The following is a 288358-nucleotide window of genomic DNA, read 5'->3' on the forward strand; positions in this document are numbered from 1 at the left end:
GTCTTGCCACATGCAACTGAGACCACTTAAGGCTAGACTCAGGACAGCAAGCCCTGCCACATGCGCCAGTGTAACTGGAGAGCAGTGGATGGCAGGGTTTCAGGTTTCCTTACCATTTGAATCTCATAGTAGGGTCATCCAAAGGGCCATCGTTGATTTTTTGCTTCTGATGTAGGCAGGTAAATCTTGTGCTGTCATTGTAATGATAGATAAAACCCAGCAGATGTATTTGAGCTTCATTTTAAAGCTCTTTGATTCATCCTGATCTGGACTAAATGTAGGATTTTGAATCCCTACGGGGAATATGAAAAACTCACTGTTATTTGCACCCGATGGCTGTGTTAATGCCCATGCATAGCTCATCCACACTGGGAATTCACACTAGATTCTATATGACAACCCCAAACAGTCTAGAGATTTAAAACCAAAACGACAAATCACTGTCAAGTCAAGATAAGAAATTCCACAGACATCCATTACATTTTGCCAGGCAACAGTCAGGTCAGATTATTCGTTTGGAGCTCATCAGAAATGAAAGTAAAGGGTGGTGCAGAAATACTTTGAAAAATATGAAGAATTCGCTTTGAGTCTTGTATTGCTGGATGCTTGGAGAGTGGTCAGACTGAATTGACCATATACTGTGGTGGACAACACCGCTGGCGTTAACAGGGAGCAGCTGACCCAGGTTATTTTCTCCACCAGTATTTCAATGGGCACCATCACCTATTTCTGTTCCTGTCAAGAAGGACTCATATGATGCTTCAGGTCTGCTGAAATCATTGCTGTACCAGGCTGAAAGGGATTCCTGGGTCACCGTGTCCAGTCTCACCTGCTTTGGCAATCCCAGCATGTTTCCAGTCTTTAATAAATTATATCTCAGAATTAGGCTTCCTGTCCTCTTTTACTTGAGGAAGAAGGAAATAGGAGTTAAGAGAGTTTTAACTGGTGAAAAATCACTTTTTGATTAGAATTCAGTACGGCTGTGTTCTCAGTGTCATCAGTTACTTACACTGATGCTGATGCACATAATTTACAGCATTAAATGAGATATAACAGCAGGTATGTGTGGGCTGAAAAGAGAAATTAGATTTGAAGTGAGAAAGGTATGATGGGTTTGGTGTATTTTATGCTTAAATACTGCTTATAATTGTCTTTTTAGAATTGTACAGACAAATAGAATAATACAAGAGATGGGCTATGTAGCATTCAATTTTGCTTGTTTAAGGAAAGTACATTACAATGACAAGTATATTTGTGCTGATGATAGCTTGTTTTCTTCAGTGTTTGATGTTTGCCTTCCTCCTTTTTTTTCTTTTTTAATCACAAACACACCTAAGATGAGAATAAGCTGTTTGTAGATGTATTTTTACCTTAGTAAAAGAGTAGGCAGAAGTCATAATTTTTACACTTGATTGGTTCTAATTAAATATTATTTTCTTCATAACATTCTGAGTCATATGTGTGCAGTCGTCCGGCACCAAAGTGCAAAGGAGACATTCAGAAAAGCTTAATTATACACACCATTTTCAACACCACTACCCATTCAATTTTCCTCCAACTCATTTTCTGTAAATGAATGATGATATGTCAGAGTGACAAGGCAGGACACCAAGTACATGTGTCTTTCTGCATTTTACTTTAAAGTCTTGGTGGAGAGGAAGACACATGCAGTTGCACAGAAGAAAGAGGAACTGCTGAGCCAGTTTACACCCAGTCACGCTGCTCCTGTAACTGCAAACAGCAAGAAAAACCTTGGCAACAGTCAATGAAGGCGGCAGCCAACAAAGGCAGCATCCTTCAGTCATCACAGCGTTTCTAAGGTTAAATATAATTGCTCAATCCGATGCTCACCATTGACCTCCCAGTGCAATGTGGTTTTCTAGCAGCTGCTGCTATTTCTCTGGCAAGACAGAGACCTGCTGCAGATCATGATGGCCTCGAATTGGTGCTTCAAGCCCTGATTTGTGGGTCTACTAATTGCTTCCTTAACATGCTGCTGATAAACAAACCAGATAATGAACCTTCTTCTTCAGCAGAAGGGATCTGTTGTGGGGCTGTGTTCCCCCATCACTCTAAAAGACTATGAGATGCTTTGATTGAGATATAAGCAAAAATTTTTCAAGCTAGCAAACCCCAAACTTGCTAAATGTCAGAGCATTGTACTTTGGCTTGTCAGGTGTCTATTTTGATGTACACTGGCATTCAATCTTAGTTAATGCTTGAAAGCAGTCAATGTAGTGGTGGTAGTGGATGTCAAAAGCACACAGTGTGCTCAGGGATGGACTAAGTAGCATTTCAGGGAGAGCTTCCACTTAAGCCCTTCACTCAGTGTACTTCAGGGAACAGGGGAAAGGCCACATTGCTGGCTCAGGATGCAACCCCGGCTGCTCAGCTCTCATACTGCAGTGCAGTCCTGTGCTCTTCTTGTGCCACCTACTGACCAGTTCCCTCTGGTTTTCAATTCAGAAAAGGAATTCTTTTTCCAGTTTATTTTTAAATGCAACTCTTTGATGTTGAATTTTGCCCAAGAAATTATTAGCTAATGAATGCAATCAGTTTTCAGGTTTTGATAACAAGCTCTAATTTAGAGCTGAACCAACCTATTCTGCACTAGTTGGCTTGGTACAAGGAGAAGGGATGGGACGGGATGGGATGGGATGGGATGGGATGGGATGGGATGGGATGGGATGGGATGGGATGGGATGGTCTGTGTTATCCAGCATGTCAAGTCCAACAATGCTTTCTCTCCTTAAATACTTAATTCCTTGCTGAAATCACTGAGATTGCACAGATGTTCAAAATCAGAATTTACCTGGAGAGTTCGCTCTCTGTCCAGAGGTGCTTTCTACAACATAGCTGAGCTATGACAAGGAATGACTTCTCATTCCAACATCAGGGGGAAGTATTGAAGTGCAGGCTTCAGGTCCTTACCTACCGTGTGTGTTAATAGAGAAGTGCTTTTCTTTTGGCTTTCCATCTCTCTGAAATTAGGAATTATTCTGCAAAATTAAGAAAATACTTTCAACTTTTTTATCAAAAGTCAAGGCAATGGCTAAATAGATGTATGTCCCCCACCTGGGACATTTCTGGAGTGCTTTAAAGTGCAAAACACATACCCTGTGTATGTTTAGCCTAAAGCTACCTGTTTGCATCTATCTTGGGTATATAAACCCCATATTGAGCTAACACTGTGAGATGCTCTGCCAGTGGTGCAACAGTGGCTTCAACAATCGTAGTAGGCTCAATATTAGTATTGCTCTGCAAATGTTTGTGATAGTCATTGTCTTCCTCACTCTGACTGTGGTAGTTAACCCTCTGAAGGGTTCAGGGTAGAAAGAGTTACTCCATCCCTCATGAAGAACTGACTGAAACCTGTGAAGAGTAACACATGGATAGGACAAGGCTGGGAATCGTATATGACTGTGGCATCAATAAATAATTTCTCCAGAATAATATCATCAGTGGACCGTGCAGGCTGTAGTGGGTTGTGGGTGCTTCTAATTCTAGAGCTTCTCACGAGGAAAGGGGTGGTCCAAGCGGCACCCTTTTCTACCTATGATTTTAAATGACTATTTTTCTTCAGGGCCAAAGCAGCCTTGGCCAGGCCAGGGTGTGACACTGGAGAAATTGCTTCCAGCTGCAGTTTCTACCTCCCACTCATGCTCTCCTCCAGCTGCACATTTCAGTGGGGCCATGACCTCAATGTGTATTTTTAAAAATATGTGGAAAATAAGCTTTCAGTTTTCATCATTGCTAAATGGACTGCCTCTTGCAACTCTTTATTCAGTGGAAAGGTAAAAATGGGAAGATGAGATGGCAGGCTTATTCACACTAACTTAAAGCATGATGGAAATTTCATATACTCTTCAAAAGGGATGACAAAGAGACCATGGATAAATTTTGTATTTGGGGACACAACATTTTCTTTTTAATTATTTAAAGTTCACTATGTGATCTTAATTAATATTTTTTCCTTGCATTTTACTTGTAGGCCTGTGGGCAATTTCTTCTAAAATTAATTAGATTAATCATTCCAGAAATCTCAACTGAATGATTACGTATATACAAAATATTTTTAGAAACGATGTCAGAAATTGGCAAGCATTTCGACTTTGCTGCCAATAAACTTGGCACACCATTGTACAGAAAGAAGGTTTTTTAGGTAGCTATGAGAGATTTCTTGTTCTGTGCTCGGTTGTCCTACGAGACACAAAGCATCGAGCATTTAGGATTTAGAAATAACCTGATGCTTCCCACTTGCGTACAAAGATTTGAGTCAGAAACACTGTAGGAAGCTCACCTCTGACAAAAAAAAAAAAGCTTTCAAAATAGGTTGCTGGCCCAGAATAACAGCAGGAGACAGTCATAACTCTTGAAATATTTATCTTAGCATTTTCTCATCAATCATTGAAAATACAGCTGCACCACTTATGGGTCAATAAATAAATATTCTACTCAAGGCAAAAATCTGTTGTTTTCTTAATCTTTTCCCAAACTTCCCTTTTTTCCACTTGCAGACAGCTACCCAGTGCAGTGAAGCCAGTTCATTAAGCTGGGCTTTCAGGCTATCCAGGCTTTCACAGGTGTGAGAACTAAACCAGCTGCTAAACCCTTTCAGATGGATAAACTCAGGGTGGACAGAATTGCGTTTCTGCAAAAGAGGATGCCTAAAAATAAAAGTGGAGCTCATATGGAAGCTCCCAATATGACTGTACTGTAGTCTTCCTCCTTGAAAAGATGCACTTAAGCAGAACACCAAAAAGTATACAGCAAATTTGTGCCTGTTAAGAACCTTTAGAACACTTTACTACAATGATATTGTAGCTATGCTTTTATTAGATAAGTAGGTTTCACTCTAAAAGCCTCTTAATCAAGAATAAGTATGCTTTTAAAGTGATATCCATTCCCAAATTTACTGAGCTGCTTTCTGTCTTTTCCTTTGAAGCCTCATCCTTTACTTACTTTTTAAAGTATAATTTCTGATAGTTTTCTTAATTGTCTCTTCTATTAATTTCATCTCAAATTTCCTGGTTGTAGCTGTACCCTCTATTCTCCTATTTTTTTCTCTTCTTATTCTTTTAAAATATGTGCTGATTGTTAACACATCACTGCTTTCTCCAGCCCTGACTATATTTTTATTATTCTGTATTTTTCTCTTTAAAGTTACATTTTGGCAGTTGTGACTCCAATACCAAACACAGCACTCCAGAAACTTCGCAGGCCAGAAATTTATGTCTTTCTATTGTACAATTATGCTTTTTAAGCACACTGGTATATAATCCCATATCACAAAGAAAGCTCACACTATTCCTATGCTTTAAGAATTTTTAATAATATCCCATAGAATAAGGAATGGTTAATTATCTCCTATAATCATAACATATCTGGTTACCTTAAACCAGAGAAAGAGGGAGCACATAGACAAATAATAGGATTTTTAAGGATGAGTTGTTATTTACCTTCCACTACCTCTTAAGATAAATTATCTGTATTAATAATCTGCCAGAAGGTGCAACTCACCTCTTGGAATAGACATAAACAAAGGGTCCACACCTATTGCAGCTAATATCATATGGAGCCTCAGTGCAGTCATTTGCCTTCACGATTTCTGACTTCATACATCTAATGGATATTCTAATGTCATGACTCAAAGCCAAAGAACTCCAAACCTGTATTCTAACCTGTCGTGTTCCCAAACTGAGGTTGCACAAGAGACTTGGCAGGAGACAAATGGATTCAAACTACTCTACAGTTTGACAGAAAATTTTCCGTACGCTGTCTCATGACTCAAATGCTTTTACGCACTGACTGCCTTAGAAAACTATGTCTGATGAAGAATTTCTGGGCATTGTTTCTCCCCCACCTTTGCCCCCCTCAAGAACAAGTGACTGTATAAAAATAACCTTTTAGGCTTATTGCAGGGAATCAAAGACTTCAACTCAGCACACTGCTGTGAAGGCACATCAGTGGTCATCCAGAAAATACAAACAAATCATTAAGTCTGCAAAGTCAACTTTCAAAAATAGTTTGCCTCCACCCCATAGGCACATTCATTTCCTCCTGAAATTCTGACATTTACAGGTTTCAAAAGGTGAAACTTGAAAATTACATTTCAAATATTTGTAACAAAACTGCCAGAAGAGGCATCCCATGTCTCCAGCAGAGTGATAGCATTTACAATATGATGTAAATAAACTGTGAGTTAGGCCTGAGCTTCTCCTCAAAGTGAAGACCCTGATCACGGCTTTATTGAAAGCTTTCTGTTCTGAGGCTTGTTTTGACATGTCACACAGCTTGCTCAGAGAATGATAGAAAAATCAAGGTTGGAAGGGTCTTCTGCAAGTCACCTGCTCTAACTCCATGTTCAAATCAGGGTCAAATGATGTTCCTCAGGGCCCTCTCCAGCTGTGCTTTCAAAGGTTTCCAAGGATTAAGCTAAGAAAGCCGTGCCATGTACCTAAGGCCCTTTCAGTCCTGAAAATTAACAACTCCTGGTTCTTGTCCTAGACCCATTTTCTGAAATGCTAAGGTTTCTCTCCCTTCAGGTTTGGCCATAACCAAAATTGTACACAAACCCCACATCAGTACATTTTCCCTGAGCTGGTCATCAAGAGGTGTTTCACCCTTTGTCCTCCTTTAGGAGCATCACCACACGTGCGCAGTGGAATAGCCTCGAGTGCCACCTGCTGCTGCCAGCTAGTTTGGCAGAGAATCAATCCATCTGACACCCTCTGGACAGACTGACAGACATACAGCTGTGCATGCAAGCCCCACAGCTTTACGCTGACATGGGATTCAGCGTATGTGAAAGCATACGCACAGTGTTGGAAATATCCAGTTCATTGCAGTTGAATAGACTAGTGCTGGGATCAGCCTTTTTCAGGGGCTCCAAAATGTTGAATGGATCCTGAGCACAGCTGGCTCCAGTCAGGAGAATTGACTTGGTTGATGTGATATGTGAGTGGAGAGGGAAAATAAAGAGAGTAGTGTACTAGGTAAGGCACATAAGACCTACAAACAGAGATATTACTGCTACTGACCTGAAATGTGGTTGGTGTATCTTGGGACAATGTGTGATGTCCAGAAGGGCTCCTGCACAAGCTAAATGTTTGTGCAAAGCAAATACTTCCAAAGTGGGAAGTTGAGAACATGCATTGCTCTTCTCTTAGGAAGGAGGTTTGGATGAGTCTTTCAGCCCTTAAGTTCATAAAGGTTCACTCGAAAGTGATCTTAAACCCAAAAAGCAACACAGCTGAGAAATCTGTGTCACTCTGACATCTATTGCACAGGTTAAAGTGGCTGACATTGTTGCTGTGGTCAAATGGTCATTTGCATCATTATAATGGTCACCTGTGAAAAAGTCAGTTATTTTTTTCTTGAGCATCTTCAAGAGATGGCAGTTGTACTTTGGGAGAAGTTGTGCACTCTGCACAGGCAAAACACACTGACCTTGAGTCAGGTAACACTTTCATTGCCAGCCTGTGGACTAGCCCACTGAACTTCTTAAGATTGGGAAGATGCTTTTTGCATTGTCTTCTTCACTATCCTTTTTTCCTGGGAAAAGCTTTCAGCCAATATCTGAAGAAGTTAGATATACCCTCTCTAGCATCTCTGCTCGAAATTCACCTTTCCCATGCTGATGTATAAATCATTCTCATCTGACATCATCTAAAGACGATGAATGAGCAGGAATGTCTGGTTTTTCCCCTTTCCAGTCTTATTGTCTTGTCTTCCCAGCTCACATCAGTGGCTTTAACCTGCGTTGCCCAGCTGACAGTTCTTGTCCACCACGTAGACACAGAGGACATGAGGTGATGTCTAATTACCTTTGAATACTTTGTTAGTACAAAGACGAGAACACTGAGTTCCTGGGAGTTACAGCAATTTAAACCACAACAATAAATCACCACATAGGAGGAAATGCTGGGTCGGAGTGAGGAGTGTTTCAAGCTCATTAGACTTCCACTTTGTTGAACTAAAAAGACTTTGACTCCTGTTTTTTGCTAACACAACAACTAAGAAACCAGAGATTTAAAGAGAATCTCAAAGTTTATAGGTAACTTTTATGGCAGAAGTGAAAACAACATCCCGAAGAAGCCAGAACTCATCCTGTTCCCAGATAATGATGGCTCTCTCACACATTTCTTCTGCTCCTTTGGTCGAGGTCTGTCCTGGAAGAGTCTGATGAGGGGTTGGGGACCCAGGGCTAATAGTCTCAGCAAAGTCCACTGTGAGATCATACTCACCCAGCTCTTGCAAATGCTTTCATGGGGAAAACATCTTCCTCAAACTCTGGCAAAAGACTGGGAGTTAAGTCTCCCAGTGAGATGATCCTTGAGCTATCTTCTCCCTGAAGGATAGTGTGGCTGGAGTAGAAAACCCCTGTCTGGCCTATCCGGCCTAGACTCCTAGAGGAGTAAAGCCTCCAAAGGTGTTTTCTCCCTCTTAGAGACCGGAAGTTTAATCATTCTTAACCATATAAAAACATAAGCAAAAGAGCACAAGCCCATATTGATACTGATATTTCTTAGGCTCCTTAAAGAGCTAAATAAATGATGTTTAAAGAAAACTTTACCTAATAGGGAACAGCTAGATGATTCAAAATGTAATAGGATTATTTTTTCTTTTGCTCTTTCTGGCCACAAGGTGTCAATCCTTACTCATGAGAAGAACTAGTTGCTGGTATATTGTTCTCAGGCAGAGCTGAAGCAAAGTTTACAGCTCCTCCAGGGGCAATCATAGTTAGGAAAAAAGAGAATGAAAAGACAGTAATGCAAAGGACAAGCATAAAGCTCAACTGCAAAGTCTTCTCCTTTCATCTTGTAAGGAGATCACGTACATGCTTTGTAGTATTAGATACACAGCTCTAGCTCTGCATAGCTAATGGATTAAATCAAAACTCAATTGCATTATTGTTTTTCTGCAATATTTCAGTTTTAATATGTTAAAAAGTGGCACTGTCCTCAACATGTGTCTATTTCATGAAGATGTGAAAAAGATCAGCAAAAAACAAGAAAGTTCTAGAGACACATCCAGAAACACTTAACACTTTGGAATAACAAGTGACAGAAGAAAAAAAAAAGTGACAAAAGAGAAAAGGAAAAACCAGGCTTTCAAAAAACTCGGCACCATTTACACATCTGATAAATAGCCAGATTTTTCAACAGGGCTTTAGTAATGAAGCACCTTCTTGCCAACTGATGCTGTATAAACAGCATTTTTGTCCTCAGAAATCCTAACAGGGCACTAATAGTCCAGCTGAAATATGATAAAAAACATTTTTCCCTTTTACCATAGCTACTGGACATTGAATTCCTGTTGGGTTTCCTTGGTAAACTTTATTTGCTCCAAGTGGCAGTTCTGCATTCAAGTACTGACACTGAGTACTAGCAGGAGAGAATAGCGCTGATTTACTGAAGAGGAAAAATATGAATTACATGGTACATGTAATTTAGTGGTATTCTGAACTGTCTCTTTCAGTGCTGCTGGTTTTTTCCCCTGTGAGTAAAATCCTGTGTGAATATGCATGAATTTATGCTCCATGGTGTCAGATTAGAAGGGAGGGAGGCATTTTGGTCTTTCTTTAGGGATTTCTTCCACAATTAGAAAAAGCTGTAAAGGGGAAAAAATTTCTTTCTGTCCAATCCACAGCAAAATAATCTCTTAGTGCATCCACGCTCTGAATATTGACTAAAGATGCTGTATTTCTACCTGGGTAGGTATCTCCTGATCTGTTAGTCCTTAGTGATTTTTATGCCTTTTAGCACCATTCTGAACACACACAATCCTCAGCTCTGCTACCTTCGTTGCAGTAGGTTCCCCCATGTGACTGTAGCAGAGCCACCAGATCCAGCAAGCTGTCACTGATAGCGTCAGCTGATGGCCACATGGTCACACAGGCACAGCTAGAGTCTGGAGCTTGTCAGCATGACCCTCGATTAGTAGCAATGATGCTTAAGATGGAAGAAAGCCAGCTCAGCTGCTGGAGACTTGTCTGAGTTGGCAGCTCAAGGAAACACTTTCCCTTTCAAATCAAGCCTATTTCATGGGGAAATCATTGTTGGACAGAAAACATTGCAAGCTCTGTGAAGGGTCTCTAGGGAGAAGCTGCACTTCACAAAGGAATTGCAAAAACTATGTGTATCTTCCAAGGGAATGAGAAGCAAATGATAATTTAATGCCCTTGGAAAAAAAGAAAGGAGGATCCTAAGTTGGATGAAGCAGGGGGTTGTTTCAGGAGATATTACTTTGTGTAAATGCTATAGGGAACTGAAAAGACTTCACTGAGCAGCTTCCATCCCCTGCTATATCCTTCTACCCCTATCTGGCCAGAGCATCCATGCTTGGAGGGGTGTGCATCTCCTGCTCCCTCACAGCTCAGCAGCTTTGGCACATACTGCACTCCGTGTGCGGGCATGTGTTGCACTAAGTACATTGGCAGGTATTGCACCTCCCCATACTAACTGCTGTTCATTGTGTGCTAGTGTCCAGGCTAGTCCCTCTCTCAGTGCAGCAAGGACTTCTGGCATATTTTCCCTGACACAGAGGCAAGAGTTTTATGGCTGAACATCCTTGTTTTGGAAATACAGCATCACAGGGGCCTAATTCCTTTGCTGAGAAAGGAAATGAGTCGATCGGGTGTGTGCAGCTGGGAAGAGTGAGGAGGAGTGAAATCTTTGTGTTTGTTGCGGGTTTTTCCCTCTTTTTGTTGAATCGTGGCTAAAACAATAAATCAAACAATACAGGACAGCCATGGGACAAAATCTGAAGATCACTTTTAGGTGCAAAATGTAAATAAGGTCTGCCAAAGGTCTAATCATATGTGTGTTCACCCTGAGATACTGACAACACACATTTTGCTGTTTATTAAAGAACATTAATTTTGGATGCTGTCTGATGTAAAACTGGAAATAGACACAGCTATTCCCAGGGTAGCAGCAATAAAATAAAGGAGCTCCTAGTTTCCTGGGAAATGTGCCTACAACACTGCCCTTGGAAAGCAGCAGTTAGCCTGGTTTGTGTCAGACTGTTCCTGCTCAGCAGGGGGAAGAAGTGCCCATACCCCTCCCCAGGAACCCCCCAACACGCCCTGAAGAGGCATGAAGCGATGATGACAATGGGGGCTGTTCTGTTTATAGCTGGAGTAGAAGAAAGCTGAATCTCCTCAATATTTTCAAGATATTGGTGGGGTTTTTTACTGTCATTCACCTCTCCCCCAAAAGTACGGGCTTCTCTTTTCCAAACCCTGTCCTTCAGGAGCTATTACTGCTACAGACTTCAAGGAGTCCTGCTGGTTTCTCTATCAGAGCTCTGACAGTGCTGAGGTGAATGCTGAATTAGTTCTTCAACTTTTCACCCAAACCCACAGTTTTCCACCTCTGCTTCCTCCCAGCCCTATCTGCAAATATTGCAGTATGTCTATTGTACCGCACTTTGTACTCACACTTTGGGTTATTTTTAACCAGTTTGCTTCTCTCTCTCATTCTCCTTATTTTGGTTTTGAGTTATTCCAAGTTTTACCCTTCATATTTAAATGTGCTTCAATTAAAAGAGAGGTAAGAAAACCCAGGACCATATGTCTTCTTGCAGCATGAGGAATGGCACTGGCAGCTTCATGTGTCCTTGAATTAAACTGGTCAGCTGGGCTTGCTCCAGTGCCTGGGGACCTTGGCAGGGTCCCCTGCACAGCCTCTCACTCTCTACCGACTCTTCTATCTGCTGCCAGGCTTACTTAAGGTCCTATTTGTAATCTACCTGTACACCCATCAGAAACACAACTGTGTTCACTGAACAATTTAATGCCAGTTGTCTGACATAGATTTTCAGCTTCTCTTACACTGAATGTAAATGAGTGTGTGTAACACTGACCGAGGTTTCCTATTACAAAGCTACCTGGGGATAAGGGAACTCACTTGTCTACCCAGATAAGTTCATCTGTACAGAAAACTGAATAAAGTCATGCCATGTATACAGAAATAGTGCAGGTACATACCTTTTCCTATTGAGGCACACAATTATGTTGTAAGTTTTTACTGGTCACATGATGCTACTATATCAAGCCAGTGTGAACACCTTGTGGAAGATAGAGAGGTGACCTTCAATATTTGCATAAAGTTAGCTAGGTCTTGTCTCTGATAGGATTTTGTGTCGATTTGTCTGGTAATGTATAAAACCAGATCCTTTTTTCTTTCAAAAAGCCTACAGCAATATTTAGCTAAAGAACTATTTTAAAGCTAGTAAAACAATGCCAGGAGCCTTTGTGTGCATACTGAAACAAAGAGACTTTCTTAAGAGTATGTAAAAAAAAGAAAGAAAGAAAGAAAGTAATCAACCAAGCAAGGCTGATGGTAGATCACGATCCTCTCTAGGCTGCCATATCTCACAGCAAACCCCCTCTTCCCTCTCTGCCATCTGAGACAGCGGCCTAAGTATTTGACATCAGAGAGCAATGGAATTTTCCAAAGCACAAAATTTAATGGGTTGTTACAAAACAAAAATCGTTTTTGACCTCTTGCTGAAGAATGGGGAGCTGATGCTTTCTATCAGCAGAGAGCTGTTAATGTGTTGAAAAGATGACGCTGATTCCTTGATGGCAGCGCAAATGAATTAGAATGAGGGAAGGAAAATTGTCATCTTGTACTGAGCACCTCATAATTTTGCTGTCAGTTGAAGAGCTAAGATTACTGCCAGCAGCAGATAATACACAGTGAAAGGAACCAAAAGCATCAAGTTGCAAGGAAAATAAAAGATGAGCATGTGTGTAGTGAGGCAGTGAAGGAAGAAAGGGTAATAAAAACCTGTTCTGAACACTAAATTAACCACTTAGGTGCAGACTGAAGACTGCAAAATGGATCCTTTCTGTTGAAATGAAGATTCAAAAAATTAAAGATTAACTCATCCTTGGCACTGTTTTATTTTACTGCACATAATCATAATAATATGATATATTTGTGCTTTGAGAAAGATGTTACAGAAAATGATAGTCAAGGTTTGTTGACTGGGGAAAATGCTTCCAAAAATCTGTAATGAAATTCATGAGTAGATTTTGATTCCACTTGGGAAGTAACCATTTCATAATTGTTTTCAGAGATCATTTGAGCACTTGAACTTGATGAGAACTGTGTGCTCCTATGCTAAAAGCAAACTTCAGTCTGATTGTGAAATAAACTGTTCTTGTCGTCCTAGTTTGTTATGTAAATTATCCAGAGGGGCAACAAAAATAATACCATTTGACCCATATCACTGACTGAATAGCGCAGTTTGCAAATCATGAATGTTACAGCCAGTTCCCAATTTGCAATCTTTATGTCCTGTCTTAAATAATGCAGTCTTGTTTCTGCTCCCCTAGCTGGGAGACATCTGTAATTGAGATCAAAATACTAGCTGGAGATTAGAAACTGCTAATAGTTATTCATAAACTTGTGCTTTGCAGATTGCTGATTATATTCTGAAGAAGTATGTGGGCAGTTCTTTCCTAAAAATAGATACATTCAGTTAGTGTATGGTCTTTCCAATGGTGATTTGAAATTAGAGAAATGGCAGAGTGGTCTAAAGCATTCACAGCAAGTTAAAAGATCAGCTGTGATTTTTCTGGAGCAGCTGCTTTTTATGAGTGTGATCTCAATATCATGATATACTGACTTGTTTTTCATGTGGACCTTGTCCCTGGATTACAGAACAGGCCTGCAAAGAGCTGGAGCAACCTGGTATTGTGGCTTAACCCTAGTGGTCAGCTCAGCCCCACACAGCTGTTTACTCCCTCTCCCAGTGGGACGGGGGAGAGAATAGGAGGGGCAAAATGAGAAAACATCGGGGTTGAGATAAACACAGTTTAATAAGTAAAAAAAAGGAAACAAACAAACAAGCCCCACCAAAAAAAAAAAAAAAATCCCTGAAAAAACACCCAAGAAAAACAACCAATGCAGAAAACAGCAATTGCTCTCCATGAGCCAACTAATGCCTGGCCAGTCCCCAAGCAATAGCAGCCCTAGCAAACTCCTACCCAGCTTTTATTGCTGATCATGACATTGTACTGTATGGGAAGTCCCTTTCTTCACAGGGTTCAGATCTGCCCCATCTCTGTCCCCTCCAAACCTTCTGCCCACCCCCAGCCCACTCGCTGGTGCGTCAATGCGAGAAATGAAAGCAGCTGTGACGCTATGTAAGCACTGCTCAGCAACAGTTAACACATATCCATGTTATTATCAACACAATTTTCTTCAAAACCCCAAAACATAGCACTGTAGGGGTTCTACAAAGAAAGTTAATTCTGTCTCAGCCAAAACCAGTACACCCAGATAAGTTACTATGAAAAGTGATAATAGGGTTAGCAAAAATGTCTTAGGTTGTTTTTGCTGATGGCGTGCCGTAGAACTTCAAGGCAGGCTTTCCTTCTGCAACCTCCTCATATTTGTGGCTTATCTCAGGAATTTTACAAGTGTTTTTCCTTCTACTGTTCTCAAAGTGTTCCTTTGGTGCTGCTGTCTTGAGGTCATTGCCTCTTCAGCAAAATGTCCACTGATTTCATTGCATTAGAGAATTTCTCTGAGCCCCCTTCACCATGTAGGGGGAGAGAGACAGAGCATGCTTAGGCTTAGTGTACACTCCAGAAATAAACCGTGCCAGGAACACTATTCAGCCCCTGGAAAACAAGCATTGCATTAAAAAGCTGCCCCTGCATTTGAGTTTTCCAAATGCCAGCTAGCAACTTTCCATTACTGCATAGTGACTAAGATGATCCATATACCCTTTTGAAGGCTAAGGGAGCTCATTAGCACAGATGCAACATGCTCATCATTCTTATCATCCAGCAACACAGAATCAGAATGATTTGGGTTGGCAGGCACCCTAAAAATCATCTAGTTCAACCCCTCTGCAATGTACAAGGATGCCAACCAGTAGACCAGGTTGCTCAAAGCCCCATCCACCTAGCCTTGAACAATTCCAGGGATGAGGAATCCATAACTTCTTTGGCCAACCTGTTCCAGTGCCTCACCACCTCATCATAAAGAATTTCTTCCAAATATCTAATCTAAACCTACCATCTGTCAGTTTAAAGCCACCCCTCCTGTCATACTACATGCCCACTACATGCCCTTATAAAAGGTCCCTTTCTGACCTTCCTGCAAGCCTCCTTTAGGTACTGGCATGCTGCTATAAGGTCTCCCTGGAGCCTTCTCTTCTTCAGGCTGAACAGCCCCAAATCTCTCAGCCTGTCTTCATAGGAGAGGTGCTCCAGCCCTCTGATCATCTTCACAGTCCTCCTCTGGACCACGTGGACTCCAGCAGGTCCCCATGCTTTCTATGTTGGGGGACACAGAGCTGGTCTCAGTACTCATCACTGGGCCATTCAATTTACTAATAGAAATACAGCCTTTCTCTTCTCACATGTGGTGTAGCCACGATCCTCCTGCTTTTTAAAGCTACTGATGAGAAATTTACTTCTTTTTTGCTCATGAACAGAACACCTAACTGGGATGTGAAATGAGGCCCCTCAGTAGATGCTGGGCTTCCCTATGGTACCCTGAGGGCCACAGTGAATGGCAAGAACTGTTGCTTGCCCCTTTAGCAAACCAAAACCTCTCACCACATTTGGTTCAGTGGTGGCATTTGTCCTCAGATAAAGCCCTTTTAGAAATAAGAAATAGGGCTTGGAATTAATAGTCTAAAGACACTATTTTTCAGTAAGACTGAAATGGCTGTATGTGGAAGCAAAATTACTCAGAGGAACATATGCACGTACACATGCATGTACACTGATGAAAGAAGGTTTTGTGTGTTGGTAATAATCCTATTGCACAGGATTTTCTTTCTGATCTGAAGAGTGATGATTTGAACATGAAAAGTAGCACTTTTTAGATAATTTACTCGAAATAATTGGTGACATATATCCATCCAGAAAACCTGATGTGACCCCAGCTTTACTGGGTTAGTCAACCCTTATATTAATATCCTGTTATGGCAAAACCCAGAAAGAGCAATCTCATTTTGCCAGTAAATTCCTATTACATTGTAATACCACATCTGATGCTGTTTTATATTATGAACATGCAGCTAGGACATTCATGCTGTTTGCTCACAATACATTCCCTGCTTACAAAATCTTCTATATTTTATTTTTAAAACTTTCATATGTTATCCAGGGATGACAGATGTTCCTTACTTTGTTTCACAAAACATCTAGGACAATTCTGTACACTATGGAAATGGCAAGGAAATCCTATAGAAAGACCTCATCCTCGCATGGAGTTCTCCTGAAGCTAGAGGTAACTGTGGATTTTGCAAGGTGAGTGCAAGCCTGAGTGCAAAAAAAAGTTAGTCCCCCAGAAGAGCACTGTACCAAGCCTAGCAATACTCCTGTCTGTGAAAAAGACCAATACATTTTTAGTTTTGAACACCATCCTTCTAGAGTTCTGTAAATGGTTTACCAACAGAAGTGTGCACAGGTTCTCAGACTATTCTGTGCAAGCTCCTCCATGGGAAAAACCTTGCGCAGAGGGAGCAGAAGTACCATACAAAATATTCCTGCCACAGCCCACATCAGAGTTCAGGTCTTGTCTGTGAAAGAGGAGACTCTTGAATGTTCTAGCCATATCCCAGACTTTTCCTAAAGGTGGCTGACATTCAAAAGGTTCATAGTTCAATGTAGCTAGAAAGCTTTTTTTGCATTTAAAATGCACATGTATTTGCTGCCATTCTTCTCTTTAGTCACTTATATCTTCAACTTTGTCTGGTCCAAAAGCAGTATAGTCCAAGAAGACTTGTCCAAGAAATCTTGTCCTCCACACTTTTTGTCCTCCATTCCCTTTCTCTCTGGCTATCACAGTGTGAGCCAAAGAGTTATGTGTCTCACCATTTAGGCTTAGCATGCTCTCTTAAAGGTTCTTGTTGACTTACCATGTGGTCAATAACCTCTCCAGAATGTTCTGATTCAGAGAAAGCTTTTTGAGATTTAAAGAACATATTTTTTGCAGCAGAGGTTGCTAGGTTGAATGAAAGGTATTGTTATTGATGGAAAGGCTGTTAGGAGTTTCTGCGGGGAAAGAAGTAAGAATTATTAGAATAGTAAAGGCTGAGAGAGAAGCTCAAACTTCTAAAAAGGAGAGAGAATCATGCTCAGTTTGAAATTTAGGTCAGAACTACTTCAGATTTATTTTTATACAGGTTCATTTCATCTGGCTCACTGGTAAAAAGATTTGTGTTCTCCTTCAGTTATCTCAGCCAGTACAAATAATGTCTGTGGAGCATGTTTATGGGGATTGTGGGGACTATTTAATCTCACGGGGCTGACAGAAACCCAATTAAGGAATGTTGATAGGTTAAATTGGAGTCAATGGCAAGAAAAAGAGGCTTGCTGAGGCACCTGACATGATGAAAGTCTCCAGTAGAGGAGAGATGAAATTTCACTTACCCGGAAAATGGTGTAGCTTGACTTAGTGACAGGTGTCCCGAGGAGCTGCAACACTCACATACCTATTTTAAATGTTTTACAATGTTACATTTCCATTCAGTATATTGGTAAGTGGGTTCCATGTGTTGCTATTTGCTTGTAATGAACAGAGAAAAAAAGGACACTAGTACAGATTGTATATTTAGGAATCATGTGCTTTTGCCCCTAGTTCAACATCTGAAGTTATAAAAATTGTGTCTAACTAAATATGTTGGGATATGCAGAGGATTATGCTTTCATGTGAGAGCTAAGCAGCAATGCAACAATGACCCTGGTTTTATACAAACATGCCTGCTAAAAATGAATTAGGGAAGAGGAATAAGGAAATAGATGATAAAACAATCAGAGAATCTGAGATTCATTTAGGTTGAAAAAGACCTCCAAGATCATCAAGGGCAACTGTTAACCCCGCATTGCCAAGTCCACCAGTAAATCAATCCCCTAAGTGCCATAATAACACATCTTTTAAATAACTCCAGGTATGGTGACTCCACCACTTCTCTGAGCAGTCTGTTTCAATTCTTGACAACCCTTTTGGTGAAGAAATTTTTCCTAATATTAGTCTAAACCTCACCTGGCACAACTTGAGGCTATTTCCTTTCATCCTGTTGCTTGCTACTTGGGAGAAGAGACTCACCCCTACTTTACCACAGCTTCCTTTCACATAGTTCTAGAGAGCAATAACATTCCCCCTGAACCTCCGTTTCTCTGGCCTAAACAACCCCAGCTCCCTCAGCCACTCCTCATCCTATTTTTCTTGCAACCCCTTCCCCAGCTTTGTTGCTCTTCTGAGTACCTCAGTGCCTTTCTTGTCATGAGAGGCCCAAAACTGAACCCAGGATTTGAGGTGTGACCTCATCAGTCCTGCTGGCCACACTATTTCTGTTCCCTTCACCACAACTCTCCTGGCCATACAGTTTTTTACCCAGGAAACAGTGCCATCTCATGAGCAGCCAGTTTCTCAATGCTTTGGGAAATGGTGTCAGAGGCTTTACTAAAGTTCAGGTAGATAACATCCACAGCCTTTCCCTCATTCACTGAGTTGGTCACTTTGTCATAGATGGAGATCAGTTGGATGAAGCAGGACCTGCCTTTCATAAACCCATGATGGCTGCATCTCATCCCCTGGTTGTCCTGCATGTGCCACATGATGGAATTCAGGATGATCTGCTCCATGACCTTCTCTGCCATCAAGGTCAGGCTGACTGATCTGTAGTTCCCCAGATCCTCCTGGCCTTTCTTGTCAAAGGGCACCACATTTGCTAACCTCCAGTCAACTGGTACCTCTCTGCTTAGCCAGGAGTACTTGCAAATGATTGAAAATGGCTTGAGCACTTCTGACAGCTCCTTCAGTATCCTTAGGTGGATTCCATCTGGCCCCATAGACCTGAGTGTGTCTCAATGATGTAGCAGGTTGCTAACCACTTCCCCTTGGATTTTGAGGACTTCCTTCTGCTCCCTGTCTCTGTTTTTCAGCTCAGGGGGCTAACACTCCCTAACATACAGGGCTACCCTACTGCCTCTCCTTCCTTGCCTATCCCTTCTGAAGAGTTTGTAGCCATCCATTGCAGCACTCTAGTTGCACAAGTCATCCCACCATGTTTCTGAGATGAAAATTTGTCACAGTTTTCCTGCTGTACTGTGTACTAGCGAAGCCAGACAAGGCCCAGAAAGTAAGTAGAATCAAAATATAGGTATAAAATATAAGTATAGGTCAAAATATAAGTATAAATGAAAGCACAAAGAACCTTGCCAAAACTTAGCTAGGATGCACTGCCAGCACTTAGAGATGCAGGTTAGATGGTACTGTACACTAGAAAAATGCACACATACCCAACCTAAGGGGGCAAAGTGGGGCCTGAGTCCAAGAATCTTGCAAAATACACCATTAAGTCTGCCAAAATCAAGAAAGTTGAAAAGTTCAGCCGAAGAAGAGGAGTAAAATCAACCACCAGAGGATGAAGAAACAGGAACGACCCTCCTGAATTCTCCCCAAATTGAAGACCACGCCCCCGACTCCGCCTAGACTCTGCCTATTATGAATATTATAATCAGATGTTGCAATTATATGAATATGTATGTAAACATGTTGCAATCACCTGTAAAAATGGTATAAAAACCTGTAAATTCACTGGAGAGGCAGAGCAGTTTTGTCCAGCACGAGTTGGCTGCTCTCCAACGTTGCTCAATAAATATACCTCGCTGCTTAAAGACTAAAAATTGTCTCTGAGCAGTTCTCTGCGCCTTTTTGGGGGCAAAAATTGGCATCACTAGTTCCTCTAGTTTATTGCCTGTGCTGCAGGCATCAATGTAGATGCACTTCAGTTGGGCTATTGGTCTTGCCACCTTTTTGGAGGGAGAAGCCCTAATTCCTACCTGACCGTTCTCAGCCACTTCCACGGTTTCTAACACATCAATGACCCTCACATCAATCTCCATCCTCTACCTCCACTGAGACAGCAGATAAGGACCTCGCTACTGCACTGTCCCTCAAACACTGGTGTGCTGTCCCCAGGCTTATCTCCACTGAGCCTGGTTTTATCCCTTTCCCCCTTCAAATAAAGCAGAGTAACCAGAATTATTCTGAATAGATTTTTTCTTATTAAGATTTTCATGAGGCATCAACTGCTTTTTGTAATTCTCTTAACACTACCATCAAAGTACGCCTTATCAAAACATGTATCTTTGCTGTTGTATTTATATTCACCCTATTTAAAATGAAGACAAAATAAATTTTTGAGTGCAGGGTACTGAAATAATTATAAGAGCATACAGAGTAAAGAGTTTGAAAATACTCAGTCACAGATAACAACAGGAGACTACTTATAAGTGTGTCATTTCCTTTGCCAAAATAGCAACTGATTTAGGACACATATTTCTCCCTATCAATTTTGTCTCAACTGGTGAAATCCAAAAAAGGCATTATAAGGCATATTTATCACCATGCAATTAGCTAGCTGCTTGTTTTCTGCTATTTTCCTAGCTAGTGTTTTGCGTCAAAAGATCCCTAAGTCCTGGAACACCTACAGGTTTCCGAACATATGTGATCAATGTGAGGGGCCTAAATAATATTTAATTTTATCACCACACATAGACAATGAACATAAAGATACGTATTGGGTAAAAATTGTAACAAACAAACAAAAACTGGAGAGACCCCAAAGTTGGAAGTGCTATAAATTATTTTTAGGCTAAGCGGAAATAAAACTGGCATGGATGGGTAGATTTCATGAACTTCTAAGTTCAGACCTAATTGGAAGTAAGTGTCTTAATTGTGCTTCATATACTTCCATAGAGTGGCAGATTAGCTCTTGGTCTTTCAAATGCCCATAATAATTGCAGTGATTGAAAAGAAACATTTCCTTAAATGACAGCGCTCTTGGAAACACCTGACTGGTTCATACTGTGATACATGAGACAGTGTGGCCCTGCTCTGTCTGTCTTCAACCAGAACAGTAAACAGTATCTATGGGGTTGCACAGGCAGAGTTGGAAAAGCGTTCACTCTGTTGAATTTGTTCTTAGAAATGCAGCTGGCAAGGCTGGGTCATTTACAACTAGAGCTGTCTTTTATGAGGCGTTCTGTCTATTATGAGTTGTCCCAAGCTTTTGCTCCAGGCTTCAAGGCAGCTTTGCAAATCAGATTGGATCACCTGGTTCCTCCCACCACGATGCTGCTCTGCAGCAGGACAACTCCAAAGTGTGACTTGAATGTTAGTCTGACACCTGCTGTTGGCACCTGAAATCTTTCCACCGGCTTCTGCAGGATCATGCAACTGATCATGTCATAATGTTAATGACATCATATGCTGCTTCTTAGGAAAAAAGATTGAGGTTCTTCAATGCTAAAGCCATAATCCAAGGTCCAGAGAAATTGGCAGGGAGGACATGCAGCAGCTGAGACTATAAATACCCTACCTTATGATAGTGTATGTGGCTTGGCAATGATTCATATTGACACCTGTCTTATCTGCAGGAGAAGATGGGATTTAGGCTGAGAAGAAGGACAAGGGCAGCAGACAGGCTGGGAAATAGGAATATGTTTGGGTATGACTGTATGTCAATACAGGGTGTGAGGTGCCATGATAATATGGACCTGCAAGAGGTGGAGTCAGAAAACCCCCAAAAGTTTTTTTATGCAATTAATGGCTAATCTGATGCATAAAGACTGCAATTTTGAAGACATTTTCCCTCCACATTCCTTTCTGTGTCAAATGTCTCGCTGATCAATGATTTCTGAAGCTCCTAGTTCCTCCCTGCTCTGTTACTGTAGGTTAAATATAAGCTGTGGGTGTTGCAACATTCCCTGCAGCCATCTAACTCATACATGATCCATCCCACTACTCTCATCAGCATTTCTATCATGCCAGAAACTACAACAACTTGAGCAGCCTTTAGAGAAAAAGTATTTCTAATAAAACCACACAGATCCTATTCCTTTGGCAGGGAAATCAGTTACGCTTTCAATACTTTTAAAATGACTTCATAGATTTCTGCTCTGTCAGAAGACAATGTAGCCTCTTTCCATTCTCCATGTGCCTGATGCATGTGTGATACACGATTTTGAACTGCTACTGCACTACTACAACTCCTAAAAGAAGACTGTAGTGAGGTGAGAGCTGGTCTCTTCTGCCATGCCTACAGTGAGAGGACTAGAAGAAATGGTCTTAAGCTGAGACAGGGGAGATTCAGATTAGATATTAAAAAAAATTTCACTGTTAGGGTGGTTAGGCACTGAAATAGGTTGCCCAGGGATGTAGTAGAGTCACCATTCCTGAAGATGTTTAAGTGGCATCTAGATCTGGCACTGAGTGATATGGTTTAGTGGTTCAGGGGTTTCAGTGGTAGTACTGGGTTGCCAGTTGGACTTGGTGATCTTAAAGGTCTCTTCCAAGCTTGATGATTCTATGATCCTACTGAAGCCCCTTCCTAGCTAAGGCACCTAAGTTGTGATCATGTGCACCAGTGCCAGTAATGGGAGTTCAGGAGGCCCTGCAAACATAGCCAGGACTGCTTAGGAGCAGCTCAGGGTATGAACTGCACCTGAGCGTTAGGGGAATGCCACTGAGATCAGGTGGGAAACCAAGCTGCATCTGCTCCTGTTGTCACAGTTCAAATTGGGCACCCTTGTTCTCTTCAGCTGTGCCAATGTGCCTCTTGGTGGCAGAGGGTGAGGAGGGATAAGAGACAATTAAAATTCAGTTACTGAAATTACAAAAATCCCCTTTCTGCCCCCCTTCACTCATTCAGGTTACAAGACAGTAAAACCATTTCTCAAACTGGTGCAATACGGAAAGTGGTAAACAGCTGCAAGCAGGTATGGATGACTTGCAGTAGGGGACTGAACTTCTTCAAGCATCCTTGCCACTGGGGAAGATGTCTCTGACAACTGCATTTCTGCTGAACTAACTAGTGGAGAGTAAGGGTCAACAGGAAAGGATAAAAATTACACCTCCTTACAAAGCCAGCAAACTGTCCAGGGTGTGGCTTTGCCTGTAAATTGCGGAGAAGAGCCTCTGCTTGGAGGCTCCAGGAATTGACTGTCTGGGATCTCTGGGATGGTGGTCCAGTTCTCTATGTGCTGGGAGGTGGACCCTTGGGATTGGAAACATCCTTCTTTTCACAGACCGGACTGATATTGTGATAGTGTCACAATATCAGATAGATAGATACCTAGCCATCAGTGTAGCTGGAGGAGCAGGAAGCAGCAGCCTGCCTGGGCAATTGTGTTCTACCTTCTGTCTAGGGAACAAGGAATGTGAAACAATGTGTTTTTCTGATTGAACCTGGCCTTGGGAGCACTAATCCACCTGAGTTTAGTTTGCACCTCCTCTTATCTTGAACCCTGTCCAGTCTCCTAAGTGCCAAAGCAGGAATTATACAGTAGCCTTGGCAGTCCTACTTTATTAGCCTGTAGTGCTGGTAATTAAAAAACACAAACAAAACCAAAAAGGCCCTGCCCGTTGCTATCATTCACTTTTTTTTTTAACACAACCTGGCCTTACCATGCTGGTCAGCTCATGGTAGGAAGCTGGGATGGAGGAAGTGCTAGCAGTATTCCAGCAGAGTGCTACAGGCAGGAAGGAGCTCATCATTTTTGCAGCTGATGCCTGCTGAGAGGCCTGCAGTTGTCTGGCAGCAGCCAAGGATGCAAGGTCCATGCTTCAAATATTGTGTCAGACAGAAACAAGGCAGTGGTGTAGTGCAGCACCACTGTCATGCTTCATGTATAAGAGATCATAGAACCAAAAATATACATTTTTTTTTTTTCAGAGCAGGTGAATAGTGATGTAAGAGAAGTTATCTTTCTGGAAGTTTTAGCTGAAGACAGGGCATTAGACTCAGTATGGAAGTAACTACGTGAAATTACATGGTCTTTCTTACACAAACTTTGTGATCTGACTTTTCTCTCCTGGGTATGAGAAAAGATGTGAACTTCTCAACTTTGTTACTCTTTTTTTTCCCCTTACAAAAGATGCCCATGTTCCTTACTTATGGCGTAAGTAAGCTTGTGTGTATCCAGTGAGGAAGAAACACAGTTTTCTGCTGAGGTGAGAGAAAAGGTTGACAGAAAGGAAAGGAAGAGGTCAGCAGCTATTCCATGTCCATCAGGAAAGGGTGCAGATATAGTAAGGAAAAGAGCAGCGGATCATCAATGGAAAAGGAATACAGTGCCTTTCATTTATATATATGCATTCATATCCAGGCAAGTTTTGATTGACATCGCTATATATTAAAAGTGCATAGCTTACTAGATTCTTTTACTAATATATTCACTCTTTGTTTATTTTCTTTAAAGAATGTCCTTATTTGCTACATGTAAACAGCAAACTTACAGAAAGGAAATTGTAGCCATCTCGGTAGTAACTGTATCTGTGTTGGTAAAATCATCTCTGATATTATTTAGGGATCTGGTTGGTGCCATGAGGAAACATAATACATTTATTTGACATGTGACACCAGTTTCAAAGTAGTCATGTTTCTTCTGAAGACCATAATATGTCCGTGAGACACAGAGTGCAGCAGTATGGTACTGTACCAGCAAAATAACTCTTACTGGATTCACATTGTTGCTCTCACTGAATGCATTTCAGAGTTCTTAATTAGACGTAAATGACTTTGATCTGCCAGATCCGTCACTCACTTGTAGAGTGCTTGAAATACGAGGTTTATGCAGTAATCCACGCCTTTAGGATGGAGGGCGACCAATCACAGTCCTGCTGCAGTGAAAATGATCCTTTCACTGAAACCAGGCATCGCTACCAGAAGCAAGCCAAAGGATTTCCAGGGCTGCCGAGCCTCCTCCTTTGCTCTCATCCAATAAGCATCTTTCTGTGCTGATATTTATGGGCGCAATTAGGCAGCTCGCGTGCTGTGTTTCTATAATGTGGCTGTTAATGCGTGACAAAAATTCTCAATGGCAAAGTGCAACAAGCAAAATGCTGCAATTCGTGGATTTTAATTTGGTCCTGAGAAAGAGGCATGTTCAGTTCCCCTTCACACCTTAGCACAGGCTCAGCGACACTGAGGCTCCCTGCACAAGGAGTTTGCTAAGCTGTATCTAGCCATGGCGTTATCTCACAACAGGTGCCGAGGCAGCCGCCGTCCCTATGGAGATAAGGTGGGGGAGCGAGGGAGAGACAGACGAGTTCTGGACCAAAGGTTACCCTCTTCCAGGGCTCGAACTGATTCAACCTTTCCGGAAAGAAATTGGGCAACCTCTTTCCCAGGCGGCGAGGACTGACCTTGCGACGACAACCGCCCCCTTGACACCATACACGTGTTTATATGAACCCAGAGGAGAATTCCCGCGGGGCAAAGCCTGAAAGTGCAGCTGCGGGAAGCAGACAGAGTCTGTTTGGGGAGGGCCGGTGGAGCTGCTGCCTCAGGTGGTACCTCGGTGGCGGCAGCGGGGGGCCGGGTCGGGGTACCGGCGGCGCCCACGGTCGCCGGCAGATGGCCCCCGCCGCAGCGCCGAGTGGGGGAATCGGGCGAAGGAGGGGCTGGCGTCGCCGCGCTGAATCTCCCAGCCCGCTGCCCTCCTCCTCCTCCTCCACCTCCTCCTCCCTCGCCGCGATGGCTTCCTAAGGGCGATGCTCCGGGCCGCCGCCGCCACCGTCTCCCGCTCTCTCGCCGGGTGCTGGGTGGGCGCGGGTGGCTCCCGGCGGCTCCCGCGCGGTTCGGGGGCCGGGCCGGGGCGAGGGCGCCAGCCCTCCCGGGGCGGGGGCAGCCGCCACCGCCTCCCGCCGGTGCCGGGCGGGGGGAGCCGGGTGGCGCGCAGGAGAGAAGGAGGGAGCCGGCGCGGGGGCCGCCGTGAGCTTGGAGCGCCGCGCTTGACCGGCCGCCTGTGGGCGATCCATCCCTCCCTGGGAATGCCCCTCCTGGCCGCGCCGGCAGCCAGGGGCGGCATGTAGCGCGGGGGGAACGGGCTCCGCGGGGGGCGGGAGAAGCCCCTTCCCTCCGCCCGCGCTCGCACGCCGCACACACACACACACACACACACACACACACACGCACCGCAGCGAGGCGCACGGCCGGCCCTCCTTCCTCCCCCGCCCGCTGAGTGCATGCCCGCCGCGCCCGGCGCAGGGACGGCGCGCCGCTGAAGCAGCCCCGCCACCGGGCACCCCCGGGCAGCGCCGCCACCATGGCCGAGGAGAGCTCCGACGTGCCCAAAGAGTTGATCGGTAAGGGACAGGGCATGGCGGCGGGAATGGGGGCTGGGGGGTCCCGGGGGAAGGTGCTGCGGGGGCAAGTTTGGAGGCCGCCCTGCGCGCCCGCGGGATGCAGCGCTGCCGGAGAGGGGTTGGGGGAACCCGGGGATGGGTCTGTGGAGCCGCGGGGAGCGCCGCGGGTGCTGGCCGGGGGAGCCGAGGGAGGGCTGGAGGGACTCCGAGGAGCCGGGGGGGACAGCGAGGCCGAGCTGTTGCGTGCGGGGAATGGGCGGGCGGGGGCTGCGGGGCTGCGGCGGGAAGCGAGGAGGCGTCCGCGGGCAGGGGCTGCGCCCGCCGAACCGCGTCCGGACACAGCGTGTACCCCCACTCCGGAGGGGTCTGTCGCGGCCGTGCCGGCAGGATGCGGGCGAAGCTGCCCCGTCCCCCCGCGCCTTCTGCACCGCCGCCCGGCCGGGGCACGTCCTCGGAGCGCCTCAGCCTGGCGGCACGGGCTGCGGCTCCGCTCATTATTTTTTATTTATCTCCCGGGGTTTGGCGTAGTTTAAGACTCGTTTTCCTGTGTACGTACGAGGGAATGAGGGTATTTGTAATTAAAGTTTTATGGCCACATGCACACGAGCCCCCCGTGTGCTGCATGGTACACGCTTAGGAAATCACAGGTAATGCCGAGGACCCTGAAAACGCAGTCATCGCTTTTGGGGAGCTTCTGATAAACGGGGTTAATTGATCGTTATCGCAGTACGCGTGTAACCAGTGTCATTTGGGGGTAACAGGTCTGATGCTCAGGTTCCTCAGCCACCTCGCTCGGGCCAAACTTCCTCTGGTTGTAGTTGAGGTTTTGCCTCTTGAAGAGCTATCTAAGGATCTTGCCAACAGTAGAATAATTTAAACTGTTGCCTTAATGATAGATGGAAACAGAAATTTGTCAGGCACCGAGGTACATATTGAGTTGAATACAGTCCTTCAGACCTTACCTAGTTAATTTATAGTGTTGCATTTCCTTCACTTTTATCAGTCAGCAGCTGGTTTTAGCATTTATAAAATATTGGTGGAAATCTGGATGGATTGTTGCAGCTGCTACAGATTTTTTTTTTTTTCTGTAGCGTCAAAATAGCTCTATTTTGCTGTCCTTTTAGTCTGAAAACCTTGTGGTTTACTTTAGTCTATAGCTTCTTACTAAGAAGTAATGAGGTGGGAAGTGTTCTAGGAGTAGCTATGGTCAAAACCATGGACTTACTGTATTTTACAATGGGCAGTCAAGTTTGAGGTGCTAATACATGGTATTTCTTACTGTGGGTCTGCACTGTAGTGCTGTGGGTGAGATGTGGTGCATACTACAGGGAGGAGTAAAGTGGGCATCTTCACACATTCCCTCCTGGTGGCTTTGGACAATATTAAGAATTACCCCAAGCTCCAATACCCTGCACCTATCCAGCCTTCTTTGTCAAGGGCTCTTCTGGGGTGTGTCGATCTGCTTATGTAGATTGGTTTAATTTCTAGCAGTATTTTGGTGTCTGCATGTTAAAATTTAACCTTTAAACAGACTTCTTTGTAGTAACCATATTTTGAGAACAGGATGAAAGGATGTGCTTTAATGCTAAGTCACTGGAGTGTGGAGATTAAACTGGGGGTAAGTGTGTTTGAGCTGCAGTTTTTGTTCTATTACTTCCCATTTGACCTTTGTCAGGTCTCATAGGTCACAGTCTTCAAAAAAACCCTCTCTTATTGTTGCTCACCTGGATCTGCTCCTTCGAGGTGTGGTTGTCTGAAGTCTCCAGCATTAGAAATGGATGAACACTTTAAAATATGAACCTTAATGTTATGTTTCCATCTCTGAGTCTGAAAATGTATTTTGTGAGTCTACTTGCCACCCAGTGTGGAGGAACGTGTCCTCAGTCACATGGAGGATATCTTAACTCTTTGAAGAAGCGTTTCCAGCCCTTTCGGGCAGATAGAGCCTTGGAAGGAGCTGACATCTTGATTCTTTGTGGAGTCTGGTGTCCCAGGCCCTTTCTCTTCCCATGGTTTATTGGAGTAAGAACACAAACTGAGGTCTTGCAGTCCCTCCCACTTCTTCTGTGTGGGACAGCAAAGGGAAGCAAGTGGGTCTCCACACTGGTGCCTCAGGAGGAAGTCCCTTACTAGGTGCAGGCACTTGGAGCTGTTTGTGGGAGAGGAGAAACTGAAAGGCAGAGGCTGCAGGTTGAGGCAAAGAAGCAGAGACAGCAGCAATACTTTTCCTTCTGCAAGGAGATAATATTTTAAGAAAAAGACTGTGGCCAGCTTGCTTCTGGGTTCCCAAGCAGGGACAGAAAGACTAGAATTAGGCATTACCCACGGGAGAGGAAGCCTTGGGAGAACAGTTCGCATTGGGCTGGACTTTTCCCCCGGGCTTCTCTTACCTGGCTGCTCCGGGAGCATGCAGCCTGGCTCCTGACCAAGCGGTTGCTCGGGGAGCCGGCTGCGCTGGCTGGCTGCCATGGGGCTGCCGCGGCTTGGGACAGGCTTCTCACTGGGCAAGCCGCTGCTACCGAGGAGCTTTTGTTTCCTGATAGGAAAATTAAAATTCCTGGGGGAAAACATGCCGATTCTGTAGAAAGAGCTCTTTCTGGTGAAAAGTCTCTCCAGCCAGCCACGTTTCTGACTTGCACACCCTTCTGCCCTGCAGGCAGAATGCTGTGGCCTGGGCTAAACACCCAGGCTTAATAAATGGTGTGTTGTTTGCACTAACGTCTTCTGACTACCAGATGAAAATTGTGCAGAAAAGCCCTATACAGAGCACTATAATTAAAAGCCTTAGAAGTAGCCCATTATCTTCAATTTTAGCCTTTACACTTAAGCATGCATGAGGGCAAAGTGTATATGTCTGGAGAAGGTGGAGACTTGTTTTTTACAGATGCCAAATGTAGGGCTGGAAATAGGTTAATGTGTTTAAAAGATTTCTTTCTCATTCCGTTTCAGTGGGGGCTGGGGAGCGAAACTTACTGAAGATGCCAAATTGGCTCTTCTAGATGAACTCCTCTGTTTATCTCTCAATTACATCAGTGTCAGTAGTTGTATATTCACTTCTGGCCAGGGTGAAATTGTTCAAGGGAAAAGCTGGTTTGTTTCATACTTGGCAGAGACTGTATACATGTGTATGCATGTACCTACTAAAACATTAGGGCAACTCATGTAACTTTGGTGTTGGCACCATGAAGTGACTACATTGTCACTGGGACTTGGACCGAGGCCAATGTTGCTTTCCATAGTATCCGCTGCAGAGCTGTCAGGTGTTACTATCTGGAAGTCTGCTTGGCTTGCTTTTTAGCTTAAATGCGCAGAGTGCAGAATGTGGGAACACTTTGCTCTTCCGTTACCTGACCCATTTAGCCTCCCTGACATTAACAAAAGGCCAAAATTTGTGCAATGCAAGGAGCCAATTTGCTTTAGCAAGCTTTTCAGGTACAAATAATAGCAAGTGAGGAATCTGTTGTATTTCTCCAGAGTAGAGCTAAGCAGTGCTGGGGCTTGTCTCAGGAATGCCTTTGATATGTAAGTAGTCCTGGAAAGAAATATCAAATTTTGTTTAGAATCCTGGTATATAGAATCGATAATTCTGTCACAGTAGACATAAATTATTGCGTGGATGGCATACTTAGAAAAGTTGTACATGTATTAGGTTGCATTTAGTACTGGTGCGTGTGCATGAGACTCTCGTGAGTGCAAGCAGTTGAACAACACAGCTCTGAGTCCTTCTGAAAATGTGATAGTGGAATCTGTTTCCTTCTTGTGTTGACACTGAAAGTACTTAATTAAAGTGTTTTGTTTTGTTTTGTTTCAGAAAGTGTCAGGGATGTTATTGGGAGGAAAATCAAAATTTCTGTCAAGAAGAAAGTAAAGCTGGAAACCAAGGGAGATAAAGTGGATAACAAAATATTGGTAAGTACAGTAGAACGACTGATTATGTGTGTGAAGGAAAAGTCACTACCTTTTCAGCAGGCATGAATTCTCCTCTGGAAGGATTCTTTGAAGTTTGTGTGTGCCATAAGATACCCATATAATTTATTTTCTTATATGCTTCATAGCCTGCATAGCAAGTTGATGTGCAGTTGTGCATGTGTACACACACGTTTATCACTGAGTTGTTTTTCAGAGTTTAGGGTATTGTGTTGTGGACTGATGATCAAGCAAGCTATTATCAGAACGTGTTCTAAAATAATTTGCTGCCTTTGCTGGTTAGGTTTCCTGTTTGTATCCATAAGAGTTTTAAGTGAACAAGAAATGCAAAATTATCTTTTGAGAATCTTCTGAAACTGTTATGCAGTGAAGAATAACAGTATAACTGTTGGGCTTTTTGAACTCAAATGACTGTTTGTACTTTTTAATATTCTCTGTTAAGAATCTGCATTTTAAAAGAAATGCATAATGTGTAGGATTCTAAATACTCTTTCTTAAAATTGTAGTGGAGGAAAGTGTCAAATTAATCTCACTTAAGTATGCTTTCCTGTTTTCTCAAGAATAGTTTTGCTGGCCTCTCTTGATAGGAAAAAAGCTGTGGTAATAAGCCACTGCGTTGGCATACTATCTTGAATATGCTAAAAGACATGGAACTGTATTTCTTCAGTCTTTTGATACCTCTCTATTAGGAAAACTCTTAGAGTAACAAACACAAATAAGTACAGTGCTGCTATAATATTTTGCAAGGAATTTGAGACTTGGTGCCTTGTGTCGGTGCTGTTGCATGTTTGAAAGCTTCATTGCCAAAGCTGTTGTTACAGATATTAGGTACATTCCCCATGCAGATATTCTGTTTTGTCTTTCAAGACTGCATCTTCTTAATCACTCCTGAATTATCTTCTTAAAGTACATGTTGCTTATCCCTGGGCACTAACACTGTAGATAATGGCTCACTTTTCAGTGAGAGCTGCTACTTAAGGAATTTGAAATATTTTCTGCATAATATCTACGCATGTTATATGTAGCTCCTAGGTTTACAGTTTCTGTATTGGAAATAAATTGAATATGTGAATGTTGATTGATTGTCTCTATTTATTTGAAAGCCATGTTTATAGAGAAGGCTGAGAGGTTTCACTGAAGTGGTTACACTTGATTGACTTTTTGACTTACAAAGAATCATTACTATTATCAATAGTGAAATATATTGTGGAAATACTGAAATACTGTTCTGAACCGTCAAGCTTTGAATTATCAGTGAAGTTTCTGAGGGATGTACTACTCAGCATAAAATGCCTAAATGCAATGGCTCAGGAGTTTTGTCTGTCTTTAATCTCCTAAGATCTCTGGTGGGGGACTTTTACCTTTTATGACTGAAGAGGTACTGAAAGGGAGCAAACCTATTTAAGGAGTTTATGAGTTAGCGAGCACTCCTTGTGTGCGTGCACCTTGTCTTCAGTGTATGGGATAAGTCTTTCAAGGGGATGAATTGCTGGGTGTTATCTGGTAGAACCATTTGTTCTTCAATGCAGAAATGCAGGGGATTTTTACTGGTGGAAAAAAGAAAAAAGGATTCTTTTTATTGTTTGAGAAATTGATTATTGACTGCTGGGATTGGATTTTGTTTTCTTTTGCCATAGAATAAAACTACCCTGTGTGAAGTGGTACAAATCACTAATGGCACTTTTTTTTTTTACAATGTTTCTCTGATTGAATATGTGTATCTTTATATGGGATTGTTTCTGTTTTTTCCCCAAAAGTGCTGAATGTTATCTGCTGTGGCAGAGGCCAGTAGAGATTTTGGTTCACTTTGAGGATGCAGAGTTCTCTGAAATGCAGAATGCTCTGAAAAAAATGACACCAGTGACACCTTAAGTTTGGTACCTCAAATTAGTGGAGACTTTTTGGCTTTCATGTGTCTACACAGTCTCACTTCTTACTGTGAAGTAGAGGACACACACCCTCCTCTCCTCACAAGAGTTATGATGAAGATAAATAACCCTGCTTCAGAAGTATGTGAATGTTTAATGCTAAATGCCACAGGAAATCTGCCAACAAAATTAGGAATTTTTGTACTTCAAGCTGGGACTTAACAGTATTCAGTAAATAATGCATATGGCCATGTTATGACCAGAGTGGGTAAAACTGAATATTGAATTGTTGTGCCTTGGGTGAGCCTGTCAAATGGAATGCTGAATGAAGTGTTGGCAGCAAAAGCAATTCAGTAATTAAAGACTATATCCTTAAGTGAAAGCACCAGAGGGCTCAAATGTGATTGCATGGGCAGCCTTTATGCCAAAGCTCCTCGACTCCTGAGAGCTTAGTTTTGAAACGTTAATCTTCTGAGCACTGTCTCTTGACTTCACATGTGGCAATGAATTGTTTTGAGATTTTGGGTTGAATTTTATTAGTAGGTGGGTGTTTACAAGCAAATTAGGTGGCATGCCTTGGGTCCATCGCTTAATAAGGAGGAAATACTAGTTGCTCTCATCTAGCTAACCCCAGAGCCATTGTGAAATGTGCTCATGGTTTTAGAGGAGGTTGATCACAGAGGTTGACACTGAGCCCTGACACCCAAATCTGTGCCTTAATTAAATGATCTCTCCTCCTTCCTTCCTAGGGAAATCCAGCAAAGTCAGTACCACTTTGAGAAAGGGAGATTATTTAAAATTGACTGCACTTGGCAGGTAACTATAAAAACACTTGATCTCTGGCCCTGTTGTTCACAGTGTATGCAAGATACAGAGTACTAGAATATGGACGTAACCCTCTACTATTTAACTCATTCTGCTATAGGAAATTCCTCTGATAATTAAGATGGAAATTAGAATCTGAGACTAAAGAAAAAACAGTGCAAAACCCCTGGTGTTGCTTGGAATAGGGTCCTAATATTAAACTGGTGAAGTTGGTGGATAAAATCTGTGCTTGCCTTAAGATGCTCTAGAATCTCAGCTTTGGGTGTCAGAGTTCAGAACTTATGTCTAGGAATTTTATTCTACAACAGATTTTTTCAGTCTGCACAATGAGTTTGCTGCCTCAGTAATCTCAATCTGCAGTCATTTAGTTTTTCAATTAGTCATAATGATGCAAACCAGTAAACATCAGCTGCCTTTGGTCTGCTGGCACCAAATCTCAGGTGTTCAGGCAGCAGAGTGGTATCCAACCCTGAAAAGGCAATAACCAGCTTGAATGGGCAGAAAATCAGTCCTCAAGTGATTAGGGCCAAACCCTAGTCCCATTCAGGTCATCTGTGTACTCTGGCAGAGCAAAGCCGCCATTAGGGAGGGTGAGGAAACACCCAGGCATAGAGGACACCTTCAAAGGTGATGAGCTGTCCCACAGGGCAAGAGGAACAGACATTGTGGGGCTCCCCAGTAGGTTGCAGTACCACTGTGGGCGAGGGAGACACACAGCAGGACTAGGGATGGTAGCTGGGGCAGCTGAGCTCCACTGGTCACCAGCAGTGCTGCAGTGCCAAGGCAGACCTGAGGTCAAGCCAGGCAGCTGGGTTGGTGGGTCAGGCTCGACTGGGAAAATGGCCGAGTGCAGGCGTAGCTGTAGTTGAGTAGCTGTGGTTGCTCAGGCTGGAGTTGAGTGCCAGATTTCCAAAGCAATGTGGGGAGTCCTGGTCAAGACTTCTTCCTACTTTTGTGGTCACATGCATGCACCGTGTTCTGGCAGAGCTGTTGAGCTGACTGCCGTAGCTGGCTCCATGTGGCCTTGAGCCGGAGGCACAGTACTGCCACAGGAGAGGACCCAACTGTGTTTGGCTCCAGTCATCCTTGGCTTCAATGATTCTTGCAACAGTAGTCTTATTGGGTTAAAATAGATAAAGACATCACTATTTTCTAATCAGTGGAGGATTGCTTTGGTTTTCTGTGATTGTTTTGTTTAAACCTGGTTTCTTATGAGGACAAGGTTAAGGCATCATGCTGAGTGCCTGCGGTGTTCCTCCTCACACTGACAAAGTCTGACCTTCTCTGCAGTTTCAGCTTAAGCTGATGGGTATATAGAGATCTCAGTGGTGATGATAATACAGCCGGTTGGGGTGTGGGGGAAGGCAGTCAGGAAAAGAATTTGATAAGCTTTACACACCTTCTCTCTCCTCTGAGGCCTCCACTTTTTACCACCCTAAGGGATCAGACAGAATGCCCTGAGTGCATATTTCAGTGGTCGTTTTTTTGTTTGGTTGGGTTTTTTTTAGTTTTTTGTTGTTTTTTTTTTTTTTTTTTAAATCCAGAGGCCTCAGTGATTATCACAAGATTATCACCTACAGACAAACGCTGATAGGGAAGTGGGCTTCTTAGTTTTATGTTTGTGGCTCTGCTTTTCTCTCCTCAAAATGGCCAAGATATATAATTTGCTGATTGTTTCCCATTGCCATTTCTTTCTCTCAGATTTGTTGTAATTAATAGCAACTATTGAGAAGTTGAAATGTGAGATATAGGCAGTATGTTAAATAAATCTGACTAACTCCTTATGAAATACTGGTGTTTTCAGGAGCAGTTCATGACAGGCCAGAATTCAGGATTCATCTTACTTTTAGGTTTTTTACTATTAAGAAAAGAGAAAGCTCCTTGTCTAGTTGCCTTTGAGATTAGTTTTCCTTTCCAAAATAATGTTAATTTTGACATAAAAGATAAAGAAATATTGCTCTCTGGTTTTTTTGCTTTGTTGTTTAGTTTATTTTGGTGGTTGGTGTTGTGGTTTTTGTTTTATTTTTTTCCTAACCTAAGGCTACAGATGTGATGTAGTGACCAAAAGCACTTTATTAGGAAGTCCCATTGAGTAGTCTCTGTTACGCTTCTGCCCTCAGTCCTTTACATTCTCTTTGTTAAAATATCACAGTGCTACTGCTGAAATCAGAACAGTTGCTTTGGCAGGTGGTTCTCCTTAAAATGTACTGTATGCCCAACATAAATTCACTGGGAGCAATTCATATGTCCTTGTCACTTTCTCTGGGACATATGCTTTCATTGGCTTTTAAAACAAAAAAATTGAATTGACTCCTGTCAAATAAGTTTATATTTGTTCTGTGCACATGGTCTGAGACTTCATGTTCTGCTTTTAAAGACCCCTTAAAAAGACTGAAATTTTATTTTAAAGAATCTGTGTTTACTTTTAAAAGGAGCAAATATGGCCATTTTGTGTGCTGTCCATGTGTCTTCTGAATATTGCTCAAACAACCTGGTTGACTCTACTGAAGCAACTGAGAAAAGCTTTTATGAGCTCCTGTGCCTCTTCAGCTGCAAAGGTGGCACTCTCCAGGTGGAGGCAGTAATATTTTGCACTGCCATAACTATTTTGGGATTAAAAGCTTTGGTGCTTGTTTTTCATTGCTCATCTTTTGTCTTGATCGATCTACGATATTCTGTTCAAATAGAGATGAATTTCACATCCTGCCTTAAAAAATGTGCACTTCTATTAAACAGCTAAGAGCATGAAGCTCCCAGGGTTGTCCAAGGTTAGTTTTACATAAATATGTGCAATCTCACACATTATATCATGACAGCTGGTGTGTGATAATGATGTTAAATATGGACGTTCTTTTAAAATAATGGTGTTTCCTCTTCCCTGCCCAGAACATCGACTGTTATGACATATATCTTAAGTGTGTCTTTATGAAGATGAAAGGAGGTAGGTGTTGGTACATCCCTCATATCAGGAAATATAAATGAGGTGAGGTAGAGTAATCAAAAAATACTTACATGTGAAAACTTATTTTTATACATTTATGAGGTGTCTCTTAGAAAACAATTGAACTCTGGCCAATAAGATTGCTACAGAGAACTAGAAAAAAAGAGTATTGCTGGAAATAGAATTTATTAATTCAGTCATGCAGTTGTATATATTTCCAAAATAGGAAGTGTTTAAAAAAATACTTATGTGCAAGTTTCACTGAAATTTACATTTCTGTTATACATTGATCCATTAGGTTACTTTTAAATGGTGGGAAGACTTACAAACCTAGCATTCTGGAGTACTGTGTCTGCCTCTGGGGCCCCCAATATAAGAAGGACATGGACTTGTTGGATTGAGTGCAGAGGAGGGTCACGAAGATGATCAGAGGGCTGGAGCACCTCTCCTGTGAAGATGGGCTGAGAGGGTTGGGGTTATTAAGCCTGGAGAAGGGAAGGCTCCAGGGAGAGCTCATTGCAAACTTCCAGTACTTCAAGAGTATAAGAAAAAATGGGGTCAAATTTTTTAGCAGGTCCTATTGTGGTAGGACAAGGGAGAATGGTTTTAAACTAAAAGAGAGTTGATTTAGGCTAGATGCAAGGAAGACATTTTTTACGATGAGGGTGGTGAGACACTGGAACAAGTTGCCCGGGGAGATTGTGAATGCCCCATCCCTGGAAGTGTTCAAGGGGAGGTTGGATGGGACTTTGAGCAACCTCGTCTGGTGGAACGTGTCCCTGCCCATGGCAGGGTGTTGGAACTTGATGGTCTTTAAGGTCCCCTCCAGCCCAAACCATTCTATGGTTTAATGATTTTGGTACTGTGATAGTGCATGCAAGTGTTGAAAACCAAGATGATTTCTTGCACACTGAGAGTGTAGTGTATTTTTTGCGTGCTTGGTTGCTTTCCCTTTCTTTAGTTTTGGGCAACTGGTACAGGCAGGGAAAGGTAAGAAAAGGGAACTCCTCTTCCAGTGCCCTGAAAGTAGCTGTTGTCCTGGTTCATGTACTTTCCATTTGCACACCCACCTGCAGGCGTGTATATTCTTATCTGTGTTCTGGAAGGAGGAAATGTAAACATTATCTCACTCTTAGCAGGTTCTGATTTTCTGTTCACAGTTAGCAGGGTAAAAAAAAAGTGGTGGGCGGTAGGAATCCACTATGACTCTGAATTGATCATGTGATCTTTCCTTCTGTCAATTTTTCATAACCTAATTAAAAAACATTTCCTTTTTAAACTGCCTCACTCTTTCCACTTCTTTTGCTGAATATATAATATATCGAAGGGGTTTGCTAATATACTTTAGCTTTGAGAAGGCCTGACTCCCCACCACCATTATTTGTGAAATGGAGCCTTCCTAAGCAAGGATTTGCATTGAAGTCTGTGCATAAAAGAGGCAGAAGACTGATTATTACATGTAATTTCCCTAAAGCTGGAAATAAAAAATAGAAAATGAGCATTAGGGTCAACCTCTTGTCTCAGTTGCTTTTCGCAGCTGATGGCTTTTTCCCCCCAACAATGAGAAGACATGGAAGGGAACAGAACATGTGTCATTTGGTAGACCAATATAAATGCAAAAACCTGTGCCATATTTGTGTGGGGTTTCTTTTCTTTTTTTTTTTTTTTTTTTTCTTAGAGATTGTTTTATCTGCCTGACTCTAGGAAAAGAATTCTCATACAGGGAATGTACTTTACTTCAGTGCAAGTAGTGTGGAGGAGGACACAGTAAGCTTGAAAAAGGCTGCAAGGGCTGCTAATTGAAAAGTTAGTGCAGTGTACTGTGAAAAATGGTTCTTGTTGCTCGGAGCCCCTCTCTTCAACCACTGTTGTAGTGGAAAATTGGTGAATGTCACTGACTTGTCTGATTATTAAAATATTTACTTTAGCTCACCTATAATTGTGCTTCATTTTTTTTCTCATGATGGTGGTAATTTAATTCTGTGTAAAGTAATTACGGACCCAAGATGTAAAATTATTCTTTAAATATAGCTGCTGCTAACTCTGATCTGTACTGCTACCTGAGTCCCCAGGCTGATTTCTGCCCTTGTTCCCGTCTCATCTCTCCCTGTTTCTGAAAACACCCACTCTATGTCAACTCATGAATGATATATTTTTCTTAGTGATAGCTTCCCTAATTGGATTATTTAAGATGACAAACTGTTAGGATGCAAAATGTAATTATAAGACCCAGAGTCTGAAAACCCAAAACTCCTGAAACAAATCTAACCTAATTAACTGGCCTGCTGGGTGAGGAAGAGATACTCTACTCTTATTCAACTCCCTGAGCCAGGGTAAGATGCAAATAGCTGTGGGATGGGATTTTTAATGTTAGCAAAACAAAATAAGTTTCAGCTCCTTACTACAAAGTTTAGAGAAGGAGTCACATTGCTGGTGTTGAGAGTGGGAGAGGTGGTTTCCTGCCCCATAGGGACCAGGGCAGTGGCTTCAAGGAGGGAGAGATGGATAGGTGGGGTTTTAGCAAAGGGGAAGGCTTTCTCCCTCAACCAAACAGTATTTGCTCATTGCTGTATTATTGTCACTCTTTGGGAACTTTTCAAATGAATCCTGACAGCACTCACTCCTCTGAGCAGATAGAAGTTAAAAGGGTTTGTGTGTCCTGTGAGGCTGTTGCAAAGGTGTTCGCAGGATAGAAACTGTGAGCAAGTGAGGAGCAACTCTTTTTTTTGGACAGGTTATCTTTCTGGATCTTCTTTGCAAAGTGACCTTTATAAATAAAAATACAAGAATTGTGGTCTGGGCTCATGGGTGCAGATGTTGTGCAACTTATTCTCCTGGCTGACAAAGCCAGCGTTTGTATCCCTGCATACAGTAGAAGGCCTGCATGACAGCAGGGTGGGCTCAGAAAGTGTGTATGTGGAGTTGAAAAACAGAAGAGGAGATGCTGAGTCTATTTTCCTCTTAGGATTTTTGTCCCGCATTGCGTTTTCAAGTGGTGCTTGTTTCTGTGCTTTTCAGATGATAAAACTAGATTTTAATTTTTTCCCCTTTCCACGGTTGAAGCAGCAGTTAGCAGCCTACTGCCTGTGAGGTGGACAGTGGTGTGTTTGGGATGTCTGGAAGCGCTCTTAATAGCCAGGGCTTAGGAGGCTGAGGTCATTTGGAGCAAGCCAGTTCCATTTTGTGCTTCAAAGAAGCTTGCCAGAAGCTTATGGAGTAGGCACTTCAGGTATAAATCTGTTTATCTGAACATGTCCTCAGTTCTCTGATTGAACAACAGTTCTCCCCTTGTACCTCAGACTTTGTCAAACCATTGCTTTTGTGAAACTCCGTGAACTTTTGAGGATTTGAGCCAGGCTATAGACACCTACTTATTCTTAGAGCTCGGGAGCAAAACAAGAGGATGAGATAGCTGCTGCAGAGCAGTTTCTACTCAGATTTGATTAGAGGAAGTGAATGACCTGATCTGAATTTAGAGAAAGGCCACTGCTGTGTTTGTTCAGGGTCAACCTTTGAATGAAAAGGCTTCTCCCTCTCTGCCTTCAAGGCCATTAGCAAGACCGAAACTATTCACGCAGAACTATTGATAAAGGGAAGCCCTTTCAGAGGCTCATCTCTTAATAAACACTAGAGCCTCATGCTTAAGAATGATCCCTTTTATAGCCATGCACTTGAGCTTCTGCTCCAATGTGGAGCTCAAGGAACCTTAGGTGGGGAGCAGTGAAGGTAGGTATTTTGATTTTTAGTGGGTCTGTCTTTCACTGTCAGTCTTCTTTTTGGTTTCTACAATGTTGCTAGTAAATATTTGAAGATGTATTAGCTTTGTTAGGTACTGATGCTTTGGTGAGTAGTTATTTCTACCATCTTGGTAAGTTTACTCATATCCCAAATCTAAAATATGCATTTTTTATTATTATTATTTTTAAAAATGTAACATGAAAAATTAATTTTAAATACAAGCAATTTTCTTGACTGTGTCACTCCTCACATCTGCACTTTGCAAGTGTCAGAAAAGCACAGACTTTCGCTTTTCTGTTCTCTCATCTCAAGAAGGTGCTGAAATCCGTGCATATTTTGTGAAGCATATTGGTGTATTCTGTGTAAAATTGTTGCATGCACTATGGGTATCTTTATGTTCCCTTTCTTAACCTTGCTATTTTCCTTTTTACTGCCCTCCCATATTCTCTGCCTCAGAAAGTACCTGGAATCTTTCCTGTGTGGAGATTGCTGTCAGGACTGGGGTTTGCTTTTTAATCTATCTCGCTTTACACTAGTGTCCTCATTTTTCCAAAAGAATATTCCTCCACTTTTGTTTCCTTTCCTTATAGAGATAATACGAATATCTCAAAATTTCAGTGTCCCAGCAAATATGGGGATGGTGGACACAACTCACTTGCATTGCTCTCTCCACCTCTGTAAGGACATGAGCAGCTGGGCTGAGAAAAGGGAGGAGGTGAAAAGAAAACAAGTAAAGAACTATAGTTTAACATGGCAGTTTAAATGCAGTTAGCTGATGTGGATAGTGACAGAGCAGTCTAAAAGATTGTAAAATAGCTTTCAGAGGGTTTCATCTGTGAATACAATGCTGTGTTACCCAAGTTTTGTAGTCTTATCTTTGCTTTGGGAAGACATCTTCTATGAGATTTGACTCTGCTGATGGAATTTAACTGTATTTTATGTAATCGGTACTGTTTCCTTCACACATGATTTCAAAGCCATTTTTTTTACCATGTACTTGCTTAGCTACACCATATAGGCAAACTGCAGGATAAGCTGAAAACTGACTGTCTTGGGATTCTACATAGGCATGTCAACTAAAGTTTGGAAAAGCTGCTTATCTGGAGAAGAGTGTGTGTTCAGCCTTAGCCAAATGCCAAGAAAAGCCTTCAGGAGTGACCTCATACAGAGGGGGTGTAAGCTTTTTTTCAATTTTAAACTGTTGCTTGTTTTTTTGCCTACACTAAATACTACTAAAAATGGTAATACATGCAGGTCCCGACTCTAAAAAGTGGCATATTCAAATTAGAAAAATTTTAGGTGGTTGCAGGTTCAATGGTGACACTGAAAACACGTTTCCTTTCTGTCCTCACATTGTTAAACTGTGATCCTTTTCAGCTGACAAGGATTTCTGAAACTGAGTAAATGGTTATTGTAAGCCCTAGAAATACATTTCTCTGTGTTAAATATTTTGAAAACATTTAGCAAAAAATGCAAAACCTGAAGATGTTATTTTTATGTGATATTTCCACTGTAATTCTATCCTTTAAAAGTATTTCTTATAACACTACTAGATGGATCTGCTGCTGTTTGTGTGTGCATGAAATTGTGTGAAATTAAATTTTGCAGGTTTTTATATAGTATTAATTTATCTCAATGTAGCCTTGATGCAGTTTTAGTAGGTCTTTGTTCAGCCTGAGTGGTTAAGTCCGCCCCAAATACGTTATTCTTCTATATTTTCCATCTTTTTCTGTTTTATTTCTCTATTTTTATCTTCCATTGTTTATTTTAGAATATTTCTTATGTTGTTTTTCTTTTTGGAGTGTCTGTTTACTGTCACTCTAAAGAAAATATTGCAGACAATTGTTTGATATCAAGACTGCCCTTAAGGACTTATGCGTAATTGAAGGAAACATTGGCAAGTCAGCTTCTTGGCCTCCCCTTTCACCTCTTAAACTGCTCCTGTCTCCCACTGCTCTCTGGGATGTGGTTTGTATGATGATGATGGTGCCTCTCTCTTCAGCATGGAGCAGCATTAACCTTGTGTGGAAGGGGTCAGTGAATTGTGTTTGACACAGAGCACTAGGAACCTCCTTTCCTCTGCCTTCCCAGGTGCTGCTTGCTCAGGAGCCACATGTGCCTGGTGCTTGTGCTCTCTGCTTCAGGGTAAAGGCAGTGTAGTTCCTGGGAGGAGGAATGCTGTCATGCTTGTACTTTGAGATGTGCTGCAAAGAAAGCTTTTCTGTGAAGTAGCCTGTGTGTTGCAGGTCCACAACGTGGCCATTCCTTGTTTAACTGCATTCATGCAGGGAAGCTGGAAGAGGCTGAAAGGGAGCAGGAAGAGGCTGGACTGCACTGCAGGAGGAGGTGTCTCTACTTGCACAATTCCTTCTGTAATGCTGGACCTCTCTCTTCCCAAATGCAGGAATCTGCATGGCACTGCTCGGCTTCAGAACATGGTGGGAGGAAGGGATTCACTAGTTGTACTGCTTTCAGAGCACTGAAGAGTGAGAATAAGGGAGTCGAATTGCGAGACTGCTTGCTCTCACCAACCCTTTCACCATACGTGTTCTGTGAGGGGCCATCCTCAGAAATGTTTTCCCAAGTCATCTTCACCTGTTAATTTTTTAGCTGTATTGATAGTACTTCTGACAAACCTCAGCTTGTGTAAAAGGAGATATATGGTGTGACTGAGCTGGCAAAAAGAAGAGGAATAACTTCCTCCACCTCTCTGTGTCACTGTTTTTGAAGTGGTAATAGCAGCTTTTTCATGAAACATAAAGAGGAAGTGCTGGCAGAGACACGAGATTCTCAGTCAGAAGCCTGGCAGAAATTAAGCAAGCTGCCTTAGTTGTTCTTGTTTTTTTGTATTGTCTTCAAGTGTATTTTCCATGGACCACACAAAGGAACAGATTATAAATACTACACCAATCTCACTGGGCATTAGTTATTGGTAAAGTAGTTTGAGAACCTTTGGTAAAAGGTGTTATTTTAATATATTTATTATACCATTGTAGTTGCCTTTGAAAGAAAAGTTGCTGTGGTATCACACTGCATAGGTTTTATTTCTATAGGAATAACCTTGTGGTGAATGTAGCAAATGGACAGTGGATTGCAGCAGTGTTTTAAAATACATGGGAGACTTGCTACAGTTCACTGACATTGCTCCCCTCTCCCCCAAAGCTGTTTCAAGCTGTATATTATCCTTGAGGTTCAATTTTGAATTAATGTTTGATATAATAAAGTAGGCTGAAAAAATCCTTAAGCATGTTGGATCCAAATGCATGTTTGTGAAGCTGAGTTGTGTGTTACATAGTGGTTTTTGCAACTTAGTATCTTGAAGGACACTGAGTAGGTCCTGTAATCGACTTTACATTCATGGATATCGCATGACCCTCCCTTGAGGAGCAGAGAAGTTTTTATAATTGACTTTGTATGATCTGATGGCCTTGTCTAAGAGAACAAACAAAAATACGTGATTAAGTGGAATTTGTCTTGCCACATCATTTAAACTTTGGTAGTGAAAATCCATTAGACACCAATCTGTTACATTTTTAGGCTTTCTGAATAACCCATCTGTTCAGTTATGTTAAACTGTATCTACTTAAGATGTGACCAAAACATGATTTTGTTTTGTTTTTTGCTGTAATCTCTTGTGGTGTAAGTATAGAGCGCTTCCAGGTGACTTTTGGACCCCACACTTGCAGGGTGAAGAGTTTGGATTGGATTGCCCTGTTCAGCGTTTCTTGCACAGCCTGAGGATTAGTGGATTTGTTGGTGCGTGATGGAGCCAGGCCAGTTGGACTAGGCATTAGGTTAATGCTTAGGGCATTGTGAATGCATTGACATGAGGAAATTTAGTAACTGGGTTACGGTAGCCTCTGGCAGTAATGTTTAGCTGCTACTGTAAGAAAAATACTCCTTTTCTAATTTTGTTTTAATTCCCCTGTAATGGAAAATCTGTCCTGAGCTGATTTTAGCATTAAATGGAGGTAAAAATTCATAGTGGTTTGCAGTTATCACTATACCACTGAGTGGTATGGTTGCTTTCAAGCATCTGTAATGGAGTTATTGATGTTTTTCCATTCCTGTAGGTAGAGTTCATGCGTAAAATGAATGTTGAGCTTTTATGTGTATTTAATAATCACCCCTCCCAGGAATGTATACCAATGCATATACTGTTGCACAAACGGATGCTTTAGATAAGCGACTTAAAGAGCAACTTTGTTATATATTGCCTAATATATTACACACAGATTCTGTAAATTTCAAAGATTGTTATGTTATGCTCTTATTTTAAGGTTAGTAGAGTAACTGAAATAAGAGGCGATAAAATCAAATCTTTTGAGCCCAGCATGCTGCCTCTTGCATCAAGATGGTTTTTGGTTGCTAAATGTGTTTCTCCCCAGACAGTGAGTGCATCTGCAGATTCTGCAATGCCCATTTGTTTCAGCCTGAGCATAGTCCTCTGTTGACACTCGCTGTGAAATACCATAGCCTGGTTCACCTTCTGTGCTGCTGAGTTCCTGTAGCTTTATCTGCTTCATTTATTCATTATTAAATGCATGCTTTCTGCTTGACAAGTGCTATAAAATCCCTTTCACTGTGGCTGAACCTAAGAACCTCCAGTGAGAGTCTAGAAGTTTGGGGTTTTTTTGGTGTAAATACGATGCATTTTTACTTTCTGCTGAAGTGCTTTTCAGACCAGACTGCTTAACAGGTTAGTGGATTTTCCCCATCCTATTCTTAAAACCATGTAGTCAGGTAAAAATAAATGCTGGATTTTTCCAGACTCCTACTGAAAACAGAAACAAAAGATCTCATGTATTTGAAAATGTTTCTAGAGATCTACTAGCATATTATATCTACATTAAAATCAAAGTTCATACTATCTAGTTTGTGTGTTATTATATGTATTTCTGTATTAATGTAGCAGGTATGCAGTCTCCCCATTAAGAACCCACACAGAGCATAAAACTGAAAGGTATGCATTTCTAATGTGAGCCACAGGAGTTCTAGGTTTCTGAAGTTTTATTTTTAAATTAACTCAATGTAGACATGCAGTGTCGAAAACTTTTGGTTTATTTTAAGTTTTATGATTATTTGAGAACAAAAATCAAATCAGAGCTTTGGGTTTCATTCCTAAGATCTACCTTGTGTAAGCACTGGCTTGTCTTTCAGTTCTTATTAAGCATGTTCCAACCAGTTTTTATTACATTGTATTTTATTTATCCTTTCTTAGATGAGCATTCTGGTATTTGGGAGCTATAAACATACTAATCCAGGATACCAAGTTTTCTTCCAAAGGGAGAACAATGGAGTTAACCACTAGATCCTAGTTTATTAAGAAGGTATCTTTCCAAATACAGGCCTTTTGCTTCTAATTCTTCTTAGAAAATGTAGTTGTGCTAGATTTTTAGCTCAGTCATCACCTGTGTTTATTTATTTCTTTGCTTTGACAATAACCAATTTGGGACTGTAAGATTCTTTTCCTGTATGATTCATCTCTTAGGTCAAGAGAGGTAGCCTCAGGATTTCTCATGCAGTTGGATGTAACACCAGCAGTGACATGGGACAGCAGTTTTGCTGTCCAAGATAGCTAGCAGTGGAAGAGCTGACTCTTCCCCTAGAAAAGAATAAAGAAGCAAATGAGGGACTGTCTGAAGAATATTTCAAAGAAAGGCCAAGGAGAGTGAGATCAAGGCCAGAGGAATTACTCAGACTGTTGAGTGAGCCTTTCTGTACTTGACAGTCTGCAGCTGTGAACCTTGTCCTCCTCCACACAGCAGAAGGCCTGTAAGGAAAGGCATAATTTTTTTTCTCAGAGTACAGGTCAACTACTTTCTCTAGTTGGGTGAACAGAAGCTGAGAAGAAAGTGATGGAGCTCAAGTGGCTTTGGAGAACTCAATCAATCTACATACAGAATAATTTTTATGGGCATTATTAGTAAAGATGTCCAAGGAATTGAGCCTTCCCATGCCTCAGACTCAAGGGTTTTGTCTGCTCTCAGCTGCTGTCATCTTAGCTGTTCCGTAGCTTCACTCTTACCTGGCCAAGGGGCAGTTGTACATCTGTCCCAAACCCTACAGCTGGTGAAATAGCTGTTGGGTAGGCTGTGAACACAACAGGTGGTGTGGAAGCCTCCTCAAAATGCTGTACACCAAGCTGGGCATCAGAAACCAGTTTCTCCTGACTGGTAGGCTCTTGGTCCTCCATTCAGTGATGAAATGTCAGGACAATTCCTTCTGGGTCGTAGCATCTCCTCAGAGGCGAGATACTGGACTCCAGGATAAGTATGCCACTGATGACCCTGACCTGTAGTCAGTGCTGCTTTGGTTTAGCACCAGATGTATGGCTATCTCTTTCTACTAAGGTGTGCTGCTTAGTGTGGTAGATGTGATTGTCAGGGGAAAGCTTTTCTTTTCAGTAACACTGGATCTGCTGAAATGCTTAGTTTCCAAGGCACAGGATCAAACTTTCCTTTTTGTTTTAGAGCCACAAAATGCATGGAAGTTATGCACTAATTGGAACCAAGTGTGTCATCTGTAATGAATAAATAATTGGATAAATTTGTATCCTTACCTCCTCCATCTGGTCATGTGTTTACAAAAATGCCATGGTGTTTCTAGGTGGATTTAACAGCATTCCTTGGAAATCTCAGACAGAGCTCATTCAGAGGCTTGAGTCTGGCTTGTTTGGTATTTGTTTGAATGTTTTTTTTCTACACCCAAACTTGCAGATGCTGGAAACATTTCTAGTGTGAATATTATGTTTGTCTCCTTTGGAGGCTTATAGGGGCAAAGCCGCACTATCATTTCATGAGTGGTTTTTCAGTAAACTTTGTTTCTCAAACATTTGTGAAGGAGCAAGTGAGAACACTAGCCTACAGCTGCTGGTGCTTGCTGAGAACAGTGTGTGGTTGCTGGCTTAGCCTTGCTCTCTAAAAACAGTGCTTTACTGAGGTTTCCACTGCTTTTCTTCGTTCTACCTTTTGTCATTTTTTTAGAATAACTGTGAAAAAATCTAAACTTGAAAATAAAAACTTTATTTTGCCCTACTTTTGATATCTGCAAGATAACATGGTATCAGCGTACACAAGGATGGCGTTAACTCTGAAAGACACTACATTTTAGCTGTTGTGTTTGTTGGTGGAGAGTTAGAAAGTTGGGACCTGGCAGCTTTTAATGGCAGAAAGCCAGAAAGAAAATCTTTTGCCTCAGGTCATATTGACAGCCATGTCTGCTGTCACGCTCAGTTCTTTAGATTTACCGGTAATAAAAATCTGAACATAAGTTTGAAGCAGTATATTGATAACTGAGTGAATGTTAAGTATGATTATTTAATAGCATTAAATACTGAGGTGCAGATGTATAAAAACCTCTAGGCAGCGGCATCCAGTAATCAAGTGGGGCTGTCAACTTATTGTAGCCATCACATTAATCATCTTCCAGCCATTCATGCTGAATGTGTAGTGTAGGTCTTCCCCCACATCCTCAAACCACGACAAATCAAATCAATGCTGTTTATTTTTCCCCACCAGATTCAAAAGGTGATTATTTGCATGGAGTGAGGAGGATGATTTAATGACAGGAGGATAAGATCTTGAATCCTGGAGTCATAAATGATATTGGCAGCTTTTAGCAGCTGTCTGTTTTCATAAAAAGGCAGACCCTTTTGGAAAGGCTCCACTTCGCAGCTGGGAAAACATGTATCATGCAAAAATGCAATTTGAGTTAGGCTTGATAACCAAGTCTTTTTTAAAAATAGTACTTCTCTTCCAGTACCTTCTCTGTCCTCTGATTGTCTGAATGATTGTGGTGTAGTTTTGGTGCTTTCCAGTTTGTGCTTTCACGGTGAATTCCATGTGATAAGCTCTCCTGGACAAGTGTTTTCTTTGCAGAGCAACTTAGTGTCCTTGAACTGCATCATAGGCTGTGATATCCTGGGAACTTTGGGGCGTGCATAGCCACTGACTTGGACAAATAAAAATCTACAGTTAAAAATTTCTCTCTTAGACTAATGTAGGCTATTCTTTTGTTTTCAAAATGCTGATATTTTTAAGACATATGTATATTTTGCTTGAACATTATAGCAAACTAAGTATATTCCAATGTATTATCAAAGGGAAAACAAACTAGAAGGTAATTGTCTCAGAGTCTATGACTCTAGAAAATATCACCTGTAACTGAGATGTAAAACTCTTCTCTGAAGTGAAACTCCATGCAGGCAGACTTATTGTAAGTAGAGAAAAAAACATATTGTAAAGCAAAACAAGTATTTTAACAGATTGTAATAAATACGTGAGAAAATATTTACAGTATTGCAGGTCTGCTAATTTTTCAAATGACCTTGAAAATATGCAAGTGCAGCTGTTCTTGTTAATGTGAAATGATGCTGCTTAGGAAAAATGTGAGTTTGGTGGTGGCTGGGTCAGATCCTTACTACTAAAAATCTTGAAGATATTGACTGGTGACGCTAGCATCTGGTTTGACAGAGTTGTGTACAGATTTGAAGATATTAGGAAGGTGTGTTAGGATTTGTGAACCATTCCCAAGATATTTATCTAGTTTTGACTGATCAGACTAGAAAAGGGATATCTTTGCTAAGAAACTAGCTTGAAAACAGTGCTGCAGCTTTTAAATATGAGCTATTGCTCTTTGATAGTTAAGTAGTGGATATGAGCTACTTAAATTGCTGGAGAAACTGTAGGTTTTCAAAATTTTAGGCCCAGTTGGATTTTGGGATTGATTCCTGGAACACAAGAGGTCTAGGATAGAGTCTACCAACTTTATCTGTGTTTCAGCAGAAAGAAAAGACGATATTTACATGGCCAGGATGGCCTTTGCTGTGGGGTGAGAATGTTGAATGACCATGTGGAATGACAACCATGAAAGACCATGTTGAATGGTCTTCAGATGTTTAATTTCTTTGTACTTCTCAATTGTCTGTATGTGTAATTAATAAACTGACTGACCTTGATTTTTCATGATCTTGTCAGAAAAGACTTTCTGGTTAGGACTCTTCAAATGCAAGACAGGATTAAATTCTGACTCAGTCTGGAAACTCTTCCCTTATACAGAGAGGTATGTAGTATAATCTTTTCTCTAGAAGTTAACTAGTTTCCATTTAGAAAGTCGTTTGTGTCTTAAATGTATTTAGAAAGTTGTTTGCTACTAACTTTGAGAAGTCATATACTGTCAGAGGTTTTTTGCTAAGCTATGTGAGTGATTAAACTAAATTCCCTGGGCTCTGTGTCAGTTTTATCTTTTCAGTGAAGGAGACGTTTCACTTGATTTGTCTTCCTCTGTAGAGAAGTCCACTGATCCCTTGAAAACTTGATAAAACAGTTGTTATGTTTCTTTCTCTGAAGAACTATTCCCTTTCTACTTTTAATTTTCTGAGTGCTCTGTTGCTTCAAGGAAGGTATTGCACTCAGGTTTATCTTTCCTTTGATAAAGCATTCTATGGAAATGTGGATGGTTGTATGATTGAAAAGGAGCGACCTAATGTCTTTGACAAGCTTGGCTTTTGCGGCTTTTTTCTTACCTCTATTTAAAAAAATCTCCACCATGGTTATTTCTTTGTGATGTCCCTGCCCTTAACAGAGAAAGCAGCAACAACCTATGGATGTTTTGAGCGAATAAACCCATAGCAATAACTTTGAACCCTCTCTCTACCCTGGAATTTCCTTTCTTATTTATTATGCTAGCCATAGGTGAGACACCAAGCTCTTTGTGGTGGGTTTTCATGTTTCACTGGAGAAGAGGAGGGGAAAAGGCTTTCCAGCTAGAGAGCAACTGCCCGGTCTGTGGTCTGCTGTTTTCCTGAGTGAGCTGCTGTGATGAGCAGAGTGACAGCCAGTGAGTAAGCTGAGCAGACTCGGGCTGCTGCAGGGCAGTTATACCTGTTAGTGTAAACAGAAGCCAGGTATCAAATCAAAGCGTGGCGGAATAGCTTGTGAGCTGTAGCTAGCGGGCTTCACGGTGCCGAGAAGGAAAAAGCAGATGGAAACGCTCAAATGCATTTCCTTCCTCCCCTTCCCTGTCTCTTGGATCTTTTATTTCAGTCAGTAATGGAAATCTGTGCTCTGAGTTTTGAATGAATGGCTTACACTGCGCTAGTGTTAAGTACTTAATGAGCCTCATTTCTCAAAGATCTTGCAGTCTGCCTCAGTTAACCCAGCTGCTTTTTTTAGGAGTACTTGTTTTGGCAGAGGCTTTTCTACGTATGTGAAGAATGCACAAATAAACCGTTGTGCAATTTGCAATTAAAAATGAGGTTGTAGGGAATGGAAGGATTTTAAAGTAGGAGATCAGAGGGTGCAGAGCCAAGGAAAACAATCGCTCAGCGTCACTTCGTAGCCCTCTGTCTCAACAAGATCTGTTTGTCTGCCTTGCCTGCTGAAGAGAATAGAAATGCAAGCCTATGCTGTGGGAGTCCTGCGGTGCTTGTGAGGGTCAGGCTCGGCAAAGGGATGTGGAAGTAATTTGAAAGGGCCAGGAACTGATTTGGGGTTGTTGTTTTTTTTTTTTTTTTTTTCTTTTACCTCCTCAAGGAATAATTGCAGCGTGGCAAAATTCTGCAGAACGTGTGCAGTGATAGTGGTTAGGATTACTGTGGTTAAAATGAGTGACACTAACAACTCCAGAAGTGTGTATTTTCAAGCAGTGTTTGAAAGGATGCAAATACATAAATCTAGAACTCATCCACAGCTGTGGAGTTGTTTCAATTCATAGACATGAGTGGTTAGCCATAAGAGTAGCTGTGCTGAGGTTTATCTTTATGCTAAAGATTATGCTCAGATTTCTGCATTGATTAGGTTAGATTTAAGCAGGAGTAGTTTGGTCTGATGTAAATTTTATTTGAGATGGAAAGGAAGGAGGGATGTTGCCTGAGTAATTGCATCACATCAGCAGTTTCAGTGACAGCTTGGTATTGGCTAAAATTCCAATTAAAAATGTTGTTTTAAAGATGGACCTGTGTTTTTCTTCTTCCTTCTGCATAAGGGTCTTGAACAGCTGTCTCCAGGGTGTGATGCTTTAAAAAAATTCTTTACCTTCTAGAAGCATCTGGTATATTGAAGGAGGCATAGCTACGGCATTGTTAACCCTCCTTAACAATGTCAGCTGAGGGTTACACAAACAATTGCCTGAATTTCTGGAGTTCAGATATCTGAAATATTTGTTACAGGTGGTGTTTGCATGCCTGCTCTCACTTTGTGACAAATCCTGGGTAACCTGCCTGCTCTTGTATGGCGGTCAGTTTTGCCACATGTGCTGTCATGCTGCTGAGATGCAGTGCTGAAAAAGGAGCAAGCTCTATATTCAGGTTCTTGTGACAGTGTTTTAACCTTACATCTCCGTCTTAATTAAGAGACCACTGCTCAGTTCTTTGCTAGTCATCTGGGCAAGACAGAACCTGCTGCACATTAACCTGGCTAAAAGCAGAGGGTTTGTTATTTAAGCTAGTTAAGTCATTAGAGAACAACTCTGGAACAGGTGGGGTGAATCCCCCTCTGTGGCTAGAGAGGGACCAGCTTAGGCGAAATGCCTGTCTTTTAGATGGCTCATGTTAAACAAAGTGATTTTTTCACCTTGCTTCTTTGCGCTTTGCTTTCATGTTTGTGAAATGGGAGAGCGGCTTGGTGCTGCCTCGCATAATAACCATCCTTTTGCCTGCAACTGTGTATCCCACTGGCATGTTCTTACTGTGATGGTTTTCCACAAGTGTGTGGTACTTGCTCATGTTGTTGATCTTTCCATCTGTCCTGCTGTGGCATGCTGTAATTGTGGCTTCTGGTCATTTTCTGAAACCTATAATAGTTTATGGGGATGACTGCTGTGGGCTGTGGCAATGCATTTAGCAGATGTTTTGTGGCATCTACTAGACACCTTTTCTACCTGCTTGTGATCTTTGAAGTGTCCAGTGCTGCTTTTCCACTCTCAGGAAAAGAACCTGTTGGGAACTATGTTCAGAGATGTTGTAGAGCAACCCTGAACAACCGTGGATTTGATCAAGAGCAGTTTACTTGAGTTGCAGATCTCGAGTTGCAAGGCTTTCCTTGACTGTCTTGATGGAGACCTTGGATATCCTGCCCCAGTATATATGGGAAATGGAATGAGTGCTTTGGGAGTCCCCTTCCTATGGCCAGGCTGGGTGCCTCTTCTGTGGTCCAGGCATGGCTAAAGTCCCATCATGTGCTGGAGAAGGGAGATTAACCTTTCTGTTTGAGACAAATGCCTCCCATCAGGTGTCTCCCAATGCCTTTGCTCTAACAATGATATCAGAAGTTTTCCTTGTGTTTCTGAGAACAATTCTTCCAAAGAGCCACTGATCAGAATTACTTTAAATTAAACCAAATCATTTAGAAGGGCTGAGGCAAATGTTCTTAAATCAAAGATGAACAGAATAAAGTGTTGTCTAATCCATCACCAAAGTCCAGCTGAACTAGATAGTAACAGTCTTCAAGGGAAGGTCTCATAGGAGCCATGAATTCAGCTCAGGGAATAACATAAGCTTGGCTTCCTCTCCTCATGCAGGAATTTCTTGTTACAGTGCTGGTAACAGGCGTCTCAAAATGCAACCTCTGAACTGGTGGCTTGCACTGCTCTGATTTAATATTATCTTGGCAGTTTTTGATAGTCTAGCTGTGAGTCTACTTTATTATATTAGCCATGGGATCCTATTTCGTATTCACAGAATGTTTGCTTAAACACAATATCCTGGGAAGGGTAATAATCCATGGTAAATGTATGATATAACCACTGAGTGCCTTATTGCACAGAGCTCCTAGCCTCTGTCCCTTCCCCCAAGAACTGTTAATTATTTTTCTAGTCTCTTCATGCGATTACTCTCTATAAACATGTGGATTTATTTCTATCTTCTCTCTCTCCTTTCTTGCTGTTGTTTGTTGCACTGTGATATCTGGTCTTAAATGTTGAAAGCCTTTTTGGGGGGGAGGAGGGGGCAATGTCTGTATTCAGATAGGACAGTGGACTCTTACTTCTAAAAGGGTTTGCAGGTGCTCCTTGAGTGGAGGTAACAACAAAATGTGAACTGTTTGTAGTGATGTATTTAGCTTGGGATATAAAAAAAGAGACAAATTTAATGGCTAGCTATTAAAAAAGCCAAACCTACTCATGAAAAAACTCAAAATGTCTGGAATCCAGAGCATTTTTTCTTATATGAACATTTCTGGGTTATGTTTCATCAACACCAAAAAATGGGCCTTGAGCTTTGCTGTTGTCCAAGGTGGTCAGTCCATGTGGCTGTAACAACCACAGTGTCAGAGTCTTCGAGTGGTCAGGGCAACTGTGGTTGTTTGTCAGATGATCAGTGTATCCGGATGACTTGGGTGACTGGTTGCCTCTGCTAAGCCAAGGGAGCCAGGCTGTTATGAATGTGGATATTGCCAGGATGTTTAGGGTGATCAGAGTGATGGGAAAGAAGTGGAGAGAATGTGTTGTCTGGGATTTTGCATACAGAGTGTGAGAGGCACCTGAACAAATACACTTCTTTCTGTGGTTGAACATGATGTGCAAGGATGCCACATACTTGGGCCATTTATGTAGCTGTTCATTGTCTCCAGTGCTTCAAATAGGTGTCTGTTCCTGTAGAAGAACTAATAAGCAGCTTTGCAAAAGATTTCTTGTATATATGCCCTGGTCACAGAAAAAAATTAACATTGTACTAATAGGCTGCTAAGGTTTTTTGTCTTTTCCTTTACACCCAAGAGGCAGATGTTGTTTTCTTTCTCTGCAATTTTACTTATGCCTCAAATGCAACATCTCAGCAAACCATGTTCCAGTACTTCATCACACTTTCTAGAGGATTTGGGCTAGAATCAGCAGGTGTTGAAAAACTCCAGAATCTTCCAAAACCCCCTGAGCCTTCTAAACCCTTGCAGAAAAAAGAGCATGCAGCAGTTTGCATGAAGGATTCTTGACTGCTTTTGCCTGGCCTCTGCCCTATCAGGACTGCTGTCCAATGGAGAAGCTGCTGCTTGTTTACCTTCCTTTCTTTTGGAGAATGACTTTCCAAGAGTAGGTTTGTAACAGCCTGTATACTCCTCTTGAAGCTTCCTAGGGTGATTTGGTCTTTAGATGCCATTCTAACTCTCAGAAAAAAACATTTGTTGTCTCTCAGTATTTCTTATGTCTTGCATTGTTTTGAACAGGTGCAAGCTGCAAGTTGTGCTTGATGCAGTTTAGTAGAAATGGTATCAGTTCCAAACTGAAATAATGGCAAGCTTTTTTCATCCTCCAAGTGTAAACACACCTGAGATAATTAACTCCATAGGAATGAGCCCTGAGGTATGTCCCTTCAATGTGACTTCAAGCATGCCTGCCTCTTTGTGGTTGTGTCAGGTGTGATGGCTTCTAAACCCAGTGTTTGAGGTCCTGTTACATGGTAACATAGTCCTAAAAGGAAGGTGTCGAATAAGTGTCCCGGCACAGCAGGGCAAGAGACAGTGGCTTTTATTTTAACCGCTTTGGTTCTGTGGATGATGTGGAAGGTAAAAATGAAACCAGGAACCTTGCTCCTTCTTGTCCTTGAGTCCTCCTGTATGGCTCCTGTCTTCTGACCCTGCTCTGCAGTGACACTCTCCAGAGAGGATGCACTGGAGCTGCAGAGTGCTGCTGCAGTCCCGGGCAGGGTTGCTGGGGAAAGAGCTACCATCTGAGTTACAGCATTTAAGCAGAACTGGGGGGGAGCTTGACTAACCCTACCTTGTGCTGTCGCACACCAGGACTGCAGGTTAATATGGGGCCAACCTGGCAGGCGTGTGGGAAACAGAAGTATTGCCCACCACAACACTGGGATGACAACAGGGGGTCTGCTAAAAATTCCATCAGAAACATTAAGTGTCCAGAAGCTCTGTTACAGCTAGGCCTAACACGGTCTGAGCAAGTTGAGATTTATTGGCACAGCAGTGGAATTAAGAACAAGGATTGAGGCTATTACACAATACTGTTAAAAAAACCACAAACAAATAAGAGAGCATGTATGCTGTTAGTAGGCCTCATGTCTGCTCTAGTGTCTGGCACTGTGTAGTCCCACTAAAATTACTGCCACCTCCTGTTGTTTTCTCTGATGAAAATTTCATCTTTCAAAGTTTTGTACAAAGCTGCTGTTTTTAAACCTGACTTAAAAACATAGTAAATGTCTCCCATCTTGTTTTAACTCTGTAATATCTCAAGGAAGAAAATTGTCGGGAAGAGAAGGCATCTGTGTTCTCAAAAAGACATAGTTAAGAATGAATAATAAACAAATACTTTAATGTCCCATATTCCATTAATTTGTCAATATTCACTCCATGGGAAGACTCTAAAGTGTTTCTTGTTTGTCACTTTACCTCTCTGAGTGCTGGTTAAATCCCGATTTTTCTAATTTATTGATGTATTATTTTCAAAAGATAGACATATTAAAGGTACTGTATACCCTAGTGGAGCAAACAGAGAGGATCACTTCTATTAAGTGTTTCCTGTAGAAAACAAAGAGCTACTAACTAAGCAGTGATATTAACTAGGTGTGGCAATATGTGTGGATAGGACTTTGATAACAATTCCATGTGTTTCTTGCTGCTTTAATTTTTTTAAAATGTAAGTGTAGGATTTTCAAACTGTTAAAATAAAGGTCATTTTGGACCTAACTTGTCTAGACCTCTTGAAAATCCAGCTTATTTCATGGCTGCATTTATAGACATGCCTTTGAAAACCTGCTTGATAACTGGTATCTGCTGGAAAATTAGAGAAGAAATTCTATTTATTTTTATTCTTTGTGAAGATTAACAAAGTGAAAGATTCTAGGGGGAATCAACATTTTCTGAATTATTTTTACTATGGAGTCTTGTATGGAAGTGGCAGGAAGGGTTATTTGTAATGATGAATATGTAACCAACACAGTGGAATCAAATCTTGCAAACCAACACTTTTTATTACCAGTTATTTGTTTATTGTTTCTTTGATTCTGAGGTATTTTAGAGAGTTCGTACATATTTCTGACTGTGATAATTAAAATCTGGGTAAGAAAACGAAAGTGTTTGTGATAGAAGGCTAGAGCAGGAGGGGTAAATGAAACCACTCAACTTTGTTTTGGTGAGGCTCCCTCTGGTACCAGTGTATAGATACAAGGGATTCTGCAGACAGTGATTGAGAGAATCCAGGTTAAACTCTTCTGAATCTCTTTGTGGAGATTGCTGTATCTCTCTGTTGATTATGATTTACCTCTGAATTCAGTTACTTAGTTACCTGTCTGCACCTAAGCAATAATGAGTATACTCTTCTGCCGTGATCCTGAGGAACATTATTTGGAAGGGAGGGAGTTGTGAGGGAGTAAAAAAAGGGAGCACTACAAAAGTTCAGAATTGCAGTATACAGGAAGTGAGAGGAATAGGTATATATAAAAAAAAAAATCATATAGTGTCAAGTGAAGGGACTTTAAACTTTCCTTGGAATGTGTTGCCTTGACAGTTCATTAGTTTTATTGCTCCAGTTTTGGCAGGAACCCAGACATGGCAGTATTATGTCTGCATGGATAATGAAGATTCCATTTATAATGGTTAGAATAAAAACCTATCAGTGTGATTTAAATGGGCCGTATTGGTAAGTGTGGTTCTCCATCTCTGAAATTGTTCTGTGGATCTACGTTAACCTGCCTGTCAATTCCTTCTAGAAATTTTCTTTCGCATATCACTTCATGTTGCTTCCAGAAGGTATCCTTCTAAACTTGTGCTACGGTAGAGGTCCTCTGTAGAAAATGATGCGACGAGCCATATATGTTTGGTTTTGGCACTTGTTGCACTGTCAGTTGATGAAATGGTCACTTGTGAGTATATTGCTGGATGATCACATCAGGCACAAATGCCACTGTGGGGGTGGGGGAAGGATATTCACTAACCAGCAGTGGCAGAAGTGTGGGGATTGTGGAATTGAAGAGAACTGGACTAGTCCAATGACCCCTTTTCATGTTTATCATATCAAGAATTGAAGTAGTAGCTCCCAAAGATTGTAGAGTATATGACATTAATATTGTTTATTCCCTTTCCTCCTTTCTTTTTGTTTGTTTTTTTTTTAATTATTATATTTTAATGATTAAAAAAAATAAACTGCATGGACTGGATTACTGAACATATAATGAAAAAAAATAAGTCCTTGTTTAGTAGCCATATGTTTTCAAGATTAGTTATTATTTCATGGCTGATGAAATCAGTAGAGGCAGATTCTCTCTGGCTGTAGGAAACCGGTGATGCTCCCTGCCCTGTGTAGGTGAGGAGGCTGACCTAATGATGACCCATCAAGCAGTATCATGATAAGGTGTTGTGTATCCAAAAATCTGAAGTTTGCAGCTGGACGGTGTGACTCATGGAATGTGCTGCAGGGTTTCTCTCCTTTCCCAGGCTTTGCCCAGGATCTATGCCCACAGCTGTTTTATCTGCACAGGGAGAAGCAGCACTGTGTTTGTTTAAATATTTTTTTTTTACTGTTGAGGTGTACATTTATCATTCTTGGAGAAAGGTTGGATGACACTCTGAAAGGAATGTGATACATCTGCCTCTGTTACCTAAGGCTTTGCCTTTTCTAATTCATATGAATATCTGTTTAACCGGCCAGCTTCCTGGTAGACCTTAAGTTCTGTATCTCTTACTTTTAATAGCATGCTTCTCAGTTTACAGCAGTGAAATAAAAAAGATTTTAAGGCTTCGTTTACCACAGATTTGTGAAAATTGTCATACTGCAGAGGCAATTTTGTATCCTCATGATTATAAGACTAAGCTATACTATTCAGGAATTGTATGAGTTTCACATTATTTGAAGGCCAACACTGATGCTGAATATCGGAGGCTTTCATGTGACAACCATCCCACAAAATGGGAGTGTTTCATGTGACATTTCTCTTGCATTTTGTAGAGTTACTGCCTTGTATTTGGGATGTGTATGTGGTGTTTTTGCACTATATTGGTTCTACTGGATATAAGTGTTTGTTCAAAAGTTTGTGTGGGCATTGGATACTCTATGGTTATATGCAAACATATAACAGTAAGATTAAATAATCCCCCAAGTCATATCTGCTCCTATTTTGTCCCACCTCTCCTGGCAGCAGGGTGCAGAAACAGTGCCCATGTTGTGGCAGTGGGTGTACAACAAGGAAGTGACGTGTGCCGGTGATTAACACCAGGCGGCAAGAACAGGACGTTCAGATCACGAAGGAACATGAACTTTTCTGGTTTTTTTTTTCATCTGCTATTGTTTAAAACTGACCTATTGCTTTCTTAGCTGATGTCATTTTTCTAGAGGAATGTGAATTCTGTGATTATAACTTCAAAGCAAAGAAACAAGCGATAATTTCATAATGACGAGGAATCAAAATGTATTTGTTAAGATGAGGAATTTTGCCTCAACCAGGGGGCAAAACGTGTCAGTAAGGTGGACAGTGATAATGTATTCACTGTCGGGTAACTGAACTGAAAGCAAGCCTCTGTTTATGCTTTGTTTTCATATTGCTGGCTTGGCTCCTGATTTTTCTACCTTTCACTTGCTAGCATGTTAAGCCAAGTGAATATACTCTTTGTTTGGCAGTTAACTCTCTCTTTTCCATCACTTTGGAATATAGATGTTTGTAGTGCTCTTAGGAAAAGCCTGTTTCGAGGAAGGATTTCTTCATTCTTAATTAGCTTTGCAGTGAAAATCACTAACTACTTATTTGCAACTCCTGTTCATCAGTAGATACTATTTTTCTATTAGAAAAAAATGCATATTTGTATAGCTTCTCACTTTGTGTCTTTGCAGATGCTTCAGTGTTAAATGTTTCTGTTGAAATGCGTGTAAAACTCAGCTAATGAAAAGAAAGTTGCACTTGTTTTATAGTGATCTCTGACTTCACATTTAAAATGGCACTCACTTAGCAGTTCATTTTTACTTCATTTTGTCAGTAATAGGACAATTTTTATGTAACATTAATACAGCAGGACTAAAAGTGATACCATTGCTCTAGTTCCGAGATGCTTTAGTCACTGGACAATAAATTTGTAAAGTGAAAGTCATGTGTTTATGAATTTTGCAGTTTCAACTCTAAGTTGTGATTTAATGGCATTATCTAAGGCAGTGTGACTTACCCCTTCTTAGCTTTGCATGATAGGTGATTTCCCTGCCCCATTTTGCAGAGAAACCTCTCCCATGCAGTGAGTGAGGTGGCTGCTGCTACTTCGTTATCAAATCAATCACAGTATTGTTGGCAGGTAAACAAAGACACAAAGGTTGAATGACTTGCTCAGGAACGTGCTGGCAGGGCAGAATTCAGGCATCAGGGCCTGGTCAACAGTAGAAGATAGTACTGGAAAACATCAGTTGTACCTTGGGACTGCATAAACCATTGTGAGATGAGGAAGTGTGAGAGTCTGTGCCAGAGGTGGGACTTGTGGCACAGACCTTAGTGACTTGTCTGCAGTTACAAAAGAGGACATCTGAGGCAGTTCCATATTTTGAACTGACATCTTAATCCCTGGTATCTGGAATTCTTTATCTGGTTTCATAAAATAGTCAGTATTTTACCTGATTTTTTTTTTTTGGTAAGGTATTTTCCCTCTGTTTTCTGCTGGCAGAATATTATTTCCTGGCAAGTATTGCAAGCATACAAACCAGTATCATAGCTACTTGATAGTGCTGGCTGTTGTTGCAGGAAGAGAGGAGTCCTGGTAGCTAATGGTGGAAAAAAAATGTATGTAATAGCAACCAGGGTCTGAGATGTGCTGACTGAGGGCTCTCTGGGTTCCTTGGATCTGAGGAGTGGCAAGCCGTTCTCAGGTGTTGACAGCCAGCATTACTGCTTTCACTTTGCAAGCTGGGTGTTAATGAAGAGAGTCCTCCCTTCTACACTGCTGTGCCCATGCTGAGAAAGGCAGCTCAGCCAGCCTCTCCTGCTGGGGTTTGGGTTGCTGCTCCCCAACTGCCCCAAGTGACCACACCAATTATTCCAGGCCTGGGCTGGGCTGCATCCATCTTCCTGTGGGCCTCCTGCCTCCTCCTGGCCATGTGTTCTCCAGCACTCTGGGCTCAGCCAAAACTCACCTTGTAACCTTGCATGAACTCTTTAGAGAAAGGCTTCCCAAGGAGGACAGCACTTTCTCATTATTAACATAATCAACTCGTATTTATTCGGCTGAGAGGCTGGATTGTAATAAATGCTTAGAATACTCCAGTAGAAATGCCGTCGACTCGCAATAGGAAGAGCTGATTGCTTATGGGCAATAACTATCTGTGGCATAAATTATTTACAATGTGCTTAAATTGTCAGAGCTCTTGAGAGAATGAGAGATTAGTTCTTGGGAGATTAACCTTGCAGGGAGACGGGTAAAAGATGAATGCAGCAAACATGATTTGTTTGAACAAAATGAGTGTGGGTGCCCACTGCTAATACACATGGAGCTTCTGCTGTCCCATTCTGGCTGTTCATGGCCATCCTGACTTCACAGGTTGCTTGGTAGTTTTTGCTGGAGCAGCAGTGCTCATCATCCTTGGTGGTGAGCTGCTGTGAAGTGCTGTGTTTTCAGAGGAGACTGCATGTCCATGAAAAAACTTAGTTTTATATATTCAGGTCCCAAAATGTGTGCACACGTGATAGCCTGGACTAATAAGAAATTGAGTTTAGTGGAATTATGTGTGTGTGTGGTGTTAATGTGTATGTCCTATATGTAAAATAGAGCCTGCAATTAAATGTTTCCTAGGATTTGGTCTGTAAGTGGTTAACCAGTTTGTAAAACACTCAGTAAATGTACAAAGCATTGTGGTTTTGCAGAACACAGATGTGTCTATACTGTGCCGCAGAGTCATGATGAGGTCACTCTTTGAAAATCAAGGTGCTTAACATCCTGCCTGTGTGCATTTTAACTAATTTGGATAGAGAGCTTAGAAAACTGTTCATAGGTCTATGAGATGGTTTGAGAAGCTACAGCACTGGCGAGTTTTAAATCAGCACAGAACAGAAATGACCCTTGTAAACGTGCTTTAAAAGGTTGCGAGATATTTGGGGAAAGTACAGTGACTTCCTTCCCCTCTCCCTCCCCACCCCTTCTCCCCCATTCAGCAAGGTATAGGTTTACAGCAATGCTGTACAGTAATGTTTTCAAGTTGGTTTTTAGATGCTGGTATACTGTACTTAAGTGTCTGGAAGGCATAACTAAACAGTTACATCATATTTTCTGAAATTACTAGTACTGTACTGGTAACCACAACATCCCATTAACTGTTTATCTAACCTAGAGTTATTTCTTCCAGATGAAAGCATTACATGCATAAATATTTTCCTTAATTGTGCAAGCCATAGAGGCATCTGTAAAGAAAACAAATGCTATGAATGCATAGCCAAAAGTTGAAAGTGTATGCAAGTTACTTTAAGATTAAGGCTGTCCAGGAATAAGGCTTATGTGAGAATTCTGCAAAGCACCTCCTTCTTGAAGTGCTTCAGCTTTCATAGTGTGCTGCTGCTTCTCTCTCGAGGGTCTAGAAGTCTGTCACCTTTCCCCTCCTTTTTGAGAACATAACACCTTCTGGATTAGACAGATACACTGTTTGGATGCCTGTCTGAAGGTCTGAAGGTTTGATCCAGAGCACAGAAGACTCAGTAGGAGTAGGAGCACAGAAGACTCAGTAGGAGCAGTGTCAAGGGATCCAGGGCTTTGGTGGATTACGTGACTGGTAGTATTGCTCACTGAAACTTTAATCTCCTGTTTTGAAGCTGGAATAAAGCAATGGAACAAAACGCTTACACTAATGACATACTTATAATTCTCCTTTTTTTTTTTTTGGCATTGACAGGGTGTTGTGAAAAATTATATGCAGCACTACAGTTTGGGTGTTTTTGAGCAAAAGAAAACATACACCAAGGTTAAACAGAGCTTACTATTGAAATGCAGTAGTAATATTACAGCTTCGTGGAAGAATTGGTGCTGTGATGAGTTACAGCACAAATGTTTTTTATTCCTTACATTAATCTTTACTCTGTGTGACAAAACAGAACATGCTTCTTAAAATAATGGAGCTACTTTTGCAGCAGTGATGCCTCAGACAAGGCAAAAGGAGGTGAAGTATTGCTGCAGATGAGGATGTGAGAGGGAGCAATTCAAAAGTCAGGGAGAGTGATTATAGGACATAATAGCAGCACATACTTAAAACAAGCTAAAACATAGGTTGGGAAAGTCTTCCCAGTTCCATTCATACAGTAACAGTCCAATGCCTCAATCTTCCTTCCTCTCTGTTCACTGAGTCTGAAGATTGGCTGGAAGAAATGAGCACAACCTACGAGTCTAGCTCCAGAAGCCTAGGCTAAGAAGGGCAAAAGAGAGAAAAATTGAGTCCCATGCTCCAGCTAACATGGAAAAATTGACCCAGGAGTTTCTGCCAAGCTTACTGTTTGTGCTTCAGTCTTGTGTATATGGTGGCACTGATTTGTCAGGCTCTGGTGAAAGCTGCTCAGCTGCAGAAGTGTGTTGGGACTGACTGAGGAGCAGCGGCAGGCACTTGTTATCCCTCTGGATCAGAGAAGACTGGGCAGCAAGGACTGCCTCACAGACAGCACACGCAGGCCTGCTGGACTCGCTGCTGCTTTGTCCTTTGCCCCTTCCATGCTGCCTGGGAGTTGGAGATTTCCTTTGAGCCGGTTTAAATGCATTCTACTTTCTGTTTAGCTTGAGCTGTCATGCCTCATCCGAACAAATACCCTTATGCAACTCAGTGGGGAAAGTCTGGGCTCTGAGGTGGCCATCAAGCATTTTACTGACTTCAGCAAAGTCTTTGAATCCCTCTCTGAACAAGCCTAAGATAAGCATTCGTATAATAAAGTGAGCTGAAATTCACTTGAGTAACTCCTCCACTCGTGTTGTCTGAAAGTGTAAAATAAACCTTGTAAAGATGCGTACTGTAATAAACCCCAAACCCTTCCTGCCTGTTCCTGTAATATTCACCGGTACAAGCTGAAGGCCATGAATAGCAGAGAAATGAACTTTGGGTTGTTTGCTGTGAATGTTCCTCATGATGAGGTTTACTACTTACAGTACTGCCATTCATCATCTACTTTTCTTTAACAGTTCATTCACAAATCTGGCATCACAAAGTTGTTAGTTTTGAGAACCAGCCTCTTCCAGTTTGTACGTAATGAATCCAGTGACACTCAGCATTCCTTAAAAAACCGAACTTAAATTCAGTAAAGTATTTCTGAATTATATGGGAAAAACAGCTATATAACTCATAATTTTAAAAATATTTTAAATAATCTGCTTGGAGTTATGTGCTCTACTGTCTTTTCATAGTTATTGCTACATTATTAGCCATTATGATACATTAAATATCACATGAATATTTTTTTCATAATAGAAACCCTTTTTCGAAGTTTCAGTGAACTGATGCCTTACAGAGGACACAGTGAGGTTAGCAAACATTGGAGTGTTAGTGCAGCATAAAAAATTTAAAGTTTTAATTGCAGTAAAGAGTTAGTTTCTATAAACTACAGTTAAAGCATTTCTTGGAATTCAAATTGGGATTCACATTAATTTGACAAAATTCAAATAAAATAGTCAGTAATAAAAAAAAGAATGTGATCAAATGCTTTGTCAGACAAAAAAAGGAGCATATTCTAAGTTCATCAACTACTTGGTGACTTCAAACATTGTTCTATAAAATGCTGATTGATATATTAGGGGGTCAACAAGTAATGCTGTGCTAAATATTGGTGCTATTTTGTTTCTAGGTTCCTGGCTGGGGAGGTTGTTTGTTTTGGGTTTGGTTTTCTTTTTCTTTCTGCAAATACATGGCATTTGCTAAGAAAACAAAGTGATTTTGTTGCTTAAGTTTTCAGAGTCTATCCAAGGCTTTTCTTGACAGAGAATTCTTCTTGGAAGCGTCAGGCTTGTGCAGTGGTTGAAGTCCATCTGTGTTAGATAATTCCTATTCCTTGGCTCTGAAAGAGCATTCATGCCGAATCTGTAGTTACTCTGGAGTACTTTCTTCATTTTGTGGTTAATTATGCTGATATTTTTTTCTTCTGCCCTTTGGGATAAAAGTATAAACCTTTCTATTAATTTCTGATCTGGGGGAAGTTCCTCATAAACGTAATTTGATCACTGTGACTTCACTGTGAGGAAAGAATATTTTGCAAATAGACAAGTTACTTTCCTAGTACAGCAAAGAAAAAGGCTCCTCTTAAACCTGGCGAGTTGATTACATTATCATCCAGCCTTCCTTGTCAAACAGTCTCGATCATGATTGGCAGGACCAGGGCAGTGATCATCCTCCTGTACTCCACAGCGGTGAAACCGCTCTATGAATACCCTAGTGAGGGGCCCAAAACTGAACACAAGAAGGACATTGAGGTGCTTGGAGTGTGCCCAGAGAAGAGCAGTGAAGCTGGTGTAGGGTCTGGAGCACAAGTCTGATGAGGACCAGCTGAAGGAGCTGGGGTTGTTTAGTCTGGAGAAGATGAGGGTTGGGGGGACCTTATCCCTCTCTACAACTACCTGAAAGGAGGTTGTGGCAAGATGGAGGTCAGTCTCTTCTCCCTGGAAACAAACATTAGGACAAGAGGAAATGGCCCCAAGTTGTGCCAGGGAAGGTTTGGATTGGATATTAGGAAAAAATTCTTCACTGAAAATGTGGTCATGAATTGGAACAGGCTGCCCAGGGAAGTGGTGGAATCACCATCCCTGGAGGTATTTAAGAGGGGTGTAGATATGATGCTTCAGGACGTGGTTTAGTGGGGGACTTGGCAGTGCTGGTTTAATGGTTGAACTCGATGATCTTAAAGGTCTTTTCCAATATAAATGATTCCCTGACTATAATGCTTAGTGATTAACATATATTAATTTAAATTAAATTAATTGCCATCCATAATTAAAAAAAAGCAGAAAGAATTCACAGTGATTCTGGATGTTCCCCCTTATTCTCTCTTCCTTTAAAATGTAACTTTTATGGTGTAGCTATGCTGAACATGTTTATTCTGCAATAGAAGTTTCCATGCAAAGTTCTTAGAGCCACAAAGCTTATAGTTGCCAATCCACAGCAGATCCCAGGCTTGTGCTGCCCTCCAGCATCCTTGCCTTCTGCCTAAAGCTGATGTGTCAGCAGGGGAACGCCTGATTTTTAAATTAATTGGTGTTCTGCTACTGGGCTTGTAGACTTAGTTGAATTCATGAATTAATAATTTTGTGATTTCTGTGGAGGAAGGAAGGTTATATGCTGGCTGTCCAAAAGGGTTTTTTCTAGTTTTTATTTCGTGCAAGTTTAAGTTACTGAATGGATGCCAATAAAAGCACTGTTGTGCTTTTGTATAATTGTGATTATTTTCTGAATTAATTTGTTCCTTACAGCTCTTTTCCTTTTCTATAGTAGTATTTGTTTTAGATAGAGAGGTTTTTGGTGGCTATTTTAGTGGAGATCTGATTTACATGTTTTAATTCAGTTGGAAAAACTTAAATATCAAAAAAAGTAAATTTTTCTTTCTTTTTTTTTCCTTTCTATCCTGCTTCCTGTTATTGTTTTTTATACTCTTCACAGTAGCACCCAGTGTCTGCTATTTGAAAGCTTCAAGCACAGAGTGGAACCAGTAGGGCTTAGGACATTTTCAGCCTGGCAGGCTTTGAGGTGTCAGAGAGAGATGGAGGGATGGCAGAGGAAGGCCTGGCTGTTGGGACAGCAGACTTTTAGTCGCTGTGGCTCCTGGGTGTTGCACTGGGGAGGTTGGACACAGGCATTCTTCTACTACAGGACCCCATTATCATGTTGTTTTCAGAAGGAAAAAATGGGTGCAGATGTAGAATAAGAAATACTAAAATCCTAATCCTACTGCACATGCCTATACAGAATACATAGTACAGAGCTAAGGAAAATAGGGAGCTGCTGTGAAGAGCTCTGATGCACAGTTGTTGCAGTTTATTTTGGAAAGTGTATTTTTCTTGTATTTTCCTGTACAGCCATCTGAGACTCTTAAGGTAAGTTTTTCTTAACTGTTACATGTGCCATATTGTTTAAATCATTAATTTGCACAACCAAGTAGCAAGAATGCTGCAAGATACATAACAAATAGTATTTCAGTAAAGTCGATCTCGTTGTAAATTTCTTCCGTACTTCCAGTTCCTAGCAAATTGCCCACTGTAGTTATAAGAGCAAATAACTTGCCTTTGAACCCCTCATAGTCAAATCAGCTGTTCTAAGTGCATCTAGATGGCAGCTGCTTTTGCTGAGGATGGTCAAACCTCCAGAAAGGCTTCATGTCAGATCCCAGAGAATAAATTTGATTGTCCTTTATTTTTTCAAGTTTGGGTAGTGTATCTTATTTCCTGCCACTCATCTGACCTGGAGTAAACTGCCTGACTTCATATGGACATATTTTGTGGAGAGACTATAGTCTTCTAGATTGGACCTTGATTACAGAGGTCTTACAGCAAGGAGTTAAACCAGGAGGAAGCCCTTGGGGATGCAGTAGAAGAGCAGATAATCGAGAAGGATGCTTCTTCTAAAAGCAGGTGGTGAATAGCAAGAAGTGCATAATAATCTCCCTGGCTGGACAGGACTGGGGTGGAAATCACCTTGCTTGTCTACCTGTATTAGTTTTTTACACAGAGTGGCAAGCTGTTAGAGCTCATGAAGTAACCATGCTGGTAGGTTAAAAATAATCAGGAAATATGTTACTAAATGCATTGGGAGTTTATTGAAATGGGAGTTTATTTAAATAGAAATAATTGGCAATTCTTAAACTTGTTTTGCTGCTCTTCAAGTGCCTTTTTGAGTCAAGAATGGGCTTTTTCAGGCTCAGCATTGAAAATATACATCTAAAGCATTGTTCTTCTGCCAACGGTTGTGGCCTTTTCTTGAGAATGGTGACATTGGATCAAAGTACTTTTTTTCACTGTCTGATGGTATGTTTTCCCACATGACTTAGGTTAACTTTTATTTGCTGGGGTTTTTAAAGCAAGTGGTGGTGTTGAGGAAGCTTGAAAACCAGGTGAACTGGCTGAATAGAAAATTGGACTGGACCTTTAAGGTATTTCTTTGGTTTTCATGCCTGGTGTCTGTTATTGCCACCAATGGTTAAATGGCCTTTAGTTGACCTCTTCCATTTCTTTGAAGGTTGTTTTCGTCTGTTTTCTATACTGATATGAGGAAGTTCCTGAACAAAGTTTACATGATTTACATTGTGCTACATATCCCTTCTAGTTTCTTTTCCTTAAATCTCTGACTAAAACTATGTGACCACATGGAGTGCAAAAAACTTGAAGACTTTGTAAAGCAGTGGCAAGTTACATGTATGCTAATATTTCTTAGATAGATGCAGGTGTCTCTTTTAGGTCTACACATGGGAAGCCTGGGTATCTAGTGAAGTACATAACTTTTATGTTAGTTGTTTATATAATACAGTATAAAAATTTTATAAGTTGTTTGGGCACTATTTCAGCAAAATAGGTTAGCACATGCTGAAATTCAGCTATACTTCAGCATAGAGTTATGTGTTCAAGGGATTTCTCAGTCAAGAGCTAAAGAATTTGGGGGCACTTATTTTTGTTAGTTTTTTGTTTGTTGGTTGGTTGGTTTGGTTTTGGGTTTTTTTTCTTTAATTGAAAAGAATCTGTTTGAACAAAGACTTACTTGTGCTATATGAGTTGTTTCAGGTTTATTCCTGATGTCTATGTAAGTTTGTATGCGGTAATTTTTTTTTTCCTATGCAGTTATTACTGGAACGTTATCAGTCTTTAATCTTAGTTAATAATTGATATTGTCATTGAACAAACTTTTTCCAGGGTAAGAAAGAAGGTTGGAAAGAAGGGTTGCTCTCTGAAGTGACAGAAACGTTTGGACTTGTCTAGTTAGTTACTTCTGCATGCACAGTAAAAATATATTGGGTAATCCTGCAGTGTGGTTCCTCCATGGATTGCTTGACACTAGGAAACATCAAATGTTGCCTAAATTCTGCTTAAGTGTTTCCCTCTATTCTGGGTTATTGAAGGTGATAAAGCACAGTATATAATAGGAGGTTTCCTTTTTGACTGTATTTCGGGGGATTTTGATGGTTTTCAGAGCTGTGAATTTGCACAAAGCTACTTTGTCTCAGCAAAACTATTTCTGAGGCACAACATAAACCCAGAGAAAAGTGGGTATCATGGGGTTTCCTCAGGTAACTTCTAAAGAGACAAACTCTAGAGGACTACGCCTGTTAGCTTTATACTCTGACAGGGGTCACACAGCTCTGTGTGACTTTTGACATGTGTGGAAAATAAACTCTCAGGAAAGAAAGAACCATCCCAACCTGGGCTATACTGATGAATATTTTCCAGTCAAATGGTTTTTTTTGAACATTTGTCAGGAGTGGTTTCCCAGAGCTACTGAAGCTGTTGACAAACTTAGAGCATCTGTGGTGTTCGTCCTTATACTGTTTGCTGGATGGATGCAACAATAGGTCTGATAGATCTGTGTTGCAGCCTAAATGCCTGTGTGTCATGTAGCTGCTTCAATAGCATGAAGTTTTTGTTTGTTGCCATTGGCTTTGCACTATTTTTTTCAGACTTGTTAGTATCTCATTAGTATCTCATTGTGTAAACAAGCTGTATGAAGAAGGAAAGCTGTGCTCTGCTGTCAGAAACCTTGGTGGAACCTACTGTCCTACAGAAATGTGTGCAGCAGGAATGACAGCCTGCCAGGGAAGTGCTGCAGGGCAGGAAAGGTAACACTGGATCCTAATGGCTTTACCCTGGTGGCTCCTAATGGCTTTATCCTGGCCTTAACTTGTGCTGTGGGGCACTGGATCTTGCATCTTTTAGTAAAGCAACTGTTCATGATGTACACACCCATATTCACCTATTTCTTAGTTGACCAAGGATGAAGGATGTTAACAGCTGTTTTATTAACCTCTTCACTTTCAAAACCAGTTTGCTTAAACTCTCAGTGACTTGGCGAGGATCTCTTGCACAGATGTGTCTCCTGCATTTGTCTTTTCCAGTGGCCAAGCCTTCAGAAGTGTTAAGTGAATCTTAACAGGAAGAGTGATAGGCCTTTCTCTTTACAAGTATGTAAGGTTCCGGCTGTGATTTCAGTACCATCCTGTTTCTTAACTGGGGAATTCTTTTCTGTACTGCTGGCTTTTCAGCAAATGGTAGACCTGCAGGATCTATGAAATAATTCTCAACAAAGATTAATGTGTGTAATTACATTTTGAGTATTTCATATTGAATTATGAAAGCACTCTTTCAGCACAATATGAGAGAATCTGGTCTTACAACCCATTTGCTTGAAATTTCTCATTGAAACAATTAGAGTAATAAAATATGAAGTAAATGACCGTTAGAATAAGAACAAAAACCAGTATCTGAATGAAGATCTGTATCAAGAACTTCTTGAGATAAAATTTTGGCTTTGGGAAAAATCCTTTTAAAGACCTCAGGAAAAAACCACCTTTTTTTGTAAGAAATTTAAATGGTAAATCCTTGCAGAAAGCAGCACTGTCACACCCCAAACATATCTCAGAGTGTTCTAATAACAAGTAAAGAGCTTTTATGTTTTATTTCTGTCTTACCAATGCTGAAGTTTATAGGAGTATAGAAAAAAGTCATCAGAGGGTAAAATGAGTAATACCTATCATGAGTAATAATTTTCATTTTGCTTCATCAAATAAGACGCTAATTACATTTTAAAAGCATTGTAATTCTCTTATTCTCATGGTAGGTTTTGTTTCTTGTCACACCAATTATGTACTTGAGTTGATTACAGTAGAGCAAGAACTACTACACTAATGCTAATCATATCTTATTCTTTTTAGACCTGGTAGTACTCGTGTGACAGAATCCCTGCATTTTTTCAGTCTGCTTCCTGAAGATTTAATTCATATAACAGTTTATACTGTGTTTACCCAGTGAAGTATGACAATGTGGAATATAGAGTTCCAAAGTAAAATTATATCCCCCCAATCAATTTCTAGTTATTCTGTGCCTGTTTACTGATTCACTATTACAGAATTCAGTAGGAAATAAATGGTTTCAAACAGCCATCTTGCAAAATTTCAGTGAATGGAGAAGGGGCTCACTAAAGGTTGTGTAAAATTAATCACAACCGGAGCCTGTGGATTAAAACAGTTTTAGGTTCAAGACATTCTGATAATGTGAGATGGAAAAAAATAAGGTACAAAATGGAAAAGTGAAAAAGGAATTTTTTTTGTATTAAAAAACATGAGTAGAGAATACTCTTAACTTTATTTCTAGTTCTCACTGCAGGAAAACTTGGCTGACATATCCAGAGAAAATTAGTGACTGAATCTTCCTAAATAGAAGAAATTTTTGTCTGCTATCTTGTCTTTCCAGAAAGTAAGCAATATTCTTAAAAGTCATTGCTTCAGTGGGGAAAAGGGAAGATTCAGAAAGACATACAGTTTGAAAATACAATAAAAGATGGAAATTTTGAAAATGGGAGAAGGGTGGATTGGCAGTTTTGAGTTTTATTGAATCCTTTGATTGGGAGTTACTTCAATGTTTGAAATTAGCAATACTGTCTACAGGACGAGCAGGCTGGTTTTAAAGGGATTATCTTATGTGACAAGTACCAATATTGAAGACTGATTCTGTGCTGGATTTATCCATTTGTTGACCTATTAATTCTGAAAACTCTTAAAACAAAAACACTAATGAACTAATAGGGTTTTCATTCTTATTTAAACTGACAAAGACTTTGTGAAGTGGCTTTCTCAATGAGTAGCTGCACATGTGTTTAAAAGAGACCAGCACCAACAGTGGTCTAAGAAATTAGGTACTTATAATGCTAACAATTTAAAAAAACCCCAAGCCTAAATTGCATAACACCATTAAATTGTTTAAATGTAGGCCTGGCCACCCACAAATTTTAAATTCCTCAAGTTAAAAAATTGTTTATGACAATAGTGTTAATGTACAACAAACTCAACAGCTCTTTCCAAGTGAGTGATAGATGGTAAAGTCAATGTTAGAGGGTTTTCTTTGAGAAAGAGCTGAATTAGCCAAAAAATACTTCCTCTCTCTTCCGCAAGATGGGACTGCACAGATTCTGCCCTCTTAGTTCTTCAGACTGGGCTATTTTAATTTCAGCATGCATGCTGATGTTCAGCTGGTTACAAGTGTCTAATTATTGTGATTATATGCATGCAGACTTCATCACTTTTTTTTTTTTTTCAAATGGGAGCTGGCAGTGCAAGAGAAGCTTGGCATTTTATCTACTGTATAATTTGCTTGTTTTTATGCTTAGTGTAACAGCTTGCTGAATGAGTGCCGGAGTGAGACATAGATAAACAACAAGGGGAGGGTGGGTGCCCAGGCTGGCGGGTTCGAAGTGGTCATTGCACGTATCTGAAAAGACCTATCAAGCAGGCAAGGGAAGGCCAAAATAGTGAGGGCAAATTCGGAAGTAACTTCTGCTGCTTGCTCATGTACACCTGTTGACATCTGTGTCTTTGGTTTTTCCCTCATGGAGGTAATTTCTCTGTGGGTGAATGACATCTGTTGATGAAGATGGCCCTGCAGTGGATGTGTGCTCAGTTGGTGTTTTCTCGTGGGCAGTGGCCCCTCACCTGGCAGTGGCTCCTTGGGATGCACAGGGGTGTGTGGGGAGGACATCCATTACCTGAGCTCATGTGCACCATCATTTTTGGATGGAAGCAGCCAGGGATGGTGGCATTACTCTAAGAGCAGACCTGGCTGCTACCCTGCCACCCAGGCCACTGCTGAGATGTGATTATCAACATCTGTCTGAAAATCTAAGATGGCTTTGGTCAAAAGGATGTATATAAACAGAGTCATGTCTATCCCACTGGGACAGAGTGGGATGCAGAAGGAACCCTAGGGTCAACTGCTGTCAGGACATGGTGATGTCTCCTTGCTCATGCTGTGGTTGCACTGGAGGAGGGTGCTCCCCGGGTGCCTGGCTTGGCCCAGCTGAGTGAAGAGCAGAGCCTCAGCAGCCCTTGCTGCTGCTCTTCTTCCACACCCTTCAGGTGCACAGCAGCCCCCACACCTCTACAGCCTTGAATGCCTGTCACAGAGCATATGCTTGGCTTGAGTTTTGTGTTCACTTCCTTGGGTAGCTGCATGTGGTTTACAGTTCACATGGAGAAATTTATTGGAGGCCACTGCCATATCCATTTTAACAACTTCCTTCTGTCACAGATACCAGATGACAGGTAATCACTAGATGCTAAAGTCTCATGGTTTTAGTTTCTAGCCCCCCAGAGAGCTTGTGACCAGTCCACATTCATAGATGGGACTGTGCAATTCTAATCAGACCAGGTGTTATTCCTAGCCAGTGCTTCAAATAGGGGTGAAGGCTCTCCATGACCATTCTTGCTGCTGCTGCACTTGCTCCACATAGGAGAGCCTCTCTGCTGCTTGAATTCCTCATCCACCTTCCCTCTGCTTTGCATACACCAATTCTACGGGGTGATGCAGTGAAATCTGGGTTATCTCAAGACTCGACCAAGTTGTTTCTAGCCTGAATCGTGGCAGGTTAAGTATTCTGTGTGGATCACCTTATTCCTTGAGAAGCTGACTTAGCTGGCATGGGGTCTGTGGCAGGCCAGGAGGCAACTTGCATGACCTGTGCTAAAGTGCTTTTATACCCTGCTTGGGTGGCTTGACTGATTTTTTACACTCTAAAGACCATGCTCTAAAACAGCCTGCCAAGGGCTGTTACAATCAAGTGACAGTACAGCACGTTACAAAGCCAGCACATTTCACCTGCTTTTTGGGCATGTCTCAAAATTGACCAAGTAGAGGGAGCTGTGCTAGAAACCTTCTTTCTCTCACCAAAGAAAATCTGTACACCAAGATCTCCTGAATTCTGTTTTTCCTCTTAACCTTTTTCTGGGTTTTGAGTTGAAAAGTTTGTGGTTGTTCTTGAAGCTGTGGCTTGGTTTTATTTGTATTCTTTGTAACTTTTAGAGTGAACTTTGGTGATGTTATCCTAAGTTTTTCTTTGCAAGACTGAAGTCTGTGCTCAGGTGGTTTTGGAGAATAAAATAGGCTCTGATATTGGTACCAGGGTTTTATGAAAGCACTAGATATTGTGAGACTTGGCAGTAAAAGGGTGAAAGGTAGGTTCATTTCACAATTCTGCCTGAAGTGAGGTCATGGAAATTCTGAGTTAGCTCTGAAAGGTCACCAGGTTGCAGTAAGAATCATTGGCTTGTGATGATAATGCAGATTATTCATACTTTATGTTTTTGAAATTTCTAACATTGCAACAGGAAATTAATGTTTTCTTGCCTGAAATTAAAAAAAAACACCAATTGAAACCAAAGAGTATTTTGGGAAGAATTCCCAAACAATTCTGAAATACTGCTCTGTGTGTGGGTGTGAGTAGGTGAGTGGATGTGGATATGTTGAAATGTTGAATTTCAATAATGATGTTAAATTTTTAAAAGTAATTAATAGTTCAAGTTATGAAATAGAACTAAGGCAGGTGTCTACTCTTATAAATAAAGGGATAGAGAGCAAAGCAATTGACATGGAAATGTCAATGTCATTTTAGTTTAAAATACCTACATGTCTCTACATGTTTCCATGAAATGGTGAGGTCATGACAAAGTATTTTGGTGGTGTGTGTTTGTGATTTTTTTTTCCAATTTGTACAATTTTTTTCTTTTTTTTTCCCAGTAAAGTATTAATTTGAAGTATTTTTAACAATCATTCTCTTTCTCTCTTCTGCCCCCTCCCCTTTTCGTTTGTTTTTTTTTTTTTTTATCTGCCATATGGTACATGTCTTCTTGCAAGATCACCGGGGATAGATGATATCTAAATATATTTTTTCTCAGTTTTAGCACAATGTGGCTCTGATCCTAATTGGGATTTGAATGCTCTTCAGGATAAACATCTTAAGGAATATGATGCCATTTGTGAAATGGCCTCTTTATGAATATGGGAGGTGCTTTGAGCCTTCAGCAGAATCAGCATTTCTCCAAACTGTCCCAGTATTTCAGCTGAATAACGTATCAGCCAAAACCACGGGATATTAATATGGTTATAAAGCAAGTGTTTCTGCTTTTTAATCAGATTCCAGATAGTAGTATATTCTCATGTTCTGTTATGAGTTGGGTATCCCTTGAATAAGGATTTCAAGGCAGATATGTTTGGACTGCATTTAAAAATCCGAAGTAGAATTAAGGGAAAGAAATTTCAAAGAAATACAATAAGCATATCCAAATTGCCTTTTAAACTTTCTCCTACACCAATGAAAACAGTTCCTCCCATTGTCTGTGATTTCCCACATATGTTAATGCTGGGACATTGAAGTAGCCTGGTCTGTGGGAAGTGACTGGCTTAATGGAGACTGCCCTTGCGGGTTTGCGCTATGTTGTCTTTTGATCCTGAGTAGGACCTGTGTTTGCAACTCGTCCCTGAAAGCAGGTGAACAAGAGCCATAAACTGAGGCAGCTGTTGGAATTGCTGGGTGGAATCAGAAGAGCACATGTACGCTGCCCAAGTATTTCCTGGGTAGATGAGAGTAAGCAGGATGTTTGACTGAGCTGTGTTTTGTCCTGGACTGAAAAGCTCGAGAGTTTTCAATGCAATCTGTTCTTTTGTTATTTTTAATTACAATGGGGTCCTAGAAATCCAAAAGCATTTATTCACAGTATTCGATGTGTTGGCTATGGATTCTTAGGCAAACCTAAACCACACTATCTTGGATACTAAAAGCTGCATAGTACAGAAAGGAGGGGGTAATTGTGAATAGTGGCTTCATAATACTGTAGCTGGGCTGCTTCCTCAGCTAGTTCATGTTTTTCTATGTGCTGCACTTCATGCCATCTAGGTATAACTATGTATTGTTTACGGCACTGTCCTGTTCAAAACCTGTAAAATAGACAAAGTAAGGAAAGATTACGAGGATACTCTGAAGTATGAGGACTTGCTTGGATATACTGGCAAGGTTCTAACCAAACTGAGGTTTCGTACGTCTCCATCAAGCTCTGATCTGTTGGACAATACAGCCCTTTTGTAGCTTGTTCCCTAATCATTCAGTAGATGAAGGACATGGGAGTAAATAAAGTAATGCCAAAAACTGTAAGCCTCTAGACAGAGTGGTCTCTATTAGTAGTTCAGGGAACGGTAAGCAAGTTTTCTTTGTCCTCTTGGTTTTTGGGGTATGCTGCAAATCACAGGCTATGGAAAGGACAGCTTTCTCTGTGAGATTCCAAATGCAACCAAAAATGGTTTAAACTTTAGATTACAGTTACTGCAGCTGGCTGGAGGGAAGTGCAGTATGTACCTGTCCTTACGGCTAAATTTATAGAATTTCTGTGCATGCAGAAGCATTTGTATCTGGCTATTGTGTGCTGTTTCAGACTGCATGGTAATCTTTCTTTAACAGAACTAATAAGAGATGGACTGATAAGAAATAGAAATCTGCTTGCACTTACTAGATGAGCATGCTTTTCCGCTTCTTTACCATCTTGTGTTTTTACTTCCTCTGTTAGTGAATGTGAACTAGTTTGGATTTGTAGGTATTAATTTCATTATATTACACTTTCCTGGCAGCAGTTTTTTCTGCAGCAGGGAAATCCAGAAGTATAGTGGGGTTTTTGTTTTAAATATTAGTAATTAATAAAAGAATTAAAAATTATTAATTTTAAAGTGCACATTATTTCAGTGTAGGGTTTTAGGCTTAGTGTTTATATAAAGTAAACAATAACTTCCAGTTTGGGAATGTTATTGTTCCTGTTACTGCAATTTACTGGAATAAATAAGATCAGATTTACTGACTCATTTTAAGGATATTGACTTTTTTTTTTCTAAGTTGAGCAACTGTTGTGGGGGTTTTTTTGTTGTTGTTGTTGATTATATTCTATTACTGCTCACATCATACTTGGCAGCTAATTCTGTCCTCCTTATATATCATGCTGTTCTGGATCCGTGCTTGTGGGTGGGTATTTTTTGCTATCCATTTTTTCAAGACTCATATTAAATCTTTTTCACATTGTTACATCTACCTTTCTCCATCTTCACAATGAAACGTGTTAGTGGGAAGGCTCTTGTGTAACTGCATTGGGATATAGCATTTTGCTTTTTATATGTATCTGACATAAATTCTGTAGATTCAGTCTGTGAGAGCTGAACACTGCTGGACCTACCTGTATAGAGCTGGGACTAGGTTACACCTACAAACCTTCAGAGTCCCAAGTGTCTAGTAGGACTGCACAAGAATTTGATAACCTCAATTCCACTGGACTTCCACCAAAGACAGCCAGATAGTAATAGGATAGGCCAGTCTGTGGGGAGCAAGAAATCTGGGCATGTAAGTAGAATTTAGATGTCTAGGGGTCTATCTAACAGGAAAATCCAGAGCTTATAGTGTTATTATTAAAATTCACTTTCACTAATTCTTAGAACTCCCTTTTCCTCAGCGAGACCTGTGATTGTTGCATTTCCACTGTGTAATGTATTAACTAGACTAGTGCTACATGCTCTGTATTCAGCCACTTTTGAGGAGAAGGTGTGCTGGATGTTGCTGTCCTGAAGCTGGACCCAGAATTTGTTCCTGCAGAGATTCTCAGTGCCTTCGAGACTTGCTCAGAGCAAGGAGGCACAATATACTTTAAACCAAACAAAGCAACTCTCCTTCCCCTCCCCCAAAATGGAACTTTTCTTGTATTGTCGCACTGTAGGTGTATTTAACTGAAAACTTAGTGCAGCTGCAGTATTAAAGGCTTCTGACATGTTTTACTATATGACTACCTATTTGAATAAGCTCTTGTGGAAGAAGATAGAGGCACCTGTATCAAAATCTCTTAAAATATTGATCAACCCTTGCAAGGAAGGACTGGTTCATTGAGTCCAGTTCCTGCTGTTACAGACATACCACATCATAATATAGTGCTCATGTCTTAAGCAACCTCTGTCTTTGAGGTTCTTGCCTCTACCACACCCATCTGATGTTTTCCTTTCCTGGTGGTGAGGAATGTTCAAATTTCTGACAGATGTTGTCACAAGTTGAACCGTACATGGTTCTAGTGCCAGCTAAAATAATTGCAAATTTAAATATTCTTGTCTTTTTCAAGATTTACTGAATCAGTAAGAGGGACACTTAGAGTCCTCTCAGAATGCAAATACACTGAGCTCTTTCTGGCACCCTGTCACACAAGTAGTTGCCTCCCAGCGACCATTTAGGTGAGGCCTTTATGCTGAGGATTTTTGTCTTGATGTCCTAGGTGAAATGTGGACTTGTGTAGCAGTCTGGTCTTTGTATAACCTGCATTTTGTCTCTCATAACAAGTTTCCTATCTTGAAGTTCTTCACTACCACCTCCAGTGTCCTCAGCAACACTTCATCTAAAGCTAATACGTGCTTCATCTAGAAAATGAGCTACTACATTGATAAATAATGTCATGTTGGTCTGATATAATTTTTTTCTTTGGTGCTGGCAAACTAATGTTGTGTTTTATTCTGTTTTCCTTTAACCTCTTTCTTTAATTATGCCTCCCATTGCAATATGTTCCAACACCGTATGTTTCTGCTGAGGTGATTTTTATGATTTTTACGAAGCCTGGATGACTTAGTTTGTTTCTCCCTTTCTCTGCCTTGTTATTTTTTAAAATCTAGTTACTGTGGTTATTGAATATTTTCAGATCATATACTACCCTATACTTAATAATTTTATTAAAGCCCCTGCACCTAGCACTGCAATTTCATTTTTCAGTTCTTTAAGAACACACAGATGACGATTACTGAGGTTTTTCTACTTTTGAGTGGATTAAGCTCTTTGAGTTTTGCTGCTGTTTTCATGCTCTTTGCCTTGCAGGCAGCTTGAATTTCCCAGGCTGGAAAATAAGAAAGTTAATTCCATTTCAAGACTATTGAAAGTCAACTGTAGGGCACATTGATGTTGGATGCTCTGCACAAGTGTTGTGGGATGCCTAAGTGAAATTTTCATTTCATTGTTTAAAATGTAAGCATAGCAATGTCATGGAAAAGATAAAACTGTGTCTTCATTTCTTTTTTCACCCTAATGGAGTATTTCTCCTGCTCTTCCTCTGTCTAGCTCTGTGTGCTCCTTCATGCCAAGTAGGAGTGGCAATAATTCCTCTTTGCGTTGCTCAACCCATCATTCAGTGATGTACCATCTGACAGGCAACCCTGCCCAGGAGGTGGATTGTGCTTGTGCTGCTGCTGTGCTGAACCCTGTCAATTAAAGAAAAAAAAAAGAAACAAAACAATTTTTCCACTATCTCTCAGGATTTTACGAGGAAAAAAAAAAGCAAAACCACACATCTGGGTAATGAAATATGATAAACCCTAAAAGATGCTCTCTGAATGTGTGTAGTAAGGCTAGGAATAGGTTAGAGGTGAATGATGGAGAGAGCTGGACTGACTCACTTTGATACATTTAAGTGGTTTGTGCAGTTTCCACTCATGGCATGTTAAAGTCCATTCAGATGCATAAACAGCATTTCCCCAGCTAGTGAGGTGAGTGAAACCATCTCTCGTCTCTGGTATTCCCAGGGAACTACATAGTGGGTAAGGACAGATAAGATAAGAAGAATAAACCACCCCAGAAAAAAGTGCATTTGAGGAAGAGTTGTGACTTTGTGTGGTGACAAGTTCTCTTAAAATAAAAACATCAGCAGATGGCCACATAATCTGTTGTTGAGACGGTAAAGATGGAGGCTGAGGGGACTTCTGGAAGAACTTGACACATCCTGACAGAGGAGCAGTACAGCATTTCTCATTTCCTCAGGTCCTTCCTTGCCTTCCATCTGCCCTCCCCAAACCTTAGAGAGAAAATACAAACCCCATTAAATTCAGGCTGCTGTTAACAGAGGGAGGCTGGAGGGATTTGAGCAAGTACCAATTTTTGAAGTTCCGGATGCATCAACTCCATAGCAATGGTGTTTTCCTATGCCTTATTCCTTCTGAGTTTTTCTGGGGGTTAGGACTGAATCTTAAAAACTTGAAAATCTAAAAAAAAATTTAAAATCTTAAAATTTTTAAAATCTAAAATTATTTTGAAATTTTAAAACAGAGTTTTAGAATCAGCAGAAGTGAGGAGGCAAGGGCTGTCCTTCTGAACAGGAGAATTTATGAAGTGGGGATGATGCTATTGCTTAAACAATTGCCTGCACCTAGATGCTTCTGTTTGAATTGCTGTTGGAGAGGCTTATGTGACTCTAATGTTTTTTGTCATTGCCAAACCAACTTCTTTTAGCCTTTCAGAGAGCAGAAAAGGAAAACCTCGCTCACATTTTGAGAAGTATTTGAAACCTACTGTTGCCTCAAGCTTTAGCTTCCTGTGCTGTGTGGTAGAGTGTCTGATAATGAAAGATGAAAGCTTTCTATTTTTGTCTTGTGAATGTAGCTCATGTTTCATGGGCCAGATTGGTTGATTTTTTCGTGTTCCTTTTCAGTGCTGCCTTTATCGTGGGGAAGGAGGGAATAGCAACTTCACTGAGATGCTAAATTTAGAGTAGTTAGAAAAAGTGAAGATGTGTATCTGGAGTCTTTCCAGCTTTTCAAACTCAAGGCACCTAAAGAGTCTGATTTCTGACCAAGCATGTCAAGTTGAAAAGACAATGCCTGGGCACCAGAAACCCTTTTGCTCTTCCCCCCAGTGAATATCATGTGGCAAATCTGTGCACCTTGTGACACACAAAGATAATTTTTCTCTCTTTGTTGTTTGAAGTATATACTGCAGAGATAGCTGTCGGTAGTGTGTTCTGATCTAGACAAGCTTAAAAAAAGCATTTAAAAATTTATTATTGATTCTGGGTGTTTTACGTACTAAAGAACTTGATGTAATAATTTTTGTTTACATAAAAGTATTCTCAAAGATGAGGGACAGTGGATTTGTGTGTTTTTTTTCTAGCTACGCATAGTACAGAGATGATGTTAAATAGGAGGGGGAAGTGCAAGAGGACATGGAGAAGAAGCCATGATGTTCTGTGCCTTGCGTATCACATATTTTCTGCCTTAGATTTATTGGGGAAACTTGCTTATCTGAACTGAAATTATCCAGGTGTTTTTACTGTAGAAAAGCAAAATATGATCTGTATTTTCTTTCTCTAAGACCTACAGCCTATATGTAGAATTAATATTTTTTCCTCGTGGTTATGTGTATTGTTCTCTCAACTCACTTTGCTCTCAGATGTTGATATTTCCACTTTCAGTTTTAGGATTATGGATACCTTCATTAAAAACATGTCTGCACACATATTACAGCGTGAAATACCATGTCTGTTCACAGGATGTTCGCTCTGTAGGAATTTTGCTGTGGAGACAGAAGCCTGCATACTTGTGTGTGCGGTGTGAAGTCCTTCAGAGCAGATACTAACCGTGCTCTGGAGGAGGCCGTAGTTCAGCTTGCAGTTCTGTCTACAAACCCCAACCAACAAGTTCTATGGCTCTGCCTTCCATCTTTCTCCCTCAACTGTTCATTTTCCAACCTGCTAGTGTAACTCCTCTGCAAGTGTGATCTGTGGAAGAGAATAACTGCAAAGCAGTCTTGGCAGAATGCATGTTAAGTGAATGCTACTGGATTGCACCTCCTGAGCACACCTTGACAGCATTCCATGCTGAGGATGGCTAAGATCCCCTGCAAAGCAGTGCTGTTTTCATTACAAAATAATGAGTTGTTAACATTTTATAGTAGGTGCTGCTTTTTGTGATGGTACACCCAAACTACAGCTTCAGAGTCAGAGTGGATAAGGTGTTCAGTACGATGCTGACCTGTTCATTATGAACTGGCTAGCACCATTAGCATATTTACAGTAGGTCCTACTTTTTCTGACCACATTATCTGAACTACCGTCTTGTGGAGTGTCAGGTGTCAAGTTTTCTTTTTCTTTTTTTTTTTAAAAAAAACATGTTGGCAGCAGCTTCCAGGTAGATCTGCTGCGTTGCAGGTGAGCGTAAGAAGAGTTCAGCCTCTGTATGCTTTCACAGAGCATCAGCAGCTCCTTGTCAGGCTCTATGGGCATAGTACAGAAAGAAGTGCTCAGCTGCTTGGGCAGCCTTTCCTGCTGAGCGGGGTGGTGCTCTGTGGAAAAAGACGTGTCTCACATGAAAGCCTCTTTTTTTGGCTTCTTAAATGTATGTTGTTTTCTAGAAAGCAAGAGCTGTTCTAGGGCATGCGCAGCTGTCAGAGGTTTCACTGCTTTGAGTAAGTGAGAAGATCCATGGTTTTTTGTTTTGGTTTGGGGTTTTTGGTTTGATTTTTGTTTGTTTTGGTTTTGGTGGATTTTTGTTTGTTTGTTTTTTACTTTTCTATGACAAACTCTCAGGCTAGGAAGATGAGAATAGAGTACATATGATGAACAGGGAGGCTTTGTACAGGAGTTAACTTCATGTTTGTTCTGCAAAATCAACTCAGTGCTTGTTTTTACCTGCTTATAAAAATACGAAGCATCTTACATTTTTGCCATTTCACACTTACAAAACAGCATAAAGGGCATCTTACAGTGCATCTTTTTGATTCGCCATACTTCAAAACACGATTTTTATATTTATATGTGCAGAAGACCTAAAAGTACATTTTAATCCCAATTAAAATGACAGAAAGGAGTGTATTTTGGATACCTGCATTTGGAGTATACTTGAAGTGAGTTGCTGCTTTGTTCTCCATGTTCTCTGAGACAGAACAGGCTGTTATGTGGGACCTTTGTACACTGACTCCCTGCCTCTCCCCTGCAGTTTAGGAAGCTCACTTACTGTGGTCTGATACATGCTTGAACTTGCATCTTGGTAAACAAGACAGGTTATGTTTAAGTCATTGATGGGAGTCAGAGAGGGAGTATCAAGTGTGTGGCTTGTGTGGAGGATACAAATAAGGAGGCCTTGTGCCCTGCTATGGAGGGACAGCATTTGCAAGTAACTGTGTGCACAAACATGCATGCATGTGTGCATGTTCCCAAGTAATTGTCCCCATGAAAGGAATTGCAGAAAGCTGACTAGGTGTCTGGCTAAACAGTTACTGAATCTGGTTAAGCTATTGCAGGTGGATCATTCACAAAAATAATCGGTTGTTTTTACAGAGTCAGTTTCTGCCCTGTTTATTTAGTGTGAGATAGGGAGTTTTGCAGTATGTTACAGGCTGGTTTTATTCAGTTTCGTACCTGCAGCTGTTGTTTTTCCACATGTGCAGATTTTTTCAACATTGATGGAAGTAAATATTTTTCCTCTTAAATATGTCCACCATTAAAAAAAAAAATAATTCCTCAATGAGCCAGGTTCCTGGTGGCTACAGGAATGCTGGATGATGGCCAGTGGAGCTCGCTGACTGAAGAATTGGAAAGCGTGAGCACCTAAGTCTAGAAGTGGGAAATGCTGCTACTTGGCTACACGCAGGTAGAACTGCTTTGTGAGCAAAGTCTGAGCACCATAAAACAGCTGGTGACAAGACTCTGAAAGATGGTTTTGGCTTATAAGCCACAACCACTTTCCATGAGTTACAGAGCAAACTTCAATTTGTGTTTGCATTGGCGGCTCTTTTTTAATGTTGCTCGATATGATTTGTGCTCTTCCCTTTTTCCTGTCTTCCTTCCATGTTACAGTATGTGGTGCAGTTATTTCCCTGCAGCCCTACTGTTTCCTGTCAGTTTTCTTCTTGTCCTGCTTGCTGCTTAGCCCCATAGGGAAGGGGCTCAGGTGTTCCACCTGTACCCTGTATTGGTAACTGAAGCTGCCTCTTCAGAGCAGAGCAAGGAAGGGAAATGCTGGTATCAGTAATGGTATCTGTAAACTCAGAAGCCAACAAGGTCCCATGCTGCATCAGTGTGATGTTTCCACTGTTAAAAGGGGCTTCCTAGAGTGGACAAGAGCCCTTTTGGACTTCTCCCTTAGAAGGAAGAAAGGCTGTGTAAAATCGCAGGCTAGTTCTTATCAATCGATACCTGTTTGTTCGTGGTTCCACCTTTGTGACAAGTTAGATTTGTGGAGAGAGAAATGACTGTAGGAATCAATGCGGAATTACTTTTCAGTGGAAACACCCACAGTCATTAATGAGTTTTCAGTGTGACATGTCTTTTTAAAAGAAAGTATGCCCCTTTTTGTTTATTTTTTCCTAAGAGGCAATAATAATGAACAAGTGGTACCTCTAATGTTGGATAAAAAGTCTAATCAAAGGCAAAACCCATGCCCAGCAGTAAATGACTGCTTTGTTATTTTATTTTTCAGTTTTGTTTGTTTGGGATTTTTTAGTGACACCCCTGATCCTGTTTGGCATTGCAAATCTCAATTGCTGTTTAAAAGTTTTCCCACAGAACTGAGAGAGAAATCATGACAGTTCAGCAAAAATTAATGCATGAAAAGCTTGAAATGTGTATTTAATGTAAGAACATCGGAAGCACATCCAGATGGAGAGATGGTGCTGCCTGGAATGCTAGTCTTTGTAGGAAGGAAATTTTATTACTGCCCTGTTGAGAAGCGAGTTTCCTGAATGTTCTCAAGGTTTTGAAATAAGTTTTGCATTCTGTAATGTACAGTGGCAGAAAGCAAAGAGATGAAACACTCTGAAGAAAACATTTTATAATTCATAGAGGCACATTATTTAATATCTTTGCCTTGCAAATTTAATTGTTTCTGAAGAAAATTGGGAAGTTAATACTTACATGACCCAAGGCAAACAACTTTGAAACAAGCCCATTCCTGAAGTTTTCAGTTTTAGCAGATGCCTCAAATCAGACAAAACTTCAAATACCCATGACTCATGGCTACCAGCTAGAAGTGTTTTGTTGTTCCTAAGGGTACAAAGCAATTTCTTTTATGTTTTGGGCAGTGAGTCATGGCTGAATAGCAGTAGTGCTTCTAAGCAGTAAGCAGTAGTGCTTCTAAAGGTAAATTGGATACAGTGATTTGGTGGACAACAAATGGAGTTCATGCACCCTTAGTTATCTTTGAGGATGGGCTCTGGTTTGATACGGATTTACCCATGAAAGATGACCAAATGGTTCATTAGGTTTATTGTGCTGGTGTGTTTCACCTCCTCTGGAGTCACTGGTGACAAAGAACTGTGAGTTTCCACAGTTTGATATACTGGTTGCAGACAGATAAGACTGTTGATGTTATGATCCCATTAAAGATAAGCCATGGGATTGTGCAATGAGCTGATAAGGCCTGGCCTGATTCAGCATGCTCTTCTATTCTGCACACACCTATCAGGATTTGCAAAATGCACAGACCACTGTTGCTTCCCCCTGACTCCTCAACCAGGTCGACAATGCACTGTCGGATGGTTGTGTGGGCTGTCCAGCCTCTCCATCAGCCTAGTTCAGGATCTCTGCCATTAAGTTGTGTCAGTGTGGTTTCTGACTTTTTGTTGCATTTAAGATGAAATGAAAGTGCATTGCCATCACTGCAAGCTCACCTGATAACAACTCAGTCTCGTGAAATTACAGAAGTTTTGCAAAACCCCTGATGGTTAAGAAGGGGGTGTCAGCACTTACTCTAGCACAGTAGCTGTGGACTTGGAAGAGAAGTCCAGTTCTCACCTGCTCCTCCAGGTGAAACACCTCTGCCGGTGTGTAATTGGCAGCGGCAGCCATTGATTCAGGCTGTCTGCCTGTAGGTCTGAAGTTGTTTCTTCCTGTCTTGGAGGGAATTTTATGCTCTGGGATAAGTATTCTGGCTGCATAGGTGTGACTGCCTCTCTGTGCCACCCTCAAGATCAGAGGTGAGTAGGGCATTTCAGCTCTACACAGCCCAATGCCACACATTGGGTTTCTCTGGTTGTGGTAACATCTAGATGCAAAGGTGTGGGGATTCACACAACTGATTTAAAGTCAGGGGTGGAAGAGCATAGCTGATAGCTGGTATGTCTTTGTAACTACTCTTTTGGGCACTTCTTTGCTCAGGCAGCAGGCATCAGACAAAGCCAAAGCATGGAAGTTACCTGGCCTCTGGAGTGCAAGTATTTCACGGTTAGTGGGGCAGCTGGGCAAATGACTTAAGTTGCCTGGTGTCTCCTTCCTCAGAGGCATGGACTTGATACTGTGAAGGGTGTGGACTGCAGCTGACTTCCCCAGTGACTCTGCTTGTCTGCTGACAGTGTTGTAGATGGAAGATAAATTGCTCATCATTGCAGTCTGACAGCTGCCTAGAGAGCAGAGTAGAATTAATTCCTGAAGTTCTTTCTTAACCATTTCATTTACCTGGGTGGATTCAATTCGTTACTGAATTTCTATCTCCTTTACAGGAATTAATAGTAATATAATTATCTCCCTTATTTGTTTCATGTACTCTCAGCATCCTAGATAACACAGTAAGTATGTTGTTGTTTATGTCTCTCAGGAAAAAAATCTAGATTGTTAAAATAAATTGTAAATGCAGTCTTACTCTGTTTGGTAGATGCTGTTGCCTTGGGCTATGGCTTATCATTAACCAACCATGAAAACTGTGCAGTTTTCCATCTTTGCTTTTCATCAGGTATATTACCCTTCATATTATGTATCTACGGGTTTTCAGGGCAGTAGTGAGTCGGGTATTTGTGTTTGCGTATTTCTGGTGTATTTACAAGAACAGGGCTGTTCTCTGATGGTTGCAGACTCTGCAGTTGGGTCTTTTAATGTATGTGTGGACAGCTGCACTGTAAGTAAGAAAATGCCCTATTCATTCGGCAGGGAGATTTGCTTACCTTGTATTGTGCCATTCAGTTACCTATTGAGGTGTTGCCCTGTGAATGTGCTGTAGTAACAACAGGCTGTTGGGAAAGCAGGTAGCAAAACAATAGCCTGAAATAAAATACTTTCTGGAGGCCTCTCAAGGGTGGTTAATAGACAATTCCTGAGCTTTTAGCTGTTAAAAGTCTTCTTGGAGCTCCAGCCAAGTTACAAAACATGTTTTGTCTGGCAGTAGTATGGATCAGTGAGCTAAAGGGTTATGAACATTTAAAAATTCCTTTCTGACAGAGTTTGGGCCCTTATTTTGGAAAAGCTGTTGAGAGAGTATGAAGGAGGAAGGGCTTCTCGCAGGTCTCCATCATAGGAGTTTGATAGTTAGGTAAGTGGGGTTTTGGGTATGTATTTGTTGTTTCAAACCTGTATTTCGCTGTTTTGTTTTTCTACTGATAAGATTCATTATTGGTTGGAGAAGGCTGCTTAGCTATTTTATTTAGGATGACCACAGCCTTTCAAAAGGGACAGTATGGAGTCCTGGGAGAGGGGCCAGGGAACTGCGGGCGCCACAGGCTGTGACCAGGTCTGAGCAGGAGCAGGCAAGGACCCACCACTAAGCTTGGGAGCTCAGAAGGGTGCACCAGCAAGGGCTGGAGTGCAATCCAAATGTGCAGACTCCAAACGATGACGCTGTGGCCACCTTTGCTATTTTTTTTTTGAAATTGCATATGGTGGTACTCTGTGAATGTATAAAAAAGAGACCCTGGAGAACATTGTGCATTAAAATGTTTAGTTTTAGGTTGTCATTTGTTAGAGTATTTTTCTGAAGATAAGACAGTTGTTTTTTTAGGATATTTTTTGTTTATTTGGTACCTTGAATGGAAAAATTCTTTTATAACATGGAACTTCATTACTGTGTACAGTTTTGGGACAGATACTGTATGTTGTCATGTTGCTCTCATTGGAAAGCAAACATAAATATAGTTACACCACTGTTAAATGCTGTGGCTAACCTAGTATTACATACTGTTTAAAATTTTGTGCAGCCAAGCATGTTATCTTTCACTGAAAGAAAATTTGTTACAATTTTATTTTAGTAATCAGAAACGGTTTGCTAAGTGTACATGACAAATGGATTGCTTCTTGCAGTATTGTGAAGAATATTGTAAGAAATTCTTGACAATGCTTTCTGCTCCTTTAGTGCCAAAGAAGTCCTGTGGAAAAAAAATCTGTGTATCCTTTTTGTGTATTTTCTCCCTCCATTGTATACCTCTATGTGTGTGTATGGAGAGGGAGACAACACCCAATCTGAAAAACATGCTTGTTTTGTTTTCCTCTGTTTTGTTGCCGATGACTTCAGAAGTAAGAGGGCTGCTTTCATGTTTTTCTCTTTTTATTTCACCAGCTGAATAGCTATCTCTACTTCTGATTGTATTAGATAGGGGCCTTTTCCTCTCTTACTCCAAGTAGACACAATGTCTTCTTCCATAGTGCTGTGAAGTTTATCATGTAGGTGACCTCTGATTTTTAATTTGCAAGCAAAACAAACTTTGTGTGAGCATATTCAAGCAACATGAACCTTTTAGAAAACTGTCTTAAGTACAAATGTACTTATTTTGGCTGATGCAATAGCTAGATGGAAGCAGAAAGAAACCACTTGTTTGGAAACCACTTGTGTATTTGTGGATAACAGGAATGCCAGAATTACAGCCAACTTGACCAAAATGACATACTTTATATATGTTAGGGCATATGAATGAAGCATGCTACCAAGTTAATTTGCCCAAAATGGGAGCTGATTTTACAGTGAACTCATTTCTTTGCTTCAGCCTTGTTGAGTTTGCTTTTTAATTCTGTGAATTAGCATTAATACACGTGGGAGGACGTTTTCTTTGGATCCTGCATTACATTATTCTGAATTGTGTAAAAACCCTGTGAGAGGAGTTGAATGTCTGTCTCCTCATCTACCCTGTTAATGGGCTTTGCAGTATGTATTTTTGCACCTATTTGAAGCAGTGATATTAGTTTTCCAATTACTGTTCTGAGCTCTTTGACTGTGCCGACAGGTAGTTATGCAACATGTCTGAGTTGCTTCCCTTTTCCCAAGAGTAAGCAAGGACTAACAGGACAGGTATTGGCTTCTTTGTGCAAATTAACTCTTAAACTGAAATTTGGAGCTGTGGATACTTTGAACAGGTCCTTGACTAATGAAGATGAGAGGCTACTACTATCTCCTAAAGAGTGGATGGGTACTAGCAGTGTCAAGAGAACTGGATTTTGTTCTGATCCTTTTGAAAAGTCGAGTACAAATTCGTATGGCATTTTTGGTTTTCATCCACTGTAGGAAGAGGTGACTTATTTATTTAAGGTTAATCAGCTGAAATGGCACTGATTGTTCTAGTGTAGGGGTTAAAGAAATACGTAAACCCTCATGTGTGTGTTTGTTATGGTGCTACTTGGGTGCCCCAGTGATCTGCCCTACCGGCCTCCAGTGTCTCTTTCTCCTTTAGGCACCTCCACCGTGCCTGTGCTACTGCACTTACAACAGGGAGTATCTTTGCCAGATTTATCAGCAGAGGCACCTCCAAATGAGGCATCTGTGTCTGGTAGAATGCTTTAGTGTGAACTGCCAGGTGGTAATTACCTGAGGGAAGGGCTTCCAGGGCAGGGTCTATGTATCTAGGTCACAGGATGACTCAAAGTCATAAAGCTGTAGTCCATCACTGGCTTGTTTAGATACTTAATTACATTGCTCTAGCTCTCTGCTCTTTCCTACAATAATAATACCCATCTTATGTCTGGTCTTTTCTAAAGAAAAGTTAGGATAGGCTTCTCTTCTGTCTTTGGGGTTTGTCCTGTCGACAAAAAGCAAAAGAGGTGGTAGTTAAAATCATGGAATTTGCCCACCTCTGAGGGAAGGCCCTCCTTCCACTACAAAATGGCTAGCAAACTCTGGCTGAGCCAGCTGTGCCAGTTTTAGGAAGTTTCCATCCCTGTTTACCACCTGCCCCTTTGGCAGAAATTCCGGCTCCCCCAGCCGGGTTGGTGACGTAGACAAAGCAATACGTCTACATGGGGTGCTGGAGGACTGACTCGGTGTGCGTGCATGTGGTAGCCCCCAGCCTGGCTGAGCAACCTGAGCATCTGTGTGGCATTGCAAGTGCACTGCAGTGAGATGGAACTGGGGAGAGAGTGGGCTCAGCCTCTCGGGGTTAGCTCTGTGGTTATGCTGGATTAGGTGTAGTACGCGGCTGCATCCTAAGATTGCATTTTGGCACGTGCATGGAGGCTTTTCACCTCTAATTGATTTCCCTCATTTTCTTGCCTACTTTGTGTGTGACCTAGAACATGAAGTGCCAAGGCTGATGTAGTGCTCTTTGCTCTGCAAGCAGTCTTATGTATTATTCCAGGGTATTAATTTAGTTCCCTTTTTTTAATTAGGAGATTTTTTTCCTCTTGGGTTGAATGATTTAGATTACCTGCTGCTTACCAATGGTTTAATGGATGTAGTTGGATTTTGGAAGAGAGCGATTTATATGCATAAAAGAGGAGGAAAGAGATTCTGCTTCTAGTGCTGGTGGATCATCTTCAAATATTTGTGTGACTGTAGTTAGAAAACAAAGGCACCGTGTATTTGTGTTACTGTCGTAAAGCTCGGTGTCTTTTTCTTTAGTGTCCCAAACCATGGGACAGCTCTTGCCTTCCTGCCCTCCCCCCCGCCCTGAATTTATGCTTTAATTAGTACCTAGAGTGAGAGAGAGATAACTGTTCAACTCTAGACTTCTTTGGGGGTGTGTGTTATATAGATTTCTTGACTGTATTTTGATAACAAAATTGACTTCTGCAACTATACCAGGAATGTTCCAGTTCTATGGACTGGGGAGATAGCTTTAGCTGTAATTTTTAGTTAGTTGATTTGGTTTTTTTAAGGGATATTAGCTTTTAAGTCTTATCCTTTTCTTCATAGTTTTCAGAGAGCCTCATTTGTTTTTAGTGCCAAAAAGTTTCTCCCTTCTCTAATATTAGCAAATTAAACACAAATCAGTATGGTTTTGTTGCTTCTTTAAAATTGTTGGTTAACTTACATTGTAGACTCTCTGCATTAATTTATTTATTAGAATGAACCAGAAAAATGCTTGAATTACTGCTCCATTAGAAAAGCACTGTTAATTTAGGCATATAAATCACAGGAGTATATGCACTGCAGGGGATGTTATTTCAAACTAATAATCTGGAATAGAACAGCACCACCTTGTTTAAAGGAAGTATGATTCTACAACCATCTATGCATTTGCTACTGAAAAGGGATATGGTTATAATATCAACAGAGTGAATTTAGAGAATCAAGTCACGTGCCATGGTAAAAGTGACCTGGAAAGAAAAATTTTCACAGTTTTATGTTGTCACTGTTTTTCATTCATTTCACATACACACATCCCTGACTGAGATGGTTTTTGTTTTGTTTGTTGGCTTCATAAGCCTCCTGGCTTTTCCTAAGAATTATTTAGTGTCCCAGATCTGCCAATTATGAGCTTCTCAAGCTATGGGCACAGAAGCAGAGGGACAAACCTTCAGGCAGAAACATGGTGCAAATAGCACTGAAGCAGCTGTAGACAAAAGGGCAGGCTGTGCATTTGCTAACATAAGAATTGAGTGCACTGGAGTTGCAACAAAGGCATATGAAAGGTGACAAATTTAGCCCATGGTAAACTTGCCTATGGGAGAGAGCTCAGTCCCTGCTAAGTGTCAGGTGTTCACTGTTTTTTATTCAGGACAGCTCCACTTGGCACAGATTAACCCTTTTGTGAACCTCTTTCCTCGATCTCTGTAACCCACATGCATTTGAGTTTCTCTGGTCGTGTTGTCTGATTACACTTGAGGGACAAAGAAGCAAAACTTGGTAAAATATTAAAGGTGTGTAAGGTGCATTTCTCCTGTATTTCCATCCCTGTGCTGATGCAGGTGAAACCATGGATGCTGAACATCTGGATATCATGGCACTCTAGGTTTACATGAACTCAGTAGCCAGAATCCAATATGGCTTGCATGAGTTGCATGTCAGAATGCACAGCGTGTCTCAAGCATGTTGACTTACTGAGCACAAGCAGAACAGCTATCAGTAGAGCAGGCAGTAGAGCAGCCCAGGCTTTCCAGATGCATTCAGTGTGCTATGTATGAGTGTAATCTTTCTTGTTTCTACATGGAACAAATCTTCCAGAACCACAGTTGAAGAAGATGGTCAGCCTCAGCCTAATTTTTCTTCTTACAAGTTCTTCTTCAGTATCTGCAAGTTGCCAACAAGTAGCAACTTCAGACAGTATACATAAAAACCACTGTCCTTACCAATGAAGACTTATGTGGGATATTGAAGTCTTTGGACTGGTTACACAGCCTTCTGGAAGCAGAAACATGGCAAACACTAGGGATTGAGAGAAGAGGAAAAAAACCCCATGTGTTAGTCCTCAAAATTGGATTACCTTGGCATTTGTCGTGTTCTGTAGTGTTTTTACTTCGCATTAAAGCCTCTTTCTGGTTTGATTGCTGGGAAGTATCCATTTCATATTCCCCTCCCCAGGAAGGACACCTGATTATGAGAACTGAGGCTTGGCCCTCTCTGGTTGTGTATTACATCACATCTCTATTCAGTGACCTCACTTTTACAATGCTTGTTTACGTATTGCAGCTGTTGCTGCACTGGCTCTATGCAGGGCTCCTTGAAGCCTGAGTTCTATAGGCTTTGACCCCTTTGGAGGGAGCATTATTGAGTACCAGTGTTTCAGGCAGCTGTGTTTCATTCGTCATGTGTTTATAGTGACATGATCATTACAACCAGGGTCAGATCACATACTGTGAACCTTGAGGAGCAGAAGAAGGTTATGTTTTTCTAACTAATTTACTAGGCTTCAGAAACTTCATAGAATTAATTACTTTGTACCACGAGTGGGTCAGTGATATACTTTGAATGCTGTTATGTATTTTCATGTGACTGCAAGAAAAGTGAAACTGCCCTCTCACCCTTATCCACTTTTGCAAAATTATTATTTTAAAGCAAAATTCTTCTGACTTTTTATTAGCAACCACCAGAGATGCTTAGCTTCTGAAACTGCTCTGAGGCATTAGACTGAGGAGCTGAGGTTACAGGCCCCGTGCTGATGTTGTTGGATGAAGCACTGTGGTCTTTGTCATACAAAGAGTGGGCATAAAGATATATTAAGTTAAAAGCCCGGTGTTTGGCATCTGTACTCGAAAGGGTTATATATACTTGCTTCCAGCACCTGCGTTTTAAAATTAGGACCTTAATTACATGTCTGTGTATGATAACAATTTCTGGGAGTGGCCTCATTAAAAATGTACTTTATGATCATGATGATGTGATCATTTGAGGCAAAAAGCCAGGTTTTGTTTTTTCTTTTAAATGGATTGGGCAGTGAGCACTGTTGCTTTTTTAACTTGGGAAAAGTATTGTCTCCTGGAGCTTCTTTATTCACCCTGGAGTAGATGTCAATAGAGTGTCCCATTGTTTCCATCTCTCTTGACCACTGCTTAAAGAGAAATCTATACCTGAAGATAGAAGATCTCTTAATTTTTCATCTAATTTATGACCAAGGGGGAAGTAGGGCCCTTTCAGAATTGGTGGGAGCTCTGCAATACAACTGAATTTGAAAAGTCATTCTATCACAGACACATTGACATGGATGTTTTCTTCTCCTTGTCTTAATTTCTTACTGCACTTGTGTGAGAAATACTAGGATTTAAGAAAGGGAAAGAGAAGGTATCTATACTCAGTCTGCAAGAAAATAAAACATGATAATGTAGACAAATTGAGTTATCAGAAGACCCTGACACAGAAGAAACGGAATATAAGACTGGGGGTTTGTTTCGGTGTTGCAGTTGTGGAAGGAGGTTTTGAGGTTTGATTGTTGTGTTTTGCTGACATCATTAATGTTCTCATCTGAATAATGAAGTTAATTGTCTAATAATACAAGTGTTTGTGTGTGGGCAGAACTCAAATCTTCAATGATGTTCTGATGTCTTCTGATGCTCTGTTGGGTAAAATTTTGTGCAAACCTGCTAACAAGAAAGCGATCATTTATTTATGGTGTGTTTGGGAATTTAGCCATGTAATTTAAAAACTTTACAGTGATTTCTTTAAAACTTCTAATTTTAGTTGTACAAAACTTTGTGTTGATATAAGCATCAAAGCTCAACAAAAGGAAAAGAAAACATATTTAGAACTTTAAGCAGTGCAAGATCTTGAGAAGAGATGATAAACAAGAAGTGGGTAGAAAAGTCGTGATTATATACAGGAATCAGCCATTTAGGCAGCAGAATTGAATGACATTTTCCTTTCTGACTTCTGTGAGAAGGCCAGCAAAATTGACTGAATCCAGGTGAATTTATTGAAGTGGTTGATGGATGATGTATAACTACAGCAAATCAATGTTACTGTGAACTTAGGCTAAGGATGGTACTCACACTAGAAGCAAATTTAGCTAAACTGGGTGTATACATTAATGTCATACTTAATAACTGGGTGAGCTTAAAGTTACACTTGCAAACCTTGTTCTTACAAACTAAACTGAGATGGACTGTCCTTTAACGGACGAATACTTCACTTTCGCTCTGTAAACTAAGTAATAAAGTCTTCTCTGAAGTGAATCGATGGCAAGAAAAGGCAACAGTAGCAACTGCATGGAGCTCGCCCAGGAAACTGAACATTGGTAGTAGTTTTTTTCTAAGGAAAAACACTTGCACATTGTTGTGGAATACGATTACCAATGTTTGGTTTTGTTTTTACAGTTAAAAAAAATCATCCAACCAATCAAAAAAAACCCCCTTCACCAGCATAAGGAATCAAAGAAACCACAACTTCTTACAAAAAGAGGAAATAACAACAATACTTCTTTGAGATGGTTGACAGTGGTTCAACATGATTATAGCATGGGTTTTGTCTCACTTATGTTGACTTTAAAGCTGTGATGATATCATGTTGGGATTAAAGTCTGTCTGTAGTAGAATAATGACCTTTGGGGCCTTTTTTTTTATTTAGGTACTGCCTAGCTTAAGAACATAATAAAGACACAAATTGTATGCATAAACACCCTGTGTCAGAGTCGAAAAGGTAGAGCATGGGAAAGATATAGCATGAAAAAATTTTGTCTGTGATATGTTGAATTTCAGCTGAAGGCTTCTCAGTACATCTCAAATGGTAGGTGAGCAAGTTGTTTTTCAGCCATGTGATTGAATAGGTAGAGATAATAGGCCAGGGGATCCCATGCTTGAAAGGCATTCTGTCTTCTTAAAGTTGTGTCTGTTTTAATTTTTCTCTCTGTTTTGATCACCAGCTGAGCAGTTTTGATGGCAAGAGCGTAGTGGTGCTTGGAAAGAGCCTAGAAAAATGCTTAGAAAGGGCATGCAGTCAGGATACCCACTGACTTATCTTATTCAAGGAAGCTTTAAAGTCCCTTAAAACCAGGGTGTGACTGACAATCGTGTGGAGTTGGGTCTAGCCTGAAAGGCCTGCCTATGGAATGGGGAAGCTGTTAGGCAGTTAGCTCTTCTAGAGCAATATGTTGCTGTGCCTCTGATGGTGTTGGTAGCTGGGCCATATTGCTGCTAAGCTGACCTTGGTTTGCAGTCATGTATTTGCCTGCAGAAGAGGCTGCCTTTGGTTGTGCTGGTGGTTCAGTGCTGGTGGCACATGGGTCTTAGGCTGTGGGGGAGTGGTCTCACCACAGTAAAAACTGCTACTGAGCTGGGTGAGTGCCCACCTTTCCTTCTTATTTGTAGACCTATAGCAGCTTTTTCTCTGTCAGAAATTCCTTTAAAAACAAAATGTTAATGTTTCAATTACAGTTTTTGAAGCTGTGTTCTGTCCTTTACCAGGATAATTTTTAGGGTGTGTACAAGAGTGATCACTTGAGATTGAAGCCTGGCTTGCAGGAATTGGGTCTTTAAGCTCCTGAGGTTGGGGATTTTGCCACTAGCTCCCAGGGGGCTGCTCAGCCCAGCCAACACTGCTGCTCCTCATGGTGCTCCATGAGCTCCTCATGCCTTGTGTAACCCAGCAAAGAGCTGTGGAGAGCGGATTGACTTGGTCATCAGAAGAGTTTAAGTAGTCCCAGAACAGGCCAGGGAAAGGATTGTCTGAGAGGAACCAAAGGCTTGGCTGCCTGGAGAGTGGGGGCAAAGAGCAAAGGCTGTTCTCAGGTTTACTTTCCTTTTTGGCAGACTGTACTATACCTCCATAGTGAAAATTAAGATAGTCCACAAATTGAAGAGCTTGCAAATCATTATTCTGGATAAAATGATAAAGCCTAGAAGGATCTAGTTCACTTGACAGTTCTGTAGCTTGCTCTGACAAGCTGACTCAGTTGTGAATTCACAGTAGTGAAGTAACCTTTTAAAAGCTCTATTCCTCTCTGTAAGATTCTTGTGTTCTGAAATGAGCAATGGTTAAGCAGCATTAAGTGTATGGATCAGTGCTTACAAATCCCAAATTCACAAACTAATTGTTCTGAGAAACAGTTTGATTTAGAAGACCTTTGCATCAGGATCTTGTGAAGGCTTTTTGGGGAAGCAAGCTGATTTTTTTGCAGATTTTCGGAGACCATAGGTAGCTTACAAACCACTGAAATTTTCTGTATATCTAGAAGCTATCTACTGAGTGTTGAGTACAAGTGTAACAGTTATACTTAACTCCTAAGTTTGAAGAGCAGAATTATTTGTTGGGTTTGCATTCAGTGGCTTGTAATTTCCTTTTTTTTCTGAGCCTGGTTTCTGACATTTGTTTTTGGAAGTTTGTTTTCCATTTGGCTGTTCAAAATTGGTGTTCTCAGATAAATGGGGATATTTTGTTACTACATGCAGTTTGTCAAGTTAATATACTGTATAAGAAGCTGTACAAGTAACACATAGGCAGTATTAGCGTGATACATTTAAGAATCCTCACAAACCCAGAAATTATAAAAATGGCTTTTATATTGGATAGGAGCATATTCATTTTTAATAATGAACAACATTAGATAATTGCCATCATATGAGTTAAAAATCAGCACAAAGAATAATAGCCCTCCATCAATGGTTATGTAGTGAGTTTTGCCCTGCATATGCAGTTTGCATTTCTTAGGCAGACAAGACAGTGTGCATTTTAGGAGTAGGCTGAAACTGCCAAGTATTTTTTTTGCAGCATGTTGGAGGCAAAATTGCTTGTCTGGAATGTGGCAATTCTTGAATTTCTGTCTAGGGGAAAGCCAGATTCAATCAGCTGTGTCACTGCCCAAAGCTGATCTGGCCTCTGGGTTTCCTGCCTGCTAGATATGGAGTGGGAGCAGGGGGTAGGGGGTGGGGGTGGGAATTCCAGTTGGGATTTGTTGTCTAGTACAGAATTTCCCTAAGAAGGAATCTATCCAGCTTCATGCACCTGCATGACAAGGGAGTAGGGACATTGTTCACACCTCAGTTGTTTAATTGCCCTGACTGTAAGAGTTAAGTGTGTGACAGAGAAGCTTTCATGTGTTTTCCCCAGGAGATGATAGTTACTCATCAGCTAAACTGTTGGATGGATGGTCGGCACTGGGTAAGCCAGCCATTTTCAGCTCCCACCACTTGATAGTGGTGGATAGATGGATACTATGGGAAAGCTCCTTACTGCAAGGGACCTCTCTTTCACTTCCCATTGCATGTGAGGATAGCAGTGGGCATTCCAGCCCTGCTTTCTTGTGCAGAGACAGGAGAGTTACTTGCTCTCTTCTTGCCATTTCTGAAAGATGTTTTAAACTCTGAAAGATTTCTTTAGCAGAGGAGAAATGTGAAACACTAGAAATAAAATAGCTGTAACAGAGATCGTCTTATAAAATGTAGAACAGTATAACAAAATATCTGAGTTTGGGGACTGGGAATATAGTGGTGACTTTTAAGGATTTTAAATGGCCAAGTAGCTGGTTCCAGCACTCAAGCACCATTCCTCTCTTGAAAGACTGATGGTCTTAAGATATCAAAATATATGAAGATGAAGACTTACAGTGTAGCTCAAGTAATTAGGGATGGAGAGGTTGTCACAGTTGTGTTAGATACAGCGGGTACTTTGTGTTTTACAGGTGATAGAGATGGAAAAAAGGTTCTGTGGGGAAACAAGAGGAAGAAAAGGAAATCAGAGTGCACCTGAGGACAGCAATGAGGCTCCTACAGTAGTGTAGAGGAGCAGAGCTTGAGTGAACCCCTCTGGACCTAATGAGGAAGAGCATTTTGTCTTGCACCTGTTTCTTTGGGAAAGAACTGCCTATGCTTAAAGGTTTTTATAACTCTCCACCCATTGGTTTGGATTTGGGTTTCAACTTGTATGTACCATGGAGAGTACACAAAAGACTTAATTCTAGAGATTTATTAAGCTGAAATCTTTCTCTGGCCCTTAGCTCTCGGGATGGTCCAAGGTCAATGTTTTTCAAACGGTGGTTTATGGCAGTGGGTATTGAGGAAAATTTTTTAATGTATTATTTATTTCATTTTAATATTAAGTGGAAGTAAGTGCATCGCACTTTGCTAATTAAATGTTTAATCTTTAATCATTTAATTGTTGGTAGCTAAAAGCAAATACAATAGTTATAAGAGTTTCTTATAAAGTGCTTGCATTGTGGATCAAATTGCATTTCCTCTGTACCTGAAGCTTTTGTTTTGCTTCCTGGTTTTTAAAGTTCTTCATTGTGGTTGCTGTGACACACTTAGAGAGCAATCCCGTCAACAAGGATCACTGCAAAATGTTTAATCTGGCATTTCTAAGTGATGAAATTAAAGAAGATAAGAATAAAAGCACTGGAATAGCAAAATCTATTTCCAGTTACTTCTGCATAGAAACAGCATCATATGCAGCAGACCAAAATGCTTCCAGTTGTAACTGCTGTCCATAAACACAGAAAGAAGCTCTGTGTAGGAAGAGGGAAGGTGTATGGATGTTCCTTATTATTAACACCATGGATAGGTAATGGGAGGGCTTTTTTAAATGATGCCTGTGTGCTCTTTTTTCTGATGGAGGGAAGAAGCACAAGAGCGTAAAAAAATTTTCTCAGAAAATGCTGGAGCCCAGGGCTTTTTGAAGTTGACGGAATGTTCTCAACCGGTAATTTAGCCAAGTATGGGGGGGCTAGAACATTGTAAAAGCCTGGTACACGGGGAAGGTATCCTGCTGAGACATTTTGTAACCTGAATTGTGACAGTGAATCTGTGTAATGGCTGTATACAGATAAGAATGAAAGTGGAGAAAAAAATTTGAAATAAAGGTGTATTCACAGTAATGTGCTAGTGACCTATTTATGTGTAATGTAGGTACAGAGCAGGAAAACCGCCTTTGGGGTGATATGCCTCATTGATGAGTTACAAGTGAAGGTATGTGGTTGAACGTACACCCCTCCTGCTCCCGTCCTCTACCCTGACTGGGGTCAGCCCAGGCTGGGTCCAGTGCTGTGGAGAGGACTTTGTATTGTTGGAGTGCTGCTGCTTTCTGTTTCCTATTTTCATGACTGAGAGCAGGCTTAAGTGTTGCGGTAAGTAGGTCTTCTGGTATTTAGTGCTTTACTTTTAGGTTTTTTTGTTGTTGGGAATTGCGTGGTTGTGAGCAGAATGACGAGGAAGTTTTGCAGTCCACAGGGGATTGCGATGGCTTTAGTGCACTGTATTGGATGTCTCTCACAATGTCATGAAACTCTGTTATGTGACTGACTGTTTGGAAGTACAAGGGAACCTTGTGCACATACACAATAGATGTCTGCCCTTCCACAAGCAGCTCTGGTTAATGGAAATGATAAGATACAAAACTTTTGAGCGTAAAGTCTCTAAAGCAAGGGAGTCCCAGTCTGCACCACTGGTGATCAGGTCGCAGTCTACTTCAAGTGACAGGGGTTGGCAGTTGGGGTGTCCACAGCTCCTGTTGCTGTCATTGGTAATATCTGACCAAAGGTGAATTTCTGTCTCAGTTTCTTCCAAAATCCCACCTTTACTGGAGTACCCGGGTTGTTTGCTCGTTGCAGACAGGGTTATAGCAAGTGTACATGTTTCTTTGTGCTTCAGGTGTTAAAGAAGCACAGTTTGATTCATGTGTCTTTTGTAAACAGTTTGCAGGGCTAGAACGCTGCTTGTAGGTGGTAGTGGAAGTATTGTGAGTGCTGTCAGAGGAGCTAATGAACAAATTTGGTTTAGTCTGGAAATTCTGTCTTAATTTGCTGATAAACCTCCCAGCTATGTTGTTTCTTCTCATACTCCAGAATTAGGACCCTTTTACTCAAAGCTTCTCTTTCAAGCTCTGTCACTTCATTTTGCCTTTTTGTTTTAGGCAAATCTCTGCGTGTCTGTGACTTGATTTTCATCAATTCTAAAATGAGGATAGTTTTCTCTTAACTGTCTTCTAGGCAGGGCTCGTTCATTGCTGCCTGTGAAGTAGAAACTGTTCTGCAGATTTGAACCGCTCTCCAATGCTTAATAAGCATTTCTGCTAAAAGGGTCCTGTAACTTAGACTGAAAGGGAAATTTGTGTGAAGCACTCCGTTGTGCCATCTTGTGGTGTCCCGTGTCTTGTTTGGTACATTAATGTAAGGGTGCTTCTCTTCTCTTTAAACACAGCAGATTTATTGCCAGCTGTTTTGATATCTGAGCACACATTTTTTGTAAAAAACCTCAACATTTCAACTAAAACCTGTTCCCTATACCATCCTTTGCTATCCAGAAAATATGGAAATTGGTGACCCATAACAGATCAGGCTTGAGTTTTTAATGCAGTGTGATGGAAAGAAGGACCAGGGAAAAGCTGTGCTCTGCACAGCATGCCAGTGGCAGGCAGGCTTGCTCTCTGTCCATGGCTCCACTAAGGGGACCTTGCTGGGGCACCAGGAAGCAGTGGTTGACTTCAGGAATGATAATAGAGAAACATGCAACAGAGCAGACCTTCATGGGGATGGCTGATGTAGTTACTTGAGCTGTAGAGCTTGTGCAGGAGAGAATTGTACTGATGCAAATAACAGCTCCCCTTACTGCTGCTGCTGGTCTGCTCTGGGATGTGTTTTGGTCTTTGGCTGGCCACACAGGCACCAGCCACTTAGGCGAGCCTGGGAATGTGTTCAACTTGGCTCAGGGAGGGAGAATTTTTTTTTTAATGTGTGAATTGAAATACACTAACCCTTTCAAAAGGGATCTTCTCCAGCTCCAGAGACTATTTAAGTATTGGTGGATAAATAAGTAGACATTTGGAACAGGAGTGAATAAGGTTTGTCAATGGGTTTATCATAGATTACACTTTAAAAGTAACTGAAACCAAATGGTTAGAGACAAATTCAACCTCAGACAACTGAGAGGGCTGTTGTGGGTAAAGGTGGTGATGCTGCGAGCCCTCAGGTTGGGATTGAATTGGGCTGCTTTGCTGGTGTCAGCACCCTGCAGAGAAGCCCACCATATGCCAAGTGATGCTACCCTTTCAAATGATGCAGAATACGTGTTGTGCCTGAGCTAATCAGCCCTCCAAAAAGCCCTTCAGGATGTTAGCTAGCCTCTTTGTGTAGGGAGGCTCAGTGCTTTTAGTAGGAACTGCCTTGCTCAAAACCAGCTGTAATATCTCTAACATGTTGCTGAAAGGGGCCTTTTATCTAATCGAACTCCAGTTGCTTCAGGATGAAGCATTTACAACATCAAGAATGCAACCTGGGAAATGAATGGTCGATCCTACAGGGACTGAGAGAGACTGGATGCTCTAACATGTATTGATTCATCCGTATTTGAACAAAACAAAAACTGTATTAGTGCTGCTGCTTTACCTCGCATTATTGTGTGTACATTAGATATTGAATCAGCAGTAGCAATGGAAAACTTATGGTAGAAATCATAAAGCAGCTAATAAGGGTGGAAACTTAAAAATGATGACGTTTTGGATAATAATGGTAATGAGTAATGATAAAAATAGGGATGGTATAACTAAAAGGTATATACAGAAAAGCAACTGTCTTCTGGTTTCAAGGCATTCTCAAAATGATGGCTATCTAAATCAGAAAATTTGTTCCAAATGTCTCCTTCCTCAAGTAAATTATAATGGAAGAGACTGAATCAATTTTTAGGCTGACAAAATGGCAAATGCTGGGGGCAAAAGAAACTACAGTGTAAGGAAAGGTACAGAGAGTGTATTTTAAGAAGTAAAATTGAAGCAGTTGATGAAAAAAAGGACAGAGTTGGTTGTTGGGGGGGAGGGCTTTAAAGTGTCAATCAGTTTTCAGCAAGAGGAAAACATTTGTTTAATCCACAATTTTTTTGAGATTTTAGGAGAGGGGAGTTTCAAAACATCTGTGGTAGTGAGTGGAGTGAGCGTGATGCAACTTCCCACGGCCCATGGAGTGCTGAGGTGCTTCCATTTTGTTTCATGTTTAGTCACGAAACCGTGTATGCTCACTGTGTTTTCCAGAGCTCTTCATTCCTGGGCATTTTAAGAAGGGTAGTACTGTTTTTAAAAGATTTTAATTTACTTATGAATTTGAAACTGCTTTGAATACAGATAAGGTGGCTTGAGTTGCTGTGGTCTGTCTGGCAAAATAGATGCAATTAGCACAGAACTGTGTTACTCTAATGATCTTCCCAAGAGTGACTGCCAGGTAGGATGGCTGGATTAACCCAGTGGAGCCCTGTTGATTTAACTTAAGTGCTAAAATGGATAGTAAGGCTAGGATTTGACAATAAATCACAAATACTTCTGTATGTTTATGTTTTAGTGATATACTCACTGAGGATCTGTGTTCAAATTAGTTTTATTTACTGAAACAGATTATTTATTCTGGTAAATTGAAGATGACCTTGTAGGTCATGAGTCTCTGGAGAAATAATTTGCAGGGTAGGTTTTTGGTAAATGTTTCAAAATTTTGACTGGTTTCATGTACACTCTGAGCAGTGTAGGGAGCGTTACGGAATTTGGAATGATAAAAACATTAAGAAATCATCAACTCGGGTGTATGTGTGTGAGTTGGAGTCATTTAAAATTCAAATCATAATCCTATTTTATGCTTAAAAAAGACAGAGTAGGAAGACAGACAGAAACTGCTGTTAACTAAATATAATTCTCTTTTATCATCCCTTCCATGGAACAACAGCCAGGTTGTGTACCCTGTATAAAATTTGCCTGGATGTGCTCGCTGCCATCATATCAGTACTTGCAAACCTTTTGGCTTACATGTGTGTTAAAGTGTGAATCAACTCCTAAGTGTCTTTCTTTACCCTGCATGTGTTTATCTTTTGATGGCATCTTCTAACATTATTAATGATTGAATACTACTTGTGACCAAACAAAATGGTTATGGAGGAGCGGGGCTGTGACGCATTATGTAGAACAAGTCAGATCATTCTCTTATCAGATGATAAAGTGAATTATACACTGTGCCCAGCTGACCTTCCTGATAGGTTGTGAGCCAAGGGAGTGCTTTGTTCAGGGTTGTCCCCAGAATTAGGGGGTCTGCTCCTCTGAGTCTCTGATTTTCAAAGTGCCTTGGATCATGAAGCTTCGCCTGTACTCAAGGTTCTCCCGGTGCAAAAAGAATGTAACAGTGGCAGAACCTTCTCAGTAGAGATGCTTGAGGATTGCTAGAGAGTAATAGTGGCTGCTTCTGCTTTTAGTTTCTTTGTATGAAGAAGTTAAAAACTGCAAGAAATCTAGAAGCTTCTGAAAGCCCTAGATAATTGTGCAATTGAGCACACACTTGTTATTCATGTCAGATGAATGAACAGAGACCTGGGTCTTCCTTCACAAAAGTAACTCGCTTCTTAAAAGGGGACTTGAGCTGACAAGTGTGAAAACACCTCTGGTGCCTCTGCCTTTGGTGACAGCATGGTATGTCGTAAGCAAAAGCATAGAGTGATACATTGTTTTAGGTAGTCTGTAATATGTGTTCTGTTGCCCTTGCAAGTACTAACAACCGTGCAGAATCCTATTGACAAAGACATGGGTGAACCGATATCTTAATGGCCATTATTTGTTTATGCATTGCAGCCTTATTGAGGAGAAGGAGGTCGCTGAAAACCGATCATATTTCACAGCTTATTCAGCAAGTCTCAAGTTGAATCAGGGTACAGGCTACTTTGTTTCTAAACGTGAACAAAAATGGTGATGTTAAAATGCAGATGTTGCATAATATTTTGAAAAAATAGAAAAAAATCAGAAAGCAGTAAACTAAAACTGATCCTCTCAAGGGTCATGGTGCATACTCATGGATTTTGGGAGCTAAAATTGTGAAATAAAGCAAAACCTCCTCTTAGCCAATTCTGCCATTGTAAAAAAACCATAATTAATAAATAAATAATAATTAAAAAAATCTAGGCCTGCTGTTGTCAAGATGGGGTATTAACTTTGCAGTAATAATTGACCTTGTCTTCAATTGCTTTTATGTGAAAATCAAACTCTTACTTGTTTGTGACAGTCTCAACTGTGAAAACTGTAGAAACCTTGGTGTTATGGGATTAGAGGGCTCAGGCTTTTTTTTGTACCATTTTGTTGCTCGAGGTTAGCTCTTTACCTGCTGAGTGGGGAGTATCATCTTACAGCAGTCCTCTCCTTTGTATATAAATGCATCTTAAGGTAAGTGGGTATTTCAGCTTTGTTGGTTTTAGAAAGATCACTTTGGGATCATTAATACATCTACCACAAGAATATATACTGACATGTGCTCTGTTGGAAATGCTTTTCCAACATAATTCTGTTAGAGCCTTCTGGTTACCTGGTTTGCATTTAACTTCGTTATCTGGACTGCTCATGTGTACTGTAATCATGTTAAATCAACCCTGTCAATGCTCGTAAAGTAGCTTGAACCCATATATGCAAGCAAATGTTTTATAACAAGACTGTGTCATGACTTTCCTGCAGCCAGCTGTCCCACTGTGGTGGCATACACACGAGCACTGATCTCTCTAATGTTGTAGACCACTACCTAGAAGGTAAATATGGAAAGCAGTTCATCAAAAGGTGTCCTTTTCCCTGACTGTCCCACTTGTGCACCTGAGATGTGGTGACCAGAAGCAGGAGAAGCTGTTTGCAGCTGCTCTGCCGGCTGCCCTGGAGCGATGTTTTTGGTGATACCAGTGCAGGGAGAGGGTACCTGATCACCTACCCCTCTTCAGAGCTGAGCAGCTTGTTTGTGGGTGGGTTTGTGAGTGAGTTTGTGAACAAGAGGGGCACTCTTACTGATAGTGAAGCTATTTTGTGAGCACATAGGGGTGTGATCTTCCCCAGAGGGTCCCAGGAGAGTGGTGTGCACCAGCTGTGAGTGGCTATCCTGAGGAGGTGGGTGAGGGAGGGGAAAGATAAGGTTTTATTAGTGTGAGAGAGAGCCACTGTCAGGCTCAACTGTGATTGTGCAGTGAAAAAAACCCTCAGGTAGGCCCTTCCCCTTTCTTCTCTTTGTACAGGATTGTAGAAGACATACTTGGGATAGATGCAGCTAGGAGGAAAGCAGAAGAGATTCTTTCTCCCCCACATGTGAGCAAGATGAGGCAGGTCTGTCTGACAGGGCCTGGACATGCCCGGCAGCATAAAGGGGCTTCAGTGTAGGGCTTAGCCTTACAGTAGGCATTGGTTGTTTTACAGTGGTTTGGCTCTACATCAGTGGTAACCAGAGCACCAGGTCTAATCACATCAACCCTGAAACAATCTGCTAATATCCGACATTGGTACAGAACTTGTGCTTTTAAGTTTTACCAAGGTGTGATTCAGCTGAGATACTAAAGCTGAAATCCAACCTTTGAAGTGTTTGAACAGTGTTCAGAGCTAGCTGCTGGCTTGCCCTCTCAAACTAGTTCTCCCTCTCTGAGCGAGGAACACGTTTTTTTGTCAACTTGATCACCTGATGTTGGATAGTTACTGAGCAGAACTGAGTTCAGGAGGTCCTAACTCTGTAACAAAACTCTGCACATGCTGTGGGATTTTGGTGCAGCATTCAAATGTTTCAAAGTTTGTTTCTTTTTTTCTTTTTTTTTTTTTTTCTGGAAAAAGATGTAGCCAATAGTACATAATTCTGTAGGCAGGTGAATCAACAAAGAGTACTGTAGTTTTGCCATATGAGTCATCCCTTTTGCAAAGTGTAAAATCTGTGAGTGGGATGTGCTCCTGGAGATTGGAGGGACATCATATAGAATTGTTATATTTTGATTGGCACTAGCTTCCAAAATACAAGTTTTGCTGTGCTTTCTTACCAGAGTTACTGGTCTCACTAGTCTAACTGCGTTTTTGCTGGATAAAAAATGAGGGTGGTATCAATAAGAAATCTTTGTATTCTTGCTCTAGAAATGTACCATATGTGTCCAAAAGAAAATGTTTGCTTACGGTTTCTTACATCACCAATAACATCATGTTGTGTAATTTTTTACATTTAAAGACATCCTGTGTTCCTGGTAGGACTTCTTATCCTTGCTTCTTTTTAAAATATCACTAAGATTGCTATTATATGTTCTTGAGAGATTGATTAAACAAATTTCTTCAGTTCAATGGTGTGCTAACTAGCTTGTAGCTGATCAGATTGCTGAAGTCTCTTCATTGTCTACTGGATCTGATTGCAGTTTTGCTTCCTTCAGTGTATGACAGCAAAGGGAGTCTATACTCAGTCTGCTAGAGGCTTTTTGCCTCTGGTTTCAGGATTTTCCTGGAAAAGAATCTTTAATAATATTAAATATTTCTTACAAATTCTGTTCTTTTTGTTTTTTGTTTTGTTTTCAATAGGTGTTGGCATCATGTCGGGCATTTCTTTTAACATCTCGGATTCCCACCAAGGTAAAATCACTGTGCTTCTGTAACTGTTCTGAGATTTTAGATACAAATGTAAGCTACATAAACTAACTAGCAAAAATTTAGCATATTTTAATTATACTGGTACATCTGTTAAAAGAAAAACATAATTGAGGGATGATAAGTTGCATGGTCTTGAGTTAGAGTGATGCTTCCATTAGTGTATGCCTTAAATGAATTTGTCAATACATACATATATATATGTATATATATATATATACACCATTTCAGAGGAATTTTAACTTCTAGAAATGCAGGTGGCTGAAGAGTTATGTTGTAAACTCCAGCTTGAAGAACTGTGAAATGAGCCTGATTATCTTTATAGAGGGACAGTTTATGTGCAAACAAGCTGATGGCATTCCCTCTAGTGTTTGTAGTGTCAAATAGGATTATATTTGATTTGGAGGTAGAAACTGTGTTGAATTTTATTAAATTCTGTTGTTTTCTAATGATTTCCGTTCATTTTGAAAAGCATCTTGGCAACCTGCCTTGCCAATGCTGGTGAATTATTTTTGCTATGCCTGTGACAATTTGTAGTGATTGTTGTAGCAGAGAAAGATAATTTCCATATAAATAAAAGTGACTGATGTGGAAGAACATCTCTTGTCCAGCTTGGAATCAGTGAATGAGGACTTGGCACATATCCTATTTTGTTGTATTTTACACATAAGTGTGTGAGTATATATATACTTTATAGAAAAAACAGAATCAATAAATTGAATGATTGATACCAGATTTTCAGTTATGGCCACTGGTAAATGTGACCATCCCTACCTGTAATTTGAAGATGCTGACTGACAGGTAGGATGACTGTAGCTTGAATTTCTGCTGAAACTTATTTTCCTCAGTTGATCACTGTGTCCCTGCAGCACAGATGTCTCTGGTTGGTTGTCTGTTGGCTTTTGGCTCACTGCAGTTTTCAGCCAGGGCTTTTTAAGGCAAGGTTTGGTGACTGCTTGCATGGAAACATAGATGCAGTTAATGAACAGCTCAGACATCAGTGCAGTGGCATCATGATAGACAAGTGGTGATCATGATCTTGTTAAACGATAGTAAAGCCGTTGTAATTCATCAAAAAGCTCTTGAAGGCTGGGGCTTGGAATACTAAGTGATAACTCTAGGTCTGGTTTAGCATTTCAGACAACTCTGAGAACTCCTTTTATTAAATAGATTTACATTGTTGAAAAACTTGGTTTAGTTTTCATGAAAATCTAGAATATGTATTCTGTGCTAATAGAAGTGTGACTCTAGGGATAGAAGGAAGATGATGAGAAACTGTGCTTATGATGTATATTTCATTAAACTTTGTACATCTGAACAGCTGTTAGGATGGTTGAAAATGCATTTCTACTAGGGTTAGTGAAACTTATTGAATTTACTAATGTCTGTAGTATTTTCAAAAGCTGCTCAGAAACTTTCTGAGCCCGATAGCTTCCATGTAACTGTCAGGCAGTAACTCCTAGAAAGACAGCTGAGAACATTGAGCAAAGACACATTATTTCTTTCACAAAGTTGAGGGGAGAACTTCTCACAAAATTACGCACACCAAGTGATGACCAGTTCTGACTGACTGTTATTGCTACGTTCAATTCCAGACTTCACTTTTCCTTAAACAATGATGTTGAGATGTATCTACTAAACAAGGACCAAGATTAAAATTGATTAACTACAATATCAACTAACATTATTACCATTAAAACAAAGATATTACAATAACTGCCTCTTAACTTCACACTCGGGCCCAGTCAGTTCATTCCCACTAATCTAGATGGACTGATAGGGAAGGAAGGGCAGTATTCTTGCTAGAGTCCATATAAAACATAATTGCAACATTAGTAAATGTTGGGTGTGTTATCAATCACACAAATAAGTGTATGAAATATTTGTGGGAATATAATTCAGATTTGTGAATGTATTCCTAGAGCAACTTTCATTAAGTTTTGGCTGAACAAATTGAACACTGTGAAATTAACTGTCTAGGTAACTGAAGGGGTCCTAAACGAGAGGCACGCATAACCTTTTAAGAGGATTTTTAAACCATATAATTTTCAGTAATAAATGAGATTATGCCTTTTAAAACCTTGTAAAAATTATTTCTTAGTTTGAGGTAGAAGATACTTAGAATGTGTTCTACATTTTTGCTGCAAAGCAAAGACTGTAAAATCATATTTTTGAGTTAGAAAAATGAACCAAAGATGAACTGTAGAGATATTGCCATGTTTCCTGGTATTTGTTAATTCTAGTCAAGAGGATTTTTGCAAACTGAATTTTTGAGTCTGGGTCTGTGTAAACTTTTCTCAGGAATAGAAATGTATTTTTGATTGTGTGTACATATGTATATGTTTGCACATACAAAATACATTATCAAAAGAAGAAATTTCAATCTGATAGGTAAATAATTTTCAAAATATGAAGGATTTCAATCACGGAAACTTTCCCCTTAAAATTTCATTGTGATTTAGGTAAACAAATGTTGGATAATCTCATGTTTGATTAATTTGACTAGCACTGGAGAAAAAAGCTTTTCACTTCTCTTTGTGTAGTCTAGCTTACTCCAATAGCCAACAACAGCCCCTACGGATTTTTTGGTGGTGTTTTGTTCGTTTGTTTTTTTATTTGGTTTTGTTTGTGTGTATTTTTGGATTTTTTTTTCATGAGGGGGGAGTTTGCTTTTGTTTTGTTTTTGTTTTGTTCTTGTTTGGTTTTCTTTTTCTTTCTGACCTGAGCAAACTGCACAGGGCCATGTCATCACAAAAGATTGCCAGTCTAAGCTTAGAAATAAAGCACTGAACAGAAGTGAATGCCTTTACCCTTGGGAAAATGCAAGGTGTTGGTATGGGCTCTGGGAAGATGCTTGTGCTGGTTCTTCCTCTCCTGCCTCAGTTCCCTGTGCTCGCCTGCATTGTAACCAGATGCAGTGACACCCCTGAAACTGCCTGTGTGCTGTGGATGCTGCCCCTGCAGCAGAATGTGTGAAATGAAGCACATGAAGTCTCAAAAACTTCAGAGTAAGGTTCGGTCACTGAACTAGGTTTTTGATAGAATGTGAACTTTGCACAGAAACGGGAGGGGTGCTTATATCTTCTGATGCTGCCAAATCATGAAGGCGACTGCAGGGATCAGAAAATAGACAACAAACAGCAAAGAGACAGTAGTAACAAAAGTTTTCTGGAAAGCTTTTTGCTGGTTGTTGTGGTTGGAAACTATATCCTCTGTTCCTGACTTCCTGATGTGCTGTTGCAGCCTTTACAGGGAGGGAGTCTTGAGAGCTGCATCTGGGTTCTGAGCACCTCAGTAGTCATTCAGGGTTGACTTTTTAAAAGATTGTCACAAATACAGAAAAAGAATAATATGGTGTTTGCCAGTTAGCCAGGGAGCACCCTGACTGTGAACCTAGGATAAGACAAAGTACAGGAAACTGTGCAATTTAGACAGACTGCTCAGTTACAATGAATGACTGCTCAGTTACAATGGTTTTAATGATAACTAAAAGGAAATGACCAGGCTTATGTCTTGCCCTGTAGTTATGACTCAGTCCAAGAGGTTTGTTTCTTTCTGTATATCTCAGCTATCAAGATGTTTGTCTACACAGTTGTGAATTCAGATCTTAGCACTCTCCCTGTAGCCCTAGTGTTGTCCTTGGAAAAGAATTCCCCATCTTCTTTTAAGCTTCCGTTTGGATTCAGTATGTTCTTCCCTGCCTGTTCTGACTGTTGTCCAAATACCCCACTCAGACAAAGCTAATGCATTGCTTCCTCTCATACTTAAGATACTCTAAAGCAGTCTCGGGCATTTATGTGTTTATATCTGTATCAATCTATTTATATACAGTATTTTTATTCTCATATATATATGTATAATTGTGTGTGTCCCTTCAGCTTCTGTGCAGTAAAATTTTTCACATCTATGATCAGTGTAACTAATGAAAGAATAATTGTGAAGCTGTAAGGATTGTAATTAATGATTATTCAGTCACAGGAGTACACATCAGTAGGGTATTGTATTAATGATGCTTTTTATAGTAACATTTTGCCATAAAATTTATTATATGCTTACGTGCTTATAGCTTGCAGTAAAATGCCCAGTATGGTATTCCTATAATCTCTAATAATGATTTGAACCTGTAACAAGCAAATCTAAGTATTCTTTTAGTGAAAAATGTGATCAGATAAGATATTAAAAAATATTTAGTGTCAGTTACAGAAACTGATGTCAAATATCAGTAGCCTTGCTCAAGGTTTTCTTAACCTCGTTGAGAAACGTAAGTGCTCTTTAAAATAAGATGATGTTTGCACTAATGTAGTGGTTTTTTTTTTTTAACTACAGTTAGAACTAACTTTCAGCTACTTGGAAATCCAGGGAGTAACTTCCAGTAAACCGGGTCAGGTGAGTGTATTCTATATAAAAGATACTTATTTACTCATTGCCAGATATGTTCCAATCAAGGAGGTAATACTCTAACATGCAGGTGTCCCTGTCCACTGAGCACACTGTGCATTTGCATTCTTGTATTCATGCTACTCTAAAGTCTTAACAATAATGATAAGAATTTAAAGAGTCAGTTTTAGGAATGTGTTGTGCAGGTGGGATTGTGATAAGAAATTGGTTTTTTCCTAATTCAGTATGGTACAAGTTTTCATTTGTATTACAAGTGGATATTTTTCTCAGAAGTGATAAAGCAATGGTGACTGGTATGCAGTAATCACCACACAAACTGCAATGGCTTCTCCGGTGTATACCTTTACGGGCAAGCCAAAAGCTACTGCTTACATTGCAGGCAGAAATGCTTTTCTTTCAACTATTCTCGGTGCCGTTACTCTATACAACACAAAATATATTTGACAGCAAGTTATATGCCCAAAAAAGTGAATGTCAAAAAGAAGGTGCTGAAAAGAAGAATGCCTTTAAAGTAGTTTTAATTCATAATATGAATATATTGTCAAGATTTGACAGTTCAATTGTATCAAAGTCTTCATGTGTTTCATGTGTGTTTGGCTTTTAAAGGGCTTTTTAAGAATAGGAGCGCCTGAGACACTATTTGAACTCTGAAAAGCTCTCATTGTATTAATATGTCATCTTTTTTACCTGACTTTTGAAACTGTCCTTAAAGGAGGGGGAAAAAAGGTCCAGGTGTTTTAATAGGGAGCCATTTACTAAATTCTATGGTTTTGTGGCTTTTTTTATTCAAGGTACTAAAATGTCAGGGTTGCTATTGCTAATTATTCTTCGAGGCATAGACAGTCACCGTTGTAGCAGAGTTTATAAGAGATTATCAGCAACCTCACTGAGCATACATATTTTCCTAAAATATTTTTTAAGATATTTCATATTTACATTCATTTGTGTTTTAAATGAGTAAGGTTTATAGCTGAAGGCAGGTGGAGTCCTGGATTATTGTTTGCAGGGCAAACGCTATTGTTGCAGTTTTCCTGCAAACAGCATGTTACAACCATGATGCCAGAAGGATGTAGTTTTGTGCTAGGTGTCTTGCAGAAAGCCATGATAAGATAAGTGAACAAATGGACAGAGTAATATAAGAAAATGTTATGTTAATATTGATGAATAACAGTAGTAAGTTACCCACTCATTCATCATCAGGGAGTGATGGCAACAAGTTCAGAAAGGAGTTGAATTGGTTGTAAAAGGAGTGAAGATTCTCAGTGTGCTTTGGGGAAATACAGCCTCTTCTAGGATTATCCTGGTGGTGACTCTACACATGAACTGGGAACAAAAAGATCCCTGGGAACCGGTTTCAATAAAAACCAGTTCTCTGTAGCATACGACACAGTGTCTCCTCTCCTACTGTCTGTCTGTACTTATTTATTCCTAATGTTGCTTTCTTACTGTGCGTGCATAGCTCCTCATCTAAAAGAGCTTATGACTTGGGCTGTGCTAACTATTCACACTGGAGAGAACAGAAACATTACATTGCTTCCTGCGATGCAGCCAAAAGCAGCAGCAGACCTGATGTGTCAGTCATACCGTAATCTGATTTGATTCTGAACAGTCAATATCTAACAGAGACAGGTTGCAAACGGCTTTATTTCCCCCCCTTGCTGAAGCACTTGTCCCCCAGACAGGCTGTGAGGTTGTCTGAGTTACTGCTTCATCTGAACTGAAACAATGTATCAACACAGCATTTTCTTGGAGGGCATACAACAAAGCATTAGAGCTTTTCCAGAGGATCACAGCCATTAAAGACTTTTACTTTTTGCTAGAGGAAACAGGCACCCTGCTCATTCAATAGTTTCCTGTCAGGCTGTGCTTGCTTCTCCTGGTGTTCTGGGACGTGTTTCAAATGAGGACAATGCTGTGAAAAGTTCTTGGTTTTAGAAGTGTCAGCTGAGGTCAAGATCCTTTGAAAATTGTATTCCCGTGGGAAGCAGGGCACTCTTAGAAAAAGCAAAGTTTGAGTACGGGGGTCTTGTACATTCAAGAACAACTTTTAGAAACTTTACCTGAACCATTGCTGTGTCACGTCTTAAAGAATAACAGATTCCTACCAGCAGGCAAAGCATTCAGCTGGCATTCAAAATGCTCCCCTTTTTAAACGAATGTGAATTATACGGCACCCAGTTCTTGCCCTCTTGCACTCCTGTTTATAGTTGATTATGGAAACTGAGAAATGCAGCATCTCCATGAAGATGGCGTCTTCAGAGGATGTGAATGAGGTGCTGGCACACATTGGGACCTGCCTCAGGAAGATATTCCCTGGACTCTCACCAGTGTAAGTATTTTTTAGGGCACCTCTACTTGGAACAGATTGTGCGCAAACGGTGACAAGCCACCTCTTCTTATCCACTGGTCTCTCCACCCTGACCTCAGAAATGCACTGAGGATGGGAGAAACAGCTTGAGGCAAGCAGTAAGCTTTTGTCCAGGTATATGGCAGAACCAGCAGACAGTGCAGAGCACAGGTAGACCATGTGTGGTCTTCTAGGGTCATAAGTGCCTTTGGTTTGAAGGGGGCTGCAAGCATTTGAAGTCTTCCGTTTTCATTTTACCTTGTTGCCTCTCTAGCCTCAGGTTCTGTCTTTTTGTTGTAACTTACTCCCTTTTGGTTCATTTTATTCCCGCCCCCCCCCCCCCCCCCGAAGTAAAATCAGAGTTGAGAGAAGAGTAAATTCCATTTACTTTCAGTGTTTGTGAAACAACACACATGATTGTGAACCCAGTTAGCCTAGTTCTTCAAAACAGAGCCCCGGGCAGTCTTGCTCATGCCTTTTGTTTTCTTTCTTACCTGTGCCTGGATTTTATTGCCTTGCAACAATTCTCAGTAGTTTTTCTTTTTTTTTTTTCTTTCTTCTCTGTGTTATTGCCTCATCTTCTTCACTCTCACCAGATCATGCAGCTCTGCTTTATTCTCTTCAGCTCCTGGTTTTCAGCATTAGTAGAGAAAATGGGCTGTGGAAAAGACTTCTTCCAGACATGTTGATTTTTATAAGTGAACTTCAGTAACAGACTTTAGATGTGAATGGTCAGGCTAAACTGACATGTTCTGGGTGCATGTCTTTATTATTCACCTTTCCTGTAGGTGGTGTAGGAAATCAAGTTCATAGATTCTGGATGGCAGGTGTTTTTTTGTTTTGTTTTGTTTGGGTTTTGTGGTTTTGTTGGGGGGGTTTTGTTTGTTGTTTTTTGTTGTATTTGTTTTTGTTCATTTTTGGGTTTTGCCAGTTTTCCTCTCTGGCAGTGTTATTAACTGCCTTAGTAGAGATTGAGCTCTCCCTTCAAAGAACATGCGTGCAACTGATCAGGTTTGCTATAAAACCTCAGTAATGCTGTGAGACATGCAGACAGAAAGAGGGAAGAGGGCTGGGAGGTTACATGTGTTTGTCAGAGTGTTTATGAAGGCCTTGAGCTTTATACATGTTTTCTGTGTGCTTTCTTGAGAACTTTGCTGAAGCATTTGGGGGAAAGTGGTTTCTCCTGTTAATATCACTTATTAATTCTCTTTTGCTCCACCCCCACTCCCTCAGACCCTTTCCTTCTTTATGGAATTCTGCAGTTTATGAGGCAGTTTTGTCATTCAGAAGAACAGATAATTTTATTTCTTGAAAGGCAGGAAGGGATTGTGTTTCTTTTTTGTCTAGGCAGGAAGAATACTACCAAATTACAAAGATTGGTGCTGGTTATCAACAGTGTAGCCTAGAGGCCGGATGGAGTGGCTCAGCTATTTGCATCATGGTGCTTTTTCTGTATCAAAGCAGTGTATATGCAGCAGTGGTTTCTTCATCTTCACGGCTGGGCTTCGCGAACGAAGATTTGGGAAGGGCTCTACCCACGTTTGTTGCAAGCACTTTGGTGGCTAAAAGGGCCAATACAAGATAGGCATGTCCAATTGGAAAAGGCACAGCAGAAAGACTCCTTAGATGGTATATTCTGCAAGACATGATTCTTTCTGCGTTGTCTTTTCTCCTCAAGGGTGATTCTGCGTGCTTTCTCAAAAGCATCAGCAGCGTTATAGATGGTGTGTCTCCAGACCTCCCGATTGGAGGCCAGAGTAGACCAGTTATGCTGATCAATATGGCCAAGGCTGAGATGTTGTTTCAGGGAGTCCTTGTATCTTCTCTTTGGGGCTCCTCTCTTGCGGCAGCCGGTGGCAAGTTCACCATAAAGCAAGATCTTAGGGAGGCGGTGGGGTAATGATTAATACCATGTCTCTCCCCTGTTTTGGCCATCCTGGAGTTAGACAAGGGCTACGGGTCTCCTTAGTGTGAGTGATCCTGTCGTACAAAAGGGCTTAGTTGCTCCAGTAGTCACAGGGTTAATCAAAAGAGAGAGAGAGAGAAAGAAAGAGAGAAGAGACAAATAAATGTCAGTCCTGCTGGGCTGCATAATGGTGTGTGTGACTTTTAGGTAGGAAAGTGAGTTGTATTAAAAATGGTAATTCTTCCTGTACACTCATTTAAAAATATCCTTAAAATAAAAAAGATTTATGTGCTTGAAAATACTTTCAAAGCCACGAATGATGTTTTTCCCCCTCTTTTGCATCTAGGAGGATTATGAAAAAAGTAACTCTGGAGCCTTCAGAAAGACTGGCTAATCTCCAGGCCCTGTGGGACAGTCAGACAGTGACAGAACTCGGACCTTGTGGTGAGAATGAATTTAAATGCTCAAATATAAAAAGGCTGGAATTGCAGTGTCAGGAAGTTTAATTCTATTTCTGGCAGAAGCTTGTAAAGGTGTAATTAGTTTTAAGGTGTAATTAGTATGAAGCAGACTTCTGATTGGTAGGTGAAGGCACTATATTAAGCTTTCTTGCAACTTACCAGGCAAAGATAGGGTAGTCTCAGTTTCTTTCATAAGCACAATGGACACTCTTCTGAGAAAAAAAGAGTGAGTTTTGAAAAATTGGATCTTTAAGTATTAAAGTATCCTTTTTGGTGTATGCTTGTTTGCTTGTTTTACTATTATGTTAAATACTCTCTTGGGTTGTTGTAGGAGGCTTTTCGCAGATGTATGCTTGTGTTTGTGATTGGCTTGGATTTCCTTACAGAGAAGAAGTACAGTGGGTAAGTACATGTCTTGTTCTGAAACCCTTTTCAGCTAACTGTACAAATGATGAAAGAACGGGTAAATTATAGTGCTTGTAAAAAACCCACTTCCATAAGGACGTATTTGATGATGTATTTTTAACAGGATGTTGATACGATTTACCTGACACAAGATACCAGAGAGTTGAATTTGCAAGACTTCAGCCACCTTGACCACAGGTAAACCACATACAGTAATTGTGATAATATTGATAAAGTGGGATGGTCTCATAGCTGTTACTGGAATGTGTAGACCTGTGAAATGACCATTAGCATTTTTAGTTTTTGAAACAAAGCTGCTGTTTTTTGCATAAGAGCCCCATGGAAACCACATTTCATTCAGGTGGCTGAGAAGATAAATATATTTTCTTATTGGAAGCACTCCAAAAAGTTAGCAGATAGATACTTTTCCTGTGATGGCGGATGTAAGATCTCAAATTCAGCAGATAAAACATGCAGCTACATCTGGTGGGCAAAGCAAAAAAGGAAATTATACAGTCTTTACTTATGCAGAATCTTTTTCTCATGGTGTACACGGTAAAGGAAATTAGTTTTTGTCAGCAAGTCAGTAGAGGGTTTAAGTCATTCAACTGAATTCCAGCCAGTACTCTCTTCACTTATAATAGATGGTATCAAAAATGTGTACTTCCAGAAAGAAACTAATTGAGGGTAATTTTACGAGGAGATGCTGAAACTAGCTAAGTGTTGTATTTAGTTTACTGAATTTAGCTGGCTGAAAAAATTGGATTCTAAGAAAATTGAATCTGAAGATATTACAAGTAGGAGAAAACGGGAGGGATTCTTAACTAAAATCCATCATTATTCCAGGAAAATGACAAATTTAAGAAACTGTAAATAAGATAAAGCATTTGTTTCTTTGGGAAAGACCCATGAAAGAATTAAGAAGCTGTCAGAGGTACGATGTTAGAATATGATAACATGCAGGCTGAACTTGTTGGTAGGTAAGTAAGAGTATTTTGCGACAGCATTCTTTGCAGCTTTAAGCTATCTAGTATGTAAATTTGCAAAATATCCCATTCAAATACTTACTCAACTTCTGTGATGGGTTTTCATAGTCTGCACTGCATCCCATGGCAAAGTTACTGAGCAGTACCTGTGTTGACTAACAGCAGCAACTCGAACAAGGCTACAAGGCTGCAACTAGTGCGTGACGGATGTAGCCAAAGACTCTTTCTTTGGTTAAGCCTTGCTGAAAAAAGATAAGGGGAGGAATACTATTCAGCAGAAGGAAATGTGGGACAAGAATTTAAGAATGCTTTAAACATAATTATTGCAAGTTGGAAGTGCTGAGGAGACTGTGGGCATTCTCGAGAAAGGGACTTACAGATACTGAGCTTCAATCGAAATTAAATATTTTAACAATTTATGTGGAGTGAAAAGTATTACTTGCTAGGAGAAGTAGATTAAAGTGTTGAATATTTAGAGTATCTCAGCTGGTTCAAATGAGTTTGGCTTTTGGAAAGCGAAATAATGGGTTTGTTGCTTTACAAAAGCTTTTCATTGAAGTATACCTTACTAAATTGATGTCACTGAAGAAATATATTTGTGTTGTTAAGAAATGTCTTTATTAAATATTTCATGATTGTCTGTGTCCAAAGATTCAAAACTATTCTCAAACGATTTACATACTGTGGAATCCATCTTGTGATGAGAATTTCTACATATTGTGGACTAAACTGAGGAATGTTTTGAGTTGAAATTTCAAGAAAACTTACATTTTTAGAAAGCCAAAACCTTATGTTATTCACTAAGAATACAAATTAGGAATTGAAATCCCAGTCAAATCAAGAATGTGTGTAAGCATTTTGCAATATATTTAGGACAGTGAGAATACTGCAAATTTACACAATGCTATTATGCTTTGGATTTTGAGAGACTGTTGTATGTCTTGTTCATCTAATTTTTGGGATTGCCAAACCTATATACTTTATGTTGTGGAGTAGCTGTGAGCTAAGTTAGGAAGGGTACATCAGTTCTCTAAATACAGGAGCTATGCATTGCAAAAATAAACATTTTGTGTTTTTCCAAGTAAAACATTTCTGTTAAAGGTCAGCATGAATTATAGATGAATTGAAGTTCCCAGAGCATCATAACATGGCTTGTTGCATGGGAACATGACTTCTGAGGTTTTATCTGAAGTTATGTTATGCTGTGAACCATATAATTGTTTAAAAACAAAAAAAGACTCCAAGTGAAAAGGGCATGTTTAATTCTGTTGCATGATTTTCGTCCATGTAGAATATATTTTAGCTTATTTGGATATTCAAAAAATTATAAGAAAAATGTGATTGTTTAGATTCTATTTTATTTTGTGCTGTTTCACTTTCTTGCCATCTTAAATACACTGGGTTCCTGAGATGTTGAAAAAATGTGAAGGCATTAGATAGGATTGAATGTCATTGAAGCTTGGGGAGATTTTCTGCATACCAGAAGAACAGAATCTGTTTTCATTTTAAGATGGCACAGATTTATCATTTATAAATATTACATTATTCTGGATGGTAATTTAATAAACTAATGAATATAAGCGACTCAATGTAACTCAATGAGGGAAAGTTAGGAGAAGGTCCTGCTTTTGGAACTGGTCTTTAGCATTCTTTCATACCATATTGCAGAAGAATTCAGGTCATTGTTAATACCACATCTAGAGTTTAATAGAATAAAGTGAATAAAGCAGTATATAGTTTGGAAGAGAACAACTTCAATATTTCTTGAAAATGTCATAACTTTCCCACTGACTCTAAGCACCTGTTGTCCTTCACCCATTTCCTTCCCAAACCAGAGGAGCAAAGGGGAGAAATGTACAGCCTCAGGCAAGTTCTGTCTGCAGGCACTCTCCTGCCCAGAAGTTACTGAGCTCTTGACAGCCCTCCAAGGGGGCTTAGCAGCTCCATGGTAGTGTAAACACTTGCAGACAGTGATCCCCGATCATCATTCCTCTGTTCTTTTGAAGGAACTGGGCTACTGCTGACAGCTGAAGTACAACTGCTGGTGGTGCCTTCTGCCTCTTTTATGGGTGATGGTGCACAGCACAAACAGTTCTACTCCTCCAGTGTGATGGTAGTACCATCAGCCTGTCCAATCTTTGCCCTGTAGCATTCACCACCAGCTGTGGCTTGCTGGTTACCGCTGGGTGGATAAGCCAAAATTTCACCTGAAATGTTACTCTTAAATTCATTTCACTTCAAAGGCAAAGGCACTGGCAAGAGGGGCATCAAAGCTGCTAATTCATTACCACCTTACTGATCTCACCAGGGGCTCACAGAGGAGGAGCAAACCTCTGTGTGTGGATATTCCATACTCCCATAGCAAAGTTCCTCCCTGCCCAACCTAACGGGGAAATACCTCTGGGTTGTGATTTTTTCTCGCCTTACATTTCACTAGTTAGTGAAACTAACATTGCTTTACATGGAGATGAAGTGTGTATGTGTGTAGGAGCAAAACCAGCATGGGGGATAGAAATAAACCTATACACTTCACGAAGCTGCCAAGTCTCTCCTGTGCCAGTGGAAACAAATTCACCACAAGACCTGATGTGTGCTGTAAACAAGATGGAAAGATGGTGTAGTCCTTGAAGGGCACCACACGCTATTTCCTCTGCAGGAGTGTGAAAACAGTCTAGTTCATGAGCTTCTCGGCTGGTGGGCTACAGACTTTTGCTACAAAATGTTGCACCTTCGCACTGTTACCTTAGTGATGGGCTTGTGCTTCCAAATCTAGCAACTGCAGTTCCCAATATAGCCTACTGGATGCTGCTTGTCCATGTGATGTTGCCTTCTCTCTTGGCTTTCCTATGTGTTTAACAACCACCCTGAACGTGTCTGAATGTTTGTAGAGGAAAACTGAAAAGGAGGAAGAATAAAAAGAAGCTGGGAGAAGGGGTCTGTGTGATTAGGCCTGCGGCTATCTGCTTATGTCCTGAATGAAGAGCCGAGGGGGAGTTGGGCTAGCTTATGAAAGCCAATACTTTTAAATTTTTCCCTGCAAAGACCGAGGCTTGGATGACATTGTTTGGCTGGTTCGATAAGTTTATGTATATTACAGCTCCTTATTTAATTACATAAACAAGGGCTTTCTAAGTAGCTGTTAAGCTTCTGTGTAGGTGTATATATGTATTTAATATGTTGCATCAAAATGATTGATGTGCTGCACTGCTAGATGGTGTGTAGTGCTTGATGAATGACTCTGCTGGGGCGGTGGTATATGGACATGATATTTGTCAACATCTGTTATTGGAGAAACTGAACAGAGGGAGAGCAGATCACATTAACAGGCTTGGAATGAAGAAAATGGGAATAATTTAGAATTTCATTTGTGAAATCCCTTTTACAATTAAGGAGGGTTTGTGCTCAATGTCACATTATCCTTTTGCAGTTCTCCTGCTTCCTGGGGGAATTTAACTATAAGAGATAAGACAAGGAGGTGTTCTCTAGAAACATTCAGTCATGGAATTATATTAAATCATCAGACTGCCAAAAAGCTTTTTAGTGTCATGCTAAATTATAATTAGAGGTGATTAAGAAGCTTAAACACGTCACAGGCTGAAGAAAAAGTTATGTTAAAAGTAGGAATGGCAGTGCAGACAAATTCTTGATTTTAAAATTCGTGATAGAATGGATGTCAGTTGGCCAGTCAAAAATTTCTATTAAAATGAAAGGAAGACACACTGCTGCTTTTTTGGAATGCAGAGCTTTCTACAATGGGGATGGTAGTCAATTAGCATTGCAAAAGTGTGGGCAACGAGATATGGAAGAACTCTTAAGAGATTGTTTCAAATGACAGTCATATGAAATGTGTGTAAAAGTGTTTTTCTTTTTCTAGAGACTTAATACCTATAGTTGCTGCTCTGGAGTATAATCAGTGGTTTACAAAGCTGTCCTCCAAGGATCTGAAATTAGTAAGTAATAAATTTAAACAATATACCTGCTCCTGTCAGGCTATACTGTGTTTTAAAGGATACTTTTACATTTTTTAAGGTGAAATTTTTTAGGTGAGTACAACTGGGCAGTCTTTTGACAATTTTTTCCCCTTAATCATATCAGGAAAATAGAAACTGTTGGATAGTCAATTCGTGCCATAGAAACACTGCTGAGAGTCAGGTCTTGTCAAAATTTCAACTAATAAAGTCTGAAAACTTCGTTGGGTGATAACAGTAGCCCATAAAACTATTTCACTGGGTGTTACTGACTCCCACAAACAATATTAGATGATCAAATAGGAAACTTAAAAGCAGTCAGAAGTTTTAGTTGCTTTTTGGAGGTGAAAAGAAAATGCCAGGATTCTGGTTTTTTTCTTGCATATAAAGCAGGTGTTTTCATTGCAACTTGATGATTTTCTCTCCCTGTTGTCTGAAGCTAAGTCTGTGTAGTAATAAGTATGTAGTGATGTGTTGCACCGATATTTTTCCATATCAGTTTTCTTTCTTAAAAGCAAAAGGGGGGCTAATCTAAACAAGTTGGACTACTGAAGAAAGGGCCAAGAAAATCAGTAATTAGGTGACATTTTAAATATATCTAAATACCCTATTTCTTCTGAACTTGAAAGTTTATAGTCACAGGTGGAGTTAGTGGTTTGCTTGAGAAATTGCCTTCATTGCTTGCATCCAGAACCTTTTCTCTAAAAATGGAGGTCAAACCTCATCTTGTTTAAATTGATGCAATTTTATTGCTCTGAAAAACTCTCATTACATTCCTATGCTATCATTTTCCATGAAAATTCAATAGAAAGTAGCTTATGTGATTCTCGACAGAACAGCAAGCAAAAAACTTTTCTTTCTTGCTGGGACACCTTACCCAAAGTTATGCACAGAATGAAACTGGTGGTATTTTTAGTACTGTTGCAGTTTGCTGCTAAAATCAGCGTTGTTAAAAAATACAATGCAATTAATCAGTTTCTACTTCAATGAAATGAGATAGTTTGTTTAGTTAGAAGACTGGGTGGTGTAGTTTGCTTAGAACAAAAACTGACCCTATACCGGCCCAATTATCTATCTCAGATATATCTATGTGAATGTTTGTTGGTTGTTTGGGTTTTTTTTCCCCAACAACTCTTCTGTGGAAAACAAGTAAACTTTATCAATCTTGAAAATGCATCAGTTACTTTAAAAAAAAAATCAAAATCTTTTATCTTCCACACATTCAGTTTTCAGTCAAAAATGAGGAAAGTGTAAATTGTTGGACAGTGTAAATTGTTGGACTGTAAATCCGTGCCATAAGAACACTGCCGAGGGTCAGTATGAGGTCAGACATATCCGGAGGCCACTGAATGCATTGTGCTTCATGAGTCCCACTCTGACATTGTGTTTGATAGACAGTATCCATAGTGTTTTTATAGTACATGCATGAAACTTTCCACTTGCAGTCACACTGTAGTAGAAACACTGTGATAATATTCTGAATTAGTAAAATATTGAAGGTAAAGATAGACTTAGGAAGATGGCTGAGCAGACAGTCTTCATAAAAAATTGTCCCCTTTACTGTGTAAAGGATTCATAAGATTTTATGTGTGTGGTAGAGTAAGTTTGTTTTGTTTAGGGTTTTTTTGGGGAGATTCAATTAGTTTAAAAGTAAAAATAAAAAAATCCCAAACAAGAATACACAACTAGAAAATGTGAGACTGTCATTAGAAACAAAGATGTCCCAGGTATGAATGTCACATTGTTGTTTTTAAAGGCAGATAACAGAATAGTTTCAGCACTTCATGACCATGACTGAAATTCAGCTTTGAATATCACATGAACACTTGTTAGTGTGTGCTGAGGGGGAAGTCAAATCCAGAAGCAAAATAAAAGTTTATAATTAAAGGTGATGAGGTGCAGAGCTCAGTGCATGGCTTTTGAATCATTAAGGTTTCATCTCTCTATTTGAAAGGGCAGAGCAAACAAACTCTTTTGTTGTATATTTCGTTCATGGTACTTGCAAATATCCATGCACATTCTAGAATCCAACAACAGTAAGATCATGAGATGAGATTTGCTTCTGCAAAGGTTCGAATAATTAATGCTGAAATATACTGGCCCTTAAACACTAGTCCCTGGCAACCTTTGGAGGATCTGTAGCTGGGGTACTTTTGCTCCTCAGGTTTTTGTTTTGCCTTTTTTTTTTTTTTTTTTTTGTCTGCCTTGTATTTGTCATTCCTGGTCAGGCTTTATTCTCCTTTGCACTGGTTGCCACTTTCTTCTGAAGGATTAACATACCTATGAACAAGATTTCTTTAAAAATTAAATCAACGTTTCTTCTGAATCACAGGATTTAGGTTTTTTTACCGTCATCATAAAAATTCTGCCCCTTATGGTTAGGTGACCTGATTCATTAATTACTTGCTTTTAGTCTGCTTCTTGCTTCTCTGAGTCTTTTCCAGAAGTCCTCTGTTGCCACCTGACTCTCTTGGTTGTTTCTGATATTTTTACTTACTATTTATGTATGACAAGAAGATGGTTGTGGCCCGGATCCTGTAATGATGTACACCTTAACTCAATAACTGTCTGTTCCGTGTTTGTGTTCTTTAACACTGTTCTGTCTTTTCTGTGGCAGTCCACTGATGTCTGTGAGCAGATACTGCGAGTGGTGAGTAGGTCCAATCGATTGGAAGAACTGGTATTAGAGAATGCCGGGCTTAGAACGTAAGTAATTCCTTTGAAATGTTGCTTTAGTTACTGCTTACTCCCAGTAAAAGGGATGTGTAATGTGCGTTAGCCAGAATAAGCATTAAAAAAGCTTATGCTCAGTGTCTGTCTTGTTATGAAGAACCTGTAGTCACAAGCTTTTTATCGGGTTTTCCAGAGGTTTCTCATGTCCAAGAAATCCCTTTAAAGTGATGTTTTTTAAGATTCTGCCTGGTGAGTTGGGTTAAGTGGAGCAAAATGATTGAATGAGAGCATAAACCCTAAAACAGTTTGCACTATTCCTCTCCAAATATGGCTGCTGATAGAAGTATGAACACCTTTTTGTCATTAAAAAAACAATGGTTTAAGTTTTGTTAAAAAAATGCATTGTTCCATCCTGCATAACACATTATTGTTTCATTCTCAAATGAGTTGGTGTTATCTTAGTGTGGATTGTGGTCTGCTCAAATATAACAGGACCTTCTGCATTAGCAGCCTTTTCAAAAAAAGTAGATAATTAGGTTTAATGGCTTGCCATAGCCTTAAAAGAAGATACATAGAAGTAAACCATACATAAATTGCATATGTTTTAAATACAGTAAGTTGTAGTTACTAGGTATTTGCTTCTTTCTCCTTCACAGGAAATAGAAACAAAGTTGAAGTTACAAACTAGCACAGTTGGAAGTATTCGTAACTTGTCTTAGTGTTAGGGTAGTGTCCAAGAAAATGTAGACAAGATTAAGTCTAGAACTAATGAATATTTATGTTAAGAAAAAAAAGTGGAAAGATGGGAGAAGCAGAACACTATATTGACTTACAAATAGAGGGAAACAAGCACAGGAAAAATATTCGGTGTACCTTACACTGTCTCCTCTTCCATTGTTTGGGTCTTTTTCTCCTTTCTAAAGTGGACTTTGCACTGAAATACCTTTACAAGAAAATTGACTACTTGACATGGAAATTTGAGGTCGAGTTTGGAATTGCACCCAAACTTTCTGATCACTAGTGCGCTGCCTTTAATAGCTGTAATTCAAACATAAGCCCCTGATTTTAATTTTGTTTTTCTTTCAATATGTGCCACAAAATCCGGTGATAATCATTAATGTTAAAGGATACATTCAATACCTTTGCATGTTGCCTACCAGAACTTATCACTGTTGGATTAACTGATTTCAGTTTTAACAGGACTTGACAGATAATAAATGTGTGACTTTGGTTTTCATGTCTCCATCTACATGCAGAGTGTTTGGCATTGTGCCTTGCTGTGTATCTGTTCTGATCAACATTGTCTGTGTTTGTCAAGGATGCATTTGTCGGTTTTGCCATTTGTCATATCTGCTTGCTGGAAGGAGATCCTGTTGTTACTGGGCATCTTCCTTCACATAGCTTACAGACCAATCATTTTTAATGAGCTGTGACAGAGTGCCAAACCAGGGTTAAGAAAGAGCTACCAAGAATAATACTGTAAGAAATAACCCGAGCAGCTGCAAGAACATATTTCCTCCTGCAGCAGAGTCAGTTTAAGATGATTCCATTCTTTTCTACCTCCAGCCACTCATTTCTGTGGTTTGGTTTGGACCACAGCCTCATAAACACTTGTCATCCTCTCAAGTGATGAGACAGCAAACTATTGTGCAGTAGCAGTATTAAGGACTCGGGACTAGGGAAGTGTGAACTTCCTGTTGAGGAAAACAGGATGTCAAGTGAAAGCCCCTGTTTGATAAGATTTGTGCCAGTTAAGATGCTCTCGGAAATTTTATCCCCATTGCTATTTCTTTAACCAGATATAGAGGGTGCAGTTTAGATTACATTGGAAGGTTTCAATGAATATAGCAAACACTAATGTTTTGGTAAGTGTTTTAACTGAGATAAGTGATGTCCAGATTTCGGGGAGAGGAGAATAATTCAGGATGACCCGAACAAATGAGCTTAAAAAGAGAGTTATATCTGTGAGGTATTTTAGAGAAATGGAACAATATGTGATAACCATAATCCCCTGTACTCAGCACTAGTGAGGCCACACCTTGAGTACTGTGTCCAGTTCTGGGCCCCTCAGTTCAGGAAGGATATTGAGATGCTGGAGCAGGTCCAGAGAAGAGCAACAAGGCTGGTGAAGGAACTCGAACACAAGTCCTGTGAGGAGAGGCTGAGGGAGCTAGGGTTGTTCAGCCTGGAGAAGAGGAGGCTCAGGGGAGACCTCATCACTCTCTACAACTACCTGAAAGGAGGTTGTAGCCAGGTGGGGGTCGATCTCTACTCCCAGACAACTATCAGTAAGACAAGAAGACATGGTCTTAAGCTCTGCCAGGGGAGGTTTAGGTTGGATATTAGGAAGAAATTCTTTACAGAAAGGGTAATCAGGCATTGGAATGGGCTACCCAGGGAAGTGGTGGATTCTCCGTCCCTGGAGATTTTTAAGATAAGACTGGATGTGGCACTTAGTGCCATGGTCTAGTAACAATAGTGGTAGTGGATCTAGGTTGGACTTGATGATCTCAGAGGTCCTTTCCAACCCAGCTGATTCTATGATTCTATGAACCAGAATATTCATTTCCATGAAACTGCAAGACAGACTTTTCAGTCTGCAAAGGCCTGTTTGCAGGAGCTGGCGTAAGCAATCTATTCCTTGCATTTACATACTCTCTGAAAGCTGGCAGGCAGAATGTCCCTACCTCCTTTCACACTGTCCTCTGCAGCCCTGTTCCAAAAAGGGTGACCAGCTACGACATGGGTAACAACAGAGATACCTGTTGCTGGTACCCGAAGGGCCTTTGACAGTGACGTTGAGTCTTATCTTCCCCTTCTTGATAGGCCCTGAATGTCCTTAGACCTAACAGTGTTATTTCCTCCCACACATGTCCTCTTTTTTCTGTTGCAGGGATGTTGTCTAGACAGATCTCAAGGAATTGTTTTGTTTGTCTGAGATTTCCAGATTGGTGGTGTTCTTACCCTTGATGAAATATCCTTCCTCTGCCATATGTATAGTTAAATTGAATCTTTTTAGGGCTTTACCTTCAAGCCTGAATGTGCTCGTTTCAAGCAAGCATGGCTGTGCAATGTGTACAAAGCAATGCTTTACAGCATGCTGTACAGAAAGTTTCAGAGTTACATTGCATGCTCGGTTCATGAAGTGTGCAGCCAAAAGAAATAATAAATTTTATGACTTGAAATGAGGAGTGGACAAAGGAGGGGAAGGGTTGTTCCCCGGTAAGCAGAGCCCCAGTGCCTCCATTTATGGTAGAGGTTGCAACAGGGAGTGGGGAAGTTGTATTAGTTTTTTCCAAAATGAGCCTTGGAGCCCTATTTGCCCAACGGTGATAAACCAGTGCTTTCTGGTGGCAGTTGGTTTACTGTGCCTTTCTAAGTAGTTCACACACACTCCAGTTGTCCAAAAAGTTCTGATAATCCTGTCTGTATTGGTAGCAAAAGCTGGAGCAGAGTTTGTAAACAAGACTGAAGGTAGGGACAGAGTTCTGTAATGACAAGAATCTGTTAGGGATAAAGGAAGAGAAGAAAACTCCTCAAGAAGAAAGGAGCATTTGTTGTTTTTTTTAACTCAAAATCTCATTTTTCTTGGCTGAACATAAGGAGTTTGATTCAGTTGCCTAAGCACAGGCATCTATAGCGCCATTCGAAATGCTGGAGGATTTCCACAGAGTGTTGGCAAGTGTAACTGGGGACCTACAGGAGACATGTAGTTTTCTACAGCAGCAGGTGATAGTAAAGCAGGAGACCCTGAGGCCTGTCAGGTGGCAGAGTTTCAAGCCCAGAATGTCTTTTTGTATTCACATGCTCCTTGCATTTTAGGAAAAGAATATGCTTTTCCCAAAGGCAGCCCATCATTATGCATCTGCAGCGCTGGAGCAGTTCTAACTCCAGATGTCTTGTTTAAGGACCTGGGAAACTAAAGGGAAACTAAACTTGCCTGGAACATTTCTGTACTCCAGTACACTTGGCAACCACAGATAACTAAAAGCTGTTGAGGCTATTGCTGTTCAGTCTCCGCTGTTTTCCAGATACCAGAAGAGGATGCTACCTCCACTATGGTTCTCAGCGCAGAGATTCATCTGCTAGTCTGATGGTAGGCAGGATCTGCCCTGAGGAAAGAGGGCAGTGTTATTTAGCACTCTGGTAGCTCTCCACTACTGGGCTACAGAAAGGAAGATGATGTACTTCAAGGCAGAGAGAGAGAGGGAAGCTCAAGGCGTATTTTTGATTTCTACTTTGGTGTCTAACTTAGGTGAAGTAAAAATACTGAAATCACAGTCTCAGTTTATCACAAGCACACAATAGGTCTAGTCCCTTATTACATGATAGCTTCCCAGTAGGTATGAGAACAGGTTTGAGGACTTGTCTTAGAGCTGATAAGACAACACCCTTCTGATTTAATGCAAGGAATGTGTCTCCACCAGAGTCTGAGAGTGCGGTCGTGCAGGAAAACCCGAACTAGCTTTGAAGTTACTGCTGTGGGTGGTGGTAGTCCAGCTGCAGCAAAATGCTTTCAAACAGGGCAGTGTTCCCTTGCCTCTCAAGTGAATTTGGAATAGAGGTCACGCTGCTACAGGTACCTACCATGGTTGGTTAAGATATTACTTTAAAGCTGTCTATGCTACCAGGCCTGGCTGTTGTGGACACTATAGAACTGATATACTGTCATCTCTCTCAGGATCTGTTCCTGGGACTGTGGTCAGCCAGTTATGTACTTTGATGCTTCTCACTGTAAAAGAAGTAAGCGAAGACCAGTTCATCAGTGTGCTGGTGTTCTTTTGTTCTTTGAGAGAGCTATTCCTACTGTTTTATAAGGCTAGAAATACTCCTGTTTTTTTGACCCTCTGGATATGCTGCAAAGCCCATCAGTTTGAGTGGCTCTACACTGTTGGTAGAGAGCTGCTTCAAGTGAGGGGGTTGGCTTGTGAGTGAAGGAGGTAGCGGTATGTAAGTTAGTGTATACGTGCCACTCGTGTGGCACAGAGATGGAAGATATGCTCAAGTTATTCTGTGTAACTCCTATTTTTATACCTTCAGATCTCTGTCAAAAACATTTTGGGCTTTGCTTGAGTGCTCTTCTGTCTCTTAGGTCACAAAATAAATAATGAAGTAACCTTCTGTGAAAGATAGCAAATTAGCCAAATAAGCATTGTTTAAAACTGTGAGGAATCAGTTAGTGCTCTGCAGTAGCATAGACCACTTGTGGCTAGTAATCCCTTGAAACTTTTAAACCTTTGAATGTGCTGTTGATAGAGGAGATAACAGGATTCCTTCTCCCTCTCTTTTCTTTTCGTGCAGAGATTTTGCACAGAAACTAGCCAGTGCCCTAGCCCATAATCCCAACTCAGGACTCCACACGATCAACCTTGCTAGCAATCCACTTGAAGATAGAGGTACTGTAACATTATGTTTTTCTCTTTCTACAAATGTAATAGGAGGATTATTGCTGCTCTATTCAGCTTTGCCTGAATAATGGGGTATTGTTCTGTGCGTAATGCTACTGTAAATATCTGTTTTTCACAAATGACTGGGAATCACTATTGTTTTTGATTTATACATATCCATTAGCGTGTTGATAAATATTTAAATGTCTTAAACCAACTCTGGGTTTCATTAGATTTCATTACATTTTCATATAGGTTTCTTTTAAAGGAAGGCAGAACACAATGATTGTTTAGGAATAGAGAGTGAAAAAAGAAAAGTGGTTTGCATTTTTAAAGGCAGTGTAATCAGTTGAAAGATGAAGCACAAGGCAACTTCGTTGCTTGGATTGTATTTTCCTGATGGTTTTGTGTTTTTATTTCAGCCATAATTTTATGTTTATTTTCAATATGGAAACTATTCCTTTTCTTCATCTGGGTGCTAACCTGTCCTGTTGCAAGCTTTTGGTGATGTTCAATAATACTGGCATAACTGGCATTCTTATGTAGCAAAGTGCTGTTAACTCCACAAGATGGAAAATCAAGCTTAACAGCTCAACTTTTCTCAGACCAGGCACCGCTAGGCATGATTTCAGTACATATCAAGTCATTCCCCTCCTCTGTCTATTCTCTTTTCACCCAAGAGGCATTTATTTTTAAAATAAGGTTACATTCTTTCAGTCTGGATCTGACCCTTCAGCACTGCCCATGTGAGATTTCCGTTTACTTCACTTGATGCATTCCAAGCACACAGTGTTCTGGGATCAGACTATCTTGTGCTCTTGTAAGGCTAGAAGAAAAATAAGAATTCTGCACAGTGAACCTTTTCTTGTTTTAGTTGTTTTGTTTTGGGGAAGTTTTCCATTTTCTTTGCTTTCATGATTCAAAATGGAAAAGCAGTTCATTTTGAGTACAACCTGATGGACTTGGAATGTTGTTAACACAGAATTTTGAAGGTGTCTCTCCTTTCTTGCTGGTTCAGTGAGGAAAAAAAATAGATTTTTTTTCCCTTTCCTCTTCTGTATCTCTTTTCTTTCTGACATCTTGTAAGACAACAAGTATGACAATAGTTTTGTTTTTAACCTATTCTGAGTAGTCTTTTTATTTGAAATTATTCACATGAATTACTTTAACTCTTCTGATTACCTCTTGCCTGCTGATTACTGCTTGTCCTTGTTAAGAATCCATATCACATGAAAGCCAGTGCTTTGCTGAAGAATGTTATTATTACAATGTGCCGTAGGCCTTACTACATTCTACAAAAATTTCTGTAGTAAGCTGAAAAAAAGACTGATACATTGTTGATTCTGCTTTTGAAGTGTATCTAGATTGTGTTATTTGAAAGTTTTTTTTTCAAAGGAATTCATTTTTATCTTGAAAGCAAAACAACTGACCGAACACTGAGTAGATACTCTACAATGCAGGTGATTTTTTTTTTCCTTTTTTTTTAAACATATCTACGGGTGTACTTTCTTTGCAACAAACCTGTAGATTCAAACCATTCACTATCCACATAGAAGATACAAATGAAATGCAGAAGCTCTAACTTGGAGAAATTAGCAGGGTTCTTTCATTATCTCAGCATCTCCTATCAAATATACAATTAAGATTTGACCTTTTTCTTAGAGAATTAAAGCACTTAAAGAGGAGTTAATGATAACTGCAATGTGCAAATATTGCAACTTTTCAATTTATAAAAAAATGTAAATGTGCTGTGATCTGATATTCACTGAATATAAGGTAGATTTGATTTTTATTAAACTAGAGTAGCAGAAGGCTTTCACAAATAAAAGCTGGCATAGTGGAGATTCATACGTACGAATTTCGGAAAATACCTTTTGAAAAATCACCTGCAGGAACTGCAAGTTCAACCAGATTATTTTCCTGTTATAAGGGAAATAACACAAAGTTGTATGTTTTCTGGAGAAGAACATATTGTACCTTCTTTGAACAAAAACATACCCTAAGCTATTACATATTGTTGAGTACCAATAAGTAAAGGCATTCCATTATATTAATGCAACTGTCTGTATTCCAATACCATGGGAAGTGTGTTTATTTTAACTAAGACATAGGATCTGACTTCAATTCAAATCCAAAGCAGTGTTTATATGCAGTGATTTTTACTGAGACCAATCTCTTAATTTGTGCTTGGCTTTCCTCTGTGGTACTGTCAATATTTTTGAGAGTAATACCAGTAAAGTTTATTATCAATCTTGTCTTTAAAAGTCTAGCCATTCTAAAGTGAAGGGAGTTTTACTTTTGGCTCTACTATAATCTGCATTTAATCTCATATTTTGTTAAAAATAATGTGAAACAAACATTCTCAAGCCTAGAAGTACTCAAATTTGAAACTATGTGCCTGGATTCAGTTAACTGTACTTCTGCTGTTAGAACTCTCATCTCTATTACAACATTAGCATAAATGGGTGGCTAAAGTCCATTCAAGGGCCTGAGTGACCAGAAGCATTTTTCTTTTCTGCACCTGATTCCTGTCTTGTCATTGGGCAGATCCTTAACTCCCAGTGCTAGTAAGATTTTAAAATTGTTCAGATTGGTTAGAACGATAACTAATCTGCAGATCATTAGCTAAATACGAAGATGGAGAGGTAAAATTATTTGCTGCATGTCTTACTCAAAATACCAAACAGCAAAAATTAGATTTGTGATATTTTTGTACTTATTTTTTCTTCTTTTGCCAACGTAACTCTAACTTGATTTTGAAAGTATATATTGTGACTAAACCAGCCTAACAAATGTGGACAGTCAGCTACAGAATATAAATTCTGAGGTCAACGTAAGATAAATTGAGCCTCCTGCTTGAGTTGATAAAAACTTAGAGAGCTATGAAAGAAAATCCTATTAATATGATTTGATTCATTCCTGCTGAAAACTGAAGACATTTGGCTACCATTGTGCTTTACAACAAATGATGCCAAGGTATCATGGGTCTAATATTTTGGCAATATAAATGAAAAACTGTATGTTGTCTTGAGCTACATGGGTGTTGCACCTACCATCAGCATACAGAACACGCTTTTACAGAAAGCGTTTAAAAAACTCAACAAAGCTACTGCAATATCTGCAGGATATCTGTATCTTTCATTCTGAATGGTAAGTAAAACATAATAAAAACAGAGTAAACATATATATATATATATATATATATATACACATATATATATGTGACCTGCTAGCAGACTGTTTCATGTCTGGGAATGTAGAGAAGGGTATCAGCTTTTTAATTTACTGTGTTTTGAATCAAGTAAAAGGCTTTACCCCCTTTCTTTTTGTCCTTTTCTCAAGTGAGTTGCTGTAGAGGACTGTATTTCACACCTCAGGTTAAGCCTTGAGTTTCTGTGTTAATGTTTTCTTCTAATAAATATTGCATAGATTGGTTAAACTATTATTTAGAATGTACCCTCTGAATCAAATTTCAATCCTTTGCTTAAATGGGGGATTAAATTTATGGAGTGGGGAACTTGGATACACTGAGTAAAGGCTTTAATGAAAAGTACTTTTGTTTTAGGTTTTTCTTTTGTTGGATTAGTGCTGAGGTAGTCCAGTCTAAGTCAGCATCTTAATAGGTTTTTACTGTTTAGGATTGCAAGCAGTTGTAGCATTACCAGCCAGGATACAGGCTCGGAAACCTGTAGGCTACTGTAAGGGAGATAAGTCACCATTACAACTTGGTGGAAGTTTCAGGCTTCTAGAGTTTACCTCAGAAAAAGAGAGCAGTGTTAGCTTATATAGGTGTCTTTCTTGCCTTGGTAGCCCCTCCTTTTAAAAGCAAATAAAAATAATTTGAAGTTTCATGTGAAGTACCACTGTTGGGTTTTATTTTGTGGTTGAATTTTTAGATTTATGTGTTTTTTTCTGAACCATAAAGCTTCCAGATTTTCCAAGTGCTCACTATTTGATGTGTGTAAAGCTTCCCTTTGACTCCTTCTCAAAAGCATGTGTGTATTATATAGTTTGTAAACTAACTAAGGAGGTTTACTGATCATTAACAGCAAAATTCTCTATGTGTTCAGTGGTTTGCAAAGAAGGGATCTTGATTACATCAGTCATTTCAAAGGTTTATGGTCATAAAAACACAGGGCCCTCCTGCACGGTAAGTGCAGTTCCTTGCTGTTGTTTTCACCAGTGCAGTTTGCCCCTGCCATGATTTGCTTGGAAAACATGAGATCACACAGTTAACCTGAAAATATCCCTTTTGTCTTTGCTCCCCCAACAGGTGTGTCGTCTTTGAGCATCCAGTTTGCCAAACTTCCAAAGGGACTGAAGCATTTAAATTTATCTAAAACCTCCTTGTCACCTAAAGGTATGTTTTATAAGTATGCCTCTTTTTCTGTTCTAAAACTTGCAGACTTACACACTTTTTCCTACCAGATTATAAGCTAATTAATACTGTAAATTATTTACATGTATTTTCTCAATGGCACAGCTGCTTTTTTGCAGTCTGGGGTTGCTGAACTGTGGGCTGGGTTCCGTATCCCCTTCAGCACTTTGATAAACTCTTAGTGACTTCTGTAAGTGTTGGGCTTGAACCTGTATTGTAAAGGAAGACTGAAATTAGAATTGGCATAAACTACATGTTTCATATATGCTTCAAAAAAATGGCTGAAACAAAAATGCGTAGGGAAATTTCCAAATGTTTTGCACACAGTTATTTTATGAAACTAAGCATTGTGACAGTAGCTGTTAAGTGGCTTTCTCTGACTAAAGACTTACTTGTTTTATAATTTACAAATTTCTGATTTGATATTGCAATTGAAATATATGTACATTTTAAAAGAAATAACAGTACTAGAACACAAGTCAGAAGTTTTTAGGATTTTCTGCATTTCTGTTTTACAAGTAGTAGAAGCAGTGACCTCTCAGACTTCACAAACCCAGGGTCTCCTATATAGACAATGAATGTTAAAAATAGAAAAAACATACTGACATAATTGTTGCTTGTTTGTAGATGTTGATGACCTGGAAAAGATGAGTGAGTTACGGTCTCTAATTAATGAAGGGCATTAGTTGATAGCAGATAAAAAACATGCCCTTTTATCCTCTTAATTATTGCTCTGTGAAGTGCAGATTCTGTGTTCTCAGCTTCAAGGATTGACCTGGAGGAATATGGGTGGGGTAAAGGACTTTTGTTGTTTTAATATGAGTGCCTATAGCTCTTGTTATGCTTAGGTAAATAGTAAACCCTAAGCTGAATTTAGTCAATCATGATTTTCACTAAAAAGACTTCATTAAACTCTGGGGTTGTTGTTTTCCACTGTTAACTCAATTTTTGGTGACAAGTTGATTAAGAATCTTGACTAACCATACATATACTCTTGAAATGAGATATTTGTGAATTTGACAGAAATTCATGCAGTTCAATATGTTTCTTCATCCTGTGCTTTTCTTCACGTGATCCGATGTCTTGTGATGGTTGAGTCAAGGGAGCACTCTAGCTATACTTCTATCTTTGTAAAGAATAAATGCCAGCTTGATGAGGTTTATCCACACATCCCTGTCAGTGAAGGTGAATTCTGAGGTTATGGAAAGAATTCAGAAGATTTTTAACAGGCTTTTTAAAGATGATCTTTAAGCAAAAGCTGAAAATATTTTCCAGTATAATACTGATGTCACGTGAATGACCTCCAGAGAGTAACATCTCACCATGAATGTTGTCCTATAGCAGCTCCTCAGTATTCCTCAAAAAAGTCTATGTGATATCTTGAAATGGAAGTTCTTACAACCCTTGGGACCTGAAGCAACTCAGGTTGTCTGCAAAGCTGTCTTAGTCAGATTTTCTTTAATTTAAGAAGACAGTACTGATTTTGTTTTAACTTGTGAGGCTATTTTTGAACTTGTAATACTTTCGGTCGGGAAAGTCTAACAGAAACCTTGGATTCAATAGACTTCAAAGTGCATGGATTTTTTTTTCCCTCCCAGCCTTTCTTTTTGTTTTCATTTTTTTTATTTTGAGCTTTTCAGAAATTCTGTACAATCCCTCGCTGGTTTTGACCTTATTTTAAAAGTGCTTTCTATTTGAGATAAGTTTCTAAGATTGACAAGTGAAGTTCAGGTGGTAACTTCCCAGCTGATCTTTCTTCAAATATTGTATCTCAAAGTTCCTGAGAGCTATTAACACTCTGAGCCTCCTGAGAGTGGTAAAAGAGCATAAAAGATTGTCTGCAAATGAAAGTGAGATTACTGTTAGAGTATAGCATGAGGTAGGGTGAAGTTCAAACATAAATTTATTGATTTGAAGATTCTAGTTAAATGGAAAATTCTAGTATACTCATTCAAAAATAGGGCTTACTTTTCTGAGCCCGAGCCAGGGGCTAATTAAAAAATCTCTCATTCTCACTGTTTGCCTTCACTGGTGTGGCTGATTTTGAGCAGTTGGCCTTTTTTAGGCACGAAACAAACAGCAACATTAAGAATTGTTTGATAGCTCTTCTCCTCCAAACTCAGACACTGCTGCTGAATTCCCATGTTCTTGATAGTACGTGCTGAATTGCTGATAGCTTAACCCTGGCTGTAACCTCGGCTGACAGCTAAGTACTGTCCCGCACACAGGACAAAATTGCATTTGCTTATAAATGTTGATGAGAAAACTCACTAAAGTGAATCCAGAGCTCTAAGCTCTAGTGCTTAAAGAGAGCTTTCAGTTCTTTTGAAGTTGCAAAAAGTATCAGTTTGCTATTTACCTTTAGCAATAGGGTGTAGATTCAAAAACACAATGTGAACATAAAAGAAAAATGACATTGAGCAGAAAAGATTTAAGATTTGACAAAGGTGTTCCTGTGCTTTGATTCCTTTCAGTATCAAAAGCCTCCTGAAAACAGGAGCTGTACTACTAACATGGGAGACTTTCTTAATATTTGAAAGCTTAGAAAACTAAGGCGCTGACAGAGGTATTTTGGTCTCTAGTAGCTTCCTAGCTGCTTCCTTCACATCCTCACTGATAATCATGTTTCATAATAGTTTTTAATTGAAGACTGGAAATGTTCCATCCATTGAATGCCAGTCCACTTTCACTAACCAGTAGCTTTGAGAAATGGCTGAATAATGTGTAGTAGATCACCTGCCTGCTTTATAGCTTTGGCTGGGCACTTGCAAAAAAACTACTGCATCAACTAAAGGGCACAGTGATGCTTAGCATGTAAGAAACACATGCATGTAGTGCTTGAAAGGCAGCAATAACTATCTAAATAAATTGAGAACTTAATAAGCTGCAGAGCCCTCAGATGAATGTTAAGTGAAAGTTAGATTTGAAGAATTCAGAAATAGCCATGTCCTAATTTGTATTTGGAAAAGCTGAAAAACTTCCGTGGAAGGAAGCTCTGACTGGTTTATTCCCAATGTCAGCTTTTTAATTTAATGTGAAAAATGTGTCTGTCTGATCAGGAACTGAGACTCTTTATGCATCTCTTGATATTTTAATTAACTATTTTTATGAAATTGCAGGCAAATACATTAATTGAAATATTTTTCATTTCTAGGTCTTATCAGTTGCTTTTGAAGTTCTGGCAATTATAGTTGTTAATGTACTTGGTCTTCCACAGATACTTTCATCTACTTCCACAGATACTTTTATCTAAATATTATTGTTTTCAGGAAGACACTGGCTCAACATTTTGGAGTAAACTGTGTTTTTAAATTCTGTTTCAAAATGGGATTGCATCTTTCCTGGATATGGGACATAAAACACACTGTGGCTCCATCAGGGCAGCTGGGAGAGTGTAGTCCAGTCGTAACTGGGTATGCTGTGGCAGGGAAGAGTCTCATATCGGCCTGGTGATCTGTATTCCTCTGTTGTAGTACAGTGATGATAATAGGAAGTCATTAAACATTTGTGTATGTCTGTGTTCACTGAAATTGTGCACTTGCAGGGTCTGGGCCAGTTTTGTGTAGAGTTGACTAAGTTGAATACTGACCTTTTTTTTGTCAGGGGTGAATAGCCTTTCCCAGTCACTGAGTGCCAACTCGCTGATCGCGAACACACTCGTCTATCTCGACCTCTCAGGGAACGTGCTCCGCGGTGATGATCTCTCAGTAAGCACTTTCTTCTCATTTGGGAGCTAATGAATGGATGTTTCAATTAATTGTTAAGAGAAAGGCAAATGCTTTTTGTTTAGATCCTTTTTTGCCTTTATTTCTGTACAGTTTTAGTAGAAAGAGAAAATAACATTTTTATCTCTACTCTTCAGTACAGTCGAAGAATTGCCCCCCCACAACTAAAAAAATCCACATAAATTTAGTTTACGCTTTTAGTCTTTGGTTTCTGCTGATAAATGTGAGAACTGCAAAGGTACCACTTGTTTCAGTGGACTTATCATGCTCTCTGAGTTCTGTTTGAAAGTGACCAAAACACAATTAAAACCCCCTTATTTTTAGTGATAAATGCACTACAAATTTTTCATTGAAAGATTAGAAACAAATTATTTCTTTTGACTTGGAAATATTTAATTTCTGGTTTTCAATATTCTTGTTTGTATAAATAAATCTGTGCACCTGCTTGACACATGCTGTTGAAGCTCATGATTCTTTAAAGAATGTAATTATTTTTAGAATTTTTTGTTAATTTTATCAATTGCCACAGAGGTGCAGCTCTATTTTCTCTGTAACAAAATCCACTTATTTCCCAGTTTATATGTATTCACATTTTGACTGTTACATCTGTATTTCTGTCTCACATCAAAAGTTGTGTGCATGTAACTGTCAGGCTTTGAATTCTAAGTATTGAACATCTAGAAGATGCAAAACTACAGTCACCCAATCTCATAATTTATAGTGCAATCAGACATGACTTTGTGACTTTTTCACATGTCTTACTTGTTTCAGATTCATCAGCATATTCAAAGAACTAGTCTTTTCAGACATGAGGTGAAAGTTTCAGTGGGACAACAGGGTTTTAAAGGTAGCAAACAAATAGTTAAATGTAAGTAAAGACACAGTGAATTACTCTTTGAGAGAATAACATAGCAAATAATGTAAAAACAAAAAGTAAAATAAAATGTACAACTTCGGTAGCTAGTGCTTAAAGAAATCTAAGGTCTACCTACAATATTACAAGAGACATAAATGCAAAAAGCGGGGCTTTTCTTAGCCTGTCAGAGAGATAGAGAGATGGTTCAAAGCTGAAGATTATTAATGCTGAGGTGTCTTTATCTGTGGAACAGTTTTCCAACAGGAGTAAGGAAATCCTGTTATTTAGCAATTAAAATAAACCCTAACAAAGCACAGAAATTTTTGAAGTGGAGACCTTTCTTACATTGTAGGTATAGGGGCTCAATGACCTAATTTTTAGAAAGATGGATCTATTTTAGAAATGGTAAGCGTGCACTGTTTGGCTGGATTTCATGTGGAGTTGAGCTTTCCACATTTCTGTGAATTAGGTCATACTTTTATCTTTCTCTGAGACTAAAAAGAGCCCAAAATGAAACAGTGTGTAGTAAGAAGTGCTAACATTTACATGACATATCCTATACAGTACTAAGCCATCAATGTAAAAAATCTTGTTACCTGTTCTGTATTCTCCCTTAAACATATAGTGCACAGCTGATATTAAGAAATAACCATGGATTTCAGGTGCAAATTAGTTGCTTCCCTAATGCTTAAAGGGTCTGGTTTTAACTTACAAACCAATTAGCCTTTCTGAAATGTAACAGCCAATCTGAGTGACATTGCAAGGTATTTCTAACTAAATTAATTATCATTTACTGTGAAAGTTAACTGCAATAACTCAAGACTTATGCATTAAGAGAAATCTTGGGTAAAAGTAGTCTGAGCCCCACTTTACCCCTATTATTTTTTAAAATCATAGCCTTCAAAAATAAAACATTGATTAGGTGAAAAGAAGTTTCAGACACAACTCTTGTAGTGCAATTTTATAGTAAAAGCCTAAAATGTAATGAGAGGTAGTGATCCAGTAATTGTTTTCATAATATAAAAATTAACATGGGTAATTTTTTTTCTCCATTAATTATAGAGCCTGTACAATTTTTTGGCCCAGCCAAATGCCCTTGTTCACCTGGATTTATCCAACACGGAGTGCGCGCTAGATATGGTAAAGACTTTTTTAGTGGAGTGTCAAATACCAAGGAAACATTCCCCACCTTCTATCCCTAGGTACTTTTCTGGGTTAATATAAAGTTAAATCAGTCTTACTTATTTTGAACCAGGTGTGTGGAGCCCTCCTTCGTGGATGTCTTCAGCATCTAGCTGTCCTTAGCCTCTCTAGGACTCTGTTTTCTCACAGGTACAATTTAAATGTCATTACTCTCAACTCCTGCAATATTTTGTTCTATAATTCCTTCCTCTCATGTAGCAGCTTTCTTTTTAAGAAGAAACCTAAGATTTTTTTATCAAGTCGTAGAAGTCTTAGTGCTCTATGAAATAGGTATTGATTATTCTAAGCAAAATATATTCCTTCCCTTTCTGTTTTTCGCTAAAGATCTATAAAATAAGCTACCTTGTCTAATATGTGGTTTTGTGATTCTGATGCAGCAGAAACTCTCTATATATCTTGTCTCTAAGAGGCATAGCATCAGACTTTGAAGTCTCATTAACTTGCCTGCTCTTTAAATATGATTTTGAAGTTTGTATTTTTTAAGATTTAATGATGGTTACAAATGCCTTTTTTCCTTTTTTGTCCTCTACTGTGAGGAAGTCCCTTTGAAAGCCTGAGACTGAACATTTACTTTTTAGAATATATGCATTGTAGGAAATCTTAGTTTCCATTTTCTTCAAATTGGTGGTGCCTTGAGTCCATATTAGAGATGATACTTCATTGATGCTAAGGTACTCAAACATTATTTCTAGTGGTGAAAAAGCAATTTCAGGGTTTTTGTCATGTCATGTTGGATCTTCTGCTTGTGAGATATAAGTATGTTCACTATTAACCAGACCTAAATGATCATTCTTTGTAGTTCACCAAACAGAATTAGATAGTAATGTCTTCTGTGCAGCAGCGCAGTGCTGAGGAATGTTTGTTGAATCAACATTTTGATGACATTATAATTCTAAGCTAATTGAGAGCCACTGATTACAGAACTGCTGAAGGTAGAGCAAATTAAACATGTAAAAGATCATTACATTTCTGTTGGCTTTCATTCACTCTATTTGAATGAGGAGTGTCTCAATGCTACTTCTTAATGAATTTGTTTACTTACAGAAAAGGAAAAGAAGTCCCTCCTTCCTTCAAACAGTTTTTCAGCAGCTCACTTGCTTTGATGCAGATTAATCTTTCAGGAACTAAACTCCCTCCTGAGCCTCTAAAGTAAGAATTTAATTTCATTTTCTCCTGTGCCTAAAACCTAGTTTGCATTGTTGTTATGTGAATGCTTCATGAAAAATGAAGGGGAAAGAATTCTGCTTTCTTTTTTTTTTCCCCATTGTATTTTATTGATATTAAAAGACTGAGTTTTGTAATGGTCACACATTCAAAAAATGTTTCCATCTCACAGTTGAGACTATTAATCATATTTTGTTCTGTGGGAATGTCACAGTTGTTTAGCTTCTGTCAGCTTTTTTTGTGATATATTTCTTGCTTTGTGGCTTGCGAACAAAACTGCTCCACAGTGAAGTGGGATTATATACTTGTGTGAGTGCCATTCCCTTGAGACTGCATTATGGCAATGGCCATTATGAAACTGAACCTGTTGCAATATTTGGAAGGAGAAACCCATTACATGGAGCTATGCTCTCCTTTTGGGGGAAGAGACAATGGCAGCAATTTCTAGGAAAGCTAAGTAGAATACATATCTCTGTTCTATGTCACCCATCCTGTGGCTAACACACTCTGCAAGCTGAGGGAAATAGTGAAGCACTGTGTCACCCTTCCTGTGACTTTTGTGGTTTTGAACTGTGTTGAAATTTTCAGACATAAAATTTAAAAGTGTGTTTTAAAGTGGAGATAGATGTAAATAGATAAGTCTAATCTAGATAGGGCATTCTGTGATTTTGACAGTCATTGTGTTTATTGGGCTAAATTAAAGAAAGGACTCTTTCCAGAGTGTCATCTTCCTAGCTAATATGCATTAAAACATACATAACCTTTTCCATACATTGTTTTTTAGTATTTTTTCGTAATGCAGTTCAGTATTGAAGAGGTCAGTACAATATCAGAGAATCACAAAATGAGTAAGGTTGGGAGGGACCACAGTTGGTCAGTTGGTCCAACCTCCCTGCTCAAGCAAGGTCCCCTAAAGCACATAGTGCAGGATTGAGTCAAGGTGGTCCTTGAATATCTCCAGCGAGGGAGACTCGACACCTCTCTGGGCAATCTGTTCCAGTGTGGTCACCCACATAGTGAGGAAGTTCTTCCTCATATTCATGTGGAACTTCCTGTGCAACAGTTTTTGCCCATTGCCTCTTCTCCCATTTTTTGGCACCGCTGAGAAGAGCCTGATGCTTAAGTCAGATGCACTGGATTAAAATCCACATTCAACTGCAGGAGCCATTTTAGCTTTGTTCTATGTGATGCTCTTAGTTGCTGTCTTGCTTGCTCAGACTTTGCTAGGATTAGCAAGGTGCGGTACAGATGTGTTTTCAAACAGGTGATTTTTGAGAAACACGTTGGTTGATTCTGATTAATTTAGAGCTATTGATTCTGTGATGGAGGGCAGCAGGGAACTATGTTTTATGAAGCAAGAAAAACAGAGGATGTATGTGACTACTACAGAAGACAGTATTGGTGCCACAGGAAAAAGAGAATACTGTGAGATATTGAATATATCCACAGAAATTAGGAAAGGTGAGAAGCACATAAAATTAAGGTTCATATTTAGCTCTTCTCCTTGGCATGCTGAGTATCTCCTGAGGTATGAGGAGTTTTGGCTGGTGAGTGCTCGACAATTGTCTGTGCTCATGGAAGATGTTATTGTATTAATTTATCCCAAAAACTTGGGACCCCTTGATCTGCCAGCTGTTCAGCAAAGTACATAGTTAGTATACTTAATGTTCCATTGCAGCTCATTCTTTTTTTCACCATTTTTAACAGAGTGAGGCAGTTTGTACTCTTTTCCTTGTTGAAGTGTATGTTGGCATTATTGTTCATTTACAGACATTGCCAAAAATTGTATTTTGATCTGTCAGTGCTATAACAGGACAAGTTTCTGATATGCTTCTCATGCAAATGCTAATTACAAGGCCGATTTTTGTGTTCTACATCTAACACAGTTGACAAGACTTCTCCATGTATTGCCACGTGTGTGATTTAAACAGAGTAGCCAAGTATATGATATATCTGGCTTTGGTCCCTTTGAGTGCTGGTAATTTTTCATGACAAAGAATTAAGGAATCATGGGATTTTCTTAGTATGAGTTTATAGGAAAGAAGTTAGGGAAAAAGTAACTTTTTTTTCTTCTTTCTGTGAAGAGAGTACGCTTGAAGCAGCACTATGTCTCTTTTTTTTATGTTTTTTTCATTTCCTCAAAATGTTTGGGAAGCTCTTTGCAAAGTTATCATTGAGACTGAGTTTGAATGAAAAAACATGTTTGTGTATGAAAGATAGACAAGGTCATCTAAAAATTTGTAAGAACTACTGCAGAACTTTCACATTTTTTTCAAAGTCTCTATATTAATAGCTTAAGAAGTAAATAAGCACAAGATATTTGCCTTTGTTAGTAACAAAGGTCTGATTATACCTGCAGGGCAGATATAAATAGGTTTAAATGAAAAACCTGCTCAAGGCAAACACATTTTAAATACATCTTTGACATACTACTTGCATAGCAAATGTGTAGGCACGTGGTTCAGCAGAATGGATTGGTTTTTATCTCCATGCATCAGTCACTTGGATTCTGTTGGCTTACTTTTGGCTGAAATGAAGTTTGGGAAGGAAGTCCTTCTGTTTCTCTGTTGAATTATTAATTCAAAGCCACATCTATTCTAAAGATACTAGAAGGTATACACAGATTTTGTTTGCTGCTTCTCTATGACACATACAGTTGTGCTTTCTGATTTGACAGTATTAATACAAATATGACATTAACACTAACTTTTATAAGTGGAAACAAACTTGTGAAAGACTTTAAAGATAGATTTATGATAATTATAATCAGTCATTGCTACACATGTCTGTCATCCTGCCTAAAGACAAAGGATACCATTGTCTAGGAATATAATTTTGGAATCTATAAATACTTTTTGGGTTGCAGAAGTGGAGAACTCTGATACTTGAACGTGATCCAGCCTTTGAGGGATCAGGCACTGTGCCTGGCCGAAATGGCTGGCTGCATGGCATCTTGCATATATTAAAAACCCCATTTTTTCCTGAATTTTTGTTAAAATCAGAGAGGTAGTGTGGTTGTACAACAGAATGCTCCTTTTGTAATCATTTGATGCTCTTTGAAAGCAAATGTTAAGGAAAATTAATCTCTGATGAATGTTATTAAATTATGATGGTGCATTAGCTTTATAGTTTATTAGCCTTTCATCCCTGCAGTTTTCGAAGCTGCTGGAGTATTCTAAGGTGTGGCAGGTTTGAACTGCCATTGTCATTTAAAAAATAACTGCTCAGCTGGCATTCTTTTGTTTTGAAATGGTTCTTTGCATTATAGGCGTGTTAACCTGTGATCACTTAGATGATGATGATGTAAAGCTGCCTTTTTTTTGTTTTTTTTAAGTTTCTAAAATTGATCTTTTTCAGAGCACTTTTATTAGGCCTGGCTTGCAATCACAATCTGAAGGAGGTGTCTTTAGACCTCAGTAGCTGTGAGGTAAGAAATATTTATCAGGATATGTTCAAAATATGCGATGACATGGTATTAGAGTTCCTGTGCAATCCACTGGGTGAGATGTTCTTCCTCTGTAGTCAAAAGTTGTAGGAAAGGTGGAACTCAGAGAAGCAGTTATGGTAAAAGTCAGCTGCTGTGTGTTACAGCATCCTAAATTATAAGCACAGAGGTTCAAAGCATCTGCAGCACCTGATTGGCAAAATCCTCCTTGCAGTGCAGCTGTTCTACATACTGAGCCAGTGTGTTTGCTGCTTGGCATCCTCTGCTCTCTGGTGCTGTGATTAGCAGCAGGATTCTCGAAGGTGCCTAGATTTGAATGGGTTGAAGGAAGATGCATGCCTTGAAGGCAGGCCTGCAGTTTGACTGTCTTCCTTTAAAACTGAAAACATGCTCCCTCTTTGGCAGGTTTGCTTTTTAGCCTTGGGAGAAATTCCACTTTCCTAATGGATTAATCAATTCAGGCCAATAAGGAACTTCGGTAAAAGTTAATAACATAAGAGGCACTATAAAAATGATTTTAAATACCTCAAGAATAAATAAAAATTATTGTGACAACTTAATTTACCTTAGCTTGTTTCCTCTTGCTTCTCTGTGCTTTGCTGTGCACTTAGTTTGTCAAGATTGTCCATACTCTTGCAGGGTGATACCTGAGTGGTCACAGCTTATGACAAAAGATCTGACATGGCCCTGGGGAGCTAGTTGAGGCAAAGTCACATAAAGAACTATGTGGTGGACTCTTTCCAAAACTGACATGAAACAGTTTAGGCTCAGGCCTTCTCCAACTTTTCCCTTTTTAAGGTACAAAGAAAGCCTCTCACTTTTTAGAGACATCTTTCCAAGTCCACTTGAGTATTAACTGCTCTGAAAGTGCCTTAAAAATGCAATGGTTTCCCTTTAAGTAGAAAACATGCAATTTGATGAACATTTTGAGATCCAGTAATCCTTGCCTTAGGTTCATGGTCAATTGCTTTTGAAATGTGTACAGATTTCCTTATGAAGAAGAAAACCCAAATTGTAAATGCATTTCATACTTTGTTTTGATATTTTGTACTTTCTGAAAAATGTTATTACTTCGAAGAGCACTACATGTAAATTCCAAATAGAAAAGCTTTCAAGTCAGGTACATGTGCTTCTGACTTCTGAGTAGAGAGATCAGATGGATGATAATCTATCTTTCAGAGGAAGGAAGGAAAATGGAGGAGTAATTAAAGTAACAAAAAGGAAGTCCTGTGATCATAACCTTAAATGAATAAATCAATAAAACACAAATATAAGTAATGAGAGTATAAATTAACATGTAAATCAAAAAGGGTTGACAGGAGAGAAAACCTTATCCTTTCATGAAGTAACACCCAGGATGGGATATGGAGGAGGCCTTCGAGGGATGATTAGCTTTATTGGACACCAAAGCACATGTGGTCATGGCTGCCTCTCATGACAGAAAGGAAGGAATCCTGCCCAACTCAATGTTGCATCCCTGTAGCTGGTCCCTCTAAACTGACAGCACTTCCTTGGATTCTTCCCTTAACATTTTTTTTTCACATTGCTGAGCTTTATCCATTCTCATGTGCTTTGGAAAGAAGTTATGCTTCCACCAGCAGGGAAGTTGATGTGCCAGCAGCTGGGAGTGCTCTCAGTGGGCCCAGCACCTCAGGGTCCTGCTCTACCTCTCCCTGACCCTCTGAGATCTGGGCAGGGTAATCTGCACCCAAGAAACAGAGCTGTGGGAAGCTTGGAGCCGGTGACCGCTACTCCCAGTTCCTGCAAGCACACACTGTTAGGGATCTAGAAAGCTGATGCTTCAGCTTTGCCCTCTTCTTTCCTACGTCAGGCAAGCTGTACTTAACTATGGAAGGATAAATCTACGTTCCTTCCCTTTCTCACCATTTTTCATTTGCTCCCATAATAATTTTCTGGTATATTAACTCCAAGCTTAATCATTTTATATTGCTTGTTTGTTTGGTTTTTGTTATTTTTACTATGAAAATTACATTTTTATTTCTACCTGCTCAGCACTGATGTATTTCACTCTTTTCCCTTCTGCTTCCCTTAGCTTGGTCACTGTGTAAGTACCCTCCATGCTTTACCTTAATTGTTAAATCAGTAAGCAGCTTTGTTTGCCCTCCCATATTGGTACCTCATAGCTTTGAACACACTTGGCATTTTTAATTGTAGAAGGGTTATTCTTCGTTTTCTGAATAAGAGCTTCTGTTTGTAGTCTCAGAAGTATGTCGTATAGGAAATGTTGCAGAGGGGGTTTTTTGTCAGTATCACAGTCCACATTGCTGAACAGCACTTTAATTATCTGCTTTTACATATATATATATATATATATGCATCATATTTTAACACAGTTGCAATAAATTATTATCCTAAAAGTCAAGTTGTTGTCGTCACTCTCAGGTTAAATAGATATCATCATTTGTGCTCATGAAAAGTTTATATATTTAAAACTTTGAATATAGAGTTATCTGGTGCAAGACTGAAAGCTGCTCCTGAAAAATTGTCCATGTCAGCCCTCAAAGTATATATAGCATAAGCGTATGGATTCTATTGTGAGTTAATTTTAGTGTATAGAACTTTACCCTGCCAAGAACCAATCCAGTTCTGTATATGATCTGCCACTTCCATAGATTCTGCAATGATAGATGTGACACTGTGTAAAATGGTTGTCTTGTGGTGGCCCACACTGAGAGAGCAGCATAAAGCAAAACTGAATGATTTTGGCTTTCATGCAGCAAATGCTACAAATGCTCTTACAAAAATAAAGTTGAGTTATAATTTGCACCACTTCTGGCCCAAATAGAGCTTGTAATATGACTACTTATTGAGAGGATAGGGTGAGGGGTAGGTAGGCTTTGATTTACGGAGAGGAGGAAAAGTGCCTTATGTTCTGTACCTCTTACACTCCAGGTGGGACTTATGATTTAAATGTTATCTCTGACCACCGTTCTTCAGTTGCTGAGGTCAAGTTATTGAGCTGCTTGTTAACCAGTCATATATCTCAAACTTCCTAAAAAGTGCCAAATCAAGTCTTTATTGAAAAATACTTCTAGAAGGTTCTTTGATTAATTATAGCATGGATAAAAGTTGACTGTCCGCAGAAATATCAGCAGGTTGATTCAGGATATTTACCCAAGTAAGTCATCAAGTTAAATATTACACATTTTTTATGCACATGTTTGAAAAAGCTTTCCACTTTTTTGAAAAAAAGAAAGTAAAAGTGGAAAATGCAAAAATAGAATTTTTGTAGATATTTTTCCCTCTTTAGCTTAAGTCTTTTTTGGGGGGATATTTATGAAGTGAAATGCACTTTATATAGTGTGCATAGCTGTAAGAAATAAGAAAATGCTTTTTCTTCTTTGGAAAAAAAAGTTTTGTTAATTCAATAGCATTAGTAAATAAGTGTGTAAGTTTTCGTAACTTTGATTCTTAATGTTGATGTTTTCCCCTAGACCATTTCATTGTTTTTTCATCAAATCCTGACATCTCTTTTAAATTCATGTAATATTTCAGAGTAATATTATCATAATTGATACTTTGCAGCCAAGCATTTTTGTTATTGGTGCCATTTTTTTTCTTTTATGACTATTTTTAAATTAAGAATAACTAAATTACTGTTTTCTCTTGTTTATGGTCTTTTTTTTGCCATTTTACAATTGGAGAACCTGAATTTTCAGTGACAGGGAAACATAATTTCGTTGTTTTTTTTGTTTTTGATGTTGGTTTGTTGTTTTTTTTTTTTCCTTACTCTACTTATCTTTGATCTGGACACCCTTGCTTTGTGCTAAGGGCTGAAAGAAGATACTCGCTATAAACCTTCACTGTAGTGAAATTCAAGGGTGACAGTGTTGCATGCTTATGGGTTGTTTATTTTTTTTTAAATTTAATTGCTGGACATTGGAAATGTCCTGACCCTTTCACGTAGAGAATGCACAATAAAATCCCGCAGTCACTGCCTAGCACAAGTGCTAAAGGATTTGCTTTGTTTAACCATTTAAATGTTTTCCCTATTTAACTGCTGAGTAGTAGTTTTAAGAGAAAGGAAAGGGAAACCCTTTTCTCGTTTGTGTGCAGATACTGAGAGTAGGGATGAGAACAGTAGGAATGTGTGCATAGGCTATCATTTTGATGTCTATAACTTCTTCTGTTGCTGTTGTTTTTGCCGCTGCTAGTGCCTTCTGTATTCACAAAGCTCCTACCACTGTCTTCTGTGTGATCTTAAACCATAAATAGTTTGCAAAAATGGATGATGTTTTGTCTCTAGTTAAGATCTGGAGGTGCACAAGTCTTGGAAGGATGCATAGCAGAAATACACAATATCACCAGCCTAGATATTTCAGACAATGGTAAGTACACAGAACAGGAGTGGAGGCTCATGCAAGCTGAAAAATGCTTTTTATTTCAGCTCACAGTGTAATCAAGGATGCTTGCTCTTGCTTTATGATTATTTGCCATATTAGTTATGGAAATGTCTCAGACCAAGAAATCTTATTGCTATAAAGTGTGTAAGAAATATTAATTTATTAACTCAAAAGTTTATGTTGTTTGAGATTAATGTAACACAGCAGAGTAAACTAATGGCACCAAGCTCATATTAGATCCAGAGGAAATTGAGCTTAAATACAAGAGAATGAGAAGCGAAATGAGAAATGGAAATGTAGTGAAAGAACAAAGGAAAACATCAGGTACAGAATGAGGCTGTGGTTGTAACACAAGAAGTTAGAGGGGGAAATTTGAAGCAAACAGTCAACCAGCTTCAGGTTAGAGAAGGCCTGTTTGAGTATTTCTGCTTTGGAGTCTCTGTGCTTCCTAGCACAGATATTCCTGGGAATATCAGCTGGCTTCTCATCTTGCAGATTCAAAGTGTAGGTGTATGAACTGGAAGAATTCACTTGTTGTGTTTGCCCCTCTAACAACCAAATACGGAAGTATTTCAGAAGCAGTCTTCCAATACAATTGAATGATGAAGAAAGGTGAGATGGATTGACTAGTGGAAAGCTTTGAGAGCTACTGACTCAGCCCAGATATGCAAACAGATTTATTATTATACATAAGGATAGATATTTGAAATCTAAATTGCCCTGTGAATCTGAATCCTAGGTCATTGTAATCTAGCTAGTGGACTCTTCAAATACATCACTTGTTTGGTGATAATAAAGCAAGTTTCTTTTTTTCACTCAGGAGTAGAATATTAGTCATATTATGATAGCCTTTTTGCAGGCTTTCAGACCTTGTTGGTACACAGCTCTACTAAGATTAAACAGTGGTTAGCAGAGTTTCAAAATTCTCAAAGGAACTTCAAACTCTACCTGACAGTGCGAGGAACTATTTTGGGTGGTTAGACAATGGATAAGGAACTGATTTCTCTTCTGCGTTTCTGAGAGATGCCTTCAATAGCTGATTAGGATGGAGATTTAAAGGTCTCCTTTTAGAGAAAGTATTTATTCTCATAGAAAGCAGAGGCAGTAATGAGAAAAAGATTTAAAAAGAGAAGAATGGAAATTTTTCTAGACCTTTTGGAAATTAGTACACTGATATAATTACTTAAATGAATATAGCATTAATAATTGGACCTTGTTTGAGTCTCTTCTGAAAATGTGTTTTAATTCTTAATCTAATCTGATTCTTTACAGGCCTAGAATCTGACCTCTCAACCCTTGTAGTCTGGCTTAGTAAAAACCGATCGATAAGACATTTGGCATTAGGCAAAAACTTTAACAACATGAAATCCAAGTAAGGATTTTCTTTCTTTTAAATAATAAGAGAATGGATGAGGAGAAGCTGCTGATTTCATCACCTTCTTAACTTTTCTTCCCTCAGAAATCTCACTCCAGTACTTGATAATTTAGTTCAGATGATTCAAGACGAGGATTCAGTGAGTATCTTTCTGCCTACTATCATCATGTGTATTTGTACCCTCACAGCCTATTTCTGATAATTGTCTTATCCGTCTTAATTTGCTGCATAAGGTTTGATCACAATCCTGCACAAACATATCCGACATTTTGGGTTTGGGTTTTTTCAAGTAGTAATTTGGATTACATGTAGCACGTAGGTGAGCATTTCTGAAGATAGTCTTAGAATCTGTGCTTGATGAAAAATACTCATTCTAAATATTTGGATGTATATAACCTAGTTGCTTTGGGTCTAAATTATACAGTCCTGCTGGTACGAATTTTCAAAACTTTTGTGTCCTGATAAGAGATTACAATGGTAGTTTTCGCTGGCTGGTAATACTCTTTCAGTAACAATTTTTTATTTTTTTTTTTTTAATTAGTAGAATGGACTATTTCCTGATAGCTGTTCTTGGGTATTAACTTCTTGTCTTTCTTTACAAAATGCAAGGTCACTTCAGTGGAACTCCTTTCTCCTTCAAAAGATGCAAATAAACTGTCCAATGTGCTGTTCTTTACTTCTCTTAGTACATTAATCATGGGAGCAATTTCATAAAACCCTTTCAGAGTGCCTTGCTGGGATGATTACCCACTTTTGTAATTTCTACACTCTTTCCTGATCCTGAAAGACTTTTGTTGTTGGATTTGTATTCTTGCTGTTCCTGGCATCCTCATTTTGGTTAGAAGGGAATCTTAAGATGCTCTGTTACTCTCATGCTTGTGAATCTTTATTCATCTATTCTTAGTCCTTTCACACTCCTTAATTTCCTGTGCAAGTAACAAGCAAACTCTGCTTTCCCCATTCTCCAGAGACAGTCGACTGTAGACTTCACTTTTCTGAACACCTGCTATTCCTGTTGTCTTTATTGTCTCACCTCCAAGTTCATGGTCTCCACATTAACTGCATTCTTATTTTCTCCTCCCATCTGTGTCTATACCCTGTCAATTTTCACCAGGATTTCTGATGTCTCTCTCCATGCAAGGTCATTAGACCCATATTCTGTGTTCGCCTTTACTTAGTGCTTAGTTGTATTTGAAGTGGTTTATTCAACTGGTCCTCTGTATTCTCTGAATCCTCTTAACTGGGATTAGTGGTACTGGTTCTTCTTGATTCTTTGCCTTTCTCCACATTTTATTATTTAAAATGTGGGATGTCAGTGTGATATGGAGAAGTGCTGCACACAGATACCAGAGCTGACTCTAACTGAGTTAACACGTGTAATGAAAGCACCTTAATGAAAGTCCTTGTTTCCACAAGTTAGTTGTAGGATTGTGCTAAGTAATGTATTGGTAGAACTCTGTATTACTTCTTGTACCAAACTAGCCTTTTCATTTTGTGCTGTGTACCTCCTTCTACTCTTATTTCTAAAGGGAATGCTACAGGACTGTCTTTCCCTTTTCTCCTTTCCTTTTGATACTGTACTGAGGAGTATCATTTAATCAGATAGCACCTGCTTCTTATCTTTGGACATTTATCTCTGTCCTAACCCGTTTCTCATGCTTATCCTTTCACAGCTGTCCTGAAGACTAAATCACAAGCAAATGTAATGTAGTATGATTTTTCTCTATTTCCTTCATCCCTTTGCTCTATTGCAGATGAACATTTCTTCCTACTCAGACCATATCCTAAAATACCTCTTCAACATACTCTGTGTCCTTTTACTACCCAAATCTTCTTCTTAAATATGCTGTTATTTTGGGGTTTTTCTGCCTATTTTATGACTGTCCTTTTCATACCACCTGGTCTCAAGAATAGAAATTTGCACCTTTCACCTTATTGTCCTCTGTTAAATGTTACAACCTTCTGTTTATCTTTCTTGGATTCTGTTTCTGAAGCTTCCAGGTCATAGAAAAAGTAGCTGCTAACTTTTGCATGTATCTTTCTTGCAGCTCTCCCTGTTTTGCGCCATTAGCTTCCACTTTTTGCATTTCTTTTCTTTTCAGCCCATGGATGATGTCAGTTGTTGTTCCACTTTCTACCTTTTCCACTATTCAGTGGTCAGATGTGCTCCTGTAATTCTTATCCACCATGTTTTTCATGACGCAACCTACACAACGTGTTCTGTAGTCTCATCCTGTTTTCAAACAGTGTTACAATGAAATAATCTGCCAAAAAGTTATTTTATTTAGGTACTTCAACCATCTCCCTTTCATGTCATGCAGTAACATTTGGGATATATCATATGATCCTGTTGGGATTACCATGTCCCTTCTTTCCTCATGTTTTTTTTTCTTGTTAATCCTCTTCAATGAAGGAATCTTGCTTCTTTTTGTCTCATCAAATGCTAAAACCAGTCTGAAGCATCTCCTAGCAGCTAAAGAGTTCAGGACAGATGCTATAGCACTATGGGAAAAAGGTGTTGCAGAAAGCTTCCTGGAATTGTTCTTGCTGTTACCCTGATGGTCCTCGTTCTACCATTACTATGAGTTTACTGCCATGGGACATTAAAAAGTTAAGATGAAACTGGGGAGACCAGGATGTGATGTTGCCCAGAGCACACTGCTTGATCAGTGTTGCCTGCAGGCTGGCACAATTTAGGGACTGCACATTATCTGCATGGAAAGCTGAAGTAAGAGGCTTTAATCTGAAATAGTCATCTGCCAAATGTATCTTCATGTATTTATACACACTTTAAATAGCTCTGTTGCTGTGTTAATGTGAGTCATGAGTAAAATCATTTGAACAATCAGTAGCTTGGTTCTACGACTGTAAAACTAGAGTGATGTGCAAATATAATTCTACACAATTCAAAAGCAATAGTAGTAACCTACACAGCAAAATTTCTCAGGTGTTTTATATAAACAAGAATGTAATATTTAGATTAATTTTTAGGGTTCTTTTCATGTCTTCTTTCCTTAAGTAGATGCTGTACTGTGCAGACTATAATATTGTATTCTTACTGTGCTATTTCTTTTCTTGTTGCAAAATCTGATGTTATCTGATGTTACATCTGATGTGGTATCATTACTCAAAGTGATAATCACTCCTGCATAGGTGCAGTGAATTACTAGAGTCCTGAATATCTTGTTAGTTCAATGTTTTTTGCAGAATTGGCTTTTTGAGGGTTTTTACAGTATTTTTGTACTTAAGAAAAACAAACTAAGTTTGATTTAATTCTTAAATGTGTTCCAGCAGGAGTATGGCAGAATCAATGAATAAAATCATAGAATTTCTAATTCTGTTTTCTTTACTTTGAAAATTCCTCTTTCTTAAAAAGATTGTGTTAAGGGACTTCTCTGTATTGGCAAAGTATTTATTTTCTGCAGCAGAGACACTGAAGTGCTCCTCAGACTTCTGTTTTCTCAGTACCTAGCTAAACTGTTAAGTTGTTACAAGAAATGTGTTTGTAGGCTATCTAGGGTATTGCCCATATTTGTGGGGAATTTTGTTTTGTTATTTGTTTATTTCATTTGTTGTTGTTTGATTGGGTTTTTTACTGTAATGGTCAGATAATTTAATGAATATTTAGGTGGTGTGAAGGTGTCAATCCTTGCAGAACACAGAACAGAAGCATTTTCAGTTATATACTGTTTTGTCAATGTTGAATGTGAGAGGTGAGAAATCCTTTCCTGGGAGGATATTTGAGGTTTAGAAAAATTGGTATGCAGGAGGGATCACCTGCAGCTAACTTACTTGAATGCCCATTTCTAAAGTGACACATGAGAAACAGAAGAAACTTCACATTCACAAGCTTACTGCTGATTTCTGTCAGTGCTGCGTCGTGCTGCTTTTTTGTGAATCTGTTGCAAAGGTCTTCTCAAACTTGTGCCAAGAGCTCTTAAATGCCATTCTAAATGTGGTATTAATATTCTTTAGGATACATATTGTAATAAAATTAGAAAACATAGATTAAGGGCATTAGCATAGTAATTTAATAACTCCCATTTAAAATAAAGCCAGCATGTGGCTTGTGTTATTGTTAGACTTTTTAATTATAAACCTACTGTGCCTCCAAATTTTTATGCTTTTCCTCATTTATAAGTGCATTTCTTATTGTTGCAAGCTTTTTAGTTATCACTGTAATCCAGTGGTGTCTGGAGGCTAGAATCCCATTGTATAGCAGGTACCATGGAAGCACCATGGACCCTGGAAGGTGTGCTCAATTTGATTGGTTTATATTCATTAATCTAAGCTTAAGCATCTAATGTAGGTGCCATGGTTCATTGTTATGAGATGTCGATTTTCCTATGCTGGCAGTTTAAAGATTTTAGGCTCCTAAAGTTCATCCTCCAGTACATGCTTAAGTGGGTGTATAATGACAATACACTCCTCTGCATAGACTCACACTTGAGCAAGGGAAATATTTTGTGGAGTTCTCATACGTCACCAAAGACAAATTACAATTTTGGGAGCTGTAATATCTCTGCGAGACATGGGAATAGACAGACTGTAGTTCTTGAGCTCCTGCTGTTGACTGTTGAGATAATGAGAATGGAGGGAATATGGGCATTTTTAGAAGAGGTTTTCTTAATACTTAGAGTGTGACTTGTTGGAGCCAAATAAAGTAGTTTGAGCTTAATATGCTACATAAAAAAAATAAACTTACTGAAAGATATTGCAGTTGCAGATGTCAGAATACTACTGTGAATAATATCTATTGACTTATTCATTTTAATAAATACTCATTACTGTTTTGGATTTCAGACCTGCTACAATTTTCTGTCTCTTTCCTCCAAAAGTCCATGCCTTTTGTTAAAGGAACAGAATCACTCCTAAAATTGAAGTAACAATAATAAAACCCTTTAAAGAAAATGTTTGTTTTAACAATGCCTCAGACAGTAATTTTCCTTTGGGTAAATCTCAGCCTGAGGGAGAGGAGGGGAATTGTAGAAATTTTTATTTCTCACTGAAAATTCTAATGCTGATTAAGCAAAACCCGCTGGAGACTAGAATTTGTCTTGTGAAGCTGGTGGTTGTTGTCTTGCCTCTTTTGAGTGTCCCACTGTATTCTGTACTTAATAGGACTTGGGAAGTTGGAGGTGCTGCCACTTAAAAATACTTTTTTCACAGGGTGTTGCAATTTAATCTGTGAGTGCATATGTGTTTGACACCTGTGCTGTAAGTTGTTGACTCCCAATTTATCATGTATTGCAGGGTCTGCAGCAAACACAGAAATAACTTTGATGCTTACTGCTGTCTCCAAAAGTTTGGGGAACTTGTAACTTCTTTTGGTTGGTGTTTGAGGAATGAGTGGGAGTGAATGAGAGGAATCAGCTGTTGTTATCAGTGCCTTTTCTATGCTCCACAGCCTCTACAGTCATTGTCCCTCGCGGATTCCAAGCTGAAGACTGAGGTCACCATCATTATTAATGCCTTGGGCAGCAATACTTCTCTTACAAAAGTGGATATTAGTGGAAATGCCATGGGAGATATGGGAGCAAAAATGTTGGCAAAAGCCCTACAGATAAACACCAAGCTCAGGTAAGGAAAGCGTATTTGCAGTAAACAGTAGAACATCTTAATAATACTGAGGTTGTTGGCTTATTCTCAAGCTGTTTCTCTTCAGAACCCTTCTAGATACAGCTGCTTTATAGTGTCTGGAAGGATTCTCATCCTTTTTTTCTTAAAAAAAAAAAACAACCAAACCCAGCAACAAATAAACAGGAGAAACAAATTGTCCCTACAGAAACATTTCCATAACTGAAACTGGAGAAAATAGCATTTTCTAAATTTAAACAGAAGAACCTCTTGTTGGAACCAGAAGGGTTCTAAATTTCCTAGAATCACAGAAAAAAACCCCACAAACAACTACATTGTTATAGAGCTCTGGATGTCATTTAATCCAATGTCCTTCTCAAAGCCAGGCCAACTTTAAAGCTGTATGAGATTGCTCAGGGCCTTGTCCAGGCAGGTTTTGAAGATCTGCAAGTACAGATTCCATGGTGTCTCTGGGAACCTTGATCCAGTGTTTAGCCACTCTTCGCTTCTTCTCCTCTCTCTTTTTTACTGGAGACCTTTCCAGCAGAGAAAATTCTGATACTTGGGTAGGAAACTGAAGTAAGTTATTCTTTGTCTTCTGGAGTATCAGTTGTAGAACTGAGAGCATGTGGAATTCAGAATGGGTAGCAGCATGGGCCATCCATCCTTCTTCTCTCCCCTGCCTACCATGTTGATGGACCTTGGCATCTCTTCTCTGCAACTCCATCCGCCCGACAACTTCACTGCTTTTTAGCATGTCTGGCACTGATGGCTTGAGAGTTTCACTTTTTTTTCTATCCAGTATGTGATTTGCAAACAGTAAAACCCTTAATCAGCATGAATCTGGATGAGGACCTCTAAATATGTCACCCTCATCAGGAAACTAATCCTCACTCCTCCTCTTGTCAGACTGTACAGATGAACTGTCCTCAGTGTACTGTCTGTGTAAAGAGACCACTCTGTGCTTGGTCTCTGAGTATTTGATCCCTGGAGGGTAAGAAATTCCCCAAAACAGTCTTGGCTATTTGTTCAGAGGCAGAGATCCTGGTCTTTGTGCCAGTATGCCCAAACTGAATATTGAAAATGTCAAGAAAACACTGGAGGGATGGCTTAGCTTTATTGAATGTATTAACCTGAAATGACCACAGTATCTGAAGAAATAAAGCTTTGATGGATTTCAGGATGGCATACTGAAATGTTTCACAGTACACTGAATGTCACAGTTGACATAATGTCACTACAGTCTGTGGTGTGATTACAAACTGAATAATGCAATGGTAACTTTTTGGCTCTGCCAAAAATGTTATAAAATGACATCCAGGTAGAAAAATAAACACATTTTTCAATAGCAGAAATATCCAAGATTTGACCCTAAGCATATGACCTTTGTAGGGTGAGTGTAAAATCTATCTTCCTCTCTTCCTTACATCCATCATTCCATCTAAAAAACAGAGGGATTACTATGCAACAACAGAAGGTTGTCAATACTTGTGAAACCCTGCCATCTCTCTTTTTTTTTCTCTTTTAAGCACCACAAATCTTTGTTCGTTTTTATGACTTTTTTTTTTTTTTCAAAACAGCTACAACTGATACTCTTGCAGAAGCAAGATTTATCCGCTTGTCTGTCTCTTCTGACTACTAATGAGATCTTTGAACATGTGTTTGCAAATTGGCAGGCAGTCTGCTTGAGTGGTCTGAATTGGGGGAGGAGGGGCAAGGTTTGATCACTCGTATCATTATTGTGTATTCAAAAGAGCTACAATTTATGCACCTAACCTAATGGTTTATATTGACAGCTACTTATGTTGCATGTGGAATCATAGGAACTGTATGATGAGCCTAGTGCAGGGTTGAATATGTAATAGCCTGCAAATTTTGACAACCAATCAACATGATTTTTTTAAATACATATAGCCTGTGTAGAGATTGTTCACTTACTGCAGTTGTCTTGGTTTTTGGTGGCAGCTTGCAAAGCAGACGTTTGAACTTTGTTTTTGATGCTGTTACTTGAAAAAGCTGGAATTCATCTCCAAATCTTTCTATTAACTGTATTTTAGAAAAGTTAGGGTTTTATGTTAATGATGGAAAATATAGTAAAGTCCCTTTTAAAGTAAGAAAAGTGAATTTCGTAGTATGTTTGTCCATAACTTATGTCATTTCAAGGTTTTAGAATATAACTAAAGACAGGTTTTTAAAGTGTTGCCTTCTGCTATACAATTTTGAACATTCAGCACTGTATTATTTCAATATGCAAAGTTTCAATATAGATTTATTTTCGTTTTAACTTTTATTTTTCTTTCCTTTCCCCACCACTTCTCAGAACTGTAATATGGGACAAGAATAACATCACTGCGCAGGGCTTCCAGGACATAGCTGTGGCACTGGAAAAGTAAGTTCTCAAGCAGTTGAATGACTCGGGAAGAGGCCAAAGACTTATATCCTGAATGATCTGAGCAGCTGCAGTTCTCACCACAGCCAGTACGATCTTGAAGATGCTGAGTGCTCTCAATTTTAAGTGTCAGGGTGTTTAATCTAAAGGAAAATTCATGATTTCACATCCTTCAAAAGGATGAGAAAAGGCTCTGTGGCTCTTTCATCCATACTTTGCTATCAGCATTAAGGCCCTCGAGTTCTGCTGTTAGCGTTAGAATTCTGAATTTGGTAATATTTTCCCTTTTCTTCATTCTCTTGTGTTGATAGCATGCAGAACTTCTAGTCAGTGAATGAAGCTGTATATAATAATAGAAAATTACTGAAGTGTGCCTTTGTGGTCTGACTTTTTCTTCTTCCCCCTAGGAAGTTTAAACTAATAGTGATGATCTCAGGAATGCATTGTTCTTGCTCTGGTCTGGGTCATTTTGCTTCCATGAGTTTACTCACAGATGCAGCCATTACCAGTGATGGATGCTAAATTGCTTTCATCTCTCTCCATCTCATTTCTTTATATGTTATTACTTTTCTTAAGAGAGAAAAAATATGGATTTAAATTAAACAGCAGTTAAAGTTGTTTCACGTCATTAAATCCGTCAGATAGGAACAAAGGCTCTCTTTAGAAGGTGAAGGTAACCTACAATTACTACTTTTTAGACAAGATATTTTGTAAAACTGTATAAATACTTAAGGGACCATCTTAAACCTTGGAGGGGTCATGAGGCTAGAGCTTATGAAGTTACTAGTTTTATGAAACTCTTGTAGTTTATATCCTTGGTTTCAAAATTAATTCAGTTGCACTGATGTGGGAAATTAGATAAGTGATGTATAATTAAGCAAATCATCTTGCAGTGATTCCATTGATAGTAGTGAATGATAATTTGCAAAGGTTATTTGTCAGCTTGCAGGCATTTCTCTTTTAGAGAGCAATAACATGAGGAAGTCTGGTAGAAAAGGGAAATACACTTGTTTTCTGCTTAGCATCAACTTTTCTGTTCTGAAGTGTTTGGATGAGTAACTAGCAAAGAGGAGGAAATACTAAGGCAAAAGCAAATGATCTTAAAAAAAAGTGGTGTAGATAATTGTGTTACAGTGAACTCTGTTGAGGTGGCATCTCATTTACTTAACTTCGAAGCTGAGGTTATTTTATGTTGCCTTAAACATTTTTTAATTGTCAGAAGCATTGATAACATCACAAACTAAGCCACAGGTAACTAAGGTTTAAACTTGAGAGAGGGACTGTCAGTACTGGCTGAAAACAATTAGGCTGTAAACAATCCATCTTGAAGACATTTTGAGAACATCCTTCACCCTGTGTTTCCTAAAAATACCTGAAACCATCAATATTCTGTAGGAAAGAATCGTTGCTCAAACTGGAATGAAATACACTGAAGTTACTTGGGCATATGTGTTGTACATGTTATTCTGAACTTAAGAAAAATAGTCATATACTAAACCACAAAAAAAAAAAAGAAAGCTAGACTTTAGTAGTATGGGAAGAAGGCTTAGGAGAACTGGGAGGGATTGTAACAGACTTCAAAACAGGCCAGAGTAATCAGAATATTGTTTCTGTCCCCTTCTCCCAAATTTTCTTTGTCTGTTTATAATTGTGTGAAAATGTTATTCCTGCAAGGGAATTCTGGAAGCATGGCTGTTGGCAGAGTTTGCCCCAGGGGGTCCCAGACAGCTGATGGGAGATGCTGAAAGGTTCTTCTACAGAGTCCACTACAGGTTTCAGTTCAGGGGAACATTTGAGAACAATGCGTCCTATTCAGCCTGGCCATTAAAATCAGAGACTTGTGTCTCTGTAATTTTAATGTACAGATAAGCATGTGCTTTGCAGCCTAGAGCCTGCTTTGTCGTAGGACTGTGTAGTATTGTCCCATGTTCATTCCTAAAAGATTTTTTTTTCTATACAGACTGACTGAAGAAATAGCTTAAATTTCAATAACTGATGAAAAATGCTGGGGCTTATTAGAGGCCTACAAATTCTTTCCATAGCAGTGACATGAAAATCACACACTCTGACCTGCAAGTCAGATTATCTTATTCTTGGGGTTTTTTTTTAAATAGATAGTAAAATCAACACCACAGCAGGGAATGTATGTCATGAATGGAGCAGAAGTTATTACAAGGGAAATAACATATGATGAAATGTAGGACCACTGTCACACATGTTGTATGTAGAGGGAGAGGTTTTTAGAACATCCTTTCCAGTCTTTTCAGCACCTCTCTAAAATTTATCATCCTTTAAATATAGGTATTTTACTGAGTGTATTGGTGTGTTATGAAATTACAGGATTATTGAATTAGAAGCAAAATGTACTCTATTACAGGAGACAAGTGGAGTGTTAATATAAAGAAGAATGGAGGAATATTTTAGACTTCAAAGGAAACAGAGAAAAATGAAGTATGAAGATAAATACTTCTCTGATGATCAAAGTTGAAAAGCGAGCTTTAAATTCCTGATTTTTTTTCCCCTAAGAGTTGGTTAATTCTTAGATGAAAATCAAATAGCATTTTGAAAAATTGCTGTCTGTTTGAAAGGAAACCAAGTACAGAGGATTTCCTTTCTTCCTTAGGGTAGTGGTCTTCTAAAGTTTTGCCTCTGTGATTGTGTCTCCATGACATCTCCTTACCTTTCACTTTCCCCCCTTCTCCCCTTCTGCTAGGTGTGTCCATGTGTGTGAGGGAGGGTACACTAAGCCTTTGACTAAATTGAATTTAGCATATAATTACTAGCATGAGAGCTGGCAATTATAGATTTCAATGAATGGGATGCTTTAAATGTCGAACAGCTGTAGAGATCCTTAGAAATCTACCTTTTTTTTTCCTTTTTAACTAAATAAATACCCCACCTGCCAGGTAGTACTCAGGCAATCAGTGAGTTATGTAATTATTATCTGTCTTGGAGCTCAGTGTCTTTGACATTTAAATGTTTTCCACATGGTGATGGTCAGCCAGTTATTCACTGGTTAGTATTACATGAGGACACATAACAGAGTCTGTATAGTTTGCAATGTTCTTTTGAAGGGCAAGACAACTCGAGAGAATTAATTTTCTGACTGTGATGCAGTGGAAAGTTGGACACTGATATCACAGGGCCCTTGCTGAGTCATTATGAGTAACTCTCTGCCACTGACAGCTGTACACGTTTGCATTGGGGAAGAAGCATAGAAGTCTTCCATTATCACTTAAGATAAAATGTTGGGTAGTACCAACAAGGAATCAGCAAGTTTGGCAGTTAAGAAGACCACTGTCCTTCAGAAAGTCGTGTTCCATGTGGCCAGCAACTGGTGGGAGAGGAAGTGAAAGAAGCTTGGAGTGTCATAGTATTTAAGGTGTCTGCTGGTGGAGTTACTGCATTTAGTGAGGAATGGTGGTGACTCAGTTGAAATTGCCAGCTCTAAAATGTTCAAAAATAGAGGGTTCCAAACATATTTATGTAGCTCTGACGGAATAGGAACAGACAATTATGGGGACATTTGCAGACAGCTGAAGGAGGAGAAAGGTATTTGCAGGAAATTAAGGATTTATGGAAAATAGAAGGAATAATTTCTTTTCCAGGTTTTACGAACTTCCTGCCTTTTTTTTTTCCTCTTCATTTGTTCAAATCTGAAGGTGTGTGGACATACCACTACATGTAGCATCTTAGGTGTAACTGCTACAATAAATGCAAGGCAACTTATGTTCTCAGAGTTTAAATGCAGTTTTGACTCAAGACCCCTAATCTTTATTCTCATATTGCAGCAGATGGACAAACCTACAGAAATATTTTGCAAAGAAAAAAGTCAAATGCAGAGAGCAATTGTCTACATAAAACAATGTGGAGATGCTATGCTTATTTTGTCAGCTTTTATTAAAAATTCAGCAAGTGTCTTCAAATTGTTGTAAACACAAGAAGTTATTAAATAGTAAATTTTCAAAGCTCAGTCTCTTAGTTGCTATCTGTCTGTTACTGAATATTTCCATTTAGTCTTAGATCTGATAAAGTTGCCAGCAGGCACCGATGCTCTCTGTTCTGTTTAGATATAGGAGAAAAATAATCTAACCTTGTGTACAGAGGTACAGAAGGCAGCTAGGCCTTTATTCAGCAGCCACTGGGCATTGACCACGTAACTGCATTTTTTGCTTTTCAAAATCTGCCCCTCTGTCTAGTAGCAAGGAAGAATTAACAACAAAATGGAGCATGCCTGCCTCCAGTTTGTCCACTTACAAATGTGAAAAATACATTCTTAATACCTTCCACAAGCAAGCTACATGCACCTTATTTCTCCCTTCTAAGTTATTCTTCATAATGAAGTACAGTAATTAGATTAACTTTCACTATTAAATTTTATTTTCTTTAGGAATTATACATTGAGATTCATGCCTATACCGATGAACGATGCCTCCCAAGCACTCAAAACAAACCCTGAGAAAACAGAAGAGGCACTGCAAAAGGTATTGCATATAGCACCAATGCACAGACATAAAATCACCGAAAATAAAGTAGTAATTTTAAGTGACTGAGCCTTCATGTTTGGCTGAGTAAGAATTCTAGGCTAGATTCATGGATGGTTTGATTTGCATAGACATATATGTGGTAATCAAGTGCTGCAAGAGCTTTTTGTTCCACAGAACGGTTGGAGTGAAGACTGATGTAATGCAAGGGTGTAGTGTCAAAAAGTCTTAACTAAAAGAGTGCAAGCTACACCTCGTAGTGCTGTGTGCCTAACTACAAAAGGGAGAGTTAGAAACTGCATGTTTGCTACATATGTACTTGTGCGTGCTTCCATATGTTTAGAATTATTGGTACACATTTTTTATATTGGCATAAAAAGTGCAGTCAGTTCTGTACAAGACAAAGGATGCTCTTTAAATTGAGGGAGAATGAAAACATTTACTGCCTGTGTTAATTTATATTCTACGTGTAAAACTCACACACTGTTGCCCTAAATAAGCAACTGCACCAGCATGTTCTTTAGGATGAAAAGGTGTTGACAGTATCTGTAGCTGTTCCACTTGCATGAGTTATAAAGCTCCCAGCTGACTTTTAGTACAGTAAATCTAGCAAGCTCCAAATGAGCCTCCTGCTCAATCAAAAAGCATACAATTTACATCTCTTTAATGAGTAGTTTACCTTCAGCCAGGGTAAGGTCATAAAAACCTTATAAATAGTTCTTACAGATAACTGTGATTTAAAAAGCAAATGATCCTTATTTTCAGTAAAGGGATTCTCACAGGGAGAAGGACCGGTAGTTAGCACCTTTTTCTTTGATGCATGAAAATGATCTAAATTCTGCTTTTAAAAATCTGAATCATAGGGGATGGACATACTTCTTACATCTCATTTAATAAAATTGTCTAGGTTCATATCTAGAGCGATAGGTGCATTTCTGAAAAAAATACTGTAAAGCTTCTGGCCATGGGGATTTAAATTCTCTGTGTTAATTAGGTGTTACGTACAAAGAGCATTTTCTTTTATTCATATTAAAGTTGCTAAAGCTGTTAGGCCCTGAGTTTGTTTTAACAGGTGTGGTTCAGGCTTTCTTTACACAACACAAGGACGTTCTCTCCCAAAAAAAGTAACAGTCTCAGGAGTGGTGCTACACAGCTAATTCCATGCGTATAGGAATGAAAACCTGTCTGCATGGACTGAGCTGCCATGCCTGGTGTGGGGACAACTGAACCAACTGACTGACATCTCAGTGAGCTTCAGCACTCCACAGCTTGAGTACAGTGAGAGTGCCCCTGGCATTGGTCCAACACCAGATGGACATAGCAGCTAACCTCCCAAGCTCCAGTATCTCTGCAGCACACTTTACCCACCTAGTGTGGGCAAACTGGATAAACCCTGTGTTACTGTGGGGCTTTGGTCAGAATGTTCCAATTCTTGCTGCTGCTGCTGGTTCAGAGATGACCATCATATTAATGTCTGCATCACAATCTGCTGGCCACTCTACCCATCCTTTTCTCTTCTCTTCCTTTCAGACCTTTGATGAACCTTAAACAGTTTACTAATAGGTTTTTTTGACTTGACTAAGTTTGATAGAGTTAGCTTAGTGGGTTACTCTATGTGCCATTAAGCTGTTGATGGTAGGTGGTTTACCTTTGAAGAGCACTTCTGTACTGCTTAACCTTAAGCAACTTTTGAACTGAGGCACTTTCAAATAGTTTATTTTCTCTCCAGACATACTGATGTTTAAATGTATCTTTTCAGTGGGCTGAGTGCATCTAAAAGAAATGAATTGACTATCTTAAGTCATCTTGGTCTCTACAACATCTAATAGATAAGAGTCCCTTCAAATACTTGTCAAACCAGAATCTAATCCTTTGTCAGAGTAATTTACTAAATTGTTCAAAATAGTTGACTCTTTCAGAAAACAGTGGCAGAAGCACAGTATTTAACCATATTTACTTGTCTGTAAGTGAACGAATATTTGCCAATGTGATTATTAAGCACTGAGCCACACAGAATAAGTTTTGCAGATGATAAATAATTAAGCAGTTTTTCTTGTCAGTACCCAATTCTGATACAGCAGCAAAACTGAAAGCAAATTACGATGTGAAGAATCACATCAGTTTCCTAATCTGGCTTTTTTTTCTGGTTTTTTTTAGATAGAAAACTACTTGCTTCGTAATCATGAGACCAGGAAGTACCTACAGGAGCAAGCATATCGGCTGCAGCAAGGCATTGTCACCAGTACCACTCAACAGGTGAGAACTTGTTCCTTACTGGACTTCTCAGTACCTAAAATCTGCCTGGGGAGAGAGTTCTCCTTCATTCTGTCCAAGTACCTTAATTAGTACCCGCGAGGCACATCTTACTTTATCTGTGATAGTCTATTTGGAAGGAAAGAAAGCATTTGTGAGAGGGAGGTCTTATGTGTAGTAGTACTGTGTAGGGAAAGACCTGAGCTGTTATTAAGTGAACTAATGTTGAGATTAGGAATAGTTTGGTTCACTGGTGCTCAGGAGTCTGACTTTTCAACAGCCTCTCATCAGCATGAAAAGCATGATTTGGCTTTGCCAGTTCTGGTGTCTGAACCAGTTGCAGTCTCTCTGCTTAGCACTGAGCAACCACGTAAACATGCCCTTAGCTACCCCCAGAGCAAACAGCCTTAGAGAGTAAGTCATCATCTGCCTTACTCCTTCAAAACTGTCGGTGCCAACTGGAAGCTCTACTTAGAGGGTGAGGGAGCAAAGGAAAGTAAAAGTCTTCTGTGCTCTTTACAGTCTGGGCAGCTGGAAAGTCTTCCTGCCTAACAGAGCCCAAAGTATTGCTCAAAGCCGGGAAGCTTTTGTGTTTTGTCAACCACTACCAGGTTTCCTAGATGTCAAGTGTCCTTCTGGTTTTTTGTCCTTGAGAGGTCTTCAAGAGTTTTCTGTGGTAGCCTATCATTCTCTCTGTACTAGTGTGTTTCTTGCCAGAACTCCTCAGGGCTGTTTTCACCTCTACTACACCAGTAAAGAAGCAAGGTGATGTAAGAAGAATAAAACTTGTCACAGCCTTTGTTTTAAATTTCCTTATCTGTTTGTTTGCACCAGCTGTCTTCCCATGCAAATAGCAGACTCTAGCAAATGGGAGAGGAATATCTGTTTTGCTCTTCAGCTGAGTTGATGGAATTTCTCTCTGTTTTCTGCATTTTTTATGGTGAATCCTGATTTCAAGTGGCCTTTTTATACCTGTGTTACTAAAATTTAATGGGATAGAGTTTTATTACTGGAACCTAAAATTGTACTCAAACCTCTCAACAGAGAAAACAGTACATGGAGATGTACAGGCACTGAAAACTGCAAGAGAGCAGTACCACTTTGTTTTATTCTAGTCATTTATCTGTTGCAATGCCACTTTTTCCCCCCAAGTTAATAATCTCCATATGAATTAAATTTAGATCTTTTTATAGCTTGTTGGTTTTAATTGTGCTTTCCTCCAACACCACACACACATCAGTTTTCATGATGTTTTCATTATTGCTATTTTGAAAGTAAAGTTACAGATTTCTACATTAAATTGTGTACAGTAAGGATGGATTTTAAAAACAGTTTTAAAAGAGAGCTGGAAAAGACCATCTAGGGTTGTAGAATTGCATTATTATTCCCAGAGTGTATTTTTTTTTCGGTCCAGATGTCCCAGTGAGACTTTTCACTGTCTAATAATTAATTAGCTTTTTGTACTTGTACAAAAAAGGCCCACCCAAAACCCTTTGAAGAGAAGGAGTCATGTGGAGCAGAAAAGGAGCATGCTGTGAAATTATTTCAGTTCTTGTTGCTAATGATATAAGATGCTAGAGTTGTAGACTTTATATGATGATGACACATGCACTCAGATGTTACTTCAAATGTCAAATAGCCAGTTCTAATGAATGCTGTGTGGGCTGATAAAGACTTTTAACTATTATATCTCCCTGCCTCATATATCTTAATCAAAGCTGACTATATGTCATTCTTCTTGGTTTGTCTTGTAAGGATACAGATATATCGCCTGCCCTGTGTTTTCAGCATGTTGAATGAATTGTGTCGCAGATACAGATTAAGTTCAATTTATCAATTTATGATGGAAACTTCTGCTTTGGTAGTTTTAATTCCCTTGCAACTAGGAATATTTCTATTTTGAAAGAATACTCCAGAAGCTTGTGCAATTGCATTTTGCTTAGATGGGAAAAATCTCTGATAGTGTTTGTTGAATGGCAGAACTTTCTTTTACTATCTGAATTTCTTAACAGTTCAGTGATTTCTGGACCTAAGTATTAAATATATCAACAACATTTTCAGCATTAAAGTTGCTTCAAAGAAACAGAGCAACTCGAACTGGATAACTTGATTATTTGCAGTTATCCTGGAGGTAACTGTTGAGGAAATATTCCAAATTGTTTAATTTTTTCAAATGGTAAAGTTTTATTTATTTTTGCAGTATTTAGATGTGTCTTTATGAGATATAGTGCTTTTCTGCACTAGTATTGTACTACCTCCAAGCTCTGATCATGCATTTCTGGATTGTCACTACAAGTCTCATCATGCTACTGTTGATTTTCTACCTGGTCTGGATTAGGTTTGTGTTTGACCAACATTCTGATGTTTTATCTTTTGTATTTCTTTTGTTCAAATAGATGATTGACAGGATATGTGTAAAAGTGCAAGATCATCTCAACTCTTTAAGAAACTGTGGCGTGGATGCTGTACAGGAAGATGTCAAATCTGCAGAACGGCTTATGCGGGATGCTAAAAACTCCAAAACAGTAAGCCTTTCCCAGCATACTGGTAATGCTGAGAGCAGTTCTGTGTATGTTTGCAACTTTTCTCTTTTTGGGGAGTTGAAATAACAATGTGTCACAAAAGGGTATTTTTTTCAGATGATCAGCTACAGATAGTATTTAATGTGATAATTCTAATTTATAAAGACTTTGATTTAACCAAAGAGGTTTTCTCCTATTTGTCCTGATTTGAAAGCAGGTAGTGATAAGCCTGCTTTCTGAAGATACTCTTCCTGTCTTACAGCTCTTACCAAATCTGTATCACCTTGGTGGAGCTTCTTGGGCAGGAGCAAATGGTTCACTCTCCAATCCAATCCAAGAGACACTTGAATCCATGGCTGGAGAAGTCACAAGGGTAGTGGATGAGCAACTTAAGGTCTGTGGATAAATGTATTACCATCTGTTACATGCGGTAATAACTAAATCTGAGGTTTTCTGTTGCTAAATGCAAATGTACCACACTTTTTTCTTTTTTTAACTTCTCAGTAGATTTGTGTGTAAGCTATTTTTTCATTATTAGTTTCTTATAACTTTGGGCTGCATTATCTGGATTTTTGCTCAGTTGGAATTAAAAGAAAAGTTGCATTAGTGTTTTCAGTGGGCAGAAGGAGCACGTACTGTTTATTATCATCTTATTTCATCTTCTAGAAGGAGAAGACTACTCAATTGCTCCTTCAACCCTTTATAAAGGCATCTCTCAAGCACCCCAAGAAGCCTCATGCCCTGGAGAAAAGTGCTCAGTAGTTAGTGTCCCACTGGAGTGAAAACTGCTTTTCTGTAGGCTCCATTGCAGAATTTTTTCCCTAGTGACCACTTGAACCTGATGCAGATTTTCCACTTTACTGTTTGATTTGGGTAACTTGTATGTATTGAGAGTGCCCAAAGAATTAGTACAGGCAGCTTTGCAGGAAGTATTTTCACAAGTTGCTTGTCAAACCTCAGTTCTTGAAATAGATGTCATTGATCTGTAATTGTTCTCACCTGTGTTCAGCCAGCTCCTGCTCAGAAACTTGACCCTTCAGTTACGTTAGCTTTCACTGTATAACAAGCAAAGAAGAATCATCCATACAGCATGTGCAAAGCTGTCAGTCCAGAAAGTAGACAGAATGGGGAGATTTTAACAACAGTTGGGGTCTGTATGGAAGCTGGTAAATTTAAGAATATGACTCTGGGGCAGCTCAGATCAACCTGAGTTTATGACTAAGCTGCCTTGCCTGTGTTCTGTTGTATTTAAACTTTTCAACCTTCATTCTCAGATTCTTTGATCTTTCAGTTGAAACAACATGGGAATATAATGAAGAACAATAATAATACCATATTACTAATTACTTTTTTGAAATTAAAAAGTTAATGAGGAGGAAAATGGTGCTTGATTTTTAGTATGTGTCTCCCTTTCCCCATTATATGAAATAAGTGAAGACTTCTGCAGCCATGAAAGTGATTTATCCATAAGATTCTTCCCAGTGGAACTCCTGGGCTATTATTGGAATGGGAATAGTTAGGTCATCCCTTCATGCTGGGCTCATGCACTTTAATAAGTTCATCTTGGATACTCTTATAGAAATGTAGAAAAATAAGCCTCGTCAGCTATTGGAATGTTATTTATAGTTGCTGGCTAAGATTGAGTTCATGGGTCTTCCATTTATACTTTTACACATTTACAATGAAAGGCACTTCAGCTCACTCATTCTGACTTCTGTGTTTACTTTTAATTTGTGTTGGCATTCAAGTTTAAGTGGCTTACAAGAAACTATAAAGTCGTATTGCTCCTTGTATATTCTAGCTCTCATTTTTAATAATTTTATGCTTCAGGCTGAAAGATTTCCCTTTAAGTTCTGTGGTGGTGTGCTTTGCATGCAGGAGAAAATGTTGAACATGGATTAGGGTTTTTTTTCCCCCCAATTGTTTACATCAATTCAAAACATAATAAGCAGTTTATTTTTTGTAAAGATAGACTAGGGAGGTCATATAAGGACAGTTGTTTTTGTAATTGTTGGCAGAAAAACATCCTGTGTAATGTGAATTGAGTTTTTGATTTTTAGCTTCCATGGCAACCACAGCCTGATTCTAAAAAAAAGTTTGGAAGTTGTGTAAAGCCGATGAACATTCTCCAGGCAAATATGAGATTTTTTATTTTTGTTTTTAACTGAAAGAAGGGAAGAGGCAGAAGTAAGAAGTTAGAGTAAGGAAAAGCGTATCTTGGAATGAGTTGAGTTGACTAAAGGAGAAATTATAGCATTGTATGCATTTTTCATCTCCTGCTGGTGTCACTGTGGACACATAGAACCCAGAGATGCTTTATTCAGTCAGCAAAGGCCCAAGGAAAAATAAGCAAGAGAAGTGGAGCCTAGGCAAAAGATGCTTGTTTTGTAAGGTCAAGAGTGCTTGAAATATTCTCCCTAAATTCTGTTCTAGTGCAAAGCGTTTTTTAGCTTCATCACGTGTTTAATTTTTGTTTTGATATCATCATGCTCCTTTCCTTTTGTTCTCACCGTATCTTTCTCCCAAATATTAAGATTCTTTAGCTGTGCACAGTATTTTTTCTTTTCTTTCTGCACCCCTGGTGACTGGCACGTGTAGTCTTGTGACTGAAATGTGTGCCCCTTCACAGTCAATATTGATCAATGTGTTTCCATCAGTGAAAGGTTTTGGGATAGAATTAGAAGAGGAGGAAAGGTTTCTGTAGATACAGTAACAGCCATGTGAAATTAACTGCTGAAATCCACCACTGAAGAAATTATGTTCAGTTGTGCAATTAAAATGGGATCCAAACTCTATTTGACTTAAATTGCACATTCTCTGAGGTTTTTTGATTAAAAATTAATTCTGAGATTTTCAGGAAAAGTCTTCAGTTTTTCCTTCTACTTCCCACTGACACCTTCATGCAGCATTTCTTCATGTGATCCATTTTGAAAGACTGTAGCTGTAATTCAACATAACAAGTCTGTCACTTTTATGATTGGGATACATTGGTAACTCTTGAGGGACTATGAAATTTTTTCAAGATAGAATACACATTTGCACCCAGAGAATAAACGCCATGATAAAAAATGGATGTATCAGAAACTCTTATTAGTAGTGTACCTGGCTCAGTTGTCTCTACCATTTAAGTTCTTTATCCTCCCTGTGAATATGTCTGCAGGGGCTTGAAAGGCTCTTCCTTAGTCATGCTGTCCCAGAATCTCTGGGGGATTGAAGGAGGGGAGTATGGGAGGGTTAAAGTGCAGAGAGCTTGGGAACCCAGAAACAAGCTCCATAGTGACAGTTGTCCCTTATAACTGTAAATCAAATGCTGTAAAGATCAGACTTCCCTGTACACTGTGGCTGCTTCATGTTGCTTTGTTGTCCTCATGAATCTAGGCTTAAAGAGCAGTCTATTTTTTTCAGTCTGTAAGAGTTATAGACTGAAAGATGCTGCTTCGAATAATTGAAATTATTATGCAGTAATGGTGGTTTTGTTTCTTACTCAATATCTATATGTGAAAATTGCCAATTATGTAGGGCATAATTATGTAGTAGGGTTATGGAAAGAGAAGAAAGCTCTGCTACAATGGAGTTGAACCTGAGGTCACTCACCTCTGTGTGACATTGAGAAGAAAAAGGAAGTCTGGTAGAGTTTTCAAGGGGTGCAATTCATTATTTTTGTACAATATTTACAAGTGACTGGGTTAAACCTAGGCTTACCTAGTATACCAGTCTAATGAAACTGCTATTGTCTTTCCTTTTTTTTTTGGTAAGTACCTTTTTCTGTTTGGTTATCAACTTCCAGTCTTACGATATGTTGGCCCATATCGAGAAACTGGCCCCTGTCCTATTCCTTTTGTCTTTCCACCTTCCTTTGGATTTTAAAAAAACTACTTGAAAGCTTCATGTGGTATGGCATATGGTGAAAAATCTGATGTCTACTAATAGTTGCTGCTTGTCCCACTTGTTTGGAGGATTCAAAATTGGGATAAAATGAGTCTTGCACTTACACTGAAGCATGAACCAAGGACAGTGCATTTGTATATGCCACTGTGGAAGCACTGTAGGCTGAGGAGACCTCACAGTCACTGGAGTGCAGCAACATGACAGCTGCTTCACTGGGCAACAGGACCAGCTGCTGGAGAAAAACACCTCCTTACTGGTCTTTCTAAGTAGTGCTTCATACTGGGAATGGACGTAGAGAGTTTGTTTTCAAATCTTGTGCTGATGAGCTTGGGCCTTTTGCAATCTCTGAAACAAGTTATTTGGTGGGAAATTAATTGGTGGTTGAACAGCCTTCTGAAGATACCTAAAATAGATTTCCTGCATTGCTGGGACTGGAGATGAAGTAAGGTGGATATAGGAGAGAATTTGAACAAACAACAGTTTCTAGTCTTATCAGAAAATACTGCTTTGTGTTTATAAATGAATGTGTTTTACTGTACACAGGGTACATATCATCATGTAGTATAACCGTATGAATTTAAAATTGTTTTTCTAGATGACCAGCTTATTATTTTATACCTTGTGTGTAGGACCACAGGTATCCTAACCTTTTTGGATATGAAAATGGAAAACAATTAGAGGAAAAATATTTCAGTGACAAAGGACACTAGTACTGGTTCTATGACTCATCCTGATCCCTGCATCTGTACATTAGAGCTTTCCTGCACTTTTCATGTCACAAGTTTATAGATGGATGATTATGTGAGGCACTCTGAGCCCTCACTCATGCCTGTAGTGAGGGCTCTTGAGCCTTCTAGTCATAGCTGGGATTTCAAAAAGAAACCAGCAGGTGATAAAAGAGGATTTAAACCAGAATTACTTCTCTCACAGGCACAGGTAGGAGATAAATCTCATGCGACTAAAAGGGGCTTCCTAATGTAACTTCGTAGCGTTGAGGATTTCTATGAAACATTTTTCTAAGTGAAAGTTTAAGAGGGAAGATACTGTCGGTACAGGAGACCTTATGCTAAGAAAAATAAAGTTGAGGGAGTTGGGGGGTTTGTAACATGGTCTTATTTCTGGAGTGTGTATGGTTTTCTTCTGGTTTGGGGTTTTGATCAGTCATTTAAAAAGAAAGAGACATAGAAGTCCAGGAGCGAGTCCAGCAGAGGGCTACAAAGATGGTTAGAGGACTGGAGCACCTCACTTATGAGGAAAGGTTGAGGGAGCTGGGCCAAAGAGAAGATGGAGAGGGGATGTTATAAATATATAGAACTATTGGAAGGGAGGGTGTCAAGAGGATGGAGACAGACTCTTCTCGGTGGTGCCGAGCAATAGGGCAAAAGGCAATGGGCAGAAACTGATGCACAGAAAGTTCCACCTGAACATGAGGAAGAATTTCTTTACTGTGTGGGTGACCATGCACTGGAACAGATTGCCCAGGGAAGTTGTGAACTCTCCCTCACTGGAGATGTTCAGAAGCTGCCTGGACACAACCTTGAGTAATGTGCTCTAGGGAAATCTACTGGAGCAGGGAGGTTGGGCTAGATGACCTCCAGCCTTTCACCCATTCTGTGATTCTGTGCGAATAAAAATTGTTGCCTGCACCTAAAGTTCCCTGTGGATTTAAGTGTATGTAAATGAGATACATATATTAAAGATTTGCATGTCCACTGCAAATCACACTTGTAGCTACTTCTTAATATTTGGCTAGTATATTCCAGCCATGTACAGCATACTGAGTTGTCGATAGTCTCCTTTTTTCATATGCTGGTGCTTCTTACAAATTGGCAGGTCTGGAGTATTGATGGAAATTGGTTATTCAGGACACAGTTTAGAGGGAAGGCAGCTGCAGCAGAGCATCCACTGCAGTGGTGGGTACACAAGAGAAGCTAATTTATTGTTCTGACAGTTAAACATAGAGAAGTTTCATATTTGAAAAGGCAAGCAAGTATGGTTGTGGGATGCTTTCTAAATAAGTATGTTAATTTTAAAAACTGTATTTTGTAAAATATCTTTTACTGCAGCTGAGTTGCAATGGATTGGAAAGTAGGAAGGAGAATTGTCAAAACTACAAGTCTCAAAGTGTTGTAGTGCTATTCACCAGAATAATGCTGTCATCTTCCAGCTAAAGTAAATCCCAATATGTAATGCTATTTTTTGCTTACTGTGCTGCAGACGCTCCTTGAGTCTATGGTGGACGCAGCGGAAAACCTTTGCCCAAATGTAATGAAGAAAGCTCACATCCGTGAAGACCTGATTGAGGCTAGCACTGAGAAGATTTCCATTCCACGCACTTTTGTGAAAAATGTCCTCTTAGAGCAATCTGGAATTGATATCCTCAATAAAATTAGGTACTTTAAAAGACTAATCTGACAAAATTAGTCATAGAATTTGGATTTGGGGTGTATGTGTGTGTGTTTGTGTAATAGAAGAATTTTGGAATGCTTTTGTGGCTCACAAGAAACTCTATTATGCCATTCAAAGAGCAGGAAATTGCCCTACAGGTCTGGTGAACTTAATTCAGGAGATTCATATATTTGGAATCTCTAGGGATGCAAGATTATTGATGCATGTGCTCTGTTTTACTTAGTAAAAGATTTGGTTTCTGGTGCACAAATAACGTTTTCATGACTGATACATTTTTTAAAACCGTTTTATGGTTTTGGGTAATACTGAATTAATGTAATAGAAGGAAATTGCACTTTTTGCTTTGACTGGTAGCGGTGCTTTGTCTGTTGCTGCATTTGGTCCTGTCCTGTAGCCATAGCAATCACTTTAAAACTTTATATGGGAGTTTTGCACAGCAGACAGACATACTTAAGAAATGGAAACTTGAATATTCAAACCACAAACCTGGAGCAGAAACTGTTACCCTAAATAACTCTTATTTGTCCTTTAAAAAAGAGGCTTTTACCTGACCTTTTACTGCTTTTTTTTCGTATCAAATGTATACCAGAGAATATATTTATGCAGTATAATGTGGTTGACCTGTACTTAAACTTTCTCAGTTCCTTTCAGCTTGATGGAAAAGCATGTCATTTTGTATTGCGATGCTAATATCTTTGCAGAAGAAGAAAACAGTAAGACTTGGAAATTATTTTTACAGAGTACAGCAAAATAGGCAGGAAAAGGTGCTAAAACCTTTAGCTATGCCTTCAGAGTGTTTAAATTGGTTCAAGGAGTCAGTTTTCTTCACTTTAGTCCTATCAAACAAATCTTGACCCCAAGACAATAATACTGGCTTTTCCACTTGTAGGAGCTGGAACTGTCAGTGGGGTGAGGGGGCCACACTGTCACCCTTCCTGCCTTATATTATTTTAAATTAATATCAGTAGCTTAGAGAGATCCCTTCACTGTCATTCTCTTCCCACTGTGGCTTGGCCACCATTCTACCTCCCTATTGCCTTTCCAAGGAGTTCCTTACATTTTTGTCCAGGCTTTCTGCAGCAGCAGTGAAAGACCCACACAGAAATAGCTTTGTTAATCCAAAGCAGCTCAGTCCACACATAAAAAAATAAAATCATGTCACTTGCTGGAAAGTGTGAGGTGAAACATTTGGCCTTGAAAGCAGAGGCAGGAGAGATGGAGCTTCTGGCTGCAGCTCAGGCATATGTACTTGTGAGCTCCAAATCAGCTGCTCTTCACAGCCTGAGTCTTTGGTACTGTCGCCAAAGATGGGACCCCAAGGGAGCAATTCAGGGTACACATTTCCTTGACAGGGAGTTACCAGTGAAACTTAAGTTCAGTGTGCAGGGTGTGTTGGTGTTCTTCGTATATGTGTGTAGGTGGAATGGCTGACATGAAGTTCTTGGGACAGAAAGTGGTTACCTAGAGCAAAAGAAGAAGCAAAGTTGTGATGGAGAACCAGCATTGTACACTTGTCCTTCAACTGTCAGGCAAACACAAGAAAGGAATTAAGGAAATGAATGGATTGTAGTTGTTCAGTGTAGCAGTGTTAAACAGGGAGCACTGTCCTATCCCATTTGTCTGAGATTCATGTTTCTCTGACTTCAGTGGCAGAGTGTTCCTTACTGAGTTTCACTTCTGATTTTTATTCAGCTCTTTTACCCAGATGTTTTCATTTCATCTCATGGAAAACTGTTAGAAGCAGGTTAAATATGGTACAGAGGCTCCTGTGTTTATTGTGTGATTCATGAGTTTATTTCTGAAACCTGCAGTCATGTATCCTGACACCCTCTAATGTTTTACTTCAAATAAAGTGACAGCACTATGGATAATCGTCATACTGTTGAACGTGTAATAAAGACAAAATTCTCCTGCGTGAATTAAAACGTTCTCTCATTTTTAATCCTGACACAGTGAAGTAAAGCTGACAGTGGCTTCTTTCCTGTCTGACCGAGTTGTAGATGAAATTCTGGATGCACTTTCCCATTGCCATCACAAACTGGTGAGTATTTCCCTGGTTGATATCTAATATGCCAGACCTTAACAATGCCATTTACATTCATAACTTGTTCAGTTTCTCCTTTCACAGCTTTATTTTGAAATTGGTCTTATTTTTGTTGACATCCTGACATCATTTGAAATATGATGTTGGGATTCTTGCCTCTTTGCTTTAAGAAAGATGCAACCTTGGAAGAGACTGTATTGTATATTTGTCCTATCATCTTTTGAGCTGTTGTCAGACCTAGAAGTAAAAACACCATCAGGATGCAGCATTGAGTCCTTACTTAAGAACAATGACGGTATTTGCCGTGGTGAGATGATAAGGGTTGGTTGCTCATGAAATGAGAGGTAAGATTTCATTCTTTAGAATTCCTTAGAGACTGCTGAGACCTCGTTCCCTGAACATATATCTTGAGGCTATCTCCGAAATTTAGGTATCCAGTTTGAAAGGAAAGGAACAGGAACATAGGGAAGGAAACAAAGTTTACTACTTGAAGGTGCTGAGCTGTCAGGAGGCACAGATACTTGTTATTATAAAGGTACTTGTTTCATCAAGAGTAGAAGAAATAAACAACCCTGTATCTACGGAAAAATATTTTTACTTCTAATGCAATGGGGGTCTGTAAGGACAATCCAGTACTGTTTGTCATTCTCCTGATTAAAGTTTCTCTTCATTTCTAATTGAAATTTCTCTGGCTTCAACTTGCAGTCATGAATTTTTTCAGATGCTTTTCTCCACAAGATAAGGGAACCATTATATATTTCTCTTTATTTCCTCTTTATGAAAGTCCTCACACACAGAAAACAAATAATTCTTTCTGCTCCCCCTCCTTTCTGTTTTTTTTAAATAAAAGGCTGTGTTATTTGAACATGCATCTTTGTAATACAGAGCAGCATTGTGTAAAGGTACAACCTCTGGTCTCGGGAGCTATGCAGCAGCAGCAGCCTGCTGTGGGAGTGACCACATTAATGAGCTCCAGTTTGTCCTGGAGGAGGCTCAGTTGGCATGAGCAGTGGGCTGTCTCTGTCCAGTGGTATTGCACAACTTGGACATACCCTGATTCTTGCATAGTATGTCATTTCCTCCAGCCTCCAGTGACAATCCTCTGCACTTTCTCCAGCTGTTTTAAAAGCCTCTTTTAAAATTATGGTCTCCAGAACCAGACTGACTATTCCAATGTTTTAACCAACACTGTACACAGGAGCGAAATGTTTTTTCTCCTGATATTCCTCACTCCTTGTATTTACATAGCCAAGAAGATAAGAATTCCATCCTTTCATCAGAGTTTCAGTGGCAGCTCATTTTCAGGGCAGGGTTTGCTAGACTCCTTCTCACTAATGGCTTCTGGATGCTTGGCACTTGTTGCATTTCAGGATTGTGTCCATAGATAGTTGCTAGTTGCTTGTGGTTACTAAGGAATGATTGTCTGTACATTTGATTTGAATTGATTTACTTTATTATCCATTTCTCCTATGTTTCTATTAGCTACAGGTTCCTTCAGGTAGCATAACACTGGTGAAAACATTGAAGAGTACAGATCTCAAAAATGCTGGTAGAGGAACTCCTGTCTAATTTAACACTTAATCTTCAATTGACAGCTGCAACCTGAGAGCTGGCAGCTAGTTCTTAAAACAGAAAAGATTAAATGCACTGAAACAGTTCAGAGCCAGCTCCTTAAGTTGGAGTGTCACCTACTACTAATTCAGCCACCTACAAATGTCTGTGTGTGTTGCACTGACATAGTCGTGTTTGAAGCAACTTTGAAAAATAAACCTTGTTTGAGAAGACCTCAGTTTGCCTAATGTGATGATGATTAGCATTAATTATTATTGTAGCTATTTTAGTGTGCTTGAAGATATATCCATAGGAGCTCTCCAGTTGTTTTTCCTAAGTAGACACTAGTCTCAATGAGCTGTAATTGACTCAGGTCATCTGTTTACCCTTTTTGATGGTTAACAAAAGCGCAATCCACTGGTTGTTGGGAGTTGTGCTGATGTTAAACAGTGGACTACAGCTCTCCCTAGCTGCCTTTTTGAAGGCTTCTGCTGATTTGGGCTAGCTGGTCTTGAAATACTTGCTTTTGACAGGTGTTATTTAATGTTCTCTTTAGTTATCAAAAGAACTAGAAAATATTTCATCATTTTCATGACTGCATGAACCCACTTGCTTCCAAGTACAATCCAGGGTGGTTCACATAACATTCTCTGTGGTCTTAGTAACAGTTTTTGCTATGCAGGTCTAAAAATGGATTCTATTGTTGTTAGAGCTTTTCCCTGTCTATTTCTTCAGTGATACAGAACTGAGATATTTAACAAAGCTGTCCTGCTTTTCCTATAGCAGGTGATAACATTTGGCCATTGAATAATTAGAAAAATTATGTTAACTGAAATTGTACATGCCTTTGTGTTTGTTAATTAAAAAAAAAATGGTTTAGGAGAAAGCTTCCCTTCCACACTTTTATTTTCTTTATAAAACAAACCCAGTGTGAAGATTAGCACACACAACAGAGCTTGGCTTCTGTACTTGGTCTTCTAGGTTCCTGTGATGACTGAAGTTCTGGTTGGGTTCTGTTTGTCTTTTTAAAGTTTGACTGGTGTGTTCTTGTCTCTTATCTTTGTCTCCAGGCTGACCATTTGACCAGACGTGGCAAACCACTTCCACAACAAGAGTCACTGGAGATTGAGTTAGCTGAAGAAAAACCAACTAAACGCTCTATCATCACAGTTGAGGAGTTAACAGAGATAGAACGTTTGGAGGATCTGGACACTTGTATGGTAAGACACATTCCTCAGCCCATTTGGTTAAGTATGCAAGTAACTGGAGGAAAAATTCTTTTCAAAATATCATTGAGCAAATTCATGGTATCAGAAAACTGAAGTTAGGAATTGGCTTCTAGAAGAAATAAATGTTTGCTTGGAATATTTTGTGTCAATTGCAGATCACTGTTCAGCAAAGGAAAAGCTTTTCCCATTTCTTCACTTCTCCTTTCCTTGTACCTTTTCAAGGGCCTTTCCCTTGCATACACTGCTACAGTCACACTAATACAGTAAACATCTCTTCCACTGGCCACAGTTTCACAGAGATTCAGTTGCAGTAATAAAATGGACCATGCTATCCTTTGACAAAATGCTGCTTTCTGCCTTTGTCTTCCTTCTTCTTGACATGGATTCCTCTCACCTGTGACAAAAAATGTTTCTACCTGGAAGTTATGTTATTGACATTGAACAGAAGTTGATTTTTTTTTTAATTAGCTTTTGGATGTATGGAAGGAGTCTTAAAACTTAGAGCTTGGGCTGCAAGTGATCCTAAAGGGCAAGCTTTTCAAAAGTAATTGAGTTAGGAGCGTGAGATCCAGTAAAAATGCTGAACATAAATTGCCTTATAAAGTCCCATGTGTGGGACTATAATAAAAATGACTCCATGCCATAGCACAATCCTTTAAAAGATGTGAATCCACAGGATTGCAAATAAATGAGTTGCTAACTGCTTTCAATCTCAAATCCTCCTCTTCCCAGCTCAGTCTATTGAGGAACTCTACTGTGGACAGGAACTTCAGGGTGTGCTTCTCTATTACAAATTAGTCAGTCTAATAGGTGGTCATGTCTGCAAGGGATGAGCTTTCTTCTCTACCCCCCTACCTGGCTCCTTGGCCATGTGCTTTCAGAAGAAGTTAAAATGGCAGAAAAACTGATTGCATTGTTTTGTAGAAGGTTTGTTGATTCAGCTCCCTGAACAGATGTACTGCAGAGTCAAACAAGTACAGCACACAAGAAGGAGCAGCAGAGTTACTTCTTTCTGCAGCAGCTATCTGTGGGTTTCACTTAGCTATAGAACAAAAGCACACCTTCCTTGGAAATATCAGCTTAAAATAGGTTCTCTCTCTTCCAATCTCCTTTTTCACCAAGAGTTGATTTGATACAATATTTGTCTGAGCATCACAAATCCCTGTCAGACTTGTGGTGTTGATTGCATCATCTGGCTCATCACTGCTACTATCAAGTTCCAGAAGCTTTCTGTGGCCAACATTCAGTAATCATTTTGAACCTTAACTCCTACGGGAGAGAGTCATCCCGGTAACATATGTGGCATCTGAGTCCTGTACCTGTAAATTAGTTTTTGCATGCTGGTTTCGTATACAGAAAAATAAGGTAAGGACTCATTTTGACACTCCACTCTCCACCTTTAAATTTATTCTTACAGCCTGTTAAGGATAATAATACTGGAAATCTAAAAAATAGCTCCTGTCTTTATCTCGTATCACCATGGTTATATGAAAGCATCATATCAACTCTGCTGTTATCTTTCATTTTGGTCATATTAAAATAATGGAAATGTGATGATACTTACGCTCTTTAGAAGATGCATTAGATGCTAACTGTACTTATATTCAGAAATGTTTGTATCTGTCTTCATTGTCTTCATCCACTCTCCTCTTGCATAGAGATTCAAATACTTTTGTGACACAGATTCTCTTCAATATCTAATTTCTGAAGAGAATGAAGCATCAAATAAACATGAGACAGTAATCTCAGTCAGTGCTAAAAAATCCATTTATTAAAAACTGTAATCCATCTTTGAGAGCTGCTTTTTGGATCTTGGCTGCAAATTATGTTGGTTGCTGTTGTAAAAATATATAGATAAATAGATGGAATCATGAAATAGTTTGGGCTGGAAGGGACACTAAAGATCATCTGGTTCTGTGAGCAGGAACACCTTCTACTAGGTTGCTCACGGTTGCATATAACCTGGCCTTGGATAGGGGCCAGGGATGGGGCATCCACAGCATTTCTGGGCAACCTGTTCCAGTGTCTCACCACCCTCACAATAAAGAATTTCTTTCTAATATCTGATCAAACCCCACCCTCTTTCAGTTGAAGCCATTTCCCCTTGTCCTATTACTACATGCCATTGTAAAATGTCTCTCGATGGCTTTCCTGTAGGCCACCTTTAGGTACTGGAAGGCTGCTGTAAGGTCTCCCAGGAGCCTTCTCTTCTCCAGTCTGAACAACTCCAACTCTCTCAGCCTGTCTTCATAGGAGTAGTGCTCCAGCCATGTGATTATCTTTGTAGTCCTCTTTTGGACGCGCTCCAGCAGGTCCGTTTCCTTCTTATGTTGGGGATTCTACTGCTGAACACAGCTCTCCAGGTGGGGCCTCACCAGAGCAGAGCAGAGGGGGAGAATCAACTCCTTCAACCTGCTGGCCACGTTGCTTTTGATGCAGCTCAGGACATGGTTGACCTTCTGGGCTGTGAGTGCACATTGCCACATCATGTTGAGCTCCTCATCCACCAGCACCCTGAAGTCCTTCTTCTCAGGACTGCTCTTAATCCATTCTCTGCCCAACCTGTATTTGCCCTTGGGATTGCCCCAACCCACGTGCAGGGCCTTGCACTTGGCCTTGTCAAAGTTCACACAATGAGATAGCCCCAAAATGCTGAGCAATACAGGGATTTTTACTGAGCTGGTGCTCTCACTGAGTTTTTTGCAACCTAAAGCATGTTAAGAATGTATCTTCTGTGCGGAGTTAGTACCTTCAAAGACAGCACTTTCCAAATGATATATTTTGGCTGTGGAAAAATTCTATGGATTTCAGACATTCTCTTGATAAAAATAATGTGATTTGTGGCAGCATTTAAGTGTTGCACAGGTATTTGCGTGGAAATGAGGAACCTTCTGAAAGGAGCATCAGTGAATGCTTTGTGAGCTGGTCAGTGCAAGAAACAGATATGTTGCTGAGAAATTCTGCTAGAAAAAGAAGCATATGGTTTTAGGAACTATAATTATGGACCTAACTCTCTCAGATTAATTTTAAATGATAAATAGCTATTTAGATCTTACTTCCAAAATGGCATTAGTCCAGAATGCTGCCTTGTTTGATCGTTGGAAATCCCTAGCCCTTACCAAGTGTGATGATAAAGCAGATCTTGGCCTTTTGAGTAGATGGTGCACCTGGCTGTGTGTTCTGCAAACCTCAAACCTGAAACCTTGAATTGCAGCTCAGTATTATGCTTGTTTGGGAGTTTAATCTCCCATTGCCAAAAAAATTTGGAACATGGGATGAGTCTGATCGTGTTGCTGAGATGCCAGGAAAAACTTGCCTAATCTAAGCCCTGTCTATCAGCTTGCTCCAGCTAACTGTCAAGATGTCTTGGGTAGAAGGAATTTTGGTTGTATAGGAGAGATACTGAGCTTGGACCACCCTTTGAGGGGAGCTGGGTTTTGTTCCATTTGCAAAATGGCATTCATTTTGCAAACCCCGTTATCTTCAGCAAGGCTGGTCACTTTGTTCTTGTTTTCTTCAGCAAGCCTATTTAGCATCAATATTCTGGCTGAGGTAATGTATACAGCATTATGTTGTTATTCACCAGCTCCCCTTGAAAAAAAAAAACAAAACTGGATCTGGCTTCAGTTTTGACTCTATGATTACAGATAGATTATATAGCACTGAAGCTAGGTGAATGACTATGAGTGAGGTAGATATATAGGTAATAAAATACTTATGAGCAATTTGCTTTTATATGGGGTTTGAAAGTGGAACAGAGAAAAGTTTGGAACACTTGGGCTGGCAGCATAAAGATCTGAAACCTCCAGTTCTGGTGACAGAGTGAACAAACAGGCACTGATGTGTTTCAGAGCCTGCCCACATACTCGCAAGCAGGGTACAGAGTGGCTGTGGCTGGGAGGATTTCCCTGACGTAGTAGAAAGTTGCTATCCATCCGCTTCAAAGTTAGGTGTAAACAGCACAGACAAGACAGAATGAAATATCACAAATGGGCCCATGAAATCCACCACTGAAAAACAGACTTTTAAATGTTATTACTAGTATTTTCTGTTGCGAGAATCAGGACTTTCTGAATACCAAACTGTGCAGTTAACATTTATTAGCTTCAGCTTAGGGTTTGTTTCTCATCCAGCCTTTAAGAGCAGCCTGAGAGCCCATAATATGAAAGACTTGTCAGTCACACCAGAATTTGCTAGTCTGTTAAATGAGTTGTGAAGAACACTGGGAGTGATTGAGTTGGTCCAGCGTAGGATGTGACTGCCGGAACATTATGCATCTGAGAGTTTCTGATCTCTCTGAGCTGCAGTACAGTCAATTGATGCTTCCCTAATCTACAGCTGTCTTAGTTGTCTACATTTAATTAGAGCTGCATTGATGGTAATAAGTCTTTAGATAGAAGCTGTGTGTAAGTAAGATGGAAAGAAAAATCTTCATGCAGAAAATTACTTACCGTTCTCAGGTTAAAGGAAAAACCATGGCCTGCTTTTCAGAGCTTAGACTCAATCATGAATTAACTTCGTAAAATACTTTGGTTTGTCTAAATTTTTCTGTGTGTATATAACAAGTATGACACATTTTAAACTCATACATGCATTGTAAAACTTACTTTAATAAAGTACCCTTTTTTACTGAGATTGATCATCATGTATCTCGTTGTGTGTTATTGTGTTGGTAGATACTAACTGATTTTTATTTGCATAATGCTTCAAGCTGTACTTTATTCTTTTATAACCATTAGTTCTTTGCAGAAGTAAGAGATATTATATAATGTTCAATTCCCCATCAAAAGGTAATGGAGCGTCTTTGTTAGATTGTGTTTAACAGTTATGTTGTCAACCTTTTTGGCTTTTTTAGCTGTTTGAATATTGTTTTTGCTTCCAGAATACTAAAGGGAGATCACTAGAGTTGAGCCACTATTTAAAGACATTTTGAGAGAAATAGCTTTGTTTGCTAAAAATCCACATACCCATCTTCTAAATATCTGTTTCAGCAATATAATTTTATTACTGTGGGTAGTAACAAGCAAACAGACAGGATGAGTATTGGATTTAGGGCAAAGAAGAGGTTATTTTCATTATGAAGAGGTATGGTAGGAAATTGTTTGAAACATGTAAAAAAATTGTAGCTTGTAATACAGAAGTTTGCTTATAACTCTTCTTTAAAGCATTTCGGTGTAAGATTGAAATGCTTGGATAGTAAACTACACTTGAAAAAAAGCTTGTGGCTTATAGAAAGGACTACCTGCAATGAATATTGAATCTTAGCTGTTTTTCATCTGTTTCTAATTTCAACCACAGAAATTGTTCTGTGACTTTACTGGAGAAAAGTTTTTAAAAAACTGATTAACATATTAAAGTTTTAGTCTTTATTGATCAATAGATTTCATCTGTACAGTAGAGAAGAAAATTTGCAGAAGTAACAGAACACTGGTGGGTTGGTGGTGTATGTTTTTTCCTGGGAGTGTACTAGCTAGCCATTGTCAAAGACATAGCAGATGAGTCCAGTATCCAGGTGAAGACTTAGCACCCTGTGTGTTCTGAAGGACAAGGAGTGTATGGACCTCAGTGTTTTCAGAGAAAAGGGAGAAATGGCACTCACCACACCAGAATTAAATTTATTTTTTAGAAAAAGGAAAAAGAAAACTCCTAAAGCACCACCTGAAGGCTTTTCTCTCCCCTGCCCCCATAGCAAATTAGAATTAAAATAACAGAAACCTATTCTGTTGCTTTCACTGGCAGAAGGAGAAGATCATGGCACAGACTCAGGCACAGGTGCAGTGATACTGTAGGAAGAAAAATTAAAGTAAAGGTTCTCTGGTGTGCCCTGACATACTACCACATCTGATTCTTGTTGCTCATTTTTTACCTGCAGCAGAATTGTCTCAGGCACAGAGAGTCAGCTTTTTGGATGAAAGACTGAACACCTACTGCAATAAAACCCTGTTTCCTGTTGGACTCCGTATGTTCTCCTGCGCTATAAATAAAGCTCTAGCTCTGTGACTGACTTAATCCAGCAAAAATCATTATTTTTGCTGAAAAGAGCATTTCCACTTTCCCCTGCACACAGCTAGCACTTTTCTGCCCACACCCTTATGCTTGTACTGGTGTTCACACAGCCTCACTACAAACTGGCTGTGGGAATTGATTCAGCTGACAATTAAGCTTTTTACAGAGGATTTCTTTCCCAGGTTAGTTTACAGACTGACTAGTCCTCTGGCTGAGTCCACAAAACAGATCCTGAGCGGCAGGAACAAGCAGACAGGAATGAGGGCAAAGGCAGCAGCCTGGATGAATGCTGGATTAAATTGATTGTGACACTTGAGTTTCTCTCTTGTATGCATTAGCAGAAATGGGCCTTTGATGTGTAGTAAATACAGCACTCTGTGGGAAGCTAGAAATTGGCATTATGGTATGTGAGAGCATTCTTGGCTTCTGAAAAGGCTCCATCCCAGGCATGCAAGCAAATCTACTGCAGTGGGAGTCCAGTAATATTTGACTCACCCCAAACTAGGACAGTTTATAAAAATATCACCCAGAAGGAGCACAGCACAGTGCCAGTGTCCTCCCTAAGCCTTTTCCTACACGTGGAGAAAATAAAATTTTCTCCCTAGTTGAGAAAATAAAATAAAAGGGGAGCCAGTGTGGTCCTTTTACAGAACCTGCAAATGTCTTGTTTATTTGCAAATTGTGTGTTAGCCTCACCATTAGTATTATGAATACATTAACGTCAATTGTGAATATTTGTTATCTGTCGTTTCCTGGGTTCCTTTACATGTAGTTTTGCAGCTTCCTCACTGCCTGTTGAGGTCTTTATCTGTGTTTATTCAATGTCTGTTACATGTATAGACTACAGAATACAGGCTTATGAGGGGTTACATGTTCACAGCTTAAATGCTCTAAAAGAAACCTTGCTTTCAATGTCTCTTCTTGGTCTCTGAGTGAAAGGAGATGATGGATAATTGATATATATTTGGTTTTTCTTAAACCAACTGAGATTTCTTAGTCAGAATTCAAAGCTGTTTTTCATAGTTTTGGGTACATTATTGGCACAACCTGAAGTAAATGAAGAACATCATAAACTGTCTCTAATAACAGTACTCCATACTTGTTTAAGAAAAAAAAAGTAGTGTAAAATTGGAGGCTGTTTTCTGCTTGGGTTAAAACGAGAATTTTGGAATGCAGCTGCTGGGTACTCTGTTTGTGTGGTGACACTTCTGTATCAAGCGCTTGTCTTCCCATAATACTGATGCTTTGTTTTGCTCTAGTGGACACAGATTTGTGTTGAGGATGGAGGGGAGGGTATGTAGTTGTTGTGATTTAAGCCTCGCAGGCAGCTAAACACAAAGCTCACTCTCCCTCAGTGGGATGCATGACAGAATCAGAAAAAAGATAAAACTCATCATTTTATATAAAGACAGTTTAATAGAACAAAAAAGGAAGGAAAAATAGTAGTAATGTTAAAAGAATATACTAAATAAGTGATGCACAATGCAGTTGTTCACCACCTCCTGGCTGATGCCCAGCCAGTCCCCAAGCAGCAGGCCACCACCCCGTGACCAACTTCCCCTGGCTTTATAAGCTGAGCATGATACCATATGGTATGGATTGTCCCTTTGGTCAGTTGGGGTTAGCTGTCCTGGCTGTGGCCTTTCACAACTTCTTGTGCACCCCCAGTTTCCTTGCTGAGAAGCTGAAAAGTCCTTGACGTAGTGTAAGCACTGCTCAGCAACAATTGAAAACATCAGCATGCTATCGACATTGTTTTAACGCTAAATCCAAGGTACTAGGAGCCAGTCGATGTTCAGCACAAACAGATACAGAATAATTTTTCCACAGCCTCTGTTTGTAAGAACCTTCTTGTTATTTCCCGTGGTAGATTAGCAAGAGCTCCTTTGGAGTAGTTCTTGCCAAAATCTGTACTCTGGGATCTTTTGCAGAGGCACAACAGCAAACAGCATGAGAATAACCTCTGATAATGCTGTTACTGTAGCATACACCTGTCTGCAGCCTTGATGTGTCTCAATTCAGTTAGTATCTGGCAACTGTTGTCTCAAATGGTTGAGATGTTTTCTGTATAGGTTGCATGGTCCTTTCTACTGCTTTTTGATTCTTCCAGCAACTCAAATGAATAACTTGGCATGAGATACTTATATGTGTTTTATGGGAGAGTCTTGTTTACTCAGAAATCTGGAGAACCTACTGAAAATAGCACATGCATGAGTCTGTCTCACTAAGACTGCTTCATGGTTCCCACTTCATGCAGAAGAACATAAGGCTTGCAAATTTTTGCTCTGCAAAATTGATACCTCATATTGCAGGGATAAAGAACAGTTGCTCACAGGAAGAGGTGAAAGAAAGTCTTTGTTAGGGCAGGAAGTTATAGAGTACTGTTAGATTTTGCTATATTTTGTCAAGGAAAAGGAGGTTAGGATGAGATGGGTTACCAGAATGGGAACTTCAAAATAGATAAATAAATAAAATCAAATATACATAGTGCCAAAAGACTAGAAGACGGCTTCCAAGTTATGAAATCTCATCCCTCCTGTCATTGACAACTGCATCACACAGCCCTATTCATGAATCTGTCAGGCTTACTCTCAAAACATCTTTCTGTTAGACTAGAGGAGAATTTAGAGTTAAACAGATGCTTTCTTCTGGTGTTCTTTAGGTCAACTAAAGCCAAAGTGGTGGATTTATCTCTGCAGTGAGATCTTATCTCATGTTAGTAAAGATTGAATTACTGTGAATTTTTGAGGTCAGTAGTGACAGGATTAGAATACTGATCTGAAAGCAAAACCACTAAAACTGGTGAAAAAATGTTCAAGTAAACAGATATTAAAGAAAACTAAAAGAAAAGAGGAAGAGAAAAAGACAAAGTGATTGAAAACTCAGGTTAGTTTCATTCAAAGTTGATCAGAACCTCTTTTTATTTTGTACAGTTTAGTGGTGCGTCATTTCCAATGCCATACTTATTGGTATTTAGATATACTGTATTTAGATACTCCTGGGGTAGCTCGTGTCTGCTACTCTCTGAGAAACTGCAGAATCCAGTGCCTTGTTGCCAGGCAGCACATAATTCTATGCTTGTGGGTGAGCAGTCCTGCTTTGCAGGGTAGGCTTCTTCCTCCTCTTTCATGGTGTTTCTGTCATTCCCAGGCTCATGTGCTGTCTCATGACTGTCTGACCAAGCAACATTATTTGAATCATGTGTTACATTTAGGTGTTGTCACTCCATAGATCAGCTTTTGAGTTTTGTCATCCTCTCTTGGGTAAATATGATTGACCTGCTCTATCAGTTTGTTTCAGAAAAGGAACTCAAATACTCTACTCAAGTATTTCTGTTTCTCAGACAGGGTCTTAGAATATTTGCTAGTTTCCTGTCAAGATATTTCCTGTTTTCAATAGGGAAATATCTTGACGTAGTAATTCCTGACTGGACTTAAAGTTCAGAAAGTTGACGGTTTTTTTTTTAGTATATCTCAAAGTGTCTGTGGAGTATAAAGATTTACTGTGCATGCTGGAAAGATGTCTGAAGCAAATTTCAGTGAGAAAAGAACAACAGCTCAAGTATGCCTGGGTTTTCAGGAGTAAAGCTTCCCATCATAATTCTGAGCACAGTCTACTAGTCCACTTCTCCATCCAGGGTGAACTGTATCTGATTCATTGTGATAAGTCTCCTTGTAACATTTCTCCTATCAAATGTCAGTGCAAGCAATGCATCATCTGCCCCCAAAGGGTCTAACAGTGGGGGCAAAATTACTGGTGTTTTCTGCCTGGATGACTACTTTTCCTTTTGGTAGCTGTTCACTTCAGGCTGTTGGAAGGAAGGAGAGATGTAGAAGCTGTGTTGGTTCTCAGTCCTGGGAAGCTGAAAGGCAGACAGGTACAGCAGTTCTTATTCCCAAAATCATAGAATGGTTTGGATTGGAAGAGACCTTTAAAAATCATCTAGTTCCAAGTTCCCCTGCCATGAGCAGGGACATCCTTCACTAGATCAGGTTGCTCTGAGCCCTGTTCCAACTGACTTGAACTTCCATTCAGGAGTATGTTGCCTCAGAGTTGCTTTTATGATATGCTTGCCCAGGGCACCTGATACATGTGATAGCTGTTTTTAAAGAATTGCCTAAGGATATCATAAACGGTTGTCCACCCCCTCCATATTTGCAGAGTTTAAGAGGTTTTTATTTGTACTATATGGAAGATTAGATCACGAACAAAGTAATTTTTGCATCATTGTTTGCCAGCTGAAGGTAATGAACAATGACAAGCAAGCAGGTTGTGGTGACTTGAGGTAGTTTGTGCCATCAGACCTGCTGCAACTCTCTGTTCTACACTCAGTTTTTAACTAAAAAAACTATAAAAATTAAAGTGGTTGGAACTATCCTTTTTTATTATCTTGAGGCCCAGCTGATGTAGAAGATGCTAGTATCTTCATGAGCAAGTAGAAAAGAGAACTGATGATATGGAGAATTGCTTTTTCTCTTGCAGGTGGTAATTTCAGGCAGAATTCCTTGCAGGGTACTAATTCAGAACATGAAATTAAACATTCAGCTTCATAGTTTTAGGAACCACTCAGTTTAGTTTATGCATCTGATTTTTTACTTTTCATAATAAAAGCTTTGACTGTTTGTATGCAGTTATGTTTATTAGCGGGAATTTTACATGACTTGAAAGATACAAGCGCAGAATTATTAATTAAAAGAATATATTAAAATGCTTGATGAAATATCACAGAGTACATGAGCCATATCTCAGCAAGTAGAAAAGCAAAAGTTTCTTGGCTAGTAAAATAAAACAAGCTCAAGGGCAAATCTATTGAGCTTATCTTACTGCAGTGCTACTCCTTTTCTTTCAGAAAATGTTTCTGTACAAAGTAATTCTAAAGGTCAGGCCGATTTAGATGAGATTAATTGAATTAATTCAGAACTATAGCACTGAATTAATTCAAAACCACTTCTCTTAAAATTCAGCTCTTGGAGAAGTAAATAAACATTTCCTGAAATTCCTATATGCATTATTTGTATATCATATTTATTTACACTATATATATTTATAGATAGTATTTCCATATAGAGGACAGAACTCTGACAGATAAAGTTAAGGACTAGATCCTCTGTTGATGTAAAAATGCAAAGCTGCTACATTCAGGACAGTTGTATCTAAAAACAGCAGCCTATTGCAGCTTGGCTTTGGTGTCAAAAAAACATGTTAGGGTCTTTGCTCTCCTGTCTGCTGTAAAATACTCCATTAGCTGTCACGCATTTAACTTTCCAAGGGCAATGGCACTCGAGGGGAGATTCTAAGGACACTGATTCAGGTTACCATCACTGCTAGTGGGAAGTACATAGCTGAATTTCTGAAGCCATGCTTCAGGATTTTACCCTGAAAATCATGTCATAAAATCTTCTGTAATTGAAGTAAGCAATACCAACTTTCTAGTTTCCAAGGTTTTCTATACAGATGGTGAGGCACCTGCATGTGCAAAGATTCATATGCGAAAAACAGAGTTGGTCAGTTTACTGCTCTGCTTTATAAAGTATACCTGAAGATTTTTATTTTTTTCAATGAGACAACAGATGTGTGACAGCTGTGTCAAAAGGAGTTAGGAGACTAAAAGCAGCATGGGAAATGTTGATTGACTGAAGGAGTGTCATGGCAGCTTTGCAGGTCATTCCTTACAGCAAAAGAAAACAGCAGGATTTGCGATAAAATTCCCTGTTTTCTTATACCTCTTTCTTAAAAAGGCATACCCCACAAAATACATATAGCTGAAATGGTATAGCACTGATTAAAAATGTTCTGTAAGAATCCTTTAAAGTGTTTTTTCTGACATCTCAATTCCCAGTGGCACATTGTAAAGATTCCCCAATGCAACTTTTGCTTTTGTTTGGGTTTAGTTTTCTTGGGATTTTTGGTTGTGGATTGGTGTTTCATCTCAGCAATGGCCCATGTACACTTGGAGGCAGACAACCTTATTTTCAATTATGCTGAGAGCAAACATAAGCGTTGAGTGGCCTCATGGTCTGTAGCACTTCAGGGGTCCAAAGACTGGCATTAGCTTCCCTGTAGAGCAGCCAGATTCCTTGGTGACTTCAGGCAAGTCCCTGAGTCTTAGCTTTGCCTAATGATGCTTCCTTGTCTAAAGTGTTGCCTGCTGTGTGCCTCCTTCTCCTTCCTTGCTCCCCACCCACAAGCTCTTTAGCACCTTTTAACTTTTAAGTGACTCAGTAGTGGCACTAACTTTGGTGAGATCACTGAAGTCTGGAAGGTAGGAGTTTCCATAAGCCCTTGTTGAATCAGGACCATAGACTGTAAACTCCCTCAAAACCTGAGGTTGTTTCCATTTATATGTGTGTTACTTTGCACTTTAGCCCTAATCACATTTCCAGCTGCTTGTAGAATATAAATAACTTTCCTGCTTATGCATTAAATACACAGAAGCCAGTGGAGTATTGCCATGAGTGCTATCTTAAAGAGAAACCATGTTGCAGATTTATTTTTTTAAGTGGGCTGGAGAACTTTTTTTAAGATTGTTTCAGTTTTCAGATATTTATCAATGGATTCTGCAGTCTCCCCAGCAATCTCTGAGCAGCTATAGTGAACGGTAGTACAGAAGATGGGCAAGAGAAAAGAGAACATAGATTCTGACAGAGAAATTGAGTAAGAGTGTATGTGTATGTGGGTAGCATACAAAAATGAGAGTAATGAGGAGTTTTGCCTGAATCACTGTTAGCTGAGAGCTCTTGTATAAAGCCAAAGTTTCTGAAAGTAAAAGAAAATAAAGACAAAAAACCTCAACCAAACAAAAAAAACCCAACAAAACAAAACCTCAACAAACAAACAACTAACACTGGGGATAGTAGGAAAGTAAAGGAGAGGAGCTGTGTGCAAGAACACGCAGCACTTTCTTGTCCAGAAGTTTAATACAGACTGTGACTATTGACTTCTGCCGCAAACACTCTGCACTGTTGTTACAGCAGCAGTTCCCATTCAACCTGGAGACAAACCCATACATCTAATAATTGTTTTTCTTAGTCTAAATCAAAGAGGACCATGACTGGTCATGAGCCATAGAAGAGGTGGGACATGGCATTGCATCATTTCATATGATGCTGTGCTGCTTTCTTATCATTTCTGAAGGGAAGAGCAAAAGTTATGCATTAGTAATGGAACAGCATTCCTCTAATATGCCAAAAGTGCTCGAAAGTCTATGCCTCTAAACCTCCTTATGGGAAAGAGAAATGCTGTTGCTTTGGAATAGATTTATTTAAACCTCGGGAGAACAAACTTGCATCCTTTTTCATTCCTTCAAGAGAAGCTTTATTTTATTTTCCTTGCTTGCCTGCTTTCACAACAAACTGCCAATTTTCAATTCAGAATCTTCCTTCAGACTGGGAAATAACAGAATTACATTTTTTTTTATCTCGCTACTGGTGCCAGCAAAATGAAAAAAACTCAGCACATTGGGACAGCAGGTGTCAGGTTGGCACCATTGGTGAGTGCCATATATTGGAAACAAATGTCAGAAAACCTGAATTTGTCCCAATATAGATCAAACAAGAGAGATCGCATCCTTCTCTGGTTGTCCTCTGGAAATACAAAATGTGTAGCACCTCCAAATAAAAGGGATTTTTACCTCATTCCTGCATGTCACCTCTCCTGCTAAGATTTCCGAGTGTTTTGGCTTTAGTTTTCTTTATTTTGGTGGTTTCTGGTTTTGCCTCCTTTCCTGAGAACTGCTATTGCTTTGTCTTCCCCATTCATATTCTTTTTTCTTTCTTTTTTGCTGCATGGAGACTCTCTGCTGTACAAGTGTAAGTATTTTTTTAGCTCTGCTGTTTCTGGCCTACTTGTTTATGTTTTTGTGCTCCATTTACCTCTGTACTGCCTTGTGAGTCTCCTGGGAGACTGTACTGCCATCCATCTGCACCTACAAATGAAATAGGCAGTGGTTCAGGGATGAGGCTGGATTTACAGAAAGGTTCAGCTAACATAGCATCTGAATTTAAAGGATCCCTTGGCTTTAATACCAAACCAAAGCAGAGTACTGATGTTGGAGGTGTAAGCATAAATGTTACTGCCCAGAAGGAAAATCTATTGATTTGGTTTTATATTCAAGCATCATCCAGTTTAATGAAAGAATAGTCCTTAACACATTCTTGAAGCTGGAAAAACGTGCACTGTTTTGCAGGAAGGAGGGTTGAAGGGAGACTGGTTGGGGAGCTCAATTTGAAGAGGGAGCAGCAAGTTGCTCATTAGTTTGTTTGAAATCTTTTGAAAGGGAAGTGACAGCAGGGTCACAGAGCTTCCCTGTATCTAATAGGATTGAATTTAAATTACTTTGGAGTAGGAGGAGAAAAAAGTGGAAATAAGCATGTCCCTCAGCGCTGAGAATAATTCCAATTATCTGTATAAACAAGGAAAATAGAGTATCTGAGACCCTGTTGCTAAAAGTACATTGCTTTCTAGCATTCAAAACAGAGTGATTTTAGTTGATCTTTTTAATTCCCAAGGTACTAGTGTTCCTCCACAGTTGGTAATATAATTTCAGAAAACTCCAGAGAGCTCAGATAGTTTTGAGGGGAAGGCAATCAGAAGGTAGGAATCTGGGAAAGTGATCATGGGAAGAGATCTTGGGAGTTAAAAGTTAGCATGGACACCGACAGTGTCTAAGTAAGCCCTTATTTGGGAGCGTAGTAGAAATTTTGCTGGTTCCCATCTACTGCAGAGGGGTACATTCATGAAGCCATCTCCAGAGACCTCTGTGGCATAGGTGCACCCAGACTTCCAAGAGGTCCTCTCAAAATCCAGAGATGCAACTAATATTTTCATTTGTTCTGCCAAGCAGCCTACAGTGTGCTCATGGAAAAGTAGTCAAAACAAGGAAGTGGTTCAGGAGGTGGTCTGCAAGAATGGCAAGTTTCTGGAAGTTGTGGAAGAAGTGAAAGAGGGGAGGTTGATACTAATAGTTATTCCTCTGTAAAAGCCATGAGTGAAACACAAGGCAGGAGAACCATGTTATGCTTGTGGGGCCAGAGGTGGTGGGAAGGCAGAAGGTCTGACAAAGCTGAACTGCTTCCATGAGCTATGGAAATCGGGGCTGGGGGGTTCAGATATCTCCTCTAGGAATGACATGTGCACTGCTGCTGTAGCATACTGTGCGGTGGCTGAGATGTTAAGCGGAGATTAATCCTAATATTTTGTAAAAAGAGCGCACTGGCCTATTTAAATTAATGCTTTGACCCATTTCGCTCTGTGTGTGATCTAGAAGTTCACTTGGCAAGAAGCCTTTCATCTGTGCATTTCCTAAACAGGCTAGAAAACAGAAGGGTTTCAAATAAAATTGTATGTAGAGCTGTTATTCATGCTGTTAAAGCAAATGGGAAGCGTCTCTATCCCTCTGCCTTTATCCCCAGCAACCAAGCTGCTGATGGATGATGCCAAGCTGACAGTAAGTTATAGCAGTGATCAGCACGAGCTCTTCAGGGTCATCTGGGGGCATTTTCTTGTCTGGGAAGGAAGATGAAATCACTGTTCCTGGCTGTTGGAGATGTATTGAGAGCATTTCAGTCCTTGCACACGAACCTCAAAACTTTCCGTGTGCTGTTTTGCATTGGTGCCCTGGGCTGATGCAGCTCTCAGGTTGTCTGTGTTCATCCAGGAGCCACTCTGAACACTGGCCATGGCTGTGCAGTTACTGAGTGATGAGAGGTCTCTCATCATCTTCATTTTCTGTCCTGCTTTCTGATCTTCTTTAGCACAAGTTGCTGTATTATTCTACTAGATGTAACTTCCAGTCACATCACCAAAAAAAATTAGAAACAGACCAAAATGCATGCAAATATACCTTAACAAGGGAAATGGGCTATGTCTGGAAATAAAACCAGGACTACTGATAGTGACTCCTAATTGCTGTCCCCCAAATGCTGAGCTGTTTCAACTCTTCCTTACAAGAGGTGTGGATGCCTTTGGTTGTTTCAGGTTTCATGATGGATCAGCAGCTGTTGAGATGTGCAGTTCAGAGGCTGCCCAGCTGCCTACCTGTAGCACAGTCCACTGCAGTTTTGGCTGAAAAAGTTCAGTACCTCTCCAGCCACTTGCTGTTGAATACATTGCATTTAATTTATTGGTAACTCTGAAAGTAGTGTCTGAACTTTCAGCAACATTTCACCTGCTCATTAATGTGAGAGTAAGTCCCCTCAGGTGGCCAGCTACTTCCTGGCTGATCTTGAAACTATTGTGTCATTTATGAATGGTTGTCAAATGTGGAAGTGGAAACCTGCAACAGCTGAAGGTATCTTTTTTCCCCAATGACATGCATGGCAATAAAACCAGAACTCTGTTGCCCAGGTAGTGCTATCACTGCCTGCTCTGTAGTCTTCAAGTCCTTTTCTCATCTTGAGAAGATGGGTAATAGCTGTTCTGTCACAAAATCTGCCATAACCCTGAGCGTGTGAGTAGTGGCATAATAATCCTCGTAGCTACTTAGGAAGTATGAATTCAGTACATGCAAGTCTATGCACTGAATTTTCCATACATAAAAACTAGTGAGTGTTTACCTTAAATAGTTCTTGATTTACCTGAAATGTCAGTGCCAACTCTGGTTTTTCCAGCTTATATAAAATTGATGCTGCTAAATTTTATTAACAATTTTGTTAATGAGTTGCAAGCTATAACAGCTTCCTGACTGATAGTCCAGAATTTGAAGCCACTAAGCTTCAAGACTAGCAAGTAAATGGAAGTATATGGATATCACTAAAGCCAGAATGTACAACTCTACCACGAAAGGGGACCATTTTTACAGAAGCTGAGTCATTTTAAATTCACTCTTAAGAAAATCTGCAGGTCAACCTTTAAACAGAAAGTGTTACGATGCTGAGCTATTTTAAGAGGTTCAGAATTGGTGATACATGCATTTCCTGTAGCAAAACTACCTCTCTTGCCATTCCAACTTTCAGAAGAGTTCAATCAAGGAAAGAAGGGCAGCTTTCTTCCAAAATCAATAAACTTGGCTCTTAAGTCTGGGTATTTGTGCTCTTAAGGCAGCATATTCTTTTTTTTCTGCGAACGTGATGATGAGAAGTGAAGTAGCACGTAATTCAGTAACTATGTTGAGTGTATGCTGAAGTAACTTTCCACCTATTCCCAGCATATCTAAAATCCAGAGAAGTCATGCGTCTGCTGCAGATAACTGCTCACACTGACATGGTATTTTTGTTTTTTGAAGAAGGGCCGTGTGCTCCAAAGCTCATTTTCCTAGGAAAGTTTGGTGAGCTCTATGGTGGTGTCCAGAGGCATAGTTTCGCAGTAGCATGTCACTAACAAACGAACTGAGGACGTGTATCTTGTGTCAGAAATAAAAGCTAATACAAGGGGGAGGCTATTCCTGGTATTGTCATTAACAGTGCAGTACTGGACAAAGTAATTTAATATTTTGTCCCTTGTGATCTCAAATATAGAGGTGAGGTTTTAATAGTTCCATTGTGGAGGTCAAAGACTTAATGGAAACTTGGACAGTTTCCATAATCATCCTGTGTACAGCCTACAGTTTTAATGAGAACACTAAACTACCTCTCTGATTCTGTTCAACATAAGTTGAACAAAACATCAGTTTAGAAAAAGTTCTGAGGAAAAAAACCTATTCCCTTCTGATGTTAAACACAATCAGATCTTGAAATGACTCAGAGCCTTGAAGAACTGATTTGTTGTCATTTCTTCTGTCCCCTAAAGTAATTTTTGTTTTGTTTTATGTTGATAGATGACTCCTAAATCAAAAAGAAAAAGCATCCACAGTAGAATGCTCCGGCCGGTGTCCAGAGCTTTTGGTAAGTGAGAATTTCATAAAACTATTTTACTTCTGTACTTACCTGAGGAAGTTCTAGGTAATTCTCCTTCCATCTGGACTGCATTTGAGGCCCACACTGGCTGCTTTGTTTTGTGACTCTGCTAGTGTGTTTGATAGTAAATAGTTGCTCACAGTGCTCTATCTGCTCACAGACATGTTGTGACTGAGTTCTCTAAATGTGCTTATAATTGTTTGCCACAAAAGAGAGAAATGGCATTGTCTTTTGTTTTAAATATCATGTTAAATCTAATGAGAAAGTTTTGATTTCTCTTAGAAATGGAATTTGATCTAGATAAAGCACTGGAAGAAGTACCTATCCATATAGAAGACCCACCATTTCCTTCCAGCAGGCCAGACAAACGAACTTCTGGATTCATTTCAGAGCTGCCATCTGAAGAAGGGAGGAAACTGGAACACTTTACAAAATTAAGGCCCAAAAGGAATAAAAAGCAGCAGCCCAGCCAAGCAGCAGTGAGTCTACGTTAAAATATTCGTGGCAATGTCATGTGTTGATTGCTTTTTACCGTGAGTCAGGTCTTGCAATGTAACAAGGAAAACTGTTAAAGTTTTAAAAGCCATAAGCAACTACTTAGTTCTTCTTCTGGTATTCATATCTTTCAGTGTGCTATCCCTATTACAAGCTTTTTGTCTTGTTTGACATGGCCTAAATCCAGGATAAGTTTTATCCTTTTTTGTTTTACTTCTGTTTTTTTCATGGAAGCAGTTTCTGGAGGTACTTGGAGCTTTCACAGGAAATGCACAAAATATCATGAGACTTTTCAATTATATTGCAAGGGTTTGTTAAGTTTTAATCCTTTTTTCTGCCTACATTAAGAGGTGGTAACTTGGCATGAATTCTTATTTCTGTCAGCTCTCAGAGGAGCTATTCTGTGACACCCAGCTTCCCACAGCTCCTTAACTGCAGATGGTGTTTGGGCCAGCAAATCTGCATAGTCACAGATCTGCTTTTCATGCTGAAACCTGCCTTAGAAAAACAAACCAGAAGAGCACTGTCTGTTTACGAAAGGCATTGGTGTGAACTCCATATATGCGCGTGGAGTTCCTGCAGATCCATTTCCTTGGCGTACCACATCAATAAAGATTTATTTCTGTGATGGTGTGTCCTCGGGGTATGTAAAGAGAGATCTGGAGGAGCTACAGAGTTATCTCACAGCAACAGAGCACAGCTGATATGATAAGTAGCCCTTATCAAGGGGCAGCCATTGCTTCTCTGAGTTAGGCTGCCTAGTAATGAATGCCTGTGGCCTCTTCTGCTTCTTCTTGAGGATTGTCAACAGAGAGTATTCTTAAAAATTTCCCTTATACTGGGAAAGATCATATTGGGCAGTAGAGTGCTTTTTTGCATCACTTGGAAATGGAGAAACCTTCAAGTAAAGGGGATATTCAAGCCAACTTTCCATTCCCCTTGTGCTTTGCAGGGAAGGTTAGAGGTAGCAGGAGGATGAATTTGTCTCCACATATTGAAAACACATCTGTGTTTGCGTCTTCCAATTCCAGTGCTGCAGAATGCACATGTTTTCCCAGTTGCTTCCAAAGTTACTCAGCTCATCCTGTGCCATCAGCACTGGTATGTGGAATGAGTGGGGACATGGGAGGGGCAAGTGCTTTGCTACAAGGCATGGAACTAGGATATACAATACCTTGTTCAATAGAAACAAAAAGGTTACTCCTTGTAGAGAAGAAGTGTTACTTCCCATGATAGTGGGATATTGTGGGAATGCTCATCTGTATTGAATTAATTAGGAAATTGGGAGTTTATTTAGTTGCAGAAATTGAAAGGAGCTTTTTTTTACTTAAACTCATTTGTCCCTACCTTGTTTTTATGAACCGTTTAGTTCCTTACTAGCTGTGACCTTGTAACAAGTTCAAACAAATTTTTAAAGGCTTAAAATGTTTGTTTTGATGCTTCTGAAGATGAAAGCATTTGAAATGTGAGAGGCAAAATCTTGACCTTTTCTGCCACTTAAAGCAGACCTGTTGGGTTGATTGCAGTTCCCATTATTTGTATTTAGTAATTTAAGAGATCTCAGATGATCATACTTACACTTCTCTGGTTTTACTGGAAAACAGATTTGTTCTTTGTAAGCTGAAAATTGTAAGAAAAGAAAGAAGACAATGGGGAAAAAAAGGAAGAAATGCAAACTTTTAACTTGGGTTGGGTGGGCAGGCAGAAGAAAGATTTATAGTTTTGTCAAAGTTTTTACTGAAATGAGTGTTCAGAGGGGGGAAAAAGAGAGGCAAAAAAACCCCTCAGCACTACCCACCCCAAAGTAGCTTTAACTTTGAAGCAAAATGACAAAACAGTTGTTTATAATTTATATTTTTTTGAGATCTTAACCTCAGGAGTTCTTCCCACATGTGTGAGGATTTAATACAGCAAAAGAGATGAATCTGTAATTTATGGAAGAGATTGTGATTCAACTTTTTTATTTCTGCTTCAAAGCCCTGGAAGGCTTGCTTTTAAACTTAAGTTAAAAAAGAGATTAAAAAATGAAAAATTAAAACTTAACACTTTTTTTTTACATTAGGACAGTAAAACACAAGATAAACCAGAGTTCAGTCTTACAGTTAACGCTGATCACTAAAAAGCATTACAATAAACAACTGTAAGAAAATCCTGTGCCTTGAGGGCCTTATTTGGCCCTCAGCATTTGTGTACATCTTTAGTTAATTTGTAGGAACTTGCTGCTGTTTCAGATGCAAACTGTTTTCTTTTTTTGAGGTAGATCTTCTCATTTGCTGTAGATCATTGGATTATGGAATTACTTCCTCTTCAGGAGATGCTCTTGCTTTTGATACTTTATTGTTTGTTCCTACTATCTGGAGGACTCCAGTATCAATATTAAGTGGTTTCTCATTTCTGTTAAAATGCGTCAGCCACTTTTAGTTTGCGTGTTTTGGTTGAGATGCCAATGATATCACCAGTGATAACAGGCTTTTGACTGAGGTGGTCACTGGTGTGACCAACCCAGATGTTAGTATGTGCAGTGCTGCCTAGTCTCAGATGCTCCAGCTAAACAAGTTCTCTACAGAAAATACCAAAGGTAGCGGAGCTGGAAATCTGATAAATCACTGTGCTTCTTAGAAGAGAATAGGTTTTATAGAAAATCTGTTGCCAGTTTGACTGTCAACAAAGCAGTCGTTACCAGGTGGACTCTTTTCACATCACTTTTAGATTGCTACAGCGGGTATCAATAAAATATTAACTAATATCTTTGGTAACAAATAATAAATACTAGACTTCTAACGAGGTTCAGCCATGGAAAGTATAAAGTTTCATGGTTGTGTCAAAGCATTAGTTCATATGAAGTCTGTTGTCCTGACTTAATGAGACTGATGTTAAAAGCCACTTTTAAGAGTATTTATTTTTCTTTTTAGAGACATGGAAAAGAGCATATACTACATTAAAAGGGAAGCTAGGGTTACTCTGAGTTATGGTGGCAACTGGGAGATTCGTTAACTTGCACTGTTTCAAATTACAAACTCTGCTATTTGTGGCGAACTGATTCCTGGTCCTTAGTACTACCAAGAATACAACTGGGTTCGGTCTTGTGGAGTCCTCTGTAGTCACCTAAAAGGTTTCTGTATGGCATTTAAATTTGAAGGAAGTCTCTTTACTGATAATAGAGCTTTTCCACATCAAAGCCACATACAGGAGCTAGACCTCATGAGAAATCCTTGCAGGAGACAACTTGTTTCATCTTCAGGAGGCTGCAGAGTCACTAGTTAATCTTCGCAGGGCCTTTGTGGCTGGCAGATGTTTCTAAGCCAGCCCAGTTTATCTGCCTCAGGTCACCCATATTTAAAATGTGGGCATTGAAGCCAAACACAGGGAGCCGGTTTGCCATTTTCAGACATGGAGCAAAAATCTGTGCTTGGTTCCTAAAGTGATACACCTGATTCTGTATTTAGAGTCTCTGCTTTTGGAGATGCTGGATTGAAAGAATTATAAAAGACTCTGTTCCTAAATCTCTGAATCCAAAATCCAGAACATATGTTTTTCTCCAAACAGAGAAACAACTGGTTGTTGAAAATACTTTCACTTCACGTCACCACTTGATCAGGATTTATTTTTTCTTGTCTAACTAAACTAGTGCTCTATCTCACAAGCCCAAGGCATTTGATTCCTGGCCTCATGCCTTGCAGAATCCAGGTTGTCAGTGGTGGTTTGGGTTACTTTGCATTTGATGTAATGCATCAACTGGCCTGATTAACGGAGGAATTACGGTGGTGATTCTGTTGTCTGCACTGAGGTTTGGTTGGCACACACAGTTTTTTTAATGCCTTAACTCTTAATTATTATCACTGGAACAAAGATGCTTAGATTATTATATACCTGAAAGAGTTTTTTTCTTCTTTCAGGTGCCTGCTGGAGTACCTCCAGAAGGGGATCAGAATGGCCTCATGGGGAGAGTGGATGAAGGCGTGGATGAATTTTTCACTAAGAAAGTGACAAAAATGGATTCAAAGTAAGTTAAAAAAAAAATTTCTAAAATGTTTTTGGGTTTTTTTTCTTTTAAAAATCCATCTTAATGCTGAGCAAGTAACCTTTTTAAGCTGTGCTTGACTTCTGTTCCCAATATCCAGGGTTGGTGGTGTCACAGCCAGAAAATACTTTAGTAGCCAAGACATTGTGAATTCAGTTACCCCCCCTTAAAAATGGCTACTTTGAAATAAATTGCTTTATTATACCATGTGGGGCGATTAATGACTAATGTGTATTTTTATAATTCAACTGACTTCATTTTACCCTTCAGCAAAGCTCAATAAAGCTGAAGCAGAGCTTTGTATTGGTTGAGGATCTGTTCAGTACAAGTTGTACACACGAGTGTCTCTGTCTAGTAAGGACTGCTGTTGGATACAGTGTTGTCATCTACTGAAGACAGTAGATTTATACTGGTTTAGAAATATGTTAAAGATGTATTTGGCCAATTAGCAGAATTCCAGGTTTAGGCAAAACGTTAATCTGAAAGATATGTCTCTTTCAGCTTTTCATAAGGGTTATGCAGCTTATACAGTTGCTTTTTATCTAGTTGTATATTTGCAGAACCATGCATTTAGATGTTCTTGAATTCATGCGTGTTCATACACATGCACACACACACATACAAAAATACTTACATAACTAAATGAGAATGCAAGGGTGACTTCCAGGCAACCTGGAATGACCCTTTCTGTGCTGTATGTGACATACATTGAGGAAAATAGTAGGTGTTAACTGGTAGATAGCTGTGTCAGGAAAAGCAAATGTTTTAAAGTCACTATGAGTTATAAGTATCTATAGTGACACATGAAGTCATGTGTGGTATACTATGTGTAGGGGTGAAACTATGGTAGCTTTGAAAAATGGACTAGCCAGGTTAAGTTCAGGGTGCTTACAGACTACTGCATTCTTCTGTGCTTCCCTTGGGTGCCTGCCAGCAGCTCATTTAAGATGTCTCTTGCACCATCCCTGTTTGCCTGGCCATGGCCATGGCCTTTGCTGAGGATCTTTGCTCTATTTGTGACACCAGTGGCTCTCTCTCCAGTTTGGGTGGTCTTATGCAGATGTGCTATGTACCCAGCTTACCCCTCAAGTGTGAGTACTCTGCTTAGAAAATGCCTGTAGAAAATCCTAGTGGCAGGTAGATTGATTTGGGGTTTTTTTTGTTAATTTTTTTTTTGTGGTGGTTTTTTTTGTTTGGGTTGGGTTTTTTTTTAGAATGAGCATCTGCACTATCAAAGTGGCTTCTCAGTTCCTAATTGAGAGAAGGCAGCTATACCAAGTAGTTCCTATTTCAAGTAGGGCCCTTAAGGAACAAGATCCCCCAAAAGCTGTGTTAACCATGTGCCTAGATCAGTTGTTCTTTCACTTATAGGCAGACACAAACTAGAGATAGTGTACTCTAGAAATGGAGGAGAGTGAAATTGTATGTTGTGGTGGGTTGCCCACCAAAGCTGCCTTATCACTCCTCTCCTCAGCTGGACAGAGAAGAGGAAATTATAAGAAAAGGCTCATGGGTTGAAATAAGGGCAGGGAGAGATGTCTCACCAGTTACCATCATGGGCAAAAGAGACTTGTCTTGGGGAAAAATAATTAAATCAGAATATGATAATTAGAAATAAACTAAATCTTAAAAATACCTTCCCTCACCCACCCCTTCCTTCTTCCCAGGCTTGACTTCACTCCTGATTTTCTCTTCTTTCTCCCTCCAAGTGGCACAGGGAATGAGGGCTGCAGTCAGTTCAATCACGCTCTGTCTCTGCTGCTCCTTCCTCCTCAGCGGGAGGACTCCTCACAGTCTTTCCCTTCTTCAGCATGGGGTCTTCTCTCTGTGAGTTCACAGGTCCTGCTATGAGCCTTCTCCAGTGTGGCCTTCCCCTGAGGTCACTTCCTCCTTTGGGCATCCACCTGCTCCAACATGGGGTCCTCCCTGGGCTGCAAGTGGATCTCTGCTCCACCGTGGTCTTCCATGAGCTGCAGGGGCACAGCTGTCTCACCGTGGTCTGCACCACAGACTGCAGGGGAATCTCTGCTCCAATGCCTGGTGCACCTCCTCCCTCTTCTTCTTCACTGACCATGGTGTCTGCAGGGCTGTTTCCCTCATGTGTTTTCACTCCTGTCTCCAGCTGTAGTTGCACAGGGGTTTTTTTCCCCCCTTCTTAACTATGTTGTCCCAAAGGCATTGCCACCATCACTGATGGGCTCAGTCTGGCCAGCAGCAGGTCAGTCTTGGCAATAGTTGGCATTGCCTCTGTCAGGCATAGGGGAAGTTTCTGACAGTTTCTCACAGAAGCCACTCCTGTAGCCCCCCTGCTACTAAAACCTGGCCATGCAAACCAAATATGTACGTGCATAGACAGCTTTACTAGAGCTGCCTGGTGTTGGAAATAGCTGGATGCCCAGTGCAGATGAAACAGTTGCCTGTCTCCATTACACCGTGCACAAGGCCAGCACAGGAATCCTCAAGATGGTATGATCAGTGCTAATTGTCCAGTTTTTAATTTAGATATATCAGATGATTGGGCATAGGGCTTCATATGGATCATACAAAAGATTGGCTTTGCCTGGAAGAAGTCATTTGGTACCATTTGAAAGAGAGGGAGGAGGGGAGAGGAGAAAAATTTAAAATGTCCGTCTTTTTTCAGGAGACCGTCAACTAAAACTTCAGACAGCAGTGAGCCCAGTGAAGCAGGTGATGAGAAGAAGAAAAGGGACTCGAGAAAGAGTGGCTTCCTTAACTTAATCAAATCAAGAGGCTCCAAATCTGAACGTCCCCCGACTGTGACAGTGGCAGAGGAGCCCTCCTCGCCCAAGGTTGCTACAAGAAGTCCAGCTTTAGACACAAGCAAGAAGGAGGTAAAGCCTGCAGAGCAGAACGGTGGTACAGAGCGATCTGAGGAGTTAAAGACACCAGACTCACTGGAGGAGGTGCAGCCAGATGATGTGGCAAAAGCTGAGAGGGGTGACAGCAAAGGAAGCCCCCAGGGCGGCCGGAGGTATGGTGTGCAAGTGATGGGCAGTGGACTTCTCGCAGAAATGAAAGCCAAGCAGGAGAAGAGAGCAGCTTCTGCTCAGAAGGTGAAGGCAATTTGATTTCTCTTGAGTTGTTAAAAAAATGAGCAAAAGCTAGGTGTCTTCAGGAGAGGTGGGTTTGGGTCTCTAAGGTTTGGTGGCTGGGGCTTGACACATCAGTCCTGCTTTCCAGCAGGGATTAGGGTGTTCCTGCAAGAGGATTGCTCTCTGCTGTGGTGGTTGAACACAAATACCCTGGACAAGGAGTAGGCTGCACATGTGGAGCAGGAGTTGCACCCTTAAGCCTACTCTTTCTCTCCTCTTGTGGAGGAGGTGACACTAGCCCTTACATTTGATATCATCGCAAACACAGAAGAGGACATGTAATTCTTTGCATGTATTACAGGATAATTTTGGGATGACTAGTAAGCACAACTCAGATATCTCTATATCATGTTTGTTCACAGTGCATACTGAAACTGTGCTTTAGAAAAGGTAAAGCTAGGACAGAGTTCTTGCTGTGCCCCTGGCACATCAGTACCTCAGGTATTTGGCAGTTAAGTACAGCTATCTACTCTTTCAGAAGGTGATGTAGACAGGAGACATCTGTTGTATTTTATACTATACATTCCATGCAGAGAAGTAAATCTGACTTCCAGTCACTGTTTACAACTATTCAGCATGTACTTTTCTTGTTGCATTTTTTAATTTTTATGTCCTTTTGTACCACACCTAATTACTTTTGTGGCTTTGATTTCCGTATTTCAAATACTAAGATTGAAAGAAAAAAAGCATACATGAAAAAACATCCAGATTGCCTTTGCTCTCTGTAATTTTCTCTTTTGTGAAGTGCTGATGCTGGGCAAGAGCTCTGCTTCACTTTGCAGATGTGTAGAGTGGAATATCCTTGTGTTCCTCCAAAGCTTTTTGTACCAGCCTATTTTGCCTGATGCCCATTTCCCTTTGGTCTTCTCCATTATTATCCTCTGCTTCCTGCCAGCTGCAGTTGGCATGTTTCACAGTTACCAAAGAATCAGCCTTTTTTCACTTTTTTCTTCCTCTTCTATGTTCAGGGCACTCAGATGTTCTCCATTGCCCGCCACTGTCCCCTGTAATTTGGAAGGTGTTGTCTTACAACAAAGCTCATCTGCAAGCTTTGTTGGGTTTTCCTTCCTTTAACATGTGCAGAATTGTCTTGCTGTGACCAAGCAAGGCACCCAAAGTCCATTTTTACCTTTCTTCATAGTCTTATAGTGCTTTCCATGATGTGTGAGCCATTCCTGCAGACACCAGAGCCTTGTCATAAGCAGATTCAAATTAATGCAGTAGTCTATGGATCATTAAAGGGATCCTCAGCATGAAAATGATTTTTCTAAAGAAATTACCAATTCCCACCTTTCTCATTGGTTTTAAGTAATGCCCGTGAATAGTCTCATTGATTTCTAAGGCACCAAGTTTTCAAGCAGAATGCCATATGATTTTAAATACGAGTATTATGCCCTGCCTGTGACTTACAAAATACCAAGCTACTCCAGCCTATATGAATTTTTACAACTGCATAATTGTGTATGCTTCATGCTCTTTGGGTTCTTAACACTTGTTATCTACAGTGAGTCAAATCTGGAGGGTCATGACTGAGGGTAGAATATTAGCATGTATATTTTTTTTAAGTGGGGAGAGTAAAAGTCCTCTTTGACTGATGAGCTTTTGTAGCATTAATTGAAAATTTTAATTCCATCCATCAAAATGAATGGTTGTTGCCTTTTCCCAGTTTGGTTTTTTTTACCACCTTTCACTTTTTTACTGGCTGGAGAGGTTATTCCTCTTATTTCAGGTTTAATTTTCAATAAAATAATATTATTGATTTCATTTTTTTGTAAAAATTTGTATTTATAGAATGCAAAAATATGGGGGGTTTATATATTTTTATTTTATTTAAAGAGTGACAAGAAAACTGCATTGAAATAGAAATCTTTACACAGCAGAGCACTAAATTATCTATTCTTAATGTTACTCGGAGGACACAAAATTGAACTACTGTTCTGAAGAATTTTTCACATACTTCATCCTAGGTCACAATATCAAATACTTTAGGTTTCACTTTTATTCATGATATTCATGAAGGTGAAAATCATACAGTAATCACACGCTTGAGCTGTGGAAGACATCATCCCACTGGTGTTATATTGTTAGGGATGGGTATGATATCAAGTTACATCTTCAAATTTATCAGAATTCCAGTATGCTAGAAAATTCTATTTTCCTTTAAGGTACAGATGGCTACTTATATTCTGAGCTATTTTACAGGAAAACAAAGCCAGAAGGAATTTACTATTTCATTCATACTGTACCGCAGTCTTGTTGCAGATACCAAGTGATGAGCAGGTGCACAGTAGATGGAAAGATGGTAAATGAGTTTTTGTTTTCTTTTGCTTAGAATACAACATGCGAATTGGCACTAATGGTAGAGTCAAGTGTTTGCAGATTAGTGTTGCCTCTAGGCGCGCATAAAAAGATCTTTTAGCTCCATCTAGTGTTACAAACTGGATTCTTAAGTACCTGGAGCAAGGCCTGTGAGCAAAGCATCATCTGTAACCTGTTTATTCACTCTCAGTGGCACCCAGCTCTGTGGTGTTGCCCAACCTTGCATGAATTCCTATTAAAAGTAGAGTCTGCTCATTATTTATCTACATGATAAATTCACCTGCATTGATTTGACTTCTAAGAGTAAATTTTTGCAGGAAGTGTTTAGTGTTGTCCCAGGACCATAAGCAGTTTGTAATGTGTGTACAGTAGGTAGCCAAACATGCTCACATCCTAATTGCATTTTTGAGTACTACGCTAATAGATGCCAGCACTGGCTTTTGTACTTGTCCCTGTGCATGGTCATATTTCCTCAGTAGTCCCATAACTAGGGAGGAAGGAAGGAGTTACAGTGAAATTAGTTTCATACTGTCACACAACTCTCCTAAGTCATTTACTGTAGATAAGTGTTATGAATGTGTCTTCAGTATTTTCATAAGAAAACTACTTTTTCAGTGAAAGGTCATGAGGATTTACATTCCATGAAGAGATTGTTGTAAAAAAAAAAAAGGGGGTTTTCCAAGGTACAGAAGAAAAATCCAGTAAGTGGAAAGTGGTGTTCCCTTTAAAAATACATAGCCAAGACAGTCCTACAAAGAAACATGTAACTTTGGGAGGTGTAGAAGTGAGAGTTTAGCCAAAATATCAATGACAGTCAAGAAATAGAAATAAAAACTGGGTTTCCACCCAGTGGTACAAAGCTTTAATGGTTCTGTTAGCTTTAGAGGTGATTTTGTTTTGTCCATGTGGGCACCACAGCTTAATATTCTGCCCCTACAAGTCACAGCATTTCTTGAGTGCATCTGTCCAGAACACTTTGTTTGGCTTACACGTGGTTTTTAACATACAGATGATTTTATACTTAAAACCTGTAGAAATGTAATCCCTTAGAGTGGATAGTTACATCTGTATCAGGGTAGTTTTATAGTACGGGAAGTTTAATGATGATTCTAATAGCGTCCCCCTTATGCAGTATGCCATTTTAAGTGTTCACCTGTACTTAGAGAAGAGCTTGGGAGACAGCATCGCCCTGCCAGGTCTTATATAGGAATGGCAGACACTCAGCATCTCCATCCTCTTCTTTGTTGTATCGAAGAGAGGCTTTGTTTAAGGAGCTATGAGATTACATGAGCAAAATGAAGGTGTCAGTAAATCTTTAAGGCCAACTACACCGTTTTCTGCATCACTCCTCAAAATCATCTTCACTTGAAATGGCTGTATTGTATTACCACTACAGGGGAAAGATATATGGCCAGCATGGATATTTAGGGATCATTTCTTTATGCTTGTATTTAAAATACTATTTTCACTCTAAATCCATCATTTTTTCTATAATAAATATGTATTCCTGCTACTTGTAACCATTCTCTTCCTTCCTACATTTCCTGTTGTCCCATTTTTACCCGTGTGCTATACCTAGCAATCTTTAGGATCATAACCTCCAAAGGGCATTGGTCATGGTTGATGTGCACTGTGTGGCACATGGTGGAGATTTCTGAATGCAGTGGTATAGTCAAATCCCAGTACAAGTCATGCAGAGTTGGTGTTGGAGTAGCAGTAGCAGTTACCTGAACATGTTAACATGACTTATGTATGGGTATATAACCAAATGCAATGGTCATCAGAACAAATCGTTTGCCACACCAACTGTCTTGCCACACTAACTGTCTTGAAATACAAATCAAGATCAATATTGAAGCTGCCTGCGGAAGTCTATCCATACTTTTTTAGTTTCAAAATAATCTCACTTTTATCCCTAGTCTTATCTTGCTAAGTCTTTCTGTCTTAGTATATCCTGCACTTACTTCTATGCACTTTTTGTATCCTCCCATTTATTCTTCTGCCTAAGGTTTGGTAGCGGGTAAGCCAGTAAAAGGAGGCTGGTTCTTTTGAAAGCACTGCATATATAAGCTTCTCCTGGTGAATACACAGGTTTCAAGCTCACTTAGGCTAGAGCTATGATATGGCAAAAGTTTTTGCGCCTTTTTTTTTGAGGCCAAGATGTTAGGAAACCTAACCAAGAGAATGGAAGACTTAGGCAAAATATCGGCACATAAACGAGAAGTCCTCTTCCTTTAGAGGTGCTGAGCACCCAGCAGTGCTTGTGATGGCTAGCTTTAAACACTTTTCTGTAAGTAAGGTCTGTTTGGTTTTAGAGGTATCCTGTAAACACATCAGTACTGGTATTTCCGTAGCTGCAGTTTTATCTAAAATGAGAAGCTATTCTTCTATGTAGAATGGCATAAGATCCATTCAGCAGTCATATTCAAAATCTAGATCTTTAGAAAAAGACATTTTATTTCAAACCTAATTAAGAAGTTTTTAGATACAGAGCTATCTTTGGAGGAAAGGCTGCTTCCATCTAGCACCTTCAGTTTCAATTCCTATACATTAGGAGATCTGTCTCATAGGAGGCAGGGTGTCATTGCAGCTTTGATAGGCATGTGGCAGTGTTAGTTACAAATCAGCATGGTTTTCTTCCCACTTAGCTCTCCAAGACTTGAAACAGAAACAAAGGGAGAGAATCCACCATTTCTTACTATAACTGTTTTCTCTGCCTCATGGCTTCCAAATTAGAGGGTTTTTTTACCTAGCAGAACGACAGAGTTGTATTAATTGCAGATATATTACTAATATGAGAGCTTTTCTCACTCTTTCAGAAACTTGGGAATGACACGACTCCCAGAGAGTCTTTTGACACAACAGTGAGCTCAGAACGACTGGATGGAAGTGGTGCAGGTACAGTATAGGTTCCTTGGTATAAACTCTTTCTAGAAATTGCAAAATGCATAACTTCAAAAATCTCAATTCCCTCTTCAGATTGTATGTCTATAATTGCTAAGCAAAATAGGAGTTTACACTAAGTGAAAATGATTAGAAACAAGCTTGCTTTTTGTGCTGTGTTGGACAGCACTTCTCATGAAGTCAGCTTTAGCGCTGAATTTATGGCTCACTTTTTACTCTTGTTGCACAGGAGAGGGACTACTTGGTGCAGGTACCTGAGGCACCTTCAAAGGGGTGCTGACTTTTAATGGGATCAGCAAAGCTGAAGCTCAACTCAAGAGCCAGCAGGAATGTCTATGCACGAAGAAGTGCAAGTGATGAATGTATCTGAGGACCTAAATATGACCAATTTGCAAGGTTTATAGCGGTCTGCACATGCCAACTTGAGTAGTCTTGACTTTCAGCTGTTTCAACTGGCTGATAGTCAATGGCAGCTGACTCTTCCCAGGATCTACCCGGTTTGATTGAAGCCAGGACTGTCTGCAAAGCTGTGGAGCCCCCTGGACACTGCTCACATGCACAAAATTATGTGTACAAAGTGGTGGCCAGCCTTGTAGTGCTTGCAGCACCAAGTCTCTCTGTACCTGGTCTTTCTGTGCCATTGTCAAGCTGTAGTCCTGGTGCCTGACACGGCAGTCAGTGCCTGTATTGCAGCCATCTCAGGACAAGATGACATTCCAGTCTCCATATATACTTTTGAGACTGGCTAGTGAAGTATTCAAAGAGGATTCAGCTCTGCTGGTTTGTGGGTACCACATGAAAGGAGTGGGCTGAACTAGGAAATCCAAGTCTGATTTCTCAGTAGTGGTGGTAGGTACCCTGCAAGCATGGCAGAGAAGATTGCTAAAACATACAGAAGCAAGGCTGGAAAAACAGGCTGAAATCAAAATCTAGTGTGGCCATCTTGCTTGAGTACTTCAGATATCAATTATGAAGTTTTATACCTTTCTAAAGCAGTTTTTAAAGCATAGAGCATGCCAAAATCTGGAAATCAATGCTTTTAAAACCTGCTTATCTTTTGAGGAGAACCTCGTGGACTGTGGGTGTCTCTGGATATCAGTAAACTGAAGTCAGAGGAGAAAGAATAGTCTGCACTTGGGGCATTAGAGTAGCTGAGGGTGTCCAACCCCAACTTTTCTCAGGTCTTTGTATATGACGTGTTTCACCCCCACCTCACTGCACTATGCTTGCCCTTCCTTTTAGCCTCCAACTGTCAGTTGTTTCTTTACCACTCTTGCTTGAGAGTTCCCCAAGGCTCCTTTTCATTGTTGCAACTACAGTTTATTTTCATTTTGGGCTAATTTATTTTAAATTACTGTGTTCTAATAATGTTAGGAGGCCTGAGGTCAGGAAGACAAGAAAGAGGGTTAATGGAAAATTGCTGGATGTTGTTACAGGAAAACTAGAGATAGTGATGCAGAAGGAGAATAAGTTTTGGGGGTTTTATTCCTTGCTTTGTGTCTGGATGTTGCCTGATTTTTTTTTTTTTGTATGCACACACACACAGGTGGAGAAGGTGTCCTGCTGTTTCGCTTGCAGCAAGAAAGTACTGAAAGCGTGCAGACACAAACTCTCCCTGTCACGCACTCACACAAATATATATGCACCACACAACTGTCTGCTTTGCCTGAGTTTAACTCCAGCTGGGCTGAAAAACAGCTACGTAAGCTGGAAAAACATATTGGAGATTGGCTTGCAACAAACTGTATCAACACTCCCCTCCCTCCCACTGTCATTAAAATGTCTGTGCTCAGCACTTTTGTATTCAGTGGGATTTCTGAATGGGAATAGCAGGTAGGTCAAGTCAGCATCTGTGAGCACATACTGGGTTTTACAAATAGGGCTACCAGTCTGCATTTCAGTTAGTTTGTAATTTTCTTCTGAGAATAAAGACATGACAATTGTTGCAAGTCCCAAGCTAAATATGAGTTCCAGGATTGTCATTGAAACTGCTAGATATAAACCTTCAACCTTCTGCAAGCTGCTGAGTAGGAAAGTAGGGCAGGCTTTTTGCTTGTTAGCAACCTGGAATCCAGCAGGCTTTCTACCAACTGATTTATTGCTTGGAAGTCACTGTAACTTTATCTGTAAATACCGTGGTCTTTGTTTGGGATAAATAATATGTTCGTAAACTTACTAATGTGTGGAAACTGTAATCCACTGTGTGCAGTGTTATTAGTTAAATCAAAATATCATATAAAGAATACTTTGATCTGGGCTAAGTTTCAAAATCTCCTCTAGAGCCTGCTAAAAGCAACAAGTAAAAATATGTAACCTGCTGGTCATACGCATGGGATTTATTTTCTGGGACAGGATTTCTCTGTTGATCTTGGAAACCCAACCTTTTGTCTGTAGAGGCACAAAACAGTCAAGAACTGCCTTTTCCACTGATCCATCACGGTTTTCTCAGCAGGTAGGCTGTGCCATCTGCTTCCAGAAATATGAAGGAGGAATAAGGTCCAGCTAGCCATCGTGTCAAATATATTAAAAAGGGGGACATGCAATTGCCCTCTTGGGCAATTGAGTTATGAAGCTTAACATGTGTAAGAATTAGCAGGTTTGGATGCTTTTATTGCAGTGATTTTAAATACAACACTGAGGTCTTCTTACACACTCACATAGCTGTGCAGCAGTGATATGTGAGCTAATGGTGGTATTTTCCACAAAAGCATATCTGTGCATCTAGCCTTCTGTGTTGCAGCAGACTTCATTTTATGTGTCTATTTATTTCAGTGCCTAAACAGCAGCAGACCCTTCCAGAGAGTCGGTTTGCATCGAATAAAGGTGACTCCCTTTCAACATCGTCAGAAAAAAATTCAAAAACTGAACCAAAGGCAGAAGCTGGCACAAAGGCAAGAAGTTCTTCCAACACACCTACCAGCCCAAAACCCCCACTGCAGTCAACAAAGCCCAGCCTGGCAGGACGACCCACAGTGCCACAGAAACCACGCTCTGCCTCTCGTACTGGTGAGGAGCCCTTCTGAGCAGTCCTTGTCCCCAGCTCTGGGTACTTCTGAGTCGTGTCTGTGTGGCCTATGGAGGAGACAGCTATCGTCACATGCTGAACAGAAGTTAAATGTAGAGGGACAGGTTCTTCAGTGCCTTGCTCTTGACTTGCATCCTTCTTTTCCATCTCCTTTTGTCCTAATTTGAATAAACTTATTAAAATGGTTTAACCTATGATCCTCAACAGTAAAGTGTGAGAAGTAGTAGTAGTGGCAGTGGCAGAGCTGTTTTGAGTTAGCCTGCTTTCACAGAAGAGGTGAGCATAGAAAGCTACTTCAGCATCAAAGTCCTGTTGTGGTAGCACTGACAGTAGCACTGTACTTTCTCTAAACACCTGGCTATAAATACTGAAATCCTTGAGGCTTTGTGGCAGGCTGCTTTTAGCCTTCAAGCAAATCCCATTATTCTTAATAACCCGCACAAACCAAGTGTCTCTTACCGTCTTTTTCCTTCTTTAGCCTTTGTTTCTTTCCTTATTGCTTTTGACTGGAAATAACTGTCACTGTGCTTTTATAACCCTGCAAGACTGCCGACTGAATAACTACTAACTTCTGTTCTATCTTAACCTCCTGCCCAGGTATTATCTTAAGGTTTCCAGTAGTGGGAAATACTTCAGCAGATCTCCCACACATTTGTGTGTCTACTGTCTAATTAGTGACTTCCCCAGTAGCCATGGCAAATACAGCTTATTAATTGCTGTTGAGTGAAAAATGTGAGCGTGGCCATCTGTAAGAGCTTGCAGCCCTCTTGGCTTTTCCCATACTCACTGTTGACCTTAGAATGATGTAATTTCTGGTAAAGACGAGGGGACAAAGGGATGTTACAGCCTCCTCCCTGCCCTTGATGTGTAACCTGAGCATTACTTAGTCTCTGTACTTCAGTGGGCAGTATGTTGTTCAAATACGAATTCACCATCAGGTTTTAGATGGCTTTATTTTTATTTTATTGACCATTTAAAAAATGGTCATTAAAGTGAGAGATATTGGGTAAGATACAAAGATGAATACAACAGGAAATCACGTCTTATTTGGTGATGCCTAATCTGTAAAATAGGCAGTGTTCTATCAAAGTTTTAGGTATCAGAAAGACCTGAGCTATGTTTCTGCCAGCTCCTATTTCCTGCAGAGAGAGCATACTGTGGGTTTAACACAAGGGAGTAATTAGTACTTTCTCATAATAGACCAGCTCTTTGAGAAGAGTAAAAGCAATGTCATCTCTGTTACAGTCTAACTTCTATTCTAGTACTTATACTGTAGTAAACCACTGCCTAAGCTTGCCCAGGCAACATGATGAAAAAACCAAGCATCATTCATTCTGTGCTCTTGCTCTTGCTGTTGTTTCCAGCAGTGTGGACAAACAAATGGCAGCAAATTTTTGCTAAGTAATCTGGGAGCAAAGGAACACAGCTCGGATGTCCACAAATTGTCAAAAACTGAAAGTGGTTCCTCAGTAAAGCACATAACTACTTTAGTTCAGAAATACATAGCTGTGTTTGCCAATCACTCTGTTCATCTGTATGTTGGTACTGAGCTTCCCAAAGCAAGTGGCCTCATAGGCATATCAAATGATTGGAGAAAGGTCCAAGAATTGGTGTATCTGTTCACATCAAGTTGCATTTGGAAGGTCATCACTTTCCTGTGCTGAAAGTGAAAAGATTGACTCCTTTGTGGTGGATTCTCAAAAACAAGATAAATTCCTATTAATTTCTAGTATACAACTGAATTAACTCTTCATACAAATATGCAATATAGGTGATATTCTGAGTTCCTTTTTTCCTTTTATCAATGCTAATGTGTCTTCCTAGTTCCTCTGTTGAGTATATATGCCACTGTTTACTTCTTGGGAAGCAAACATACAAGCAGGTTAAATAATCCACTGTAGCTGTACTTCCCTGCTGTCCAAGCAAAGGCTGTCTAGTGGAAAACTGAAAAGGTCTTCTTGTAAGGACTGTAAAGATGGTAGTCAACTTGCCATACATAATGCATATGCAGTCTTTTAGAGAAACAAGAGATCCAGATGGTTTAAACTATGGATTTGAATTTAAGTTTTAGATTTCCTCACAGTCCAGAAGATGAAGTACTTTTTCTATTTAGCAAATCTTTACAGATTCCCTTGTGTTATGTATTGGGAAGTTATTCCTGGAAGTATAGAGCTCTGTAGGCTATTTTTGTAATTTGTTTCCCTGATTCACTTTTATACCTTGTAACTGTGAAACAGGACATCTAAGTTGATCGGTTCATTCTGTTTCTGAACAATGAAAATATAAATAGAACAAATATTTCCAAAAATCCATGCACTTTTTTTCAGCTCTTCTTTACAAATTGCGTACTTATGTCTTGCAGGAAATTCAGTTGGTCCCATCAAATTTCTATTTGTGCTACAATAGCTGTACACCTGAAAATGCTGAAATTGAGATCTTGCTTTGACTACTAAAATCCTTTCACTTGGACTGAGGGCCATTGTGCATTCTCTTGACATAATGTAAATTCCTGAATCCTTCATTTTCTGGCACAGATCTTGTCTGTGTATTGTGTTGAGGTTTGGCCCGTCATAAACAGCACCGTTTCTGTGAGTTTCAGTGCAAATGTAACTTCTCACCCTTTTGTTTGTGTTACTCCACAGAAGAAGCTCCAGAGTCTCCCTCTGGCCCCAGTTCCCCAAAAGTTGCCCTGCTTCCACCTGTGCTGAAGAAAGTTCCTTCTGATAAAGAAAAGGATGGTCAGAGCACTCCTTCAGTCAGATCATTTTCTCAAGAAGGTAGGAGTGTTGGTATAACTTGTTCCAGTGTGCCCATCTTCGAGTGAAATTTGATGTGTCATTGTTCCCTGATTTGTTTTCACTTGAAAGGGAAGAGGGTTATTCATCTGAAGGTAAAAAGAGCAAGGAAAGTGTATCTGGTCACCTATTCTGCATCTCTTCACCCATCTTCCTTTGATCAAATCAAATGAAAGATTAATCCCTTGGTATTAATAATGTAACTGAACAATTAAGGGACTCTTGTGTATATTTTGGTTAGTTTGGTCTGAACTAAGATGCACACAATAATGTGAAATGTAGCTCTGTGGTCCAGCACATTTCCAGGGGAGCAGCCATGACTTTGGTCCTTGCAGCCAGCCTGTTGCTCTGTTTGTATTCCTCCTTTCTGTGGGGTCACTGCATGTGACTGAGTTCACCTTCTCCTCGGGCAGTGAGTCTCTGTGTACCAGGGCAAGGCTTGGTACCTTTTATGCACAGCAGTAGGCTGCTGCCTTCTCTATGCTGATTTTCATGTGTGCACTGGATTTCTACTTCTGCTGATGCATTTTCTTGCCCACAGTTGGCTCTTAGAAGAACTAAGTCTTCCTCTGATAGCATAGCATAACATTGGCTATGTGGAGAAGTAGTCACAGAAATGTTGCTCAGCGTGGTGTTAGCTGATGTTTAAAATCTGGGGATGAGACCTCTTTCCTTCCTGGGTCTCTCCTCAAAGAAGACATCCAAGGTGATTCCCATCACTTAAACTGTGAAACAAAGGGGTGCTCTTTCACAGTCTGACAACAGATTTTCATAGTGTAGGATGGGGACAACCGAGTCGAGGCAGCTACATAATGCTCGGTTGTAAAGACTGAGAAGTTGTGCTGCCCACAGAACCCACCGCTACCTTCTAGATGAGGGCAAAGCCATCCCCAAAGCAACATGGTCCGTAGATAAGTTTTGAGAAGCTTCTCCCTAAGGCTACCATTTTCTTTATGAAACAACTTATCTCAGAGTCTGGGTGTTGTGCTGCTTGGAAAATTGTTGCAGTGGTGGCTAACATTTGGTGACTGCATGTCAGCACATATGGAGTATTTGTTTTGATTCTCACTTCAGCCACTTGTATGATGCCATTGGGCTGCTCTTGTGCCATAAAGGTACAGCAGAACTACCACAATCTCACTGAATTGTGTACAACTAGCAGGACACAACACACCCAAGGACCTCTCCTGTCCCTGGAGAGGGCTGAGTATTCAGATGATCTATGCTGCCAAAAGCAACAGGAGTCAGACACGGCTTTCTTACTCCTTACTCCCTTAGACGTCTCCAGACAATTTGGCCTAACATGGGGTTTTCTAGTTGGCTCTACATCGCACTGTACACGTTTTATCGATCATAGTTTAGACTGGCTAAAGTTGGGTTTCCAGGTCCTTAAGGAGCTGCTATGCTTTGCATAAAGTTGTTTGGGAAAGAGTAAATTCCGTTTCTTTTATTTTTTTATTCCTTTTCATGTTTTCTTTTTTCTTCATTACTGTTCTACTTCCTCACTCAGTTGTTCCTCTGTCCTTGCTTTCTGCCGCTGTTCAGGCTAGCATGTTCAATTTATTTCTGCAACTGGTAAATCACTGCAAATCTGTCTAAGTTAGTAAACAAAATTATATTTCCTGTGAAACAAAGCTAAAAATTAGATTATACTTGATTATAAAATTGCTTTATGTTAATGAGTTTAACTGTGCTTTGTGGGACAATCTCCAAATACACCTCTTTGCAGCTGTAAGATCGGGCTCCAGTTACTAACATACCCAAATATCTGGACTACGTTTAATCAATCACCTGGCATACTGATTACTACTCTTTGAACAATTGATTAAATGGGTTGGATAAGTGAAATTATTTGTATTACTTTCTATACTTGGGCCTACAGAGCAGCTTAGGAGTATAAATGAATCATTTTCCTTGCTAGAACAAACAGGAGATTGTCCAAAAAGAGATGCAGCTCTTGACTGTGCCAAGCCATCTGGCAGCGTGAAAACCACTCCGGGGCAGTATTCTACCAGTGCAGAAGAGGAAGCTAATGTGCTTGGGCAGAGGAAGGCGCAGCCAACTTCTGGTTAGAAGTTTTCATTTTTCATCAAGATGATGCTTGAAAACTGGTACTAACAATTAAGAAACGGCAATAGCAAAGAAGCAACAAAAGAGTGTGGGTTTGTCATTGGGTTATGAGAAAGGTAAAAATCTCGTGGGATGCTAATCATCTTTTTATCCCCATGGGAATTGCATGGCATGAAAAAAATTCCCAGATAAGAAATGTGTGTGCATTTTTCCTTCGTGGCAACACCAGTGACCAGTACCATCTAGCGCCCGCAGCCCCCTGCAGAAGAACACTCGTTACAGTCTGTGGTTGCTCAGTGCAGCAGCACTGGCACGCTGCCGTGTATGCACGCTGCAGGTGGGCTGTCTGCTGCTTTGTGTGCTTGCACACCTTTCCTTTCTAAGATGCATGCACTCTAGTGTTCCAAAATACATTTCAGCTTGAATATTGTTAGTGCCAGTTTCAGTGCATCACTCACTAAACCACTTGAGAACTGGGTAAATTCAGATTGTTTATTATCACTTTGATTTTTCAGTTACATAAGCAAACAGAAAAAAAACACCAAAAGAGCCCAAGCCCACCACTGTGGTGCACTGAGGAGCAGCTTTGACTTAGTGAGCTCATTCAGGAAGCTATAAAAATGTTTGATTGCTCTATATGTTTTTAAAATATAAAAACTCCTGTTCTCAAATGGTACATGTTTACATGTTTGCATTTACATCTTCACTGGTTTGTTTAAACAATTATTCACACTTTTTTTCTGAAATATTTTAATTGGGTATTTGAATATCTTATGCAACTCCATTTACCCACAGTTTTTCTACTTATAACACGTCATGTATCCCTTTTGTAACATCCTCACCCCAAAATTTATGAACTGATTTCCTTATCATATTGTAGAATCGAACTTAGTCCATCCAAACTTAGAATCTCCCCTCCCTATCATGATCAAGTTATTATATTTTAGTTCATTCTAAGATATCTCTCTGATAAAATAAATTTTGAAAGCTGAGATGCTGCTACAGACCAATGGAGGTCACCTGTGTATGGTTTCATCAGGGCAAGGGTAAGCTCTTGTGGCGGAAGCCTGCTTGCACTACATGGACTTTAATGTCTGGGGTTTTTTCAGTTATTTTGGGGGCAAACTACCTGCCTAGATTTATCAAGCCATAAACAGAAATGGCTGCTGCAGGATGTGTTTTGAGTTTTGTTTGAAGAGTCCATGGGGGCCAAACAAAGGCCGGGTAATTAGTGGGAGGTACAGGTGTCAAGAATCACTCAAAAATTTTCCAGGTATCTATTTCTTTGAAAAGCAGTGGTGTTTTGGAAAGTGGAAATGCCTGAATATTTTTTTACTGGATTTAAGTGTATCTTAATCCTCTCCAGTTCTATGAAATAGTTTTAAAATCCTTTCTCAAAATCCTTTCCTGTTTCCCAACTTGCAAAGCCAGGATAAGAATGCAGTGAGTGTGTAGCTGCTGGCTCTCATTTCCTCACATATTTTGTTTTGGCTCGCGCAAATGAGGAGACAGGTATTTTGGACTCTGGAGAACTATTTGACTGCCTCAGCAGCTCAGCAACATCTCCCCTGGGATCCTTTTCTGTATTTCCTACATTCCTGCCAGTCCCTAACACATCCTGGCACAATTTTAAAACAGCCACAGAGAGGCATCTGTGACAGCCTGCTGCTTGCCTGCCTCTGCTGTGGCTGGAGCTGTGTGCTGGTGGCAGGGCAGGCTGTCCCTTCCAGTGGTGAGGCTATAGGTGAGAGCTACATGGGGAAGGAGAGATGATGCTTCATGCTCACCATGGCTGCTGGTGCCTTGTCAAGAGAAGGGTTCGCAAGTGTGGTCAGGCACAAGGATCAGTGTGAATCAAAGCCGGACATCCTTACCTGAAATGGTGGAGCAAAGAAGGTCTCGTAATCATAACATTTAATTTTGTGGGGCTAAAGTGAGGTGGCTTGCAACAAAGTGACATATAGGTGTGTTTAAAATGTCATTTTAAGTGGAAGTGTGAGATTTCTAAAGCTATCAATCCTTGGGCAATGTCGCCCCTGTTAATGTGTATACCCTGCTTGTTACCATAGCAGTTGTGGACCACTGATTAGATGAGGAATCTTAACAAGGTTTTACAACCTTCTTTCCAATTTATTTCAGAATAGCTTTGGAGAAAACCCTGGCTTTATGGAGATTTTTAGAATGCTGAGCAAATGAAATCAATGCTGTTTGCATTTAGATTGTGGGAAAGAGGGTATGCCCTCCTGTTTTCCCCGTTACAGGGCACAGAAAGGCACAGAGCCCATGATCTCATCTGGAAGAGGTGATGGTTGGGCTTAGAGCCATGGGTGTCCCTCATATCAGGGAATAAGGAGGACATCAGGACGTGGCACTGAAGTGGGGCAGGGAGAAGCAGTTTGGATAACTTGGATGCCACAGTGAATGTCTGTCCTGATCAAAGCTTCTGAGTCAAAAGGGAAAATACAGATGTGTCCTGCTAGGGAGACAGGGCTGCCTGGGATGCGTGCTGCTGGTCTGAGGGGTGTTCAGCAGGGATATCCATATGAGCAGCCAGGAGTGTACTGTCTCAGATCCATCCCAGCTGGAAAAAAAGAATCCTGTTCTGTTTTGGAAGTGGTGTGAAGAGAAAAAAATCTCCAGGTCATTTCTGACTGTAATGTTTACCGATGTCAGAGTGAAGTACTACATGTCATATTTCAAGTTTGCCTGCTTGCCAACCAACAGCAGAATAAAGCTTACTCAAACTATCTCTCTTTTCTCTCACCTTTTCTTGTTTGAAGAATTAATGGACCTATGCTACTGCCACTAGTGCAAGTTAAATGAGTAGGATCAGGAGCAGATCTTGTGTGCACGAGTGACTTTTTTTTTTTCCTTTCTCTCTCCTCTACAATCATGTAAGACCTGTTTCTGTTCTATACAGCTGCAAAAAGAAGCCCTGGGCAGCAGTCTCACGAGTTCCAGGAACTGAAGCAGAGGTCCTTAAGTAAAGACGGTCATCAGGGAAGCAAGTCCAGTGACTCCGGCGAAGAAGCAGATAAAGATTTTATTTTCGTTTAGCAATCAGTACAAGTGCTTTGTAGCGCAAGAGCTTTTTATAACAATCGGGGTTCAGCAATCAACAGCCCCTCTAGCCAGCTGCTCTTTCACCACAGGTACATTTCCATGCAGAAAACCTGATCTTCCAATAATTATTTACAGTACACTTGGCATTGATTCGGTCCTTAATTTCTGTTCTGTACAATGCAGACATTCCTTTCTATGCCTTTGCCTAAAGCCAGCCATTCTTTCATGTGTTCTACTTGAATTTCTCTGAAGCAGCTACAAAGAGTGCCCTGCATTAGGGCACTTGGAAAGCAAAGCAAATTAACTGGAGACTATCTTACACTAAAACACTGTACAGCAGGTAATGTGTTGTACTGCTGAATGTAAATGTGTCAGATCTGCACGTGACTTACCTATAAATATATTCTTGCGGTATGCAATTGCACATTGTAATTATATTAAAAGAGCACACTAATAAAATAATTTGTATAGATTATATATATTAAATGCTTGGGTATGGTTTTTACATTCTCCCATAGGGAGCTTCTTTCTTCCTGTTCTCCTACTGTACATAAAGCTCCAACACTTACATTTGTGTACCGTCAGAAAGCACAACAGAGAAGGATTTGGATGACGTATAATCATGGTATGCTTCCACATTCGTATATTAATGTATATATTGATTGGAATGAGGGCAATTGAAATTTTATTAATATTGGTGTTTTCTAGAGGCCTTCCTCGGTTTTGTCTGCATATTAGCTTCCTTTCAATGTGTAATTCTATGAGAAACATAGCTCGACACCTGTAAAAACATTTCAGCTTTTGAGGGAGGGGATGCAAATTTCACAGCTACCCACTTACATTACAAGTTGAAGGGATTTTATTCATATGTATATTTGTAACAATAAAAAAATGATTTTACAACTGAAATACTAGTCTTTGTTTTTACTACAGTGTTTGTGGTCTGATGGTCTCTGCTCTTTGAATCTGGCATTGAGTCAGGTAGACAAAGTGTGCGGTTAAGACAAAACCCAGGTCATTTTTCTGCCTCTAGTAAAGCCTCTAGTTCCAGCTGAAAGGGACACATACACATCATCTTCATAAAACTGAAGGAAGATCTCTTTGCGAATCTCCTCCCTTGGGATCTTCAGCAAAGTAGCCTTCACATGAGCCAGAAACAATTTTAATCCAGTAGGACAAAATAAAATTGATTTGGTAACTCTCTCCCAAGAGCAATTTCCCTTACCCTTCTGTGGCTTCTGGACTGGACGGAAATGCTCAGATACTTGCTTGTTAGGTGACCTTCTGTCTGATCCCTGTGTACATACCTGCTGTTGCCACTTCTCCTATTGCAGTATAAAAGGCTGCTAAGTCAAAACAGAACATCTTAGAAGCTTGGTAGAAGTTTACATCTCAAAAGTAGGCTACAAGGCTGTGGGAAAGAGGTTCTGAGGGCTGGGGGTTCATACCTGGGGTTTGCACTCTCTTGAAATTCTGCATTTGTCTAAAATCATTGAGAGAGTTCTTCACATTCACGTATATATTTGTGATTTATTTGGCATCAGTAAGAACAAAAGACAAATTCCAACTAAAAATAGTAATGAAAATTAATCCAGTCATAAATAAAATGCAATATTTATTCCCATAGGACATGGAAAAGAAAACTGCCTGAGAAGTGTAAGTATGCAAGAAGGGTTGTCCTATTTATTGGTTTTGTGGATTTAAGACAATTAACAGCAAGGGTTGTGGTGTAAATTAAGACAAAAATTTAAAATAGCCTCTAACTTCCAGAGAATTCAGTTGCTGAGAATTTCTTCTTTGTCCTTGTTGTCCTTCTGAGTCATCTGAGTCATCTGAGATACTGAGGTACTGATCCTGCTGTGAGAAATCAGGGCAATAGTGTGTACCCATCACCCTGGTATCAGTAAGCCAAAGACAGGGATGTCTCAAAGGCTGTAAGCATGTGTTTGTACTGTTAAGAAGAAAAGCTCTAGTGCTGTAACATTTTTTGGCTGGAGTGTAGTCATTTCATTAGACAGTAGTATATTTCCACTGGTTATGAAAAGCCATTCCAGTCTGTATTCCAACCCATCAGTGTGTTGTGGGCAGGCTGAGTGGTGGAGGAAGAACTTTATGGGAGTGCAAGTGAGAGCTCTTGAAGACCTGGGATTTGGTTTTTTGTGTGTGTGGCTTTGGGTGTGGGGAGGAATGATGGTTTTCATTTCTTTACTATCTTTCTGACTGACACACCCAGCACTATCAGCCTGACTGCAAAGAATTCACATTGCAGAACACCCCCTTTCTTGTACCTCTTCTACATTTAGGAAATAGTGACTTTTATTTTCATTATCTTGAGCTCATAGAGGCCATGGATAAGTGCCAGTGTGTTTCAGGGAAAGAACAATCACTGTGCCCTGGTGCCAAGCCAAGCTGGTTGGGAGGTCTGGGGGGATCACAGCTCTATGGGGCAGGAGCCTTTCCATGAGCTGCAGGCCCTCCAGCAGGTTTGCAGCTGAGGGAATCCTCGTTTCTCTTTTTGCCTCCCTGGTGCCTGAGCTGTGTTGTGGTCAGTCCCCTGTGCTCCTTGCCTGTCCTGACCCGTGTACTGCCCTGAGAGTATAAGGGGTAGAGCCTGGAAGCCACATTCAGCTGCTTTGGTGGGATGCCAATGGCAGAGACCCCTGGAGCTCCTGGGAGACTGAACAGAGATCAGCTATGGTACCACTGAAGGAGAGGGCTAGTACTTGTTCTCCCAGGGCATCCATAGCATCTTTGAATACCACTGATGCCCTGCATTCCTCCCCGTGACACACTGGGTGCTGCTTGAGCACCTCCAGCTGTGCCAGCAGTGGTGGGAGCAGAGTTTGGCATGGGAGGAGAGGTGACTTGCACCCAGGTGTGCTGCTGGCCTTCCTTTTGCAGCTGAGGGCTTCTCCACAGTGCTGTGCTGTGCGGTCTGGTTGCACAGAAAGGGCTCACAGCGTCCAGCTAGGGTTATGTCTGACATGATGGCTTGGTCTCTGGGCTGGTGTCAGGCAAGACAGCAGCTCCTTGGTGCATTCACCATGTTTAGGTGTGACAGCAAAGGGGTGGCAATGTCTGAGGTGACAGCAAGGTCCTCTGCTTCCTCCTGTGCACGTAAGCACTCATACTGTATGACCAAATGAGAGGGAAGGACCAGCAGCCCTAGTCACCCAGTTAGAAATGCTGCCCTGGAAGAGTTGCTAGCACCAGCATTTCCATTCAGAGCTTCACCTACCTGATCCACCCTTGGGAAAAAGGGGCAAGAAGCTCTCTTGGAGGGAGCTGCCCTGCTCTTTTCCGCTCATAAATCTGGTTTTCAGGCTTTTCCATTGAGGAATTTCACCTGTGATGTATGTAGCAGGAGCACCTTCCCCTCTGAGATGCACTGGAGAAGGGCTGTGGCTTCCTGTCAGACTCTAGCGTGAACTCAAATAGCTCTGTACCACATCTGCAGGACCTATTTCCCACTCCCTGCCAAAGGAGGTTAAAATCTGACTGATAGATTCTGAGCTTTTTAAAGTATTCCCTGATGTGCAGTTACAAGAGCAAATAGCTGCTTCCTGAGATGGGAACTGCAATTATCTTAAATCTTCGCCCTCTGCCAGACCCAGCCAGCCAGGCTGAGATGACATGGGAATTAATGTGGCCCATTAGTCACAAATCTGCACGACCCACCACACTTAACTGAGAGCTGCCATCAGCACGAGCTCTCACTGCCACTGCTTATTAATCAGTTAATGTGGAGATGATTTCTTTCTCCTGTTGCACAAAAAAAAAGCTACTGAGAATCATTTTTAGGAAAGTGCCAGAAAGTTCTGTTCCTGTTTGAGATGCATGAGAGAGTCATGCTGATTTGCCCATACCCACAGATGCTAATGCTGGTTGGGCTGTGCCTCAGTCCCACCTCTGGAGATTATCCTCCAGTTGTGCTGAAGCTTGGAGGAGATTTCAGTTAGTGACACTGTCTTTTGCTTCTCCTGAAGCCGTGGCCCAGAGGATTTCGTAACACAGTGCAGGTGAGTAACAGATTTTCATTTAATACTAGACTAGAAAGCAGAGTGGTCTTTCCCCATCCCAAGAAATAGTCTGTAACGGGGGAGGATGAACATTCCTACACAATCACATGGTGATGACCTTCACGTTCTTTCTAATGTAGGAGCTGACAAAACCCAGCTGTTTGAATCATTCCCTCGCAGTACCATCAGCCCTCACCTCCTCCCTGTGAGACCTTCCCAGAGCTCCAGGGAGGCAGCCAGTGAGTGGTGAGGTGGTCTCGCTGCCCAGCCAAAACCCTTTTAACTCCTTGGAATGCCTCAATGGCATTGCCAGAGGGTCTCTCAAACGTTACAAACTGCCCACTGGATAATTAAAATGCCTTCACTTTGTCACATAAACATTAACTTGTGTCCTGCCTAAGAGAGAAAAGTGCTGCCTAGGGCTGACTTCCACCTCCCCATCCTGGATATAAGAGATCATAAGATGATCTGCCGGGCACCATTACAGCTTTACTACTCATCTCTGTGCCCATCCTCTTGCAGTCCCTCAAGCCTCTTCCCAACACAAGCATTGTGCCAGCACCACAGCAAGTGCCTCTAGAGCCACCTGAGCCTCCTTCCACTAGTGTCCAACATTTCCAATGCCTTCATGATCACAGGCAGGGCAGGACCTCACAGCAGCTGGGGTGTCTTCCCCAGGGCCAGAGAGGTGTACATTCATTTTTGGTTAAGACTAACCAGCTTTATCAAATACACAGGACTCCCTGGCCCTCAGGCCATGATGGCACCTTGTTTCAGCAGGCACTGCTGGTGACTGGCAACTTAAAATGCTGCTCTGATCATTTCACTTGGAAATCTTCTTTTCCCTTTCTGACACAGAGGTTTCTCGGACTCTGAAGGGCAGTTTTCCAGACTTGAGGATTTGCTGGCAGCGTCAAGGCTTCAGTGGATTTGGCCATGGAACTCCCACCATCTCACGTGCCCCATTCTGATCCCTTGAGACAAAAAATGTGTGGAAAACTGTCTGGAACACCTTGGCTGAAGGCATTGGTGCTGCAAGCTTGTCCTCATGGGGCTACCCCTTGTTCTGGCATGTGGCCATTCTGGAACAAGGGCAGAAGGGCTGTGGGTTGACAGAAGCTTTACTTCATTCTAGAGACAGTGGTTTAGTTTAGTATTTATTTATTTCTTTATTTGGCATTAGAGAATTGCTGAAAGGCTAAATGCTGCTGAGAGGGGGAGCTGAGCGATGTCAGCTTCAGCAGGGGCACCTGCACTGAAATCCAGTGGTAGCTGGCAAAGGACATGAAGCTATGTGTTATGTGCCATTGGGAGCTGTACAGTTGTGTGTTCAGAGACCTGGGAACAGGCATCTGAACAGGTTGAAGAAATGTGAAAGTGAGGCCTCAGGGTGATCTGCAGTGCAGGGAAACAAATCAAATAGAGTAAGAGCTGATGTCAAGTCCCTAGAAAATGGGGGGGGGGCCCCGCATCCAAGTGCCCATTGGGGATGGGGGACACCCCAGAGGTTCTGGGGTCACATGCGGTGAGGAGAAATCCCAGCTGGTGAAAAACGACTGATAAAGAGCAATGGCAGAGCTCCTGAAAAAAACTCTTTTCCTCTGAGTTCAGGACAGAGCTGTCAGTTCTCCATCAGCACGCAGCCAGGGACAAGTTGGTCCTTGGGATGAGGCACTTGTCCGGGCAAGAACCAGGACCAGGCTGCCAGCTCACCCCCTTCCTGGGCCATCTCATCTGTGGTTTCTCCCGCTGCATCCAGGAGACCCCACAGGGGCTGGGGCTGCCACTGTCCTGGGATTGCACATTCCCTCTATACCAAGTACTGAAGAGAAATCGCTGTAAGAGCAACGATGCTCCTCAGCACCAAGAAGCTGAACACTGAGACCCTGTATTTTCAAATAGAGAGAAAACAAACTGTGAGTCTCTGCATATCAGATGAAGCAGAAAATGCATTTTTTTTTTGAGGTGTCATTGCAGGGACTGTGTTATTGAAGGACTTAATTTCTTGTGCTATATCCCGTAGCAAACTGAAGAGACTCCTGCAGATTTGAGAAGAGTCTTTTCCCAATTAGAAAGCCACTCTGCCTTTGACACCCCTATATCAGCTGATCTAGGGATTTATTAGATGCAGGCTCCAAGTGTTTGGAAAGCTTACATGGAAAAGCAGATATGCTGCCATGGTCCCTCCCAGCTCTGTGTTGAGGTCCTTGCTCCTATGCCACTGTGCTTATGCTGCTTCGGCAATTCGTGATAAGTTCTGCCAGCTGACCCCAGCTCAAGTCTTTCAGAGCCTGCTTTATCTGCTTTTCCAGTAAGCTGAATTGAGGAGGAAAAAAAGCTGCGTGAGAGAAGGAGTATTTAATTAGATTGATACCAGACAAGGGTAGGCAGAAGAGGGGCTGCTAGCTTGGGAAATCCAATTTGGTTTCACTGAATGGAGGAGTAAAGTTAACTCTGTAATCTCTATCTAGCATCATTCCAGGAATGCCTCCTTCCCTTCCCATTTGCTTAGGTGGGTAAGACCCAGCAGAGGGTAGAAGAGAGTGCTGTGGAGGTTGTTCGTTCGGACAACATTAAATTCTAGCTGAAGACTGGAATAATGGAAGTCATTTACTGTAACTGAGACTGCAATCCCTGTCTGGATAGCAAAGAGCAGCATGTGGCTGGTGGAAACGTCAGCTTTCCTTTGGGAAATCTCTTCTTAGATCCCTTCTGATGGCCTGAGTCCTGACTCCTCCTTTTCAGCAGCATCCTCATGGGAAGGAGTTGGCCACTCCCCTGTAGCACTCAAGGAATCCCACTGCTGGTCCAAAATGGAGAAGAGAACAGAGAACTGAAGCCACACAGTTTTGGGGGCTGCATATGGGAAGGCTGGAAAAACCTGGCCTTGGTAGGAATCTGTGAATGGGAACATCTGTGGGATGGTAGTCTGTGTCACACCACATCCATCAGTTCCTGACACAAACTGTTGTTGCACCTCTTTGCACCCTGCACCCACACACTCTGCACCAGCTAAGCCAGAAATAATGGAGCCAGCATCTAACCCAGCACAGGCATGCTGGATTTGCTGGGCAGAAGGAGGGAGTGGAGGGAAAGATGGGGCAAGATGGGGCATCCATGTTGGAAGGTAGGAGTTGAAATCTGCTGCTAATAAGCAGCTTGTACCCATGTGAGAGTGGGTTTGGAAATATGAGTCTGTTTCTTTTCTGCAGCAGACAGCTTTGTCTCTGACTTGATTTCCAAGCAGTAGTAGGGAGCTTCACTGACTATTATTTCTGCTTTGATTCCCTTTCAGTTTGCCTTTCCTCTGCTTCTCCAGCATTTTTCTTTGTTGGGATGCTCACAGACCCCTTGCCAGGCAGCAGCACATCATCCTCACCCTTGGCAGCCCCAGCTGCACACAGCTGCTCAGATGGCACACTCGCCTCCCAGTTGCCCTGATGCAAATCAGGCTCTGGGGAAAACGGGCACACTGAGGATCCAGTCTGGAGTTTTCTGCAGAATCTATGCAGGACCCAAACTACCTGTGAAACACTTTCTCGTGCGGGACAAAATGCTGGTGGTGCCAGCGGCGGCTTCCTCAGTGTCTCTGGTCAGTGCAAAGCTGAGGGAAGTGGAAGCCATTTGCTGAGGAAAATTATTTCCATTTATAAAATCCATATCTCTATGTATTTGGAATTTTCTTCTGAAAAGGGGAGAAACAATGTTGTGCCACAAATCCGGATACTGGATTTGGGGTTTTTGTTCCTATTCTGTTCATGGAAACCCAAATGTTTCATTTCACATCAATACTTTGAGTCTGGCCCAAAGAACAAGGCATTTGTCAGCTGCCCTTTTTTCTGTTTCCAAATCAGCAATCTGCACTTTTATCAATGTCTTCCCATTTACAGTTGCTTAATTAAGCCTTTCTACAAAGCTAGCCCAGCCTGGGGTTTGGCCACATGCTCCTTACTTTGCTCTTTACTTGGGAAAAATTGCTATTTATTAATTTATTATCAGTATCAACTAAATAATACATCATTGCTGGTGTCTCTCAACTGGACTGCTCCCCGACCCACAGCAGGGCCAGGAAGTGCTTCCAGACTCAAGGCACCTACTGAAGCACATTCATTTAAGAGCCAAATGCATCTGCAGTAAGGGTGAAATCACAGAATCACAGAATCTGCTGAGTTGGAAGGGACCCACAGGGATCAACAAGTCCTCCACAGGACCTTCCCCAAGAGTCCCACCATGTGCCTGAGAGTATTTTCCACTTGCCTTTTTTTTTTTCATCTTCAGCTTTTTAAAACATGGATTTGAGGTCTTCGACCTTGAGTGTTACTGCACAGCGCAAAGCTGAAGACAAAGTCCTTAATCAAAAGTGTTTGTTACTTTTTAAAAATGCTGCCTACTTTCAATTCTTATTTATTCCTTTAAGGAAACAAGCCAAGGCAGAGTGGTTGCTGAGTTTGGTATATGAGCTGCACACACAGCAGCTGCCTTCAGTTTGTTGCTTTAGTGCTAATGCCAATGAAGCCACAGTTCAACATGCTCCTCAAATTTGCAATTTGTCCACAGAAAGTCCTGCTGGACAAGTAAGAGTTCCTCTGAGCTGTTTTTTGTTTACTTTGGTGGGTTTTTTTCATTCATGCCTTACTGAGTCACCTAAAGCAATTGGAGAAGCTGAACCCCATTTTAGCCATGAATCAAGATGGCCACATCCTCACTGCAGGCTGGAATTTCTCTCAGCTCCCCTGGTTCCAGTTACTTTGAGCTAAATTTCTGCAATTCCACCCCTAAGAACCTTAAATCCATCTTGTGTAGTACATCAGGCAGGGCAGAGCAGCTAAGCTGTATGTCTGTCGGGTGGCCCCTGTATTTATAGGGTATTTCAGTAGAGGGTTTTATGGGGGGAGCAAACGCATGGCTGGTGCAAACAGAAGAGGAGGCCATTATCTCTGATAATTTTTCCCTCTTTGCAGGTGTGTTCTGCTGCAGTGTGAAATCAAAACCACTCTCTGCCAGCACTGAGTGTGCAGAGGAAAACAAGGATGTTCAGATGGATGGATACATATCATCCACATCCTCATGCACAGGTAACAATCAGTTCTTGTGAGATCCCATTAAGCTTTAAGGTCCTTTTTTATTTCCAACTTGGACAGCAGTTTAAATAAGGTGTCACTTCTTCCCTGCTCTTCCTCCTGTGAGGGCATGGGGGAGAACCAGCTCACACAAGTGCTTCTCTATGCCCTGAGTTTGCATCTGTTCCCATAAAACCTCACTGTCTCCATCCCTGTCAAATGGCTGCTTTCCCTTGCAAAATATTTCAAAACATGCTTAATATTTCCTCTTTAGTTTTGTTAAAAATATTTTTTTTTAATAAGAAACTAGTAGTTGTGATCATACTACCGAGGACCCTTCCTGTTACCAACCATGGCAATGCTTTCCAAAGCCAGGTTACAAATCTTGCTAGAAACTGATGCACAGTCCTTTCCTTAAAACCTGGATCAGGATGCTCCCTGTCTGGGGCAGATGAGTTCTGGGTCCTGGGAGGAGAAACAGGACCAAAAAGTGACCTTTGTGTCATGGAGCAGTACCACATACACTCCTCTCACATAGGAGCTCAGGCAGCTCCCATGGGGCACGTGAGGCCACCACTGGCCAGGAAGCCGTGGTGGGAAGCACTGGGGAGAAGAGGCTGCAGGAGAGGTTCCATAGGTGAGCCCTAATGCTGGGGCCAGGAATGCCTTTTGACATTGAGGCAAGGATATGTCTCAGAGAAATGTGAAGTGTCTCTGGTCATGCCAGCAAGGGACCTGAGCAGGTGTCCCCTAAACTTAGGCTTCCCTGTGTGTCCATACCTAACAAGCACTTGTTTCTCTTCTGTGCCAGGGTCCCCCGTTTGACCACGCTCAGGGAATGCTTTTGGCCTTGCCGTTGTATTAACTATCCTGACAATAGTTTTTCTGAGGTCCAAAGGGGATGCCAGGTTGTTATTCAAGGAATCCCCCTACTGAGCTGCTCCTATGCTGCTGTTTAAACACATTAGCTTCTAACTGTTTCCTTTTCCTTCATACACTGAAAAAGCTGGACATGGCTGTGTGATCTCTGTTGTGATCTCTCTGAAAGAATGTGATTTGCAGACCTGATATTTCCTGAGTACGACACAACTTTTAGTTCTTCAGGAGGGGTTTTTTTTTTTTCCCTCAGAACAAATAGGAGCCTGCTCAGGGCAAACATTAAATATGTTTTAAAAACCTTTTCTGCTCTACTACTGAGAGCCTCTCTAAAGCAATCAGCATGTGCATGAAGTTGAAATATGTATATATCGAATCAAGAGCAACCTGGAAAAACTCTAAGCGCTCCCAAAAGATAATAATGGTACTAGGAGCACACACAAAGACACACAGTCCAGCCCCAGGTACCTGAAATCAATGCAGGTGACTACACAGGTGACATTCAAATCACATCTAACTCCAAGCAGGGCCATCATAAATATGATGCTCTATCATCAATGACACCTTGAACCCCACGGTTTCTTCTTTTGATTAGTATTATAGGAGGAAGAGAGCGTAGATTTCTGTCCTTCTTCACTCTGTGGATCCCCATTCCTCCGAGAGAAACCCTTCTGATGGCTGGGAGGGATGAGAAGGCAAGAGATCTCTGCCCGCTGCTACTCTGCTTTCATAAACAGAGGAGGAGAGTTTCCGTTTTAGAAAACTTCTTTTTTCCCCCCTCTAAACTCCACTTCTTCTCCGAAGTCGCACACTTCCCTCAAGCACTTCTGACTTCCTTCGGGGAGGCTTGAAATTTTAAAGGTCGTCTGCGAGCGGCACACCCCTGCGGGGTCGGGTGTCTCCAGCCCACCTGGAAGGCTTGAGGTCCGTCCTGTCAGCACCTGTGCCCGACCACACCCTGGGCGTGCCGCCGGGATCCGGGCAGCGGGGTCGGTGTGACGAGCCCCGCGGGGCCGTGCCGGACGCGTGGGGAGGGGAGACTTTCCCCCCGCGACCCCCGCCCGCGGGGCCGCCTCCGGGGCGGGGCCGCCGCCCTCAAAGCCGGGGCGGCCGGCGGTGCGGGGCGCGGGCAGGGCCGGCGGTGCGGGGCGCGGGCAGGGCCGGCGGTGCGGGGCGCGGGCAGGGCCGGCGGTGCGGGGCGCGGGCAGGGCCGGCGGTGCGGGGCGCGGGCAGGGCCGGCGGTGCGGGGCGCGGGCAGGGCCGGCGGTGCGGGGCGCGGGCAGAGCCGGCGGTGCGGGGCGCGGAGGGTGCGCGGGGCGGGCAGCACCATGGAGAGCGGCGCCGAGGGGCGCCTGGACGCCGCCGCCTTCCTCGGGGCCTGGAGGCACTTCGACGCCGACGGCAAGTGGGGACGGCGGGGAGCGGGACACGCGTGGCTGGAGCCCCAGACGGGGTGTCTGGTGGGCGGGCGGGTGCCTGTCCGGGTGGGTGCCGAGTGGGGGTTTGGCCGTGCGGGTGGGAGCGGGGGCCGCGTGGGTGGGTGCCCGTCTGGGTGTGCGTGCGGGTGGGTGCGGTGTGGGGTGCCCGGGCTGTTGCACGCGTGGCTGGGAGCCTGCACCAGTGGCTTTCTGACAGTGTGCCCAAGCCTCACCCCCACGAGGTCCCGCGGGTGTTTCTGAGCTCACCTGTTCCTCCTTACCGTGGCCAAATATCACATCCGTAAACCACCCTTCTCACCCCAAAGTTTTTGCCTTTTCATCACCTCCCCATTCCATCTGCTGTTTCCTGTTCTGGGGCCAGTTTGTGGAATTTTTTTTTCCAGAATGTTTTCTGTGAGGAAAACTCCTGGGGTGCCCAGCAGTGCTGTGCCCAGTCCCCACATAGATGTGACCAGATCAAATCGAATAGGACCCTCCTGAGTGGGCAGGCAGGGCCCCCAGCTGAGATCCTGACCATGCAGCCTGGAGCCCCCTGCATGCAGTGCATGACACAGTTCCTGGAATGTGGGCAGTACCGCCTGACCATTAATATATTTTGCTTTTATTTAGACAATGGTTACATAGAAGGGAAGGAACTTGACAATTTTTTTCATCACCTCCTGGAGAAATTGGGACCAGAAGTAAGTACCATGCTGTGTTAGTTGTGCATCAAGTCCAAGCGAAAAGGTTGTGCTGAGAGATGGTTTGTGTTTGTTGTTCCCTGATAGCTAACTTCCTTAGCAATCCAAAGGTAAAGAGCTTTTCTCTTGGCAACAAGGTGGCATTTAAGCAGGTACAATAAGTGCAGTCACCTGAGAAGTTTGATCCGTTGTTTTCAGCCCATCAGCTGCTGTCAGGGTGAGATTGCAGCTGGCACCAGCTGAAGGTGCTGGTTGGCAAGGTGGAGAGAAAGTCATTTACTGCCTCTGAATAGAAACAAACAAAAAAGTACCAGCAAGCATCCTGGAAGGGTGAGCGGGGGGGGCAATGGTGATGATTTATTTATTCAACCCTGTGCTGATTAGTTTTGTTAATGTGATAGGTTTCTTTCCAAGGTCAATTTTTAACAAATATACTGTCATTAATTTTAAATAGTGTTTAGGAACAAGGCTGTATTGCTACAAATGGCTAGAAGCCAAACAAGAGTCAATTCAGTTGCTCTGAAGATCCAGACTTGGCTCTCAAGTGTTTCTGAGTTTCTGCCCCGGTTTCCTTTTCTATTTTTGACAGCATTTCCCCTCTCTCACTTTCTGCACCTCAGTACTAACAGAAGTTGCATGACAATTTAGAGGGGCTGGTTTCCTTAGATCCAGGTCATACATTGCCTATGAGTGTCACCATCAGTGAAGGAGAAATCCTTCCACTCAGGCCAGCACTCAGAAGCATGTGAAGAATATATTCATATTTTTGCTACACAACATGTGTCCAGATAGGAAGAGAAAAGGAGGAAACATCTTCCAAATGGAAGGAGAGGACGTGCCAAAAATGAGATAAAACAGAGATTAAACAATTCCTTTAAGCAAAAAGTAATTAACAAAAGAGAAAAGGTAGCTGATAAAAGGCATAAATTCATGAATATCAAGTGTAAAATCAGAATTGTACTTACAAGCCAATTAGTACTCTTGGATCTTTAGGGCTACAGTTAAAAAACAGAAGTTGTGAATAATTTTTTCAAGCATGGTTTTGTTTAATTTGCAAGTAAATTTGGATTGAAATATTGGCAGTTTCTGCAGAAACATCTTTCAGAGAGTGGATGGTTAGATGAATAGATAGACTTCAAAGCAAATCAAAAAAGCTTCAACATTAAGCGCAAAGAAACATTAGGGACACAGAAAAACTGATTGAAGAGAAATTGAAAAGCTCATGACTGTTTACCCAGGAACAAAAGAAGAAATTGGGAGCTGCTGGTCTTGGGGCATTGAAACACCAATGCAAAGCACTCAAACAAAACCCAGTGACAGCAAACGTGAGATGTTGAAGGAGAGGCTTAAAATGAGGCTGCAGAGCTCAATGCTGGAGTGTGTTGCTGAAGCAAGGGACCTCCAAGTGGAGCTCTCTGGAGTGATCTGTAGATGGTGATAAAACTGAGGTTTAGCTGGGAATCTCATGCTGCAGGCAGCTTCCTAATGATGAGAGGTCAAGAAGAAACTCCAAGCCCCACTCTAGCCCATAGCATCCCTTGCACATCTCTTACATGAGATTTTGGGACAGTGTCGCACAACATCAGCTGGGTTGCAAACCTGGTGTATTACAGCAGTTTTTGTGGTCTTGCTGATATCAGTGTGAACTCTATCACATTGTGTTAGGTTGCACACAGAACTTGCAAAATGAGGGTGTTCTAGACATGAATTTTCTGCTTCAAGAAATCAATAATAGTTTTATTCGTTGTTAAAAGTCCCTGCTCAGATGACTCCAGCCTAACTCACAATCCTCATCCATCTTACATCTCCTTTGTTTCTGCTAAGTTTTGCCATTAAAAGAAATAGCTTAACACAAATTGAATGGAGAAAGCACCAACTCCCTCTCCTCCTATTAAACAGAAGAAACAGGCTAATTCTAGAAGATGGTGCTCACTAACTTTCAGGGTGCTCAAACAGGCTCTCAAGTGCTTTTGGTTTTCTTCCCTAGTTTTCCTGCTTATTTTTGGCAACATTTCCACTCTGGTAGTATTAGGGACAAAACTACCCAGCAGGCAGTTGCCAGTGCAGCCTGCCTTGGTGGCAGAAAACCCAAGGGGAGCTTTGTCCTGGGAGGCTGAGAACAGTCCTCTGCCCTCTCCCCTTGGTATGAGGATCACCTGTTGCACCAGATTAAACAAAGGTCTCTACTACCTTTGTACAATGAGTTTGTCTAACAACACTGAGGCATTTTTTGTCTTGTTCATGTGATTTATGTTGTACAGGCTTGTGGTTATAGCAGCAGGAGTAAAGGGTCCCCTCTGCACTGTTTTTGCCACCCTACAGAAAGAAAGTGTCCTTTGTGATAGAAGCAGTGAGCTGGGACTGAGCATCTCTCTGCTTTAGTGTTTGTTTTGACCTTTACTCATCTGGGCTTTAAATGTCTCTGTTTCCTGGCACAGTAAAAGGGGGAGACAGCAATACGCTGACATAACTTACAGATGTGTCACAAGGATTAATTAGTGACTGTGTCTGAAGTGCCACACAAGTGATAAATAATGTTATCAGCACTGGAAGTTGTCTCTGCTTGAATAGCAAGTGGCTTCATAATTATATTTTTTCAGCCTGCAGTCTCTAAGCTGTTATTTTTCTTAATGACCACTGTAGTCTTTCAGCTCTGTTTTTCTTCACAACTGCTCTGCAGCATCCCCAGCTGACACTAAATGCCAGGGAATGGGAGCAGCTGGGAAAACAATGCAAAAAGGAGCCTGTTGGGAAGCTGAGAGGCACAGTTCTTTTTGACAACTCTGAGTGAGGAAAGAAATTTGAAATAGCCTCCAGTGAGGGAGGCTAATTCATTGCCTTTTGTTGAACCATAAAGAGTTATGAGGGCAGAAGAGAAAACTTTGCAACAAAGGTAGACCTGTAGTACACCGATCTAAATCCCAGATGCTGCTTTCTGTCTCTTCTCCTCCAGCAATGGGTGATTGCTGGAGGCTTTTGGACAATGCACTTAACAACCTGCTTTAACTTTTGGTCAGCCCTGAAATGGTCAGACAGTTGGAATAGATGGTCATTGTAGATACCTTCCAACCCAAATATTCCAACCCATCCATTCCCAAGAAAATACCTTCAATTTCCAGGTGTGTGTTACATATCCATAAGTCTTCTGTGATTTATGACACTGAAGTTTATATAAATTCTTCATCAGCTGGAAGGGCTTCTGTGATTTGGTTTGTTTGGGGAATACAAAGCAGAATCAAGGACAGTTCAGCCCCACCCCAGCATGTTTGCGAACTGCTGACATTTTCCATCTGCTGCTGTTATTACTCCTACATCTTCTCTCTAACCATTTGAGCCTCCAGCTTCCAACCTGTTGCTGCATGGCTTCTGTGAGCTGCCTGTGTTCTCTTCTGCTCATTCATAAACCTCTTTCTTCTACATTATGGCCACCTCTTTCCATGCATCTTCTAAAAGTTTTTATACTGCTGTGAAAGCTCAGTGGAAAGGACAGTTTCTTTCAGCATCGAAGAAGTGATTTTATTGGAACACAGCCTCAGTATTTCTCTCTCGTATTAGTTTACATCTTTCTTTCCATATCAAGATCACTTAGTATCTTCCTTGCTTGCTCTTTTGTATATTTTTAATGAATCTCTGTGTATATTCTCATAATAATTAGATAAGAAGAGTTTTGTAGATGAATGGTTATAAATTTTGGGGTTGGATTACTGAAAGTTTCCATAAAAACAATGATGTCTGGGCAGATATGAAGGGGAATGCACATTGCTATTGGGTTTTCTCAGAAAGGTATTTCACTTTGCTCAAGTTATACTCGGATTAGACAGAAGATTTTCAGATGAAAGACAGTTGCCCTCGACTAACCGTAGATGCGTAAGAGACCACGTGGAAAAATTTCTGAAGCATAAATTTGATCGGACAAGACAGGTATTAGCCTGTTTATAATTCCTCTGCCCCAAACCCACATGGATAGTTGTGACTGGAAGGGACTGAAGTTAAGCTTTAGGACCTCACCCTGAACAGCCATGAAGGATTTGTCTTCGCATTTTACTTCCAAAGAAGAGGAGCAACCTCCAGGTACTCTTGCACATCATCCTTGCCTGCACACTGCATTGCCTATCTAAATAATGTGTTTAATTTAGTATGGTCAGGAATGCAGCAGCTAGTCGAACAAAGTTTAAAGGCCAAAATATCAGCCAGCCTCAAAGCCATCCAAAGCAGACTTCTTCTGTGTTTTACCATCCCAAGAGACCTAAAGTGTTTGATGACCAGCAAGTCAACAGCAAGAAGACCCCTAGCAGAAAGCATTCAGCTTTCATCCACATCTAGAATACTTCAGAGTTCTAACCTCTAGGCAATACTCTGGGCAATTTAGATACTTGGAAGGAGTGCTTTACTGTGAGGGTGGAGAGGCACTGAAACAGGTTGCCCAGAGAAGCTGTGGGTGTGCTGTCCCTGAAAGTGTTCAGGGCCTGGTCAGATGGGGCTTTGAGAAACCTAGACAAGTGGAAGGTGTTTCTGCTCATGGCAGGGAGGTTGGAACTAAATGATCTTTGTGGTCCTTTTCAACTCATACCATTCTATCATTCTAAATAATGCCAAATGCAGTTGTTTCTTTAGGTTGTGGGTTCTGTCAGCCCTAATTAGCCTGAACAATTCCTATTCCTGTTCCTTCACATTAAGGCAGGGAAGTGCCTCGAAGTAGCTCTAAATGCAAACTAAACATGCCTATGGTGAAAAAGAGACATGATGTGTTTTCGTTGGCCAAATGCATGTCAGAAAACTTTCAGCCTAGTGGAAAAGACAGAACAAAGAACCTGTTCAAAGCCTAACCACAAAATTGTGATGGCACAAGGAAGGCTGTAGTAGCCTTTGTTAGATGCTGGTGTCTCCTATGTGAAAAATTCTTTCCCACATTTGTGCTGATGAGAGCTAAAAAAGGAACCAAAACACAGTGCAGGATAACAGGATAAGTGCTTATCTACTGTAGCGTGCAGGATTACAGTAAATCCTAACCAAAATAGAGGGCCCAATTCTAAGGTGATAGCACTGCAGTTAAATAAGCGTGATTGACCCAAACGAGAAGTTAGTTCAGGAGCTGCAGGGTGATATCCCACACTCATGCAGTCTGTGCCAAATACAGCTGCATGGGTGAAATGAAGTAATTCTTGTGATTTATTTTTTTCAATGCTATGGGATTTAAAGAAGAAATGTTTGGTTAAAAAAAAAAAAAAAGATTTTCTCCTAAGGTCAAAGTTTATGTTACTGATGTTTCATCTGGTCTTTGCTGGCCTCCTGTCTGTACTGTGTGGCTTTTGGCATGGTAATAGTTGTTGAGGTTTTTTTCCAACTATCCTTCTTGGCAGATACAATTTATTTTCATAGATCTTGTAGGAACTCGATATCTTTGGGACCATTGGTTTCTATCAAATTTGGCTGAAACATTAGAAGAAACGTGCTCAAGCCAGCATTTTCAGATTATTCCTTTTTTTTCCCCAAGAAACAGGCTATAATAGTCACTTAAATATAGTTTCTTCTTGTTTTTCATATGCTAATCAATATAGTGGCTTGCTTCAAAAAATCACATCAAGAAAGAAAAATAAATTTATTTATGACCAGACTATCGTGATCAGAAAGAGTTAAATTTCATCAAATAGGAAAGACTCCACAGTGCTCCATACATTCACTTTTTACCCCCCCCCCTTAAGAAATGACTCATAACTGTGTTTTCATCAAGGCAAGTTTTCATCAAGGCAATAAATTTCTTAAGGATCAAAACTTTAATTAGACAGCATGAGGCAAAGAGGCAACAATATTAGAGGAATGGGTTAACAAAGAAGACAGATTACAGCCGTGTTTCTAAGCAATCATAACCAGCCATGACAAAGAAATTAAATGCTGTGGAAATTAAAAAAAATATGTGATCATGCCCTTTCCATGATTACAAACACTATTAAAAATCAGATTACTTTTGTGATGCTAAATACTTCTAAAGGGTTTTTGCAAAAGGGAAGACAAAGACTGAACAAGGAAAGGAAGGAGAAGAAAATTAATTTGACATGGGAACTTGAAACACAGAAGCTGTTCTCTGTAAAAACTCTGTGGAAGAGCATCCATAGTAAGAAATTTACTCCTTAACCCCGAGAAGTGTGTAAACAAAGTCACAGCAATATTTTAAAATGTGTGCTTTTGTGAGGATAAAAATGACATGGCCTTCTCCTCATTGTAAGAAGTAAGGATTTCTTTCCTGACTGGACACTGAGAACATGTACCAGCCCTTGGAAACCACACAGCATCCAGAAGCTCAGGGAGGTGCATGCACCAGGAAAAGCAAGGATTTACAAGAAAGGCTTCCCAGTACAGACAGTGACTGGAAAGGATGCAACAGCATTCACTTGAACCCCCACAAAATGGGAAAGCTTTGCAAACATTTCAAACTGAGCGAGGATCTGCTGCTTGAGACTGGCAACATAACAAAGACAGCATTACCTCTGATGAAGAAAGCTGTGCTCAGCTATGGACATTTGCTTGCTGCAAAGCCATTTCCCTCTGTCCCAGCTCATAGAGACAGGAGGCACAAATTTGTATCCTGCTATTTGCTATGTCATAGTTTAACCTCATTTGGCAGCTCAGCACTACACAGCCACTCATTTCCTAATGGAATGGGAGAGAGAATCAGAAGAGTAAAAGTGAGAAAACTTGTGGGTAAAGATAAAGACATTTTAATAGGTAAAGCAAAGCCCACAGGCACAAGCAAAGCAAAACAAGGAATTCATTCACCACTTTCCATGGGCAGGCATATGTTCAGCGAGCTCCAGGAAAGCAAGATTCCATCAGGCATTATGGTGACTTGGGAAGGCAAATACCATCACTCCAAACTCCTCCTTCCCCCAGATCTATATGCTGAACACAATGCCATATGGCATGGTATATCTCTTGGGTCAGTTGGGGTCAGGTGTCCCAGCCTTGTCTCCTCCCAATTCCTTGTGCATCCCCAGCCTTCTCACTGGTATGGTAGGGTGTGGAGCAGAAAAGGCCTTAGCCCCGTAAACACTGCTCAGCAATAACTATCTGGTACTTAAAATAAAATAATATATAATAATATAGTATATGCTATAAGTAAAATATAGAACAACATAATTTAATTATAAAATAATAAATATAAATACTATGTAGTAAAATGGAATATATATTTTAATATAGACTGAAATATAATATATAGCAAAGTAACATCCCTATGTTATCAAGACTATTTCCAGCACAAATCCAAAACATACTAGCTGCTGTGAAGAAAATTAACTATATCCAGCCAAAAACAGAGTAAAAAGGTGGTGTATTTGTTTTTCTTATTACCATAATTCATAGCACTTGAATAAATGGAGAATGAGCCTGAGGCATTTGAAAGCATAGTGTGTTTGGTTTCTAAACTTTCCTGCTTGTTGCAGTCCGTAGTTGAACACTGAGATAATAATTAAAGGGAAAGAAGGTAAAACAAACCTCCCAGGGAAGGTGGTGGCCATAGCACCCAGTCCAGTGGAATCACCCCTGCAAGTGCCTGCCTGGAGGTCTCCACATCTTGCTCTCCTGCTCCTGATTTTTCTTCCTCTATCAAAGGACTTGCCCTGATAGGGGAGGCAGGGAAATGTTTGTAGGACCCCAAAGGCAGAGAATAAGAAATCGAACCTCCTGACCAGTGGCCTCCTTTTACATTTGGCCTCCCCTCAGCAACCTCACTGCAGGGTGGCTGAGGCAGTGAAGGGGCCCCTGTACCCCAAGTCTGGCTGGTGTCCCTGTGCAGCCCCTCACTGCCCTGCCATCCCAGCTCAGCCTCGGCCTCCATGCAGGTTGAGAGGTGCCCACTCCCACAGACAGCTATTTGCTGCATCCTTGCTCAGGGATTTGCCCTGCAGCAGCTGCATCAACTGTGATCTCTTATCTGTGAATAGTTATCTTGTCCTTATCAGGGACACCTGACTTGTCTGTACAAACTACCACTACTATTGAAAAAAATCTGTTTAATGCATTTATGAGTGTAGTCAGTTGCTATATCTACAATGCTTTAAAAAAATTTAATATTCCCCATAATATCTCTCTTTATTTTTCTACTGGCTTTACTTGCTAGTTGTCTCTGTCCATATCCTTTCTTCTGAGCAGAGCTTGGAGACCCAGCTGGGGTGCTTACTTCTGAAGCCTTCTTAGGGCTCACAGAACATTGCACCTCTAAAAATAATATCAGGGACAACATATTTGCTTAGTAGAATTCTGCCTTGGCTCTATAAATCCTGAAATATTGAATAGACAGTGCCTTGGCCCAAAAACTTTTCTCTTGTTTCTGGAGCACACTCTTGACTAAGCATGAAGATCCTGCTGAACCACTCACAAGTTTCCCAGATGTCTCCTCCTTGCTGTAGCAATGCCTCAGCACTGATTTGAAGCCAAAACAATACCTGAAGAAAATCTGAACAAGCCAGAGAATTCGACTTACTCCCTAAGACTTCAGGGAGGGACCGGCAACTCCAGCCATCTGCCCCACTGTCCCAGCTCTGCCCTGCAGCATGCCCAGGCTCTTCCTCTACAGGCTGCAGACATCCAAAATCAGATTACAGAGCAAGTAGATCAGAAGTCTGAAATTCATGTCCTTGCTTGGGCAAGGGGAACAAATCATGTAGACTGGGAGGTTTTTCCAGCCTTTTAAATGTTTTTTGGAATAGAAAAGCAATCAGAACAAGCTACAGGTCTGCACCACCAGTAGGTCGGCCTTGGAGACCAAGTCTCCCAGTCTTGGTTTCTGTAAGTGCTACGTCTTACTTGATCTATTTTTTTTTATTACTATTTATTTTTAATCTTCTGAGATTGAGATTTTTGGTTACCATAAAGGTCATCTTTGAAACCCAATTGTCATAACCCAAGATGTATCATTCTTGGTGTAAAACTTTGTGATATACAAATAATTTTGCCTTGAGCGTGTATCTTGGGAAAGCCAGATTGTGCGGTATCTTTTATTCTTTGTGAGTAAAGGTTGGGGTTTGGTAGATCTATTACCACTTCTGTTCCATGAGTAGAATATTTATGAACAGAGAGTGACTGACCAAATTGAAAAATCTACTGTAGTGTAACCCCACGGACTAAAAGCTCACAGAGCTGTGTAAATATTGTAAGTATTCTAGACATTTACTTGATATATCCCATAGTTTAAATCAGTTTATAAAAAAAAAAGAGGCTGTCCTATTTTTTCGCAGAAAACAGTGTTCCTGCCACAGAAAGCTCAATGAGGTGGTGGTGAAGAGCTGACACGAAGTTGAGCAATAAGCTTTCTTAACAAATGACTAATCTGAACTCCACAGCACACTTTTCAAATATCAGCTATGATTATTGTTTCAGAAATAAGTTATCCTACTGGGCACGGAGGAGGATAATTTCAGAGTACTTTGCAAGCCTATTGAAGTTGGCAGCTGATAGGCTTGCCTAACTCCTGGGAGGTGTCTCAAAGAGTGCAGGTGCTGTCAGAAGGCAATTTAAATAGCATGAGGGCAAGTTATAATGCCAAGGAGAAAGAATACCATGTGTGTGTGTTCAGTAATTTGCTGTGCCTACCATACCCGAGCTGGGGGGCCAGCAGTGAGCACCACCTGGGCTTTATAGCCACCACCACGGGAAGGGAGGAACCTGCAGCCATGCCCTAGGACACACTCAAGGGCAACAGCAGGCCCCAGGAGTAGGACTGTCACCTTGGGCACATCCCTGTGGGATCACTCCTGGGTGTTTCGTCCCCAAACTAGGAGATGCCAGCCTTTGGTGTTGTACCCCAAGGATGCGACCAAGGGCTGCATTGCATGGAGCTATACACAGAGTAAATTTGAGAAAGTGACTCATGGTCTTGTGTCACAGCAATAAGAAAGGGAGTGTACAACCTGATGGAGCTTCAATAGCAGCTGGAAAGGATGAGAAACTGGGTTAGAAGACCCAGGAAGGCACAGCTGTAGTCCTAAATCCAGCTGGATGCAGAGATGATAAAATCTTTGAGGGACTTTTTTCAGGGGTTGGGAAGAAGTTAATTTATTGTCTTGTAAAAATTGCTACAAAAGTATGCTAAGAGCCAATCTGGGTTATCCTCCTCACTTCTTTCCCTCCCCTCCCAGTCAGGGCTACCTCCCACAGGATGGGAGAGAAGCCAGGACCCCACTCAGTGTGGGTGCAGAGGTAAACATAGGACTTTATTAATTGCTTGGGTGAGATGAATTAGGAGAGCTTCCCAGCCCAGTCACAAAGCTCGTATGACCAGAAGCTTTTTTTATAGTGGGGAAATTGTACTTTGTGTAGTCCAGTCAGACAGGGGATCCTCATTGCTGCTGCTAAAGAAACCGTGCCTGATGAGCCTAAGCATTGTATTTCACCTGTCACAGTGAAGTCTGTCAAAACCTGACAAGTCCTGAAAACTCCCCACTATGTATAAATCGATTATGGGATTGAGCTGATGCAAAGGGAATGTCAATTACTTGAAATTCTATACTACTAACCCAGGAACACTGACAGAGCTTGATGTCAGGTCTTAAACCATTTGACAGGTAATAATAAGCAACAATCTAGCTCCATTGACACCTTTCAAGGCTGGTGATCTAATGAACTAAAGATGTCATTCAAAGATAAGGATATCTTCCTCAAAAGCACGAGTTGAAAACAAGCAGGATGAAAACTTCTGTAAAACACGCTTGAGCAAAACCAAACCTCAGTGTTATAATGGGAACAGTTGGCTAAAAAAGCAGGTGTCACTGAAATATTTTGGGGTCTCCAAACACTGATCTTCCAGCTGAATGCTTAGTTGCTACAAAGCTATGCATAGGACTCATTTCCAAAAAGCCATCCACAATGGTGTGTTTGTGGGCATTTAAAAGCATTACCCCCCAACTGTAAGGATAAAATGATCCTGGAGGCTATCTGTGAGTGGGGAGAGATTTCCTCCAGGAGACTCTTCTAGTGCCCTCAGCAATTTTCATGTGCATGTTGTTTTCTCTGTGGCAGAACACCATCACAGAAGAAAAAGTTCAGAGGATGAAGGAGCAATTCATGTCTGTCTACAATGTCACCACAGATGGACGCTTGAAAATCCAGGAGGTATCTCTGCCCAACCCCAGCTCAGGATTTCTTTTATAGGAGGATGGAGAATTAGAACAGACATTTTATAGGGTCTGTAGCAATAGGACGAGAGGTAACGGTTTTAAATTGAAAGAGGGTAGATTAAGACTAGATATAAGGAAAACTTTTTTTTTATGAGGGTGATGAAACACTGCAACAGGTTGACCAGAAAGATGTGGATGCCCCATCCCTGGAAACATCAAAGGTCAGGTTGGACAGGTCTCTGAGCAACCTGATCTGGTTGAAGATGTCCCTGCCCACAGAGAGGGAATTGGATTAGATGACTTGTAAAAGTCCATTCCAACCCATACCATTCTATGATTAGGACCTATAGCAGACTTGGGAGATTGGGAAGATAGAGCCTGTGTGGGGAGGAGGTGAGTCATGGAGTACTATATTAGCCAGATGTCTTGGTCTGGAGTTTATTTCCAAGGGAGAAACACGTCCAACTTACATTTCCCATACTATGTCAGCAGCCACCCCAGTTTTTTCTTTTCATTACTTTCTTGGTGTGGGTTTGTTTTGTTGTGGGGTTTTTTTTAATGCTTTTTTTCCAGCTTGCCAATATGATCTTGCCGGATGATGAGAACTTTCTACTGCTTTTCCGACGGGAAACTCCCTTGGACAACAGCGTGGAATTCATGCGGGTCTGTATCTCCACATTGCCTCTTCCCTTGCACACTAACAGCTTCTTCAATACCAACTCTTCTGCCCACTGCAGAACACAGTATGGGAAATAGATGGATATTTTGGAAGCAAAATACATTCTGATCTGTTCAGGTAGAGAAGACTGTACATTATTCATACCAGCAAAACAGAGATGTCGTAGCTAGGACTGGACCAAGGGTACTCATTACACTTCGCGAATGCTCTCAGCCAGGTATCAGTCATGCCACCAGAGACAAAACCTCCCCACTGATAAATCCACCCCTGTTGGGAGCTATGGCAAAGCCACAGCTTTGCCTCATCTGTGGCACAGCAGAGACCAAGAAGGCAGACCAGGCACATTTTAAGCATCGTTTCATCCTGAAACAGTAGCCTGTCAGGGCATGGAGTGGAAACCTCCATAAACTGGGTCAAGTGAGGAGCACAAACCCATATAACCTTGCCCAATCTCCCTCCAATCTCTGTCTCTAAGTATCCCAGCACAGAATTTCAATTTTTCCAAGACTGCTTGCAGTTACTTTTATTTCACATGCGAACTGGAAGCTTCTGTGGATCAATGGCCAGTTGTGTATGGCCTTGACTTTTACTCAGGGCAATAAAAGAAGCTGCATGTACAAATTAGGTAAGAAATGCAGAGCAGTTTCTTAGTTTTTTCTTCCTTTTATAGGCAGTGTGTCTGCATTAAACATGTGATAGCAGCATGTCACATGTTTAATGCACCCAAGTGTGACTAAAAGCTATTGTGTGAAAAGTTTATTGTGTTTCATGTACAATTAATTATATGTTGGATAATGCAACAGTTTGCTCATTATGGAAGTTCTGATTTGAATTTTTACAATCTATCACTTGAGCAGATGATTAACTGCAATATTTACATGATTGTACCAATTTATCCCTGTTCAGATCTGGCGCAGTTATGATGCTGACAGCAGTGGATTTATTTCAGCTGGTGAGCTCAAAGTAAGTTATTCTAGCAAATCTCTGTAGGCTTGATCTACAGCTCACTGATGTCAATGTCAGTTTTACCAATTCTCTGCCTTTTTGTGTGGTTGACAAATGATTGTTAATAATGAGATTGTTAATAGTGAGTTGAAGGACTCACGCCTTTTGGCATGGTCTCAGGGACCCTGCAGGAGGGAGGATGCTCTGCTCTTGCCCTTGATGTCTTGCCTTGTCCCATGTCCCTGCTTGTCTCGGTGACACTGAGGCACCCAATGAGCCCCACAAACGTTGCCTTGCCTTGGCCTCTCCCAGCTAAACAGAGCCAAACCATTGTATTTTATTAATGGGATTTCTTCACAATCTCTTCCTGAGCCTGCAGATTTTCTGAACACTGATTTCTCATTAAAGCTCAGGCTGTTGAGACGAGAGACTGTTCAGATACAGTAACTCAAACACTTTGAGTCGTCTGGGCACAAAAGTCCATCCCTGGGCTGCAGACCATGTGCTGAAGTCTCAGTGCATGGCTTCAGTCTGTGCCCCAGTAAATATATAAGAGGATGTTTGTGTTTTGCTGAAAAGAAAATATTTTGATTTGACATCAGTTAGCAAATATTGAAGGATTGATGTCATTTTTTGCTTATTTTATGAGTTAATTAATGATTCATTCCAGTATGCATTCTCTGGGGAAATTTTTTTATTTTCTAATTTATTTGAAAAAATATGTTTCATCTAAAAAAAATTTGAACTTTGTGAAACTGAAGACACTACTACTAAGCAGCAATGTGAAACTAAATTCATATAACTCTGCTGGATTTGAATTGAATTTGTTACTGTTATTTCTTGAATTTACTCTAAAGAGTAAAATTTGTCTCCTTCTTACTAAAGGATTTCCTGCGAGATCTCTTTTTGCAGCATAACAAGACGGTTGCTGAAGTAAAGCTGGAAGAATATACTGATACCATGGTAAGAAAAGATAGTATTAATATTGTTTATATTAGAGTACTGACTAAAAATCTTCAGGGTCAATGTCTACAGGGCCATAAAAGCCCTCTTAAAAGGTGTACCAGAGAATCCTTTGGGAAGTTAACACATGCTACAGCTAACAGTTCTTTACACTAGACATCAGCTGTGAAAGCATTTCAAACACTTTTGGTTTAAGTTGAACTATTCCTATGAGAAAACAGCTCGACTCTATGCCAAAGCAAACTGAGCTCTAAACTCCTTTAAAAATAGGTGAGGCACATCTTCTTCAGGACATGTTCAGCCACAGCTAGATTTATAGCTCATTCACTCCCTCCTTCCCTTCCTCCTTCCTAGCAAATCCTTTTGCTTCCAAGATGAGCAGATATCTGGCTTTTCTGCTCCACGAAGCCCAGCAAGCCTTGCTGGCTCCCTGCTGCTTCCCTGAAAGACTGGGAGGTTGAATGTTTCAATTCTTCCCCTGCCTTATCACAATACAGCTTTTATACTGCAATCAACAGTGTATTATTTGGTGTAAGTTTAGCATCAGTCACCTGGATTTCAGAGCAACTTATTATATCTAAACATCTAAAAGCAAGAAAAAAAGGGAAAACAAATCTCATTTCTAATGTCATTCTCAAGGGTATTATTTGAATTCCACTAGCAGACATCTATCACTGAAATTTTTTAAATTACTTTCAGATGGGACTGCCTTGTTTCTTGGCAAAAAAATCTGTGTTTGTACCTAAAAACTGGCTTGGTATGCAAGCAAAGAAGGAGCTGCCCACATATTTTGCAATACCATGTTATGTATGCATGATGCGTCTCTGTCTAGAAATGTGACCCTTTAGAGCAATGTGAAAAACTGTGCCATTACAGAAGAGCATAGATTTTTTTTCTTTCATATTTATAAGACAGTGAAAGGAGAGGAATGCTAGCTACAGAAATTATTTTCCAACTGGCAGAACCTAAAAACAATAAAATCCCAGGAGTTACAGCTAGAAGAAAAATCTTCCTGGTAGCATCTGCAGGTAGCAAATAGGTTTCATGCTGCTCCATTGAGGTTTCTGTTCCTGGTGGTTAATCTCTGATCAAGTGCTGGGAAATAGGTGATCTGAAGCTTGTGGACAGTGGGTGGTTTATTTCCTCCAACTCGTTGCCCTTTCCCTTAATTTCCCAAGAAAGATCTGTGATTCTACTGCCCTAACGCACCTGGGTATCAATGCAGCCCAGGGCTCAGAGCCAGGAGGTCTGGTTTCTATTTCCATGTTTTTTTATAGATTGGCTTTGTATCTTTGGAGAGGCAGTTTAGTTTCTACATCAAAAGATAAGATCTGATATGGGAAAAGGGATGCTTTGTATATCTGGGGAAATCTATGATCTGAAATGCAAATCTGACTCCTGAGGACAAAGGTTTGCAAAGCTGCAATGCCAAAAGAATCAGGGATGTTGATGGTTATTAGAAAATTAAGATATGGCAGATGATTATTTTTATCTTGCAATTCTTTTCTCTAAACTGAAGGTCAAGGATGTTTATAAACACACCTGATCCCAAAAGCTAAGGCAGGGTGTGAAATTACCACATGTAATCGCCTTGTGATATTCTATAGTAAAATAGAGGATATAAATTCTGTACCTCATAACAAAGTATCCACATGGGCAGTATCTCTACCTTATCAGATAAATTGCGTGAAGTGATTGAGTGAGAATGTATCTGAAGCAGAAAGGCAAAATTCCAATGAGGGAAGAAAGATTCAGCCTTGCATTTGTGGGCTGTATAAAGAGGGAGAAATAACTCAAGGAGCAAAGGTACAATGTCAAGGCCCAGGGCAAGACAGCTCTTTGCTTTCTCTCTCTGCTTTCCACGTGGAGTGAGGAGTCCCACTGGGACTCTGCCACCATCACCACTGTTTAGGAAAAAGGGAACAGTGGCCCTTCCATTTTATTCCTGAAGCTTTCAGTCTTTCTGTTGTATCTTTAGCAACCAGCAGCACCAATTCCTTTACTGCACAGTGGACAGACATATTTCCCTCCACTATGGCTTTGCTTCCAGCCTTTTATCTGCTTTGAGCACAAAGTCCTTGGGACAAGGACCTGTTTCTGCTGAACCCAACTACAGGGTCTCTCAGGGTGGCCCATCTATCCAGCTCAGGGCTTTCAAGTGCCACTGTAATAATACTCTGTTAAAATAAGCCATGTCTCTAGGAGCTGTAAATCCATCTGTCTCCACAGGAATTTACAGATCTCTGCCCTTTTTTCTGTACACACACAGCTGGCTGCATGCATCTTAAGCAGCTACTGATATACTGAGTGGACCCTAGAGCCTTCTCGAGATAGCGATAAAGAGAAAAATGCAAACTATCATTTTAAAGAAAGTAGCCCAGGCATGAGAAAAAAAAAAAAAAAGGCTGCATTTTATGGTTCTGTGCTGGATATTTGCAGCTTAGAAGCAGTACAAGCAGATATCATACTAACCAGGACATGCTAAATTCTTGCCCCTTATGCTGCTATGAATAATCATATACCACATTAAGAAAAAAAAAGTCTGAGAAGAAAGTATTTCTTCTGGAAGAGATTGGTCATCTCTGGAAAGGAGCATCACTTTATCAGATTGTTTAGCAGCTGTTTCTTAAGGAGCAGTAAAGCCACTGGGGAAAGTCACGAAGGAAGAATATTTGAGTTCCGAAGACTCTTCACGGGGGAATTAAAGTGGCAACTTTGTGCTGAGGAAGCCCCTTTGTAGGCATAGTTCTTTTTTTTTTCATGCTTACATAGATATGTGTTTGTATTAATAGTCATCAAGTGTGTATGAATAATCATTTGCATGCACATACTTGCATGAGAAGATACATAATCATGTGCAGTTCTGAGTCCCTGAAAACAATCTGTAGGTTTATTGCTACAGACGATGAAGAAATGAGGCTGCACATACCATGATTCAATCTTCGGGATTCTCTGCAGAGCCCTCTCCTCATTCCCCCTCCATTAGGGTTCCTTTGGCAAACAGCACCTGGTGCTGTCATCCAGCCAACCAGAATCCACAGGACCCTTTGCAAACCCGGTGTTTGATTCACACACTCCTTCTCAGCTCCAAGGCCGAAACACTCCTCTCTGATTCCAACCAACTGAATGCAGGTGCCTCTGGCCTAACTTGTTCCCAGAATTGCCTTCCCATGGGCACAGACTGAGAGCTGCTGGCAGAGAACAAGTGCTTGGAGGTTGAATCAAAGCCTTGTATTACTCTGAGCCTCATGAGAAGAGGCCCCAGGGCATCCTGCGATGTGTGCTCCAGGAGACACAGTGAGCAGCTGAAAATGGAGGTTTTTAAGAGCATGGTGGGAATTTTCTGCCTTCCTGAATTAACACAAGCCAGAGAAATGAAAACTTGTCCCCTTTGTGCTTCACGATGAGAAGAAGACTGTGGAGGATGATGGTGGAACAACCTTTTCCAATCCCTCCCCACCTCCCCTCAACCCCCCAAGTCAAGCTATTAGTAGGCTTCTGTGTCCTAGTGAAGTTTCAGCCCATGAATACTCATCTCACACATGCATTTGACAACATTTTGTTGTGAGTTACAGCTTCTGTACCTGTGCATGCACCACAACAGTGTACTTCATAGAATACTGTAAATGATGGAATAGAAACTAGATTTAAGGTGTAGTTTCTGATGAAATTAAGTATTCATCATTTTTTTCTTCTGTAAAAGCAAAGTTTTCACTCAGTTTTTGCATCTTGGCATATGTCATTATCTTGTTCATAGAAACCCTGACGGTTCACAGCTTCCCAGATAGTAGCATGTTACTTCTAGTTTTGTAACCTCAATGCCTACAAATTGTATGAAGGACAAGCTCATTACTGAGGTAAACTTCAGCAAATTAAGTTACATATTCTCCTGAAGCAGTCACATATGCAACACTGCCATTCACTTTTTGCATTGCCTTATGTTGATAATGTCAGACTGAGCATAAAAAAAGTCCTTTAATTTGAGCATTATTAATTTTAGTAAAATGAAAATAATAACTCTCACCCAGCCAACACACTATCTTTGCCCACCACAAGCTAAAATTCTAGAGAGGCAATAGTATAAGTGCAGTGACTAATAACCCAACAAGCATTGGTCACGAACTACAATATTTGAAAATTTGTAGATGGAGATGGCTGAGTATGAAATCTTAGCCCCAGAGAAGTCAATATAGATAACTTTTACAGCTTTAATGATACCAGGGTTTTGCTGGGCTTATTTGCAAAGGTTATCCTGGGGACTGAGCTATGTAAGCTGAGCACACAAACCTGCAGCTGACCAGCTGCTCCTCATCTCAGTGCAGAGGGGAAGAGGGTCTATGTCCATGAGTATGCATTGTGGACTACCTTTATTGTATTTTGGGGGGATTTCTGGTGCTTTTGTGGCTGCTGCCTCTTCCCTCTGCGAGGATAATGCTAGAGGCTCAATGTGGTCCGATCTTTGGCTGTGAAAGCCTGTCTGTCCATGTTCAATGCCAATGCCAGTGTACTTATACATGGAAATAAAAGTCAGAGCACAGAAAATTCAGGTAATTTAGACCCTTAACACCTTACTAGTCAAGCTAGCACATCTTTGTTAACAAAGTCTTTTATGACCACCGAAGAAATGGTGTAATAATAGAAAGACAAATATTTATTGTATTGAAAAAAAAGCCTAAACAGAGCAAACTTCCCAAAGCTCTAGAAATAAAATATGAATGGAGTGTAGCCTACAGGAGTGATTGCCTAAGGAGCAGTCTTCACACATCTCTTCTCCTGTTAGTGTTCCTTTCTGGCCCCCCTCCCAGGCAATTCTGTAAGGATGCCATGACCCCCAAGAGACTGGATCTCCAGGGATGCTCTGGCACCTCAAACGTGACATCTAAGCCAAGCCACCACTATGGGAGCCCCACCATCAGCAGAGAGCTTCTTCCTGGGTTTGGGTGCGTGTGATTCTTCTTGTTGCATTGCTGCCTGTAACAGAGAACCCACACATCTGATGAACACAATGGAGGCAAATCTGCCTCCCGTGTCCATTCTTGACTTAACGTAGGTGGTGCTGCCGCTTCCAATTTTGCAAGGGAAGCAGAATATCCCATTTAAGCTCAAACTTCATTTCTGAAGATCAAAACCAACAGAACTCAGGAGCCTGCAGGCTTTTGAAAACTCCAAGAGATAACACTTTGCTCTTCCAGGAATCAAAACACTCTTAGAAATTCTGCACTAAATGACTTGTCTATGTGACACAGGCAATCTGGTTGGGCAGAGCACTGAGCTTTTGTCCTGAGGATAACTTGCTGGCCACGGGGTCCTCCTGTCTGTCTGTAAAAGCCTTTGTGACACCATCCTTCCTCAAAGAAAGAAGCCATAGGCAGTCCTGGATCTTGGCCACATGCCTGTCTTGATACACTCTCAATAACTCTGTACTTACAGACCAACTTGAGTTACAGCTGTTGGGCATAGGTGCCCATGATATATGTATTTGTGAGAGTAGGAAGTAAAGCAAAAGCTGACTCTTTTCAGTGTCCCACTTTACTACACACAAAGAACCAGAGAAGATATAAAGACAGGTTTTAGTGAGTCCACTGCTCATGGAACTATTTATTTTGGTTGTTTACTTCTTTCCTTATCTCTATCATGGAAAATAATTCAGATTTATAATCTTATAATGCTCTTCAAAGCATATCATATTGTGGTGGCCTTCTTTACAACACTGGACTGGAAAAGCAGAGGTATTTCCTTTGCTGAATTAAAAGCCAATGGCACTTCTGATTTTGCACTAAAAAAGAAATGGAGATGTAACAACACTTATTTTGCAAACCCAGCTTTTACATATTCTCTGTCTGCCTTAGAGTACATGGACTACATTCAAACAAACAGAACTTAAGATGCCCTTGGTGCACTGCCATTAAAATGTCATTGAATTAATTTGTGCAAACACTTTAAAACATGGGGTAGCTTGACAGTAAAATAAATGCATCATTTTATAAAACATACTGCTAGATGTAACAAAGCTTTTACTAAAATTGAGTGCTATTTAAACATGCCAGACCTTGTCCTTAACCACATTTCATATTTTCATATCAGCCTAGCAGCGTAAATATACTTTTCAGGAGGGTAAACTGAAAATCCATCAAGTTTAACATATCAAGATGGTGTGTTTAAAAGTTTAAATTAGAAACAATCTCATAACCATTTCAATTAACTGCTTCTCCCATGATGTACACTTTGTCACGTGGGGTACCCTCTGACATTCTTTGTGTGCTCATTCACACAGTTAGCAGATCAGAATAAACACTCACATGTTTGAAACTTGAAAGTTTAATTAAAAAACATTTCCTCAGGCTTTTCCCCAAGCAGTGCAAAGCGAGACTGCCATGTAGTGGGTACGCATGAGCTCCGGTTGTCCAGATAACAGGATTAGGTCTATCTTATTAGCTGTGGTACCTGAACTAATTCCCAACATGTTTTCTATCTGTCATGTGGAAGTCAGTGGCCAAGAATTAGCTCGGCCTAGCTCTTCCAGCCAGACTTTTATTTTCCCTCTGTTGACTGGTTTGGACAATCAAAATATTGCGTATGTTTGCAAATTTTATTCAGGATACTTGTTGCAGAAAAAGGACAAACAATTAGAAAACACAAAGATACTCTCTTGCAGAGCTGAGTGAAGGAGGTCAGGGAGGAGTGAAGGAGGTCAGGGAAGGGAGCTGGTTAGCTGTAAGTAGACATGGTCAGCCACTGAAAGTTTAATGTCAAGCTCAAAGATACCACGCAAGAGAAGCAAATTGGGGATGATTCCTTTCATTAAGCATTCCTCTAGGGAAAGTATTCTCTCTGCAGTTAACTGTGCTTTAATGAGGTCTGTGCTACTGCAGGAATATTGTAAAGGGTTCAGAAATGGATAGGGTTGAAAACCACTAGCTCACAAAATTACACTGAAGTAGAAAGACTTTCGCATCTAAACCACCACCTCTAATCTAACCTGTTTCATTAGGAATGCACAAAGCTTTTCAGCCTGTCAGCTATTTGTGACTTCTGAACCCATGAAAATATGCTGCACTCACAATGTAGAGCAGATGCAGGGCAGGCAGGACACCCAAAGTCCCAAGACAAGGACAGCTACACTAGGGTGCTTATTTATTTATTCTGTGGAAAAGGAGATGAGGCTAGAGATGTTTCACTGAAAAGGAGACTTGAGACTTGTCCTAGATAGGCCTATATGAAATGCGAACTGTGCCCCAAGTCTGGCTCTTGGTTAGGGACACACCAGATCTGTCCTGGTCCCATAAGCTGACACCATGGTCAGCATTTATAGGTGTTTATCAGTGAGTTTGTATGGAAATCAGAACATTGTGGTCACAGAGCTGAACTTCTCACACAAGATCTGTGTGTTTGCTTTCCTGAGATATCTCAGAGGGAAAAACACATCTGAATTTGAAGTCTAGACTGAAACACTGGATTTTAGTCTGAAAAGAGTAATTCTGAGATGCACAGAGTATGAGAGAAAATAAAACACACTTTCAGGAGCTCAGAAACATGTAGGAGAATCCAGGTAAAGCTGAAAATGTGCTAAAGACAGTAAGTTTTAGTGTGTTTTAGTAAGGACACTGTATCTTTGTGTGAAGAAAAGGCCGGTGCCTTCAGCCAGAGCTGCCCTGACCTGGCAGCAGAGTCCCTGAGAGCTGTGTCCTGTGTTTCCCACCAAATGCTGTCCTCTCCCACCATGCCAGCTGCACTGCTTTATGATGAATTCCTACAGACCATGTGGGTAACTAATGCTCCTTGGTGGCCTAAACCAAGGGATTTAGAGTGACATTTTGAAAAGCATTTAAGTTACTGTAGAGCCTTGGTACTACAGTATTCCCACCATCCACATGCTGATACTTTCTCTAGCTGTCTAAGTAGGGGTTATCTTCATAAGTTTTCTTTAAAGAGTATTTTTCAGAGTAATGGTGTAAGCTGGATGTTGCAAAGCTACCTTTGTTGGAGAGTTTGCAAAAGTGAACTAGCAGGAGTATCTCCCTCTCTCTTCACACAACACAAAAAACCAGGTTAGGTACTGATGTTCCATTTGGACAGAGGCTTTTAAATTCTTATCTGGGACTATCTATTTCTAAAAAGAACATTAATCATTTTCTATGGCCTGCAGAATAACTCCTTTATTAGCCAAGGACTGAAGGCTCAGGTTTATCTCTCCGATGGCAGTGGGAGTCTGTCATTGCAAGGACACTTCTCCCCTTGGTGGCAACAGCAAAGGCAGCTTCTGCTCCCATCCCTTCCTCCAGCCTTGCCCCATTGCAGCTCCAGCAAAGACCAGGAAAATGTGCCATCTTGCACATTGGGAGAACCAATGGGGCAGGAAGCAGGATGCAAGAATTTAGATCAGCTAGAAAGGGGTGACTTGGATTGAGCAAGCGGAGAGCAGTCCTCAGGACGTCTTGGCAGCTTTATTTGCTTTCCAGCTCTAGAGCAAAGAAGATTCAGAAGTCCTTCTTCTGTTATTTAGTGGCTCTGCACAGAGTGCATGCTTGGCAGAGGCCAATTAAATGGCAAAATAGCTTTCCTTGTGCCACTGAACACCCACGTAGCAATCAGGATGCCGTTTTTCCAAATATCTCAATATGGGTCTTTGATCATTCATAGGACTTTTATACTGTCTTTCAGTGGGAGGAAAAGTGAACCTATACCAACTTCCTCTTGAAAAACCCCATCCAAACCTCAGTAGTGTAAAACACTCAGAATAATTAATGGGAGACAATCTGTTGCAGAATCTCAATCTAAATGCACTACAACAAAGGGTCTCAGCATAGCTGCCTGCCCTTGAGCAAGGGGCAAGGAGAAGGCACTGACAAAATAGTTAAGGTCTCCCTGAGAAATGGCAACTTTCCAGAACACACTGTGTTCATATACAAGGCTTCATATTAGGCTTCACTGTTAGGAAGTGCTCAGGACACGCTGCTGGCTCCTGCTTATTCGGTATCACAGAGGATAATCCTGTCCCTCTAATCTTTGTGAGATGGGGACTGCTAGAGGCCTTCTCCAGCAGATGTGCAATTACACAACAGGTCTGTAGTGAACTGGTTACTCTGCACAACCACTAAACAATCAGATGAGACCTATCAATATCTATATCTATCAATATAATGCATATTCCTTAACTATCGGACAAAGAAAGGTGACCTGTCACAGTAAAATATTCAGCTTACTCCCCACTGCCACTACAATGTGAAATACATTTTTTCTAGAACTTTGAGCCATGAGTTATTCAGGTTTGTAACTCATTAAACACCCCCTCCCCCTTTCCTTGTAACAGACTCGATTTTGTGCCTTGAAGAGAAATGCAGAACCAAATATAAAAAATAAATAAATATTTTTTGGTCATGACTCATCAAAATGATGGTATGAAGGAAAAAGTAATCTTAAGGAAAGGATAAGTTTTCAATTCACACAGATTAACCTCTTGATGCTGGCAGCCTGAACCTTCTTCCCAGTCTTAGAGCTTTCCAACAGCAGGCTGAGCCAAGCAAATCGCACTGCTTTAGTCTTGTAAAATCCTGACCTGAGTGTCAATCAGAAGGTAACATTTGCTCTTCAGCCACTCAGTAGCCACAGCAACAGTGAAAGATAAGGATGGAGTCAGGCTGGAAGCATTCAGAAGTTTTCCCCTTTTTTCAGCACTTTTTTCAGGGGTCTTGGCAAGGGCAGTATTTAGTTTCTTAAGGCGTTTGCTGCAGACCTGCCTTTATCCCCATGTAAGGTGGGAAGGGAGCGGTATGGGTCTTTGATTGCTTTGGGTTGTTGCTGTCAGAAAACTGGAGGATTTTGCTATGCTCTCGTGCCACCCTTGCACTCGGTGGTAGCGTAGGATGCCATGCTGCCTGGGATTTGGGCAAGCACCCCAAGCAAGCAGAGGTGAGGGCACAGGGCAGAGCAAAATGTATATTGTCTTTTTTGTGTGCGTGTTCTCCTCATGGCTTATCTATTTTATCTCCGTCTTCTTGATTTATAGATGAAAATCTTTGACAAAAATAAAGATGGGCGGCTGGACCTGAATGACCTGGCAAGGTAGGATTTGTTGATGGGGTTTTTCAGCTCCCAATGACAGATCCAGGCAAGGTGATGATCTCCCTCTGGGGACGAGAATTTGAATTTTACCTCCTTTCAAATTACATCAGCTCTGATCCTACCTCTCCAGAACGTTATCCCTATTGCAATAGTCTGAGGAGCTAGAGCTAGTGACAGGAGCAATGCTAGCAATGTACAACACCAACATTCATGACCCATGCTACCTCTGTGATGCTTCCCAGGAGGTGACAAAGCAACCAATGACATTGTTACTCAAAAAAATTGATGGCAATCCTTTCAGCAGGGTAGTAGACGTGCATTTATTTTATATCATCACATTTTTTGCCTACTTTTTTGAATAACAAAAGTGCCACCACAAAGGTGTTTGGCAGTGGCAGTAAGAAAGAATTTGAAGGGCCAAGGTGAAGATGCTTGTGAAGGAAGCTGGGGACTCAGTCATGGACCTCTGTCTCTTTTCTGTTCTCGATACCTCACAGAATCCCAGAATCTGTGATTCCAACCAGGTTGGAAAAGACCCCGGAGATCACTGATTCCAACCCATGACCCAACACCATCCTGTCAACTAGACCATGGCACTAAGTGCCACATCCAGTCTCTTCTTAAATACCTCCAGGGACAGTGACTCCATCACCCTGGGCAGCCCATTCCCATGTCTGATCACTCTCTGTAAAGAATTTCTTTCTAATGTTTAACCTAAACCTCCCCTGTCACAGCTTAAGACTGTGCCCTCTTGTCCTACTGCTGGTTGCCTAGGAAAAGAGACCCAACCCCCATCTCGCTCCAGCCTCCTTTCAGGTAGCAGTAGAGAGCGATAAGGTCTCCCGAGGCTTTTAGATGATTTTCATTGCCTACGGACAGAGAGAATGCCTTTCTCTGTAAATGTATGTGCATTGATTAGATAGGACTTTAAACATGCAGATACAATCTTAAAACACCATTTTAGGGGTGAGAGGACAGAAGTGCTGATTTGCCACTGTTACTCTCTGCTTCGGATCATGACAAATGTGAGCATGAATAACTGCAGTGCATACAGCAGTTCCCTTTGACTATGATATATATGAAAAGAATTAGAGGCAGAATGGAGAATAAAGGGAGTTACTGTTGCAATTTTCTCTTAAATACAGTTCCCTACCAGGAACCAGGCCATCTGAGGCTCCCTTGCAGTCTGAGCACATTCCTCACACTCCGAATCCCTCCATGTGTGGACACAGCTCAGTGTCCCTGTGTCATGGGCTCTAAAAACCTCAGGATTAGCAGAGGAGTTGGAGAGAGAAAATGATTTATCAGTGCTTGATGAGCTTTAGGAGACAAAAGGAGAGGAATTCAGCCAGTCTTGGTGCACAGGCCAGTAATACTTTGCCCTTTACTTTTACAACCACCAATTCTGCCTCCAATAGAGAACAATAAATGACTCTTTCCTTTAATGCAGCACAGCAATCCAGTTATGAGGAATGGTTGTCTGGCAGCTCTTGAGTCAGAGTCTGACAACCTCCATTGTGCTGGACCACCAGAATTGCTCTGTGAGGAGCAATGGTGCTACGAAGCACATTTGTGGCGAGCCAAAGGGCACCTGCCGTGCCCCATCATACAGGGAGGAGGGCTCATGTTCCCACATCAGCCCTCTGCGGCAATTTTCTCTTTTATAGGCCTTTAATCTAACATCCCTTTGCTTTATGAGCAAGGAGAGTTCAGAAGAGTTTGTATGCAGATGATAAAGTGGAAAGATTATGATTTAAATCTCTCCATTCAGGATTCTGGCGCTCCAGGAAAATTTCCTTCTACAATTTAAAATGGATGTAAGTAGCACTGTTTTTTGATACATTGATCCTGTTTCTCTCAGCTAAGATAATCTGGGCTCAAATGATTTTTTTTTCTTAAATTTTTCATTTGCTTGTCCTCTCTACATGCAGGCTTGCAGCACAGAAGAAAGGAGAAGAGATTTTGAGAAGATCTTTGCACACTATGACGTTGTGAGTCCCATGAGGCCATTCAATCCCTTGCAATTTGCAAATGACACAGATTTAGCATATGCTGCCCAGATTTCTTCTTTCTGCTGAGTATTGTTGGGGTCACTCAGGAGCAGCAGCTGTGCCTGAGCCCATGGTCCATGAGCCCAGATACCAGACTGGGAGGGGTAAAGTAGGGACAGATGGATGTGATGCTCAGAGAACCTGTGGCAAGGACCAATTTTGACTTCCTGCATTGCCATGGCCGTTGCTGCTGCATTAGCAGTATCCCTGAAGGAGATGCAGAGAAGGTGGTGGCTTTAGCGCTCACAGTCTTTGACAGTTGGGACCTGCATCACCACCACCCCAAAAAACAAAACTCCTTCCAATATTGAAATAATGATTATTTAGGGAATCTGGCCCATGACAGACATTACCATTTAACTACCTGTTAGACATCAACAATTCAGTGCCACTTCTGGCAGTCACACAATTCCCTCAGGGTGGTGACCAGCAAGCCTCACAAAATGGTGGGAGATGTTGCTTCCATGTGAGGGGAAGAGATTGTTTGGGAAAAAAGGAAGGGATCCTAGATATTAGGAAGAAATTCTTTACTGTGAGTGTAGTGAGGCACTGGAACAGTTTGCCCAGAGAAACTGTGGATTTCTCGTGCCTGTAAGTATTCAAGGCCAGGTTGGATGGAGGTCTGAGCAACCCAGCCTGGTATAGTGGAAGGTACTCATGCTCATGGTGGGGTGGTTGGAACCAGATGATCTTAAAGGTCCCTTCCAATCCAAACCTTTCTATGGTTCTGTGAGCTTTATGATGCTTTATAAAGCTTGGTGACGGGTTGAATGTACTGGCTGGTAAATATTGTAGTGTTTTTGACTTACTGGGGAGTTTTGATGTTTATTCCATCTTTCAGAGTAAAACGGGAGCACTTGAAGGCCCAGAAGTGGATGGGTTTGTCAAAGACATGATGGAACTGGTCAAGGTATCTTCATGGCTCTGTTTGAATAATACCCTGTATTTCTGAAAGACCAGGGCTTGTTTTGGAAACATTATGTACATAGAGAGACTAGTAAGAACATAGAGTCAAATTTCACTCTGATCAGCAGCAGCAGGGAATGTCACCGTCTCAGCACAAACTGTTGGCATAGATCAATCATCAGAATTTCTTTCTTCTGTTTTCCCTGAGGATGTGGTTCTCACCAGAATGACCTCATGGTTCACTAGGTTATCTCAGGGTTACATTTGAAAATTATTTAGGGTCTATCTCTAATTGACAATACTGTACCCAGTGTGTCACTTCAACTTCTGATGGACAGCAGAGTCTGTCTGCATTGGATTATCTTGAGTTTCCAGATGCAGACCAAGATAGAGATTTTGACACAAATAGAGTCTAGTTTTGGCTTCCTCTGAGCCTGAGCTGTTGCATTTCCACACAATGTGACCTGGCACAGGGATATCAGCGCTCCCATGTCTGTTCAGCAGAGATGAGAGAATGGCAACTGAGTGGTGATGGCTGCAGGTGTATGTTATGGCCATGTAGTGTGCAGGGAAGGGTATAGGAATGGGTAGGAGGTTGGATTTGTTCTCTGTGTGTGTGTGTAAAGGAGGGAAGTTTGTACTTTCCCTAAGGGCCTTCTTCAGCATTGTCCTTAGATGCCACAAGCTGTGCATGTGAATTTGAGCCTCTCCCAAGGAAGCAGGAAGCAGAGCAAGCAGTACAGCATTACCATAGAGAGACAGTGTAGCCTGTAAAATGTGTCTTCAGCAACAGTTTGATCCACAAAAGGTATTTTTACACTGCTGAGTAGCCTGTAAAATAGGAGTCTGCTGACAGAAATGCTACATCACTCCTTGCACAGCAGGATTGAGAGAGGAAACCAGATGAAAGCAGAGGACTGGTAGTGCAGCGATCTGCATTGCACACCTTTTTGCAGACTTTTCTTTGATATAGATCAGATACTGATGGCCTTCACTAAGCACAAAAGTCAAGGTGCCATTTCTGTCTAGTTATTCACAGTCCCGCACCCCCTGTGCTTCTGCAGGGTGCCCTTTCCCGATCTTCTGTTTGCCTCCCCACTACATACGAGCTTATGTGGGGCCTTTTGGTCAGTCCTCCTTGGATGGGTTTCCCAGTTGCTGTATGGCCTGCTGCTTTACAAAGCTGGGAGAATCCAGAGCCATTTTCTCTCTCAGCACTGTTTTTCTCTTTTGCCTGCAGCCCAGCATTAGCGGGGTGGACCTGGACAAGTTCCGCCAGATCCTGCTCAACCACTGTGACGTGAACAAGGATGGGAAAATTCAGAAATCTGAACTAGCTTTGTGTCTTGGGCTGAAAATTAACCCATAGCTGAGAAAGTGCTCGTGGTTGTGTTTCCTTTGTGAGATTTGCCTGCTGCTCCTTGTAGAAGTGTGTCTGTGCTGCTGTGTGAGCGGTGGGGAGCCATGGCATCGTGCTGCTGGGCTGGAGAGTGGGATTTGCACAGAGGCCTCCTCACTCCACCAATTCCTTTGTGGTGTTCACTCAGTGCTGCCACTTGTGGGTCCCCTTAGCAATGTCTCTGCCCACCAACAGACCAGCTGCTCAGAAAAGAGGTTGCTCTTCTTCTTCTGCCCTCATGAAATGCTGCCCTGCCCGTTCCCTAGCATCTCCTCCAAAATGTCCCATCAGTGCTCTCAGAGTGCAGCTAATTGATGTTTCTGTTGGTCACCTTATACATGTGAAATTATTACTTGGGTGAGCCTTGTGCTTTGTGCATTTAAAATATTGGATGGATGACAGTGTATTTGTGCAGAAATAAAATGGCAATTACAGAAGTTCAGTAAGACCGAAGTTTATGTGTTATGTACAGAAAGCCATCTGCTGCAGGCTGGCAGACTACATAGTAGCCTTTTGTGTAAAATGCATCAAATGGCAAGATGTTTTGGGATGCTTGTAAACTGTGGTGTTTAAATCCATCAAGCAATGAAACATGGTAGATCCTTCCCATGGGGAAGCCACACACACTAGGAAATAATGTCACCTTCAGGATGAAGCCACTGAGTAACATCACCTGTGGAGGACACTTTTCTTCTTACCCAAACTGAAATAACATACAAGGTTTCTATAAACTGGAAAACTGGAAAGGCAGAAGCCTAACAAGAGCTAAGGTCCTACACATGCTTGGGGTTTTTAAATCTGTAAAAGTTAGCAGATACTTGTAACCTTTATTAAACTTAAAGCTTCCCATCACTCCTGGGCCAGGGGTGTAATCCTGGAGTCTGATGGCAACAGTATAATTTAAGCCACATATTTCTCTTTTCTGAAGCCTTTGGGTGAATATTCAGAAAATGCCACACCTACACTGTCATTCTTAATTTCCTAAGAGAAAGTTGATGAGAAAGGGTTGTTGGCAAAACTCCCTCTCCTTTCACCATTTCTGTTTTCTACAGATGACAGTCACAGACTTGACACAAGGGTCTTTCTAGTTATGTCTACACAAGGCAGCACCATGAAACACTCACTGCCTTTATACTCAGTCCTATAAAAATTAATCAGAATTTACCTTCAGTCCACACGAATAGAGATGCAAACACTGATTACATATACCCCTTAGGAACATAGCTTAAAGCATCTGCTCATTTTCTATTTTCATTGATGATAAGCTCACAGACTGAACAAGTGCTAAGTGAGTGTTTAGCCCCAGCACGGAACTAGGGCTCTAAACTCTGAAACTGCTCTTTATCACCCTGGCAGCAACACAAATCACAAACATAATAACAGAGCTTTACAATGGTTCAAAAAAAGATAAACAAGGAATAAAGCCTTAGCAGCACCTCCCTAAGCCAGCAGGGATGCAGTTTTACTGCTCACGTCCCTCTAAGGGAAGAGCTGTGGTCAGGAGTGCAGGACCATGGATAAGAAGCCAGCAGATAAATCCCATGCACTGCTGTTTACCACACGTGCTTTATCATCATCTTTGAACAACTTGTAACAAACTTAGCAGGGTACAACACCAATCATTGTTTTATTGTATCTCAAACAGAACATACTGATCAGCATAAATAGTTATGCCTTTAAGTATATTCTTTTGTTTCTCTTTCTTCTGTCTTTATATAATTCTCATTGTTATTATTATTATTTTCTTAAACTACAGTTATTATTACTTTGGACATGGGAGCAATTTCTCTACCATCTCCTACAATATGTTTCCACAGATAGATGTAGGATCTTTTTACTATTTCTATTTCTCAGTGATGGCAGGTCTATTCTGTTTCACCTCTGTTTAATCTTACTCATATCAGGAGAACTTTTTCTTATTTATTAAAGTATAAGTTCATGCATATCCTGTCCTGCCTCAGCAAATATACAGCAACTTTTAGTCTAAAGGGAAAATTATTTTTAGAGACTGTATACAACCAGAGCTCTCATTTCAAGACTTACACAACACTTCCTCTTTATTGAAACCTTATGCTTTTTACATCCTCTACAGCCAACAGACACTGAGCAATAATGAATTTGATATGTCGGTGTCACAATGTATGATTCTTTTGTACATATCTGGGATTTATTTTTTTTAAATACTGATTTTTGCCAAAGCCTTCACACAACAAGTTTTATTAACTTTGCATAAGTGAGTGCACGGCCTCCAGTAAATGAGTTTAGAAGAGCATTTTACAAAACACTAGCAAAAAGTAATTGGGGATCATGGATTCAAATATTATATAGAAAACTCAGAGATTTGGTTGTTTATGATCTTTTTTTTTTTTTGTTAGTTTTCCATTCCCATGAGAGTTGTTTTTCTCTGTGCAGAGCAGAAAGCAAAGAGCAGGAAAACAGACGTACACACTGTCTTGTTTGCAGGAACCAAAAGTGAAAGCCAGTGGGACAACAGCCTCAGTGAGCTGGAGATCCCCTCTAAACAAAACAAAATGTCAGACGCAGTGGGATTTGAGCCTATGTTGCAAAGGTCAGCAAGGTAATTACCAGAGAGACATGGTCTTATAACCCTATAGAATCTTAAAGTCAACATTAAGGCAGGAGACAGGCATTTTGAGACTTCTTGCAGAGAAAATGTGTTCCTTACTTGCAGAGCTTTTGTTTTGTTTTAATTATTATTTTCACTTCAATAATAAATTATCTATAAGGCCCTTCAGTCTCAGACTCTGGTGATTTCAACCTTTTAAGCTGCTGTAGATATATAGCTAGGCAATAAATCTTTGATAAAATACAACTACTATCCATTTTGCAAATTTGAAGGGTACTTTTATGTACTGAAACACGAGATAATATTTCAACATTTGAATGGTTACACAAAAATACCTGTTCTATGTTAAATATGTGAAAACAACAATTTCTGCAGATAACACTTTATTTAGGAGGCTGCATCTTGGTAACTAGAATTTGAAAGCAGAAAGTGAATGAAAATGTTTACAAAGATAATTTTCCCTTGGTATTGGTATTTTCCCTTGCCTTGGTTTTTCTTTAGAAAATTGAGATTAAAGGATTCACAGCTTTCTATTTCTTCATAGTATGCAAATCTACTGAAATCAATTTTTAACTGACAAGTCATGTTTCATAAGTGTATGAAACATGTAGCAACCTAATGCACATGTAGCAACCACAGGCGCAGTGGTCAATATGTGCAGTGCTCCCAAAAGTGCCTTTTTATGGTTGGCTTTCTTCCTTTGCTTGTTTAACTGGCAAACTGCTAGATTTGGAAATCAATGTGTGAATTTCCTCAGAGAAAAGGTGTTTCTTTGCTTTCCTTTTCACTGTGTGTTGTATGAGAGCATGCCTTGCACTTCTATCATACTCCCTGCTTGTCTTGGCTCTTCTCAGTTTTGGTACTTGATACAATTTTTTTCTGGTTGACTTGCCGTGACAACCTCGTTCAGGAGAAGCGGACTCTGACATCTTCAGAATGTGTAGAACTGATAACCATCCCTTGTTTTAACTTCATTGTCTTTGCTGGAAATGGTGGTATAGAGACAATCTTTTCTCCCATCATTTTGAAACTAACACACTTTGCTTATCCCAAAGCATCACCGAGGGCTCTGCCACTGGAGGCCCCCATTTTCCTGAGTCAACCTTACAATTCCAAATTGCTTACATGCCAGTTGTCCCTTGGTCTGTGCAATTTTTTCCCCAAGACAATGAATCCACATATACATGCTCACCTCATTCCCCAGTCTGAACACATTTCAGCAATCTCACATCACTTACACACAGACTGGAACCAGATGAGATGATCAGAAATGGCAACATTTAAGTTTCATCAGTGCTTTACTTTCAGATTTTTAGTAAAATAATTATCTGCCTTTTTTCTCACAATATTGCTTTAAATAACACGGGTGAAGCTGCCTGCACATCTTACAAAAAATGCTTTTTATTCCAACTGGAAGCTAAGAATTGAGCATCAGTTCCAAAGGAAGCATTCAGAGTATAGGAAACCAGCACAGTATTTTGATTAATCTCTTTTTTTATTTGTATGGTAAGAGAATAGTGTCAATATTAATGAAAACAATTGTGACTAATGCAGCCAACAAGACTAACAGAGAATCATCTGCCACATTATAATAGGACCCCATCACTAGAAACACCTTAATTACAGCTATTATCTCTTGAAATGGCTGGGTAACTCTTATATTTATCTGATTTGAAATAGAAAGTTGCCATTATGTAGCAAGATGTTAAAGGGGGCTTTGCTGAGTAATTATATGGGGTAAAGTAGCTATAAAAGACATTTTTGTATGAAGGCTACACTGATTGCTAAGGAAAAGCTCTCATTTTCTGGCACCTGTATTTTCAGTAATTCCAGGGAGAACTGAGCCTCATTTTAAGTAACATTTTCACATGGGAGAAGGGGGATAGAAGAGTGCCAGTTACAACCACCATGAGAGAAAATAAGGGAATCATTTGCCTCATGCCAAGAGACATCTTGACAGGGAGCTCCAATCGGGTCCCAGAGGTAAAACCGTTTCCCTGCCCTCTCCTGCTTAGCTGGCAATCACTGATTTTCACAAGCTCATCCCATGGCAAAGCACCCTGCTGCCTGCCTGCCATGTGCTTAGCCTTTACAATGGCTTCAGGCATTACTCTTTCGCTTGGGTTTGTTCCATCAAAGTTGCTGTAGTCCATAAAAAAACACCCTACAGTTGTGCTGGGCACCTTGGACAGGTGATGAGAGAACCAGAGAGGATGTCTCTGCTCAGAAAAAATGTTTGGTACAATGACACGTACAGCACAGAAAAATGTTCATGCTGCATCTCTGACATCATCTGGCCTCTCTTTAGATGAGCTGTTTCAGGAAAAAATTAATTTTAGTGGATTTGATGGAGGCACCACAGCCTACAAGAGCTAGTATTACCAGGCAACATGGCTGGAGAATGGGCATGTGCCCCAGTCTGAAAGGTGTGGTTTTGGGTCCCTGCTCTCCCTAGCATCGTGGCTGTGAATCTGAAATGATTTCAACCTGCTCAGTCTCACCAGGGAGAGTTTTCTGTTGTGGATCATGAGAGCACATAGCCGCACATTGAAAATTAGTCATTTTGGTTTTGAAGTGTACCTTCAAGGGATATATTAACAATAATACCCATCACATTCTCAAATAAAAGGAGCTCAAGGTTCAGGTGCCCATGTGCAGTGTGAGGAACTGGATGTGCTGCACTTTATGGCGAACCTGGTCATCCCTTTGAGGTCCTCCTACACCAGACCCTGGATTCAAAACCCAGGGAAGGATTTTGAGGAGAAATACAGGGAATTTAAGTCCTAAAATAATTTTCTATCTGGCTGCAGCCCTCATACCTGCACAGTAACGTTTGTACCAACTCTCCGTGGTTCTGTTTTGTAAAGCATTCAACAAGAGAATGATAAGAGAGAAATGTGCCACTACTGATGTGGCCTGAAGAAATCACCGTCCTTGCATTTCTCTGTGAAGTGGGAGATGGCTTTAATGACAGAAGCTGCATGAGGCAGCCACAAGGCTGAATCCTCTGCCCACAGGCTGCTGCAAGCCAGCAAAATCCCCCTGGTTCCAATGGAACAAGATAGCTCAGTATGGCAGGAAAAGTAGCTGTGGCTCCCCTTCCGGATATATTTTAAAGCTTTTAAAGCCGGAGGTTCATAAAATAAGTAATGCCAGTGAGAGAAAGTGGCAGCTTGAAGACTTGCTTGGGTTGACACCCGAGCCAAACACCTCTAGCTCTGGGGGAGGCTGTTATTAGGACTGTGTCTGCTTTCCATGAATAAAAGGCTGTAACACAGTTGTCAAGGGGCTTCTTCCAGCTGATAGAGCTAAGGAGAACATGTTCTCATTTTTTGATTCTGTGCCAAGTCTCATGTAAGATATCACTCCCAATGTCTCATAGAGAGGAAGATGGAGAAGACATGCACTCAGCAATCCTGTTTGGGTGGCTTTTTGAACAAATTGCTATCATCTGGCACTTTGGCTAACGTGTTTCTAACATTGACAGTGTGACCAAACAGTTTTTATTTATCATTGCTAATACTTAGGAAAGGGGTTCATTTCTCAGCACATACAACCTAGGAGCCAGCAGACTGCCAGGGTTTTCTGTGCCAGGGTCAAGGATGTGTCTGGAGAAATCTTGAGTTTAGATGAGAATGCAGGAAAGAGCTGGATGGCAGAGCCTAGACAAACATAGAACCTGTGGTTTTTAGATGAGCCCTGCCTCAGCTGAGAGCTGGATCAAGGTTGTTGTGGACCAGGGGAAGAGCAGTGTCTTTTCAGACATGCTAATCAGATCACTGGGAAACCCATGAAGGCACAGGAAATTCAGGCCAATCCATTTGTTTTCCAGTTCTTCCTGCAAGCAGAGAGCACATATGCGATGGCTCAGATGACATGCAGGCCTTGCCAAGGTGCCACAATAGCTTATTTGCCTAAGACCTAATTAATGAGATCATCAAAGGCAACTGTTTCTGCCTTCCTGAGGAGTAAATGAGCACAGAAGCATGGGCATGAGTCTGGGATATTTTTGGTCATTAAGCTGAGAGTGATCTTCTTGGGTTTGGGCTATGTAGGAGATCCTAAGCAAATCAATGGGTACTTCTGTTTTTATCATAAGGCATAAAATGCTAATAAACATGGACTATTACAAGGACCTTAAGTGATTGATACAATGGCAGAATGGCATTTAGAAACTAATTTTAGAATTTGTTTAACCATCTCCATCTAATAATTTTTTCAGCAAGGTTTTCTTTTTACATCTAAAGAACGGAAAATTCAGGCACAGGTTATGTGTGATAACTGCTGCTCATGGAACCACTGCAGGCCGACAGCTGCATTGCAGAATATATAAGTAGGTTCAGGAAACAGCTGGGGAAAAGAACATCTGGCCTTTTCTAGAGATACTGGGTCTGTGCAAGCTGTTTCCCAAGGTATGGGAAAGGTAAGCTCCATATGAAATGCTGCAGATAGTCCCTGCCAGGCACAGCAGCCATCAAGCAGGGACTGTTCCCAGGTGTCACATAATAAATATCTCAGGATCATCTATGGCCGACGGCATCAGCAAGCTGGCCGATTGATCGACACCCGCATTCATCCATTCAAGTGGCACAGCTGGACATTTCCCAGGTCAAATTCTGTCCTTATGTCAACACATGTAAGTACATTAATGCTAACTGAGAAATTCAACCTCAAATCTGTGAGGGACACAACAAATGCAATGGCCTGGACTATAAACTTCCTTCCTGAGCTGTTTAAAGCCATCCAGCAGCACAGGTGCTACACCTGGAAGCTTGTGCAAGGTGAGACAAACAAGGATCCCCACAGAGTGGAGAAGCACTGAGGAGAGATGAGCTCCCTTCCTGTTAACCAGATGGGCACAGCTTTTCCTCAGCAGCAATGAATGGTTTGACAAAAACACAGGTCCCTAAAATGACATCATGAGTAGGTAGAAATAGATGTGAAAAGACTGAAGAATGAGTCAGTGACAAAGATGTTTTGCACCTTACTACAAGAATAACAAAAAGAAATGGCTTGTGTTAGCATCCTCTCTGTGTGTTATCTTCTGCTGGATAATAACATACTAGTACATTAAAATATAGTACATGGTTGTACAATACATTGTGTTCTTTGGGAGATTGTCTGTTTTTCCTTTTTTAAAGACTGTCTCAGTAAAGATCCGTTTCCTACCACACTGTTAATTCCTTTTGAGTTTCAGTGGGGAAGAAGCCACATAGTACCTCCCAGCTCCAAACTTCGGCAGGCTCCTCCATCTCTGATTTGAAATATCCCTACAGCTAACTCAGTGTCCATGGAAAAATAATAGGAAACTCAGCTGATTTTAACTTGAGATAGGCCTCTCAATCACCCAGACATAAAAGACTTCTCACAAATAATTGGTGGTGAATAATTGATGCAATTAAAACATCCACTTTTCCTACCCATGGGAGCAGATCATTCATTCTTATTGCTTCAGCACTTTCTCAGGGGCCTTTGATCAGCTTTGTAAAGCACACTGTACATTTCCATTTTCTGCTTCAGATAAGTTTTATCACTGGGCAAAAGGCTTAAGGAATTAATTTAGCCCATGAGTCTGTCAGGCTTATACTTCAGTCTAGGAAGAAATGGAAATCTTTTAAATGTCAAAGCCTTCCCTTTAAGAGCCATGTAAGTCTGCCATAGGCACCTTCCTTTGAAAAATGAGTGCACTATAAAATGCAGCACTTGGATGCAGAGATAACAAAGCCCATCATGGATGTAAATGATTCATATATTTGTTCATGTGTAGTTTAATGGTCCTATTTGAGACCTTTAGGCCCAGTCACTAAATCATCAGGCATGTGTAAGTGCGTTTTTGTGAAGTCTTATTACAGCAAAAGGAGCTCTTTGAAAGAGAGGGAAAATAGTGGTTGGTTAGTTTAAATTTGCTGCACATTTCATTTGAGAGTTGTGTTAAGGGTACTCAGAGCATCCAGGTCTCAATTCTGCTAACACTCTCTGCTAAACTGCAATACTACACCCGTATAAAGTCATCACAATGCAGAGAACATCAGCTTTGAAAAATCTAATCTGGCTTCAAAAAATCATCTTAGTCTGGTTTATATGAGTCCTCAGTGCAATTTTCCAGTAGAGACTATTTCACAGTCTTACAATTAACTTACCACAAACCAGTGTGAAAAGCAGACTTCAGCCAGTCATAAGTGTATAAGAAATGAAAGAACTGAGACCAGTGGTCAAAGATCTTTTAAATTTCAGCCAGTATTTCTGGAAGTATTTTCACATCTTCATTTTTACAGAAAATTGTGCATGGACCAACATTAAGAAAATTATAGCTCTGGGTAGGCTCTGCTGCATTTATGTTGGAGCTGTTTTGTCAGCAGAGAATCTATAGGCCTTGTAGCTGTACATTAAGCAAGCAACCAGTGTCCATTCTGCATAGCTCATCCTCTCCCTGCTCCTTTCCAAAGGGAGCAATTAGATGGGTAGCATTACAGTGTGGTGGGATTTTGTAATTAGTGTAAAGGACCACCAGGAAAAACAGACGGAGTTCACAGGTTAAATCAGTTCTGTGGATATCTGCAACAGATGTGAGCTAATTAATATTAACATTAAATGAAATTAACTTCGAATGAACTACATTATATTTGAGAATCTACTTGAATTAAATGACTCCCAATTTCCTTCCTTTTATTTTTTCTCTTAGTAATATTGCCATTTAAAGGTTACACTATTTTTTGAAGCCTTTTCGTGAGGTTTGTTGTTTTCCTGGTGCTTTTAAAATCCCACAGTCCAGATATATAGCAGTCTGTACTTGCACAGTTGAGCTCCACTGCCTGCCCACAGATATGGCTCCTCGTGCAAACAAGCATATGAAACTACAAATTAGAAAATTAGATACGAGTGCCTCATGGCATTCAAGGAAATGGCCATTTCATGCACAAATTAGAGGTTTTGCCAAAGTGAACACACAGAGCAATACAGAGGGAGATGGACTAAAAATGCCATCTGTAGAATATACACCCACAGCACCCAGACTGGTGGGCACACTCTGGGACATTTTCTCTTGGCTAGAATATATTGCTGTACCTGTGTTGGGCTGAACAGGCATCCTTTTATGATCTGCAATTGCAGTTAAATGCAGTATGTTTAAATCACCACATATCACAGTTAAACTTCTGGCCTGTGGGGCTCATAGAGCTTTTCCTAACTTTCCAACGATTTTTTTCTGAGTTTCTCTTCTAATAAAGCAAAGCAGAGTTATCAGCTAGAGCTACATCCATTGGAGTGCAGCTCTTTCCAAGAAGGATATAGTGGATATCACCTTTTAAGTATCAGCTTGAGCTTGTCTTAATCTTTATTTCACCAGCACTATGCACTTGTTTGCTAATAGGAGCTTAGGAAGATTTCTATCCAGGGGTGATGTTTGTATGATTTTGACTACAGTACAATTTGACACTTGCAACTCCAACGCATGGCACAGGGCCGAATGTTTCTCAGACAGACTCGGAGTTAGCACAAGGGTGGAATCTCACAGGGCCCAGCCTATGCCAAGTCAAGCTCTTCCTTCATGTCATTCTAACATGCCAGTCTCCTAGTGGTGAGAGAATCCTTCTATACCATCTTCAGACAAATTTTCAAGGACACAAAATGTCCCTTCTCAACCCTCTCCTTTTTATTCTGTGCTTCTCGCCTTTAGGAATAGGCACTTTGTTTCCTATTTGTAAAGGACGATGAATGACGATAAAACTGTTTTTATGGCAGCTATACTGAGCAGACACAGGGAGGGCCTGTTTTATTCATAATTGGAAATGAAGGAGCAGTGAAAGCCAGGAGACTAGCTCAGACAATTACAACAGGTGAAGAATTGGCTTTTAATCAGGAGGTTTTCATTGCTCTTGTCCCACCTTACACGAACACTGGGAGCCAGTGTTAAACCAACAGAAAGCTTGGGAAGAATTAGAAAGGTTTATTGTTTTCACTTGCTCTCCACAAAGCTCTTCTCCAGAGCACTCCCAAAAGCCCCTTGCCTCACAGGGAAGGGAGGTGCATGGGCATTTGCAGGGGTTGCAGGTCGTGGGGAAGCAACCGGGCATGGCAGCAGATTTAATACTGCATCCCCAGTATGGAGTCTGCCAAACAGCTGCTGTTTGGCACAACACAAGTTAAAAACTTTTTCACCTGTTTGGCCAGAGATCTTAGCTCAGTGGCACAGACTTTGAGCTCTTTTATGGACTGGGGCTGGAGTGTTCGCTTAATGCTACAAATTTCATGTTAATACCTTCCAGTTGCTCATAATTGATTGAACTTGGAGTAAATATTTTACAGAAGACACTTGAGCATCACTGTAGGTGATCTCCTAATTTGTAGTCTAGGAGCACATGCGGAAAATTCGGGACAGAGGTTCTTAAGGGCTAATGGTTAGCAGTAATGAGAGATGTGCCTTACTCCTACCCTGGCATCAAAATAAATAATGAATTTTTCATTGTTTCATATCTATCCTATTTACTCTGTTTTGCTAATAAAGATTTAATACTTCTGCTTACATTTGTATGAGGACAGAGCCACAACCTTCAAGTTTGCCAGACTTGCCTGGCTCAGGAACACTTTCCAGCGGGTACAGTTTGGGCTGAGAGCACTTGCCTCAGACTTGAAGCCCCCTGTACTAAGGAGACATTAGTGCCAGTAATACCTCTTGTGTGCAACGGGGCTTCACAGGCAGGAATCCAAAATTCAGTTGTAACTTGAATTAGACAACCTCACATTTCTGGAGGCAACATGTATCAGTCACACATTGCTACATATAGTGGTCGTGTATATGTAAATATTAAATTCCAGAATTTGTGTGTACGTCTAAGCATGTGCATATTTATTTTATTTGGAGGTTACATGTACTCTTCAATCAAACAAAAACCAACAGGGATGTCTTATTGGGAGAACCATGCACAGAATGCCAGAGTAAAATTACCCTCTAAGAAGTTCAAGTCTTCTGGAGGTTTGCTTTACACTGTAATTTAGCATTTCTGGTGTAAGCAACTCAGTCAGACCAGCATTTAATTTTGATGGTTTATGGAACCGTGGAGCCACTGCGAAGCTGGGAATAGCTGGCTGCCACTGAGTCTGGTCCAGCCTGCTCCAGCAGCCAATTTTCACTGTTGGCAGGGGATGAAGGCTCTGACATAGCTTCTCCCCAGCTGCAGGACTAGCTAGCATGCTTCAGACAGCCATGTGACCAGGGAGCTCCACCGTGCTGCTGGGTAGAGTCCCTGAGTAAACAGAGTGCCTGGCACTAACAGCACCTTTTGGACTAACCAATTGTAAAAGTTATCCTACATAATTATTAGTGCACAGGTGGTAATTATTAGTAACAAGTAATTATTAAATTATGCTTGAAAACCTTGTTGTGCCAGCTTCGGAATAAATACACCTGAGGAAAGACATCTCTGCTCTAAGTTCTTGAAGCCTTGTTCAGTGACTATTCCCAGGGCATGGCCAGAAAAAAAATAAATCACAAAACGTGTTTGGAACTTTCAGTTCAGGTGAAATTCTGTATTAAGCACTTGCAAATCCCATGTGCCCCTCAGTCACTGGATATCATGATTCACAAAAGTGAGCTGGTGTAAGAGAAGTTTGCAAAAAACCTTGAAAAAAAATTTTGAGAGAGCATTCCACTTTATGACATAGAATCATTACATCATTTATGTTGGAATAGACCTTTAAGATCATCGAGACTGACTATTTTCCCAGCACTGCCAAGTCCACCACTAAACCCTAAGTGCCACATCTACACATCTTTTAAATACCTCCAGGGATGGTGACTCAACCACTTCCCTGGGCACATTGTTGCAATGTCGGACCATCCTTTCAGTGAAGAAATTTGTACTGATATCTAATCTAAACATCCCTTGGCACAACTTGAGGCCATTTTCTCCTGTCCTATTGCTTGTAACCTGTGAGAAGAGACCAACCCCCACCTGGCTGCAACCTCCTTTCAGGTAATTGCAGAGAGCTATAAAGTCCCCCCAACTCTCCTTTTCCCCAGGATAAACAACCACAGCTCCCTCATCTGCTCCTCATAAGACCTGTGCTCCAGACCCTTCATCAGCTCTGTTGCCCTTCTCTGGATATGCTCCAGCATCTCAATATCTTTCTTGTCCTGAGGGGCCCAAAACTGAACACAGGATTTGAGGTGCGGCCTCACCAGTGCTGAATACAGTTGGATGATCACTGCTCTCATCCTGCTGGTCACACTATTTCTGATACAATCCAGGATGTCATTGGCCTTCTTGGCTACCTGGACACACTGTTGGCTCAAGTTCAGCCACCATTGACCAGCATTCCAAGGTTCTTTTCCACCAGGCAACTTTCCAGCCACTCTGTCCCCAGCCTGTAGCATGGTGCCTGCAGTTGTTGTGACCCAAGTGCATGACTCTCACACCCTTCATCTTGTTGACCCTCACACAATTGGCCTCAGCCCATCAAGCCAGCCTGTCCAGATCCCTCTGTAGAGCCTTCTTGCCCTCCAGCAGATGAACACTTCCATACAACTTGGTGTCATCTGCAAAATGACTAAGGGTGAACTTGATCTCCGTGTCAGGTCATCAATAAAGGTGTTAAACAGGACTGGCCCCAATACTGAGCCCTGGGGGACACCCCTTGGTGTCCTTGGCCACAAACCGGATTTAACTCCAGAAGTACTTAATGCCTTCTTTACCTCAGTCTTTAGCAGTAAGACCAGTTGTCCCAGGGGTACAGAGTGCCCCTGAGCTGGAAGACAGGGATAGAGAGCAGAATGAAGCACCTATAATCTGAGCAGAAATGGTCTACACCACTAAGACACACGTAAGTCCTGCACTTGGCTTACAACAACCCCATGCAATGCTACAGTCTTGGGGAAGAGTGGCTGGAAAGCTGCCTAGAGAGGGATAAGCACATCCAACATTTTGAAAGAACGTATGCAAAGCATTAAATAGCTGCAAAATATAGCAAGACTAAGTGATGACATATAGATGAAAAGCATCCTTTCACTGCATTTAGCCTGATTGGAATTGTTTCTGTGCAGTTGCAGGGTGGATTAAGGACAGGATTTGGATAACATGGTATCATGGTCCCAGGGGACTACTTGTTCAAAGTTATCTTCATATAATCACTGCAGTGTACAGTGTAAAACAAGAAAAGGATTTTAATCTGTTTCTGTCTAGACAGGTTTTCTCATCACAGAAATTACCACTAAAATTTTTAAGTAAAAATGGTATCGCACCACCACTGGGATAGGCAGCATCTTCTTCTCAGACTATCATTAAAGACTACTGACAGGCTAAGAGAGGCTAAACCATTTTGCATGATGGCTCAGAAAGTCAGTCTGAGGGCAGTAATCCCAGTTAGGATTCATTTGGGGGCTGGAGTGGTCTGTATTCAGGTCTCTGTATTGCTGTCCCTTTGCAGAGTGGGTGGCCCTTTCCTTTCCTTTCGGGGTCAGGATCTCCTTCTCTTCTGAGTCCTGCATTTCAAATGATGATCATAAAAAGGTAAGTCCTCTTGAGGTGTGTGTTCGTTGGGCAATTGTGATAACCCATATGAATAGAAGCAAACCAGACACATGGGTCCCCAGCAGAAATCCTGGAAAGACATTGCTGTAAGGTCATTTTGCAGGCCTGCTTGACCAGAAAATCCACTTACCCTCCACTCTGAAGAAACATTCATGTCTGGCTTGTTCCCTTAAAGTTTTCCCTTAGCTTATGAAATCTACTATGCTATTTTGCCTGGGATCATTTGTTCATTAAACATCATTATTTTCAAAGTAATGGCATTTAAAAGGTATTGCCATAGGGATGCCAAATTAGATCAGGGTCGCTGCCGTGCCAGGAACTGTACGTGTGCAGAAATAGATGTGTAGCTGGGAGGACTTCAGACTCTTTGTTTCTTAACCTCTTCCTACCAGACCTTCAGACGCTTGTTTAAGACTGATGAGGACTGTGGTAGGTACTGACAGCATCTGGCTGACCACAGGGAGGGGAAAATTGCATGCAGCTGTGAGGAGGTAGAAACTCCCTTCAGCCACATACAGCTCATCACTTTAACCATTCAGTCTCAGTTGCTTTAAACATTCAACCTCAGCCTGACCAGAGCTACTGCCAGGAAGGTCAAGTAAACATGTTTCAAGAGCATAAACAAAGCAGTGCAGAGAACCCTGTCTGCTGGGGTGAGAAGATGGACCCAGAGCGATGTGCTTAAGCCGTGACAGCTCTATGTGACAGTGTCAGCCACAGCACCTGAAGTTGTCACCTCTGTCCCACTACCCACAGAGAACTCTTCTCCTCCAAGCAAATGCCTTTTTATACTCTTATGCCACTCTCGTTCATGCTAGCAAATGCGTCTTTGCCCTGAGGTCCTTCTTCACAGTGTTATGGAAGACTGTTGTTCCTGAATTGGTAAGAGGAATTGCCAAGGACATAGATAGACATAATTTCTACAGCATCCACAGACTGGATGCTGTGCTATTGTCTGTTACTGGTGATAGGGAGGCAAGTTGACTGGCTTCCTTCACTTTGCACTCTAATGATCTCGCTCTGATATAAAGACGTACGCAGTGCAGCATACAAAAACGAAAATATGAAATCTCTCCCACTTTTTCTGGACCCTCTCTGTGCTAAGTGGTTTCCAAAGGCCACAGATTCACCACTGACTTTGAATATCCTTTGACTGCTATTAATCCTTATAGGGTAATGGTGGGGGAAACTCCTCGGTGATCAAACAGAGCTCTGAAATTAACCCCCTGTGGAGAGATGCCTAGAGAAACAGCCATGACACTCCACCTCCTACAGAGACTATATAGCAGAAGGAGAGAGCTGGACAGACAAAATGGTCCCACTTCAAAATGGTCCCCAAAGGATGCCCTGGGTCAAAGCACTCTGTGGCAGGTGAGTGGCTCTGTAGCACCAGAGTTTAGCTGACAAAGTTTGTTTCATCTCTTAAAAAAAAAATGTATTGAGTAGAAAGCTCAGAGGAGGAACATGTGTCAGATGTTAACAGCAATTACTATTTTCCCAGATAACTGCGTTCACTGGTCGCAAGCCAGATTTTGAGACAGTGTGAGTTTGTCTTACTTGGTAATATTTGTACCTTATCTTAAATCCCAGGCTGTGGTAATGCTGTAAAATAATTTATTCCTCATTTCCATTCTGTTACTTTTAATTAATTTGGGGATTCATTAATGTACCTTTTCTATGTTCTTAGAGGAAGCTGAGGTGCTCTTACTGCTGAGTGGTATCCATTGAGAAGCCAGGATTGTATTAGGTTTCAGTTACTCACATTTCTCAGTTAGTCTACATTCTAAAACTGCCCTGCCATCAGTAACATACTTAGATGCACAAGCTAGGGTTGAAAACATGGGGAAATTCAGGTTCCTTTAAAGTTCTTGGCCCTTCCCTTCCATGGGATGGGCTGTATCCAGGCCTTCCACAAGAAGTGCCTCACCCTGATGTCCCATTTCTGACAACTGAAGCTAAGGTGGTCCAAGCTGTCCAGGCTATCTATGGCTATCTAAAGCTGGTATCCTGGTAAGAAAACCTGTAATAGAAGGTTTCCATACTTGTCCATAGCTTCGCTCCTAGAATATGTGTTTGCACATGGCCTTCTGTAGGGCAGGGCTCCAACTCCCTGGGCTATGTTCTAAGCTATTCACTTGGCTATATATTCAGAGAGAAGGCTAACGAAGCCAACACTGCTTTCCCACCTACAAACTCCAGCTATTCTGGGCAGTATCATGAACTTAATGTGCTAGTTCAGTTATCTCAGTCCTCTCCAGGAAGGACAACGAGAAAGATATTTAGAGGAGACAGCTTGCATTCAGAGCTATTTAGGTTCTTCTCTGCCAGATAGCCAGCAAGAACAGCAGACAAATGGCAAAACTCACTAAGCAAGCTCGGAAACCTCACTGAAGCAAATGAGTCAGATGTGTGTGAGGTTCTTGCCAGGCTATCTGCCCTGGCACCTGAGCAGAAGCAAAGGCACCCTTGCTGGTAAGCATAGGCTTGCTGTGTAACCTAGTTACTCTTCTGAGGCTCATTGTGGCTTCCAGACAGCTCCTGTCTCTGGTCCGTATGAGCTCTCTCTGGTAGCATTACCACACCTTGTATGTAAATGACTGCAATACACCCTTGGAAATAATTATTTGCTTACTTTTAAAGAGGCATACTGATAAAAAGCAGATTAGAATGTTATTGTTAACTTAATGCCAATGTGAATGTTTAACTCACTCACTTAAGCGTGAGTAACTGGTGTCAGCTGGGTGAAGAAACTTCCAGTATCCCTTTTAAAGACATATATTTTAAACCATGTAGGAGCAGGAAAAGCAGTAACAGTCTAGGCTTGCTTGACTCACTACTCACAGTCATGGCCAGGATAGCTGCTGGGAAAGACAGCCTGGTCTCAAGGTCCTCCTGGGGTGGAGGGCAGCCTGGAGTATACCACTTCCCAAGGAGCCCCTCATGAGGTTGCAAACACCGCATAGGGTTATCAGTTGAATACTGCTGGTCTAGAAGTCACTAAACCTCTTAATTTAGTGTCTTGACTGTAACCTAGAGATAAGGTTCTGGCTGTGACAAATGCATAGAAGATGCATAATTAGGCTTCCAGTGACAGTTTTCCTTAGTATGTAAGACTTAGTACATGAACCCAGTCTTTTCCAACCAATATGCTAGCCTAGAGGTACCTTTAATCATGCTTTGGATGCTGTAGTCTAACTGCTAATAACGTTGTATTTGTGCTATTGGTTTCTCATGTTGTGTACACTGAAAACAAGGCATTTCAAACTGCAAGGCACACCTAATGTAAATAAGAAAATGCAGCCATTACCAGGAAACAGTTGATCAATATCCAGTGCCACGGGAGCTTATGAAGAGCAGAATAAACCTAGAGTATAATAAAGGGTTGTCAGGAGCCATGCACAGTGTATTCTGCACCTGAGGGACAGAAAAAAATATCCATAAAAGGAAAGAATGTTTCTAGATAAGAGCTTTTTCTGCAAAAGCAAGCCTTGTACTCACCTAAAAGGGATGAAATTCAAAATGAACTAACTGGACAGCGTGGACCTCTCAAGGAGTTTGGAGATTAACTATCAGAACAGGTCCAGATGCAGCTGCTGGTGATTAATGGCTGTTGACCTCAAAGCAGCAGGAGGCATCAGGTGTCCTCAGCTATATCTCATGAAAAATTTTGGGCAGTGATAGCAGACATTTTTGCTTGAGGTTTTGAGAGCTTGCTGGAGTTATTCTCTTCTGCTCTTGATTTTCTGTCATCAGAAGAGCAGCAATTCCCTTAGGATAAAGCAAAAGTGACCCTGTTCTGCTGTCTTGTGAAAAGGCTCTGCTGTCTTTATAATGTTTTCAAAGACTGGCGAAGGTACTGGACAGTGTCATGCTGTCTGTCTTCCTGGGAAATACTGTCTAGTATTTCCTTAGCAAATTTCCTTATTGTTTGTGTGTTCATTGCAGGGCTGAGAAAAAGAATTTTCTGGCAGACCTTTTCGCTTTCCCTTCCGTTTACTTGATAAGCAAAGTCTTCTTCACTTACTCATCTCTCCCAGAAAACTAACTGGGACCATCTCAATGAGTAAATAGTAGGTATTTGAAAGAATGGAGATTTAAATCGTATATTATATGCTTCTGTTGTCTTTTGTACTTCCTCTACACTGTGTAATAAGGTATTTTATGGAAACATTAGGCCACTGATCTAGAGTAGGAAAGTTCCTTGAAAAATTTAGTTTCCAAATGCTTGTGGCACCAAAGTCTGTGCTAATCTTCAAACTCCAAACAGTGGAAGAACCCTATCAGAAGTAAATCTATGTGAGTTTTTTTAGGGTTTTGTTTGTTGGGTTTGGTTTGGTTTTTGTTTTTTTTTTTGCATATATGTTTTCCTGTGGTCCTTCTTTTAGGTTGCTTATAGTGAAAAAGCCTTTTGATCAATCAGTGCTGGTGTGAATTCTTTCTACTCTTGTATACTGTAGCCCTTGCAGAGACTGGAAGAGAAGCAGGCAGTGGAAGAGGAGAGAGAATATGGAGTGCAAAATAAAGAGATTAGATTACAATAGAAGGACTAATAGGACTGATGCACAGGGGCCTCTGCATTTGAGAGACAAGGAAATTATTCTAAAGGGGAAGAATTAATTTCACTTCTGGGATGGAGAATGTCTTAATTTTATCAATATTCTCTTGTTTGTGCAGTCATCTTCACATCAATTAACCTGTCAAAATGTTTGCTGTGCAGGATGAGTAGAAATGTGGTCAATCCTAAGTTGAGAAAAATCTTTATCACTTTCCCAGTTAATTCTGTGCTGAAAATGGCTTGTGTCTCACTGCACAAAAACTTTATCTTGTAATGAACCATTGCTCAATTTTGCCTGCCTTCCCCGAAAGACTAACACAGGTAATTCCTTTCTAGGTGGAACAACCATTGCTTGCTTAAGGTCTGAGTCCTGAAAACATGTAAGATTGTGCTCTAATTTCCATTCCCATTGATGTCAGGAGAGCTGTTCATTCAGGGAAAATGAAGTGTTTATGTGCATTGTAGAAATACTAAGTTTTGCCCTTCCTCTTACCATCAGTCCTGGCTCTCCCAAGTGCCTGCAAAACCATGAGACTGTCCAAGCATAGAGGACACATGATATAAGCTCTAAACAATTAAGGGGATGTCCAGCTGCACATCCACATCCTCTGCTTTCAAAAGCTTCTTTTAACAGTCTAGCTAGAGCTGTTTAAAAAAGCTGAAGTTTTCTTTGCGAGACGGAGGATTTGTGTCAGAAAGATTAAATCACTCATCAAAGAGCAGGAGCAAGCTCAGTTACAGGATATTTTCAGACCTTCTTTCCTCCTGTTGCACAACTGCTGCAGAGAGACAATCACTTTAATGCTGGCTGCTGATGTGAGAAGGTCAAAGTCTTGGGCTCTGGAGGGAGGGATCCCAGGCACATTGCCTGCAGCGTAACAGGGAGGCAAAGGCTGCTGAAGTGGTTGCTTCTGGCATGATTATTTGATATAACAGAAACTTAGCTGGAAAACACCTGACAGTCACAGGCTGTGCTAATACAAGTGTGGGGGGGGGGAATAGAAAGACACGAGGGTGTTGACCATCAGGGTATCCCCGAGTATGTCTGAAAGCAGATCATGATGGAGCTGACTTTGTAGTGGTTAGTCTTAGGAGTATTGACAGACTGCCAGAGGGTGAGGTGTAGGAAAAAACCTTGAATCAACCCTGAATCAACCCTAATTCTTTTAGTGTGGTTAGTGTCCCTTAATCTTTGGGGACCTCTTGTTTTTTTCCCTTATGACAGCTATTTGGCTAAATCAGGTAACACAATGAGCTTCTCTCACTTGGAAGTTTTACTTATTGATTCAACGTGAGTCCATAATTCTAGGCTACAAAAAATTTCAGAAGGTCTTTTCCCCCACTCAGAGAAAAGACAGAATTGGCAGGTGGAGGAACAAGTAACTTTCTGACATTTTGGGACAAAACTGCCTGTAGGAATCAGGCTTTACATTTTAACTTCATCGTTCACAATAGCTGGTCATTCATGTTGTTATTAGAGAAACAGCACCCTAGAAAACCAGACATGGAATATCATGTACATAGCCTGCATCAGAAGAAATGACCCTGAAGTGTACAGAATTGTAGAGAGCTGGATCTGTGAGGGAAGAAAGGAGCCCTTGGCACAGCCCCTCTACTCTGTTCTTCTCCTTTCTGCAGATCTGCTGTACTGCATCTTCAGAGGTGCGGCTGCACCAATGCACACGTGCGAGTGCAGTACCAGGAAACAGCCTCACACAACTTTGGTGTGATGCTAAAGGGGAACAATTCTGTGAAGATGAAGAGTGTGTGAGCCTGGAAACGTTGTGTGTCATCACACATCCCTTCCCCTCACTGGTGCACATGTGCTCAGGGAGTTCCCCCCACCACAGAGGGACCTGCTGCTGAGCTCCAGGGTGTGCAAGTGCATGGTCCATCGTCAGAAACAATTACTCTGGCAGTTCAGCTTGGTTTAATCTCTTTAATCCTTTCCTCAGCTGCCTGTTGGAAACACAGAAAACAAAGCACCTTTTATTTTTGCTACAGGCTGATGAAATGGTGTCTTAATTACAAACATCTACTCCCAGAGGGAGACAGATTACCTCTCCAGCTCCACTTTGGCATGGAAGAACTAGCTGTGCTCTAGGTACATTGATCCCTGTATGGAAACCACATTCAACTATATTGCCCTCTGTTTTCCACTTTTGAGCTGAAGAATATTTACATACAGATGTTCATTAAAAAAAACCCAAACAACAAACACAGTACAAAGCCCCCACCTGTTTGTGTAAATGTCATTAACAAATCTATGTTTGATATTTTTCCTATGGTAGTATCTTTTCTCTGATTTCCTTCAATACTCCATTCAGTTATTTACATACTGCATGTAAGTCTGTATGGTGCATGCTGGTCCAAATATGGATTATGTTTTAAACGGCTCATTCACATGGGTGCAGCTTTCTTGAAAAACAGCTCTGTTTAATTGCATTTGGACAGTGGATGTTAAGACGGTACTTGGTTCAGGCTTGAGTATGCTGTGAGCAGGGGCACTGCCCCTGAAAAATCTTATTTAGCAAATTAAATTCTTTGTAGGGCTTTTTTGTACATATTGTTGGGCAATTCAGTTCTTTACACTGACTATGTGACTCAAGTCACTGTGGTACCTAAGCCTAGGATCTGCTTCAAATAGCAGGAGGTGGAGGACAGTTTGCAGGCATCAGATCCAGGTCTCTGCAGTGACACGTCTGTAACAGTTTGAAGTACAAGGCAGATGTCTTTTTTCTAGAGTTTAAAAACATATATATGCAGACTGACTTAATGAGAAAATCCTAGTGAAATGAGACCAAAGAGTTCGTGTACTAAATCAGTCAAAAGGGAGATAAGACTCTAAGTTTACCTTTCTGTTTACTATAAGACCACATGCAAAGATGAGTGACAGGCAGCGGCGCCATGCTGACAGTTTGATAAACCAAGGCTTTGTGTATCTTATCATGTTTAATTAAGGCCTAAAAGACTTGTGGCCAGCAACAATTGTCATGGCTGTGTTCATTTGTAATTAGCGTGTCAATCCCTTCCGCTTAACTGACTGCCAGTCTGAAAGTCCATAGCAAGCCACCATCCAAAACACAGATGTTTTGGAAGCTGGTGGCTGATCTTTTATGCTCCTGCTGAAAGAAAAGGTGCTCTCTACAGTGTTCTTCATAAATATTCCTGACTCTTCCTGCCTCTGTTATTGTGTCTTCCTCCTATAGGATTTGATTGTTCATTTCTGAAGGCAATTTTAAAACATCTGGAAGCAATTACCTTGCTTTCAGGCATTTTTTTATACCTGACTTTTTTTGCACTTCAATCAATTTCATTCAGCCACTGGGGACTCCAAAGAACCCCTTTCTGTGCATACCCCAGCATGTGTGAAATAAAACATCAAACTTTGCTCACTGCCGTAGAGCAGGTTTTGTTTCAGCTTAATCCTTAACTGATGTTCTCAGGTCTAATCTTGCTTCCCCCATGTGCTCCTGTACAGGGAGCATTGGCCAGGGCAGGCTGTGAAAGCTCTCAGTGTGCTTGACCAACAAGACCTGTGTGTCCAGAAGCAAAAAGGAACTGTTTTCTTAAGGCCTTCTTCCTAACAGGTGGCTCCACAGCTTCTGTGGGGACCCCTTCCACAGGTCTGCTGAGTATATCCCTATTGCAGCCCACTCCCTCATCGATATGAGGATCTTTTCAGCTGCATCTCTGCAGATTCACCCACAGCTTCTCTCCTGGTCTCCAGGAGGTGGTGCTAGTAATAGCTGAGGGGCAAAAAATGCCACCAGCTGCTCATGCCCTCAGTGAATCAGTTGCTCTGAGCTGGTTTTCTGGGGCTCTTGGGTATAAACACAGTGTAGTCAGTGCAAGGTCCCATGCTTCTTTTCCTGACTGTAGCCACCGGCAGGAGTTTCAGATGAAAGTGGAGAACATGCCCATGAGAGGAAGTTTCCAAAGGTGCTGCGTGCTTTGGGTTGTATCCTAATATAAGAGCACTTGTAGCCCTTCTCACACGACTCTCCATTCTTGGCTGCTGGATTCTTCAAACATCCTCCTTTGAGCCTGGCCTGGCCAATGTGTCCTGCTTGCAAAACCTCTTGTCTTATGTAGCTTCTTGTGCACCAGGACTGGCATGGAAAAGTAACAGCAGGTTGTACTGGAGCCCCAAATGTTGTAGGTAGCATTTTTGACACTTGTATGTGTTCTCAGTAACGATTCTCATCCTTATTGTTCTCTTATGTTTTGATTTTTATTTTAACTGTTATTTAACACATCTAATAGAAATTATTAAATCATGCAGGAAACTTACACAAAATTGCCGTATTACTGGAACATTTATTTTATTCCTGTTGAATAGACTAGGCTAGAGAAAGGACAGAGCATTTTTGTATACAAGATTGCAAACACTTTTAACTTTCAACCACATAAACGACAAAAAAGGAGTAATGTATGATACACAACTCATTCTCTGAAAAAGTCACTTCTGTCTGAAAAATTGCTGCTGCATAGTTTGGGGTCTTAGTTTTTCTATTTATCTAATTCAATGGGGTTTTTTATGTCTTTCTAACAATTTTTGGATGTTTTAAAATATTCTGACCCATGTAAAAGACATCTCAAGGCCTCATATCTTTACATATGTGTGTATGTGTACACACACTCATACACAAAAAGTCCATCGATTATAACACACACACAGAGATATATGTATCACACACACATTTCAATATACTTCTAGAAGCAAAACCACAAGGATAATCCTCTCATCTCCCTGAGAGCCCTTTGTGTCTATGGCAGATGTTTCTAATAAAGCAGAACCATGCAAAGGGTTAAACAGTAGTTCTATTGGAGTCAGTGTAGCTTCTGCCATTCATCTCTTGGAGGGCCAGAACTGCACTCCAATCTCTGCCCAGACCGAATCAACAGAAATCAACCAGCTTTCCACATGGGTTTGGATTCTGTGCTGATATCAAATCATCTGTTACACTCTCTCCCACCATCCCTTTCTGAGTGCTGTTAACAGCTTGAAAGGATCATCTCTAGTGTTATTAGAAAAAGAGAAAATATTTGAACTAATATTGTAATTTGCTGTTGCTTATGCTTTTGTCATATTTTCTGCTATTTCAACTCTTAAAAAATACATACAGTTTCTTATTTGCATATTATGTCAATTGAACACTGTTATGCAACACATTAAGTATGTCTCTCTGGCTTTATCTCCAAGAGACAGAGCAAATAGCCCCAGATTGAGGGTAACATAGGGCACTTTGTAGAGTGTCTGAATCCAGAAGTAATTTAGAGAAGCACTGCTGCATGCCTAAGAGTGTAATTCTCTCTCTGCCTGCTTTTTGCTGCCTTCTCTCCATGCGAAAAGATTGGGGGAGTTATTAGAAATGTTTCTGTTACCCACTGTAGTTTCCGAAATAGTTCTGTGTTAAAACTAAGGAGAGACAGGAGACATTTCCCTCATTGTTTTCAGAACGACCTCAGCATTGGTTTTGGCTATGGAATGCAGGGGTACATCTGCTCCACATCAAAGCTCATTCCACATTTTTCTGCCCTCTGTCATCCCATATTTGCAGTACTCTCTTTCCTTAATTTTCCTTTCCTTTTCCCCATTCTTGGCAGACTTCAAGGACACTGGAAAATTCACCATAGCATGTGTTACAAAAACAAAGAAGAATAAGTCTTTGTTATTTGAGGATCATCAGAACAATTTCTGATGAATTCTCATCACTCTTGCATGTGGCCTGCTCTGCTAATGCTGTTATTGATATAATTTCCAATATAAACTCTTTCCATCCACTGTTTATTTTATTAGGTTTTGGTGAGCTTTGCTGCAGATCTCCAGATGAATTGCAGTTTAGATTACAAAGATATCTTTAACCCTACAACAGCAAACTTTGCTCTGTAAAACATGAATTTTTCTTTTGTTTATGGTGCAGAAAGTGCCAACATCCACAAAAAAGTGTGACAAACCTCAATAAAGGTTGACTCATCAGCTTAGCACACTTCTAATAAAATGACATGCTGCTGTGCTCTCTGCTAGCAGATATGTTCCTCATATGTTCCTACAAGTGCACAGGCAGATCTCTGCAGTACTTTCTTCACAAGGATGGAGTCAAAGTGTTATTTGACTCCATCCTGACTAACCTATGAACCAATAACTGTCAGAGTACATTTAAAATGCCAGATAAATTTGTTTTATCTGGTCTGCTGCTGAGTTGTGCTCCTCTAACCATCTTCACTGCACAGAGGACACCGAGCTCCTAGGGTCCCCTTTGAAACTTTCTGATTTCCCTTAAGACAATGTATGGAGATCATTTTCTAAAGGACTAAAGATTTCATGTTCTAAAGAACCAGACTGGAACTGCATAGGTTTCAGTCCCACTCACCACCACAGCACTTTCTGCTCTCAGGCTGCTCCTTGTGCCATGTTTTAGTGCATACGTTGTGTAAACTTCAGCATCCTGCTATTAAACCACCCACTCTGGCCCTAATACATCCATTTCAGATGCAGCAAAATGAAAAACAGGTATTTTTGGGGTCCCACATTGGGCACAACAGAGCCAGATCACATACCTTGCAGGGCAGGTGAAACTAGGCTGACTGGGGGTGGGCTACCATGAATGGCATGGATAAAACCTTATCTGTGTGCCACTTGGCCTGGGCACTGGGGATCATGTCCTACCATAGATGCTATTGTGGCTGCAGAGATGTATCTGAAGACATTGAAAGCTGCCCCACCAGTGATGACAAGAAGCATTATTCCTTTTTACTGCACAGTGAAATCTGTAACATCCCTGAGCATCAATTTTGCTGAGCTAGAAGTGAACTTGGTTTCTTTGGTGGCCGCATAGGTAATCAGAAACACCCTGGACATCCTCCCTGACAGGCTACTCCTGCTGAAGGCTGGGTTGGTTTATTCCCTGTGTTTATTCCCTGCGTTACAGTCTATGTTTCCATGTAAGCCTTTCAGTACAGAACACAGCACTGATGGTCACAGCTGGCTAATAATTAGGTCTGCTTGTAAAATGCTTTGAGAGCATGAGATCTTTTTCGTCCCTTCACACAAACCAGCTTGCTCATCTGTAACTAATTCCCAAAAGACTTCACTATTTGTCCCCAGCTCCCTCACCCTCTATAGTGATTCTGGGTTCATAATTTGAGTGAATTTAAGACAGGAGAGGAAGATAACATTTTAGTTTTATGCAAACTTTTGGATTAGATTTTTGCATAGGAAGCTCAAAAACAAAGATCCAGAAGGGTTAACTGGGTCCTACTTCATCTGGCTTATCTTTTATCCTCTTCAGGCTTTTTAACAGGTATCTCTCACAGAGAACAAACTTGAGCTCTGGTCCTTTTTCTTTCCCTTCTGTTGTCTTTTTTGTTTGGGAAGGCCACTCACTGGTTTAACACTGGATCAGCCTTCAACAGCCTCACCAGTGTGACAAGGACTGCTGCAGTGTTGAGATCACTAAAAACAGGCATGTAAGAGAGTCTGTGGCTCTTGCAGGATTCATCGGTGGTGTGCTTTTTTTTTTTTGTAATTCCCATCTGCATTATATTTTGTGCCTCATTTTTCTGTCTGCTTTTGTTCTCAAGAAAACAGAAACACTTTGTGCCCTCACATTGTATTTCTTGTCTATAGTTAGACAACGGGTAACTGGTGAGAATCCATTGTGAGCATTCATTGAGTCTCCACTTCCCTGCCTTTGAATTTTTTGGGGCAGAAAAGCCCCTACCATTCCCTCGTGCCTTTGAAGAAACCTTTCAGTTTCAATCTTGCCTTTTTGGTTGTTCGTCTCTTCATCCTGCTGGTTTAACACAACTAATATTCTGTTCCAACAAATAGTTGGAATATGCCATCTATAGGCCTGAGGAAGGCTTGCAAGCTGTAATAATTGGTTATAGAGGGCTGTTCTGCTATTTAAAGAGGGAGGAAAGCTGTACATTCCATTAAAGAAGTAATGACAATGTTTGGAGGCAACTCCCATCCCTCATCTTAAACCACTCCCGTTCTAAATATAAACCTGCCTGGACACACAAGTTCTTCCTGTTAAGAAGCAAATATTGATTGTGTCTGATTCCATAGCACTTTACAGTGGTAATAGGAAGGAGAAACAGAGGAAATAAAACTCTCCTGATGTTGTTTTGGTGGTTTGTTTTGTTGGTTTTTTTTTCACTAAAGTATCCATGTGGATTAGTGTCTGACTTCATACAGCTCCTATCAAAGTCCCAGCCTAGGGTTGTCTAAGACCACAGTTGGACTTTTTATTATTCCTTTCAAAGTCATATTTGTGGGTAAATGCGGCTCATTTGGCTGACAGCACCATTTCAAGTGAAACAGAATCTTGTCCGATGAAAGGCTGCAAAGTGAAAACTTCAGATAGATCTAACAGGAGTCTGAGCAAAGAAAGGTTTTCCTGAAAGTGCACAGCAAGACAAGTCGAGAGAAATCTTGATATGTAACCAAACCTCAGTGGTAGTGAGAGGTATTTAGGAGGGGACAGACTGATATTCTTATTCATGAGGCTGGATCCACTGCCTTTCACACTGGAGCTGCAGAAGCATCAGTAGAGCCAGAATCCAGCCCATGGTGTGCACTTGTGACAGACTGGAGGAGAAGAGAGGATTCAAGGTACACAAAGTAGTCATTGCTCCATGTAATTTGTGGTAATTACCCATGTGCATGCTTTAGCACAAGGTTGATTGAATTACCCCTCGATGAGAGACAGTTAGCTGATCAGCTCAAATCACTTGAAATTTATCTGGACCATAGCGCATGCACAGGGGCACTCATTGTGTACAAGTATGGTCTGTGGTCAGGTCTTAACTTCATCCAGGTAATTTGCAGTGGTGCAAATTCTGTTTTCCATTACATGGGCCTGTAAAACAGACACATCATGGGCTGAGATCAGTGAAAAGAGGTTCATGTCCCAGTTTAGGCCATGGTGACCAAGAACTGAGTCAGTGAGATAGCAACAATATCACCCATCATGTTCAAACTTGGAGTCTTTGTTACAGGCCCTGAGATTTATATTTGGCACCTTTTGACAAATGAAGGGACATTGTCTGTCCAGCACCTCTCGTGAGAAATAAATGTAGGGTTTTTTAAATATTCTAGGCATTTAAGTCAAAGAGGACAGATGTTACTGTCTCCTCAGAGGTTGCCAACAGTATGTCAAGCAAAGTCTTTCCTGGAATGAGCCAGTTCCTTCGCCTTAAACCTGTGATGTTTGTTAATCAATGGCCAGAAATGTTGTTTCCAGAGCAAAAACAAACATAAAAGTCCCCAAAATCTCATGGGGATAATGCTCAGAATCTATTTCCTGAAAAATTTTACAAAGGCATGCAGTAGAAAATGCAACCTAGCCAAGAGATAGCCACTAGCAGGCACTTTACAGTGGACAAAAGGCACCAAGAATAAGCAAAGAAAGAGGCCTCGGGACAGAGACACTGAACCTGCTCACACCACAGGCCAAAGCAACCTTTGAATTAAATCTGCTGCCACATTCTTATTGCGGCTGACTTTCACCGATGTGTGGTATTGCTCACTGGATGCTCCCTCAGAGTAGAGGTAATGCAAAGCCCAGATGTCCTGCTCAGCCAGACTCCAAGTGATTCTTGGTTATGTCTCCCAGTGATGCTATCTTGAGGTTAGTGGCCTTGAGAAATACTGACCAAGTCAATTATACTCACTAAAGGGAACGGCAAGGCTCAAAGGAGGAAGTTTTAAAGATGTGAGAGCAGTTTCTATAAATAGTGAGCTAATCTATAAGGGGCAACTACTCTGTACTCTCATTTAATTGTTTCTGAATAAACATGTTCTTCAGCAAACAGCGATATCAATTCTCTTGCTTGCCACTTCCATTAGGCTTCTCTCATATGCCTGCAGCTTATCCATCATCTTTGACCTGCTACTTCATATCCTCAGATGCTGGCAGTGTCTAAATCATGCCAGTTTTCTGCATAGTTTCTAGCTCAGTTCATATACATATCTAAATATTCAGCTTTCTCTAATCTCCTGAAGATCTCCTCCAGCCTCGTATTACGTTTTTTGCATCCCTACCATGGCATCCACTTCTCAGTGTCATTGAATACATGCATTTTCAAAGCCCTTCATAAGTGAATTAAGTGGTCTGCCTTTCTGGATACAGATAGGACTCTTGAAGATCTTCAGTGATGGGCAGAGCCACTGAGAGGACTGTGGGTGTCCACTTTTTGTAAATTAAAAACCTAATTAAAACCTAAAATTAAAAAAGAAAACTATAGTTGCTAGCTGTACTCAAATGAGTGCCAGTGGTCCTCTTCATCTCATAGCTCTAAAAGGAGCTCCACAAATTACCATGGGGAGACTTCTCTGAGCAGCCCAAGCTGCATGTCTTCCATCCATCTTGTCTTTCTCCATTGAGTGTAACCCATAAAAGAAGGAAAGTGAGTGCCAGGAGGATGTCAAGATCTATCACAGCAGTTGCTAGTGCTCATTTGGTGGCTCTTAGACCTGTGCCTTGAGAGCCATGCATTTGGCTTGAAAAAACATGGACGCGCCACCACTGATGTCATGGAATCATAAGATTTATGCTCTGGTTAAACACCAGCCCGTGCTCATGCAGAAGTCCAAAGTTAAGTGGGAAAACAGATTCCACATGCATCAGCTCCAACTTCCCCTTTGTTATTCACAATTTGTTGGATGGGATAGGTAGTGCACTGTGGAGTTCTGCTTTTCAAATCCATATAGTTGCTGGACGTGATGGTTGCATTATTTTGCCAGGTGCAAAGAGATCAATAGGAGTACTTGGCTTTTCATCCACAAATAAGTGTTTTTCCAAAACACGTTGGAAGTAGCCATCCCAGCATTTAGGTTTCCTTATGCTTAATTCCACTATTTTCCCCATGTATTAGTTTAGAAACGCTGAGGAAAGAAAGTTCCTAATTTAGTGACTACTGTAACCTTTCCAGGGACAAAAATGATGTATGATCATGCATGTGTGCTTTTAGGTGGCGCATAGAAAGGCAAGAGAGGAGAGGGAGAGGGAGAGGGAGAGAGAGAGAGAGATGGAGATGGAGAAGGAGAGGAGACACTGAAGATTTTTCCACAGTGGCCCACCTTTATCCAGATGCATGCCCTAAGTCTGATATGCATAAATCGTATGCTGTGAACTGCTGGGCCAGACAGTCTAAAATATCGCAGAGGCCACAGGATAGAAATCCCATTGTGGTCTGATGGTTATTGTGCAAACACTTTAAGTTCATGTTTTGTTCTTACCTTTACATTTGCGGGTGTCAGATGGAGAGCAGAATGTTAATATTTCATTCAATTGGCAAGACCAGGCTGCATAACCCAGACCATCCACCCCAGACCAAACCACATGTTTTGTTGCTTGATTTGTGGCTGGCTCTCTTCTTCCACTGCATTATTGCAAACACCAGTGAAACCCAGTGTTTCCAGCTGGCTGAGTGAATGAAGCTACAGCTTATTAAAAGAGAAGCCCTTGGAAGAAGCAATTAACACCTTCATGAGAGTGATTAAAGGGAATGATGGTGGTGGGGACAAAGAGGCTTCCCAAGGTCACAGCAAGGCTGGGGCAATGCCAGTGGCAGAGTCTATGGCTCTTGCTTCCAGGACTTGGCTTCGGTCACCTCTGCCCTGGCTCAGCACTGCTCCCACTGACCAAAGCACAGAGTATTTGCTGCTC

The 288358-nt window shown here is 40.6% G+C and overlaps 2 protein-coding genes across 5 annotated transcripts; both read left to right on the forward strand.

The window, feature by feature from the left end:
- The first annotated feature begins 25935 nt into the window (after positions 1–25935).
- Positions 25936–218729, forward strand: CARMIL1 (capping protein regulator and myosin 1 linker 1). 4 transcript variants are annotated; one of them, XM_051812679.1, is made up of 40 exons: positions 25936–26135; positions 29947–30044; positions 104726–104776; positions 109118–109177; positions 111397–111518; positions 113789–113886; positions 114235–114305; positions 114433–114506; positions 119169–119244; positions 121880–121968; positions 127237–127331; positions 131596–131682; positions 135304–135407; positions 137344–137421; positions 137537–137613; positions 138529–138633; positions 142006–142075; positions 144147–144158; positions 146361–146442; positions 147730–147829; positions 147917–147971; positions 153240–153412; positions 155730–155798; positions 160189–160282; positions 162440–162538; positions 164932–165060; positions 165320–165451; positions 171163–171338; positions 173308–173395; positions 176020–176169; positions 189975–189992; positions 193937–194003; positions 194298–194494; positions 198407–198513; positions 201173–201605; positions 206783–206861; positions 209640–209873; positions 212535–212669; positions 214609–214755; positions 217678–218729. In XM_051812679.1, the coding sequence occupies exons 1-40, from the start codon at positions 26096–26098 to the stop codon at positions 217812–217814; spliced, it is 4308 nt and encodes a 1435-aa protein (XP_051668639.1). In that variant the 5' UTR covers positions 25936–26095; the 3' UTR covers positions 217815–218729. The 4 variants fall into 4 exon arrangements, with proteins under 4 accessions (XP_051668639.1, XP_051668640.1, XP_051668641.1 ...); XM_051812680.1 differs by lacking the exon at positions 144147–144158; XM_051812681.1 differs by lacking the exons at positions 144147–144158; positions 189975–189992.
- A 10336-nt stretch (positions 218730–229065) lies between these two features.
- SCGN (secretagogin, EF-hand calcium binding protein) lies at positions 229066–258447 on the forward strand. The gene is made up of 11 exons (XM_051812815.1): positions 229066–229176; positions 229824–229894; positions 240908–241000; positions 241579–241668; positions 242591–242647; positions 243515–243592; positions 253599–253654; positions 255426–255471; positions 255586–255645; positions 256547–256615; positions 257852–258447. The coding sequence occupies exons 1-11, from the start codon at positions 229104–229106 to the stop codon at positions 257978–257980; spliced, it is 822 nt and encodes a 273-aa protein (XP_051668775.1). The 5' UTR covers positions 229066–229103; the 3' UTR covers positions 257981–258447.
- The last annotated feature ends 29911 nt before the right edge of the window (positions 258448–288358 follow it).

This window comes from Manacus candei, unplaced genomic scaffold (assembly GCF_025592945.1).
Source record: "Manacus candei isolate 608988 ecotype Guabito, Panama unplaced genomic scaffold, ASM2559294v1 h1tg000088l, whole genome shotgun sequence".
NCBI classification, from domain to species: domain Eukaryota; kingdom Metazoa; phylum Chordata; class Aves; order Passeriformes; family Pipridae; genus Manacus; species Manacus candei.

Coding starts and splice junctions, on each gene's coding strand:
- CARMIL1 (XM_051812679.1), top strand. CDS start 26,096: ATGGCCGAGGAGAGCTCCGACGTGCCCAAAGAGTTGATCG. Junction 30,045..104,725: donor AAGTGGATAACAAAATATTG/GTAAGTACAGTA, acceptor TGTTTTCAATAG/GTGTTGGCATCATGTCGGGC. Junction 121,969..127,236: donor GAGAATGCCGGGCTTAGAAC/GTAAGTAATTCC, acceptor CTTTTCGTGCAG/AGATTTTGCACAGAAACTAG.
- SCGN (XM_051812815.1), top strand. CDS start 229,104: ATGGAGAGCGGCGCCGAGGGGCGCCTGGACGCCGCCGCCTTCCTCGGG. Junction 229,895..240,907: donor TGGAGAAATTGGGACCAGAA/GTAAGTACCATG, acceptor TCTCTGTGGCAG/AACACCATCACAGAAGAAAA. Junction 243,593..253,598: donor AAGAATATACTGATACCATG/GTAAGAAAAGAT, acceptor CTTGATTTATAG/ATGAAAATCTTTGACAAAAA.